The 252,430-nt window shown below is 33.0% G+C and overlaps 6 protein-coding genes across 8 annotated transcripts in view; 3 read left to right on the forward strand and 3 right to left on the reverse strand.

The window, feature by feature from the left end:
- LOC124359626 (28S ribosomal protein S14, mitochondrial) overlaps positions 1-2,104 on the forward strand; it is a 7,813-nt gene extending 5,709 nt beyond the window's left edge. The window contains exon 3 of the mRNA XM_046812527.1: positions 1,849-2,104. Coding sequence (XP_046668483.1) covers positions 1,849-2,034 — 186 coding nt within the window. The 3' untranslated portion in view covers positions 2,035-2,104. The remainder of the gene's footprint in view (positions 1-1,848) is intronic.
- Positions 2,105-8,172: 6,068 nt separating this feature from the next.
- Positions 8,173-163,005, reverse strand: LOC124359627 (filamin-A-like). Its single transcript, XM_046812528.1, is given in 48 exon segments — positions 8,173-8,480; positions 12,907-13,088; positions 13,843-14,025; positions 17,540-17,674; positions 19,633-19,775; positions 22,202-22,340; positions 23,909-24,193; positions 26,216-26,347; positions 26,476-26,757; positions 26,877-27,053; positions 27,719-27,862; positions 27,986-28,225; positions 29,305-29,481; positions 29,574-29,795; positions 31,235-31,393; positions 33,634-33,832; positions 37,863-37,975; positions 39,745-39,960; positions 40,050-40,223; positions 40,843-40,980; positions 42,994-43,218; positions 43,776-43,943; positions 44,907-45,128; positions 50,827-50,970; positions 51,725-51,898; positions 54,076-54,441; positions 55,631-55,798; positions 58,594-58,815; positions 67,455-67,619; positions 89,607-89,774; positions 91,351-91,430; positions 93,684-93,825; positions 97,719-97,826; positions 102,592-102,675; positions 104,094-104,576; positions 105,382-105,423; positions 107,699-107,755; positions 108,406-108,634; positions 109,381-109,599; positions 111,582-111,710; positions 113,373-113,531; positions 116,090-116,277; positions 118,022-118,133; positions 121,452-121,665; positions 124,979-125,019; positions 125,021-125,110; positions 128,994-129,118; positions 162,589-163,005. Coding segments are annotated over 48 exon segments (8,400 nt in total). The 5' UTR covers positions 162,950-163,005; the 3' UTR covers positions 8,173-8,405.
- Positions 78,133-79,828, forward strand: LOC124359628 (MAPK/MAK/MRK overlapping kinase-like). Its single transcript, XM_046812530.1, has one exon. It carries the CDS (start codon positions 78,360-78,362, stop codon positions 79,779-79,781), a length of 1,422 nt encoding a protein of 473 aa, XP_046668486.1. The 5' UTR covers positions 78,133-78,359; the 3' UTR covers positions 79,782-79,828.
- LOC124359629 lies at positions 151,815-153,601 on the forward strand. The gene has a single exon (XM_046812531.1). It carries the CDS (start codon positions 152,611-152,613, stop codon positions 153,529-153,531), a length of 921 nt encoding a protein of 306 aa, XP_046668487.1. The 5' UTR covers positions 151,815-152,610; the 3' UTR covers positions 153,532-153,601.
- A 9,423-nt stretch (positions 163,006-172,428) lies between the features above and the next one.
- Positions 172,429-219,469, reverse strand: LOC124359630 (zinc finger protein 773-like). 2 transcript variants are annotated; one of them, XM_046812532.1, is made up of 9 exons: positions 219,218-219,469; positions 213,879-214,061; positions 198,954-199,041; positions 192,671-192,886; positions 190,465-190,669; positions 187,327-187,524; positions 184,257-184,424; positions 182,424-182,616; positions 172,429-180,707 (listed from the first exon to the last, which is right to left on the reverse strand). In XM_046812532.1, exons 1-9 carry the CDS (start codon positions 219,338-219,340, stop codon positions 180,351-180,353), a joined length of 1,731 nt encoding a protein of 576 aa, XP_046668488.1. In that variant the 5' UTR covers positions 219,341-219,469; the 3' UTR covers positions 172,429-180,350. The 2 variants fall into 2 exon arrangements, with proteins under 2 accessions (XP_046668488.1, XP_046668489.1); XM_046812533.1 differs by having other exon boundaries at positions 190,465-190,657; positions 219,218-219,467.
- A 2,663-nt stretch (positions 219,470-222,132) lies between these two features.
- Positions 222,133-232,763, reverse strand: LOC124359631 (MICOS complex subunit MIC27-like). Of its 2 annotated transcripts, XM_046812534.1 has the most exons (6): positions 232,505-232,763; positions 230,307-230,461; positions 228,370-228,554; positions 228,041-228,286; positions 223,394-224,100; positions 222,133-222,277 (listed from the first exon to the last, which is right to left on the reverse strand). In XM_046812534.1, the coding sequence occupies exons 1-6, from the start codon at positions 232,643-232,645 to the stop codon at positions 222,227-222,229; spliced, it is 1,485 nt and encodes a 494-aa protein (XP_046668490.1). In that variant the 5' UTR covers positions 232,646-232,763; the 3' UTR covers positions 222,133-222,226. The 2 variants fall into 2 exon arrangements, with proteins under 2 accessions (XP_046668490.1, XP_046668491.1); XM_046812535.1 differs by lacking the exon at positions 223,394-224,100.
- Positions 232,764-252,430: the final 19,667 nt, after the last annotated feature.

Consider the following 252,430-nt stretch of genomic DNA (forward strand, 5'->3'; position numbering starts at 1 on the left):
AATGATTCATTTTCTACATGAGTTGATCTTTTGCATAATGGTGCATCACCCGGATTTCCGGCAGTGCCCTACACTTCGCCTGCAGCATCCACGGCTGTCTACTCCATGCCCAGCCCAGACTTCTCTGAATGTCACACCATCGGTACCTACAGCCTCTACCACACCTACTGTTGTAACATCAGCCGGCTCTTCACCTTGCGCTGCCGCTGGTGCACCTGACCCGCCCACACCATTGGTACCTACAACCTCTACCACACATACTGTTGTAACATCAGCCGGCTCTTCACCTTGCGCTGCCGCTGGTGCACTTGACCCGCCCACACCATCGGTATCTACAGCCTCTACCACACATACTGTTGTAACATCAGCCGGCTCTTCACCTTGCGCTGCCGCTGGTGCACCTGACCCGCCCACACCATCGGTACCTACAGCCTCTACCACACCTACTGTTGTAACATCAGCCGGCTCTTCACCTTGCGCTGCCGCTGGTGCACCTGACCCGCCCACACCATCGGTACCTACAGCCTCTACCACACCTACTGTTGTAACATCAGCCGGCTCTTCACCTTGCGCTGCCGCTGGTGCACCTGACCCGCCCACACCATCGGTACCTACAGCCTCTACCACACCTACTGTTGTAACATCAGCCGGCTCTTCACCTTGCGCTGCCGCTGGTGCACCTGACCCGCCCACACCATCGGTACCTACAGCCTCTACCACACCTACTGTTGTAACATCAGCCGGCTCTTCACCTTGCGCTGCCGCTGGTGCACCTGACCCGCCCACACCATCGGTACCTACAGCCTCTACCACACCTACTGTTGTAACATCAGCCGGCTCTTCACCTTGCACTGCCACTGGTGCACCTGACCCGCCCACACTATCGGTACCTACAGCCTCTACCACACCTACTGTTGTAACATCAGCCGGCTCTTCACCTTGCGCTGCCGCACCTGAGCCGCCCACACTATCGGATATGTGTCCGTCACAACACCTTGTAGGAAATCAAGTCAGAAGATTCATGACCTCCAGGAACAGATGAAAGTCATCCTTGACCACTCGATAGAGTCAGATCAGAGACTCCTCGAGTACATGGATAAGATTTTTGTGGCACGTTCTTCTGTAAATGTGTGTACTTCTACACCTCATGCCAAAAACCAGTATTGTCAGGCCTCAGACATTTAACCATCCTTGTGAGAGGTGCACAATCTTAACAAGAGGAAGTGCAAAACATGTTGACAATGTTGCAATCGCTGACTTGTTAGGATCATTCGGTCTTGTATGATCGATAGACTCACCAAGGAGAGTAACCAACACTTCAGCGACAATAATTGATAAAATCATCTCAAACGACTGACCTCCGGTTGTCTGTGATCATCACAGCACTAATCTGTTACTTGTATTAGGCTTTCGGTGCATGCTCAACTGCTAATCTATTACTTGTGTCAGACAGCCTGTAAAGTTTCAATATTCTATCTGTGCAAAGTTCTTAGATAATTTAATGTGAAGTAAAAGTCTTTTTTTGTGTGAATTTAATAGAAATATAAACAATTGTCAGTCTATTGGATAGAAACTGTTTTTAAATACCAGTTTTAAATTTGATGGAAAAATTATTATTAGCATGTTACTGAACATGACACCCAGTAAAATAGGATGTCATGTGTTATTGTATGGTTTTCATGTTTTATAACCTTAATTATTGTACTGAAACAGTTAATAGTGTATTTTTAATAGTACAGAATAATTTATGCAGGAGAAATTATTGCAGCCGTTGGCTTTAATATTGTCACAGTAATTAATTTATTTTTAACCTAAGGGGTATTAATCTATAACTTTTTACATTTTTAGGAGCTTGCCTCTGAAGATTTTCACAAAATGCTGCCAAATGATGTAAAAGGCTTAAAAACTGTTCCACGATGTGTGATAACTTCAAGACCTAGAGGCAACGTTCTGCGTTGGAGGCTCAGCAGGATAATGTTTCGTCATCTTGCAGACTACAACAAAATGGCTGGGATTCAACGTGCCATGTGGTGATTTGTTCTATTAGTTTTGTACATCATGTAATTCATTTCATTAAGTAAAATAAATATCAATTAGACTAAGATTTTAAAAATTATTTTCTGTGTGAATTCCCCATGTAAAGGTATACAAGTTATTTTTCTGTTGGAAGTAACAAGAAAGTCACATTGTTGAGCTGAATACCTGTGTTTAGTCAATATTTTTTAATCTGATTTTATTGTAATCAATTGATATTTAATTTGATCTTAGTTCAGTTAAGTGGTTTCTAATGCACTATTTTGTGTATAACATTATTGTAGTAGCTGACCATTAACCCATTTCTCCAAAAGTGATCTTGTAAAGTAAACTTAACTAGGCCAATCTGCAACAAAATACTGTAGTTATAGTATTTTGCACATTTTGGTTAGGATTTATGTTACATGTGTAGCTTGGTACCAAATGTATATCCTTATGAACTATATAACAAGTGTTCGAGTGTCCAATCAAGAAAACAAAGGCTTTATTTAATGATCTAGTGCGTTACTTGGCATCACAGTTCAAAGTAATGAGTGTTGTTATCAAAGCAGATCTCACAACAAAAACATTGACACGATTTCAGATATGTAGTGTGAAGGATGCCTATTTGATTGGTAAATTTGGTCTTTGACTGTATCTTGTGATTATAACTGCAGCTTCTTGCAAGCGTTCTAGTAATATTTTTTATGCAATGTTTCCCATTGAGTACCTTCAGATTTCTCATTAGAAAGGACAAAACTAAGTTATCTAATTACAGTACAACCCCGATAAGTCGGCCCCCGTTAACCCGGAAGTCCGGCTAACCCGGACCGATTTTCAATTAAAAAATAAAAAATCAGACAAACATTTCAATAATAAAAACGTAATATTTTTTAGTGGTATAGTATCCGTGAATCGATGTTGCATCAGTATTTGATGGGACTGTACGACAGTGAGTGTGTGACTCATGGCACATGGCGGCCGAGTGGCGGTCATTGTCCCGGATTCTCGGAAACAATAACAGACGTGTATTTCCCCAAATCCTCTCCCACGCTACCGCCACGCCTGGCCCCTTAGTACCGTTCCTACCTCGCTCGACTCGCTTGTGCCCGTGTTGTGTGTGTAGTGTACTGTATTGTTTGCTTCTGTTCTGAAATCGTGCTTCAGATAGTGTGCTTCATTTGTGTTGTGCGTTTGTTTTTATCTACGCGATGGCAACAAAACGTAAAAATGTTGTAGTGACAATGGAAAAGAGACTAGAGGCATTAGGTAGGATTGATAAAGGCGAATCTTTAAAAACAATTGCAGCATCTTATGGTGTCGGTACATCTACAGTATCGGATTGGAAACAAAAATAGGATAAAAATCGAGGAATTTTGTTTTAAGATAACAAAAGACAGTTTGGGCAATCGGTGCAAAGCTAAGAAAGCTAAAAACGAGACTCTTGATGACGCTTTGTATGTTTGGTTTTGTGCAGAAAGGGAACGTGGTTTGCCAGTGTCTGGGCCTATCATTCAAGAAAAGGCAATCAAGCTGAATAAACAGTTGCCTGATTGTGAACCAAATTTTACTGCGAGTCAAGGATGGTTGGATAGGTGGAAAAAACGGCATGGTATTCGCCAACTATCTATCACAGGAGAAAGTCTATCTGGGGACAACAGCACTGCTGATGACTATAAAAACAAGTTATTGGATTTTGTTAAAGAAGAAAATTTAACGGCAGATCAAATATATAACGCCGATGAGACGGGTCTGTTTTACAGAATGTTGCTGAGCAAAACTTTGGCCTCAAAAACTGAAAAAGACGCAAAGGGATACAAAAAAAGCAAAGACCGATTGACAATAATGGTCTGCAGCAATGTTTCAGGGAAGCATAAATTTCCTCTACTCTTAATAGGAAAAGCGAAAAATCCGCGAGCACTGAAAAACGTAAATCAGGATTCTCTACCAGTTGTCTACAAGTCTCAAAGAAGTGCATGGATGGACAGCAACACTTTTAAAAACTGGTTTTTTGATTGTTTTGTGTCAGGTGTGACGAAATATTTAAAAGATTGTGGGTCGCCGATTAAAGCTGTCCTACTAATTGATAATGCTCCTTCACATCCGTCTGCAGATGTGCTGGTCAGTGGGGACATTACCGTTAAGTTTTTGCCACCTAATGTAACAGCGCTATTACAGCCCATGGACCAGGGGGTTCTCGAGAAAATCAAGAAGGTTTACAGAAGACAGATCCTAAGCACAATCATTGACAATGAAGGAGAACATGGTGTAGTTGAGATTCTCAAAACATTTAATGTGAAAACTGTAATGTACATGATTACAGAATCATGGGAACAAGTGACTAGAATCAGCTTAATTAAATCTTGGAAAAAACTGTGGAAGGGTGTATGCGACTTGCCTGAAAATATAATTCAACCAGTGGGGAACTGTAATATGGAGAATGACTCTCCAGACGATGTCCAGCCCCAAAAATTTTGGATATGTTCCAAAATATTGATGGCTGCTCTGAAGTCAATGAAAATGACATTACTCTGTGGTCAAGGGCAGACAATAACGGAGGCTATGAGCCACTTACTGACGAGGAAGTGATCACGTCGTTTTTACCTGATGCTAATGAATCAGACGCTGAGGAGGCAGACGGGGACATTGAAGATCCAGTGATGAGTCATGGAGATGCAGTGACCAAACTAAACGAACTAATGGTTTATTACGAGCGGCAGGCAGAAACATCGCCAACTGAATTGCTCATGTTGAAGAGACTGTGGGATCGCACAGCATGCAAGCGGCAGACGACATTGGCACAACCAAAGCTGACTTGAGTTTTTTACCAGGAAATGAACAGTTATAAATGTACTGTAAGGATTAATAATAATTAAATGTGCATATGTTTGATGTTTTTACAATTATAATGGAGTTTATCTGTAAGTATGCCGTATTTTATTAATTGTTACCTAATTCTCCGGCTAACCCGGCTCGGTCGCGGTCCCGATTAATCCGACTTATCGAGGTTCCACTGTACTGGGTCCATATTTTATTAAGATATAACTTAAAGACCCCCAAGGTTTATACTATAGTTAAATTTTTGATAAGGCAACAATTGTTAAAAACTAAAAAAAATGTTACAAGTAGCTTCAATGCAGAACCAATGATCATCACAGATAATCAGAAATCATTGTAAAATAGCTACTTTATTTAGTAACAATGAAGACTTTTGACAAAAATATTGTCATTGAATAATGGATATAATCTATTGTTTAGTGTCAGGTTCAATATGTATATGTCATATATTGCAGCACTTGAAATGCCACAACCTATTAACAAGCCAACAACATGGGTGCATAGAAGGAAGGTCTACAGCCAGCACCCTGATATAGAATGTCAGAGGAAGACTACTGCATCATAACTAGTATGTTACTATATATTTTAGTAAAGTTTATCACTGTATCAACCAAAATCCTCCACTCCAAAAGCTTAAAACATCAGGAATAGAAGGAACAGAGCAAAATGGTTTTGGTTCTAAGTGACAGGAGGCAGCCAGTTGAAATTTAGTATACAGAGAACAACTTAAAATTAAAGGTCCAATCAGAGTTTATGAATGTGCAGAGATGCAAAAAGATTAGTCTAGGGACCAATTTTATATTCCTTCTGTTCACAAACAATCTTCCAAACTAATTGCAACAGATTTGCTACACAGCAATGTATGCAGATGATGCAGTTTAATCCTTATCAAACAAATTAATTGACAATTTTATATTCCTTCTGTTCACAAACAATCTTCCAAACTAATTGCAACAGATTTGCTACACAGCAATGTATGCAGATGATGCAGTTTAATCCTTATCAAACAAATCAGTTGACAATTTTCAGAAAACACAAAGACCACATTGAACATGAGTGTTACGCAATCTACACATAATCTATCTAGTTGGCTGTGTTAAACTTCTCTGCCAAGCACAAAGGTATAAATATACTGACATACCATCTAAAAAGAAAACAGAACACAGGGTTTTTAGTGGACTTAAGCCCTAACCTGGAAACTCCATATTGATTTGCTATGCAAATAATTAAGTTCAAGCACTTATGTAATGCGTAAAGTACAAACAAAGTGAATTGCATAAATATAGCTAAGGTAACCTAATTAACATAGTTTGAATCATTCCTTTGAAATGGGATAGTGCTGTGGGAAGGAGGTGCAAAAACCTATTTGAAAAGGGTATTCATACAACAGAAGAGTCCTATGATGTTTGGTAGGACTTCAATTTCGGGAAAGCTGCAAGGAAGTTTTTAAAAGTTTATCATCCTCACTGTTACATCTCTCTATATCAGAGAAGTAATCATCCACACAATCAGCTCAGAATAGACCAGACATACAGATCTACATCTACACAACTCAAGAGTATAGAGTAGTAGGTATCAAATTTCATGTTACAGAGGTACACCAAATTGACCGTAAAAAAGCTAAATCAATTGCTATTCTATACTTTTTAACTGGTAAGACACATTGTCATATGAACATTTATTTAGCTAATCTTCTCCATTACAAAATTCAGCTAAGTCATTGACTGTGGTAGACTCCATGTATTGATCTGCTTACAATAATTGGTACTGGCTGTTGGAATCTCTCCAACAGCTACAGTAAAGGTGTGGAAAAAGAAACTAATCTCTAAAGAGACCTGCTATCATCCTCAACATATTGAAATTACAAGTTAAAATACTTAAGAAAATGTGGCAAACATTTAAATTTAAAGCTATATAATTTTAACTGATCAGTGATTGTATATCTACTGGCTTTATTTGTTAAATATGGGATCTGGGCAACCTTTGAATTTACTAATTAAATGAGAGATTCTTTAAAAAATTGTGCAGCTTTAATTTAATTTAACATGTTCCCTCCCACCATGCTAATTTTTTTCTATAAATATGAACAAGATGGCACATCTTTGTGCCACCTGGTTCTTTACTACAGATCAGCGGCACATATTTGTTCCGTCTAGTGAGATTAAAATAGACCAACAGCACAAATATGTGCCACTGTCACTGTTGAACATAATATGGAGTAAGTTCTGTACAGTGTACAGTTTGGACCTGAAACGTTGCATGTGGTCTGTAGATATGTGTGGCACAACTGAGTGCCACATACTTTCTGGCTATGCAGACGTACTGGGTAAATTTATTGTTTTGAGTTGGTAACACTGTTTTCTTTCGGATGTCACTTTTCCAGTCAGATGTGATGCAATAAATTAACCTCGAAAGTGCTTGATTGTGGTTTGTTTATCGTGATTTTGTTTACAAGTATTTTGAGGAAATAAATACATTTTACTTCTAAATACATCCTGCTTCCACTAAGTACCTAATATTTAATAGGGAATTATGTTTAAAACCGTGAGTAACTGCTAGTAGTATATAACTAAGACAAAACAGCTAAAGCAGCATTACACGAAGTCACCACTGTTGCCCAACTCCCCTTCTTCAAGGTCACTAGCTTCAGCAGAAGTATACAAGTGCAGTGAAAGGTAAAGTAACTAAAGATGAATATACCAAAACACTTTTTTTAAATAATTTATTTAAATTTTCTTGTTAAAATAACAACATTTGAAATGCAGATGACAATATAAAATTTATTATGCAAGCATAATTCAAAAGATGCACTAAATAATATATACAATTATCATGTATTGCTATTTCGTTTGATAAATTATTATGTAACTATCAAATAAAAATTTGGTTCAATTAGCCATTTTGACACATCATACAATTATAAGAAGTTAATCAAGAATTCCAACATTATTGAGTACTCCGAGAGTAATGCTCAAAATTGTACTACAAAAATATAAATATATCTTCAAACAAATAATAATTACCGGTAATCATTCTTTTATGTAAACTTACAAAATCAAATACTTTTACATTGTCAACTATAAATAAAAGATAATACTATGAAAAATATATTCATGTCTTTCATTTATGTTAATTTATACATACATACAACTAACAGTGATCAATATAACAATAAGGTACAATTGTAAATGCAATAATAACAGGGGTGAGTATGATTAATACTGATAAGTTCTAGACTATATAACTAATTTTAAATTCTCATGCTAACATTATTCTCACATAATATCAGAACACAGAGGATCTTTGAAAAAAATTTACACATTTAGTTTGACATTACCTCTTATATTTTATATCACATAAAATATTGGAATGTTTAAAAACACAATATGTTCTTTTTAAATATTGTCAAAATAGTGAATTCACTAAGCCAGTACATGAGATTTACAATTTATATTTAATAAAATGTTTCTTGCTTTTAGAAATATTGAATATGAACTCATCAGACGCTCACAACCTTTCCACTTTGTGGATACTACTACCAAGTGATAGTGGACCTATGGTGTAATGTGGGCATAACCAGTAGAGTAGGCGACACTGCCGTACAGGTCAGATCCAGGTGATTGGCTTCCCTGAAAGAAAACACATCATTAGAATATTAAATTTTGGAAACCAAAATATCTCTGTCAAATTAAAAAAAAAAATAGCTTTATAAACATTTTAGTGAAACTATGGACAGTTCAGTTCAAGGAAGGGAGGTAGAATCTTTTTGACATCCATGGAGGATATAAATATCCAAAAAGCCAATGGTGAGGCCAGGGTTTCAACAATATACCAGAAAAATAAAAAATTTCAATAGATTTTTTTAACGTTTATTCCAGCAATTTATATATACAATCTTTCTTAGATGGAATAGCTATTATGTTTTATATATATATATATATATATATATATATATATATATATATATATATACAGCAGCTTATATATATAGAAGAAATGTAAAATAAATATAACGAATAGAATAATAAATATAACAATACTGGAAAGCCTACATGGGCAATCTGCCTGTGCGTAGGCCTAGTTGCATCTAGCCGCCAACATGAAGTTTAAATAATATGCTGGATATGTTAGTAATTTGAGAATAAGGTAAAAAAACATAAAGGGATGTATGTTTATTGCTTCTTGAATTTTACTGTAAGTGATTGTTTTTATTCAAGTGGTGGAAAACAAATGAAATAAAAATGGTATGTGTGGCTAAAACTAAATGATCCATTTATGATGGAGTGAGATGAGAGTGTGTGTGTGTGTTCGGTTAGTAGTAGTAACAACATCATGATCAAGGGTCAGGTCCCCTGTACCCGGTAGTGATAATGATCTCCGCCTCTGATACGCCTAAGTGCAATAGCCACTCATTGATACGATTTTTTTAAACTGACAAGGATTGTGCGTTAAAAGAAATTATAAATTTAATAATAATTTTATTAGCTTCCTTCACTAAACATTTTGTGGAACCACAGTTGCTATATTTCAAAGATGGGAGAAAAGTGTTTTGATATTTGTGGGGGATATAGCATATGCTAGGGGATCCGGGGTTACAACAATCTGAAATGTCTGGGACCACAAACAGGTTATTTTGTAGGAGAAGTAAATACTTTTTGAGATTTGTGACATGGGAAACACATAGAATATCCACAAAGCTTCAGCAATATACCAGACCAATCAGGAAATTTGTAGAGAACTTTAGTAATCCTGAGACAATACATTTCATTATTGGTTATTTTTTATTTGTTCTTGAATGTTTTCAAATTCCACCCTACAATCTTTCAAAATATTTTGGTACAAAACGGAATTTGGAATTTTTGAAATTTGGGCACAAAAATGCATTAGACGCTACGCCGCACTTGAGGTGAAAAAATGATCCCTTGAGATAGTACCAAAATTTGAGCTCAGGTCACGCAAGTGCTCATTAACTTTTTATATTTAAAAGATGTATATACAGTAGAACGTCGGTTATCCGAACTAATTGGGACCTGAGGGTGTTCGGATAATCAAACATAGTTTTTAATAATGCCATTTGAGGCGCTTATGATAGGTAAATTATTGATTAAGCATGTGGAAATTAAAACACAACATATTTACGTATACATAATACTTTTATTATATTAATCAACTCTTTTATGTAATTTTGTACTGAAGTTAATATAATATTCACACATTTTATAAAAAGTAAATGTCAAATTAAAAAAAAAAAAAAAAATAGAAACATAAAAATATGATAAAGTAACATTTTTAATACTGTAATGTATTGTATTGGAATTACTTTGTAAAATAGTCTTTTTTATTGTCTTTTGCTTTAAACTTGAGGACCGTTTTTTAGCTGCTAAGTCCCTAAGCCTCTTTAGCAGTAAAAGCTGAGTTGGGCAGCTCTCCTCCTCTTGCTTTTCAAGCCAAAACATCGCAGTATTAAATGCCGAAAAAGCTTCTTCATGACTTGGACGATTCTTGGTGCTTTCTGCAGTATCTGTGTTACAGTCTTCATCGCTGTCATGCTGGGTGGTATCTTCAGCCAGCACCAGAGAAAACAATTTCCTCATCATTAAGGATCTGGAAGCCTGGGTCATTGTCCATTGTTAGCCAATCTTCAGTATCTTGTATGTCACATTCTGAAAATCCAGGAATTTCTCCATACAACTCCAAAAATTCATCAACATCTTCCTGATCTGTAACTTTAGGCTCTATGTTTTCACGAGTCTTTTCTAAAATTTTCTTCCAAGCATTTTTTTAAGTTGCTTTCTTTCATGGTGCTCCAAGAGTCTGCTATCCATGTAAGAACAAATCTTTGACATTGAGTTTTTTTGGCAAATTGCACAACACTTTCTTCATTGGCATCAGCAAGTAACAAGCGACGAAGAACTTGCTTTTTGTACATCCTTTTAAGCTTTTCTATAACACCCTGGTCCATGGGCTGAAGTAACGCTGTCACGTTAGGTGGTAAATAGGTCACTTTAAAGTCCTCGTCGATTGAGTTCAATATTTCAACATCCGAGTGGGTTGGGCATTGTCTATAACGAGAAGTACTTTCCCCCAGCTTATTGTTATCTTTTTTGTACTTTTTGACATCAGGGATAAATTCATTAGTAAACCAGTCTAAAAAAATTTCACAATTCATCCACGCATTCTTTTTGTGATTTTTAGGTAAGAGGTAAAACAAGTCACATTTTTAAAACACCTAGGCTTTTTAGATTTGCTTATCATTAGGAGAGGTAATGCAATGCGTACCAGTAGCGTTTTGCTGCAACCATGATTGTTAACACGCTTCTTGCTAACCTTAAATCCTGGCGCCGCCTTTTCTTCGTTTTGATGCCAATGATTTACGCGGCAGTGCCTTCCAATTAAGGCCTGTTTCATCAGCATTGTATACCAAATCCAATGAATACCCTTCATCTTTTAACAGTTTGGAAAATGTCTCTTTATATTTTTCTGCAGCTGCAGAATCTTCAGATAATATTTCACCTTGTATGTCAAGGTCACGTTATACCATGGCGTGATTTAAAATTCTTCAACCACCCTTGTACTAGCCTTGAAGTCGGCTGACCCCACCAAGTTTTTTATTGATTTGGATGGCTTTTTCACAAAGCAAAGGGCCTGATATTGGTTCCCCCTTTGTTCGCCTTTGAATGAACCATAGATACATCGCCTCTTCTAATTTTTCATCTTGAGGGTCTTTTCATCGATTTCCTTTTTCTAGATCCATCTTCGCTGTCCAGTTTGGAGGCAAATTTAAGGATTTTCAGATTTTTTACTTTTTATCTCTGATATTGTTGCCTTGCCAACGTTAAATTGTTTTGCTAAAGATGTCCCTGTTTCACCTTTTTCTAGTTTTTCAATGATTTTTAATTTTGATTCAATAGATAAAACATTTCTGCTTCTTTTATTAGGTTTACTAGAGGTCGCCATGTCAAATTATACACATCCTACGGCCTACAATATTACAACTAATCTAACCTTAAAACAACAATAATGTACAGAATAAAAGAAAAAAACTAACTTACTGGATGTTCTTGAAACTACTGTACAGTCCAATACTATTAACTTCACAAATTATAAACTAAACTGTACTGTACTTTCCAAACAAACTTAACTTCACAAATTATAAACTAAACTGTAATGTACTTTCAGCGCTGCACTATGCGAGTGAATGATTGACAAGGAAGCGACTGCTGTGAGTGCCGTCTAACGTCCGCTACGTCGCACGGCGGCGCCGACTACCAAGGTCAAACTGACGACTGTTCTATTACGCGGTGACGTTTGGTCTAGTTCAGGTTACACGCAACCTTTTTTCGTGTTCGGATAATTGACGTTTCGGATAATTGACGTTCGGATAACCGACGTTCTACTGTATTTAATTACCTTCTTGTATAGCCTAATAACAAATATTAGATAGTGGCAGTGTGGTATCCTTCTCGCTGATATCACTTCCTTTTGAGGAGAAGAAAACAAGAAACAATCGTCATAACAAGTTGTAATTTTTGCAGTAGTCAAATAAAGTCTGTTTTTCTAATAACGTAGTTCTTGTAGGTCCCCGTTAAGAAAACATTTTCCAAAAATAGTGGTCTCTGGATAATACCAAATTCACACATGATGTAAGAAACTCGCATTTTAACACGTTGATTGAGGCAGACGTCTTACGGCACACAATCCGCACAATCACAGCGAGAGAAGGTCATTCAGAAGTCACAGAAGCTTTGTCACTCAGTATAGACTAGCAATGAAGTTGTTAATAACAGTTCAAAATAAAAGTTCTCTTTCAGAATTGATGTAGACTTTTACTCACTTTGCAGTGTTGAATATATGAAGAAAAAAGGAACAATGAGTGGAGTCCCTCCCAAAAATGGGCAGGGAAGTATCCTAATTATTTTACAAAATTTACTATGATACAGGTTAGATGAAGTATGGGCATATAAGCTAAACAATTAAAATAGTTTGAATACTAGAAATCTAGTTCAAATTTGTAAAAATTACATTTTTAATTCAGTTGGATTATTTTAAACTCACCGATAAAAACCGATTTAGTTCCTCTTGTGTGTCAAAGATCATGACCATAAAGGGAGAACCAGGAACATTCTCTCCTGCCCACTTGACTTCCACTCTGTAGTCTCCTGGCTCAGTGGGGTCGAATTTGCACAGGATTGTTCGGTCCTTTTGTGACTCACGCTGCATTTCAACTCGGAAAGCACCTGGTAAATTCAAACAATGGTTATCACACATTTTTAAACTACCAAATGTTACTAAACCAAACAGAACTCAAATAAATCTAAATTACATATTTGTAATACCCAAAAATGGCCTAATATTAAGATGGATCAAACTTCTCTTCTGATTAATTTTGAACATTATTGTGTAAATGGAGCAGGGATTTGATAATAGTTAACATTTAATAAGTAATCTGAAGCATGGAAATCATTTAATTAATCAGTGCCATCACTGAGGAGAGGTGATGGGATAGTCCTCTCCCTAAGAGCCCTAAAAGGAAATAAAATATTCATATAAAATCAATCCAACTTTTCTGAAATACAGCAGATTTACCTTTGTAGTTTTACCTTCAATTAGGTCTACCTAATTAATCCAAATTGAGATTTCTTCCATACTAACCAGTTTGGTATGCTCTTCAATCACATTCATACCTCCCTTCTCAACCTAAAGCTAAATCCTAGTCATGCCACTTTATTAATTAAAGAGAAACAGGTAAGAACATAACATACTAAATTAATCAAATTTGTGCTTCTTTCATGATACTCACTTTTACTTACAAGTGGTTTTTGTAAATCGTCAATGCTATTTATAGATAATTGTATTTCTAATGTACCTATTCAATTTATGAACAGATTTAAGTTTCAGAGTATCTATAACATTATCAAAAAATTGTTTTGAAATTCAAACGTCCATTAAAAAAAAAAAAAATACAAATAAGAAAGAAAGATCATTACTTACCCTTTGGACCCCTGACTCTGACAGTCAGTTGGCCAGCTCCCGCGCCTCGGGTATCGCAGATAAACCGGCTCTGGAAGGTTGCAAGAACACCGTGTTCAACGCCTGGGCCATAGACTCTCACTTTGCTGGCATCTGGAGCTCCTGACACTCGCAGACAAAACGGGCTGCCAGGCACGTCCACACCTGATTACACAATATACAGAAGAAAGGTTCAATTTAAGCTTAAAAGTGTACATCAATATTCCTGATAATAATTATGCTGTTTTTATAGGATTTCTCATCACTAAATATTTTGACAAACGACATATTGGGATAAAAATCACTATAACATTTTACACATCGGTCAAATGTTTTCATACATTTTTCAGAATAGATTCCAAACATTGATGCCTGGATTAACATTCATAAAAACAAGTAATTAATAAATAGTTACGACTAAAAATTAAGTTCAACAATTTAGCAATATTTTGAATGATTAATATAGAGCAATGGTGAAATGAATTCCAAATTCTATTAAAAATGCTCAAATTTAAAATCTTAATAGCTTTTTAGCCTGTTAGAGTTGAATAAAATCATCACCAAACCAATATCTGTCATTCTAAACCTTAGGAGATCTCCCAACTACAAGCCAAGAATATCAAACTACGTTTTAAAGGGATTTACAGAGGTGCTTTGAAATGGTTATATTTTATGAACTACCAATCACATTCTCTATATTCTGTTTTCATTTAATAGATTATAAAATAAGTTTCCACAATATATGCCTTTTACTTGAAAAAATATGAACTAGTATTTTTACTACTTTATGCAGTGTAAACTGAACATTAACAAATCCAAACTACCTCTACCTTTGAAAACAAAATACAGTAGAACTCCGATTATCCAAACCCCTATTATCCGAATCCCCAATTATCCGAATCACGATTCGGTGAAATTATGTAAAATTTGAAAGGCGTCAAATAACAGTGACGGCGCCCGCCCAACGAAACGTGCCAGGCGTACGTGCAGTTACCGTGGTAACGTGACTCCCGCATGCTATATTTAGAACACCCCGCCCTTCCACCTGCACATCGACTGCAGTCTCGCCGCCCGCCGGTCAGTGCGCTTGAGCCGTATGCCAGTTCCGTTCGAGTTGCGGTCGAGTTGCGTTTTACCTTGAGAGTTGCGTTGATGTGTGTAGTGTTGCATAGCCTGATATTATAAAATCATTAACGATGAGTGCAAAACGTAAACGAGTTGTACTTTCTCTCAGCGATAAAGTGGAAATTATTAATCAGTTAAATAAAGGCGTCGCAGGAAAGCAACTAGCAGAGCGGTTTGGCGTAGGGGCTGCGACTATATGTGACATTAAAACTAACAAAGCAAAAATTTTAAGCTTCGTGAGTGCATTGGAAAGTGAAGATGGATGTTCATCTAGAAAGTGATGAAGCACGCTAAAAGTGAACCTATTGAGAACGCTGTTTTTACGTGGTTTCTTCAACAACGGTCAAGTGGGCAACCTATTTCCGGACAAATTTTATGTGAAAAAGCTCGAATGTTTAGCGAAAAAATGGGTGTGACTGATTTTAAGGCAAGCCAGGGGTGGCTTCGGAATTTTAAATCTAGGCATGGCATTCGAGAATTAGACGTAGCGGGAGAAAAACTTTCTGCCGACCGTGAAGCTGCCATTAAGTTTGTGGAAACATTTAAACAAGAGACTAAACACTATGATCCCGAACTTGTTTACAATGCCGACGAATCCGGGTTAAACTGGAAGGCCCTACCGAGGAAGACTTTGGCATCCAAAAGAGAACAAAGTGCTCCAGGGCATAAAGTAAGCAAGGAACGAGTAACAATCCTTGTTTGTGCTAACTCTACAGGTACCCATCGGCTGCCTTTACTAATGATAGGTAAACCAAAAAAGCCAAGAGCTTTTAAAAATGTAAACCATTTACCAGTGGCTTACACCAACCAAAAAAGTGCATGGATGGCAAGTGATATATTTTTGGAATGGTACAATAAAACTTTCATCCCTGAAGTAAAAAAATTTAAAAAAGAAACTGGAAAAACGGGGAAAGTGTTGCTCATCATTGACAATGCTCCAACTCATCCACCCATTGAATGTTATGATCGGGACGAGGGCCAATTTAAATGCCTCATTTTGCCGTCACAAGTCTATTACAACCCATGGATCAGGGGGTTATTGAGTGTACAAAACGACACTACAGACGTCAACTGCTCCGTAAACTGCTCCTGGCTGAAGAAAACAATGAAGAGAGAGTTTTGGATTCATACAAAAAAATTAACTTGAAAGACTGCTGTTACATGATTGCGGATTCCTGGAATATGGTTAAAAGCGTTACACTAAAACGAGCTTGGAACAGAATAAACGGTACATCAACAAAAGAACTGCTGGAACTAGAAAAACAGAGGTTACAACAAATAACAGATGAGCTAGCTGATGATGAAGAACTTGAACTGACTGTGGCAGAATTTGTAAAACTTGCCAATAACATCGCAGGTTGTTCAGAAGTCGATGTTGAAGATATGGAAGAGTGGTTGCAATCTGATAACGCTGATCCTGGGTTTCAGATAATGACAGACAATGAAATAGCAGAAAGTGTAATGGACGAACAGCAAAGTGATATCATTGACAGTGATGAAAGCGGTGATGAAACTGAAGAGGAAAATGTGCCAACACACGGAGAAGCCTTCATTTGTTTTGAAAACGCCTTAAAGTGGATGGAGCGGCAACCAGAATGTGAAGCTGTACAACTTCTTGCCGTCAAGCGCCTGCGGGACCTTGCTGCACGGAAACGAGCTACAACCTCAAGGCAACGTACTTTATTGGAAATGTTCAAGTGAAAAACTACACAGGACAAATATGTACTGTATGTAGCCTATTGCACATTTCAACACTTAATTTTTCATTTGTCATTTAGTTTATGTACTAGTACTTTTCGTTAATCTGTATTGCTGTATGTACTGCATTTTTATTGCTCATGTTTATTACTGTACTCTATAGTATTAAAATAACAACGTTTTCAATGCACTTTTGTTTATTTAATGTAAAATACTCCTTTTTTGCATAATTTCCATGCTAAATCCAACTATCAGAATTTTTGCATATCCGAATCGGCCTGATCCCCAATTAATTCGGATAATCGGAGTTCTACTGTATAAAGATATAAAACTACACATATTCTTAACCCTGGATCTGGCAGTTGAAATTCCTATAATGACAGGTATTATTTTGCTAGTTGTGCAAACTTTCTCACTCAAACTTATGTAGAATAGAATGTATTGTTCAAGTAAAGTATACACTGTTATATATTTTATTTTACAGTATGAAACAAGGAACATTTATATTCAGTTGGATTAATTTTTTCATTTCAATTTAGGTTTTTGTTTTTCATTATATGTAAAAAAACTAAAAATAAAACAAAAATATCCAAAACATCACACTGCATGGAGGTATATTGTTTTTATGGAGAAAAACTTAAGGTCATTTGACTACAGCCAGATTCTTAAGCAACTTTGAATAAATAAATAATCTTAACTTGGCAACTGAAACAAACTAGATATTTTTGGAGACTTTAATTTAGTTAAAACTTCTATTAAATAAAATAACTTTTAATTGTTGACCAGAGATTTTTGTTGTATCTACAGAATGACTGATGAATGATAGTAGTTAGCTTCTACTGTTTACAGTGCTTACCTCCATATTTGACAGTGAGAGTATGTCTGCCGGCCTCTTGGGGCTTGACATTCAGAGTGAATGTGCCATCACTGTGGTCGTACAGTTCGCAGTAAGCTACCTTGTGAGGTCCCACACAGTGTGCACTTAACTCTCCTGTACATAAAACAATAATTTCATTCATACACAAACAACAATACTTGATGTTGAACTGAATAGTGTTTATCCAATTATAATATGCAATATCAATAGTTCTTAAAACAATTAACACGTTCGCTACCAACCGGCACATATATGTGCCGGTAGGTCCATCAAGATAGGCCACCATTGTGTGAGTTGGGCACTTCTCACAGACCAGCTCAAAGTAGTGTGGTCATTACCGTAGCCCAAGAGTACAAATTTGTTCAAATCAATTTATATATCATTTTATAGCCTTAGGCAAACGTATAACTTGATTCCACATCCCTTTTTTTACGTTGTATACATTTTGGCTAGTGGCACATATATGTGCCGGTCGGTCTGTAGCAAAAAATTAGGCTTAGGCTAAACCTCAAATATAAACTTTTTCTAGTTGAAAGTCAAGTAAAAATTGCCATAACTGTGTTAGGACACATTGGGAAAATAATAAAAACTAGTGTTGACATGGTAGTTATGTGTATTGTACAAACTAAAACAAGATCTTTGGATAAACACTTTGGAAATAGCAGAATATGTTATTAAAAAAAACTCACACAAATGTCTCTTATTTATAAACTCCATTTATGTAATGAGCTACATTTTTATCTTTGACATAAAACAGTTAGGAAATAAAAATGTCTTAGGTAACACACATTTTGTTTTAGTTTTTCACTTGTGAAATTCATTGAAACACTCTGGCATGCAGAGTCCGAATTTATTGTCCTTTTCATCTGTGCAGCTGGAACATGGGAAGAAAGTTGTTTTCCCGCTTTTTCTGTCTTATTCTACAAACATGACACCGTAGCCTCTTGTTCAATTTGACTGGGTCATGGCTTTTTTGACCTGAGACCTTGAACTGCACCAAGGAAGAAATTGTGAACATACCGAGAGACCAAGCGGCACAAATATGTGCCAGACATCCCTGTAGACCGATATGAAAGAATGAAGTCGAAAGAATAGACCGATCGTTACCACAGCCTTTTATTTAATAATACTACACTGGCACAAATATGTGCCGTCGGTCCACTGGAACTGTACCGAGCGGCACAAATATGTGCCATCGGTCTATAAGAATCAACTAGCCGGCACATATGTGTGCCAGCCGGTCCATATTAACGAAAAAGTTTTTACATTTCGGTAGCGAATGTGTTATATAACAAATGAGGATTAAACTATTATTTTAGGTTCTTTTATTGTCCTTTTTATAACATTTAGTTTAATTTCTAAATATATGCTATTTACGTAAATACTGGCTATTATAAAATAGTAGCTATAAAAGTATTAATCATGACAAGAACAATGAAAATCACATACATAGATGTATCACCATCAGACAACTAGACAAAAGGACTAAAGGCACTAAATTCAGTCAATTAGTCAGTTTATGGTTATTTGACATTGATTTAAAATTAATTTATGAGTCTGATGTGGTTGATTTTGAGTGTTATGATCTAAAAAATACAACCAAGGAAAAAAATGTTTTGTATTGTTTACCCACTTTGATTCCCACTAACATTAGTGCGGTTGACAATTAATTTCTTTCTTGGGGGAAATTCCTGTACTGACTTGAAAAAAAATCCAGGTTGTGTGCTTATACAATGCAGATTGCCTCTCATATCCTGCCCTACAAGTTTTACTTTATTCCCAGTAAGTAGTAACAGTGCATTTCAATGATTGTTAGCTTTACTCTTACTGTCAGCTTATGGAGTACAGAGCATTCACATGTAAATTGTACAGGCAGAGAGGGACCTTTCTAAACAGAACATTTGTTGCAATATAACAGTCCACTTGTCCTCGAATGAATTACTAATTTGATCTTTTAGACTACAACTCCAGCACTTGGAATCTAGTATACCTAGAACTAGAAAATGTAATGTGCTATGGCATGGATTCATAGTAATGTGACTGGTGAAAGGTTAGTTCATACAAGAACCTACCTGGACCTGCTGTTCTGGTATCAATGAAGCTGCGGATGTCCTTGCCAACTGTGCCAATGCCGAGACCATCCCCTGAGCAGATAACTCTGGATGCGTCACAGACAGCTGTCACAGTTACCTTCAGTGGGCACCCCTTCACTTGCCTTCAATCATTTACATAATAAAGTTACTTATAAGAAGATATTTAACTGACATACTTAATACATTTTAAAAATCCATCCATGTATAATATTTTTATGACAGTCAAATAAAAAATATGGTTTATTTATGACATTAAATTGTAATACAGTAGGATCTCGTTAATCCGGCCCTATATCAGGATTAGTAACGTCAGATTACCGAAAATGCTGCATTAGTGGGGATAACTTACTAATGGAGCAATATAACAATAAAACAGCATATAATTTCTTATGAAAGCTATTGAAAATGATGGTGGCTAAAATAAGTATAGTAATTAAAACAGTACTCAAAAAACAATAAATAAGTTAATTGTAATTAAAAGCCATTGAAATGTAAAAAAAATTAAAACGATGTATGAGGCTCAATTATAATACTACAAATACATAACAGTTATTAATGACATTACTCTAAATTTGCTTCCAAATCAGTAAAACTGTTTCTTTAAAACGAAGAAAGTTTTTAAACATTTTCCTGGAGTCTCTTCAGTGTTTTCCACTGCCCAAGTAACTGCAGTGGCGAAGGCACAGAGAGCCATGTCTGTGTTTACTGTATGTATAGCGGCCAGGGGAGAATTGTTTCCTCCCTACTTTCCACCCTCCCCATCACTGTTGACTAGTACGTCTGCGATGATCTCATCTTCTGTCATAATTTGACCCTGCTCGTCGTCTGCTCCTTCTAGTCAAGCATTTACATCAGCTTTTGTTAGGTCATCAGGTTCGTCCACTAGCTGTTCGATCATTGCTTCTCTCAACTCATTTAATTCCACATCTGAGCCATTTTATGATTGTCAATCACTTTCAGTCTTCTTTTTATGAGCTTGTAATAAATCTAGAGAAGGCCAAAACTTTAACAAAAAATTGTTTATGTGGGAATTCTTTTCCACATGTTTACCAAGTTAAAACAACAATTTCAGGTAACTTCTTTTGTAACGGGTTTTTACAGATTGAATGACATTTTGGTCCATAGATTGGAGTAACAGAGTTGCATTTGGGGGCAAAAAATTAAGTAAAAATTTGACCATCTTCAGATTTTGCTTCTTCTTTATCGAGATGTTCTGGATAATTGTAAAGCAACAAAAGGGCTATTTGAGACAATTTCCGTGTTTTCAAAAACTGTTTTACCCATGGAAAAAATGTTTTATGAAACCATTCTGAAAAAAGGGTTTTTGTCCTCCATCCCTTAGTTTGATTAGTGTAGAAAACCGGCAAGTTCACATTCTTGAAAGCCCACTAATATTAGAATACTACATAAAAGTTATTCTACCTTTTGCCAATTTGCAACCCGGGGCATTAACTTCCGCCTTATGAATAAATGTTTTCTTCAGCAAAAGATGCCAGTACAAACTGCTCTCGTCTGCATTATATATCTGATCTAGGCCAAAACCCATTTCATCGAAAGTTTAATCAAAAGGATCAACAACCTCTACATCACTTGAGAGTTTTTCTCCAGTTAAAGTTAGCAATCGGATTCCAAAGCGCCTTTTCAATTTATGCAACCACTCGACACTGGCACGGAAATCATCCTTTTTCTAAATTATGTTGGGAAACATTTTTGCCTTTTCCATGAGAATGTCATCTGAAATAGTATGTGCCGGTTTCTTTCTTGCATGACCCAATTATAAACTGCATCTGCGGAAACTCACCTACTTTTAAAGTTTTTCTTATACTGGAAGAAGATTCATCACTCCTCATAAAGAATGATTCAATCTGCTCATTTTTCTTCTGTATGTCATGAATTGTTGCACGGCCAACACTAAATTGGCAAACGTTTTTAAATGGCATACATTTTATTTAATGTCAGCGTGACATGCTTACGTTTTTGCGACAACGCACTGCACTTGACTGTACTCGCTACTTGTCTTCACTAAGCTCACACGTGACAGACTCACTGTGTACAACTACCGTTAACAGACGACAACGCACCAATGTTGCTATGCAGACTGTAATGCGCGCATCACGCTATACAGACAGGCTGAGTCTTGAAAACTACCAATGACTCATTAGTGCCGTCACAGTGATTGATTACTGGATGTGCCGGAGAACTGAATGGTCGGATTATAGAGACTGTACTGTATTACTGTTGTTAAATTAATCAACCATATAACCACATAAAAATATTGATTATCATATGTGAATAGCTATGATTCTTTAGAGTAGATTCAATTTAAACTATATGTATTAACGTCATAAGTTCCAAAAAGTTGAGAAGAGTAGAACTATTAAATTTATACCATAGTTATGTTAACTTGGACAACATGAGAAATCATGTTCTGCACCCCACTTTTGCCATCCACTCAGATTTGAAATTACAGAAAGAATTCATTGAAAAATGTATCAACCACATAAATTGTAGAACTACATAATTGTATAAGTGATTTATATTGTGCTACCTGTCAGACCACATGACATTGAGCAGATAAGCGCCAGGGTGATGGGGGATGTATGTTGCTCTGTACACGTTCTCACCCACTTGATGCAAATTCACCTTGATGTCGTTTTTCATGCCTGTTAGACTCACTTCAGGCATTCCTGAAAATATTACAATTGATTGTAACAATACAAAATGTTACAAGTTTGTATGAGTTAAAAACCACGATCATGAGCAACCATGTTTCTAAAACATAAAAATAACCTACTAAAAGACATATTAACATATCTATCTGAATTAAAATTAGAAGAAACACTGAAGAATAGCAGCAACACATAGAATGATAGGGTCTAACTCGCTTATAAAAAATGCATTGATAATTTTAAGACATACTCGTACACAAAATCTGTTTAACACTTTGTACCCTGGACTCTTAAATACATGTTTCGGTGTGGCTCCCTGGGGGTTTTAGGATGCTTTTAAAAATTCTGTGTTATTACAGTAATTATGTTATAAACTCATACTGTATATCATTTTAAAGATAGAGAAACATACTTTTTTTAAAGTATACAAAAATAAAGTTTATTTTCGAAATAAAATTACTACATAATATTGAATGTTATGTAAAAAATCCAAAAAAAGTTTTTGCTACATAGCTTGTTAGTTCAGGTAATTCGCCTTAGTGTGGTAATTTTTAAAAAACAATGTTACACAAAGTGGCACTGTACAGTCTGGGCACCGCCAGGATGTTTCCTTCCTTCCAGCTTTGCCAGTTGCTTCCTTGTTTTTTTGTGAGCATACTTGCAGTCGCGAATTGCATTACTTTTGATTTCATCACCCAGAAAATAATAAGTAAAGAATATAAAATAAAATCAACTGAAAGTCGAGAAGAAAGAACAAAGCGAGTGTAAATACAAAACAAAACACACGGATAACCTCACATTGTTTGCATTTGCCTTTACTTCATTCAGTAAGAAACTAAAGTTCTAATTAATTACAAACAGTTAAATTCACATTTAGAATACATCATAATAACATTTGCTTCAGCATTTGTCGGCAAGATTTGTAGAAAACTTAGTAAGACATCACTAAGACTCACAACACACAACGTGAAACACTACAAAGCAAACTGACAGTACCGACGATCAGCCGCGGCGCGTACGATCAGCTGTCTAGACTCGCTTGAAGTACGACGATAAATATACGTATTTCATTACTAAAACGTGACCCAGGGATCTCAAAACCAACAAATACGAACTTAGACAACCAATGAACATAATAAAAATGTTTGAATCCAAAAATAAGATGACTGAGCTAAATAATACAATTAAATAACGACCCGAGCGATACTCGGGCGCCGGTAGCAGGCGCTGCCGACGTGGCCCGACCTATACTCGGGCTCAGGGTACAAAGTGTTAATTATATTGTTTTCTGCTTTGTATTCTTGGTGGAAGTGAGTAAGTTTTAATGGAAAAGACATTTTTCATACTTTTTTAATAAATTTATTGTGGAAGTATGAAAAATGTTTTTTCAATTAATTATATTGGTCAGACATTTGAGTTTTAACAAAATTCTCAGTATGTCTATTAGTTGTCTTACAACAAACAAAATATGTCACTAATACTACAAAGTTAATGGAAATATAGAATTGAAAAAAGTAGACTTTAAGACACTTGATTAGGTGTGAATAGTAAAAATGAGATTTGCCAATGAACAGAATAATCCGTACCTGGGCCAGCCTGGGAGCCGTCTATGGTGAACTCTGCTTGCTGGTTACACACTGCACCTGCCAGCCCTTTACCTGTGAGAATGACTCGGACACCCCCTGTACCACCTTCTGCCAAAGCCAGGATGGGACTACAGGGAAGAGGGAAGCCACCGTAACTCAGATGGAGGGTATGGGGGCCGGGGGCACGGGGTGTCAGAATAACTTGTAGCCTGTCAGGGGACGGTGACTCTATTGGCACTGGTAGTGTAGAATTGTGAGGAGCTTTGCACTCTGCCACAAGATCACCTGTGCAAGATTTAAACATTTAATTTTTTACAATCAGAATAAGAATAAAAAGAATTATTCCATAAAAAATAACAAATATTAAACACATTACAAACCAAGAAAACTAGACATTTTTACAATCAGAGGTAGCTATCACAATTTAAAAACTCAATCATTGTTGAGTCTCAAGCAACAATGATTGTTAGCAAACATTTAAAGTGGTATAAAACAAGACGGTAGTATACATGATAACATTTTGCATAACAAGATTTGCTGAAGTTGTGCCTATTGAAGTCTATAGCTTATTAGATTTCGGAGTTATCGTGTGGAAACTGGACAGACCGAAAATACATTTTTACGCCCCTCAGATAGACAGAGTTTGCAAGACTTTTGAGTGATACGTTTCAGGTGACCCTCAGCTACATAACAAGGCGGGACGAGCAACATCATCAAACTCAATATTGTCCATCTAGAAATAAGATTTCATGAAAAATTGAACAGACAAAAAAAAACAGATGAAATTGTTTTTGAGATATTCTGTGGATTGTAAGGATATGTTAACCCAAGAATTGGAAACTAAATGACCTCTATCGGCTGGCAAATGTTTCACGTTTTGCAAAGGTATTTTATACAAAATATAATAAATATAATAGTACTAGAAATTATTTAATTATGCATTATCATATATAATTTTTTATATAAATCTGTATATTTTACTATTTATACTTGTGTAAGTAACATTTTATTTTAGTTTTGTTTTGGAAGATTTGATTATATATATAATTTATATATATATATATATATTTGTTTTAGCGGGGAGACTATAAATACAGAAGTGATATATATTTAATAAATCAAAATTACAAAATATACAAATGATTCATACATTTAATTATTTTCAGAAAATATATATTATGATGGGCTTATTTCTAAATCTTTATTTATAGATTAATAACACCTGCTATAGAGCCTTTTTATAAAAATTGACATTACTCTGTTAACACATTATATTGCAATAGTATTTTTTTCCCATGCATGAACCAGTAATATTACACTATTATGCAACAGAGAAATACTTTTCATAGTGATGTTAGTCAGATTTTGAGAGTGATAGATTGTTGCTGCAGCAATGGTCACCAGTACCTGGGTTAATGCTTAGCCAAATCCCATAGAAGGAGATGTGTCACCATCAAATAGAATTTTGCCTATGTAAAAATGGTTAAATGCAAAATATCCAGTCATTAGCTCAATTTGTTCTCTAGTGGAGACAAAAAAGTCACAGGATTGAGGTTATTATAATGAGATGAATAACACTTTATCTAAGCACTGGTTTAATTATCAGCAGCCACTGTGTCGTCTTGATAACATAAGTGTTATTATCATAGACATCACTAGCTATCATCCCAAAATCAAATTGGAGAATAACTTCAATATTCAGTGATTAATGTTGCATAATACACAACAAGATCCAACAGCAACAAAATCTTACTTACTCTTAATGAAAGGAATGAGTTTGCTGCTGAAACCTACATTGCAGATAATAGTAATTTGTGATCAATCACGACACACTGTGATTTAAACACAGTGTTTTAATGATCAAAAATACCTCTGGCCATCAGTGCAGGCTTTGGTATATCACAATTCTGGGAGAAGTAAAGAAAAAACACCCTCTTAGAGAGTAGTTAAACTAGTTGTTGCATTTATTTTTGTTTAAATAATTTGTTAAAACTTATCTTAATAGTAAATATTTATATTATTTTCATCCATATAAGGCTATGAGAAAAAGTTAGTTTTATAGCCACATACTTGTAGTATAATATACATTATATTATAATGGTTAATTTCTTGAAGTTGTAACATGGAATTCAAGTGGCCTCTACGTGAACATAGCCACATCTCAGCAGGAACGGGTAGTGATCGGCAGCAATACGGCAATACCACTTCAAATATCATTGGACTATTTTTGTACGGTCAACAGTAGCCACATCTAAAATTTAGAAAATTTTTTAAATATACCAATGTAGCTTAGGTAATCTTGTATACCTGGTCCAGCCTGAGCCACATCAAAGGTGAGCCTTGTCGGTAGATGAACAGAGAGAGGTAATCGCCCACCGGGGATATCTGCAAGGAGTCTCACTTGGTCCACACACACAACATATGCTCGGAATGGAGAACCTGCATTACACAATATATGGGGTGTAAGAATCAACTTAATCTAAGTGTATTAGATACTTCTTGTATAAGAATTATTTACTGACTAGAATTTTTAATATTCTACTAAAATTATTTGAATCTTAACTAACCTGCAATAGGCTTGCCATTACAGCTGATTCGAATATCATAGACTCCAACTTTATTGGCTGTGTATGTAACCTCGTACTCTCCATTGTTCGGTGCTTTGGTGACTAGACACTTGACAGAGGTATCTCCTGGTCCTTCCATGGTCACATCAGGCTTCACAGGTGCCGACACACCGTTACATGCCACATGGAAGCGCGCGGGTGTATCGAGCAAGGCTCGAGACAGTCCCTGGCCCCAAGCTCTTGCTACCCCAGACTCAACCACTGTGAATGTTAGTGGAGAATCTGTAATAATACAAATTTACGTCCATATTAAATGCATGTAATATTTCATTCTAAATATAAAACTATTCTAAATATAGCAACATTTATATTTGATTGATATTATAGTAACATTCAGTTACCTGGTATGCTGTCACCTCCATAGGTGATGTGGAAGCAGTAGTTACCGGGTAGAGAAGGACAGAGTTCGATAAGATCAGTCTCCTCACCGATGCTGCGTACAGACAGAGGCAAGTCCTGCCCTAGCGGACTGCGAACAGTCACATCCAGCTCAGCAAATCCTGCATTCTTCCTCAGCACTATTAAAATATATAAATTATGAGATTCTAAAAACTAAAACTTTATGGAGTCTTTAACAAATAAGATGTACATGATACGTTATTTTATATGTCTAGTTGTTAACACAATCTACAAATCTGCATCCATATAACTTAAGAGTAGTGTGCCTTATTGGGGTTTTAAAACTGAAAATTTTAAATCAGCAGGGCTTGATTCTGTACTTAGTTCCAAATCAAATACTTGATCAGTAACTGGTGGTAAATAAAAAAAGCTGAGATTCACCCTAAAATAATTGAATACTAGTTTAATGTTACTATTATTAATTATTCTGAATCATTCTTCAAAATTAAGTAAGATCTTTACTCCTATTTAATTCTCAACGAAAATTCATATTCTTAATATAGCATATCATAAAATTGTCATTTCAAATACAACTATTTGAAATAAAATTCCAATAGTTAAGTGTAATAACATAAATATAATGAGAAATTACCAACCACAAGGTATAAATTGCAATGTGTATTTTTCGTTTCAATAAAATGAAAACAACCAAGGGTTAATTAATATCTTTTTAAGTTTCTACATTATCAGTAAAGTTGTAACACAAGAACAATTATAAAATGTTGAAAAGTTATAATAAATATAACTTAATCAAGTCATAATGTAGTAAAAAATTAACTCATACACTTGAATGATATGTTCTCGTTGACTGAGACACTGTTAGCAGCTAAAGTCTCTATCTTGAGTTTGGTGGCATCGAATACTTGACAGTGGTAAGGAGAGCCTCTAACTGGTCTTGATCCTTGCAGTACATCTATCTTGTACACTCCTGCACATTAAAATAATAATTGTAATTAATTTGTGAAACATTAATGTATACACTTTAGAGCCAAAATATCTAAGTTTGTCGGTAAAAGAAATATCAAATTTCAATGGTACATAAAAAATGTACCTGTGCTGGCAGCTGTAAACTCTGCCATGAGGTTACCATCCTTCTGCTGATAACAGCGTACTGGAACTGCACTCCCTTGTGGCCCTGTGATGACCACATCAAACTCCTGAGCCGGTCGACCTGCTGTCTCGATAGTGAAGTGAGTTACTCTGCCGGCACGTGACTGGTATAAGCCAAGACCTGTTGCACACACGTCTCGGCCGACTGCAGGGTCCGAAACTGTCACTTCCATTGGACAACCTACACCACAAGTTTCAGTTTACGGCTCTACATATTTGGCTGTTAACTGGAGGTAACGTAAACATTATGATTGTTTTAAGTCTAAGAAAAATATCATTCAACAATGGATGTAAAGTGTAATTAGTTGTCTATGCTTCAGTACACATAAACATACATTTTTCTAACATTACAGAACACAATTCCAAAAGGCTCTCCTACATAGGAAACGTATTTATTAATAGCCTTCATGATGAAATAAATTCCTATAATTGTTATTTGTATCAGGCACATAGTCATAAATCATATAATAAGTACTATTTGTAAATACTTACAGTAAAAAAGTTCTTAAAAACATGTCATAAATAAGTTATAATTTGTTTGTTATAATCTGTTTTGTCACAAACACGTAAAATTCAGGTAAATGAAATAATAATTTGTTTTTAAAGTAAAAATTGTAATTCCTTCTTGTTGTTTAGTTTAGTATACACATTCAAAATTAATCTAAAAATTATTCATACAAATCTGGTTTACAAGCATTAATGGAAACTATTTTAATTTAAACTAACTCTAAAGGTTTTATTTCAGAGTAGTAATGTTCTTCTATGTTGTTTTACCACTATGTCCAAAACAGTTCAAATACCTGTAGTAGAACTAGCTTAAACTACAATGCCGCATTGTTGATCCACGCAGATGACTTTTAAGTTGAGTTATTGTAGTTTATTGGCATGGACATAATAAAATTACGGTTCAATAATAATGAGAGTTCAATGCAAAATACTTGGTGATGAGATATTTACAAATAAATGAATGTAGAACAAGAGGTTTGGCTAATTAATTAATTATTGCCTGTCATCCAACAAATCAGAAAAGTCTGAGCTGTACTAGTAAATAACACAACTAATATAAAATTGTAACTTAAATATAAACTTTCTTTGACTTTAATTACTGATATTTTAAGTAATTTTACTAAACTTAAAGTAAATATAAATAAACATTCTTTAAATTCCATTAAAACAATGACTTTTAAGAATCAAGTTAAATAGTTTTTCATTTAAAGTTATAATAAATTTTATAAATATATGTATTTTGTACATGCCTACCTGCAATGTTCATGCTGTTGTATTTTACATGTATTTTGTGAGGAATGGCTAGCTGAGGATGGTAAACAACCTGGTACAGGCCTGGAGTCTCCAGCTCTCGCAGTGTGTGTTTCACCTCACTTCCAGCTGCTCGGATGCTGACCGACAGTGCTCCAGAACCTGCTCCCCTTGTGTCCACTGTCGCAGATACAAATATCCGTTACATCAATGTTTCAAACACTCACAATGATAACTACCATACAAGTGGTGACTTGAGTGTGAAGAGTTACCTTTGAATGTGGCTGCCCGGTGGCAGAAAGCCTCACTGAGCTCAGTCAGCTTGACCTGCAAGGGGTCGAACACCTGGACAGTGAAGGGTTGCTTGGTGATTGGTTGCTTGCGCTGTGTCACCGTCACACTGTGGGTACCGACTATGGTGGGCCTGTACTTGGCCCGGTACAGACCAGTCTCCAGCTTCTCTATGTTGCATGGCACTCGCGATCCATCGGGTCCTGCATTTGGTCAACAAATGTTAATTTTTAATGCTACGACTTATTTATTTCATTTGATGCAATATACATTTTTTATGAGAATTTGTTTTTTTTAAGATGGATGTTAGAAAATATTTTATGAACTAAAGATGAATGTTAAATTCTAGATTGTAGAATTTATAACTTAATTTGGTTTGATCCAAGTACCAACTGCCCAATTGATCTCTTTGCTATTACAACCACCTTTTTTTTATTTTTATTGGCCAAGTGTCAATGAAGCCTTTTGCTTGGACGCCTGGAAGAATTTCTTATCTATCTGCAATATCTCCAGGACGAATTCAACTATACATTTTCAGTATTGAATGATATGTTATTTTTACAGAGAAAGGTAAAGTTCAAAGAAATGCATGTTCTTCTATAGGATTTTGCATGAGACTTCAGCAAATACCATTATTAGACACATGGTGCAACATACTCTTACCATGTAAATATAATTCTGTAAAGTAAATTTCCCTAGTTACTAATTAATTATTATCAAAATAAGATTCACTAATAAATATTCTGTTAACTGTACTAATTGTAAAATAAGTTCTGAGGAACTCAGCAGGTATCTCTACCATAGACCGCCAAGACCTGTTGGAATTTAATTTAATAATTACATAATGTTCAAATCACAGATAATTACTGACCAATGTAATCAACTCCAACCTCTAACTTAGATTAATAATAGTTAGTAATTAACGAACCAGCCATTCGAGTAAAAAGCTTCACTAATGCTTGACGAATGAAAATTAAAAAGCTGGTATAGAGAAGTGATCAACTGGGCAGTCGATATTTGGGCCAAAGTGTAGTAATTGGAGAATTTAGTCATTATATTACTATCCTAGTACTATCCTTAATTAAATACACTCATCTCAAGTTAAAAAAGATGTATATTCTATATGATTGCAGGTCTCTTAGTTTTCTGTTCACTAGACTATAATATTAATGATCCTTTCTAAGGAACAGATAGCATAAGATGGTAACAATTCTAAACAGGGCAACCACAGTCATTCTACCATACTTCATTTTACATTAAAGTTTGAACTGTTTCCCTTGAAAAATGTTAAAAATTTCACTTGTATTGGCACAAAAAGCCCCCAAAAAGCTATTGATTCTCATTAGTGTTTCAAAATGTGTTGAATTTATTAGTGTTTTAACAATTTATCCAAATAAAATCACTTAAGGAATTCATAATATTAAATTAGAATTAAGAATTGTTTTACAGTGCATAATATAACTACAATGACAAAAAATAAGATATAATGAGACATTTCTTTGTTTCTACACATATAACACTTATTTGTGAGTTTAGTATATTTAAAAGTGACTAAACTTATTATATATTAACTGAAAAATTAGAATTAAATAGTTCTAACCAAAAACCCTGATTTATAGAAAGAGAATTGATGCACACTCACCAATAACCTGAGCGTCAAGAGTGCCATGATCAGAGGAATGAGGGTTGATCTCGAAGTAAGCTGCTGTGCCCAACACCACCTGATTGAGTCCCTCCCCGCGTGCTGTAGCCGTTGCCTTCTTGCTGGGCAGCTGCATCACCTCACACCGGTATGGACTACCTGAGCACAATATTCATATTCTTCACTTTTAGGCGATTATTAGCACGGCGTTGATCATATTTATAAATGCTATTTATTTTAAACTATATATCGCATTAAAAAAGATGCAGTGTCAATCAATTTCTTCTATGTAGATATATTTGGATTACAAAAAAAGCACAACATTTTCGGTAGAATATTTATTATGTTTTTAAGAAAGTACAAGAAAAAAAATTACATAACGATTTCACTTGTAGCATAATGGATCTGAAATTCCTTGCTCAGAAAAATGAAAGCGCGCAGTGGTTTAGTATTTACTAAACTTAACAATTAAGTTTTAAACACTGTACATTTTAAATGATCATTCATGTAAAAAATTAATATTTTATATTACACAAATTAAAAAGAAATATCTCAGTTGGGTTAAAAGAAAGGAAAACAGAATGTTGAATAATGTGGCTATTAACACATATTTGTAAAATTAATTCAAGTTTGTTTGGTCATTGTATAAGGATAAATAACACAATACACAATGATAACAATGGTTTTCATTATTTCATACAATAAACAAAAATATTAAAGCAATGTTGTTCCTGTGGATAGATACAAGATAAGAATTGAAACTATATACACATCAAAAGATAAACTATAAATGTGTGCTTTGAAAGCGACCCTTTTTTTAATAATTTCAACTAAGGCAATGAAATGAAGAATTTAACTTTTAAAACTAGAAACAAGTTAAACTGACATTCATCATTCATTTTATGTGTTATGCTAGAACCATTCATAGTTGCACTGAAAGCAGCTATGAGAGTTTCATTGGAGTTCATATGTAGTTGAAAGATTTGTAATGAAACAGTGACGCTAAAAACAAAATGGCAAATGGGCCAAATGTTTCGACACCAGACACACCTGGACACAATGTGCTGTTTTCAGCTTCTTCTTTGCCAATTTTTTTTATTTCTTCAGGCAAACATGAATCCAGATACTAGGAGTCACATCTATGACAGCATCAGATTTCAGACGCTGCACTAAGAGAAGGGTGAGCTAAACTCAACATTCACATTGAATGAATCCTTGCCACCATAGCTACGTTTTGTGTAGAAAACTTGGTTACTCCACTTTGCTTTGGGATTGTGTCAGAAACATCATAGTGCACTCAATTGTACACCTGTTAAGACAAAAAGAATACATCTTCACCTGGATTACACTACATTTTGTGTTTCGTTTTGAGCTTCTTCATTGCCAACTTTTTTGGATCTCTTCAAACGAACATGACTCCAGTAACACAGAGTCAAGTCAGATTTCTGACGCTGCACTAAGAGGAAGGTGAACTGGAATTAAACTTAACATTCAAGTCTTTATTAATTTCAGGCAAACCTCAAAATCCTTGGTTCTTCTGCCGGTCCATGTTATTTGTTAAGTTTGTTTTCGTTAAGAACTAAGTCATTGTATTGGCAAATTGATTTAATATTAAGAGCAGCAAAAACATTATTTTTTTAAATTTCTGAGCTCTGTTTGCTAGAAGAAGTGGTATAATATCGGTATATAGTAGAGTATGAGCTCAGTCATCAAGGTAATATGGAAGATCAGTAGTTAGTAGAATAAAGAGCAATGATCCCAGCATACAGACTTAAGATATCTTGAAAATGAAGAGCGAGGTTGATATTGATCAATTGTATCTGTTATTTGACGTAAAGTTCAATTCCACATGCTATTGAGAGCCAATGAAGTAGCTAGCTAGTCAGTCATATGATGTTACCTTACTACTCATTTTCTTTGAAATTATAAAAAGTGGTTAAGCAATCAAACGCCTTATTAAATTCCAAGAACATGACTGTTTCAGTTTTTCCTTCTTTAATTTGATTGGTGATTTTGTCATTTGAACTAGGAAATTAATAATTTTCTACAATAAAAAATAAATAGTTATTGTTCAGAAATATAACAAAGTCTACCGAACTACTATTCAGTGATCTAACTAATATTGACAATGCCGTAACTGAAGAAATGTGGCATTGATTATAATGGAAGTACTACGAGAGAACTTTTGTATTGCACAAAACATTGATCATTCTTTAACTCAATGATAAGTTACAAAATATATAATTACTGTCACATAGAACTTCATTTCTAGTTTATATTACTTTATTGATATCCACTGGTACAAACTGGTATTAGTACTGGAAGTTGATTATTGATTTCTTGATACTAAAAAATTTACTTAATATAATGACTCATTCTTTAAATTGTGATGCTCTTACCTGGTACATCTTCCTCATTGAAGGTGATGTTGACAAAATGTGGAGCCAGCTGGTGAGGCACGAATGTCACATCGTACAGTCCCCGCGAGCAGGCCACCACCTCTGCCTTGACTGTACTCTGCTGGGTACTGATCACCAGCTCCAGGGTGCCCTCCCCAGCCTCCATCGCATCCACACTGAATGTTACAGGCTTGCCAATCTAGTAGAGCAAAATTTACCAATTAATTACCCATATTTCTAACACTGTAAGATTTTGATAGTTTAATGGAACACAAGTGGAGTCATGAGTTGATAACTATTTAAAAATACTACATACAAACTAAATCTTAATTAATAAACCAAATTCATTTAAAATATAAGAACCAAAGTAAAAATTATATTTTGCCTTTGTTGAGAACAGTATTATTATCCAGACCATAACATATTTATCCTCATTTAACCTCATATAGTAGTTTTATCCGAACATAACACAAAAAATGAATCAAATAGAAAGGATTAATATAAATAAATTTTTAGTCACTAGTTATTACTCACGTGAAAGCACATCTAAAGGGGGAGTAATGATTTTGGCTGAGGAACAGATGAAGTGGAGACAGGTTGTGATGCCCGATATTGAAAAATTGTGTGACGATAGGATATTTGAGTGTTGTGCAACAATGTTCATTGTAAATAATGTAAAATTTATTGTTGTGGGTCTTTACCGATCCCCTAATGCAGATGTAAACATATTTTTAGATAGATTAAGTGTTTTGATAGGATGTGTTCTAAAGCTCTCCTCAAATATAATCTTAGCAGGTGATTTAAATATAAACATGTTAAACAAAAACAGGACATCATCAGTTTTCAAAAACATTTTGAAGAGTTACAATATGCATTGTCTAATTAACTTTACAACGAGAGTATTCCAGGGCTCAAGTTCAGCAATTTGAAAACATTTCTACAAACTTTAAAAGGGAATGTTTTGAAATTAGTGGTGTAGTAACAATGCTATCTGATCATGATGGGCAAATTTTAAAAATAAAAAATCTGAAACAGTTTAATGGACACAATGATTATTACATTGAAAACCGTAGGGATTTCTCTGCACTTAATATAAAATTATTTAAAGATTTTCTAAAAAATGAAACTTGGGGAAAAAATATACCTTGCTCCATGCAGTGATAAATATAATATCTTTAATCAGGTTTTCACTTATTATTTTAACTGGTGTTTTCCAATAAAAATGTTTAAGATAAAAAATAATCCATTTAAGTGGATAAAAAAATGAACTTAAGATGGAGAAACAAGAAATCATAAACACTGGCAAATATGCAAGATCTACTAAAGATGAAGAGCTGTCTAGTTTTGTCAAATTACAAACCAAGAATTATAGGGAAAAACTATTAATAGCCAAAAGGAAATTTTTCAGTGATAAAATCAGTAAGGCTTCCAATGTAGTAAAAACCACATGGAATATAATTAATTATGAAGTAGGAAATAAAAGATGTAAACTAAATAAGAATTGTAATATAGTACTTCAAGAGAACAATGCATGCATAGAAAATCCAGAATAGTTTGTAACATTTTTAATGATTATTTTATAAATATGACTAATAGAAAAAACGAAAATGTCCAAACCATTAACAAGTTTAAATATTAATGACTTAGATGTAAGAGTTGTAAGAGATGTTGAGAAATTGTTCAGTAAGTTCTTTTGTCTAACTCCAACAAATGTAAAGGAGGTCCAAGAAATTATTGTCTCTTTTGATAATAAACTGACTTGTGGTTACGATGAAGTGCCATTAAAAATTATAAAAGAAGTTAAAGAAGAGCTAAGCAAAATTCTTGTACATTTGATAAATTCTTCATTTGTTAGTGGAATCTTTCCTAATCTACTCAAAATTGCTAAAAATTATTCCGATATTTAAAGCAAATGATACGTTACTTAAATCAAACTACAGACCTATTTCCTTGTTACCATCTATATCGAAAGTTTATGAAAAAGTAGTATATAATAGACTGAAGACTTATATAGAACAAAACAATATTATCAACGACACCCAACACGGATTTAGGAAACATAAATCAACCGTCACAGCTGCAGTACAGTTTTATAGAATCAGTCATAAATTCAATAGACAAAGGGAGGAAGTTGTTATTGGAATTTTTATGGACCTCTCTAAGGCCTTTGACAGTGTTGATCACCATCTTTTATTATCAATATTATATGATATTGGAGTTAGAGGTATTGCACTGAATTGGTTCAAATCATATTTGACGGGTAGGAAACAGTTTGTTGAAATAGCTCATAAGTCGACAAATAGAACTTTAACAAGATTTAAATCTAAATTAGAGCAAAGTGTAATTGGGAGTCCCGCAAGGCTCAAAATCTTGGACCTCTCCTTTTCTTATGTTATTTGAGGAATATTGAAAGCAAACTATCTTATACTGCAAACAGTACGTTGTGTTTATTTGCAGATGATACAAATCTAAAGGTTTCTGGAATTTCGAAAGAAGAAGTTGAATTCATCCCAGCAATCGAATTGGCTAATCTACAACAATTTTTTAACAACAAAAAACTTAATTTAAATTATGAGAAAACTAAATTCATTAATTTTAAAACTAAACAACAAAATAATAATGATTATGACCTTGATATTCTTTATAGACGATTCAGAGATTGAAAATGCATCAAAAATTAAATTTCTCGGATTGATCATTGATTGTCACTTGAGCTGGGATGAGCACATTAAATTTGTGATTGGTAAAATTAGTTCTGGCTTATATGCAATTAGGCAAATGTCTTATTTATGTACTACTGAAGTGCTAAAAACAAATTTATTACGCTCATATACATTCACACATTGCTTATGGCATAGCCATATTTTGGTGCCACAACTAAGAAAAAACCTAACTGACATTTTAAAGGTGCAAAAACAAGCCATTAGAAGTATACTTAAGCTTAAATTCTCAGAATCTGTTAGAAATTGCTTTAAAGAATTAAAAATAATAACAGTTTTTGGCCTTTATATATATGAAACCATCCTATATTTTAAATTCAATCATGGCCAAAAAATTAACTTAGAAAATAATGTGCACAAATATAACACACGCCATAAGAATGAAATCATCAATGATCATCATAGACTTGAAATGTACACGAAAAAAACTATGTATATCGGTAAAAGATTTCTGAAAAATATTCCTCAAAAGCATAAAGATGGAAAATAATATTAACAATTTAAAAGAAAACTAAAAAAAACTATTTGATTGATTTAGTTTTGTATTCAATAGAGGAACTTGAGTATGTTTAGTACTTTTTATATATATAAAGTAATGTATGACACTATTCGATGTACCGTATTGTACAACTAATGAATAAAGAATTATTGATTGATTGATTATCATTCTTTTGTGGCCCAGTGTAAGTTTACTTTTTGTGTTCCTGTTTCAAAAGTAATTTTATCATACAATATCAAGTTTTTATAAATATATAAACTATTAATCAGCCAGAACACCTCTAGCTAAACTTTAATTGATTTTATTTGCAATATTGTAAGATGAAATATTGTAAATGTTGGTTTGATTACATTTTTGTCACAAAATGCATTTCTTTTCTGGTGAGATATTTTCAACTTACACCAACTAATACTAAGTATCAAACTTGACTTGGAATATTCAATATAAACAGTTTTATATATTGCTGAAGATCAACAAATAAACTGTCATCAGTGGCATTTTCAATTTTTAAAAAGAATTCTAATTTATGAAAATTTGAACGTTATTAAAAAGTAATCTTTTGGGACCCTCCATTCTGAATTTGAATGTTCATACATATTGTAAAAAATAAATTTGACCCTTCACCTGTAATTTATATAACTTGTTATTTAATAGCTAAAAGTAGTTAATTGAGAGAAATTTGCTTCAATAAATTGATCAATTATCTTAAATGATTAAGAATATACAACATTAATGAACTTTTCTATGGTGTTTCAAGTTTTTTGAAGCTATTGTTTGTACAAATTGTTCATTTCTAAGAAACAATTAGAAAGATTACTTCTTGAACGAATTTTTCTCTTGATTAAGACAATGAGAATATTATTTTCATATAACTATTTCAGTTTAATTACAAGTTGGAATGTTTAATGTAAAACCTAATTATTGTTAATAGATTTAACAGTTAAAAAAAAAAATTTAAACACATTTTGTATTTTTTTCCTCCAAAAGCAATAAAGTAACTCTAAACTTACTTTAGCAGGTCCGAGCCCTGTAACCTTGATGTTATTGACATTGTACACGTTACAGGGGAAGGGACTGCCTTTCACTGCTTGATTGTCTGCCTCAACTGCCACTAAATGACGACCTTAAAAACACATTCAAACAATAAAAAATTTTAATAGTTTCAGCTCAAAAACTCAATGAACTATCTATACTGTATTAATAGACACTAATGGTAACATAATACGTTTTAATGAAGCAAGCAACAAATTCCATTAAATATTAGGACTGTTCAACAGATGACACCAAATCTGGTACCGAGAGTAAAAACCAAATTCCCGCCAAACTTCACAAATAAAATAAACAATACATCATTTTAAATTGTTGTCTACTTTAGGAACATTATGATGTATTTTGAAACAATTGTCACTACTGTCTGCAGCCACTTTATCTCTTTGTTTTATTATAATCCTTCATATGTTTTAAATTAATCACGAAACTGAAGAGGCCCATGAAAGGACGATGCTACATGTAACTGGCATTGACGGAGGAGCTGAACAAGATTTCAAAAACGACTTTTTTAAGTGCTTCTAAGATTGGAAGAAATGTTGGCACAAGTGTATATTATCTAACGGGGGTTACTTTGAAGGGAACAAATTTGAGATTAATAAATAAGTAAATCATTTATTAAAAAAAACAAAAGTTGCTATATTTTTTGAACAGACCTTGTATGCACATTGATTAAAATAAACCTTTTAGTTCAGTATTTACTATGCAACTATAATTTCACACAGTTAAAAAATGATTTTAGTTGGCATAACAGTAATTTTATACTGTTTAAAAACTATGAAAAAAATACAAGATTATGAGTATAAAAAAACATAGAAAGGAGGAAAAAGGCACACTAAAATTGACACGAAGTACAATAAATGTCATATAAATTTTACACAATTTACTCCAAGTTACAGTTATTATAGTAGGCATAACAGTTATGTTATAAAAATGAAAGAATTAGTTATGAAACAATAATATAAGGTAACAAGATAAAACTTCACCAAGGTTGCTTAGTAAAATAAAAATAATACTCAAACATAACTTTGTAAGCTATATAAAACAACAAATAAAGTCAAATTTCAAAAGCAGATAACCTTGCACATAATAACGGAGTATCAGTTTAAAAACAAAGTGTGTGTACAGCAGTTGATTGTCACAAGAGGGTATTTCCGCTTAGAGCGACAGACAACTGGGCTAGTGTGAGTGCGTGTGGAATGACAAAACAAAAAAAGCTTAAGTTGTGACTGTCACAGGATGTTATGATAAGTAACACTGCATTACATTAAAACAATAACGAAGTACTCTCATACATTCTGACAGACTTTTGAAAAACTAACATTGACATAATGTGTGTTTTTATGAGATACTGTGTTATATTCTGCTTAGAATGTTTAGATTTAGATTTAATTAGTAAGATATTTTGCTTAAAGCATACAAAAAGAGTATAAATAGTATCTTGGATTTTTTATTCTTTGTGGTTTTTGTAATGATTATAAAAATATAAAAAATACAATAACTTTCCACATATAAGTGTAATATAACGATTTAATAATAATATTCTATACAGAAAATACATTCCTGTCTGTTTTTGTTCACATAATTTAGATCATTTTAGTGTTAACTGTTTTAAAATTAACATATTCAACAGATTTAGTTAGTTAAATTTTAGAAATAATCTTCTAGCCTGTGTTGGTGGTTCTAAATTAACATGTTAAAATTATATAAAGTAAGCAAAGTTGATTAGCCTCTTTTGTTAGGCTCTAGAAGCACAATAATATACTGCAGTATTCACCAACAAAATGTACTAATTATAATTAATTCATTAACCATTAATTTCTGTGAAGCCAGACAATTTCTCACCAACTTCTACTGGAGTAAACTCAGCTATGTATCTGTTGTCTGAGCGATCTAACTTGACAGGTAACTTGCGGTTTGACGGAGAAGTGACAGACACATCACATGTGTTGGCCCCCTCCACGTGAACGAGGGCAGGGTGACCTGCAGAGGTCATCTTCACTCCGGAGCCACTCACTGTCACCTGGCCTGGCTCCAGCACTCGACAGGTAAATGGTGACCCTACCACAAATAATGTATCATTGAGTAATTCTCTCACATGTACATGCCACAAATACTTTGCTACATGCTGACTCTCAAACTTGGCTGACCTGGTATGGGCTCTCCATTGAACCTGACACTGAGGCTGTGTGGTGCTGCTTCTCTTGGCTTGAAGTTGACCCGGAACTTGGCATTGCCTTCACTCTGTACATAGTTGGGTACATTGCAACCGTTGACTGACACGATGATCTCCAGGTTACCAGCTCCTGCCTGGCTTGCATTTACTGAACAATACAACATACTTTAGAAGATTTTCATAAAATCATTACATTAGAGAATAATTACTTTAAATTGATAAAACCAAGTCATTTTGGATAAGAACGTCATTAAAATTGGTTTCTTAGAAAAATTGACACCTTTTATATACTTTCCTGTACACAAGGTTTTTACTATATATATATATATATCACTGTCAAACAATGTTTTACTAATATCTTGAAGATACTTGTACATACACATATTTTACCTAAGGGTTGTTTTATACTAAGAGGAAGGTGAAACTCAAGATATGAAAGATTTTTTTCAGAAGCCATGTTATGAAATAGGTAGGATTTAAGAATCCACCTTACAATATATTTCTAAACTAAACCATTGGGATCACTAAAATTTTCATATGAATTTTAACCATATAAAGTAAAATAACTTCATTAGTAAATATTTTAAATCGTGCTAAACATAATTATTTTATGAACAGTATTGAGAATACATTACTAGCTTATTTCAATTTTACTTTGAGGTTTTTTATAAAAAACACAAACACCTTTAACTGTTTACTTAGTTAAAAATTCAAATAACTTTTTCAAGTTGTTTAAAATATTTATTGAAATAATAAGTAACACTTACTGCTGAAATAGACAGGTTTACCGACGGTGCCGGAGTTGATGTCTGTCACCTTGACTTTGGTAGCATCATAGGCCTTGATGAGAAAAGGACTACCCTCCACATGGCCTCCTGCCAGCTTGACCTCTACACTGTGGTCCCCTGGCAACCAGACACACAAACATCAGTCTCCACAGGAGTGTTAAGAAAGCTGGAATTGTCTAATATTGAAAGACTTTAGATCTCCAAAAACATCACAATTAATTATGTACAATAAATCAATATCAATTGCAGCAACCTATAAATCTAAATTCTGATAAAAATACTATACCATTTCATATTATTTATATATAGATATATGCAAGCATAATTGTACCTCTACATTATTTACTATTCAAGTTAGAGCAGTAACCTATCCTGTATAAGTTAATTACACCTTAGAGATTTATTTAATAGTTCTAAAAATCAACATTCCAAATTATAACTAAACAAATGGGTAAGTACATTGATGATCATTGCAGTACATTAAAGAGTGTTAGCACATTGGAAAAGGAAAGAACAGAAGCAGACAAAATAACTTGGTCTGGTGCACATGTGACAGGTCAAATTACGACATTTGAATATTCGCGGGGAATTGGCAGACTGTGACGTCAGTGAATCACATGTTGTCGGAATTGAGATTTATTTAATTAATAACGGAGAAATATATTAAACTTTATACAGGAACAAATTTAATTAATTAAAATGAGTTATACATAACCAAAATTCGTGTTTTACAAAAGTACTAAATAAAATTACGCAGAAAAGCCAATTGTGGGATAAAATGACTTGCGTATTGATGACGTCAGAAAGCACATGTTGCTAAAAATTTAAATAAAAAAGCTTTAGAAAAATAATAAAAGAAAATAGAAAGACTTAAATTGATCAATTATAGTGAACGTGATAAATTTTGACAATTATAAGAAAAGAATCAAATTATATGTAATCGTGAAGACGCTGATTTGAACGGGAGAGGGGATGAACATTGTGTGAACCGGTATGCGTAGTTTTTATACGGAGAATCCTTCTTCTCTGTCTGGACTTGAAGCAGTAAAGACGTCTACTCGTATAGATGAAATTTGAAACTGTACAATAGTGCATTGAAGTTGTAATTAGGGATGGGATGTTGTGTTAGTGAACAAAAATCAAAGCAAAGTGAGTAGAATTAGACAGTATAATATAAAATAAATTGACGTCAAAGTCATTTGCTTTGTCTTTCATTGAGTATCCCATCTACAAAGAAATGTGGTAAGTAAGATAATAAGCTTTAAATTAAAGAATATTACTTTCAAAACTTATTTGATTCAAAGTGATTGGTAAGAACAGTGAATATTTTGTGAACTTTATTATGATATAAACAATCATATTGATCAGAACTTTCAGAAGAGTAGTATTAAGTTTGAACCATCATTCAACCTACTTTAAAAACCTGAGATAATATAGACCCAGTGCTAGTGATATATAACGTGTAACCTACTTTCATAAATACAAACTACACTTTCAACAACACCACAGACATTGAAGTTTGATCGTTATTTAAATATCAACTTGGAACAATATGAGTTAGCCAACACGAAGCAAGTCGCACAACCAATGAGGGGCAGCACACTTTGAATACCGATTGTGAGAAAATTGGGACAACAAACGGGGGCCTGGAACGTAGCAAAATCGTACAGCCAACTGGGGACTGGGCTGTAGCAGAAGGGCGACCAAAGTGGATCGTAGTAGAATAGGCACAGGAAAGTGGGGCACGTAGCACACATATGATGGAAAGCAAATCTGGTTATCAGGTAAAAGGTTCATATCCTAAACAAGCTCTTAGCAGGAGTTGGAGAAATCATTGTAGGCATTGCACTGACACATACGAAAATTGATTTAATCTGATAGACTGCATTTATAGTTCTTAAGGGAATTGATTTCAAGGCTGGTATGTTAATGATTTACAACTTTATCTATACTAGCAAGTCATAATTCAGTTCATCCCAGGTAAGTTCTTGGTACTCCTAGATTTCACTGAAGGTACGGTGATAAACTAACATCATCTGGAGTGCACAATAACCTTAAATTGGTGCAGAAAAAACTAGGAGTCCTTACACTCCCTTTTTAATGTAATCTAATCTGTCGTATTTTACCCACCAACATCCTTTGCAGTGAGAGTGCAGGAGAAGCGACCAGGTCCATCCATAGGCTTGACAGTGACTGGCACAGGTTGGCGTGACGGCGACAGAACTTGAACCTGTGGTGGCTCTACCGTGGGCTCGCACTCCACTACAAATGTAGCAGGCTTGTCCACCGACACCTTGTCCTCCCCAGACAGAACAATACGTGCTGCCTCCGACACACTGCACGAGAATGGACTGCCTGTAGACACATCACAACCAGTGTAATCCATATTATACATACAAATTGTATTTTAAATATCTAAAAGTCAAATTTGTTCAAGAAAAACTTCTTCTGAATAGAATACAGATTATACAGATTAATGGACAGGGATATCAGCATGCTTATCTTGAAAACTTCTTTCTTGGTCCATTGATTAACACATAAAATTAAACATATTTAGACATTTTCTATTACACTGCAATCTCCATTGAGAAAGATTGCAGTGTAATTAAAAATTTCTAAATATTATATACACACTTTATGTGTTTTTTTTTCAAATCAGTAGACTCTAGAAGTAAATTTTCAAGGTAAGCCTGCTGTTATTTCTATACATTAGCAATAATTCTAGGTTTTCAGCTCTACTAATTCAAATCTTACATACAGATTACCTTAACATGTTTTCTGTAACAAAATTCATAATCGGTTTGAAAATTCCTTCTCGCTGAGAGCTTAAAGTAAAAAAAAAGTAAAAACTTAAGAGCTAAAATAAATTATTTTCTACAAACCTAACAACAACTAGATGATAAGTAGTATACCTGGAACATCTCGCCCATTGAACCGCAAGTCAACCGTGTGAGTTGTGGCCTGCCGAGGTGTGAAGGAGATGGCATAGGTGTGAGGTCCTTGTGCTTGGGCTGATGTTGCTACTCGACCTCCATTCACTGTCACCTCCAAGTTACCAGGTCCTGCTTGACTTGTCTCCACTGCAATGTAGTAATATTAAAAACAAAAAACCTACAGATATTTTATATTTCATATATTTTGTAACAATTTGATACTTCTACAATACTTACTAATTTGGAATGTTATACACATCAAACAAATACAGTATAATCCGGTTATAGCGTCGTCCCCACTTGCAGCGGCCCGCCGACGTTGTAAGTGGGAAACGTTATACCCGAAAGTTTGGAGAAAAAGGGTAACGGTGCTCAGGCTTGCCAGGCTCTCCTGAGAGGTTACTGGACAGGGAGCATCCTCACTGTCGGCGTCATTGTTGCTCTCGGTGTTCTGCACTTCCATACCGTCGGCAGGCTGGTGTGCAGCAGCGATATCGTCTAGAATCAGCTCCTCGCACACCTCCAGATCATCGTCATTCCTGACGAAGGCGTTGAAAGATGGAGTCTCACCGTCGTCGCCGACAGCGCTGAGCATGCTGCAGATGTCTTGCCACCTTGAATTGAGAGACGTCTTGCCCCCTCCCTCCATGCCCCGCTCCCCCACGCTCCTTCTCCGATCGCAACCCTTTGGCGGCGAGATCCTGGCGGTACGTCATGTCAAAAGTGGTGTTTCTCTCACTGAACTGGATAAAAAATGCTCTCTCAATACAACTGAAAACATTATAAGCAGTTGAAATGCAGCCGAAACCGTACCTTAAACGCAGATAAACTTAATAAGCGGGAAACTTTATATGCGGCGAAACGGCGTCTGATTTTTACTGGGGTGGTGCTATTCCAACTTTATAAGCGGGCCACGCTATAACTGGCTTATACTGTATTACTGATTACCTTGGATTGACAATTATATAAAACCACTAGCCAAGTTTACACTTTCTCATATCAGCTGCACAGTTGACCTAAAGTGCTGAGGCTGAAACCTGCATATTCCCTTCTAAATTATTCATTACTGAATATTACTTAAGACTACGTGAAATATTACAACATACTAACCTAGAAAAGTGACCGGTTGGCCGACTGTACCACGTTGTACAGACTTGACCTTGATGGCGTTGACATCATACACCTTGCAGCTGAAGGGGGAACCAGCCACTGCCACCTGGCGATAATTGACAGCTATCTTGTGTTCCCCAACCACTCGTGGACAGAACTCTACCTTGAATGTCTGTCCACCTGCATCCTTCACTTGGGCGGGCACTGACTGCCCGCTCGGTCCTAGGGAATGCTCCAACGTAAAATATGATCAAGGGTTAGGGAACAGTTAGTTCCTCAGGAGTTAAAGCTACTCATGCTGTTAAATAGCTTATACACAGCTATTGTCTCAAAATGTATTAATCATGCTGTTAAGGAGATGTTTTAAGGGATTTGGAGATTTAGGATAAGTGTATGATAATCAAGAGGATGAAGCTTTTCTCTTGCAGTAAATTAATTTTAGTAAGCAGAAAGCTTAACACTTTAGATTCCTTGTAAAATGCATTTTGTTAGAACTAAGAGTTATTCAGTTTGATTTTAGATTGATCTAAAGTACAAAAATTAGAAATCATATAAAATAATATAAAAAAGGTATAGTCCTAATTAAGAATCTTCCAAACAGAACTAATATGAATTCCAGTACATTTGATTTTTACAAATAAAAGCTAATCCTTCTCATTTTAAATATTTTGGTTTTATTCATATGTGGTATATGTTGTTATATGTGTTATTTACATGTTTTTTTCTCATGCTGAATATGATCTGATTCCAATAACATTCAATTCTATCATTGATTGACTAAATTTCCTTAATTTTAAATTCTGAGCTTAATTTTAATTTGTTTTCTTTTTAGTGATTTAACAATATTTTTAACCACACAGATTTTTTAAGCTGTTGATTATGCTTTGACAACCATTAAAAATCAATGTGGAACATAAAAACTTGGCAAAATAATTGGAAAGAATTTAAATGAATAAATATTTACTGATTTGACTTAGTGTGACTCTATGATTCATTTCATAAATGGGTGTCTTAGAGGAGATTTTGAAAGAATTGTGTGTTGAAACAATGGGGTAGCAATTTAATTGCAGAAGAAACTGATTTTATTTATTTCAATATTTGACATTGTGAACAACTGTATTACAAAGTTAAGTTAAGATTTGGTCACCTAATTGGAGTATCTAATAGTCCAAATTGCTGTTAGTCATTGACAGTTCTTTATATATATATATATATATATATATATATATATATATATATATATATATATATATATATATATATCAGCACATCTTACTATTTGGTACAGTACAGTTACACATATCCCACATTCGATAGCTAGCATTCTATTTTTCTATACAACATAGTACGGTGAAATTAATTATAACAACCAAAACTTGACAAAGTACAACAATATTTATCTATATTATATTTAAACAATAATGTTATAAATATATATTTTTTCAGTACCATACACCACTAAATGTACAAAAACATACACAGAATATAGTACAATAACATAAAGAGTGTAGGAAATGCTCAGCGACTGAATGGAGAATAGTGTAATTACGAATTTTAATTCAATCTCATTATCCTTTTGTGTTATTTTGTTTATACAACATAGTGAGGTATATATAATGTTTATTTTAAGTACCTTACATTTTATATTATATTAATCTTATGGGATTTTCACGGTTAACAAACTGTTTTATTTAACATAGTGCAATGTACAAGATTTGTAATATACTGTGTTATTTTAAATGTATTTTGTAATGTTGATATTTAATAATAATTTAATGGGAAAAAAGCTTTCAAAATGCTACTAATATATTATAAATAAGAAATAAAAGTTGAACCAGGATGTACATTGAAATATTGGATGTAGAGGATACAATTTAGCTATCTCTATTATTGCTATGGCTACAAATAAATACGTGAAGGCTAAAGCATAAGGAAACCACCAATAACAAAACCAGTTTAAGCTTATTGCACAAGATAATTGCTACTATTAAATAAGTTGATAACAGCAAAGAAGCAAATCAAAATTAAAGGAACTATTTTTTATTGTTAAAAGGAATGTCTATTAATTTTAATTCACAATTATATCTTTTACTTTTAAACTTTTTTTTTAATTTTGTTGACTAGACTAATATTATACATATTATAACCAAATATAAAATTCTACCATAGACAACATTGAATCTTCTGTCTTTTTAAAATAAGTTATTACTTTTTTTGTTCATTTTTTAGTTATAACCTACAGTTATACTATAAAACATCATGTTCAAATAAAAATGTAATCAAATCTAATAGCAATAGTAATTTTTCACAAATAATTTCAAAAGTTATGAGATCAATGTTTTAATTGTTTCCTGTAGGTTAATCTAATGACTAGGTTAATAATATGTACAAAGGGCAAGTAGCAGGCCACAGTTAGTGTAATTTACCCCAAGTCCACCACCAGTGAAAGTGAGTGGGAGAGAGAGGGAAGATAGAGAGAATATGTGTGTAAGAGAGAGAGGTCAATAGAGGCGAAGTCTCCGTGAATGCCCACCTGAAACACAGAGTGAAAGTAAAGGCTGATGACAAAGTGAATTGGTGCAGCATAACATAACAACTGAACACAGTCAACCATGCAATTGGTTCATCATGGGGACAATTAGCAAAACACTCGTTACAGTCTCAGTGAGGGTAATAAAACAGTCGTGTTCTTACTATTCAAATTGAATTGTTTGCCTGACAACTGTCAAGTCTTTGATCAAACTAAACAAGGATTTTGAGCAAGGAAAATATTTATGAGGTCTTTTTAGAAATGTTAAAATGCGTGTATTATGGCAGACTTGATTGTTTAATGTGCTCCCTCACAATGTGAACTGTTATGCAAATTACATATTTAAACTGCAATTGTTAATTGTGATAGTGCTAACCGAGACTTGAGGGAAACTCCAATCATGGCTCTATGTAAAATCAGGCATTGTTTAGTATGAAATAAAATTATTTCCAACCCCCCCCCCCCCCCGAACAAAAATGGTTAAAAAGTCAAAATCTGTATAGGCCAGACAGAAATAGGTTTTTTTATATTCGCAGAAATGTTAATTCATTTGCTTCAGTTGGATGAATATTTAGGTGCTATTAATGAAAAGCAACGTGCTCCACATAAAATGAGAAATACGATGGTGCATAATAACATACAAAAGAGTGATAAGAGTGAGTTTAAGAGAGGAAAATCAAGCAGTGCTCATTACTGATCAATAGAATGCAAAACTTATTGGAAGTATGTAAACATAACCACAGCCTAGCAATCATCTTTCCAAAGGAGAGTGCTACAAGAGTACGGAAATTAGTATATCCAATTGGTAGGAAAATAAAAATCATTTTAGATTCATAAATCCAATTATCTCATGCAATTAAAAAGGTATTCATAGTCTGTACTTAATGGGAAAGGAGAGATTGTATGTTTACAGTTAAATACAGAATTAAAACTTACATGACTAGCACGAAGACATATTTTTACACTCACACAGCTATGTTGCAAGCACTGTAACCATGTAAAGTAATTTAAAATTCTTTTGCCTGATTTGTCATACAATATTTTGCTACCAAGTTGGGTCACAATTCGCTGTTGATACTTAGTAAAATGTAAAACAACTATAGAAAAAATAAATTGTTTACATTTACGGAGCTGAAAATAGATTTTCTATTTGCTCTTCTCTGGACCTGTTCTGGTATCTGTCAAAAGTCTAGATTCTACTTGAGTGCCGATAATATTGGCAAAAATTACAAATTTTAGATAGAAGTACTAAATAATTGATTAAAAATGTATTTATGGTTTGTCATGCTTTTTATTTGATTTATTCTTATGTCCTAATCTTTTGTTTAGATGTACACAGTTTACGTTTTGTTTTCTAATTCGTGCACAGGAAAAACAATAAAGTAAACTTAAAAAATAAAATTCATTACTTTTAGATTCTCAATAGATCAAACTATATAAAAATAGATTAAAAAATTACAAATTGTTTCCAGAAATACATTAGCACACAATACTTAAATGGAAATATTCATAAACAGTTTAGGTATAAATTAATAAAAAAAGGTAAGTAATAAATCTGTTGTAAATAGTATAAAAACAACATTCTAAAATTAAATATGAACCTAATGTTAACTTATATTCAATATAAGGTGCTAAAAGTTTAAAACACCAGATTTTATGCAAATATCTATCATACCCTATATTTCTCATATTGGAATTTCTAATGTATTGACTATAAAAATTAAACCAATATTAAATTAAAAAACTACACAATAATAACACCATATAATAAAAACTCAATACAATGTGAATGTAAACAATATGAATAAAAAACAGGGACAATGTTAAGAATATAGTAAACATATCTGCTAGTGTATTGTGGGCCATTCAATAATAACTTACACAAATCAGACAAATGTAGACTAAAACAAATTTATGGCATGTACTTGTAAATGGCATCTGATTTGTGTAAATCACACTAATTGTAGATAACCAGAATAAATTGACAGTGAATGATTGATTCTATTGTGAAAGACAATTATGATCCACGTCAGTTGGTGGATCAATGTGTGGTTCAGATAAGGTCTTTATGAAAAAATTGTATTCCTTGTTTTAAACTTTTGAAAACAGAAAAATTAAAAACAATTTGCATTATTCCACAAGGAGTTAAATAGAGAAGGAAATAATAAGAGTATTTAGGGGCATTTTTTAATCAGGTCACAGAAAAATGGTTCCAAATAAGAATATGAATTTTTTAAATAAGGATATGATTTTTCTTACAGTATGTATATAAAATTACTGAATGAAATGACATTTTTATATTTATGTAAAATGAATTTCCTTAGGTAACAGTTTATTAACAAAACATGTAATTTTAAAAATTAGATTTGATAAAAAAATACCATTTCTTAACCCTTTGAACGCTGTAGATTGTGCAGTCGGCTGAGGCAGTTGCACTGAGTTTATTTTAGCCGAACTTGCTTAGACGGCACGACACTGTCCGCAAGATTGGTTGCGGCTCCGCAATAGTTTTATTCACCTTTGGTAACTATAAAAGTTGAATATCACTATTTTGTTAGTTGTTTTCTTGTGTATTTAGATTTCACGCCCATACAAAAATCTTTGAATGTGTATTGGCCTATTTTGATCAGGATATAGATAAAGACAGTTTATTCCACAGTTGTTTTACTACAGGCCAATTTACGAAAACGATATACAAAAAAATGAAACAACACATAAAGCGACTTCGCAACTCTTCACATGTAGTTGAATATATATCTTGGTATTTACCTCCTACCAGCCTTCCCACACCACACAAGATCTTGCTCCAACTCTTAGCCAATCAAAACACACAGCTGACTGACAAGATAACTCACGTGACTTTGCCAGAGTGCCGGCGCGAGAATACTCAACAGTAGTGATGATTCTGCTTGCAAGTATACTCGTCTACAGTGGTCAAAGGGTTAAGTAACAAATCATTCAAAAATATATTACTCCTTCAAGCTATAAATCAAGTAAAACACTGTAAACATTTAATGCTTGATCTTTAACTTAACTTTTTACTTGGACTGTTTCAAAATTGCCCATCTTACCACTTTAATAATTTATAATTTTCCATGGAATGCTAAAAGAGCTTTTCTATATTTTTGTCTTTGGGGAAGCTATCTTAAATGGCTGTGTCTTCGAAAATTAACTGACCATAAACTGATTCCATCACCTTGATTTTAGTACCATAACCAGATAATCTGGACTTTACACCACTTCTTCAAATGTAGAATAGCATTGGTATTTGTATTTATTTAATAATTTACAAAACTCCAAATACTATTACAGGATCATCTGCAAGAAGAAACTTACTAAATTTTCCAAAATCTATTCTTATTAAAATTATTAAGCTCAATACAGACTTACCCTCAACATTAACCTCAATATCATCCAAACTGCCGGCTACATTGCTCATTGTGAAATATGAATCGACACCCAGAGGGGCATGGGACAAGGAGGATCCGGTCACCAGAGGGAAATCCCCAACGACAGGAGCAATAAATAGGGACCCTAAAATCACACAGATTCCTTTTAAGATAACAAATCACACAATTTTGATAAATACACTATGATTTTATACACAAAATACAAGTTCAAAACGCAATACACTAAAATGAAAAACATTGATTCTGAAAAATTACGGGATCTGCACATAAAAGTGTTATATTAATATGAGCAGTTTGTATAAATTGCTGGCCTTTATTACGACACTACAACAGACCAATGGATTGGACCGTGGTTTTTTTTTCACAAAATCCATTAAGGCCAACACATTGGCTGGGCAGTCCTCAAGAGAAAAATGCTAAGAATAGCGAACTGGCTCTTAGTTCTTGAAGGGTTGAGAAGTCGGTAAGATAAAAAAATGTAGCTGGAGTACAAATAATCTTACATACTACAACTTCATCAATTTATAGAAGTAAACAACAACAGATAGAGTGTTGATGCTGTATGAAAAGTTTAAAATATTTATCTATCAAGCCGTGTATATACTGCTTTGAGCTATATAACAAAAATTACATTTAAACTATAACAACTCATACAGTATTCATAAAATTAGATAAGTTTAAAATTATACTAGTTTTCAGGATTAACAATTTTTAATACTGATGTAGTTTATTTATGAATCATTAAAGTTTGATCTCTGTAAATGGAATAGTTTTAATACAAGTTCTTACTGTTTTGTGCAATATACATAAATTAACAGTTATTATATATTGATTTCTGACTGAAAACTAAACAAACTACACACTCCTGAGAATCTGACCTGGGACGGCCTCCTTGTTGAAATATATGCTGATGACATGATCAACAGGCTCGATAGGCACAAAACTGACAGCAAACTTAGCATTGCCCTGGGGGTGGACCTGAGTGGGAATATTCACCCCTTGAGCACTGATGGTGATCTCTAGGTTCCCCTCCCCAGCCTGACTGGCATCCACTGGAAACAAACACAGTTTCAGAGACCGATTTTTTACCAAATTAAACACAGTAAAAATAACCTAACAAATATTTGGTCAGTAAGTACAACTACGTTATAAGGTCTTGTACATTTTCCAAAAAAGTTACTTCTTGATTAATTAGTTACAAGCTTTGTAACCCAATGGACAAAATGAACCTTAATGAATAAAAAATTATTGTAAGTTGACCAAAGACAAAAGTTAATGTTAAAATAACATTGTGAGACAGAAGTTTTGAGTGGTGCAACAGAAAGCTTGCTAAACCCTGGGAATGAATAGATAAAATAACAGTATTCCAGAATCCAAAATCACAAAATGGATTGATTTGATTACATTCAAACAAGCCCAACTAACAATAAAAGTAATGTAAGTCAATTATTTATACTCAAAGTGTGTATAAAGTATATCATATAAAGTATACAATACTAAAATGTTTTAAAAACGTTATGATTCTCCTATAACAAAATACATTGCAAGAAAAATATATAAAACACAGATGAAAAATAGCAGGTAGCCCCAAATTAGTAGCTTAGTAGACCAGGGCTGCCCAAACTACGGCCCGCGGGCCGGATCCGGCCCGCGAGTCAGTTTTATGTGGCCCGCCTTGTTGCCAAAACAACCAAATTAGTTTACAAGCATTTGAAATATTAAATAAATACAAATTTTGAGAACCAAGCAGTCCAGCCGATTTCACGTAGAACAAGCCATATTCATTTGGTGGAGTATGATGTTGAAAGAAGTAAAGTAGTTGCAGACAGATTTCACTGACTACGGTGGTGGCTGCCGGGTGGCGAATAGAGCGCGCGGTGCGGCGACGTAACCCCTACCCAACTCAAGGTCACCACTCGCCACGTAATTTGTATGTCCTAGTATCCTATTAGGATTAATTAAAATCAATGTATTCAGAATTAGAGCAAACATCCAAAAGTCTGGGTTTATATTTATTTCTACTAAAAGAACCTGAAAACATAATATATTATAAACCTTTACCTAACAACTAATAAATAATAAGAAATTACAATAATCAGGAAACAAGGGCCAAATAACCTTAAAACTCATATTTTGCACAAGATTTCTGGAACAAACCCCCGGGCAATACGTTTTGTTTGGGGTTCCAAATCCCCTGGGATGTTGGCCCGCCTGGCCACAAAGGCTTTACAATGTGGCCCTTGGGTAAAAAAGGTTGGGCACCCCTGGCTTCGACAGTGATACTTAGGATCTATATAAATTCATAAAACCATGAGAGGGTCAATAACCTTTTGAAACACGAATGGGGTGGAATGGAGGGAAGATATAAACTGAATCTTTTTACAAATCAATTTATCTTTTAACAAAAACACCTCTTCTATCCATTCTGACATTGTTAACCTTTTACTGGTGTCTTAAGGAATAGAGAAAATTATACCCAGTGATACAGCTGAACAATTCGTCCCTCTACAACTGAATTAACCCTCTTATAAGGCAGTGATATGCCGGTAAATGATATATATATATATATATTTTTTTGTTCTCTTAGGACAAGAAGCTTATAAATTGCACTTAGTCCTGTAAGGACCTTTGCGCTGCTTCCGGAGTGATAGGATATTCAGGATGGGTAAGGTTAGGGAGTAGGGGCCGCCTCCAATCGAGATCCATGAGGAAGAATTAGGGCACTACATCTCAAAGTCATCCCGGAAGAAGGGAGGCCAGCTGTGAACCAGCCTCTCCAGTCAAAGTAGGCAGGGGGGGGGCACACCCTTGTTGAGGTTAACAAGAGCCTCTGAGGTAAGGGATCAAACCCCACCAACTCCAACAGCCATCTTCCACAGTAGACTAGACCTATTGAATTGCCCATGAACCCCAGAATCTCAATATTTGTGGTTAGTGATGAGCCGCTACTGGACATCCATAAGGTTGCCCAGATTGAAGTGGCACATCGGTTTTTGCTGTGCCCAGTGGTGGATTCAACTGGTAGGTATAAACCAGCCAGAAGTGATCCCTGCTGGGTAGTCCCTCATTGTAAATGATATATTACAAAGAGCAAATACATTTTGATAATAAATCTTTTTTTTTAATTAATTATATACACGCATACAAACGGGTTTATATTAAACAAAATCTAAATAAATTTATTAATGTTATTGGTTGAGTGAGAATAGAATGGAAATAGTATATGTACCTGTAAACTGAAGAGGTTTTCCCACATGACCTTGGGGGAGGGGACCAACGTAGACTCTCTTGGCATCGTAGGCCTTGGCGATAAAGGGAGTGCCAGATACAGGATGACCGTTATACTCGACGGAGATGGAGTGTGGACCGACCTCGCGGGGTGTGAACTCCGCAGTGAAGCCACTGTGCACATTACCGGTGACCTTGACGGGTAGCTCACAGCTAGGTCCCGTGATGGCGACAGCCAACTCTGCTGAGCCACTGCTGTCCACTGCCATGTGGAACCTGGCTACCTGATTGACTGGGACCAGCTCCAGGCTACTCAGATTCACAGACACCCGACTAGTGTCTGACACACTGCATACAAACGGGCAGCCTGTAACATTCCATCAGAGTCATCATTTATACTGTTAACATCTACAACATATGGGATTGCAACCAGATGTGTCATGCTGAGAAACAATATTGAATAATAATTATGAGTTTATCTAGTTATAATTTACTTATAATAATTAAAGATGGGATACAATTAGATAATTTGTTTCAGTATTTGAAAAATTATGATTAGTACACTGATATGTTACACACTAATAGTACACACAAGTTATTTCAGGCAAGTAAACAATTAAGCTATTGGAATTTGTTTTGTTGTCAAATTACTAATACTATCAGTTAATGTATTGGAGATAAGACCTATAGTATATATGATTACTAAGTAATATTTCTCATAGTATTGGAAGTTATTAAGTAGTGAGAGTATACCAATGTTGACAAAAATAGCTAAAAATATGCCGTAACCAAAAAGTCCTTTCTCAGTCTACAGGAAGTTATAATCCAGATATCAATACCTTAATAGCATGCTAAACTTATGGCATTACATTCTAATACCACTCCTAACTTGAATACACAGTTTGGTAATGTAAAACAAGAATACAAAAAGGCATTTTGCTACACTGAGACAAGGTTAAGGTACATTCAGTTTCAATGAGAAAGAAAAATGTTCTGTTGAACATTCCATAAAATAATAAATAATTATAAACTAAAATTGCATAGTATACCATTATGAAGTGACGCAAATTACATTGCAAAGGTAACAGAAGTATTTATAAAGAATAACTTTAGTTGTTTTTTGTCAAAATAATTTCTTATTGTAGGTTAACTGACATCAAAAGACATTAGGTGGGTAATCACAAAGATATTATATATATGAGGAGCACCTATAGCTTTGACAATATAATTTCAAGCTTCTATACCAAGAAGAGAAATTATTAAATAATTCGAACTGACAAAGTCTTATGTAGCCTCACTTATAATGTACCAGTAATGTGTGTGTGTTTTTTTTAATAATGCTATTTAAATGTATATACTACATAAATTTAAAATGTACTGCCCTCCAATTTTTTAAAATCAATATGATTAAATTTAGCTTAAAAGTTTATTTGGGCAAAATAAATGAAATAAATGACATATTAAAAGATTTTGAGATTTTATATTTTTTTTTAAATCTTATTTAATAAAATTTTCTAACACTAATTTTAGTAATCCTAGTTTAAATTGTTATTTACCTGTGACTGTTTCTCCGTTGAACTTAATATCAATGAGATGAGGTTTGGTGTGTTCAGGGGTGAAGCTGACGAGACAGCGGCCACCCCCCACTACTGTCACATGGTTCGGTACCTCCCCCTCATTAATGGAAATCTCCAGCTGCCCCTCGCCTGCTTGGCTCGCATCCACTATTGGATATACACACCAATTGAGAAGTTACCACATTATAAATTATCATGTTAAATATACCTAATTATATCACCTAATGCTTAGCTATGTTATGTTGCTCAATATTCTTGTTCTTGAAAAAAATAGAAAATGAATATGATAAAACTATAAACAACAAAACTAACGTCTTTATACAAATATAAGAAACTCTAGAATGTGACAAAATATAGGTTTTTGGACTAACACAAAAGTTGTTTATAGCAATGTAAAGTATATATTTCATTATAAAGTAAAGTAAGCACAAATAAGTAATGATAAAAGGACCAAACAATATCATAAATTAATATTATAATTATTAATGAATAAATATTATATTTTGCCAAAGTCCATGTAATGATAACATCCAGGTAAGCCATCCTAATTATTTAAATGATTTGCCTGTGTTAAACAACAAAACCTGTTTTATAAATAAGACAGGAGCAAATACTATTTTAACATAAAATGAAAGACGTTCTGTGACACAACAGGTTGGTTTATTTGTCAAATATTGGGGCTATACTACTTCACATCGTTTTCACGCGTATTTGAAGTACTTCCCAGGTGATACAAATTTAGAGCAGAACAAATGTTGTGGTTCCAACAAAGAGAGGTAGACTCCAGTAAATCTTCCTGCAGAACATTGGGATTTCTCTCTAGTCATGCCTGACTGGCCAGTAAGTGTGGGAATTGTACTTTCTCCTAGTATATACATCAGATGGTACAATGTTGATTTAACAGCACCAGTTTTTTTGAGTTAATCTGGCTATTAAGAGGAACACTTTCTACTTTAAACTGGTTTCTTCCAGCCTTAATACACTCATCTGGTTGAAATAAACATATCAAAAATCTGTTTACACAGATATACAGGGTGAGTAAGAAATATGGTAAAATATTTTAAGACGTGATTGTAGAGCTAAAAATAAGAAAAAAATGTTATACGGGGCACCTGCGCACTACTCTCTGGCTGTTCATGGACACCTAAATGAGAGTTTAACAAATCAATGGATAGGCCGAGGTGGACCAGTTTCATGGCCAGCAAGATCACCGGACTTAAATCCTTTGGACTTTTACCTTTGGTGACACTTAAAAACATTAGTTTACTCTTCCCCAATAGATACCATTGAAGAACTCCGATTAAACATTTCTAATGGAATAGAAAACATTAAGCAGATACTTGGAGTTTTTGAACGGGTCCGAAACTCGATGAGAAGACGCCTGAATGCGTGCATTTTGAACAACGGAAGTCATTTTGAGCATCATCTTTAATCTTCCGGTGAGACATAAAGCAATTGTAGATATGTTTATTGTATTTAAAAATAAAATTATGATCTAGAAATATGTTTGCTTTTCACCAGCTGTTACCAATCAGATACTCATTACTTACTATAAAACAGCAACAGTTTGCTATGTAGTGTAATACGTGAGGAGTCAATTTCATATCTTTTTTACACATTTAGTTAACTTTGCTTATTATGGTTCTTTTCAGAATTAAATTCTCTAAAATCTGTGTTAAGAAAAACAATTTGTTTATTGATCATTTAACAATGTTATTGTACATCAAACATTTAAGACTGTGTTTTTTTTTATTAGATTTTTAGCAAATTTCATACTTTTTTCATACTTTTTCTCAAAAACTGTTCACACTACAACCTCTAGAGTGGTTTTATTTGATTTTTCAGGTGAGTTTCCTTAAAAATCAACCTTATTTGAGTTAAAAAGTAAGAACAAAACATTTCAGAATCACTTAATTTCACCAGGTGAACTGAAAACGAAGCAAAATCTTTCGGCAGCCATTACTCACTAATGGAGCGTTTCTGGACCTACCTTTATATAAAATTTTCTTCTTATTTTTAGCTCTACAATCACGTCTTAAAATATTTTACCATATTTCTGACTCACCCTGTATTATGTTATTGTTATAAAAGAAAATAAAGAAGACTTTCAATTTATAAAAGTATATTTAAAATTATAAATTCTCTTATTGTAACTAACCACAAGTAATACTGCAATTATTTAACATCACAAAAAGTATTAAGGTTATGTAATTCATGTTCGGTTAGATTAATTTTGTTATGTATTAACACTTTTTAATTACAGTTAAGTAGTCAACACTTTAACATTTTCACTGCAGTACGAGACGTGCCAACTTCAGAACAGCCAGAATAAAATAATAATTAATAATTATTATTATTAATATAATAATTATATTAATAATAATAATATATATATATTAATATAATAATATATTATTAATAATTATATTAATATAATATAAATATGTTATTAATAATAATATATTAATAATAATTAATAATTATATGACAAATAAATGATTGATTGAATAATAAGATGCATCTACCTCAGGTTACAACATTCCTGAATATATAGACAAATAATTAAAACTTTTTATCGGGCAGTTTACTTTGATCTTGGTAAATGAGGGTATCTAGTAATCAGACCCACAATTAAAAAAGATATGGTACTTTTACATTATGTACTATGAAAATGTGGCTAAAGGGTCTGACATATTTTATTTTAAAATATATAATTTTGTTAGTTAATTAATATTTGTTTTAACATTATTCCTTGAATTCACTTTATCTTCAACAGTATTTCTTGGAAATTATTACAAAATTGTCCACACTTCCTACTTTAAATGCCTATAAAGTTTTACGATCACTCCGATCATAAAACTTATTGCCCTACCTTAAAGTACTATATAGTTTGTACTATTGATTTGAGTGATCACGTCGTATTTAGTAATATCTCTTCTAACCTCGGAACTGACAAGGCTGTCCCACAACCCCACTAGCCACATCTGTAACTCGGATGAGGGCTGCGTTGTAGACCTTGGCCAGAAGAGGGCCTGCAGGCAGTTTCTCTCCAGCCACTGTCACTTCTATCAGGTGACTGCCTACCTCTGTCGGAGTGAACTCCACACGATAGACACCTCCCGGTTCTGAGACAACACTGGAGTGTACAGCACGCTTCGACGGGCCTGTAACATAATAAATTGTTGATTGAGCCATTTTTGACCAAGACATGGAGTCTTAGAAGATTCTCCCAATGATAAATATTTGAAAAGTGGGATTTATTAATTAAAAGTCTGTAAAATTATAACTAAATTATAATTTTGAGCCATGTTTTGAAAATATAATTGTGACAGTCACTAATAGCTTATATCATTTCGAAAATTATGGTATCTGACCTTCACAATTGTGAAAAAATTGATTATTGGTTGGGAATCTTAAGTAATACATAAACAGCTGTAATGATATAAACAGCTGTGACATTAAAATGACAATGTTGTGGGTGTAAATAAATAAACAGCTGTTTTGGTCGCAAAGAACTAATGGCGCTGATACCAAATGTACTATCCTTTTTAATGCACCAAATTCCCCCACACAGCCCCTGCTGTTATGGTGGTTATATCTCAGCAAGAAAAATTCAAAGTTGATGCCTTGGAAAATCCCAGTGATGATTTGCTCAAACAGTGAAAACTTGAGACCAAGCATATTATGAGCTAACCAGGTACACATCAAGGGGTTGTGGACATATTGTTCTTTCACAAAAGAGTTAGAAACACAGATTGTCCTAATGATTTCCACTCTTGTGGCATACAAATCACTCAACACAGAGTCCCCATTAAAAATAACACCACAACACTATAGTTAATAACACTATGTGAACTATCTGAGTGTTAATAGCACATGGGCCTTTGTCTGTTTCATGGCATACACACCACTCAACACAAGAACACCATTCACTATTTGACACTCAATAGCACAGAGATAGTCGTCTCTTTAGTGAGACACAAACCATTCAATGTCAGAACCTCATTTACTATCTGAGAGTCAATATCGAGGCATATCCCCAGAACAATATTGAAAACTCTGCTCAACCAAATTAATAACAACCTTACACCATCACCCACAAAATCAACTTGTTTCTTCATACCTATATCAGTTCAAGCACTGCAAATCTCCTCATGGAGGCTTAACATATACAGTACATTCACAAACATTCATTTGGTGAAATTTATTCAACCAAAATGATAACATAATCTGAAACTGATAAAACTTTGATATTACTTTTAACACTAAGGATTAAAACCATTTATACACCACTAATATCAAAGCAACACTAGCGTAAATTTGTTCCTTCCCAAAGGCACTCAACAAAAGTATCTTATAAAGATGCTACCACTGAAGGAAGTGATTGTTATATGCCAAAAATCTAGGCTAGATATATATAATCACGCTTTATAACAATTATAATAGTTCTGTTAATCAAAACATTGTCAAGGATTCCTGTAGAGCCAAGAACCAGATTAAATGAAAGGCAAAAAGCAAGAACTCCAAAAGATATCAAGTGATGAGGGAGAGGTGGTAGAGCTACTTCTAGATCCTGAGCTGCTGCCTAGATGATTATATATTCCACAGTTCCAATTTTATCAGTAAAATTGCCATTAACAATGTGAGTAAATTATTTATTTAGAAACCGAGCATATTCTTTTATAGCAACTGTCTCTTCCTTATCATTAATTATAACTCTTTCACAGTATGGTTACTTTTGTTCTTCTTGGTCACAAATGTCTTTAATCACTTGATCTGGGTGCACTTTTTAACAATGGAGATTAAAGCCCACTTTAGTTGCTACAGCTCATATGTAGTTCCAATACTCACCATAATCAGAAGCGACGTAAATAGGATTTGATAGGAATGAATTTTGGGAGAGAAGCATTCGGTTAAAGGATATGAATTCCCTATGATGACATTCTAATATTGTTATTTTTTTATATTTGTAACACGAGAGTTGTTGACAGACTGTTTAGCCACTGATTTGACCAGCCTTTTACATTAGCCTAAGTTACTTTTTGATTGCAAGACAAAAATGCAATTATCATTCATCGTTGATATAAATCCAGGAAACTTGAGACATTTATTAATGAATTTAGCAAATCATCAATATATTCTTTGCTTGATCTTGCTGTACATTAGAAAATTATGATTAAAATCTTCATTAACATGTTATCAAACTCATATAGAATTCCCCAAGGCTCCATCCTCAGTCCAGTCCTTTTTCTGGTCTATGTCAATGACATCGGGTCATCACTTCTGTACGGGAATCTCGTACAATATACTGATGACACAACTCTCTGTTTTAACGAAAAATCAAAAGAAGTTTTGGAAAAGAAAAAGCTTTTGTTGACCTCAACAACTGTGTTCAACACTTTCACAGACTCAAACTCACAAATTCCACAAAATCAAATTTTCTGAATTTCGCCCTGCGACCAATGGACTTTGAGTGTGGGTCCTTCCATCATGCTAGGAGACTCCACATTAGAAAAAATTTACTCCTCCAAATTCCTTGGAATATACCTTGACCGAGGTTTGACATAGAATGTTCACATTGATTCAGTTTGTTCAAAATTAGCATCTGGCGTTTATGTTTTAAGATCTTTAGCCTAATACTGTCCAAGTCAGGTACTGATGGTGGCGTATTATGGCCTGATCTACCCACATCTTTCCTACGGAGTGATTTTGTGGAGAGCCGTTCAAACAATCAAATTTTGAGTTTTTAGGCTTTAAAAGAAAGCGATCAGAACAATCACCCACATGAACTTCAGAGAGTTGTGCCGACCAGCTTTAAAATAATTGCAGTTGTTGACTTAAGGAAGAAGTTAAGGAAGAAGAAGTAAAGTTTTTAGGTTTAACGTTAGACAGTTCGCTGACATGGAATAAACATTCAGAAAAAATAGTTTCAAAAATTAACTCTGGTTTATATGCTCTTTGCAGAATGTCAAAATTATGCTCACAAGAAACTCTAAAAATGATTTATTTTTCACATATCCATTCACATATCCATTATATTTGGTATCTCATTATATGGATCCACATCATTAAAAAATTTAAATTCAATTTTAGTGATACAAAAAAAGCAATTCGTGTCATTTTAAAACTTAAATGGAATGAAAGTGTGAAGGATTACTTTCCTCAACTGGGTATCATGACGGTTTACAGTGCATATAATATATATGAAACTATAATGTCAGTGATGAATCGTACTCATAGCTTAGGCAAAAGTGGTGAGAACCATAGTTATACTACAAGAAATAGAAATAATATGGCAGTAGCTCAACATAACTTACATTTTTTCTGTAAAAAACCAATATACATAAGAGCTAAATTTTTTAATTTGCTGCCAAGCAATATAAAATTAATAGAAAATAATAAACTATTTAAAAATAACTTAAAAGCTACCTGACTGACCTGCCGTTGTACTCCTTTTCTGAATTTTATACAATTCACAATAGTTTTTACAATCATTAAAATTACATTGTATTATATTTCGTTAGATACTAATGTAATGCATATTTAGTAAACTTTTACTTTCTTAATCATGTGACGCCATTCATGTACACCATGTGTAACAATCGAATAAAGATTTTTCTGATTCTGACTCTGCAATATTATGTCTCTATATTTTGGAAGCAGTTTTGTTCTGTAAGTCAAAATGTGCCCTGATTAGGGGCCGAGACGTACACGAATATGAAACGAGAGGCAGAGACAACTACTGTACTGGGCGACACAGAACAGTGGTTTATGGAAAACCTACCCTCGCAGGCAGATGTCTGTTTTATCAACGGATTTCCCGATTATTCTATGAAATACGAACAAATGCCCAAGGCGTTAAAAACTCGTCTGAAGTGCTTTTTAGCATCTAAAGCATTCTATAGTGTCGACGAGTTTTTGAATTATAGTTGGAAGACCTCCAATCTAGAAGACTGACACTGGAGTTGGCGGTGGAGAGAATTGGTGAGTGAGTGATATGCATGAATGCAAAGATTGTACGTTTGAATGTAGTAGTAATGAGAACGAAGAAAAAATTATAAATTTATTCGGTAAGATTTCTGCCACATAATTGTTATATTATCCACGGTAATCATCAAATGAGGCTTTAAACCACACAAAAATGATATATACGTATTCGTGATGAACTATATGAAGGGTAAAAAACTACCTATATTTCAAAGGGAATTTTCATTTTGTGAGAATGAAACTTACATCACTAAAAAGATCAGCGCTTTCTAAACATGTGGTTGTTTTTATTGGTGTGTATGTATGTTTCTCTATAATGGCAAATGACTCAAATCTTGTAATTTTTGTTTTGACAAATGCAAACTGTTGGGATATCACTAAAAGAATTGAATTTTAGATTTAGTAGTCTACGGCTTTTGTTTGATATTTTGATTTTTTTCCAGTTTAATGCTAGATTTCTTCATAGTTTGAAATAACGATATACAAATAATACATATATTCTATGGGCAGCTGAATTATTTTGGTTGTTGATACTAGTGTCAAAGCTGAATACTGGAGAAACACTGCTAACTCTTAATTTTGTATTTATTAACAATACCTCATGATCAAACAACAAAGTATTTGGTGATGTAGTTTTTACTTATTTGATACAACAAATACTGATTCCAGAATTATTCATGATTAATTTTCAATTATTGTTGGTGTGTACAAATTTGTTTGTTATGAGAGAAAATTGTAAAAAACAGTTCACAATAAGGGATACCTTCTTTACTCATTCTAATTCTTTGGAATTCTGAATTATAAATATTGTAATACTTTTAATAATGATAATTTTGTAGTGTTTTGTTCAATTTAATAATAACAAAAGTGTATTGTTAATTACAAAAATTGTTAATATAGAAAAGATTTGTTATTTTATATCACTCTCATATTTTTATTTACAAATAAAAGTAACATTGTATTGCTTCATAAAAATGTTATTTATAAAGACTGTTTCAAAGTTCTTGACTTTAATTGGTTCATAAAAATATTTTGTTTCAACTAGTGAGTTTATAGGAAATATTGAGTTTGGATAGCTTCAATATTCTTTTCCAAGTCTAATTAAAAGCCTTTAAAAACGTCTCGCTGGTGAAAGGCCAAGAAGGTAACATATAGAAAGCAAATTGCCTGGCAGAGAAAATATTAAGTATTTAAATATTTAACAAGCACAAATGGTTTGGATATTCATTCAATATCAACAATATAAAGTGTATAACACAGTTCTACACAGATGCAGGCTTTGGTACCGTGACAAGAATACACTTAAGGGATAATAGGATTTTGGACAACTGCCATTGTTATAATTAATACAATTTAATGCATAAAGAAGTCCTTAAACCCTACACGAACGGCAATGGACTACCACTAAACAAATAAAAAATAACTAAATTATAATACCCGACAACAGCTTGAAGTTCAGACAGGAAATAATGAATCCAGGTGTTATCACTGCACGTAAATCACAAGCACAAATACATGTCATACTCACAGAAGCAATAGTAAATTATTAAGAATTATTAACAAGAAAATTAATGTTGGCATTTCCTGTGGTATATCGGCGTGTTATCTGAAACCATGAGGCAGGAAGGCGATGATCAGAAGGGGGAAAGGTAAAGGAGGTCGCTCCGGCTCTCAATGTTATGGTGTGAGTACAAATTTTATTGGTTGAGGTTTGTTTGATTGTTAAAACCTTCAGTCTGATGATGACATGATTTTCAGACCAACAATGGTTGAGCAATTGTAGACTTCAAACTAGCCCTTTTTGGTATTTTCTTGATGTCCTTTAATTCTCACATTTAATGTTCTTTTTGTCTCGCCTTTTTATTCTCTATTACAAGAATATGTTATACTGTAATATCAGTTTTTTGAGTCTTATATCAACTTTTTGATTTGGTTTACGAGACTTTGTCTACACGTATTTAGTGTTCTAAAAGCGGTTCTAATTATATTTTCTGCCCACTCTTCTAATTCTAATTTTCTTAGATAGTCCTGGCACAAGGAGTTCACATGATATGATTTTTATTTTTTTCGTTTTATGACTCAAGGGTTGTTTCTTTTGCAATTATTTATGACAAGACTGAAGGTATCTATTTTTTATAAGATCCAATTTATCATGTTTAATTTTTTCTTTTAAAATCTTTGACTACCATCTGGTTCTCTGATTTACTAAGAATGCATTGATTACTATCTGTAAACTAGTTACAGAGGCAATAATCAGTAGTAGTTTGGTTTATTCACTTTTGGGCCATAATTGATTTCTGTAAAATTTCTCCCAACTTCTAAACCTTTTGGCCGAACACAATTCAGTGATACTCAGACTTCCTTCTGGCCTGAAATGGCAGCATGAAATTTATGATTCCTATACTTGAATGCACAGCATCTTCATGTAAAATGTCCTTCTTTGAGGGAATTTGACACTTTGCAAAGTTTGATGACTAGTAATTAAAGTCCATTGAAAAAAGACCTTATAATCTTGTTTAATAAAAGTAAAAGGATCATTCATGCATTTAATTTACGATACAGTAGAGTCCCGATAGTTCGAGTCTCGATAGTCTGAGGTTCCGTTAAATCCGAGCCAACACATGTAAAAAAATAAAATGTGATATTGACATATTTGTACAACACACTCGAGCACATGTCTGTAAACTGAGTGCTAGGCTACTTGGATAAGCCGGCAGCCTGACTCATCAGTGCCACTTCATTTGCACCGCCCCACCCCCACCCTATTGTCAAGGCCACGGAACATCGCGCCCCGTATTGTCTAAAAATAAATCAGTCCGTTGCTCATCACGTTCGACTGCGGTACGGTTGTTCTAGATTACGATCGCAGTGCGCTTACCCATCTGTTATTTACAACGTACAGTACTTGTTGTCTAAATATTAAGTTTTAATAAAAAGTATTTTCTGAAGTGTTTATGTGTTCATTGTACAGTGAACTATGAGTTCAAAAAGTAAAAGAAAGTTTGTACCGATAAAAACAAAACTAGAAGGTCTTAAAAGACTTGATAAAGGTGAAACGTTAAAAAAATTAGCTGCAGAGTACGGAGTTGGTGAAGTGACAGTTGGTGACTGGCGAAGGAATCGTGATAAAATTGTAAAATTTGCATCAGAAAAGTGCTCGGAAAAGTGTACTAATGAGCGGAAGTTTATGAAGAAAGCAGAGTATGAAAAAACTAGCGAGGCCCTATTTTTATGGTTTTATCAACAAAGAAACAAAGGTTGTCCTATTTCCGGACCTATTTTACAGGAAAAGGCATTGTACTTTCGCAATGAAATCAATGAAGGTGAGGAAGATTTTACGGCAAGTGTAGGATGGCTTGACCACTGGAAAAAACGTTATGGCGTGAGGCAGTTAGAAATTTGTGGGGAGAAACTTTCGGCGGATTCTGTGATTGTTCAGTTCTGTGAAAAGTTAAAAAATCTTATTAAAAGTGAAAATTTAACACCTGATCAGATTTACAACTGTGATGAAACTGGTTTGAATTTTAAAACTTTGCCATTAAAAACTCTAGCTTCACGGGAGGAAAAAGCTGCTCCGGGTCACAAAAAAAGCAAAGAGAGACTGACTGTGCTAGCTGCTTCAAACGCGTCGGGAAGCCATAAATTAAAACTAACTGTCATTGGCAAGTCTGCTAAGCCTCGTGCGTTTAAAAACATGTCTATTTCAACGCTTCCAGCAACTTATACAAACCAAAAAAACGCATGGATGGACAAACAAATTTTTAAAAACTGGTTTTTTAGTGAATTTGTTCCTGAAACCAAAAAGTTTTTGAAGAAAGGCAACCTACCCTCTAAAGCCATCTTAACACTTGATAACGCAGGATCACACCCAGATGAAGGGGAACTGCAATGCAATGGCATACGCACGATGTTTTTGCCACCGAACGTGACCAGCCTCATTCAGCCTATGGACCAAGGCGTACTTGAAATTTTGAAAAAAAAGTACAGACGCCGTTTGTTGCAATCAATGTTTCAAACAATTGAAGGAGAGGCAACCACAAAAGATTTCCTAAAAAAAGTCACAATCAAGGATGTTATTTATTGGATCGCTGAAGCTTGGAGTGAAATTAAACCAGAAACAATCCAGAAATCATGGAAGAAAATCGGAGTGTGTAAAAATGAAAATGATGATGAAGATGACGATCTACCGTTAATAAATTTAATAAACAGACTTCCTGGTTGCAATGGGACAAATCAAACTGATATTGGAGAGTGGATGAGTAGGGACGAACAGTTAGAGACAACAGACGACACCATAGTTGAGATGGTCACAGACATGACAGCTGACGGGAGTGACGAAGAAGAAAGTGTGCAGGAGACAGACCCGGCAATGACTCACAGCGACGGCTACGCGGCACTGGATGCGGCCCTGCGCTACGTAGAGCAGCAAGGAGAGGTGACAGCGGCAGACTCGTTATTGCTTCGGCGGTGGAGAGACATGGCTGCCCGCAAACGCTGCAGTGTGGTGAAACAAAAAACTCTAGACAGTTTTTTTTAAGTAAACATTGCATCTTTGGACCTCTGTAAGTAATTTCTTAATGCTGGTATTTGTAATAAAAGCATATTTCTTTTGTTTGCCTTCAGTTCTAATTATAACCCAATTTTTCTCAAAGTGTTCCGTATAATTCGAGTTCTTCACAATTCGAGGTACATTCGGTCCCATTCACCTCGGATTACCGGGACTCTACTGTATGTGAATACGAAAGGATACAGACCACAAGAAAGCCTATAGTTTTCAGGTGTGAGTAGTTAGACTAACAATAAATATTTGACTCACTGATAACATTTGCATGGATGTCTTCTCTGAGAAATCCAAGAGCACTGATCTGGTAAGAGGCCACCTGGTCAACAGGTACTAGTCTGATGGCCTCTCCGATGACGGACATTTTGGGCGCTCCCCCGCCCAGTCCCCCACTCATGACGGCCACTTGCCAAGGACTGCCTACAACATAACTCTATGGTTAAACTCTGATGGACCTAAATGCATATTAACTCATAAACAGGAACTAATACTAAGAAAATTATAGTAAATTTGCTTCAATAAGTCTTAAGTTTTTAAAGATATGGTTCCAATAATGGATAACTAAATGAATATCATAGTAAAAATTAATTAATCATGATTCTTAAAACAGTTCAGAGTTAATAATTTACTAGTAATAAAGTGACAAACTTGAAGTGTAATATACAAGTAAAACAGTCAGAATTATGTATTATATGTATGCATTTAATACAAAATCTATTTAGTGTATTTTAACTTATAGAATTAGTTCTTAAAATACATTTTCTGTACCAACACCATGCATGGATTGGTGTAGTTCCAAATTGCATAGAATGTGAAATAAACAAATGTTTACCTTGGTCTGTGACTCTGATCGCAGTCACTTATTCCCTTATTAAATAGTACGGGAAAGACACATTAACATTCTCTTGCCACTTGTCTTAATTTTGTTTATTACTTTTCAAACGTCATGTGACACACACAAACCTTTTGAAAGTCCAAATTTTTTGTGATAAGAGAATGCATCCTACAATAACTTACCTTCATGCAACTATCATTGTAAATGATTACTCAAAAATAGATATCTTTAATCTCTATAAAATTTATCTCATCACTACAGCTGAGTATGTGAGATCTTATTTTCAGTCAGTCAAATCAGAGAATTACTGGTTTGATATTGTCTTATACCCGTATTCAGTCAGACAAGTCAGAGTATTACTGGGCTTGGCACCTTCATTCATTGCAGAACTAGAACTAGACAGTGACATACAGCAATGTCTGTATGTGAGTATGCGATATCTTATATTCAGTCAGTCAAGTCATTACTGGACGGCACCTTTAATCTTTACAGAACTATAACTAGACAGTGACATACAGCAATGTCTATATATGAGTATGTGATATCTTATATTCAGTCAGTCAAGTCAGAGTATTACTAGGCTTGGCACCTTCAATCTTTACAGAACTATAACTAGACAGTGACATACAGCAATGTCTGTATGTGATATCATATATTCAGTCAGTCACATCAGAGTATTAGTGGTGTGATATTGTCTTATACCTGTATTCAGTCAGTCAAGTCAGAGTGTTACCTGGGCTTGACACCTTCATTCATTACAGAACTAGAACTAGACAGTGGCATACAGCAATGTTTGTACATGAGTATGTGACATCTTACATTTAGTCAGACAAGTCAGAGTATTACTGGTGTGACATTGTCATACCCGTATTCAGTCAGTCAAGTCAACTAGATCTAGACAGTGACATACAGCAATGTCTGTATATGAGTATGTGAGATCTTATATTCAATCAGTCAAGTCAGAGTATTACTGGTTTTATATTGTCTTATACCCGTATTCAGTCAGATAAGTCAGAGTATTACTGGTTTAATATTGTTTTATACCTGTATCCATTCAGTCAAGTCAGAGTATTACTGGGCTTGGCACCTTCAATCTTTACAGAACTAGAACTAGACAGTGACATACAGCAATGTCTGTATATGAGTATGTGATATCTTATATTCAGTCAGTCAAGTCAGAGTATTACTGGTGTGACATTGTTTTATACCCCTATTCAGTCAGTGAAGTGAGAGTATTACCTTGGCTTGACATCTTCTTTTGTTGTTAGATGTAGAACTAGACGGTATCATTGGGCCTTGTCTGATAATTGTCTTATTTCAGCCAGTCTAGCGAGAAATGTTATTTTAAATTTCAAGTACCTAACGTATGGTAATGAAAAAAATGGCCCTTTACAAACAATTGTAACAACCAACTGAGTATATATGCTTTCTGAAGATAAGACAGTATATAATATTATATAACATAGTTATATTGGTGAGTAAAATACTAATCAACTTTGATTGTTACTTGAGTTTGGACATTATAACAATGAATGAGCTTTATCATGAATCCACAGTATAAACCAGTCACGACAATCTCATAGCTTTAGCTGGTTGTGGCCATTCCGTAAGTGAGGCTTTCATATTAATTTTTATTACACTATCTGCTAGTGTATCAAAACATTTTTTGTGAAACGTTATGTAGAGCATACTATTCAGAATTTCAAATTACTACTGAGCGCAATCAGCCGAACAGTAGCAATATTAGATTTTATGTAAATCTGCCTTAGTATGTTTATGATGGAACTTCCAGAAAATATTTAGAACTGAAGCTGTTTATAGTTTTAGAACCCAAAACCACCATAACCTGAAAATTCATAAATCTTACATCTACAAATTTATACATTTTATAAAATATGCATCTATGTGCTTATGACAAGGGAAAATGATAGCTTCCTTAATAAACTTTTCAATTTACTCTAACTACACTTGGCACAGGTAATAAACTGTCTTGGAAAAATGCATAAACAAGAAACAACAAACAAAAAGTTTCAAGATAGCAAATGTTTGTCGAATTCTTGTCTTGACTATTTCACAACATGGACAACAAGTGACACATTTTAAGAAATTTGGAGCAATTAATAACAACTTTTGTAACTGTACAATTTTTGAAATCTGTTTCATGACTGTCCAACTAAAGTTTTTGAAAATTTATTGTTATACCTCAGTTATTAAGCATAGTATATTAAAAATAGCAGCAACTTACAGATTTGAGAAATATAGAATATCACTGAATTGCCAACATTTAGATACATTATTTCAAACCGATTACAATCATAACATAGTTTTTATTTTTAGAAACCACTATTTTCGCTTACAACTAAAATAAAAAAAAAATTCTAAACGTTTTATTTGTTTTTAGACAATTACAGAATGAATCGTTATCATCAACAATACTTCATTTCACGTCAATAACTACTTATATTTCATAAGGTTTCAAGATGATGATAAGTTTCTAATTTTTTTATAATAGACCTATTACTAGTATATTAACACGTAAACCACTAAAATTCGTCATGAAAGCAGAATTGTTCAGATTAATCTTAAAAAATAATACTATAGTAGTTTTTGTTTAATATTTTGAGAAGACAGCCACTCATGAAAACTGCCTTTTTCGGATATACCAGAAAGAATATTTTTACGAACACCAATATGTATGTATTTAATGCATACACAAGTTAAACACCAAAGTTATAAAACTATAAAATTAATTTTGTATCCTTCTTAAATTGGTTTACATTATTTTTAGTTTTTATTCTGTTGGTATCTGTTTCATTTAACAGTAAACAGTGGTATTTCATGATGCTAACATTGTGTGAACTGCTATGAGTTCTTTGCCAAATGTTCTTTAATTTTGAATAACTGTTCACTCCAGTTAAAATTTTTGCCAAACATCACCTCTAAAAGTTTTACAGTTTGTTCCTGCTAATTATATTAAATTTTGAAAGCTGTTTTTGGGTTGTCCGAGTGCATACACAATTTGTTTTTTCAGGGTTTAATTTCATCTGATTTTGTTCCAAATTGTTATATTAATACATTAGTTTTTAATAGTAAAAGCTGTTTAAGAATGTTCTAGTCTTTGTTTTTAGTAACTAGAGTCCATCAGCAAAGGTGAAAATATTCTCCTCTTGTATTACATACACAATTTGTTGACAAATACTAGACTGAAAAGCAGATCAAGGTTCGGTCCCTTTGGATGTAATTTTCTCTTGACCTGACTGATGTAATAGGTAGTTATTTTAGTTTCATATGTATTTCAGCTGTGTTCTATTTCCCAAGTAGAAAATAGAACCAATTAAAAGCAAATTTAAAGTTAGATTTTACTAATTACATACCAGTTTAGCCAGTTTATCTGCCAACATGTCTGCATCACCAATCACATAAACACTTTAGATAAACCCAGTCATTAATCTCAGCCATATTAATTGTATTCACTCCCAATCCTAATCTGATCTATTTCTATTTGTCTAGTGTTAAGTTGAATAAGGTAAGGCAGTTTATCTCTATTAGTGTAATTTCTTACATTAGAGCTTTCTATGTCAATTCAACAAACTCAATTTAAATCACCATTTTATATTTTACTAAAATTTTGTTAAAAAAAACAGCTGTGAAAAACTTGTCTAAAAACTTAATTAGACTTTTATCAAATTGCTCTAGGACCTCTCTTAATACCCAAAAAGAGCTGGAGGAGGAGTAATTTTGCAGCATACATATTTTATGATCTTTCCAGTAATACAACATGGGTTGTAATGAAAGAATTGTACAAAATACATATTTAAAGATTTCAATAGATTTTTTTTAAAGCAAAAATTTAAATTTTCACATATTTTCTATGAATAATTATTACTATTTTAAATCACATACAAAAATAAATATACACAATGATTGATTTATTGTTTAAAATGTTGATTTATTGTTTGACTGGATGGTACTTGAATCTAACTAAGAAATTAATTATATTTTTTATTTGACATTTCTGTAAAAAATATGTTAGTAAAGTAGGCTATTCCAATAACAAGTTAATACAGTTAAAAGGTGACTGGCTAAATTTAAAATTTTGTGTTTTCCTTAGTCTCAGTGCTCACTATAAAGATACAAAATTTTTGCAATATCTAAAATAGTGAAATAAATTGAGTGTGTTGAATTGGCATGGGAGTGGCCCATTGATGGAATAGTCATTTATTTTTCTACAAACCAGTCAAAGTCATTTACTGATTTGGCACTTGGATTATTACAGATCTGTGTAAATGTGATATGCATTAAGTTGTTATTATACTTTAGATGATAATGAACAAAGAATGTGAATACAAACAGAATCATAAAACTCACAAGGTTTAATATTAGATTTAAAGAGAATTTAAGAAACAATAAAAAATAATTGATTCAAAGGGGAAAACCCACATATAGTATGTTGTTAAAAGGAATAGAAGGTAAGAAGTACCTAACATAACTAAACCAGAAAAACAGTCCAAGGTCAGACAAAAACATGGTGGGAAGCAACCTTGGAAATACCCACTTCTGAAAACTATTAAAAACTAATTTGGTGAGTGTATTTAGAAATATAATGATAAAAATAAATTAGGAATAAGATAATTTTCTCTAAACATCAAAAGTAATATAACAAATTGGAAGTAAAGAAATCAGTAGGTAGTATTGTTGATAAATTATCAACTTTTTGGTGATGAAAACAGTGAATCACAAGTGATTATTAAAATAAGCTTTTATGACAAATACAAGCACAGTGAGTCATACAATATTTTATCAGAACAGTGTATTCAAGGTGAAAGAAGAAACAGCTGATACACCTACATATGTGTGTTACCATGTTAGTGTTATCATGTGCTTCTGCTAAGCACATACTAATGGTGATATATTATCTGATTCATTTACACTCTCAGTTCCACTTGTATCTAATCTGTTCCTGTTAACTGTTGCTGTCACAAGTTTTATGTTGCCATTTAAAAGTCTGATTATGTTTAGTAGGACACAAGGTATAAAATCTTGCTAATCAAATTTTGGCTTCACCATACTATATTTTTGGGTTAAAATAAAAACAGAAACCAACATCATATACATAGCTAAGAAAAAATGTTATACATAGCTAGGTTAAAATGTTTCTGTTTTTAGGTATTGCACTGAGGAGTTTAATTTATTGTTATTTTTTACTATTTATTATTGTTGTTGTTGTTATGCACATTATCTATTCAATATTGATCATTGTTGGTTGTTTAGTTACGTATGTAAGTATATACATATATATAAATACTATATATATATATATATATAGTATTTATTTATTATCTATATATTACAGGTATATCCATCTATATATTATTATTTATATATCTATATTTATCTATATATTATTATCTATTATTATTATTATTTGGTTATATATGTATGTATGGATACTGGAGCATTTATTATTTATTATCTAATATTGTTTTAGGCATGTAAACAGTATTGTAATACTATATAGTATTGTTGTGCATCACACATTGTAAACACTGTAAAAATGGCAATGCCGTTAAATAAATAAATCAATGAACCATCCCCTAAGGATATGAATTATCACCATCAGTTCATAAAAAGATAGATTTTTGGCTTCCATATTGATGTACAAAGTTTTATTTATACACTGTATAGATTAAGCCACTAAGAAGTTATTATGTCCTTCTTATTGTTTTCAGTGCCCCAGTACATGCTGCTGCTAAGATCTAGCTACATGAAAATAAACTTTATTGTAATTGTAATAAATAAATTCCTAAGAGGTAAAACTATTGGATTCTAACTAGTAATTCATAAAGTTTATTTTCTCGCTACAATGTAATATTTTACATGAAATTAGTATGCATCGCCTTATTTATATCATATTGTTATCAAAATTAGTTATGAAATAGAGTTTGGATAACAATTTAATTTTAAAACAATTCACTCAAAACTTTGTGTTTGCTTCTAATCAGATGAATGCAATTTGTTTTAAGTGTAGTTCCAACTATCAAATCTCATGTCAGCGCGTTGTAATTATTTAATTCAAACATCGCCGAGTACTGATGTAAACATAATCCTTTAATAGTTTGACTAGTCGCTCACACCTGACAACACTCTACCAAACCAGTGATTTGGTCCGTCTGCGGCCGTGAAACTGAAGCGGAAGTGTCAGACTGTTTACAAGTAAATAAAACAGCTAGCCTATGTAACAAAAATAAAGTTTACTTTACTAATGAATAATACGTATTATGTCTTACCAGACTAAATTATAGTACAGCACTTCCAAACGTATCCAAACACAAAACCGGAATCACACACAATGAGCAATATAGCACAAACGATCCGAACACGCGAAACGACGTACGGTATGATACACGAAACGACACGAACACGACGCGACACACGCGACTCACTGAGCGACTGAGCCAAGACGGCTGTCTGGTCTTACGAGGAAGCGATGTTGCCACGTCGACCACATTCTTAGCCGCGATCACCTTACGGTATAGAAGACCGGGTGGGGGAGCAGTGAGCGGCAACACCGACCCTGTAATGGGGCCGTAATACCACCGACTCAGCATCAGGCACTGGACTGAACTCGGTCGTCGTGTGGTCGAAAGGTCGTGTATATCCAATTGGAATTTCCTTCTGAGATTTAGTGCTAATCTTCATCTGTTGATCGATGAATGCTCGACTGCAGATGAGTAAACATTATTCGTATTAATCTTAGTTCGGTTGCATTCAAATAAAAAACAATAGGTTCTAATTACTTACCGATTGTATAAGTCTACGAATAAAAGCTGAAATAATTCATTGGTGCCATAATCAATGGGTAGATCAAGTTATAAGTGGACTTGGCCTACTTTAGTTCAAGAATAATGATTAACAATTTACAACTAGTAACGTGGCAGTAAGAGGGTTAAGATGTAGAATTCGGTTTTATTATCCAAACATAAATTCTATTGGAACCTGCCACTTAAAAATATCAACCAAGAATCCCAGCCAGCAACTTACTGGCAAAGGGGTTTGCTAAAAATCTCGTCTCTATTTAGCTAGTTTTGGGACATTTTAAAATATTTTTAACCAATTCTCAGACATAATTGTATTTACCATGAAATACGTTAAATAATATCAAATTAAAAAAAAAATTATTCGTCCAATAAATAATAAACAATATTCAAAATAATTAGCCTAAAAACCTTTTTCAAACAGTTTTTTAGTTTGTCCTCAGGAGATACGTAGGATACATAAAAAGTAATAAGCTCTTATCCTATTCCAATATACGAGTACTATAATTATAATGTACACCACAGATTTATCTCGATAAATAAGTAACATATAATAATAAGTAAATACCGCAACAATTTATACGTTTTTTTTTCAGAAATTGTAAGTTTATTCAGCATTACTAAAAAAGTACAAGAAGAAATACGTTAAATACAAATTTATGTAAAATATAAGCATGTAAAAAATTCTAAAAATAACTAAGAATTACCGTCAAACAAAAATGCAATACGTACTTGACAATAAAATCTATATAAATCGATTGTAATTTACAGCTGATTTACACAGAAGCATTGGAAGAGTTGTAAAGCCTCCAATTATACAATATATACCACTTATAAAATATTGTATGGATTTTGGTTCACAGTTTTATTAAAAAAGCTGATTGTGGTTATTTTGGTATTGCGCAAGTGAAAGTTTCTTTGCGTTTTAAATTTAAAACAGTTAATTTGTGAACGTCCGTCAGTATAACGGACGCTGAGATTTTACGCAGATAGTTTTTACGTATATACGGACGTTGGGACAGAAAGGAAAAATACGTATAATTCTATAGTAAATTGAATAAAAAACACTTAACTACACACAATGAATAGTCGGAGTTGAAAATTATGAGTTACGAGTAGTTCCCATAGTCTAGTGGTTCCTAAATAAAAATCGTCCACTTACTTGGAGGCTTAACTCTCCCTTTGTCATATAGACATTTAAGGACCTGTTTTAGAGATTTTATCAAATCATAGTGTTAAATACTTCACACTATCACCCCTCCCTACAGGACAAATTAGGCGTTCCTTGTACCAACTGAATTCCTGCACTACTTTGATGGCTGTAGATAGCCAGTTCTATTGTGCTGTTAGTTGCAGTGAACAAGATAAATATTGTTATTATTTACTCGAGTCAGAGTCCGGACTCCAGCAGCAGCTTACCGCGACGTCTCGTAACAAAGCGGCCAGTGAGGCGGGACGGCTCGATCTCCGCACAGGAAACTGTTTTTGCCTCTTGGACAGCAACAGAATCTTTCCACATTCTTTTTTCTTGAAACTTCCATCCAGCCAGCCATTCCTCGCATTATCGGCCATTTCATTTGCTTAGGAATTACATCTATTGCGTTCGTTGAAAGTAGCAGAAAGCTGACCCCAAACATTTCTCGAGTTCCCTCAGGCTTGTCGCCAGTTGCTAGCGGAAGCTATTGTTACGGTCATTTACACTGCTCAGGTATCTGTCCAGAGTCCGCAAATTAGCTTCTGGATTCCTAAAATTACTTAGAATTCAAAACTCTTCCGATACTTTATTGATATATCTACATACTATCGCAATAATACAGTAATAGTATGTTAGGGCTTTTATTCATATCAATCTCCAAATTAATATGCTTCGTAATAAAAAAAATCTTATTAACTTTCCTGAAATTGTGGTTTAATGATATCATTTGATTTCTGTTGTCTTTTTTCGTCTTCCCCGACTTGTCTTAGCCAAAACACCATTATCATGACTTTCATTGTCAATAATTTTGCTTTTTCTTTTATCAATAATGTATTGTAAAAATCTCACAAAAGCACACTAAGTTTTTCTTGTCAGTAAGGAAACAAAAAATCCCTACTTTAGTCAAGAAACAACTGTCGATCAATCAGCAGGTGAATGTGTATATAAGTTTTATTGAAATGATATCTAGGATTGAAATCAATGTTTTTGATAAGGAACTAACTGTATGCCATATTTTGTAGGAACAATAAAACAATACTTTATTCAGGTACATTATTATTGAGTATTGTACGAGATTGTAGTGTCGTCGTGGACTTATCCTCCTTTCCTCCACGTTCAGGGCCCCTTGCTCCCTCTTAACCATCATTTCCAGGCTGGCTTTCTAAGTGACGACCAGGTTATCCTCAAATACCTATACCCTCCTTAGGACTAACAAGCAACAATTTTTTTGTAATGGGACCGCATATTAATTTTTTTCTTTATTTTAATTTACTAACGTGTTGCTAAAATGCACCCGTAGTAACATGATCGGTGTTTTGCGACATTTAAATATCAAAAAGCTTAGAACTCATTGAATATTCGTAATATTTTATACAATCTCTGAAAATTTTATAGAATTTTAAATAATATCCAATCAATGTAAAGTCGTATTGATCAAAGGCAAAGCCACCTCAAGTTATACTAAAGGAGCGGACAGGTGTGTCTCCTAGTTATATATACTGTACACCCTGTAAGCCCGATCGAGTACAACTATACATATTAATCTGCAATGATTGCACTGCAGTTGTATTGGGTAAGTTGGTAAGCCAGCTCTGGACTCAATCAACACTTATCAAGTTACAATATTTAGTCTCAAGTATAACCAAATGTAGAACAAAAATGAAGTTTATATTATCCTTTTATACGTTTATAATGAGATTTCAGGATTAAATCCAAGCTTATGAGATGCATCTCCCTCTCGACTGCTGAATGTGTGTTTCTACCTTAATGTATTGCACATTTCATACCCTTACAATTATTCTCCTGGCCTGATTTAAAGATACTCTCAAATAATGCTGTAAATACATACTTTTATTTTTCTTGGAATAACATTTTATCAGAGCTGTGAATAAAAATCAAATATTTTACCTACTTCTATACCCTACTGTTACACAATGCACTTCGCGCTGAAAAATGTTATATCTATGTCAGAATTAGTAGTACCTTACGGGGAAATCTCCCATTACGAATGCATAAATATAATTTACAATAAAATACATATTTTATACATGATCCAAGACGAATCGTTTCAATTCATTAACATATGATTGTATAGTTTGTTGTTCTTAGCGGTTGTGTACATATAACCTATGCAGAAAGTTTGTTTTTAATTAGCCAATTCACAGTTTATTGCCAAATTTTATGAAGAAATATGCAATAGAGATTTAAAATACTCAGAATGTTTTTGAGTAACATTCTTAAATTCGGCGATTTGTACATAAAGAAAAAGGGCCATCTGGTTTGTACAAGTGATATTCTCAACTGGAATATTTACTATGTTTAGCGAGTTTCAATCTCAATACATTACTTTGAGTCATATCGGAGAAGGAACATTTTCTGAAGTGTTAAAATGTAAAAAAATTTGCACCGGGAAAACTTTTGCTGTTAAGAAACTTCGGAAACAGTTCAAACATTTCAGTGAGGTTAAAGGCTTACCCGAAGTGTTTGTTTTAGAAAAACTGTCTTCTCACCCGAACGTGTTGCCTATGTTAGAATACGTATTCGACTCTCAGGATAAAAAGCTATATATGATATTTGAGCTAATGGACATGAGTCTGTACGATCTGATCCACGCGCGGAAGAGGTGTCTATCAGAGACCCGAGTGAAGCACATGGTCTATCAGCTTTTGATGGGCGTCGATCACCTACACAAGAACGGTATCTTCCACCGAGATATAAAACCAGAAAACATACTGATTAAGAAGTCGGTGGTGAAGCTCGCGGACTTGGGTTCCATCCGAGGAACTCGCAGCCAGCAGCCATACACCGAGTACATCTCGACCCGCTGGTACCGCGCTCCGGAGTGTATCCTCACGTCCGGCAAATACGGGCCTAAGATGGACATCTGGGCCTGCGGCTGCGTCTTCTTCGAACTGCTCACCTCCAAGCCGTTGTTTCCCGGAGCCAACGAGATCGACCAACTGACCAAGATCCATCAAGTGGTCGGCACGCCGAGCCCTCGAGTGGTCACTAAGCTACGTCACAACAAGTCAAGGGTCGGTGACATCAAATTCTCTCCTTATCCTAGCGTAAATCTTGCAGTCATCCTGCCCTTCACCAGCGACGGAGGTCGAGAACTTCTCAAACGCATGTTGGTGTACGATCCGGACATGCGTATCAGCTCTTGCAGACTGGTGGAACACCGCTACTTCGGCGACATCAGGCTGGCCGATACCGCGACAGACGGCTACCTTTGCGCTCACAGGACGAAGCAACTGAGCTCCACCTCTTCGACGCTCAACTTCCTCCTTCAGAAAAACACTAAACTGAAGCCACCGGTCGTGAAACAAGAGCAGAAAAAGCCGACCGGATCTAAACTACTGACTAATTCGTGGGCACCTTCGACCAAAACTTCCAAAGTGGTTTTGCCAGAAAGCAAGAGCAAACCCGCAATAGGAGTATCGCCAAATAAGAGTAAAAGAAAGCCGGGTATGAACAGTTCACCTACTAAAACGTCAACATCCAAAAAAGTGTCTTCGATTAGACCTGTCGCAAAATTAAACGAACAAAAAACAGAACAAAAAATAAAGGCAAGTACGATGACAAATTTACCTGCCGTAGTAAAATATACTAGTAACGAGCAACAGATCAAGTTAACCAAGAGTCAACTTCTTGGATTCAGATTGAATGGGATCAGAAGTGTTTTACCGCCTATTCCAGAACAGCTAGAACTCGTGTCTAGAAATTGTAACTATTAATCTAATATGTATGAGAATTTTAAAAATATACATAACTAACATCCTAACGAGACATTTTTATTTAAAAATCTTACTTATTTTCTCGGCAATCAGACGTTTTTATTTTTCGAAGACTTGTGGTGCGTTGCAACAGAAAGGAACTTAGTGCACTTTCCCAATCAAATCCAGATTTTTATTGTGATGTTATCCTAGATAGATTGTATCATAGATTGTAAACATTATAAGGAGAACAATTACCAAACAACACATAATACATTTAAATTATTACGAATTATTATATTGCTTAGTTGTGAGTATAAGATGTAACTGAATAACCCGGGACGGAAAAACGCAAGACGCGGAGCTGGCCCCACCTCCGTGCTCGTGAGTGGGGATGCGTGCATGCAAGGCGACTGACTACCATTCAATAACACTCCTTATTTGCTAATACTATAGGAAGTTCATCAGGAAACAAGCAGGTATTCAAATATAGCCTTGAGAGAACCAATGCAAGATCCTAGGTTGCTACTAATTCACCTAGTTTTTTCGCGGGACGATATTCGCTTGTTCGAAATATAATATTCAAAACAATCTGTTACACCAGATGAAGGATACGGTTAAACACGGTCTCCCTTTTTTACCTGCACAACATCTGTCTTGAAATAGATCGACGTTAAACTTGACAAACAATTTGGATTTATAGAGGTTTGAGTGAGGTACAAAATTCCAGACCCTAAAACAACCTTTGAAAATCCTAAATCCATTTGATACAGCTTTAACCTTTCGTGTAAGATAATAATTGTTATTTAAAAGTTCTGAACACCACAATGATTTACCGTGCAGTAAATATAAAATTGCGCCACTTAAAAAATTTCACATTGTACATTTATTTAAAAAAATGTGTACTAGTTTAGGTTTTATATTTTGGTAAATGTTATGAAATGTGTTTTAAGTACATTATTTTAAACTTTTGCTATTTTGCAGCTAGGCTGTTCATCGAAGTATGGAATGACGCGAGATAAAAGTTATGAAGGACCCAACAGAAATTGTTTGTTTGTCAAACACAAACGAAGGATTCTTTATTCCTCAAAATATACGATAATATACAGAGTGTTTAAAAGAAAATTAAACTACGAATTGAACGAAATGTCTCTTACTGTAAACACTATTAGACATAAAGAAAAATTGAGAAGTATGCATACAAGATTATACAGGGTTAGGTTTACATTTGAGTTTGTTCAGAAGTGTAATAGATTTTTTAGAAGTACAATATTGGTGGCATCGATAAATGAAGAATTACTGCGCAGAACAATACAAACATAATATTTATTTCTTTATTAGAGTACAAAGAATAATTTGAGGAATTGCACATGTATTTAGGGTGGACATCTGATAGATTAATTTGAGGGGTAAGCACGGGGCAACCAGTAAAATATGAGTATTGTTTTCTGTTATACTTGGTGCGCAGCAGAGCCTTTTTCACAGGTTAACAATTTACCTTTTGTGATAAACAATAGCGCACAATTGTTTGCGTTAAAACGTTTTTCTACTATTTTTAGGTGTTTGTATCGTTACTTCCGGTCAACGAACGTTGTGATGAAAACTTATGTAAGTTAGTTACGTAGTCATTTTTCTCGATTACTTCTACAACGGTTCAGCTGAGTTAAATTTTCCCGAAAGACGTTGAATAATACAGGAACAGAAGAGAAGTCTACGGTGTTGTAACCACAGTTGGCGGCATTACTTGGGGTCAGGTCTGTGGTCCGTTGCATTAGAAAGGGAAAAGGCAGTAGAACAGCAAGCAATGAGGTGTGGTGTGGGGGGGATGGAGGTATCTAACGGAACCGAGTGTAAGACTGCTAGCTGCTGGCTTCAGTAGGGCAAGAGGTCAGTGACCTGACCTGTCAACTCTCTAACATGACTTTCCTTCCACCAGGTACCGGGGGCCAGGCCGGCACTGTGCTATCCATCCCTCTCCCCCTTGCGTAGTACATTGCGACCCCCCACCACTCATGCATATAAAACTACTCTAGCCCTAGAGATGGTCATGAGCTCACGCTGTAACAGTATCCGAGCGTACTGTAACTTTGGTCTTATACTCCAAAATCGGGTGCCGATTGAACGCTAGAATCCAAAAATTAAAATCATTACATAACATAGTAAAAACATCGTAACTACATAACGAATAGTTAACGATATTTTTTTGTCATTTGAATAACGTAAACCTATACAGAAGATCTGAAATCACTGAACGCAATGACCGATATATATTTAAGTTACGAGTTTGACATTTTCTGCAAACATTCAGGGAGGAGGGTTCTCGATACGATACAAATCACTGAACGCAATGACCGATATATATTTAAGTTACGAGTTTGACATTTTCTGCAAACGTTCAGGGAGGAGGGTTCCCGATACGATACAAATCACTGAACGCAATGACCGATATATATTTAAGTTACGAGTTTGACATTTTCTGCAAACGTTCAGGGAGGAGGGTTCCCGATACGATACAAATCACTGAACGCAATGACCGATATATATTTAAGTTACGAGTTTGACATTTTCTGCAAACGTTCAGGGAGGAGGGTTCCCGATACGATACAAATCACTGAACGCAATGACCGATATATATTTAAGTTACGAGTTTGACATTTTCTGCAAACGTTCAGGGAGGAGGGTTCCCGATACGATACAAATCGTAATTTAAACCAATAATTTACAGAAATTTTGATATGTTTAAAACTTCGTAAAGTCTAATACCTCAAATACTTTTACTATCTGAATTTCTATATACTGTATATAAAGCGAAACCTCACTTAATCATTATTAATTATCCAACTTCCCAACATTGCAGAAAGTTGAAATTCGGCACACATTATCTCATGAATTTAAATAGAAACACTAAATCATTTTCGTAAAGATCAAACATCTATAGGGGTTGAAATGGTTTTGCAACCCCCAGAACTATATTTTGTTTTAAACTTCTCGGTTTCCTAGATAGACGAAATTCGATAAATACGTGCTTCATGACTTACAACGAGAAACAAAAGCATTTTTAGAAGACCAACCACAATATGGGTTTTAGAAAGAGTTTCAGCCCCATATTTTTGTTTTTCAACTTCATGATGGCCTAGAAACGACGAAATTTGAATTACACTTATCATAAGTGCTCGTCTCTACTACGGCGCCGTAAATGCCTTAAACCGGAAATAGAATATAATGGCAGGAAGTAATCACTTCTAGACCGGAGTAGACTTTTCAGACCAACGTAATTACATACTTTCTTGATCGGGACAAGAAGGTAAAAGCTACTACTGTACAGGAAACAACTTCGTCGATAGGCTAGGAAGTTTATTACTATGAGTGAAAGTAGACGCTTTTTGACTGAAGAATACTTTTCAGACCTCTGAATGTATATATTTTCTTGATCGGTACATCAATCTAAACGTTTCTACGGCATCAAAAATATTTTATACCAGTAGACGTTTTATTGACTGACGTTGGTATTTCATACCTTAACATATGTATATTTTTTATTGTAAAAACAAGGTAATGTCTATTAATAACATCTGAAATATAACTCATTCAAACCAAATGTTCTTCCAAACTATGCACAAAATCTAATCTAAGAGCCAGTCGCATCTTGTCTCTTTTAAACCTCTTCAACATGAATACTGAAATAATATAGACCATATAAAACATTTTTATGGAGGAAACCATAGAAAGAACTACGGTACCTTATTTGTACCTTTGATGCATCTCATGGGTATTTTACAATATACACTCAGTATATTTGTAAAATCTATATAAATAAAAAAGTTTCAAAGGGCTAATAATTCTTAAATCTAAAAATGAAGTCAATTGTTTTTAAACATAGACTTACAGGACAACTAAAACTTCTCTGACAGTTACATTGTTAAGTGTTGGATCATGAATATCTACAGGTGTTTGATAAATCAATAGGTACCCATCATATATTTGAAATAAAACATTTTATTTTTATAGTAAAGATTGTGAGTGATATAAAAAGAAAGCTTAATTCATAACGTTTTTTATCTATAAATTATTCAACTACAGTTCTTCATTTACTCCAGTGTTGGTAACATATTTCTCCAACCATCATCGGATATCTGCCACTGAGGCATGCAGCATGTGTGCTGGAATGTTTGTTAACACTTCTTGCACTCTGTTTTCAAGATCCAGTCAAATTATTGGGTTGGTTTTGTACACTTCATGAGTAACTGTATACAGCTGACTCAAATTGGATATTGAATTATCAAACACATTCCAGCACACATGCTACATGCCTCAGTGGCAGATGTCCAACGGGCTGTTGGAGAAATGTGTTGCCAACACTAGAGTACATGTCAAATTGTTGTTGAATGATTTAAAGAGAAAAACCTAAGAATACAACTTTCTTTTTATGTCAGTCACAAGTTAAACTTTATGCCGTTTCAAGCCCTTATTTTTGACCATAACACTATGGGAGATTTTTCATTTAAAAATATAATTAATATACATCCAAAAAGATTTGTAATTGTTGTAAAATATATACTTTTTAAATATTTTAATGGTGAAGTATAACATGATTTGAAACATTTTTTTATAATAAAAAGTGTTTGGATTTTTTAAATTATATTTTTAAAATTTGACATCTCCCATAATTTTTACAACTAAATATCAGGGGCGTAAAACTGCATGGGGTTTAACATAGTTCTTATAGGGGGGGAAATCAAGGTCATTTTACTACAGCCTTTATGCCCCTGTGAAAGATTATTTAAAAGTTCAAAATTTTGGCTAAAATGCAGTTTTATTATATTTTTAAAGACGTACAAAATTAAACTGGTCAGCATTTTTTTAAAATAGAGAAGAAATTATCTTTATCTAGTTAGTGAAAGCATTCATACAAAAGGTCAGTTCAAGGTCAATAACAAGAAACAAGACAGTGTGAATGTATTGAATCTGCAATGGTTTGGAGCAAGGCTGGACCTCACTTTCAAATTCCTTACATGCCACAATGAGTAGTCTAGAGAGGGGTGGAGAGGGGGAGGTAACAGTACTACTGGCCTACTCCTGCTCTTACTGAACAGATGGTGGTTTATTTAAATTATATTTTTAGAGCTCAGAGTTTATAGGTATTTTGTTTATTTAAAACATATATATTGTACATGTATGAATTCACTGTTTCTTGTGTGATACAAATATAATCAAATGACTTCACAATTTATCGAGTTCTTTAGTTATGTTCTAAAGAACACCACTGTAATACAATGCTCAAGTTCAATAGAAAGTGAAATTGTTAATATGAAGGGAGAAACTTGCACATGGACAGCTTTTCTACTGAGTTGTCTTGTGAAAGCTAAGTATAAAGGCAACAAGTGGTGGAAGGCAGAGAAATCAAGTAATTATTGGAAACTGAACGAGTTTCTCAGTGACAGCCTGCTTTCTACAGCACTCTGGGCCATTGGTATTCCTGGGCACAGTCTGTACCTGGTGGAAAGCGACTGACTGCGACATCCCTCATTATGTACTTGCCCAGCTAGCTCTCTACACAAGTTATGCCAGTGACAATCATTAGTGCCTTGTACCTAACTTTCTAACTTACTCATTTTGTCGTATTCCTGGGCACAGTCTGTACCTGGTGGAAAGCGACTGACTGCGACATCCCTCATTATGTACTTGCCCAGCTAGCTCTCTACACAAGTTATGCCAGTGACAATCATTAGTGCCTTGTACCTAACTTTCTAACTTACTCATTTTGTCGTATATGCAACACATTGAAATTAAATTATTTACTAGTCCAATATCGTTACTATTTTACATAACTTGCTTCAAAATAGGTATATTTATTAATAAAAATAGTTAATTACTATTTAAAATAATACATAAAAGTATAGTTCTTCACAATAATTTAATAATTTTATGGTATATTTAAGTAAATTTACTTATTATTATTAAAACATTAATAATTGAGTTTCAAGGAAATATTATACACTTATTTTGAAAGCACTTATTTTAAATCTCATAGCATGTAAAAGGTAATTCATTGAAAATATTCAGTTTCATATAAAGCAATACATTTTAAATATGCATAGTAATTTTACAAAAAACTACAATAAAACAAATTAATGTATGAAGCAAAACCAATAGTATAAAAAATGTCCAATTTTATAGTAATACAGGTATATTACTATGATTCTGATGATAGATTCATGGTAAGAATCAAAGTTTGTATGTTAAAGTAATTTAGCTCAAATAAATTATTGATATTTGTTATTGTTGTTCTGCAATTTGTTATACTTTAACCAATTGCCCTAGATTGCCAAAAAAGGAAAACTATCCTTTATAAATGTTTGTTTTCATTCAAGTATGTATTAATTTTAAAACTGGCGATGGTCACACAACATTGGTTTTCTTATATTCTTTGAGTATTATCAAACTGAAGCATTTTAGACGTTCTAAAATATGTTCATAGACAGTATTAATCACTCCAGAACATGTTTACTGGAAAAACCTTACGGTCATTTTCATTTTTGATTGAAATTTAATGTACACATGGAATAACAATCACGGGAAGAGAACATTTATTAGGCTCGTTAATCATGGCCTACACATCACAAACAGACTACTTACAAGAGGTGCAGCGTTTCTGGATTCCATAGAACATATAATTGCGGACCATAGCGCAGTAGTTTTGACAGTAAAGTCGACCTTGGGAAATGATAAACCAAAAGAAGTCTCATGATATGACAACTATAGTTTTTCAAAGCGTGCCATCAAGGATGAACAGCTGCCTTTACTAAGGAAGCCTCTAAAAACTGTAAACTAACCAATTTAAGTCAGTGACCACTATTTATCTGAGGACTCCTTTGATAGATTTTTTCAAATCTTTAATTACAATTTTGACATACTTTTTCCATTAAAACCTTCTAAGAAAAATTAAAAAACTGAATTTAACACCAGTTTAAAAATAAATCTCGGGTATATGGCAGACCCAGGCTTAAAAACTTAGTATTTCTTTTAAACGATCATTTCAAATCAGCAGTCTCACCAAAAAAATGTGATGTACTATACATTATATTTTGAAACAAACAGTACATACTAGAGGTAACAGAAGCCAAGAAGACCTTCAATGTAGACATGGCGTATATGCCATCATGTCATCCTCCAACTCACACAGGCCAAAGAAGCCATATGCTTCCTGCTCAGAAAGTTCTGACAGCATAAACAATGTCTTCATAGAGGTTGTTGAAGAGACAGTGACAAACCTTCCAGAGATGGACTTCAATCCTCTTATATTGCAGATAGGACAAGGCTTATATTAGACTAATGGTTAGAGGTGCAGCCACTAGATATTATAGAAATAGTAAAAAGGCTAAAGAACTCTAAAGGTCCAGATATCTATGGTGTTACTTGCTTTGTTTTGAATGTGGTGATTTATAAAATAGCAAACACTCTATCAGCAGTATAATAAACAGGTGTCTTAGTAAAGGTACTTATCCTGATACAAGATAAGAAAACCTGAGGAACTGGTGAATTGCAGGCCTGTTTTGGTCTGTCAGTAGTGACTAAGGCCATGGAGTCATGAGAGTCATGGAGTAATGAAAAAAAAAAAAAAACAGTTGGTTAATTTTTTTAGTCAAACAATCTGCTCAGCAACACCCAACATGGCTTCAGGAGTGGACGATCCACAACTACTGCTTTATTATCCATAGCATCAAAGATAATGGAAGCTTTTGAGGCTGGTGCCTCTGTAGCTCTTGGGCTCTGTGACCTGAGCCGAGCATTCGATTGTGTGCTGCATAAAATTTTACTTAGCAATCATGTGGGATCAAAGAAATGGTTTACAAAACCATTTCCAGATACCTTGAAAATAGATAACAGAGGGTATCGCTTGATAGGGCTACTTCAGGTAATATGGAAGTCATGAATGGAGTGCCATAAGTCTCCATCCTGGGACCTTTACTCTTCTTAATTCATGTGAATTACTTAAGACTGGAAGGCAGGGCGGTGCTGTTTGCAGACGACACTATGCTTCTGTCCAGTGGAAAGTTGATACACTCAGTGCTTCAGGAAGCCGTAGACTTCTTAGCAGATGTCGAGAGGTGGTTCACCATAAACAAACTAAAGTTAAATTAAGAAAAAAACACAACTACTACAGTATTCTGTACTCTAAACATGAATATGTCTTAGAGGGCAGTTAGGAGGTTGTTAAATTACTTGGTTTCTGGCTGAACCCAAAGTTAAATTGGAATTGCTACTTAGATAAAGTCTGCACAAAACTATCCACGGTTATCTTCTTGATGAGAAACCTGAGAAACGTGGTACCAGAGCAGTACCTGGTAGCAGGGTTCCCCACACACTTTTTCACAGCCACGTAGGCTATGATAATCTGCCCTGGGACCATACGTCAGCATGCAGCAGGATACTGTTATTCTCAAAAGAAGGCACTGCGCATCATCACATCCTCAGACCATTTAGAGCATTATAAACTTATTTTTAAACCCCTCAGGAGATTAACAGTTCAAGGACTCCCAATATGTAATGAACTCGCTTATATATAAAGAATGTATCACATGAAAACACTGTACATAAATGCTTTTGAAACAAAAATGATTTTCTTTATTTTGACTATTGCTAAGTGATAAAGGGTTGTAACGACATTTAAAAAAAATCTTTTAACACATCTAAAAAAATTGTTTTGAACTTTATCTAAAATCATTGTGCAAATATGTAAAAAGATCATGCCAATAAGAATATAGTTTGTTACAAGGATTAGACAAAAATGTCAGTTTCATACAGTTTTATCAAAACCATATGATGAAGTAATATATAATTTCATTTACAACAACTTTTTTTAATATCCTGTCAAAAAAGATCAAGCTTTAACTTTTTAACCCATTGCGGATCACTGACGAGCTGTGCTCGTCACGCAGCGGCCGGGCCTAACGACACGATGATGAGCTCAGGTCGCAAAAGCGGTCTGCTTTTAAGTTTCCCTCCAAATAGTTCTATTAATGTCTGATAGATCGGGCGATCGTCTTCACTTGTCAACTAAGAGTGTTTAACAACGGTCTACATTCAGAGTTTTCAAAAGTTGTATAAATATCCTACAGATCGCAGTTGTATGTCGAAGTTGAAAAATCATTCATATGAGTTTACTCTCTGCTTTTTAGCACTTCTGATTGGTTGTTTTCCTCAGCTGTTAGTATAATAGTAACTAGTATCGCATTTTATGGTATAATTTGCGTGTCATAATATGTGCTGATCGAAATGGAAAAATTACAATCGTCTGAAATTGATCGATATTTATTAGAGAGTGTTAGTGAGAGTAGTGGCCAATATATAAACAATATTTGTATTTAACTATTTTGTTTTTAAGAATATAGATGGAGACATTTTTATAAACCGGAATCAAGTTAAACGTAGATATGAAGTCCCCGTGCGTCAAAACAATACGATCCGCAATGGGTTAAGCTGGTGAAACTGCTGATAATGTAGGTTATTATGAAAATTATAAAAAAAAACAAACATTATCAACTTTGAAAGACAATATCAACTGAATTTGAATGAATGAAATTGCTTGGTAGGATAAGCAGTTTTTCCAAACATATAATTTAATTTAATGTTGTCTTTATTGGTATGAAGTACAACATCTCATAGATCACATTTTTGCACTAAAAGGGTTGATATGGTCAACACTAATATGTATTTGTGGTAATAATGCACACATAAATCCAACACGTTTGCATACAAAATTTAAATTATACAAATTGAAGTATTTTCCTTATTTTTAAGTTCAGAAATTGTATTTGTATCAAAATGCTAAAATGTTTCACTTACCAGGCACAGCTTCACCATTGAACTTCATCTCGACTAGATGGCTAAGGGCTTCATGTGGGACAAAAGATGCCAAAAACCTTTGGTTGCCAAGGTTCCGCACAAAGCTTGTCACATGACCTCCATTGACCAGGATCTCCAGATTCCCTGAGCCTGCTCCTGAGCCGTCAACTGCAACAAGTCAGTTTCTCATGTATCCAATTAAAGTGCATTAACTATTATAGAAAAAAATTCAAATCACATATTTTATTAACTTTTTTAGTTCTTTATAAGAGGGTTAATAATCTGAAATTTACATATTGTCCACCAGTCTTACTTAGTATATTACTTATACTAAATTGTTCAAACAGCTATATTGGTAGTTTGTTACATTTAGTTTTCCCACTTCTACATCCTTCCACTACATCATTCAACTTTTCCTCATTTAACTGCAGGTGCGATTGTAATGAAATTTTACATGGACATTCTTATGTTCCCTGGTTAACATATATGCCTAATCCCTCCTGGCCGAGCCCCACTGGCATTGAAAGCTCCTTTTTTGGCTTAATCAGCAGATAATAAGTGTATTTTTAATTACTTGTCAATGTCAAGAATAATAATTATAATAATTTATACACATATATATGCTATATTTATAAAGAACTATCACTGAAAAATTAATTATTACATTTTTACTCTACAAATTTCTAAACGAATTTAATGTAAATTCAAAGAAAACTCTCCATATAAACATTATAGGTTGTACCTTTTTATTTATCAGTTTCATGGGTCAAATTCACAGTAAAATCTCTTAACCAGCTGCAGTTAACCTTAATGTTTTCTGTATTATTCAGAAAAAAATTATACCCTTTAGAAATGTTTTAAACTGAGCCTATTTTTACTGGTTGAGATAGAAGCACAACTCGTATGATAACTGCATTATGTGACCTATCCACATGCACAGTGAAATGGTTAAGAAATTATTTACTGGGTGACTCATTCATCTCTGCCAGTTGTCACATCAATTTGAGTGACTTTTGCCAGTTGCTTATCAATAATTTAAAATGATGATATTTACATGCATGGAAAGTCACAAAACAATTGCATTAGAAATTAATAACAATTTATTTCAAATTTATTACATTATTTTACATACTAGATTATCATTATAAAAAAATCAAATAAATTTTCACAGAAGCAAATCTGGAGACAACATAAAACTCTGATGACAAATTTAGATAGGTGTGTTCTTTAGAATAACTCTTATATTCATTTGCTTTAATCTCTATAATATTTTATTTAAATTCAACAAAACGTCCTATGCCTATTTATTAACTTTTATAATGTTAATATTTTATTAAGAAAAATAATATCCAACAATTTATTCTTGTGGACTTTGGTTATTACTGAATAAATGTTTATATAATTTGACAGCATTTTGAAGGGATTTGTGCTAATCAGAATGCTAGATAGATTGTTTGAACAACAATAAAACAAAAATCAACAGTTGTTTGAACACAAGTTGTGTTCAAGTTCCTACATTGTCAATTTAAAGGTTAAGAGAACAATATTTCCATTCCTCCAACCCCCAACTTTAAGAAGAAAATAATTTCTGTCCTGATACAAAAATCACTTCTGTTGATCCCTAGTACATTGGTATTTTAAATAAATGTTGTTTTAAAGACTTACAATTAGTATTAATATTTTAAGATTAAATCTAAAACACGAAAATAATTTCAAATAATTATAATTACTAAATATTTCTTACTTTCGAATTCCACTGGTTGTCCAACCATCCCGTTTGGAATCCTCCCAACTTTTATGGCACAAGCATCGTATGCATGGCTCCTGTAAAGATATCAAATAAAAATTTAAAAATAAATAAGAATTGATTTAAAATAACTATCTTAAACAATACAATATTTTGACATTGTTAAATGAATTAAGATTTATCGATAACAACATAATAAATTACATCAATATTATTGAGCCATAAATGTGTAATAAATTAAAGTATTTCAATATTTATCATGATAAAATCAACAGATATGACTATGGCAGTTGAATTATTATTAAGTATACTAAATCATACTTATGAAGAACTATAGCAAACTCTTTAAGATGTAACAAGTATATTTAACACCTTTTTAAAATAAAAATGTACTTTGAAATATTACAAACTAATGGAAAGTAATTAATTAGTTGATTAAGAATGAATAGTGATGAAATTCATGAAATCATAAGGTAACATGGCAATCAAGAAAGTTAATGCAATTACCAAGGAATTTAATTATTATTTTTCCTATAATACTAAGAAACTAAATTAAAATATCAATGATTCGTATACTGCACTTTTATATAGAATCCTTATTAGCTAGAGAATTAGTTGTAAATAATAATTCTATAGCTTCAGATGTTGTAAATTAAATTCTAGTAATGACAGAACATAAGATTAAAAAACTGAAATCCTGATGCTGTCAAGATTAAGTGTAATGTGTTTGTCCCTAGCTTACAGTTTTGTAAATTTTTAGCCTAAGCTGTGGGAAAATTTCAAAATGTTTACAGCAGGATGTTATCATTACAATGTGAATGTAAGATTCATATAATTATATTAAATTTGTATTACTATTTAATAAGGTAGGAGACAAAACTAAATAAAAATCAAGATTAAATAAAAACAATAAATCTATTTCAATCCAAATCAATTTGGGTTTGCCACGTTAGTCTTGATACAATGATAGTGATTATACACATTGTTACAAAGCCTACCAGCTACTGAAATTTGTTGTTTAAAGATCACATTATATTGATGATACTTAAAAGGAAAATATGATTTCTGACATTTGTTACCATTACATGTTACAAAAATGGAACACTGTTTGAGAATTGGAATCTATATGGATGCTATAAGGTTAGGCAAGTACAATGAAACTAAATACAACTTGAACATTTTTATTTGTTTACTAGCATAGTTCAATAAGTAATGTTATAGTGTGATAGTACTAAATATAGATTACACGTTTATAAGTTATTTTGTGTAAGTATAACATAACATCTTAAAAGGAAATACATTTTCTTACATGATTTCTTAATTAAGACTGTTCTACGTCTATAGCTAAAAGATTAAAAAACTTCCTCAAAAGATTCCAATCCCTGACTAACTAGATATGTCTAGAGTTTCCTCTTAAAAGTATTTATATTTTGGTCTGATTTATTATTTTGTGGAAGAGATATAAAAATACATACAGAATATTTTGTTTTTTGAAATACATTTGCAGGTTGTGGGCAGGCAAATCCAGTTAACTGTGGCATCTGGGATAATAATTATTGAAATTTCATAGATATAGATTCAATAAATACTTAGAATTCCTAATGATATAAAGTGTTCCTTAACCGAAGTTTGTGGTTCAAGTTGTAATATTATTCTGATGGCTTTTTTGAGCCCTTAAAATGGAATTCAAATTATTAGTGGCAAATTAACAAACATTTTTTTACACCTGAGGAAGGGTTATAAGCTGCACCATTATCTTTAAAATTGCTTCTCACATAGTTGATGTTTCACTGTTGGAAAAAGAAAGAAGTCACAAGCTGCCACAATAAGGCTATTTTGAGTGGCTGCGCAATTGAAGGTGACATGTCTTAGTGAACTAATACTCATGGCAGCCTTAATATCTTGGTATGTAGATTATGGATTCCCTTCATTATTTTCCAACAGCAGCAGTATTTTCTTCAGACACAGCAGAATCTATATATGCGATCTTTAAACTCCCAAGCTAATGAAACACAACAGTATACAAAGGAGCACTGCACCCAAAAGCAGCGGACAAGTGATCAAGGAATTGCATTTCAGTGAAGCCACTTTTTTAAATAATAGAAAATTTTGAAAATCTCTTCTTTCCAGTTATTATTTTTAAATAATTTTGCAATCACAGAAAGCTCATACGGGCTTGTACTTGGCCTGCCTACTGCCTACTTTAGATTCATTTGTATGCAGAGTTTGTGCCTTCTGAAAAAAATACTGTATAGCAGTTATTGGATTTCTTCATTTACTTGGATTGTCGATCTGAAAGAAATATTTTAGAAATTGAATCAATTTATTACCTGAAAGGCGCGCCAGCAACACGTTGATCTTTGACTTTAACATCAATGGCATGTTCACCCACTTCCGTCACAGTGAAGTAGGCAACGGCTTGCTGACTAGAGGAGCGCGTCATTTTTATAGGTAGCTGCTGCTTGGATGGTGCTGTAAAAGTTTATAAATTAAATAATATATGTTTCTAAATCTATATTTATATAAATATAATTTAGTTATATTATCTTAAATGTGCTTGCTGTACTCAACACTCAAAGCAATGTTAGCATTGTTTTTCTCCATAATGTGCTGCAAATTAGTAAAAGACTAAACTTTATCAAGTTCATTTATGAATGTTTAACAGTGTTTTACATTGCCCAGGAGTGAAAACTGTAAGTAGTCTGCCTGAACATAGGTTGCTAAAACGTTTTACCTGTTTTACGAATATGCTGCCTGTACAACTGCACAATTTCATAGCAGCAAACACATAACAAATGTTTGTTATACTTTCACTGTATGTTTATTTGAACCCTATAATATACCACAAGTTGGTAAAATAATTATATAGTACTAAACATGTTATTAGGGTTGAGCTTTTAAGGAGGTTATTCAAAATGCTTTCAATTAGTTACTTGAAATTTTACATAATTTACACTCTAAAGACAACCTGCCGTGTAGCAGACTATATAAAGCACTGTCAAAGTCTCTATGTTAAAAAGAGTTCAAAAATGTTAACCAATTGCTCTATATTTTGTAACACAAAAGGATGGAACACTATATGCTAAGACTGACTAATTTAACCTTCAGACTCATTTCATTTATTCCTGTACTGACACACTATTTTCAGCCATTTGAAAGCATGTTGTAAAGTTTTTATACTGGTGATTGTTCAATCACTATATGAATTTATACAAAATAAGCAAAATTTTGAAATTATCAAATATATATTTAATTTAGACTTATATCTTTGAAATACATTTTTATTTCTTTGTGCTAAGTTTACACATGTATCAACCATTTGTAAACTTTTTGTAAAACTGTTAGTACTGAAAATCTAAACAATATATCACTTACTACACATAATTATTTTGAAAACAAAAAGACGTTAAGAATCAATAATATATCAGCACAATTAAGTTTGTATTAAGGATAATTTCATTTCTGTCTACCTGTCTGTTTTCACAATATCTTGAAAAAGAACTGACCTATACATTTTGCATGAAGCTTCACTTTTGTATGGGGAACACTGAGTTAGATTATGGTGAATTTTGCATTTACTGTGGGATGTAGCTGAGCGTTAGCAAATGTTTTTAATTGGTCTTGTGGGTAATCATGATGGCAATCAGAAAATATCAACATAAATAAATTTGTAAACAAATTCAGTATAATTGTAAATATGACATATTAGCAACACATATAGCCTAAACTATCCCAACACATAGCAACATAATTTTATGATGATTTATTTTGTAGAATGTTATCATACACTTATATGAAACCCAATTTAATGAACAAAATGTGACTATAATGTGACAAGACATCTCCAAAAAGATTTCCTATGTAGATTTAAAATTTTTCAGGAAACTTCATTTCTACATGAAGACAGAACAGTAAATTTTTACTATGACAAAAATGAGTTCTATGATGTTACATGTTCAACAATCCAATTTGGCTGAGCGCCGTTGAAACCTATCACTTAGTAGACTGACACAATTTCTTTTTTGTTTGCTGGTGAATGTATAAATTTCTTTTCCATATAATTGTCTGTTGTGAGCTTCCAAAATGAAATGAACTATAGACTTGAAATTTTGCATTGAACCTCAGCGATGCCTGATACATGGCACAAGGTCTGGTGTACTCCTACCTTGTTTATGATTATATATATAGTCTATATATATATATCTCACCCGGCAAGTGAGAGATCCGGGTTCGACTCCCGGCGGAGCAAGTACTTTTTGCGATTCAGTGTTTATTGAAATTATATATATATATATATATATATATATATATATATATATATATTTGCTGAAAATATGTTCTTTATAACTACACAACGAGAAAAAAAAAGAATTAAATTGAAAGTTACTAAAATTTGTTATGTTGATTTTTTACATTTAAGATTCTATTTGTTTTTAAGATGAAATATATATAATACACAATTAAAAGAAGTTTTTTTAAATGTCATTGAGTGACAAGTACTCAATATTCCCTGTAGACTATTGGGCTATTTGAACGCCTTAAATGCAAATTAGCTAAAGGTCCAAAAAATCAACAATTAAAAATGTTTATTTAAAATTTAAAATTGTTAAGCAAATGAAAAATAATACATTTGTTGAGATATTTTTCTCATTTTCTAATATTCTGCATTAAACTTAGATTTTGTAACTTAATTGAACTTAAAACATAACTTTCCTTTACCGGTACTCTATGTCTTAACAAATCCTAATTTACCAAAAAAATTATTATTTTAAAATTAAGATTACTTAAGTACGTTCACAACAACAGCGTTTTTCCGCTGTCAAATTTTTCAATAATAATGGCCGAAAACCATAATAGTTTTTTTTTACATGAAAAGTCTAAGTATAACGAGAAGGGTATCTAGGCTTTGCAACTTTTCACAAAATCAATAATTTCATTATGTTTTTCAATGTTTCTCCGTGTACCCAAAGGTACCTAACAAAATTTACCTCAAAAATTAAGCAATTGTGTGCCTGATGCAGTACACGATAGTTGAGGTATTTATTTAAGTGGGGGATCATATTTAACAAATCACCAAGATAGGCAAACAATAAAAACTCAATAAGGAAATGCATAGCAACGTGTGCTTCATCGGGTGAACGATCATTTTATGAAAACCCGGACACACAGTGGCAGTTGTGAAAGATCATGTGTACCCAATAGGGTACACTTTGTCAAGAAGATGTTAACTTTACAAAATTTACAATTTATTTACCATAAACATTCATTTCTACAAATTGATTATCTAGAAAATAACAATAAAAATTAATTTTACAGTAATTTTGATCTAATTCTAATACAATTATACTTTTTGACTGACACATTATTCATAACTTCTTATATTTACGAGGACTATCCAGAAAGTAACAATAATTTTTAATTGTGCGCCAGTGAGTGTGGCTACAGCCGCCATTTTGGTGTCAAAAAACTGGCGTTCAGTATGCATAGAACGTAGTGTAGTCGCATGCGGTCTGTATCTCTTTTACTTTTCTTACTGTGATTAATTCAAATGTGTGCTGCAATTGAAAATCCTGCCATTTGTGAAGTGCATTCAGTGATAAGGTTTTTGTTGGCAAAAAACCATAAACCAATTGAAATCTAAACCAAAATTGACTCTCTAACATCAGTACCACTTCACTATTGGTGTTCCTACTGTAAGCCCTGTTACATTGCCTTGATACATAAAGCTTGAAGTAAATTGATAAACTAGAGACCCTAACAGTGTTTGTATGAATTAAAGTAAATTGACAGTATCACTGTTTGCTGTTGCAGTGTAATGGCTACTGTGAAACTACTACACTACCAAAATATGTGGTGAGTGGTTGTATCACATCAACACAGAATGTTGTTCATTGTGGTTTTGAAGGTTTCTACCTCAGAGTTTGTATTTTATTTAGTGTTTCAATTAGTACAGCAGAGACTATAGTAGATGTATTACTGTTTCTAGATTTAACCAGCTCAGAGTTAGGCTTTCTGAGGAACTACTTTTAATGAGATTATTTTGAATTGCGTGATGATTGAGATATGTACTTACTCTATCTCTAACTGTAAATCCACAGACATATCTATAAAGCATAAATATAAATAAATGGTAATCACAGTTGTTCACTGAATACTTGTTTTTAGATTAGTTTAAGAAATCAGATCTTATAGTTTTCCATAACCTGTCCTGAATCCTCCTGTTGTTTTGTGTTATAAATCACACTTACAACAACAAAGAAATTTTAAAACGTTGTAGTTTAAGTATTATTTCCCTTTCGCTTTCAAAAACTGATGTCAATATCATGGTTTCAAGTTAGAGATAGATAAGTACTTTTATATTTTACCTGTAACAGTGACATTGATCTGTGCGAGAGGAGCATCAGTGTGGATGTGCAGCGTTGAGGCTCTGTGTAGTGGTAGCAGTTGAAGACTGTCCCCTGACACCTTCAAGTCTGTTTACAAAACAAGATGACAGATCTATCATTATTCACAACTGAACAATTGAATTCACATACTGAGTCATCCTGTTTTTAGAATGCTTGGGCATCACTCTCCCTGTCAGCCCTGTCAGCTAGTCAACCCTCTACATCACAGATGCATGCATAACAAAATAATTTCATTTTTATAGGGAAAAGTTTGGGCCTGCCTTAAGAGCTAGGTGTACTGCTGTTCGTCTTAACTTTAACATGAAAGAAATATGTTAAATCTCAAACACTTTTATGCTCTTATTTTAGGTTATACAATTATGGAAGATGTCTTTTTATTTCCACATTATTGTTACAAATATTTATGAAAAATAATCTAATAGAACTTATATGTTCATATACACAAATTACATGATGCTATACATTTATAGTTCATCAAATATTAAGTACAATACATAGAAGGTCTAATCTCTCTCTGCCCACAGTTGAAAACAAAACATGTTTCACTAAACTTTACATCATAATAATAATCATATAAAATAATCCTTAGAATATTTAAAAAACTTTAATCTTTAATTACAAATTTTAATTTTTAATTGAATAAATTTAAATCACAAAGCACAAATAATGTTTTTAAATTATGTTTTATTGTATACTACCATTTTTACCCAGTACACCAGGATAATCTTTAAATTTTGTGCAAGAAAACCTGTTTAAAAATTGTAAACAGCATCAGAGCAGATTGTATCAAGAGATCCAATAGTTATAGCTCTGTACCAGCTCAGCACTTTATTAACAATAGTTGACAAATGCAACTTTATAAAAATGAGTATGGATGTATTTGATAATATAATAGTTTAAGACAACTCTTTAAAGTGTATCAATACATTTTGAAAGCCCATGTAAATAAAATTATATCCAAAATTAACAGGTAAATCATCCAATAAAAAAAAATAAATAAAAAAATAAAACATGGAGATGACTTACATTAATTTAAATTAACTAAGATAAATAATTGTGTATTTTTAAATTTTTGCTTAATTACTGAAACAATACTATGAGGAATATTATTAGTACTACTAATAGGAGTTATACATAAGTATTAAGCAAATTAATGAATTGTTATTAGTCTATACAGGGTGAGTGGCTCTTGGTGTGACAAAATTTTTTGGGTTATAATGCAATGTAAATGTGATACAATGGCGGTTATAAAAAACTCTTAACTTCAAAAATTGGGTCTGAAATGAATTATTTTCAGTTTTTCTAAAAAACCCGTGTTTTTGTCAGTAAATCTGATATTTCTCAGCAACGTATAGATATATGTGAGCAAACTACATCATTTTTAGATTCTCCGTTAAATTTTAAATTTGAAAAAGTTATCGGTTCAAACAGTAAGAAAAGAAAATTAAGCTTCAGGTCGATTCAAAGGGCAAAGTTGCTAAGTTTCAGAAAAACTGAAATATCATTGAACCCCATCTTTTTACCACACCCTGTACACAAGAATGTGTCGAGTGATATTAAAAACTTTGGCATTTAATAGGCTTTAAAATGGTATGCCATGTGACCAACTATTTAGGTATTTTGCCATTAAAAAAAATCAGTATAGGTTAAAAGTTAACACTGAGTAGTCATAGGACAGTATAATAAACATAATTTTTGAGCATGCTTAACCGAATGTAACCGAATGCTTAACTATGGTCATATGGCATACCATTTTAAAGCCTATTAAATGGCAAAGTTTTTAATATCACTTGACACATTCTTGTGTACAGGGTGTGGTAAAAAGATGGGGTTGAATGATATTTCAGTTTTTCTGAAACTTAGCAACTTTGCCATTTGAATTGACCTGAAGCTTAATTTTCTTTTCTTACTGTTTGAACCGATAACTTTTTCAAATTGAAAATTTAACGGAAAATCTAAAAATGATGTAGTTTGCTCACATATGTGTATAAGTTGCTGAGAAATATCAGATGTACGTACAAAAACACAGGTTTTTTAGAAAAACTGGAAAAAATTCATTTCAGACGTAATTTTTATAGTTAAATTTTTTTATAACCACCATTGTATCACATTTACATTGCATTATAACCCAAAAAGGTTTGTCACACCAAGAGCCACTCACCCTGTATAACAAATAAATATTAAAAACATACAACTATTTAGTTATTCAGTTTCTTATAAGAATATCTTGGTATAGAAAAAATAAATAAACTATGAATGCATACACCATTACCATAAACGGAAGAAAAATTAAACCATTTCGCTAGTCAGATGGCAAGAATCTTTATTTCATTGGCTTCCACATTTTATATACAATGTTGCACTCTGGTGTTATACCAGCCTGTACCAAGATGAAATAAAAAATTAAATTTAGATCAATATCTACAACCAACCATCTTGCTTTTGTAATGATCACAAAATTTAAAAAAAATATCACATAGTCTAATAAGCTTAAATAATGTCAAATAATTAATAATTCTGAGAAAAGTTTTGAAATTATGGTGTACTATTTGTAGACTACAATATATTTTTTTATTTTATAATGTTGTAGTTAATAGGCTTTACTGTAAGCAATATTCATTTATTCCTAAAATATAATATAAAACTAAGAAATATTGTACTTTTATCTGATTACACAGTTTACATATATATCCTAATAATATTATAGATGTGAAAGTGCCTTAGTTTGTTTTGCTCTCACGCATTAACTATTCAACCGATTGTACTGAAATTTTACATGGACATTCTTAGGATCCCTTATATAGGCCTATTCTTATTTCGTACATCCTTCTGGGCTACACCCCACTGGTCTTTAAAGCATAAAAAAATCCCGCCTTAGTTTCTAAAGTTTTGTAATGTGAAATGAAAGAGCCAGTTAAATTTATTCAACTGTTATGTGTGAACGTTGTTTTATGACAGCACGACCAAATGTTTAATTATCTTAACCAATATTTTTAATTTCTTTCCATTTATACAGTGAAAGCACAACAAGAAAACAACACATTATTTCAAAATTGTGATAACAAGGAAAACCAATTTATTTATTCTGGGTCACAAAGTAGTAGACGAGACACTAAATGTAATTTTTATGTGATTGAGGTGACATCGCTTCTATTTCTCACTGATGATGTATACAGTACTGATAGGTTTATAAATACTGATATAATTCCTAGACTGGACCGAGTAAACAGTATGATATGGCGAACATGGGTTGGGATGCAAGAACTTTACTGTATCATGTATTTTTTTTTACGTATGGATAGCAATTGTCATAATGTAAGTATTTAAATGTGTTATTGTTGTTGATTTTAGTTTTTACCTTTCAATAACAATATCTATATCCAACAATTTAGAAAACTATACTGTTTTGAATCCAACCTCATTACAAAATCGTGTAGATTTATTTATATTATTTCTTGGGGCAAAATAGAGCAAACTCCAATTTTTCATTGGAAATATAATTATTTTGAACAAGAGGTGCAAAACATGAAATATGAATTACTCACACTTTTGCTTAACTTCTGGTCCTCTTAATCATGAATACTGTAAAATGGGTACCTGATGCGCGATATATGACTAATTCCACTTTAAAAATATAGAACCCTATCATATTACGTCACAAGTACTTTTACTAAGAAAACTATAAACTTCGACTTTGGAGTTCCTCTACATTAATTCAAAATAGTTCATGTGTTACTGAAATCATGGAAATTATTTAAACAAATACATGGAATGTTGAATAGAAATTGCGGGCAAAGGTGTGGGTATGTGCTAGTATATACAGTATATATTTAGCAATGGGCAAATCCAGAATTTTGGAATCTCGAATCCGATTCAAAATCTTAAAAATTCTGATTGATAATCTTAAATATCTTCTATAAAATCTTAAATAATCCTTCAGGAATATATTTATGATTCTCGGATTTAGAATATTAATAGCTTTTTTTTAAATCTAAGTATAATAAAAAAAAAAATTAACATCATTTCAATTTCTGTCACTCTTAAACCTTTGGAGACTGTATTATAATACAAAAAGTAATCCTAGAATATCACTCTATTGTAAAGGGATTTACAGAGTTTCAGAGAAATAGCTATATTTTAAGAAGAAAGCCATATCTTCTACCTTCTAATTTTTAATCATCTGTAATTTTTGTAATACTGATCAGGGGTCATCCACAAAAGTGAGAGGGGGACATGTATGTCAATAAACCAACCAGTCCGTGCACAACGCTCAACTCAGCTGTACAATCAAGGTCGATTTCATATTTTTAACTATTTTAATTTTGATGACCCGCCTAGACAAACTTTTAATTAATTTATTTTTGTCATGTGTTTGTGTGTGTAGGCCTACACTGTGGTTTTTATTAATTTTAGTATATTTGACAATGCCGTGATTGAGCGAAACGCGCTATGCCTAAGGATAAATTGGATTGCTTAAGTTGTGAGTATATAATATAAAATTTATACCAGCAAATCTAGATTGAAATAAAAATGTTATTTAATTAGTTATAGAGTTACGATTTTAAAAATTTAAAGTATGGCAGATATATATTAGCGATCAATAATTTGTGTGCTGTCGATTGTGCAATAATGACGTGGCGATCTCCACAGATTTGAATTTCTAATCCTGTTGATTAATTTTTGGATCCGAATCTTTGTTGAAGATTCGGTGGTTTCAATATTCGACTTCGACACATCACTAATATATTTATAGATATAAATAAAACATATATAATTTCCTTCACAGTATACTGAAATAATTTTGTTCTTATAAAAATGAACATCTAAGTACCTGCTTCATTGAGATTATTTTGAGTTTTGATTAAGGCGTCCCAAGAATCCCTTCGCTGACTTAGATTGGAAAGCATTGTTGACACTGAAACAAGATTGATTTTAAATCACGTTGAGAAATATATTCTGCAAAACAAGTTAAACACCACTACTTAAACCCAAGAAGGAAAGGACAATGATACCATGAAGAAAGAATGTCAATTACATATTCTTGTGTTTCAACAAATTGAAGCAATGAATCTAAAACGTCTTTAAGATGTAAACCATATTTATATTTTTTGAAGAAACACCATAAAACACGTACATTTAGAATAATTACAGAACTGAAAATTAATTGACAAGATCCAATAATCAAATCTGCTGCGATTCACTCTGTGACTAATTATTAGACTAAAGTCACATTCATGTCCTACCGCTTCCTAAAAGTTTATTGATCAATTATGCTGAAGGTTGAAGATATATTATCATCTAAAACTTGTCAGATATTTCTAAATATTTTATTTCTATACTACACATTTTACAATTCATGTTATTTATATTTGTATTTTGGATTAAGTAAATACTTTGTCAGAAAACTTTCATCATTCACTTTGTAACTTCAAAAGTTATAAGAAACAACAATTAATAATAACTCCTCACTTCTAGGGTGAACCCCGGCTCACTAAGCTTGTTTTTGTTTAGCTTTTCAGACTCAAAAACTTAGTTCACTTTTTCTGCCAGGGGTAGTATTATAAGCCATGAGTTTTGTTTCTAAACAATCACACAGTTTTACAGTTTCATTTAAGGCTATACGGTATAACAAAGAATAAATTTAAAAAAGAACATTCAGTTTGTTAAAACACAAAAAGATTTCAAGTATTTTTAAAGAGTTCTTTGAATTCTATAGAATATCTGAACTGTAGTTTTTTAGATTGCACTTAACAAGTAATAATTAGGCACTTACTCTTCTACTGTTGCAAGGCAATATGTCATTACCTGATTTTATGACTTCTCATACAGTTTTATTTTATATGTATGTACATAAAATAAAACTAGCTTCTTCTCTTTGTTTATTTTATTCAGTGTACGTTTATAAAGTGTACTTGAAAAAGTTGTACAGTAATAATTGTAGTTTTATTTTAAAACTGCTATAAATTATAAAGTAGCCTAAACAATAGCTTCCATTAAATTATTTTGGTAGCTCCAAAGAATAACTAAACATAATTGAAGTTTAAATAAATAGGCACTAATATAAAATGTTAATTGTGATTGTATATGGACGATGTCAACTGCATACTACATGTCTAAAGACAAACAAGTTATCTTGAATTTTTGCGCTTCTAATACAGAATATTTGTTTACTTAACACATCAGGGAAAGTTTGGTTGAGTAGTTTCTGAACATATATTGTATTATTAAATAGTAACATATACAAATTTAAATAGTATCAAAAATTGTAGCTAAACTAGTTTGGGTGGATACAATTTTATTATTACTGTTAAAATGTGCACTAGAATAACTTGCCTCTGACATTGGAAGAAGTGTCAACAGTGGAGGAAGTGTTGTACTGTAGACTCTGATTGGGGCTTGCCAGTGGACTGGGAGAGCTGCGGAACCCAGGGGAATGAACAGGAGAGTGTAGACCATTAACTGGAGGAGAACTGTTCACTCGGAAACCAGGAGAAACTTTCTCTACTGGAGAACTATTGATCCTGAAGCCAGGTGAAGTCTTCAGTATTGGTGAACTATGAACCCGGAATGCAGAGGATGACTTTTCTGTTGAAGAACTGTTGACTCGAAAAGCTGATGAGGATGATTTTTCTAACGAAGAATTATTGATGCGTAATGCTGGAGATGCAGTCTTCTCCACGGGTGAGCGTAGAGGTGATGCCAGAGGACTGGCACCTCGGTAGCCGAACGGACTGGGACTGTGAGAGTTGACAGGAGAACTGATCTGATGGACAGTTGGAGAATGCACTCTGTTGAATGTTGAGTAACGACTACTCTCTACAACAGAAATGTCAGGCCATGAAAACAGATTAACATAGTTACATCTATTATGTACAACCAAATGCTCTTAGGGATTTGTCAGATTTTGTATAACAATTTAACATTTTCAAGATTTATTTGTAACATGTTTACTAACATGTAACATATATTAACCAACATAACATGTTTAATTTTACATCAATGGTTTGCAATATAAGAGGTATTGGTCAAGTTATAAAAATGCAATGCCTGAAAAAGTCATAAATTAAATGAAGACATGACATTAAAAATCATAAATAACACATTAAAACAAGCAGTTTTGACAAAAGTATTATTTTTGGGGAGCTAATTAATCTCAATAGTTTCACGATTTGAACTGGCCATTGCTACATTGAACATTTAAACAACCTAAACCTAAAAATCCTGGCTATAAATAAATGTAAACATAAAAATCATTTGGACTTCCACTCACCCTGTCTGGCTAGTGGCACCCAGCCAAACATATTTAAGGACATACAATACTTGAGAAGAGTGACACAATTTTGGTGCAAGAATAAATCAAAAGCTGCGATTTTGACATTCCATAAAGAGATGCTTGTCATTATAAAAAAAAATTCTTAACTATTAAAGCGTTTCCAATTCCAATACTATTTAAAATCAAGAATACTGCCTTAATACCATCAACATAAAGATGCATGTTATAGATTAGTTTGAATTACGAGTAGTTTTCATAACCAAATACTAAACTGCACTCTTATCATTTCTACTTGTACAATCATAAAGTTAATACAAATTTCAGTTGAACTACAATTAAAGTATTTACCATGTGTTGATGAAGAATATGAGTTTTTGCTAGCTGATGAATCTATAACAGAAATAAAGACAACATGGTAATTTTTTTAATCAAATTTTGGATAATGTTTATACACAATGATCTATACAAGCATTTTTTAAGATGACTTCTACCCAATTGGGTACATGCTGATAATTTGTAAACTCATACCACTGAAACTTTCTTATGAGTATTTTTATGAATACATTGATGTTTGTGATTGGTTAAATAGATGAACTCTTACTTATGAAGACAAACAAACCCCATTGTCTTCTCTTCAGCCACACAATAATTAAAATTTTAAGTTATGAAAAGTAATACTTTACAACAAGGTTACTAATAATTTTCTAAATATATTTGAAAATAGTTACATGGCTGGACACAGAATATATTTCTGTTCTATTCATTGCTCAGTAAAGTATAAGACAATGTGTACCGTAACTAAGAAAAATAACATCAATGATAAAATTAATAGTTAGTTTATGCATTTTGTTGACAGACTCAAGGCAAATTAGTAGATCATCTAGACAAGTGTTAACCTGTTACCCTTTTTCTTGCCTTTTCTGCAACTACAAAACTGTTTTAACAAATAACTCATGGCAAACACTACAGTATAATATTTATGCTGCATTCAGGGTAGGACGCCCGTGCACTGACCAGGTTCCATCACTCACAACTTTTATTCAAAAAGGATTCTAGAAACATCTGGAAGAAATTTCTCCTGTATTTATGGACGTAACACCTGTATATGACGTCATGTAGAAACAGGGATTGTTTTATAGGCTCTCCAAAATGATTCAGTTCTTGAAAATTGGAAAAATAATTTTTAAATGACAGATCCATTAAGGTGTGCCTTGGAATAAAGAAAAGTGGTTGGAGAAGACTGAAAAACCTGTCTTTGCACCAACACTGTTCAATTTTTACGTTGTGGACCTGTCTGGAACAGTGACGGAACAATTCATCTATGCTGACAACAACAACCTGGGCTATCAGCATAGACACCTCCAGACAACGGAGCAAGTTTGACATCTGACCTCTGGACCCTTGACTTGTTCTTTGTGAACTGGGGCCTCCAGCCAAGCCTTATAAAGACAGAGACAACCAACTTCCATTTAAACACGAGACTAGCTAAGACCGGGATCATAGACAAATATCATGACCAAGAGCTTCAGTTCAATCTAATATCCATGCACATAGGCATTACCTTGGATAGAACACAATAATTAAAAAACCACCTGATTAAGTGCGCTGGTAAAATTCATTCGTAAACTCATAGCACAAGTCGGGGAACAGGAGCAAAGGTTTTAAGTATCTTATCACTTGTTTAATCTGTGGCTGAATATAGTTCCCTGAAACTGGCAAACTAAAGTTGTGGATACAAAACTGAACAGCGCAATGAGGATGATATCCAGCACTATCAAATCCACTTTCACACGGTGGTTACCTGCACTCAGTTCTCTCCAGCACATTTACGGAGGAGACTATCGTCCGAGATGTTAAATGAGGCACTTTGAGCAATTTTGGGCTTGCCCATCAACAGATATGCCACTGATCTTAGATGGAGACTTAAATCCAGAAACCGGCCATATTACTACTCTCAGGAAGTTAGGAACAGATTTAGTAAGGTGAGGCCTGGGCTGCAGAATGGGTACTCTTGGGCTACAAATGATCTGTTTCAATTTAACCCTAATTCTAAACCCATGAGGGTAGATCTGCAGAGGAAGGTGTGGTACAGGCTAAACCGTTTTTGAACAGGCTATAGCAGGTGTGGGTACATGAAGCACAAATGGGGCTGAATAGGATCCCCTGAATACGAGTGTAGAGTGCCTTTGCAGACAACTGATCGTATTCTCAAAGAATGCCCTTTATATAGATACAACTCCAATTTCAGAAATGTAAAATTTTACACAGCAATGTGATAGACTAGATTTCTGGAAATACAATTTGTCTAAGCATTGTGCACAAGTCAGTGCCATGTCATACAATAAAAATTAACAGTAAAAAGTCGTATATTTCTTGGCTTAAACATAACAATAAAGAGAAAAAGTATTATTTTTTACAAACATTTCAGTGCTAAAATATTTTTCTCTTAGTACTTATGCAAACCATTTATTAAAAGCGTAAAGCACAATGGAACATTTTTAACTAAAATCTGGTGGTTGTAAACAAGTTTAAGTATAGACTCAATAGATGATAGGTCTCATTGAAGGCAATATGTTTACAGCAACAATGATTTAGATAAAGTGATACTAGCACTGACCAAGGACATGAATGACTTGGAAATCTGTGCAGAAGAAAAAGTACTCACTGTAGCGTTCCATCTTCATCTGTTCTCTAGTACCAACCCTTAGAGCAAATGGACTACCTGGAATAACATTTTGAAACTTTTGTTAATCCCTTAAATACAATAAGTATTTTTATGCAAACATAAATAAAATATAATTGGCTGAGTATTAAAAAAGCCTGTAACCTATGGGGCTGGTAAAAAATAGATATAAAAAGAGAAGTATGATTAAAAGAGAGATGTTAAAAATGAGCTGATACCCATTAATCTTACAGGTCATAGATTAACAGTTGTTTTTGCTAAATATAAGTTATTAATAGAACATTGGTGTGAGTTTGCATTACTCCTCTAAATAAAACAACTTACTTTATTTGTACTTAAATACAATTTTATTTTCATTTTTTGGCAACTGGTGTATATTAAGTTGGTACCATTTTCAATTGTATCTTTATGATAACCTTACTCAAAGATTTTAAAACTACAGCCACATAAGTCCCTTGTTCTAATTACTTCATTCAAAAGTCAAACTGAACTTCATTATAAACTTTTTCCAGTTAAACTCCTTGAATTATTATCACCAATGATTTTATTGTTTATGTAAGTACAACAATACAAGGGTACAATTTTCAGCAGTAACCTCTGACTATAATAATCCATTGTAGATATTTAAATTACATTATATGCTACTTATAAGATAAACCTTACTCATAGAATGCAATATTTGGATTTACCTTTAACCAGAGATCCATTGAAGTAGACGTATATCCTGTACTTGCCAGGCCGGTTGGTGTGAAGAGATACGTTGTATATGCTATCTCCTACCTTCTCTATTGTGTGTGGGAGAGAATGTTTATCTTGCACGATGTCAACAATTATTCTGCCCAAACCTCCAGTTCCTCGGGCATCAATTGTAAAGTCAAAAATGCTTTCTGGGATTGCGGGCGACTCCAAACCCAGCAGCTGAACAAATAAGTTTAAACTGTTTTTGGAATGATAAAAGAGAAAACAAAATACATATATTATAACAACTCAGTCTGTTTGTAAATTAACACATCATCCAATAGTTAGTGTCTTTTAATTATTAATTTTATAGGATTTAGTTGGCTGTGAAAGGAAACAGGTAGAATTAATTTAGTTATGTTATTTACACTTTCGAGGTTTACCATAAAAAATTATACTGGTTAGTCTAAGTAAAATATTTAAATTTTTTTTCTCTGTATTATATATATATATATATATATGTATATATATATATATATATATATATATATATATATATATACTTTTTGTGATTCAATGTTTATTGAAATTAAATAAGGCTATTGCCATTTATACAAATTTAATGTATGTATATATACATTCAGGTGTAGAAATGCAAAAAAAGCTCAACTATCAAACATGAAGTAGACTTATTTTATCCCTTTAATATTTCAGCATTTACAGTTATCAGATTTGTTATATAAATAGCAATTGTTTAAGATTTTAGCAGTTCAGCAATGGGTTGCATTGAATTCTTGGTTTTCCAGTTTTCAATGCTGGTTGCCACTCTGCCAATGGTCAAATACATGGGGCCACGTATAGGGTTTTTGGTGTCATAGGTGAAAACAAACTATGCGCCCTAATTTTGTGCCTGTTTAAAAATAATCACATATTTAGCATTTGAATAGTTGTACAGTACATTTTTGCTGTAATGCAGCTGTGTTTACCTTGACACCATCAGGATCAAAGACGAAGCATGTGAAGGGGCCGCCTTGGATGAGCTCACCACTATGCATGACTGCGATGCTCCACTCACCAGCCTCGTCGGGTTGAAAGGTTGCTGTGTACACCCCCCCTCGCTCAGCCACCGGACAGTCCAGGCTACGGCCTGTAGGAGACCTAGCCACCACATCAATGTTCCCACTCCTTGCTCCATTAGAATTCACCTGAGTACAACACATGTATTTAATTTTACATTTTTCAAACTACCTTTTCTTTGTTGAAATCATAACCTAAATGTTAAGATGGATTATATTTTTAAATGAATATGTGAAATAAATACATTCAATAAACCTTTCTTTAGCCTAAAAATCGTATATGGCTCATTTTTATACCCAAACATGTAGTGGATTAGGGAAAAAATCATTAAATGCTTATATAATGTGATACTTTTATAATTTATAAATGATTTGTGTGTCATACCATAGGTAATTGAAAAAAATAAAATATTTATTCTAAATGTAGAAACGTAATATAAAAAAATCTTTAAACATTATCTTTTTGTTATTTATAAAATTTTGAGTTACATGTAAAATACTGCTATGTAGACATTTTGAAACAATTTTTCTCTAAGTTTCTTTATAGCAACCAATATAAAATAAGCATAAAATATTATCTCAAAAAATAAAAATTCCAGTAAATTAAAATGTAAACAAACTAGCTAAATCGAGTTCTTTTGCTGACGTATATTGGATATATAAAGGTTTTAAAATAATATTTAACTTTAAGTTCTTTTTTTTTTATTCCTGTTCATTGCAATGCCAGCATATCTTCTGGTTCTATGCGTGGATATCAGCTACTCAAGGGAAAAAAAACAAACCCTAATTTTTATTTTATGTCGTACTTTGTGTAGTGGTATATAAAAATATTATCTATACAAATATATATATATATATATATATATATATATATATATATATATAATATATATATAGGTCAAATCGATCTTGTGTACTGTAAGAATGTTACCTTGAAGCAAGAGTTGGGGCACTGCAGGCTTCTTTCTAACCCAAAGTGCTGGACAGCTGTCTACAGCATGTCATCACTGTTTTATCCATTGTTTCAATTAACTACTAAGCCTTGTCCTACATAATACAGTTTTACAAGATAATTTTATAAGTGGCCCCATTTAATAGTAATAATACCATATTACTGCTACCATTCCTTTTGCAAATATTCATTGATTTTGCTATCTAATTAATTGCTAGAAATGTTAGATTTTTACCATAACTTTCTTATTTTGTACAAATTTAAATAAGATTTTTAAAAGTTTGTGCTCATGTATTTGAAATTGGAAGACTTAATCTTAAAACACCATAAAGGCAAAACTAAAACTTTTAGAATGTTATAAAGTATTTTTATCCTTTTTAATAGTACAATCAAAACTTGATATACAAACCCCAACAATCAAACATTTTGCACTGATGACAAAAGACAGCAGAATGAATTTTTGAGATAGCACATGAAAGTGCTACTTCATACTGAGTTGATTACGCCCTCTTCTGCTGTTATCGCACTATAGAAAGGTTTTTATGTTTAGTTTAATTTATATTATATAACGTCTGCAAAATAATTAAGAAAAGTAATAAATTAATGATGAAAGAGTTTCATTTATTAATAGATACATTGAAAGTATATACATTTAGGTAGCAAAAAATTAACTAATACATTTTCCGAAATCATAGTTTAAATTCTTTAAAATCCTCTATGTTGAAGTCTAAATTTCCAAATTGTTTTTGGGGAGGACCCTGATCCTCTACACGATTGGAAGGGAGCTTGTTTCATACACCCTATAACTCCCACGGTTTGTCAACCCCCCCCCCACCCAATCAATGGCACCCTTAATCCTCCCCTGATATACAGCCTCATGAAAGAAGTACCATAGCACTTAATTGAGAAGCTGGTGAAAAAAACATTTGTAATTACCCTTAATGTAATATCATCCTTTTTATTACATGTGTTATATCAAAATGAGGCAGATCACACTAATGCTGGAAGGAAAATATTTGTTGTACAATACTATATATTGAACCTTTGTTACAAACCTACTGTGAAAATCAGACATTTACTGCCCAGACATTTTATTTAAAGAGTTCAGAAAAAGCAAAATATTCCAAAATTCTAACCAGACATCAATCAATTGACTCACCAACACTTCCACAATGGAGCCGACGGCACAGGGCTCCATACCAGTGTATGTAATGTCAGACAGCTCCGGCATCGCCCGGATGTAGAACGGACAACCCTTCACCACTTCTCCTTCATTGTACACTGTAACCTGTTTTCAAAGTTCACCAGTTGTTTACCATTTTTTTTATTATTATACATTCAAAAACATAATTTGTTTAGTGTTAAAGTAGAATTAAGTGATGTGATAAATGATTAAATGACTTTTGCAAAAAAATAAAATTCATACGTGGTGTTGAACTATTTCTTTTTAGTTGCTAAAATATGGTAGACTTGGTGATCTTCACGATTCTTTATATTTAGTAATTACTCAAGATTAAACTCAAATGTCTTATTTCCTTTTTCATAATTGTAACTAAAAAAAGCACAGATTTTTATTTTTTATTATTTCAATGGCATCACCATTTCAACAAGTAAGTTTCAATTTTATCTACATGTATAACAATTGGCCAAAGAAACTATTTAGTAGACTAAAACAAAAACAATAGATACATAATGAAACAAATAGATATGAATTGTAAGATGCATAACAAGAAAGTATAAATAGGTAACAAGTAATGTGTAACAATAAATAGATAAATATATAACAATAACAAAGAAAGATGCTTAACAAGAACGATGCAAAACAAGAAATGAACTATGACGTAGGTAACAGTTTTGACAAACAAGTTAACTGTGATAATAAAATAAAAGACTGAGACACAACACAGGCAGGGTATGTGTAGAGACGAGATAGGTACACAGATCTCTATATCTTAATAAATATAACAGTACCTATTACAAACTCAAGTAAATATACAGGTCATCACTTGTTAGCTTACAACAACTGAGACAACAGCTTGGCTATTATGAGCAGACCTTTTTGTGACCAGTACATTTTAGGACAGTTTATAATAATTAGTACTAGTTTTATTAAGTGCATGTTTAAGAGATAGTGTGCATTGAGATGACACACAGCATATAGGTTATCTTGTATGTTCATATTAATAAACTTCAATCTAAGTTCATATAGAGCCACAATTACAGCCAAGATATGTATGACTTGTGCGTAGTACAACACTTTGGTACTATTTGTTTATTTTAACCTAAAATATAGTTGTTTTAGGTTAGTTATTCACCTGTGAAAGAGAACAGATTGCAGATCTCAAATTGTTTTACTGACTTTTTGTACCACTGGAAAATGGCAAGAAAGGATATTTCGTTTAATTTCAAACTTACTTATCATTTTAACCCTTAAAAGTGTGGTATATGAATATGCCTATACCATAAAAAATGTGGCATATGATAATATCTGTATTGTCCAATTCCAGTTTATTGTGTACATTATAATTCATGATAATGCTGTGCATGTGTAGGAATGCGTAAATATATAACTGTCAGAAGCAAATTGGATTACATGTTGTGTAAAACTCAATATAAAACCAGTGCTATTCTTTTATTCATGTTTTGTTTTATGATGTGACAAGCAGCATACGGATATAACTGTGAGGGGTGGCAATAAATATGGTGAGTTTACATGTAAAACCAGTAGATCTTTTGTAAACAATATTTTTGTTGGCTTTTATTTTTCCTAAAAATCGAAAAATACGTTTAACTTTGGCAAAAACAATTATTTTATCTCTAAATGCATGCTAATTGAACTAAGACCAAATTTGCTTCAGCACTTTAAGGGTTAAAATTTGTAACTATTATCTTATTAAATCTGACATCAAGAAATCTGATATACGAGTATGTAACAACAAGAATGACTGACCTGATGCATGCCAACATGGGTGGGAGTAAATACGCCCTTGCCGCTAACAGAATCGAATGTGAGACGGCAGTCCACCCTCTCCTGCTCAGGGCCTATCACCTCCACACTGATGTTTCGATGATCCACCTCGTCACTCAGCCATTCTATTTTGAAGTTTGTCTGGAACACATCAATCATCAGGGGTGATTTTCAGGTAGAAATAACAAAAAGTTATGTATTACACTGGAAGCTGTCATGCTAATATTATTTCCCCTTTTAATTTCATACAGAATTCCAAATAGTAATTCAATAAACACTTTTAACATTTTCTGGCCACAACTTAGTTTATACAGTTATTGGTAAAACATTGTTATAATTAAAAAATGAGTCTACATAAAATTTAAAATATGGAATAGTGTTATATAGCCATTAGATGAGTAAAATCAAATTTAGAGGATTATTACCACAATGGTGCACATTTAAAGTTCATATTAATAAGCCACAATGATAGCAAAGATATTTTATAAGATCAATTTTTGTACCAATTATGAACTTGTTTCAGAATTTCTTCTCCATTCTTGGTGATATAAAGATTCTTATGGGATTTACATGTGCTCTATATCTTGAAAACTATGAGATTAAAAAAGGGTTATTACAAAATGTGTAAGAAATGTTATAAGCATTCAACAAGAACACATTTTGTTGTTTTTCTATAGGTCCATAACAAATTGTGATTTAATAAAATTTGAACAGCTGCCATATTGAAATGAAATGGAGTACAAGACTGCCCAAAGAACTTAGCTTAGATATTCATAAGATCAATTATTGTACCAAGTTTAACTTGTTTGGGCTTTTTTTGGGTCAGTTATTGTTTCCACAAACAGTGTTACAAAGCATATATAAATATCATACACACCCACGTGTGCGCACAAGCACACACACATAACTTTGGGATGGTGAGTGGTTTACATCCTTGGGGTCATACTCAGTGGACAAGAAATTAAAAACCCAAGACTGATTGCAGACCACCTTAACACCTTCTTTACAAATGTTGCCAATGAAACGCTTCAATTAAGTGGACAACTTGACGAACGAAAGATATTGCCAGCTGAAATATTCCAACCCTAATACTACATCCCACCAATAGACAGGAACTAGCAAAACTCATCCAATCTCTAAAGCCAAAAAGCTTCGCTGGCTACGACAATATCTCCACAAAACTTTTGAAAACATGTAAAGAAGAACTGATTGATCCCCTAATGGATATTATCAACAAATCATTCAATTCAGGAATTTTCCCATCTGCACTAAAAATAGCCAAAGTTTATCCAAAATACAAGCAGGGACCCACTACTCAAACAGCCAACTACCGCCTGATATCATTGATACCCACCTTCTCAAAATTAATTGAAAAACTTGTGCTGTCCAGACTCATACACCACCTATCAATTAACCAGCTACTGACACCTGAACAACATGGTTTCCTGCCAGGCAAATCAACAATAACAGCACTGATAGGTCTAGTGGAGTTTTTGGCTGACCAATTGGAAGACGGAAACACATCCACTGCCATCTTGCTTGACTATAGTAATGCTTTCGACTGCCTTAGCCATGACCATCTCCTATCAAAACTAACTACTCTTGGGATACAAGGACAAGCTCTTAACTGGTTCAGAAGTTATCTCACCGGACGAAGACAGATGACTGAGGTGAAGTACACAACCAGGGGTTTAACACGCCAAACAACATCAGGGCTGCAAACCGTCACCCGAGGAGTGCCCCAGGGATCTGTGCTCGGGCCAGTCCTTTTCATTCTGTACACCAATGACTTCCCCCGATACATGGAAAACTACAGCAGCACAGTAATGTATGCTGATGACACTGTGATGATACTTTGAAAGAACTGACGACTAACAGATTGCTTTTCTGTCTTGTTTTTGTCTTATTTTCTTATTTATGTATTGACACGTGTATTATTCTCTAAGATTGTGTAACAATAAAGAACAACAACAGTGACATTATGCAAAACATCTTCAGTAAGTGTTACCTTAAGAATGTACCTTACAAATTTGTACAGTGAAACTTTGTTGCTTTATTTTGCTAATACATTATTTCAAAGTGTCTGTTACTTTGTGAAAAATCTTTGTAGATGAGGATCAAACAGTGTTATACCAATGTGTAGAAATGATAAAAATATTAATACAAATTCTATCTAGACCTACCTGGAGTTTTAAGTTAAACTCATAATGTGAATAAATATTAGTTAGAGCCACAATATTTATGCAGTTAAATAAATTCTACAAATTAAAAATAAAATTTAATCCAAATTTACACTGTACATATTTACAAATTATATTTATATATTTCATAACAATCATGCAATCCGTTATCAACTAATTCACGCAAGTTATGAAAGTTGAAAGATTCAACCATTTATAACTTTTGATTGAGAATTTATGTAGATGTGTTCATATCTTTGTTTCTTAAAAATCGAAAGGCCTATAAATAATTACCAGTTTACAAAAATGGTAAGAATTGTTTTAGAAATTCTTAATAAAATATTGTATTTTGGTTAAATATCTTAGCAAAGAAAATTTTCAAGAAATACCAATCTACAAGAAAAATTCTACATATCAATGTTATTGGTTACCTAATATAGTTTAATCATATGAAATGTACAAATAAATCATTTATTAAATTGCATGAAGCAAACACCAAACCAAACATGCAAGACTGACCATAGTGTTTATCCTAGTGGTGTGGCTGTCGCTGCCTGCTGCCACTGTAAGGGAGGGAGCAGTGCGTGGGGGTATCCACTGAAAGTGTGCAGCATACGCCATAACACCCAGATGTTCTACGTTTGAGTCAACCATATCCTTGGCCCTCAGAAGGGGTTCTACCCCTAGTTTCCGACCAGCGTTAATACCTGCTCACACAACCATCATAAGTGAAGGGAAGAATGCAAAACAAAATTCCTAGCATATCTCTCTCTCCCTCTCTGGAGAAATACAACTTAGTGTGGTAATGCAAATAATATTTCCAACAAAGAAAGAAGCTGTGCGAAGTACTAAGCAAATTACTATTCAGTGCACATATGATCAAATGATCTTTAGGATTTTTCAAATGATTATAAAGCGATTTGAAGCTTTGCATTTCTAAATATGTTATTGGTGAATTTCACCACCATAAATTTATATGGTGGTTATTCCATATAAATTATAAGGTTATTCCTTATATTTATATGAATGGTTATTTAAGATAGACTATGTTTTGTATTTTAGTGTTCTTACTTAATTTCCAATTTACAATATTATCCTCATAAAAGCAGAACATTGCAATATTAAATACTAGTTTCAATTTTTTTAAAGTACCACACAAAGTTCAGAAATATTTTAGAGTGTGCTGATGGCCGTGTAGTCTAAGACGTCGGACTTTTGATCTGAGTGAGAGAGAGAGAGAGAGAGAGAGAGAGAGAGAGAGAGAGAGAGAGTGTAGTTTCACATCCTGTCTGTGACCATAGCACTTTGTACTTTTTATCAGTACAATCAACATTGTACTGTATTGACTCTTTCCCCTTATTCTGTCGTATCCTTGCACGTGCCAGTGACCCAAGAAGATGGAAGAATAAGGTCTAAAAGTGGATCGGCCGTTCTTTTTTTTCAAGACATTTAGATTATAAAGTAATTTTGTGTGTGGATGGATAGTCTGAAACTCCAGTCTAGAATTGTTTATTACATTAATTACACTAGGCTCTAGGCTTACTGTTAGCATGTAAAAATGTCAAGCTCAAACCGAGAATAAAACCTTGGTCTGGGGTGATAAGCTGAGACACTAATAACTCAGCTACCTGGGGCTGTTATGAAGTAATATTAAATTGTAAAAAATAACTAATTATGATACAATATAAATTCCATATCCAGTCTGTGAGTCAAAACGCACTTGGGATAGTCCTGATACATCCTATAAACAGAAAATGATTATTTTTTGACAATTTTAGATATCTAAAACTATTATTTAGTGCACATATTTGTATTTTAATCAAAAGATCTTATATTCTAGATGTGCCTTTTGCAGGTTTAAAATACATCTGACTATAGGGCTCTGCTCTACTGGAGTCGAAACTTCCAATGTTAATTCTTATGAGACTATTTTCTGTTTAGTGACAGCTGATTACTAAAACAGGTGTTGCTAAGGCATTATTCTCAATCCAATAATAATAATATCAGTTTATTTCTTTATTATGGTCTACACTAGTTCATCCTTATTTAAAAATTCTAAAGTGGTTTTTAAGTTATACAAAAACATTACATTTCTTAATGAGCTGTTGCTAGAATTTTGTTGCATATAAAATAATCTTATTAATACAAATACAAATGTATTCAGTATTTTCTCAAAATTCATTTCACTCTTCTAAATTGTGTATGTAATATATTTAGTTTAAGAACTTCTGCCCTTAAAATAGGCAAGAAACTGAACAGAACCCTTCACCATGACTCTTTACAAGTGTTATTTGACAGCTTCTATGATGATGATAATAATAATAATACATCTAATATTTGATACCTAAATTTTAATTTATGAATTGGTATTGTTCCATTAAAACTATCTAAAATTTAGTTTGATATTGACAATTCTTTGTAAAGCTATAAAATAACGTTTGAGTAACAAACCATTGTTGAGATTGGACTCCCATACGAGGGGATCATTGCTGAGTTGGTGCCTGGCTGGAGCTCCCAGAGATGTTGTCAAATCACACAACACACTGCCATCGTTCCAGTCTCTCTATGAGAATATACATTACATTACAAAATAATAAATAAGAAACGATTCTGTATTACCATAAATCACAATCATAATAATATATCAAAATAACAAAACGTAACAGAGTTAATAGAAACTATAATTATAATTAAAGATATTGAAAAATTATGTGATATATAATTCAGAGAGAAAAGTTTATTTGAAATTACTTCCTCAAGCACAAAAAGTAAGAAAATAAATTTAAAAATATCCGTTAGGAAAACATATTTGTAATATCTGTGTAACCATTGTCATTAATGTGTTTGTAAATAAAGTTGTAAGCTACATAAGATCATTTTATCTCACAGGAAAAACTTATAAATTTCAAATAATTTTGAATCACAAAAGGAAGGATTACTTATATTAGTTTTACAGTATAATCTACGACTATTTTTGATCAATATACTCTCATAGTTTGACCATTGTATAATCCAATTAATTTTGGTGTCTTCCAAAGTACAATTAGTTGCAATGTTGTTTTACAAGATTGATAATTTCTGCACATATCTATGGATAAAGTGTTTTGCTTTGGCTTTGGAAAGAATTGGTATGGTACAGAGTTCAAAAAGTTTGATTGAGAGTTTGTTAGTGCACAACTCATTAATACAGATTCTACAGGAGGACGCTCCATTCAAACACCCTTCAAAATTTATTTCTTTCCAAAAACTGTACTGACTTTCATTCAATCATTTCTTTAAAAAGATACAATTCAACAATCTTTTTCTGGGAACATACAATATACTGTTACCAGTAACACAATATATAGTAGCCATTGTATATCGAAAGATTTCAGAACTTGGATCATTTGCAACAATGAATTACTGCTGTTTTTTAGTCACAACTAAAATTATCCACTGCATCTGTGCTGAGTTGAGATCTGCCAACATTGAAAAATACTCCGTCATGGGAAAATATTTATAAATTCTTTTATAATAATCAAAATAAAAAATAATTGAGGATATATTGAAGAAAAATGTTATTATCCTGTAATCACAAAATCTTCACCATCTCCTGTGGCTAAATATGTCTACAACCTTTAAAAAAACTATTAAATACTTGCCGCATCTTGGAATTTCAATTTTGTCTATACATTCAATTTAAATGTCAGTATTTTTTATCTGAATATATTAATAGCAGGTACTACTGTTTTCTTGTTGTTTTTTATTTTCCTTAAACATGTCAATTAGTTTATTGTAAAGCTGTGTTATGAGTATGTCTAGTTTCAATTTTTAGCAATTCAAAATTAAACTTTATTTTTTAAAGTTTAGATTCTATACCAAATATTTCTAAATTTTTGCATTTTAGCTAGTTCAATAGTGACAATGGTTTGATAGTCCTATATGATTTTTTAACTTATAAAATTTTGAAATTAATCAATTTTTTTAGCATTAAATTACAAAAGAATTTAGCTATATTTTCCTTTTAATAAAAACAAAAGAAGTTGTTTTCATTAAATGAATAACTAATATCCTGGGATCTACTTTCTTCTAACCTGTACTTCTAGTACATAATTTGTTTCCATCATTAGTGTCTCTAAAACAAGATATTTTAAACCCTGTATAATGTGTATTAACCCTAGAACTGGCGGTCATTTCATCCTGTAGTGTCGGGCTGTTTTGGAGCTTCGCGCAAGGTTTTTAAAAAAAAATTATTAAAAATATAAAATAAAAGCAATATAAATAAGAGTATATATTTTTGTGTTCAGAATTAAACGTAGAATTGCACTATATTGTAAAATTAACCATAAAAAATGTTCTAATAAACACTTTTTTTAATCAAATATAAAATTTACGAAAAATATTTCTTAAATTTGGGGGGGGACCATACCTAGCAAATGAAGTTATAGTGAGAAATATTTATAAGTGAGATAGCCATTCTGTGTCAAATTTTATCTAGTTTCAGAAAAACATAAACATTATACACATTTATGAAAGCATCATAAAGCTATAGAACAAAAAGCAGCGATGCGTATAAATTCTGAAAATCGGGTGTGTACACGTAAGACTTTGGTAAAACAAGTTTTTCAAATACATTTATCTATGAATACATGTTATTTTGCATATTTTATTACTTAGAATAAAATAGAATATACAGTAGTAATGAAATAATTACCATAAATTATTTTTTTTTAAAAGTAAAAAAAGTTAAATTTTGCCATTATTCAAAATTATTCAAAAATTTTGTGAAAATTTTCATTCAGCAAAATATAAAATAGTTTCTAAAGCTTGTACTATATCAAAATTTATAAATTTGTGGTTTATAAGTAATAGGAAATATTATTATGTAGTTAGAAAACTATAAATATAACTAAAGATATTAAAAAAAATAGAGAATAACCCAAACAGTTATTATATATATAACCAAAGAAATTACAGGAAATATATATTTTATTGTGAAAACTATCTATTTACCAAAAATAAATAGTTACTTCAGAGCTAAAAATAGTGCTATATAAATAACGTTTAGTAAGTGAAAACAATAACAAACTATGTGAAATGAATTTTAGCCAAGTCATAGCCTACACAAAGCCGGTAATTTCTCAAACATATTTCAGTAAATAGAAATTGATTTATTCTAAAATATATATGTTTACACTACTACGACATCAAACAACACACTACACATTAAATACGACACTAAAACACGTGTAAAACTATTAAAACTTACAAATATCCACAGCTCGGCACGAAAGTGATACAGAACGGCAGCGGCAATATGGCGGTCACAACAAACGGCGTCGCGTTTTCTTTTACGTTCAAAATAACAAGCTTGCTACGTCATAACCATAATACAAAGAGGAATAAAACTCATCTGTTCCTTAGCATTTTTATTCCCGAATCCAATGGTGCATGAATTATATCGATACGTTACCGGAGTATATTATAAAAAGTAATTATAGGAGGGAATGTTTGATCGACAAAATTTTGACGGTTAACACCACAAAAGCGGCATTAACCGACATAATTATGTCGATTAACAGTTCTAGGGTTAACTTTCAATCCAATCTGAATACAAAAACATTACAATAAAACTGATCTTTTACATCACAATATTTCAATTTGACACTTATTTTCATTCTACGCTTTCTTATCTAATTCAACTATATTTTTATTTTATTTTTAATTAACCCACTAACTAATGTAAAGTGTTGCAAAGGTAACATACAAAGAACACAAGCATTTCTAATATTTTGTACAAATATAAAAATTCATTAAAAAAATCTTTTACCATTTTTGTTAGAAGACAGATCTTCCATGTATAAAAGACAACAAAAGCGTAATTTAAGGAATTTCATTTTACCGTAAAGTTAGATATATGTTTCTCCTTGAGCTGAGAGTTCACCCAACGTAAGGTGGATCGGAAACCGGGACTATTTTCCTTCATGAAGTAAGAGAGGTATGTCATGCCGGAGAGCTCGTCTAGGAAGGGAGATGCAAGGTACTCTGGCTCCAGGACCATGGGAACTGCAAATTGAGCTCTTGCAAGCTCCATGGCAGTCCGACAGTTACGCACACTATAAGAAACGCATTTAAAATAGTATAGTGATATTTAATCTTAATATATATTAATCTACAGTATATTATGTTACAATTATTTAATTATTTTATGAATGCAAAATTAGCAATACACATTATAAGCAGTAGATCACAATATCATAAACATCAACATAACAAAGATCAATAAAAGTAATTAAAGAATTGCATACTTCTTTATCTACCCTGTTACCCTGTAAGACCGAATTTACAAGTTTTGAGATTTAAATAAGGAGTTTATAACACATAAGTACACACACACAAAGGAATCCATTCAAGAAGAAGAACATACACCCATACAATTTTGATAACTTACAATAAACATATATAAATCAATAGATTTTAAAATTAAGAAAAACTAGCAACCTATTTTAGAGTTAAAATTAACATAAAACAAATTATTATACATATAAGATAGAAATTCATAAACTATTGTAAAATTGAATCATCAGATAAAAAAAAAAATTTCTTTAGACCAAATACCACAGAATACATTAAATCGTAATATCATGAAGATTGTTATGCAAAGTAAGTTTACAACACCTGGAGTTATAAAGTGAATTTAGATCAGCTGGTGACTTTACAATAATGGAATTTTATTCTTTTGAATGATGGCTTAATAGGAGACTGGAAGAAGCTTTTCTCATCAAAGTTAATAAACATTTGAGTTATTAAATACAGTAATACTTTTATTATTTGTATTAAATTGATGAATCTCGATTTTTGAATCCAAGAACAGAAAAACCATTTACTAGATGATGAACACTTGAATATTGGATGACAACCAGAACTCAGATCTGCAAGGATTACTACTACCAGAATTAAATCTACACTAAGCCGACAAGGATGATTGGAAGATGAATAAGTGTCAATGGAACATACAAAGTAAAACTGGATTTGAACTTAAGTAAGATCTACCCAATTTATGATTCCAAATTTTTCAAAATTTAAACCTATTTTTGTATAAATTCAAATTTAACATGTACCACAATTTTTCCTATGTTGGATATAATTTTTTCATGTGCCCATGGCAGTATAATCCACGAAACCCTGTATGTGACAAATAAACTCAATAGCAATTATTGTAAATCAAACGTTTATTTATTTATATCAATAGCTAGTTAAGCAAGGGCAAAGTACGGGTAAATAGACAAATAAAGAAAAAAGAAAAATTTAACAATAATAAATCTTATTTATGGCCACAATTTTAAAATTGCATAAAAACGTCAGTTTTATAATATAGAAGGCATTGCATTAAAGTTTACAAAGAACTGACACTCACTTACTCATGCAGATACAATTTCTCTCCTTCGCTCACATGCCATTCACTTGTGCCAACCATTCATGATACCTTTACATCAGAACAAGAAGATTGATCATATTAGTTTTGAATTGCATCTCAGCAGCTCATTATAAACTCGTCAACTGAATAGAACACCCAAGAGGTATCTTAGTTCTTTTGGATAATTCAATTGTTTTATTTCTTCAGTGAATCACTTAATCAATTGGTGGAATCAGTTTACTCTAGGAGGACATCATCATCTGCCATCATGGCTATAAGGGCCTTGGATTCTTGTTGCCAGAGACGAAAATTGCATTCAATTTGGAATTGTAATTTTCAAAAATGCTGGAAACACTGATTCAGTGTTTGTTTTTACTCTAATGCAGAGAATAGTATCACCGTTGAACCACTTTTCCCGTTAGGGTCAATGAGTTCAATATGTTGAAATAGACAAGGAGTAGGTCCGGTTCAAGGGTAAATCCAAATTTACGTTTAAAGTAATTAAAGGTGTATGTAACAGAATAATATCATCTTAAGAACAAAAACAATGTTTACATGAAGAAGCAAAAATCATAAATTTTAAGATTCAAAGCACCAATGAAACAGAATGGTTCATTTAGTAACACATTTTATTCTAATGGTAATGCTTTGATTTCCGTACGGTCAGGAAACCGAACACCCTTCCACGACCATTTGAAGAAAATAACCTCATTTTTTACCAAGGATATAATTTTACTAATTATTTAGTATTAAATTAGATTACATTTACAGTTTATACATTTTTAGTTAAAAATACGTTTTTAGACTAATCTTCATGATTTTGTGTTTAATTGGATTAATCAAATCATTTATTGCCATTAATCACATTGCATACATGGAATAGGCACTGTCATAAATTAAAATAATCAAATATAAAAGCACAGTGATAAAATACCTTACAATAATTTAAAGTGATCAAATATGAAAGTACAATCATGCAATAATCATACAAGGGCTCTGCAAAGAACAAGTCAATATAGAAACAATTCAGAACAGTAAATCTACTTCACAGTTGAGAAATTTAGCTCCTGTATAAAATGGATTACTTAATAGCTAATTCAACAGCTTATTTTTAAGCAGTAAGAGATACTGCTTGAACAGACTTATGTAACTTGTTAAAAAAAGTCTACAGAGTTTACTTTACGGTATGAACCAGTCTTAGTTAATCTATGTTGAGAATATTGAGCTTAAACTTTTTTGTACTATGAGCATGTATTAATTGTCTGGTGATGAACAAGTGTAGGTTAGAATTTCTGTATACAGTTCTAATATATGAAAAATGTAAATATTGATAACTGTCAATATCTGCAAATGAGCAAAAAGCGGTTGACAAATATCAAAAGTGCCTGCCTTTGAATAGTTCTTATAAACCTATTTTGAATCAACAAAATATCTCTCACAGATGTTGCATGAGCCAGAGAATCATACCGTAAGAAATATGGGATTGAAACAAACCAAAATGCTGTTCTTGTATACTCTACAGCAACAATGTCTTTCAATTTTCCAATCAGGTTACCTACTGGAAATTCCTAGAAATTCTACTGCACCGGTTCTTAATGTTATGAGCTACCTAATTTAGTTTTGAATCAGCGTACATGCCAAGCAACGTTACTGATTAAATCTCCTGAGTTTGAGCTTAATACAATATTTTGGGTTTTATCTAGATTACAAAGCAATTTGTTTGAGGGAAACCAATTCGAGACTTCATTTTCCACTGACTTCATGGTCATTAGACGATTGATGAGATTCTTATTACAGGAGAAAAGAGAAGTGTCATCTATATAAAAACAGCACCCTCAAGTAAATGTTTTGGAAAATCTGTAATTAAAATATTAAATAAAAATGGATCAAGTACTGTAACTTTTTAAAATAAAATAAAATAAAGTAGTACAGCCCCTCACAACTGCACAATACTGGTGAGTTTTTTGTGGTGATCTATAAACTTTGATGATATCAGAGAGCATATGACAGACCTATCATTAGGATCCAGATGTTTCCAATGAGGAAATAGTCCCTGGCTCGCAGTAATCCAACAGCGCACTCAAAAATATGCCGGAATTCCAATCTGTTGTGAAGTTGGTAACTCTACATTCCGGTAGTACTGCCTATAACAACACATGGGTTAATATTTATGTAGTTTCATTGAAAATCATCATCTATCAAGTAATGGAAAGTATGTTAAAATATTGGATAACTATTATTATTATTTGATGATAGATGTGAATAATGTTAAAAAAAGAATATTAGACTTGCTCTACATACTCATTTCACAGTAGTAAATACTAAACATTATGCATATTTAATGTGATAGTCCACGATAAATAACATAAAGCACGATAATTTACACTGGTAATTTTTTATTTTATAAATCTGTGCTATGTTCATTTTCTTTTATTTTCCCTTATTTGTTTGCATCTTGAGTCATGATTTTTAATGGTCCACACTTCCTATATATGTATATATATATTGTAATTATTATACTCCCATGCCTTAAACTCTTGTATTGGTTACTAAAACGCTAACCACAAGTTCACAAAGAGGTTTCAATATTTACTTTGATCACAAAATAGTGAGTACATTCTTAAAAAGACTCCTTCTATTTCCACATACATACGTTGTGTCCAATGGATTTTAAAACTAAATTTGTAATTTGTAAAATAACATTTTTCAACTTTATGCTTAAGTGCTTTGCAATTATTTTTAGAATAATTTGCACGTTAAAGGGGGGGACATAAGGCTGATGATGGTAGACATATACAAGTGGATAGGTAGTGAGGGGAGGGAGGAGAGGACCAGGCAGGCCAGCTGAGGTCAGACAGGAGTGTTCATGACATCACATGGCAGAGTTGAAGGTTGGGTTTGTGTCTTGTGACAGCATTCCAACATCACAAGAACTTCCTATCTAGATATGTATTGTAGAACAGCAAATGTTATTGCATAACAAAAATTACATTTCTGACAATCATTTTCTGAAATTTTTATATTTAAAGTATATAATTGACAACGACTATTAAAATGTCATCACCTATAGAATTATTCTATTACTATTTTTAACATTTCCAAAAATTATTTCTTTTGTGTGTACTTATAACTTTAGAATTCTATTAGCTAAAAATTTAGAGAGTAATAATTAATATAATGTAATAATAAATTAACAAAAAGAATGCAATATTAGATATTTATCGTTTCTGAAAGTATGAAATCAAAACCATTGGGATTAAGTAGTTGTCACCTTCACTTCAAGCTGTCTTGAATTCAAAAATTATTCTCAAATTTAGTTTTTGTATTGGAAACTATTTTTTAACTAAATTGTTTATGAGAGAATAGTGTACGCTGCTAACAATTATATAATAAATGTAAAGTTTTATTTCTATCAATAATAAATAGTTTCTCAGTAGCACAACCAATAACTTCAATGGGGAGACTGTACAAATAAAATATCACCTGTGTATATCCTGTTCAAAAAGCACTTTAGCATTGTGACAACATTATCTCAGCATTTTAGTACCTCATATTGTGACAATGAATGATAAAATGTTTCTTGAAATTTGATTAGTTCTACACTTATGCAGTATTCTATGTATACTAAAATGTTTTATACTACTTAAAACAAGCTGTGTTTGAAATATTTTAAACAAACAATTCAGTTCTTGAATTGCATTATTAAAAGGCATAGATTATTGTCACACCATACAATGTAATATTTAAAGTGTATATATTAATTAAAAAAAGACAAAAAGTATAGTTAATATTACGGACATTTTGGTTTAAATAAAATCTATTGACTGAAGATGATTCTCTACAGCAAGGCACAGATATTTCAAGTATTTAATTGTGTAAGCAATGAGTCGATGTGGAGTGAAAGTAAAACTTAGATATAAGTTAATACAGTATAAGTCTAAATGTAACAAATAAAGAGCTTTATAAAATATAAAAAAATTAGGCTAAATAAAACAACTTATATTATTCAGTACTTCTAATTTTTTAACTGTTTCTTTTTCTGTAAAATTCAAGTAGTACAAATATAGGAGGAGAAATAATAATCCTTCTGATTTAGATAGAGTTCATGCAAACTGAAATATGACTAACTCATTTCTCATGGGATTTACAAGTACTTAGTATCTTGAAATCGGTTTGAGATTTAAAAAATTGTTTGTAAGAAAAGGTTAGGAGATGTTAAAAGCATTCCAGTAAATTATTTTTCTGAAGGTTCATAAATAATCAAATTATGAATTTTTAACGTTTGAAAGGCTGCAGTAATAAAAGAAAAAGGCATACCAACAAGCTAGACAGCAAACTTGAGAGCTTGCGAAAGCTGAGATAATTATAAGATAACATTTTTGTATCAAGTTCTAACTTGTTTGGGTTTTTAGGGAAAGTTATTAGTTCCACAAGCCACATTATATATGTTATATATTATATGTATTTGTGTGGAATATTTTCTGGCAGAATAAAATTCTAATTCTTATTCTTATATAGCATAAATACATACATACATATATACATATATATATATATATATATATACATTTTGAAACAGAGGGTAGTTTTCGGCTCTGGTTATGGCCAATGAAGTTATGCAAACATTTTTGATAGGGATAACATAAAAGCAATTGCAATAGGCTGATTTTGAATAAAAAAATCTACTAAAAAAAATAAATATGTTACGTAACTTATCGCATGACAACACAAATTTCCTGTATCTCAAATGTAAGTTTAGCTTGGCAGATGCACCACATGTTATGTAATGTTCAGCTGATGACATTTCAGGGGTCAAGGGGGCAAAGTGAAAGCGGATAAAACCACCTTCACTCATGCGTCTAGCTGCACGTCTCACCTCACCTGCACTAGTAAATGCACTGTGCCAGCCAGTAGTTCCTATTGGTTACTGATCATTTAAATACACAGTTACAAACCAACAAAACATGTTTGTATTATTAAAATATTATTTCTTTATTAATATGCTCATATACAAGGTACTTTTAATTGGAAGGTTCTATTCTGTAATAATAAGATCCCTTCCCTGTTTCTTTCACCCAAGAAATATTTCTTTTTAAGTTTTTTTCACTTTATATTGAATGTGAAGGAATTAAATAAACAAACTTTTAGGACGAGAAGTAATTCACATCATAGTAATCCATATTGTAATAAAATTATTACTTATGTAACAAACATAAAAGTAACTCAAGAAGTACATGTGCTACTTGTTCAATTTAAAATAAAAATGTACAAACTTCAAGATTCTAAGAAGTTAATAAACACAGAGTTGCACACTGGTTTCAATAAATAATATATAGGTTTTAGTACATAAAGAAGATTTTTTTATTGGTATAGTATACAAAAAACAAATTTCTTAAAAAAAAACAGAAGTGTTGAAGAAATTATGTAATTTTTCCCAAGTCCATACAAAAAATGTTTAATAATGTAAGTAATTGATTGTAAAAAAGAGTAAATAGTTTATTTTGTTGTCAGGCAAAGTTGCCACCAATTTGATTTGATCTCAATAAGTAGTATTGTGAAGATAAATAACATAAAATGTCACCTAAAATTCTAGAAAGTGAACAAACATTTAAAAACGATTTTTAATTAATGGAGAGATACAAGTTGTTTGGAAGGATTGACAAGCAGCACAAGTAACATATACATTTTATGTGCATAAAACAGTAACAAACTATGATTAAATCTAAAAATGACTCATGTGAATACATGAGATACAGGCCTATGAATCATGTGATACAAGCCTACAAAACAAATAAAATTGAGAACTGTAGGGTAATGAAGGGTACATTCTATATTATATGTTCTAAACAAAAATCATAGGTAGTCGCCAAGAGTACTTTTTACTTGTCTCTATATTCATTTTTATTGTTCAAATTTGTACTAACCTCTTAAAAGATACGGTTTAAATATTCTAATAAGCTTAATAAAATAATCTAGTGTTTTGTTTCATTAGCTATTATACATATTCAAAGTTTGTAATGAACATACCTTAAGCCAGGCAAGCATCAGCTTTCTTGGTGGAAATTTTGATCTTCCAATCTGATAACGAACAATGAGAGACCATATCAACCCCAGTATCAGTTTTAGATTCCCATTCACTATGTCTACATTTCCTGAAACAAACAAGTTGTGAATGATAACTCTAAACCTTCCTGTACATGTTGTTTATTTAAAGAAAGTTATGAGATAACCACATCATAAACTATTTAAAATAAACTATTATTCAAACTAAAATAGTTGAGCCCGATATAAAAACAGGTCCCTATATGCAGAACTATAAGATACACTAAGACAGTAGCTGCAACTTTAGCGAAGCACAATTCATATTTTAGCTGTTGTTGACACTTTAGTAGTACTTTCATTTCATTGCTTTGTGATGATGCCAAATTTAATATATTTTTTGGTTATTGCAAATCAAACAACAAGTCAAAGAAACGCATGTAAATGATAACCATTTTCAATGACGTTATATGGTGAAACAGCAGTTAAGAATAAAAAGTCAATAAGTAAAAATTGATTTTAAAATTTGTAATACTCTCAAAAAACAAGTTAATATTTAAGTTCGTTGAAGGGAGGGCCGCATAGAAACGCATGTAAATGATAACCATTTTCAATGACGTTATATGGTGAAACAGCAGTTAAGAATAAAAAGTCAATAAGTAAAAATTGATTTTAAAATTTGTAATACTCTCAAAAAACAAGTTAATATTTAAGTTCGTTGAAGGGAGGGCACCGAGGCTACACTTGTTCTAGGTGCCACCAGCCTTAGGGATGGCTCTAGATATATAATTAGAATCTTACAAAATTTGTTAACCAAATCAACCTAGAAATAGATTAATTTCTCTTCAACCATTAATTTTGCATTTAAAAAAATCCATCAATTAAAATTAAATGTGAGGTGTTATGTCAATTGATTAATAAAATGAAAAATAGTTATTCATAAATCTAATAACAGAAGCCTTTAATTTACAATAGTTTAAACGATTAGAGCAGCTGCTTTCTAAATTTAATAACTTAATTGAAGTCAATTGAACTTTTAAGAAAGATTGAACAGTTTGCAAATTAAAATGTTATATTTCAAAATAAATTATGCCTTGTTTTAGTCATCTAATAAGTTTAGAATATGTAACTAAATAATATATTTGATCTTCTCCATGTTTATGCACTTAAAAATATTTTATTTTGACATAGTCCCAGACAACAAACCAATCAACTAAGTAAGGAAAAATTTTCAAATATTTATTTGTTAAACATTATTTTGATACATGCAATTGTTTTTGAAAGATTAATTAAATGACCTAACTAAAAGTATAAAAATTAAAATTAGTATAAAGACACAGTTAAAAAATTATTATTAGTTTTGTCTTTATACATAGTAATATTCTTAAATGGTGTTGAATGTGATACAAACTACAAAACTTGTAATTGAAACTGACCACATAAAAATAGTAGTATTTCTGTATTTTAATGAAAGTTGTTTCTCCAACACTATTAGCAGTAATAACTGGTTAGGCCTTGAAATGTAAATTGACCATTCATTTGTTCTCCAACAACAATTCCGTAGTCACTTTTCCATGACTAATTGTTGAGGCAAAATACAAGCTCCTTCTGCATGTACTTAGTAGGCCTACTAGCCTTGGTTGACTTACAGGTCTTATCACACACATTAAAAATTTGCTTGTGTGTGAAATAAATAGCCTCCCAATAGGTAGATAACATATTCTTTTGTTTGTTACTGTGTTCATTGTATTATCGCTAACACAAAAAATAACCTAAAAATTACATTTTTCTAAAAATAATTACATGTTAATTTAACTGTAAGTAACTACGGTATACGTTCATTAGTGTATATATACGAGGTATGGCTATTAAATAACGGGACTGACGCTGTAGTGGAACGAGTGCGCATGTGCCAACCAACAATGACCAACAGCTGTGTAGTTTGAGACTTCCTCTTCAGAATGCAGTTAGTCTCGTTTCTGTAAACAACATCGTTGTGTCATAACCTTCATTTATGTAAGTGTTGTTATTTTGTTTTGCCGGAAAAATGGTTAGCGTAATAATAGAGCAACGAATTGTTATTAAATTTCACGTTAAACTTGGAAAAACCGCTACCGAAACCTATAATTTACTAAAAGAAGTGTATGTCAGTGAATGTTTATCGCGGACTCGTGTTTTTGAATGGTTTAAGCGTTTTCAAGATGGTCGACAAGACGTGGAAGATGATTCGCGGCCAGGTCGTCCTTCAACATCAAAAACGGAAGACAATGTCGAAAAAGTTGCTACTTTGATTCGGTCTGACCGATGATTAAGCATTCGTGCAGATGCTGAATCTGTAGGCATTGATAAAGAATGTGTACGGCAAATTTTACATGACAATTTGAACATGCGAAAAGTGTGTGCAAAAATGGTACCAAAAATTCTTACGATTGATCAACAAGCAGCTCGTAAAAATGTTTGTACTGACACTTTGAATGCCATTGAAAATGACCCAAATTTATTGGAAAGAATAATAACATGTGATGAATCGTGGTTTATTACTTATAATCCGGAAACGAAGCGCCAATCCATGCATTGGAAGACCTCAACTTCACCGAGAGCCAAAAAAGCAAGAATGAGTAAGTCAAAATTTAAAGCAATGATGATTGTTTTTTTCGACATTCGTGGGATTGTGTATCTTCACTGGGTTCCTGAAGGTCAAACAATTAATCAACATTACTATCTTGAGGTACTTAATAAACTACGAGAAAGAGTAAGAAAAAAACGACCCGAAATGTGGAAGGACAAATCATGGATTTTGCACCAAGACAATGCGCCAGCTCATTCCGCGTTATCTGTCAAGCGGTTCCTGACCAAGTACAGCATCCCAGTGTTAGAACATCCACCTTACTCGCCAGACCTAGCACCATCGACTTTTATCTTTTCCCTAAGGTGAAATCTGCATTAAAAGGTACGAGATTTGAATCCATAGAAGCTGTTCAAGAAAAAGCGGCAAGACTCCTGGAAGAGTTGACAGAAGATGACTTTCAGCATTGTTTCCAACAATGGAAAATTCGCATGGAGCGTTGCAGGGATAGAGAAGGGGTGTATATTGAAGGTGATAATAAGTAATTATGTTTAAAATGAAAATGAATTTTTTTACAATATCAGTCCCGTTATTTAATAGACATACCTCGTGTATATATATATATATATATATATATATTCATATATATATATTCATATATATATATATTATATATATATTCATATATATATATATATTTATAGGTATATATATGAATATTCATGTCCGGAATACCATGGTGTCGGGAGTATGGAAAACCCTCCAGATCAGTAGGGAGGTCCAGGGGGCCCTCCACTGGCAAAATTTTGGAGTACTGTATTAGGTCCAAAAGTAGTTAATTTATAGTACTTTTGAACTAATTAAAGGAGGGCAAATATCAAGTCAGAGTGTATAAAGTAAAATAATTCTACCACTAATCAACATTAAGCTTGAATAAAATCTTCTGCAATAAATACAATTTATATGATGTGTATTTCACTAAAACTAAATATTGAACAAAATAGTTGTTTGCTCGACAACTCATTACTGTGGGAACTGATCTCTTGATTATGATTGATTTCAAAGTTCCAACATAAATGTTATTTTTAGTCACTAATAGACTATTAGGCAATCGATTATTTTGAAATAAGGTGCTCTTTGGGGAGACAGGTCTTGTTCATTCCCCCCTCAGTTGGTGCACCATATATATTTACATGTAGATGCTACAAGAACTTTTTTAATTTAGATAATCCATTTGTTAATTTATTGTTTATTTGATAAGATTCAAAAGTTTAAAAAACAAAGTTTCTTATTTGGTGTATGATGGAGTGCATTTTTAATGTTTTAAGTGGCAAAAGATTTAAGCCACATTTTCTCATAGAATATTAAATAACCAACACATACTAGTCTTTTTAAACTGCAATAGTTACAGATTATTGTTGTAATTATCAATACGTTATAATTCTAAAAACGTGGTTCATTCATGCTTTCTGAATGAAACATGTCTCGGCTCATATTTATTATTCAACTGTTTTGGTTAAATGCAGTAGTGTTCATGGTGTGAGACTCAATTGTTTAGGATTGGAAATGGAGATTAAAGTTCTGAGTAACTACAAAAAAAAAACACTTAACAAAAATTAAAATCAAAGTTTCCAAAGTTGAAACCACCACGAATTCGGTTTTATAAACATTTGTATTATAACATTTATCAAATAACAGTAACTAACCTTTAATTTGCAATCTTTTTATGAAGATACATCATAATCTATTTCAGATATGCATTAATTTGTTTAATGAATAAAAGCTCAACTTTTATGATGATTACTGTGTATTGTATATGTTGAGTTCAACATAGTATTACCATATCCATTTTCTACGTCCGATTAGATATAGTGTTTTTTATAAAACTCTGTATGAAGCTTGTGATAGTAAAAAAGTCAAACAATAAAATATATTAGTATTGGAAGCCAAAGGCGTGTGCAAGTTTCATGATTTGGAGGTGCCTGACATACTGTAGGGTTTTGGGGGGGAGGGTATTCCAACAAAAAGAGGGATCCGGGCTAACCCCGAAAAATGTTTCGAAATTGTACTCCAAATTATTAATTTTGAAGCTTTTTGACAAATGTTTTTAAACATAGAACTCTTACAAACCACAGCTCAATTTTGCAGTGGACTATACACGATTCAAGTGATGTCGAGGAGGGGCAGTAGGAAACAGGATATAGAGGAACTTTGCATTACAAATACAACAATAAAATAATACATAAATACCGGCACCAGCAAGCCGAATAACATAACTCTTGTACTTTGGTAGTAATATAATTCTTGCACCAAAGTTATATAATAAAAAATCAACTTATTAGTATATGCCTGTGCACCTGTGGCACCCCTTAAAAGCATGCCAGTGTTAGAAGCTATGAAGTCTATAAAAATACTCAGATTAAAGTCAAAGAAAATATTTATAAATCTGTTTCACTACCAAATAATAGTGTGAAGGTTATCATAAAAAAATGTTACAAGTTAGTAGTCTAAGATATTTGAATACAGTTTGATATTCTGTATAATACTCGTAAAAACCATGATTATCGAAAAATATGAAAGTCTAGCTATGTAATAAGCAGATTACATAAAAAAAATTAACAAAATGAGGAATAATTGTTCTACTATTACATTGGTAATTTAGTACTAGTCACAGTAATGACAAGTTGTGCCACCATACACTGTGCCAGGTAACTGTTGGTTGGCTGGTGAGATGTCTATCGGCAGCCTTGAGAGTTGCTGGAGCTGGGAGAGTTTGCACTTTGCTGGTCACTCAATAACACTTTCTATAAATAACTCACTGTTGCCTTTCTACACATTTGCATAGACTTCCAGTTTTATTACCTCTACACTGCATCAGGCAACTCATACAATCCAAGCTAACAGCATTACCTTACGTTTCTCATTGTCAGTATTTTACCAAGTGTGGGCAATTCACAACCCATATATAGAAACACTATACACAAAACTAACATTTCTTCATTATGAAATGTTAAGTGTTGTAGTAATAGTTAAAATAAGAAGCAACAATTGAGTAAAAGTATGTTTTTATTCATGTGTGACATTTCAAGCTCTGAAGATATTGTTTGGCTCAACTGCTACTTCCATAGTTGCTTGATCTCAAATATACCTCTCTACGAGTATATTTTTGTAATAATGTCCTGAAAATTGCACTTGACAAATATTGAAACTGCTTGAAGAGAGGCTGATCTACTTTTAGCTTTACTTTGCTCATTCCTCAAAGACTGTACATCTGCACAAGGAACTTAACAAACAGAGTAAGATGGAGAATCAATCAATATGAGGTGGACAGTACTGATCAAAAGTGCATCAGTCCAGGCTGAATTTGAATCCGTTATCACTAAGTCAGATTCAAAATCCATTACTTTAGATGTGCAGCCACCAGCTCACCCATAGTTGTGAAAATTGTATGCTACTTCCTAACTATTTTTGAGGTATTACCTAAAAGTGTGTACTTTGGGTACATCTAGATTTTGTAAATTATTTAAATAGTTAAATAGATTAAAAGTGTTCTTACTGTATTTTTATTGTCAACTGGTAATTTTAATATGTGTAAAAATTAGCTAATGTACTACTTGGTAAACTTTAGCAAGCAGCTGATGCTTCTCTCATTGTTGCTCTAACTTTGGTTGAATATTGTTATTTGGATATCCATTAGAGCCACATATTCTATATATATTTCCTAGTTTGTTGATTAGTTCCTCGTTTACTGGTTTCCTAATATGTGTTTTAAAGTCTTAAAACATTGTGTTAAACCAAAAAATATCTCAAAATAAGGGAGGGTTTAATAAAAAATAAAACTGAAACTGCACAGCATATATAAAAATTTAAATTAATTGATAATATTCCTTTTAGATTTAACTGACAATTAATTAGGTATCCTTAACTAAAAACAAATGGAATCCAAGAATAACCAGTGAAGTGTTGTCACAAATTACATAAAATTTTATACCTGAAAATGTAACTTGTGATAACACCAGCAGTTGTTTATGGATTTCATGGATTATCTAATTCTAAGTCTTATATAAAAGTGATAGTTGTTTTTTGAAATTCTAAAACTATTTGTTTAATACCTATATTAAATATAGATAAACGCCCTTATTTACAATTTAAAAATCTAAATTTTAGTTTGTAGAAACTATTATTACTATTAGTGTACATAGTCATTATAGTTGTGTTCCCAGCGTTTTGGCTGTCGAGCTCAAGCAGCCATCTCATAGAAAACAATAGACAGACTAGACAATAGCGACATCATATTGTGTCCCGACAGTTACACCGTGACCTTGGCGTCGTTCCCTCCCGCTCCCGCTGACAGCAGACCGTGTAATGGCAGCCTTCGTATCAGCTGTTTCCGCCGGAAGTGTGTTTCTAGGGCCATCACTGACACTCATGTACTTACATAGTAACTTGCCCGGCCCCTGGTCCACATTTTCCTTCCTGTCTAGCTAGAAGCTATTGAGAGAAATCTCTTTAATATGTAAACCAATGCGCATTTTAAGTAGCAAAATTTTGTTAGGTCTACTAACCGGTCGTACAACACACAAATCCTATAGACAAGGGGTTACGATAATACTATTGCTATAGCCTAAACTAATCATCGTAAAAGTCAACACAAGTTGTCTGGATTCCATTACAATTGAACTACAAATACACTTTGGATAGGAGTATCCTCAGATAATCATATATATTAGCTTTGTAAGATATGGCTTCAATAGATGTATCAAGTATATGTTCTATAAAAATTTAGCAACATATCAATGTGCATGCACGAGGCACGAAAGAACCTTGGAAGCTAAAATTATTCACTGTCTTAAATCATTTATCAGTAATATGGAGTAGTTACAGATTCATAGAAATATCTAGTAACTTTCTTTGTATAATTATTACAATTACAACATTCTTCTTTATACCTGTAAACATTTGAACCATATACGAGTATCAACAAGTGCTCATAGAATGATATAAAATTACAAATTTGTCTCCTCATCACTAAACGTGCGAAAAAATCCGAGTATATGTTTAGAACGTATTTTTAAGTGATATGATATGATACATGAATTTGTTAACAGAAAACTTGTAGATGATTTCAACACCGACTGACAGACGGACGCAAGCCAGAGAGAAGAATGGCGACAAGGCCGGGGCCGGGACCTTGCGGCGACCCACAGCGTCACATCTGTGGCGTGTATCAGTGCATACAAGTCCACTGAGACCGCGATGTAGGCTCCTGTCATGTTATGGGGTTGATTAAACCAACAAAGGCCTGGGATTAAACCATTAAATCAACCAAACCAATGTTTTGAATTATAGATTATTTATGTTTGCAATCAGTATTGGCTAAGAGTTAGCGATGGTTATCTCACTCGAGAAGCTGGAAAAAATGCAACGACAAATGTCTATACACATAAAATTTTGCACGAAGCTTCTATACTATAGGCTACACTGAGTTGGATGGTTGTATTTCTCTACATAGGATTTGGTTGAGCGATTAATTTTACATTGATCTTACGGGTAAATAATGGCAACGAGTGAATAGCAGTATAAATATATTTGTACAAAAACTGAGTTAAATCATGTGATATTTTAACGTGCGATTTATTAACACATGTAGCCTAACTAACTTAACAAATACATCTTTTGGTGACTTTGTATGTAGACTTTAATTCTTGTAAATAGATTAAAAGAATAAATAATATAGTGGAAAGTCAAAATTAAAAGTCAGTGTCAAGTTTTTATTTTACTATTGCAAGTTTACCAGAACTTTTATTACTCTGCTATACAACCTAACAAAAAATGTGAATGTATCTGGTGTAAAATCATTTCTAGAAATATTTCATATGTCTTCATTTATAAATACACAAGAATGAGTTCTATGATAGTGCATGTACAACTCCAACCATGTATTGAATTTGGCGGAGCGTCATTAAATAACTATCCTCCAAACACAGTTGCTCTTTTATATACCGGGATGTAACATTTCATTGTTATGTTGATTGCCTGTGACTTTCTGTCCACAAGACATATCGAGATGATCTATTAATTCATGTAACAGCCTGTTGACACAAATTTACTCAACGAGAATCATATTTTTATGCATAATAGGCCTAACCGAGCATTTCCCTTGTTACAGTTAAAACCATTCTGCCGTCTCACCCAGCGTTCAAGTCTCCCAACACTATCAGAACAGGCGATGTATTGTTTGTTGGATTCCTCTGGTGACAGGCTACAGACAACGCCATTCTGCCGTCTCACCCAGCGTTCAAGTCTCCCAACACTATCAGAACAGGCGATGTATTGTTTGTTGGATTCCTCTGGTGACAGACAGGCTACAGACAACGCCAGTTGTTTGTTTTACTAAATTTTATAAGTTGAAATTTTCTTTACGTGGTATAAGTAAAGTGCAAGTAGAATATTGCTGGAGTCGAATCCTTCTAGTAAAATGTGTCTAGATCTGTTCCTAGTTTAATTAATTTTATCTTCTATTTTAATTTAATTTTTATGCGTCGGTCCACACAATACACAATTCGTTTTTATAGTAAAAACATTAAACAATTCTGTAAAGAACAAAAATGCCACTGATGACTTTTCTGAGCGATTTAGTGAAAATATAATAAATTATTTTGCCAGTTTTATTTAGGTAAACTTTAATTAAATATGAGTTTGATATTTTATAAATTAAATTTAAAGATGGGCAGGAAGAACAATCACCCCATACACAGTGTAGTCGCGCGTCAGACAGGTGTCGGGACAGGCGGGCCGAGCCCACTCCACTATACAACACAGCTGTGACAGTGGGAGTACCCCAGGGATCTCTCGTTTACATGTCCATGAATGGCTCTCCGCCTGGCTGGGCCTAGGCACAAGTGGGCGCTTTCTTCCTTCTAAAGATGCCGCAATTTCTGCTCTGACCTAAACCTTCTTATGTCGGATATAATGTTAATTAAAAGAGAGACGCAATTAAAAATATGAATATTTTATGAACTGACAGTATATACAACTGGGGAATGAATGTCAATAAATATTATACATAGGGAACAGATAAATATAATAAGTTAATGTTCCAGTAAACTGGGTAGGAAAAAGTATCTACCGGTAGCTCTAAGTTGTTAAATGACAGTCTAAAAATAGGATAAACATACATATAAAACATAAAATAAATAATGGCACGGGAAATAATCATTGAACTTCTTACGTCTGTTGTTACTTTTCTTTAATTTTAGTTATTTTTCTCAACATAAAGAGGCAACTCAAAATGACCAAAATACTTATTCTTGTTCTGTATTATACGAAACAAAACAAAATCCAACACCGTTTAAACAAACATTTTTTAGTTTATTCATATACTAAAACATTATGGCTAGTTAAAATTTAGTTTTCTAAGTGCAATAAACATATGTATAATTGATATTAACTGGTATCCAAATTCAAATTTATTTAGTATTTTTTTTATTTTTCAGTTTCCACATTTGGAGGCTGAGGCAGCTCAAGACTTTGACGCTGTAACACACACGATGTGCTCCAAAAGGTAATAAATAAAAGAAATATAATTTATCAGATAAAATACCTTTAAAATGTAAATCTCTCTTTGTTCTAAAGCTCTTACAAAAAAGTATTATATTGTCTTTATAAAACATCGAAAGTGTGTAAACATTTTATGTTGTATATTTAACCTTTATGACAGTAAAAAATGTAAACAAAATATTACTATTCCTTATGTCAAGAAAAAGAAAGTTACGAATATTTAAAAATAAATCTTAGTAATGTAGTGATCATTTTTAGACGTATTCAATTCAAATTTTAAAGTTATGTTTCCTGGGTGTTGCGTCCTAGGAGTTTTATCACAATTTATCCTTAACCCTCAGCAACTCAATTTGATAAAACATCCGTGCATATTAAGTCAGGATATAATATTTTACCAGTGCTGTACTTAGCTTTGACGGATCCTGGAAAAGATATTCATGTACGTCCGTCAGTTGACACGGTTCCTTCAAGTAGACGTGCGGTGTGGACCGTCCCTGGCCCCCTCAGTCCTCAGATATTCAACAACTGTGCATACGATCGTTGATGATAAAACCTTGTAGTGAAATGGCGAGTTTTTAGTTTTTATCCGACCCATATTTTGGTATATGGCTGGCCGGAGCTGGATGTCTGGCCGATTAAACCCAATGCGCGTGCAAGACTCCGGATGTGTTGGGAAATCCTCAACCTGGATCGCGTTAACTCTCTAACAAGTCACTCATCTATTGTATACAACCATGACTCAAGTCAAGCAATCTATTCTGTTTTCTGTAACGTCACATGATATGACAGTGTATGTAGTTTTTATACATCGATATTTTTCAACCAATTTGTTCAAAAACTATTCCAAATTAAAATATTAGTTTAATAGAATGTTTTAATCATCAACGAAAACACATTAAACAAAAAAAGTTATCGTATGGTTAAATTTTGCGTTTACTTGATTAAACATATTTACGTAATCCGCTCTCCCAACAGTGCCAAACTCATCATAAGATAAGCAGCACTAAGAGGAGTTGAACATTATGTACCACAAATTACGGCCCTTAAAACAATCTTCAACTTGAAAAAAAAAACCAAGCAAGTCTTTTAAGGAATAAAAGGAAATGAATCACAATAGAGTGCACAGTTCGGCCACTACGTGGGCGCCGAGCCGGACACAGATGATTCACAGACTGATACTAGTATCTGGGAAACAGTCACTTGCGGCGACTTGTCATGATAACATAATCCTATTCGAGTTTCTGGTTATCGATGGTTATTGTAGTGTTAGTATTTGCCCAGTGCGACGGGAATGAGGGGCAAGGAGGGATACGAAAACGATCGGTAAATTTCCTTGAAACTCGTGCAACTCCTGGGATCATGAGTTTTCACCTCGTTCTACATCTCCAACTCTTCTAAACACGTTTCGCTACTGAGCCCAAATGTATACGTGTGACGTAACAGCTACAAGTCGAACGGTGTTGAGAGGTCGAGGGGTAGACTGAGAACGTTGATAGAGATAGGGTGATTTGTCTATGTGGATGATTGGACGAACACAACACATCGTCTATGTAATAAAAAGTGCTGTTAAACGAAGTCTTACGGTTACATGTAAAAACACCCGCACATTAGTTGAATTAATTAAAGAAGTTTTCATTCACTACAAACTATACAACGCAATTTTTTTACGAAACACTGTTTCCATCTCCGATCGCTCTCAGAGCGCGTTGCAGAATATTCGAGATATACAAAGCGCGAAGTGTAATTTTCCACAAAGAGAGGCAAATGACCCGGTACTGTATACAACATATGGTCACAGTAACGCGCTCCTAAGCTAAACCTGTCCACTTCAGTCCTACACTCCTCAACCTATCAATCAGCGACTCTCGGTTTCTGCCTCGACTGCTTCTCTACCGGCAGTCGTTAGGAGAAAGTTGATCAAAACTACATTTGGACCGTATCACGTGATTACTTGCGCGGGGGCGATGACCGGTCGGTTACGCGAACAGGTGCTGGTTGTGCAAACAATGTACTACGTGAACGTAGTAAAATACCGTATAGAATTTTTAAGTTGAAGTATAACGCATTTACCTGTGTATTTTATAACGATAAATGCGTAATGTTTTAATACAGCTTACTCTCATTGAGTCTCCAGACCAAATAAGTTAGTTTTTCAGATTCTTCCATACGAAAGGAGAGTTCGTTGGCCATTTTAGCATCGCATAGCTTGTGCTTATCTATATATATAAAAGAAAGTCGTGTTAGTTACACTATTTATAAGTCAAGAACGCCTGATCCGATTTGGCTGAAAATTGGTAGGGAGGTAGCTAAGAACTGGGATAAGAACATAGGATACTTTTTATCCCGTTCCCGATTCAGGATTCCGCCCCACTGGTCTCTAAAAGTTACAGAAATACCCGTAAGAAATGCATTGCAGCAAACATATGTTATTAAGTGAAAGAGCCTTTTCAAATTTAATCAGCTGTTCTTTGTAAACATGTATAATGCGACAAAAGAAACATATGTTTATATCATTTAATTACTATTTTACATTTCTTTACACTTATAGTTTGAAAGCATAGAGTAAGCTTAAGAGAAACAGCAAATTTTGTTTCAACTGTTTCTGCAATCACTGTTAAACATAGACTTCACTATCCAGATAATACAATTCAAATTTTAATTTTTTACAATTGAAAGCAATTATCTCTGCATCTCCAAGTCAGATTACATTATTTGCTATCATCATTTCGACATGCTTTCCATCGAACCCATCTAACCTATGGCACAAATACAAGGATAATATGGCAGAAGATATTTTATATCAAATTCGTGTCAATTCAAGAAATCCCAATCTTGAAATGAATTAGGAGATACATAATAGGGCCTTGCTTTTGATTGAAGACATGTGCTATCTCATATGCGGTAGTTTATTAAGTCAGGTTAGGAATGCCAGTGCCAAATTGAGAAATGAATGACGCATTTAATCGAGAATTGGAACGGACACGTAAATATGATCACCAGGAATTAGATTTAGAAGTTCAAACGAATGTACCCCTGATGAATCCCCAACAAATGGAAGTTTATGATACATTAATGAAGGCAACTGATGATGGAAATGGTGGTTTCTATTTCTTGGATGGCCCTGGTGGAACTGGTAAGACATTCCTCATGTCAGTAATTTTAGCCACTGTTCGTGCAAGATCCAACACTGCGGTTGCAGTTGCTTCTTCTGGAATAGCAGCCACATTACTAAAAGGATGTCGTACGACACATTCTGCATTAAAATTGCCGTTAAATCTGGAATATATTGAAAAACCAACATGCAATATGGCACTCCGCTATGGCCAAAGTTTTATCAGAATCGAAGATCATCATCTGGGACGAATGCACAATCGCGCATAAACGTGCATTGGAAGCACTCTACCGAACATTGCAAGATCTACGTAATGACTCGAGATGTTTTGGAGGCTCAATGATTTTACTGCCTGGCGATTTCCGCCAAACATTGCCAGTAATTCCCAGATCGACTGCTGCCGACGAGATAAACGCTTGCCTCAAATCATCGAATCTATGTTAAGAAACTTCAGCTGACAACAAACATGAGAGTTGCATTGTTGAACGATACATCTGCTGAAGATTTCTCTGAGCAATTGCTGACTATCGGTAATCGTCGAGTACCTGTCGACGAATCGAGCGGATTGATTTCATTTCCTCCGAATTTCTATAACTTTGTCTCATCGAAAGACGAACTCATTAACAAAGTATTCCCAAACATCATTACTAACCTCAAAAATAATGAATGGTTGAGTGAGCGAGCAATTTTGGTAGCTAAGAATAAAGATGTAGATGACTTAAACTACATAATTCAGAATGAGATCATTGGTACACTGCATTCTATCAAATCTATTGACTGTGTAGCAAATGAAGGTGATGCCACCAACTATCCAATTGAATTTTTAAACTCCTTGGATGTACCTGGCTTACCACAGCACAATTTACAACTAAAGTTTGGTTGTTGTAATCATGCTTAAAAACTTAAACCAGCCAAAACTGTGCAACGGAACACATTTGGTGGTAAGTAAATTGATGAACAATTTTATTTACGCCACAATACTCAAAGGAAAATTCAAAGGTGAGGAAGTTGTCATTCCGAGTATCCCGATGATCCCAACCGACATGCCATTTCAATTTAAACGACTTCAATTTCTGATCCGTCTTGCATTCGCCATGACTTTAAATAAGTCACAAGGCCAATCGTTAAAAGTTTGTGGTCTTAATCTCGAACATCCATGTTTTTCCCATGGTCCATTATATGTGGCATGTTCACAGGTCGGAAGACCTTCCGCGTTATTTTTTTCGCGCCTAATAAAAAAAACAAAAAATGGTTTATCACAAGGTGCTACAATAAATGGCAAATAAAGAATCATTGAATAATTATATTTTTTTATTTACAATTATCCTAATTTAAAAAGTACAAAATGTGATCATGTGATATTGCCTTTAAGGCGGAACAAAGTTCGCTGGGTCAGCTAGTTTTCTTATAAAATACTCTATTCAACTACAATAGGTCTGTTGATTTATCTGTCACAAGGTATTGCTTGACAGTAATGACATCAATCCAACAATTAACCCAGCATAAAGAATTCACAAAGGGAAATCAGTCCATCCTGCAATGGAGGTCTGTGGAACACTTGAGCCAGCTGTGCGTCTACGTACTGTGTCAGGTTCTCAGTAGCATTTGGATTTCGACGTGGCTGCTCAGTTAGTGAGGATTAGGCAAACTGTAAAATAGGAGATTACCCCACTCTCCTTACATCTGTAATACATACGCCACACACGCTACCCAAAACATTTTTGATTTTCCATTGTGTTATCATAATCCCAACCAACTTCATTATTGAGTCAACTAAAAAAATTCCTAAGTATTAAATAAATACATGCTGACCTAGACGCGTGTTACAAATTAAAAACTTTCTGACTAAAAATGTCTTATTGTCCTTTCAACTTAATCATTAATCTTATAGTAGAGGACACTCTGAGTTGGGCCTAAACGAACTGTATGTAAATACAACCGTGTATAAAATGTTCAAATTGACGCGGGAGTAGATTACATGATGATGACCATGAAACAAGCAGGCGACATCCACTTTTGATTAATAACATATAAGCCTTACCTCCTGCTCAACCTCTTAATTAACATTACTAGAATTTCTGCAACTGCATATTCGGAATATTTTTGTAAAAACTGATGTGAAAATGTGACGATTGCCTCTTTATTCTATTAATGAATGGATGGAATGGACCCAATAGTCTCTATCGCAATATATAGTTGGAAATCTAATCTGATTGTCGTGAATTGTTAGACTATACGAACTCCCGGATACATTTTCGATTTTTCTCAACTCCAAACAGTGATTTTCAGAGAAGTGTTACACCATGTCTTAAATTTTTTAACCTTATGATATTTCTAAGATTCTTTCACCTGAAGAAGAGTGCAGATATCGGTTCTTGAAGTGTCACGTTACTGTTCTTGTAATATAGTGATGGAAAATTACAGATATCTTTAGTTAAAGTGACAAAAATTTAATTCAAATTGCGATAATGACAGATTTAATTCTGGCACAGTTAAGACAGATCGTTATAATAATTGTAATTCTAAGTTCCAAAATATATAATCCACACTCTTGTGTATTATATACAGAGTGTGTGTGTGTGTGTGTGTGTGTGTGTGTGTGTGTGTGTGTGTGTGTGTGTGTGTGTGTGCATATATACTCGTATATATAATAATGTATTATATATACATATAATTATTATATAATATAAAATTAATATTAAAATTAAAACTATCTTTTGGTCTGAATAAAAGATTGTATTTATCTACTCTATAAATCTTCCTCGGTTTATGATAGGTATCTATATTAGCTGTTAATAACATGTTCAAAAAGTTCTATTTGTTTATTTATGTTCATTTTATTTTTTTTGGTGTAGGGGCCTACTATTTTATTATTCTTTAAAAATCCTTTTTGAAAACTGCAAATGTAGAAATATTAAAGGTCATTTGTAGCCTACTAAGAATTCTACTCTATGTTTGTTTATAAGTGAACATTTATGTAATTATACAACCAAGTGAATATATATTATAAAGCAAATCTTCTTTAAAGCCCTTACACATTCATTAATCAGATATTTCTATAGATAGTCTATTAGTAACGTATGTTTAAAACTTTTATAATGAAAATTTTACATCCATCCATTTCAAGATGCAGCCATTTAAAATTTATTGTTTGTTAGTTATAACTCAACACATTAGTATTTTACAAGAATAATTATTGTTTAAGTAAATCGAGTGACAAAATGTCCGAACTGTAGCGAGTAGCACGCGCGTTCCTTACTTACTTCAGCCAGTTCTCAGCGCAACAATTCCACTCGTATTTAGGTAACAACATATTTATGACCTATCAAATGCAGGTTTAGTGGCAAAGTTCATACTGCAAAATGAATAAATGCGCATTTAAAATGTACTTAAACGTGTTTACTCTCATAAAAAATGCCTTGAATTCGTCATTCGGTTATTAATAAATACATTGCACTACTTATATGGAAACAGCCACATCGGCGCCTACACGGGACCACGATAAATATGGATTAATGTTTGCCAATACCTATTAAAATATTTAAAAATTATTTATTTAACTGTTCGTTTAGACTTAATAAAACTGTCATATATACGGTTTCTCCGTACTACGTACTGTGATGTAAAAATACAATACCTGTAATAATCAGTTAATATCGCACCATCAAAAAGGCTCGGAACATAATTTTAGAACATTTAAAATTAATCATAGAGGAGTTGCTGGGTGGCAAATAGAGGCAGTTGTTTAAAGAAGAAAAACCTATTAACTGACTTAGGGGTGTACAAACATGAGCTCAGCGGCAGAATGCTAGGAAGGTTACTGTAACGCGCAATATACAGCGTACTTAACGGGACTGAAATCTGAGTTCGTTATCTGGTTTGTAATATTTTGTTCGAGCTAAAGACCAAAGATGAACGACGTTATAAATTAGAATACTCTCATCTGAAATACGTTGACACAGAGGCAGTAGAACTTGCACTGTGCCTGTGGCCATGGCCTAGTCTCCTGGCCTGTGTTGTAGTGAACAAGCTCTCGTTATTGCCTTGTGTTTTCAATTTCTTCATTTAATATCACTACAATACTAATGCGATCCATATTTTTATTTTGAGCCTTTTGTTTGGTTGATAACCGGATCAAATTAGGGCAAAGAGGCGCAATTCTCTTTCTGGTTAAGTTTTCAAGTGAAAAATAATAATTATGGTTCATGTGGAAATATTCCTCTAATTCGCCGACGTTGTTTTATGGCTATCAAAATTTAAACGAGTGATTATTACCTGGTTTAAATGTTCTTATGTGCTTTAGAAACTGTAGAGAATAACCACAGCTTTTAAATGTGATAATTCAACTTATGTCAAAATCACGCGTTATTTGTATAACTATTTAATTTTCTTATTTGCATTGATTGCAAGTAATTAACTGCAATAGTAGATCGTGTTAAACTCATCACTAAAAGCTATATTATAGGACGTATTACATGAAAATAAATACGTCTTTTAATAATTATGGAGTAGGCCTATTATAATAGTTATACTTGTAATAAGGAATTTCCTTTTAACCTTTTAAGAAGCTATTCTACTGTTTTCAGAAGGAAATGTTCTGAGGGATCACGCGGCTTAAGACGGGTAGAAGATGTACAAGTAGCATTTTCACAAGTATTGTTTTTTCATTTATAGTTAGCTTGTAAACAAATTTATATATATATATATATATATATATATATATATATATATATTTGGTTTATTTTATTCTGTGTATGTTTTAAAAGTGTACTTGAAAAAGTTGTTAATTACAACGAAATATTGTACATAAAAGAATTGTAGTTTTCTTTTGAAATTGCTCTAAGAGACTATATACTGTATATATAGTCTCTTAGAGCAGTTTCAAAAGAAAACTACAATTTTTTATGTACTACTAGCGGGCCCGGCGCGCTTTGCTGCGCATTTCAATAATTTTTTGCAAAAGTTGCCCGCGGCTTCGCACGCAATTTCCCGTTGAAAACAGTACACTATATTCACTTATTCTTTTTCTATCACATTCTAAACATTGCTGAGATAATTGATAGTCGTTCCATCGTGAGCCTCTTGGGCGTATTATGAAGGTATGTACCATATTCCTGCCTCTATCTAGCTGTTACCCACGGCTTCGCACGCAAATCTTAAGAACCGAAGTCCTTATATTACTTAGTAAATTTTTTTTTTACTATAATAAATTTTAGATTAAATTAGTTATATCTCCGATGCCACGATTGAGCTTGCTTTGTTGTCTCGATCGAGAGAATATGTACACACGGAGTTTTGAGAACCATACTTCTGTCAAAAAAAACAACTAAGGTTGATTTTATAACATTCTTTATATTTGTAGCCAACGTAAGATAGTAATTATGATATCTGCATTGCTCTTCTGATCAAGCATGAGCATGGTTTATATTAAATAAATATTGCAGTTAAAGGTGAATTTTTACGTCAAATTTGAATTGTATTATCTGGATAGTAAAGTCTATGTTTAACAGTGATTGCAGAAACAGTTTAAACAAAATTTGTCGTTTCTCTTAAGCTTACTCTATGCTTTAAAACTATAAGTGTAATATATGTTTACAAAGAACAGCTGATTAAAAATTTGAAAAGACGTTAACATATGTTTGCTGCAATGCATTTCTTATGGGTATTTCTGTAACCAGTGGGGCGGAATCCTGAATCGGGAAAGGGATGGGCATAGCTTATAAACCTTCTCCGTGGAAAAATACATATACGTACAAATTTTCATCATGATCGGTCCAATAGTTCACGATTCCATAAAGGACAAACATACAAACATTCATTTATATATATATAGATATTTCGTTGTAATTAACAACTTTATCTATATATCTGTGAGTACATTGATATATAACACTTAAGGTTTTACTAGCTAGTTTTACAGGATAAAAATTAAAAAGTTAGAGCAAAGCGTATAAATTATTTGCCAGTCAATGCCTTGAATGCTTGAAGCTAGAGGGTTGAACTTTTTCGTATAACTATATTGATTGCTACAAGACCACCAGAGTCATCGTATTCCATCAAAATCCATGGTTTAATAACTCGAATGTACACAAACATTTAATATATAAGTGGAACGTCCACTTGACCAGAGTAGGCCCCATATATTTAAACCTTTTTATCTCTTTTCGTAAGTAGAAATTAATTTGTCGGTATACAAATCTAATTAATGGTTAAAAATAGGTCTAAACGACTAATATTCATTACTTTATACCATTAGAAGGTGTTTATCAACTCGGCTAATCGTTTCTCAAAATGAGTGCACTAGCTTTGATTGTGTTATACTGTGTAGAAAATATATTATTTATAATATTGAGGTTATGTGTATGTCAGCTGCACCGACACAGTCACCCTCACTTTCACCACTGCCTTGCATACGACGCCAATCAGCTGATACGACTGGTCCTACTACTCACTATCCAATCCACCATTCTACAGTCAGCGGCAGCGGCCTACAAGTTGACCTTTAGCCTTTATTGAGGCACAGCTACCAATGGAGGTGTAGCAAGTAACGAAATCTGTCCTGGGCGGGTACGAGGCCGCAGGTGAACTAAAAGTATGTCGGTCCCCCAGCCGTATCTTTATAAACCTATATTGTGGGACTAATCACATTGCCTACAGAGTATCAATAGACAAATAATTAAATATGTATTCGGTTACGCAGAAATAAATACCCCCGTTGAATACTACTGATTTATTAACTAATTTCTTGACATACCTGTGATGATGTAAACAGTGTATAGACTGACAGCGGTAAACGATCCCTGTGATAGTGATTAACTGATAGCCCACTAACGAGATAGAGGAGCTTAATATGGGTTCGAACTGCATAAGTATTTGTCCGACTATATGAGCATGCCATTGTCACGCTGGCTGAAGTCATAATACCATTATCCGTCAATCTATTAATCTTTTATAATACCAATATTGACAGAGAAAAGAAACAAGCAGGTAATGAAACGCCACAATTATGCCATACCACTATCACGAATTTCACGACTTACACTGCGATACTGTCACGAATAGGGTTTACCTATAGCTGCATAAACAATTATTCCTTGAATCATCCTCTAAAACAACAACCAAAATAAAGAAAATTCACGATCCTGAAATAAATTCAAGTAGAAAACAAACACTGAAACACGCGTGATGTCAGCCTAGTCGACAAGGTAAAGAACAACTTGATTGCAACTGAGTTAAAATAATAATTTAAACAAAATTAATATTAAAATATAAAACATGTTATTACTTGTAAACATTTTTTACGTAAAATCACTTAGTGATTTATTACTATTTTCAAGACGGACGACTCTCGTCATCTAAGTAATTGCACACAAGTGCCAAACACTAATTACTGCAATTATAATTACACACAAAGTACTGTATCACGGTCGTGGCTGGCTAACGGTGTGCGTATGGTTACTGCTAGTGCCGTTAATTGAGCGGAGTTGCTAGGAATGCGGGTGCCATAATTTAGCCAGCAAATATTGTTAATTATTAGACGACCCTCTCTTAAAAAAACTGACTGAGTGTGTATGTGTATATATATATATATATATATAATATATATATATATATATATATTTTAGTAATAAACATTAGCAGTAGAATGTTTCTTGAAGCACCTCACGTATCACATGGATATTCCTCTTCTACAAGCCAACTTCAAATGTAATTAATCTTAAATGCACTTTTCAATAAACCATATCTAATTCAAAATATTTTTTCAACCAGAGTGAGAACCATTATAACATCGCGTACTTTTACAGGAAATAAAGTTTCACACAGTGATTTTTGTAAATTAAATACTGTATTGTTATCTTAAATACCGGCTGTACTAGCGGCCATTTTGAGCTTTAAACTTTAAATCATTTTAGGACCGAATTTTTATTCCATATTTAGCACATTTTTAATGCCTATAACTTTATGTACTTCGCTTAAATATTCAAAAAGTATACACACTACAAGGAAAACTTAAGTGTTTGAATGCATATTAACACCGCCTTTAACTCGAGATATATCCCGTAATTCTACGAATAAGGTTTTAAAAGTGAGTTGTTTTTGTAAGTTTTTGTAAGTGTTGAGTTTAACATTGCTCTTGTGGTGTAAATTTCAAGGTCGTTCCATTACAATCGCCTCTTAACCTTGCTGATAAAAATAAAACTGAACTGTACGCAACCGTACATTAACTGATTGATAAATGTTAACTTTGCTACTAATTGGTCTATTTTGCTACTAACTTCAATTTGTATAAATGTCATTTTAAAAGTTGGGGTGAAATGAAGTGGCAGTTTTAGAACCAAGATTCGCACTTTCACTATCACTGTCACGACAAAAGAGATGAACGAGGAACATCAAGGGAGATTGTGTTTGCCACGAATACTCGTATAATGTAAGTCACCACAATACCCGCTGGGATTCTTCGACGCGGTGGATTTGCGGTCCGTTCTTTTTTGCGTTGTAATCGATAGACTGAAGGAATGCGAAGAGGATTGGGCAAAAAACTGCGTGAGATCACCAGGTCAGTGGCTCTAGCTGGTCCAGACCTGTCCGTTCACTCACGGTTGTAGACCTACAGTATGTTACACCTGAGCACTAAGATTCAACTCTTAAAATTACCAGGTCAGTGGCTCTAGCTGGTCCAGACTTGTCCCTTCACTCACGGCTGTAGACCTACAGTATGTTACACCTGAGCACTAAGATTCAAACATTAAAATGTATGTAGTACGAAAGGTACACGGCTATAAATTTCACAACAGTTTACATTATATTGTAAACATTAAACTGGTATTAAGTAAATAAACTGTTGAAGAATACAGCTGATGCCAATACGATTGTTGTGCTTATATTTCAGCCAAAAGACAATTTCAAATTTCAATGAGACCTCGTTCTTGTTTACGTAGAGAAGGAGTGCAGTCAACACTGTACACAGTCTTAATTTAGGTTCAATTACTAAACGCATTCATTTATTTGTCCGACTTCATATCAATTACTTTGTACTCAATAACTTATTATCAAGAGAGAGCCCTAGGAGCCAAATACGTTGACTTAAGTTCGCTGTAAATGTTCTCTTGGATCAGATGTGTGTGCGAGGTCAGTCTGCGACTTAGGTAAAGCACCGAATCTCTTACACTTTCAATTTACGGTGATATAAGTATTGTTTAGTGATATAAGTAGAGTAAAGGTGATGTGAACTCATTAAGTTAGAATCCACTGTATGTGTAAAGATTTATTTCCTCCTTGCTTCAGAAACCCTTGGTGATGTAATTGAAAAATGTAGGAAAAGGTTCCAGGATAATATGAAGGTTTTTAGAGAGATAACACGGAAGAGGAAACAGGGGACACGACTACCGTTTCATGTTGAAGCGTAAGTACTTCAAGTCCAAAAATAATACGAAAATGAAGTTTCGATTCATAAGGAACTAATTTTTAAAAACTAGCCTCGATTATGATGCGACTAGTTTGTAATCTTCATATCGAGTTTCATTCAGAGCTTGTTTACACGTATTACTCACGTGTAAGACAAAGTAATATCTTAAAGAAAATATGTCATTCTCTAGTGATTTGTATCGTAAGAGTGTTGACTGTACTGTAGTAGAGCTAGCGGAGACCAGAGCAATCAGCCCAGCAATGATGTAGATCTCTGATTGTTGAACGGACAGGAAATGACATGTAGTAAGCTAGAGCCGGTTTCACAACCATTACACAATCGATTCTATAGGTCATGTAGGCTTTAAATAGTCTATTTTACATTACAATAAACTGAAGTGTAATAAAACCTATTCACTTCACTCTCCTGTAGTATGCTACATAATTTTGCCAAAGAGTATTCAACAAATTCAACCAATGCTTTTGTCATATAAGGCTCGTACAAAGATGTAGTCCTCGGACTGATACAAATTGTGACGTCATGGCCTTGACACCTACCGGAGAGGTGCAACTTCGACAAACAATCCATTGAAGCGTAGCCATGTCCGGCGTGTTAATATTTATTTAGACATTTTTATGTTTTGAAAACGCGGCGATTTCCATATGACTTGTTGTTTGTGACAGGCGACAACTGATCACGCCATGTAAACATTACAGTTTGTATCAATTTTTTCCAATCCAATACAGTGTTTATTTTTAGGAAAGACAGGTTAATCAGTGATTTGTTGACAAGCAATAAAATGTTTAACGATTACATAAACTATGTGCATTCAAAATGGTTCAAGAAAGGTTTGCAATTTGTGTGTTAGTGTGTTGAATGAGAATACAATTCAAGTGGGATTTTCCACACCATTACGCGGGATAGATTAGCCTGACCTCGGTGTCGACATTTTTTAAATGAAATGGCTTTAAGTTCATTTTGCGGACTTTTAACACTGCAAGTCGGAGCTTCCATCTTAGCTGCAGTCTTCATGACCTTGGCAGCGGTTATATTAGCGGCCAACATATTTGACTACCACCACGCAGGCAATGGTTGGCCGCTCTCTTTGTTACTCATGATACTGTTCGTCGTCGGTCTGATCATCATCGCCCTCCTCATGTTCGCCTCATCGTATGCGGAGAGCAGGACCCTCGCACTGGCCGCGGTGGTTCTAATCGTTATTCTCTTCTGTTACTGGATCATACTGTGTTGTTTCTCCTTCTTCAGCGACCCACGACACACCAATTCTATTTGTATACAGACTCGCTGTCCTGAAACATTTTGGATAGCGAATTTGGGCTACAGAAAACATCCCGCGAGAAATGAGGACGAGCCGGACGCGAGGAAGAAGAGATTTATCTACGAAGATGGCATTGATACTGCTGAGCTCACAACCCTGTATGATCTGGATAAATCGATTGTAGGAAGCGTTAAATCTAATACATATGTAGTACAGAACAATACAAATAGCAACAGCGACCTGTTATCAAATGCCGATAGAGAAAGTAATGCGTTACAAAACTTTAAACATGAGCAAAAAAATACAAGTATTCAGGAGTCTGCCATTAAGTCCAAAAAACTTAATTTTCATAATTTAGCAACAGACTATGATTATCACCAATTTGTGAATAAACCATCGAATGATACAGAAGGAGATGACAAAGACTCACGATATGTTTACGGATTTGCATTTATTGGGGCTGTTTTACTTTTTGTAGCAAATGCACTGTTCCTGTTGTTTTCTGCTTTAACGATGTGGAGTTGGGCTTCAGAACTCGACTGGGCTGATTATTATATAGAAGACGAGCCTGTTGTTGTAGTGGAAGAGTCCTACGATTACTGACATATTTATTTGTTATTTTGTTCCTGACATGTATTACAGTTACTGCAATAATATAGTACTTTTCAATTAATTTAACTTCTAACTCTACGTGTTTTAAAATATTAAGTTCTGTGTAAATGTAAAATTTATTGAACCCGATTTAATTTAAATCGTGAACTATTTGAAGTTAGTATAATACTGTCTTTATTGGATTTACAACTAATAATCATGCTCACAGTAGAAGTAAAACTCGGATTCTACCTCTGATACTTAAAATGAAAAATGTTCTATTTGAGGCACTACCCACTACACAAATCAAACTCTAACACATTTTAACGACAGTTATGGTAGATTTAATCTATGATTTCCTAGGCAGTTACTGTACTTGATTTATAGTCTGACGATGAGAACAAGTTTAATTTGTGAAGTGAAATAAAGACCGAATTATCCAATGGCACGAAATATTTGTCATATAAATAATATTATTTTGTAAATTTAAGTTAGTATATTCGGATTAGTACCAACAAAGATATATTGCTGTTGCATATTAATTGCACTATTTGTAATGCATCCGCGGCAACAGGGCAAAGCAACCCAACATCTAGGCTCTTCTTCTCAATTACACAGTAATTATGAATAATTAAATAAATATTGGATCAGACTAACGTATTTGGACTGATACAAACCGAAGTCGTATGTATTTCATTTGTGTACTAAATACGTGGTTACAGTACTAAATCCTATAACTCATTTCTAGTTTTCTACAGCATGTTTTGCTTAATTCGGTCAATCTAAAATCTAAAAATTGAAAACTAGCCCTGCAAATCTTGGTTTAAAGTTGTATACACATGTTTTTAAAACATTACAAAATCCTTATTTGAAATTTGTTAGTTATTAATTTAGTAAAATATATTGCTTCGTCAATTCCTATAATATATTAATTATATGCTTAAAATTAATGTAAATGAGAAGTTAAGTAACAAATTGTATTACCAAAGTAAAAAATTACATTGTCTTCCGCGTAAACTAATTCAACAAGTGCTATTATGCTGTTAGGACTAATCGTTTGACATTTACTTTGTATTGAAAAAAACAAAAAGATCATATCGTGAGTGTTCGTGTAATCCTCGGCCCGAGCTAATCGGAATCTCCTGGAACACATTTGATGTCCGCCAACACTGCACACCCAGCAATGTCTTGTTACTTCCTTTTTTATTTGTGCGCGACTAGCGTGAGTTGACGCGTTGTTTTAGGCCTTCCAGTTTTGATGGTCTGGAGAGTATCTCCCTGATTCATTCAGCAACCACTCAACTGTCGGTTGTATCAATATCACACTAATTATCGCAACGATCTACAAAGGATTTCGTGGCAACGGACTCGATTGATTCCGTGTCTGTTTGTAATGGTCGCACAGAAACATCAGATTATAATGTCAAGTGATATCTTTTCTGGAGCGAGAACTTATAAGACCTTCCACACTGTTGATTGATCTTAAGGCAATACTCTACATTTCACTAGAAACTCTCTTTTATCAGCCATAGGTCTCTCACTATGGTTCACACTTGCTTCGCCAGCTATTGGTTCTTTTCACTTTTATGGAGATGGCTGCAATGTGCACTTCGGCTTTCCCGATTTCAAGCCTCTGTCTCATCAGAGCAAGGGTATTTTTGGCAACAACTCTCTATCTGTCCAGCCTAGGGGCTACATCTTTCCGTTATAGCTAAATAGTGTTCCATGTTGGCCATCTCAAATGGACTACAGAAGAATTAGTTGAAGGGATAAATTGCATAACTTTATCAGACTCTGCCTCTTATCCAGTATGAGGAACTGTGCAATAAAATATGTTTAAATATCTTCAAACACAAGGTATACAACAAATTGAAGGTTACAAGTTAAATCTTGAAATTTACATATGAAAAGGTGGTTTGTGTTTAAATTAAAGCTTATTTAAATCCTAAAGTTACAGTGACAGAAAATTATCCAGTTTTAAAATTTTGGCTATGAAATTAGAGCACTGTGTATTTACTTTAAACATTCTAAGCTATACGCAGAAACTATTTCAGATGAGAAAAATAAATTCATGAAGCACCAAAACTGATTAATGTTGTTTAAATAATCAAATACTGGTTATTTACCTCTTTTAATTCATACTATAATAAAGAACTTTTAACTCTCTTTTAATTTCTAATCAAATGCATTCATCTTGATTACTTATACACTCGATTGTTTTACTTTATAACTTTTGGCAAATATTATTTTACAGACCAAATATATTGTAAGAAAAAAATATTGAAATGTGCAATAGTACCTTTTTGTTTTGGAGGTAATATTCATTTTGGTAAAAATCTTTAATCAATCAAATTTAATATTAACTTAATTTAATAAAGCATCCATAAAAGTCTCAGAGTGCTCACAGAGACAAATAGTATATTAATTATAAAAAATTTTGGCACAGATATTTAACTCTTGTAATAATTATTTCTAACAGTTAAAAAATTGATATTGTATAAAAATCAAATATTTAAGGTACCAAACAAACAAAATTTAAATTTTTTTATATCTTTATTTAGTTCTTTTTGAATGTTTAAAAAAAAGAGGAAGAGGATTGAAAGTTTAAAAGTATATCTTTAAATATTTTAAGATTATGTTTTCAGAGTTCATATCGTTTTGAGCAGTCTACCGTGCACAGCTCCACCCCTTGTTATAGAAGTATTTATACAAAGCTATTACTGTGTAATATTTTATTTTGGATTTTCAACAGTACATTGGAGACATAATTGAGTATCCAAAAATGAATGGGAGCACGCCTAAGAAATTATAAACTAGGAAACAAAAGTTTAGTTTTATCAGATGGGAAAGGACTCAAAGATGCTGGTAGACTTACCTACAAGGTCATAGGTCAACTTCAAGGATACTATGAAGCAGCTATAAGATTTAATCAATCAAATATTGATAGAATGTCAAGGGCTATTTGGGCAATCTGGTGCCATAAAGCCTCAAATGATGATAATCCTCAGCAAGGTCTGTGCCCTCTCCCATCAGACATGTGGTGTTCTTTCTGTAAAGCTGAAGTAGCAGGTACTGTAGTTAATTACATTTTTAAAGTACTTTCAAAGCCCAAACTTCTCAGAAAATGCCTTTATGGGAAGACGCAAAACGTCAATGAGGCGTTCAACAACGTGCTGAGGACAAGGTGTCCAAAAAATGTTTTAGTTGGCAGACATACACTAAAGTTCGGAACATATGACGCAAAAGCTACTTTCAATGATGGAAAATTAAGTAGGATTATAGTTTTAGAACACCTTGGAATAAGGAACATAGGATCTAACACCATTTGGGTGCTACAACTGGACAGTGAGCGAATGAAGCGAGCGGAGATCATGGAGTGGAATGCTACGAAGGAAGCCAGACTGAAGAAAAGAAGGAGAAATATTGTGCAAGATGGAGTAGAAGAAGGATACGTACCAGGAGGATATTAAAGGTGATTGTAACTTAAATTCAACTAAATTGTCTGTTGTTTCAATAAAGAAGTGTAGGCCTATTTTAATCGTGTTTCCCAGAAATATTGGTTTTAAAATAAAAATGACCCGTTATTTCAGAAACTGTACAAAATATCTTGACAAAATTCTTACCACTTAGGTGATACTGTGATCCTAATTTATGCCTCAATCTATTATATAAAATTTTTTATTGTGAAAAATATAGAGATTATAATTTTTATTTTATTTACAAAAATGTATTTGTTACAATACAGACATAATTGAGGATCCGTAATATCACAAAGACATATATAACAGATGGGGAAAATTTCAGAACTAAGCTATAACAATTGCTGAGACATCGGGTCAAAAGCATAGACATTTTTAACATGGGCGAGATATGAGCATGTAACTTACATTAAGTATTTATTATTATTACATTGAAATGCACGAAATAGCATCAACAATAACAAAACCCTTAATGAAGAACCAAAGCTACTTTATGAATTTGATATGAAGTAACAACATAAATAATTGTAACATTTTGAATACTATAGCTCAATTGTCATTGTCTGTAGAAACAAAGCTTTTTGTAATTAATTAAAAAAAAATTATAAAAATATAATTACAGGTCTACAGTTAATGCGATTTCAAGTATTTACAAACTCTGCGCGTAAATGACAGTATGATTGATAGACGTAATAATGGCTTAATTAAAAAAAGTAATGACATAAACAAAAGTAAAGTTCATATGCATAATACGTAGATGACACAAAATATATTATCGTACGTGCTTAATAGAAATTATTAATGTGTAATGTACCAATTTTATTTTATAACAGTTGAAATATGATATTATGTGTATGGGCATATATTCTCTCCTACAGAAAATTAATATTATAAATAAATAAATATATATATATATATATATATATATATATATATATATATATATATATATATATATATATATATATGGTATTATCATAATACCAGCCATACGGAACTAAAATCATCATAGATAGAAATAGATCAGCTGATTATCTGAAAGTGTTTATATTTTACTCTGCACTTACAAATTTCAAAAGAGAGAAGGTTATGTTTCATCTTATTAAATCAGCTGTAATTTAACCCTCTCTCTAAATCCATTTGATAGTTTATTAATTAGTTCTTATGTACATAAGAATAGATAGACACATTGTAGATAAATAACAAAATCAAAATATGTTTTTATCATCATTCTGCTGTGTATTAAGCTTACAAGTGGGAGCTTCAGTTTTAGCTAGTGTATTTATAACTTTGGCAAGTGTTATTTTTATAGCAAACATTTTTTATTTTACTGATGGCTCTGAAGAAACATCTAAAAACGCGTCATCAGATGAATCAGAAGAAGGAGGCTGGCCAACAGAAACACTGTTGATTATTATTGTGTTTATTATTCTTCTGATTGTTGTTGGGATATTGGCATTTTTCTCTTCATTAAATGAGAGCAGAATTGCGGCATTGTTAGCTCTGCTCCTTATTGTTATTCTTTTGGTGTTCTGGTTAGTGCTATGCATTTATTCATTTTATAACGATCCAGACTCAAATGTGAATGTGTGTGTTGCAACCCATTGTCCAGAAACATTTTGGCTTGCAAACCTTGATTATAAACGATCAAGAAATGGATTGTCAAATAAAACATCTTTAAAAGTAGATAAAATAAAGAAATTTCCTGTAAAAGACAAAGAGGATTTATATGAACAGAGAAATGAACTGTTTCAACAATACGAAACAACATTTGACACTCCATTTAATATGTTTTCTTCAGTAAAAGACAACTTTTCTGATAACATTATGGAAAGATATTATGTGTTGCACAAGACAGAAATCGACAAAGATTTTAAGACAAACTTTAAAAAAAGTCAAAATCTATTCCCAAACAATGATATACAAAGATACTCAGAATTATACTTTTTAAGTAATAAAACTAACAAAAATGAGAAAAAAGATAAAAAATCTCGTTACAAACATGGATTTCATTTTATTGCAGCTATTTTACTGTTTTTTATTAACCTGATATTTCTTGTCTATTCTGCTCTGGTCATGTGGAGCTGGGCTGATGAACTTAAGTGGGCAGACTACTACATTGAGGATGAGACAATATGGTATTATTGATCTATACATTTAGTTATTTAGATTTTAAAATATATTAAAAGTTTGTGTAGCTAAACTTGTTCTTTCTTCATGATACTAAATAAAAGATTTTCCCACATACAATCATAAAGCTGCCCAATCATTTAAGAGACATTCCAATTTTATACACATTACAATATACATATGGACTGCAGGTCAAGTATGATTGAAGCCTTAAATCTAGTAAAAAGTAATAACTATCTTGCCATGAACTACCTTTAGTCAGTTAAAAAAGATATAGTGCAATTATATTAAATTAATGCTCCTTCAAAGTGGATTGGGCCAGCCCCTTTATCCTGGTGTTGAATGGAAGTAGTCTATTTTACTGTGAGTGCATTAATTAACAAAGTCAAACAGTTAACTGGCTGATTAGGATCATAATTTTACATGAGAAACAGTGTTGATTATTATTTGTTTCAAATTTTATAAGTTTCAATATTTGGAATCATAATTTACTCATTTTTATTACTCTCAAGAGCATAAGAATCTTTGTATCTATTATTATCTATGTTATCTTTTTAAAACATGAGAAATCACCTCAACTAAAGCCATCAACAAAACTCAAGTGCTGAAAACTGGGAATTGAATAAATGAACAATAAATAAGACAAGAAAATTCATGTATTTAATTAATTAATTCGTGTGAATCGTATTAATCCCAACTTTCCTATTAAGTTTTGTGAGAATGTTTGTTTGTTAGTGGCAGAAACTGGGTCTGATTGAGTAAAAATCCTTTAAATTTAAAAAGTGTGGCCCTAAAACATCAACTTTTAATAATTATAACAAACACTAAGCCAAATTAATTTGGTATAATACTAGTATTGAACATGCATCAATATTGAAATTAATTTCATTAAAGAACTATCTTATATACTTTGCTTGCAATAACTATTGTAGCTATTTAGTTGAAAAGGAACACAATTCTAATTATTATTCTGTCAGATGAATGATGCATAGCTTGATCATTAACAAGCCCATACCTTTTACAACCAGTCTTATTAGAATCTAAGCTGATCAGTCCTCAAAAATTTCAATGAATCAACAACCTGGCCTAGATTGATCAAAATGCACACTACTGCTTGTCTACAGCACAAAGTATAACGTGTAATAATTTTCTTTAAGAATTCCTCTAATTTTGAGAATAGTCTTGTGCTATATTAGGATAAAACCACAGAAATAAACAGTTGGTGTTTTGAAATTGTTATTCAATTTTTACAAGAAACTCTTCTTTACATAATTCTTTAATAGATTTTTAACACCATACCTTTTTAACACCAACAGTCATATTTTAAAACATGTTAACTTGCAGCTGGATAGCAGGACTTGGCCACTATACCAGTTGTCTCTATTAGATTTCGTTTGACAGGTATTTGGTCGTATGATCTACAATGTTTGTTTGGTTATTAAAACATATATGTGAAAGAAACGGCCAAATACTGAATGATAGAATTGTAAAAAGTAAGTAGTGGTAGCGCATTAACCCAACAAGTGAAAGACCTGGGTTCAAGCCCCAACGAAGCAAGTACCTACTTTTTGTTAATATATATAATTTAATTTCAATAAATTAAATACACACACTAATATTGACATTACTTCATTGGTTGCTTCTCCAAAGACAAATCCTGATTCTGTGTGGGAGTGTCTGTCTTCCAACCATTGGATGAAATTCCTTTTTAAAGTCCTGTGCGGTCCCGACTTATTATCCTTTTGAAGGTCGTTATAGAAGAGCACACTTTGTATAATGGCTTTTTAGAGAAGAGGCCCAAATGGTATAAGGTAGGATGAAGTTTATTGCATTGCAGATGCTTTATTGGTGCATATTCTGGAACTGGAGATGTTATTTTTTATTGGTGCATATTCAGGAACTGGATATGTTATATCAATGTGTGTGGCATGTTACGTATGACATATGTGCGTGCGTGTGTTCATGAGGATCTTCAACTCTTGATGACAATTGCATACATTGGTGAGCTACAAATAGATAAAAATATACTGTCTTGGAAGTGGATAAGTCAGCTGTTTCATTCTGTAGATAACATATATTCCAATATTGAGTTGTTTGCATAGATAGTCTATATGTGGCTTAGGTTAGACCTTTTATTGAAAGTAAATACCAAACTATTTAGTGGTTGTTCATTCTTAAGTTCTGGTAAACCTCCTCTCTCCTAAGCAATACAGCATCTGTACACTTCTATTTGAATTTAGTACTAGGTTGTCTTTAACTATATTATATTCTGTTTTTGTTTTAATGTTGAAATCTTATAATGGTGTTATCTTCATACATGACTATCTGACAGAGATTTAAAAAAATAGGCATATCAGATTGATATAAGTAAAAAAAATAACTGGTAATTGAGGTATACCTCTTCTTACTGGTATGCAATCTGACTGAATTCTTAGCATTGTGTAATTGATGAATGCTCGAGTTCTACAAGTATCTCACTAAGGTAGCTTTGAGACCAGCTTGCTATACTATTGATGTATAGCTTTCTCAATTTTTTCTCTTAGCTGTGATCTGGGCAGTTGGAAGGCCTTTACAGAGCTATTTACGTAAAATATTTTACTAGGCTGGGTGAATTGTTTTTCTTATTTTTGTAAACCATTTTTTGTAAGTCCGAAACCATTTATTACTTTTTGCTTGACTCAGATTAATATTTGTATTGTGAGAAATGTGCCCAAGCTGGATGGAATTATAACTCGGGTCCTTGGTGATTTTGTCACTGTAGGACTACCAGTTACGTTAAAATGATCAAGGTTTTTGACCTAAGTTTATCCAATTAAGAATATCACTGGTTAGGTGACGTCCTCTTTAATTTACTAAGGGGTATCATAGTGTTGATATAAATGAAGTTTCTTCATGCATAGAGTTTCCAATAAGACTGATTGAACTTAATTCAGTGGTGTGTATAGAAAACTATTTCGTGGTTGGTGACATACTGGGTGGTTTAGGAGATATAAAATATCCTCAAAAAATGGGGGCTTAGGAATCTTCACCTAGGAAATTGTTGAGCTTTAAGACCTCATAAATGTGTTTAAGCTTAAAAGAAAGTACTTGGTCCAATTTTAATGTGTTGTCTTTCAAACTTAGGGGGAGGGGTGCTTGAACCCCCTTATATATACCCCTGACATGATTTGTCTCTACAAATCATTTAATTTGGTAACAATCATTTGTATCAGCCAAAGTGGTCCATTATTTTTTCTTATATCTATTTTCACATAAATAAATACTGAAATCTGTTTATATAAATGTCATATACAAATTATTATTATCATATATTGCTCCAAAAATATTTGAAATTTAATTATATACTTCATTTAACGAACTCATCAAATTAAATTAAACGTACACTAACGTTGAAAGTTTGAAATAAACTTTTCGTAAGTTGGTAGTCTTGTTTTGACTTTGACAAAGTAAACAAACTTACCAATGTTGACAAGTTTGACACCATCTTCTGAGACAGCTGTTAAAGCGGATGTTACGTTCTCTAAGTACTGATGTTGATTTGCCGGTCTTTTGATCCATGATGGTCGTAATTTCCTTTTCTGCAGGACTTCAACAAGAGCACACAATCGCGTTCCATCACAAAAATCACTTGCAAGGTCCCGCACCTCCATTCCGACACTTCGTAAATGTTCGTTTACCCAATTTCGAAAAGTATTGGCTTGAATTTCAACCCAAAGGTCTTCATGTCCTTTAATTGCCATTCCTTTTGCTGCATGTCCTTCAGGGCTTCGCGCTACAAGTCCTATTTGGGAAATTCTTAACTGTTCTCCCGTCACCGCCATGTTACAGCACCTCTTCACTGCGAGGCGTGTTGAACGTTTCTGACTATGAGTCTACTTCTGCTAGGCCATGAGCGGTACTAACGTCGTCTGCATTTGAGTTAATACAAAATCACGCCACGCATCAAACTGAGCGCAGCACAATACAAGCGGGTACAGCAGACAATAACACGGAGTTGGTTATGTACTGCTATATAGCACCCAGATCTAGTTAAATCGGATTCATACATTATTATATCTTATTCATTATATACTTTATCATTTAATAAATCCAAAGTTCATTATACCAAAAAATATATTTTTTCTTTTACAACAATTGATTACGATCATTATGGACAATACACAGTAATATCAGATATTAGCTTGTCAGATGAGTGTAAAACTAATATTGGGGTACAATAACATCATTGTTATATATTTAATTACTTAAAGAAGCAAATTAATTAACGTTATTAGTTAACATAATGTATTAATTTATACAACTTCAATTCAAAACTGATACATTCATTTAAAAACGTGGTTATAATATACATAAAAAAAATATGAAAGTAGAATATTTTCTCAGTAAAACTACATGAAAATGAGGAAAGAGTGTTCTTGAATTATTTAATTTTGAATATAATATAACAATGTAGTAATTAAGCAAATATGTATTGTATAAAATTAGAAGCCATAAAAAATAAACATTACCAATAAAAAATATTAAAACATTCAATTTATTAAACCTTTTGTTACAAATTTGGTTATTAGTTCCCCTGGTCAGGTTTACCCATTTAGTTATGTTTTGAAACTCTCAGCTCATTTCAGAGTTTTCCAGTTTAAAAAATAATCTTATTAAGCTATAGTTTGTGTTGTGTGTTATCTTATTTTATAATCTTGAAATCTTCTGTTTAAATGAGCTTCAATGTTAGTAAAAATGATTATTTTAATTTTGATTTGAAATTTTTGTATGAATTTTAGTTTGCCTTAATATAGAAAATATCTCATCATGTTTCTTCCAATCTATTCATTTTATTGATCAACATGTTCATTAATATTTTTATGAATTGATACAAACATGTATAGTGGCTGTCTCAAAAATCCCACCTTAAATTTTGGATGGTTGAGATTTTTCAAAATTTCTTTGAGAATATGTAATAAAATCTGCTGAGTACCTTTTTTATGAAATTTAAGTTACCCCTACTATCTGAAAATGGACAGCAATCAACATTTTTAAATACTGTCCATTACATTAGTAAATTCTCTACTGTTTAAAAGTTAAGACAGGGGTAGTACTTTTGGGATACTCTATATAATATTATTAATTACATAATAAATTATATTATGCACAAGATGGGTTTTAGACATGTATGCATGATTACTGCACTTATTTAGTTGTTTAATAATGTTTTAGTTCTTAACATTATATTCACAATAAATAGCTTTACCAGACTTTCAATATATTTAACAAATGCGTTGGTGAATGTCTGATAACATGACACTGGCAGTAAAAGGGTTAAAGTACTCATACATAATTTCGAATAAAACTAAATGTTAGAAATCCAGGACCATGCATTGGACCAATAAAATAACAAATACAATCCATGTGCTTTATCAGACATGTTGAATATGTATTCTTGATTGTGTACACAATAATAAGATTGTGAGCATCAAATAAATTGATTAAAATGCATAAAATATAAATGTATAGTATTTATTTATTACATAAAATTATGAAAATTGCATTATGACTGTGGTTGTTGTGGGATTGATTTTGAAATATGTATATTTTACAATTAAACTACATGTGTTCACAAAATCTTGCCCACTCTTCTCTTTAAACTTTTCAACAAGTATAATATAAACTTATACTTCAATAAACAATATTGAGGCGGTAACTGTAATAAGTGCCTATAGTTAAAAATCTTGTTTCGAGATATCAGCTGTTAAAGTTTTCACACGCGTAATAAGATTGATCCTAAGAGTAATCAAACAATTAATTTTATTATAATGCCTACTACTTTCAATTGAAATTTAAAAGCTTTTTATCTTAACAGTTCGGTTTTATAACTCTAAAAAAGGGAAGTGTGTTGTAGGCCCTTTGATCGCAGAGACACATCTGTGATCACTTTTATTATTCTCAGCTATAACGCTTTTCATTTTTCAGCAGTTGGAAACACTACATTTCTATGGCAAGAGTTAACAGCTAAAACAAACAAAAGTTTTAGAATTAATAAGAATAAAAAAGAAGACATAGTTTCTAAAAGTAATATTTTGGAAGATAAAGAAACTATGGATATTAATGAGGAGTTTAGAAGCATGAAAATCATCACTAATGAAATCAATAAGGAACTGGAAAATGAAGTTAATAATTTACTTATCATTATTAAAACACAAAATGAGGACCTAAATCAAGCAAATAGGCAAGTAAATGAACTCCGGAGCCATAACACTCAATTAGAGGCTCTAGTTCTAAAAAAAGAAGAAGAAATAGTACTTATAACAAAAAAAATAGCACTACTTGAAAATCAACTAAGAATTACCAATAATGGCCATAACAGCAGATGTAAGGAGTCTTCTGTGGGCAACCATAGATTTGAAATACAAAATTTGAGACATTATACACCTACATCTACTCCTAATCATATTGATGCTGCTATGAGTGAACTGCCAAAAACAGGAAACGTTAATAAGGAATTATTATTCTCTACAGTAGTAAGAAGAAGATTAAATAAAATAAATATAACACCTAAATCAACATACACTGAACCAGAAATTTCTTTTATATCTCCCAACCGCTTTGAGTCACTTAATATTATAGAGAGTGAAAGCAATAAATTGACGGGTGTTGAAATAGATGAAGTGCAAGCTACTACTATAGATACCACAGTAACAATAAAAAAACCGAAGAAAAAATTGTTAATATGTGCTGACAGCCATGGGAAAAATTTATTATGGCATGTAAATAAGAAGCAGAACCTTTATGAAGCAATTGGTTTTGTTAGACCTGATGGACGATTTGAACAGGTTCTAAATATGGAAACCATTAATAAAGAAAACTTAGGAAACGAAGACCTATGTGTAATTATCGGTGGAACTAATGATGTTGCAAGAAATGAAGGTGATAAATTCATAACTGGTATTGAAAACGTACTGAATGAAAAGAAGAGCCATAATTTTGTTATTGTAGATGTCCCTCACAGATATGATCTATCTGACTGGTCATGTGTGAACAGTGAGGTAAAAAAAGTTAATAGTAACCTTAAACAATTGAGTAAAAAATATAGTAATATTATTCTTGTAGAATCTAGTAAGGCAATGAGACAACATCACACAAGACATGGTATGCATCTCAACACTCATGGGAAAATGTGGCTTTCAGAACAAATATGTGAAGCGGTAGTAAAATATAATCAGAAAAGAATTGGGGACTCTTCATTCAAACCTCAACAACTTATAAGTGATGTAGATGTAATGAATCAGAAAGACTTGGGAAACGCATTCACTTCAGAAAATGGAAGACCAGCTTGAACAGTCACAAAACCTTATCTACAGAAGAAGTTGGCCTCAACACAAATAGATATCATAAAATAAAAAATATGTCATGTTATATAAGTAGTAAAAATGTAATAAACATTACACCACTTAATTTAGTTCACTTAAATATTCAGTCATTAAGAAAAAAAGTTGGAATGTTAGAAGTAATGTTGAATGAATTTAATTGTAATGTTGTCAGTTTAAATGAGCACTGGCTTAACTCATATGAAAAATTACTTTATGTACCTGAAGGTTTTGTTGTGGCTGACATGTATTGTAGAGAAGAACCTCATATAGGTGGGGGCTGTTCCATATTTATTAAGGAAAGCATCGATTTTGAAATACTAAATGTTAATTGTTTTTGTGTTTTAAGTATTTTTGAAGTAGTTGCTATTGTTTTAAAAAGTTACCACATAGTTTTAGTTAGTATATATCGTACTCCTCAGTCTGATAATAACTTATTCTTGACAAAATTAGACAATTTTTTAAGTTTTCTTACCAGAAGGTTTATGCCTGAATATGACTTAGTTATCACAGGTGACTTCAATGTAAATATTTCAGATAACTCACAAGAGTCTCAAAATTTTCTTAACCTTCTGACATCTTATAATTTATTTTGTTTAAACAAAAATCCTACTAGAGGATTGGCTTGTATTGACAACATCATAACTAATAATGTACATAATGTAAGTGAATGCAAAGTTTTCAAACCACATATATCAGATCATGATGGCCTTTATTGTCAGATACTTAGGGGGAATATAGAAAGCAAACAGAAAGATGCATCACCTTGTAGTTTTAGAGTGCTATCTGTAAAGGCTATCAATTCTCTTAAATACATATTAAGTGAGACTGACTGGAGCTATTTGCTCTGTGAGCGGAATGTAGAATTGCTATTTACAAATGTGTTAGGTTATCTTAGAAATACCTTTGAGCAATGCTGTCCTATAAAAACTAATAAATTCAAACATAATAAAACAAAGCAAACAAATAAGTGGTACAACAATGAGTTGAAAAAAATTAAAGAAAGAGTAATTGTATGCTATAACTTATATGTCCAATGTAATAATGATGAGTTGGACAGAAAAAAACAATTAAAAGAACTGTATCAGAAGGAAAAAAAACATTACAGATATAAAATTAATGAGGCTAAAATGTTACACAATAATGAATTTATTGCAAATTCTAAAAACAAGTGCAAAGCAGCATGGAAGGTAGTTAGAGAAGAATCTGGTGGAAACAGTAGAAATCTTGAGTGTCCAATTAAGTCTAATGATTTTAATGACTACTTCATTAATGCACCAACAGAAATGAACATTAACAAACCTATTGATGTCATGGGAGCAACCTTACTTGTAAATCAATACTATAATAATAATAATTTAATAATGCAAAATAAAACATTTGTCTGGCATGCAATAACTGAACAACAGGTAAAAGAGATTGTCAGTAATTTTAGCACATCTAATAGTGAAGACATATATGGGTTATCAAATAGAATAATCAAAGAAATCATAGATTTTATAATTAAGCCATTGGTTTTCTTATTCAATAGAGCTTTAACTGAAGGTGTGTTCCCAGATGTGTTAAAATTTACAAAGGTAATACCAATCTATAAGAAAGGAAAAAAGTCTGATCCATCAAGTTACAGACCAATATCATTAATCCCCGTAATAAGTAAAGTTTTTGAGGCATGTATTAAAGATCAATTATATAATTTTTTTGTTAATAATAATTTGCTTTGTGTTGAACAGTTTGGTTTTATACCAGGTTTGAATACAATTAAGGCCGTTGAATGTGTTATTAATTATGTTTTGAACGGTTTTGAAGATAAAATATTGACATGTGCTACTCTGATTGACCTGACCAAAGCTTTTGATTGTGTCTCTCATGAAATATTATTGGAAAAATTGCAATGTTATGGTTTGGGGGGTGTGGAACTTGGCTTAATGACATCCTATTTGTGTAACAGGAAACAAATGGTATATCAAAATAATGATGGATCTAATTTTCAATTAATGAAATCTGGTGTTCCCCAGGGATCTGTCTTGGGACCATTCCTATTTTTAATAGCAATAAATGATTTCCCAGGTAGTATACCATGCAAATCGGTATTATATGCAGACGATACTACTTTAGTTTGGAGTGGAAAAGACATGAGAAAATTGCAAATAGATCAGAATGTATCAATGAATATTGCAGAGAGCTGGTTTAAAACAAATCATTTAAATATAAATAAAAAAAAGACAGAATCAATTATTTTTTCACTAACTAAATTAACTGAAGCAGAGTCTATTAAACTACTTGGTCTATACTTAGACAGCAGTTTGAAATGGGATGTACATATAAAATACCTTTGCAAAAAGCTATCTAAAATCATTTATTTACTAAGAAAACTTAAACTGTGTGTTAGTGGTGATATGTTGGTCAATGCGTATTATGCCTTTTTTCACTCTCAGATTGTATATGGTATTACTTTATGGGGAAATAGTACTTATATGGAACAAGTTTTTAGATGGCAAAAATATGCTTTAAGGACCATAAAAGGACTGGACAATCGTGAATCTTGTTTTCCCATTTTCAAAGAATTAAAAATAATGACACTCCCATGTTTATATATATATTTCTGTCTAATAAACGTAAAAGAAAATTTGCATAAATATAAAATTAGATCTGATATACATAACTATAACACAAGAAATAACTATGCCCTAGATTTACTACCTGCTAGACTTACAAAAACAAATAACAGCATATTTTGCATGAAAAATCGATTATTTAACAAATTGCCTCAATCCGCTCACACTGTCTCTGTTAATAAATTCAAATATTGCTTGAAAAAGTAGTTAAAGGAACAAGTTTTCTACAAGGTTGATGACTATCTAGCTACTGATTATGGTAAATTTAAGGACATCTTTTACTAATTTTTAATCAAAGCTAAATTCAGATTAGATAGTTAAATGTATGTATTTTAATGAATTTTGATGTAATGTATATAGGCTATTCACTGTTCATTGTTTTAAATTTTATTAGTTTATGTTTTTAACTGTTGTCTAATTATTTATTCATAAATGTATGTCTTTTAGTCTATTAATAATTTACGTTTTTATTGTTGAAGCTATTACAGTGTAGTTTATATAGTGTTATAACTATTTATAATGTTTTATATTTGTTTTAGTTTTCACTTAAATATAGTGGTTATATAGTATGTCTTTTAATCTATTGATAATCTGTGTTTTTAATGTTAAAACTATTACAGTGTACTGTATATAGTGTTGTGGCTATTTATTATGTTATTCTACATTTATTTAAACTTTCATTTAAATATAGTAGTTACCAACAACTCAACAAGCAATAAAAAAATAAAATTATGTTGTATTGATATTGACGAAATCTATTGCATCACTGTATGATTAATGATGAATAAAATCTTGAATCTTGAAATAACACAAAGCCATATTTATATTTTAAAACACATACATGAATACATTACATCTGTGAATACATTGTACTTATTACATCTAGTCCTACAAAGAACAGTATTTAACAGCTAAAAAAATACATTCTTTTCATTAAAATGTCTGTAGTCAGCTTTTCCAGCATTAATGATGACTTTGCCATTCATACTGACTGTATCATCTACACTATATTGATTACTTTTGTCATTTGTTCATTTTTTGATAAAAACTATTTATAATTTTATTAAAATAAAGAAATAATTCTCAAATCTGTCATCGTAACTGCTTCAAAAGGAATTCTACTGACATATTTGTCAGTAGAATTTCACTTTGGTATTTAGTCATAAATTAAAATGATGTACAGAGCAGAGAGCTATATAAAAGAAACATTACTTAAGTCCCAATACTTTTGTACTTAATTTGGGAAAACTTTTGTGTTTTAAATGTGCATCTAGCTGAAAATTTTCATGAAATAAGGCATTAAAGCTTCATCTTAATCAAAAGCATCTGCACTGTCAAGAGTTGAAAGGGTTTTGGTGTTTTTCTGCTTTGTAAAACTTTTTCTTTATATATTTCAGGAACTTCTAGTTCCTATTGTTTTTTTAATGACGATTTAATAATCCAAATTTTGATCACACTGACCGAGAATGGCTTCTTACTGCATAGAGACGAGTTACATCACCATAAAATGTGTAGGAAATCCAGGTGGAAAACATCATCATAGTTTTATTTTGGTTACCTGCTGCACTAGAAAGGAAAATAATCTCTTAAATTAACCATTTCACTAGCTTTCTTGTTAAGGCAGTCAAATATTAGCCACAGGAGTCTCTCGTAGAACAGCTTTATCACATTTAGCTTGGCAATGAGTAGGTTTTGTGAAAAACCAAACTCGATAACCAAAAAGAACCATCCCTTTATTTAGCCTTTTGTATGTATTCTATTTTGAGCTTGTAAAATCACTTAACTTTTTTCTAATAAGCCTCATAAGGTCCACAGCATGGGTTGTTGGGATAATTTTCCAGTTTGACTGCATTCCCTGCAAAAATTACAGGTACCTGTTTTAAATGTAAAATTTGTCCATCTAAAAAACTTAAAATAAGTTGTATATTTAATCTCTAAGAAAATGTTCATTTTCTCTTGAAAATATTTAAATACTTATTAAAAATGTTTTTTATGTTCAGGCTGGATTGTCACAGTAGTCTATTAATTTTTTCTCCAGCATAATGGGAGGACCTACGTAAGGCATAAAAAGGCCACAGTATTCCTAACGGAAGTGCCGATGGGTGAGCGGTCCATGACATTGGACTTTAGATCTGTGCTTGAAACAGTGCAAGTTAAATCGTGTCTGTGATTATAGCATGTTTTATCGGTACCATTGACCTTGTACTGTATCGACTCTCTCCCTTATTCTGCTTGATAAGATGTTCTTCTCAGAGACCAGTGGCAGATGAAGACAGGCAGAGTAAGGCTTAAAAAACAGCCTGTCCTTAATAAAAATACGTGATGGAAAAACTATAAAAATACATGTTGAGAAGTTATTGGGGCAGGAATAACAACGTAAGTCAGGCCACTGACTAAATTGCCACCTAGACTCTAGAGCGTGCTGTATAATTATAATGTTGCACGGTTTACAATAGCAAATTGTCTGTTCAATTATTCAGGGGGTCTTGAGATAATAATATAAGAATATATATTATTCCACAATAAGGCTGGAACTCATTAGAGATGTTAGGGCTGCCTTAAAATTAATTTTGATTACAAATAATTCTTTGACGATAATAAATCTCTTGAATATTTATTCAAAACTTTACGAAAACCAATACATACCACCCAATATACATTTTAACACAGTAGAGCCTTGAAATATTCAATTATAGATACACTATTCTATTTTCTGCAAAGTTGTAACTTTTTACAAAAATTTTAATTAGATTGTTTTCCAAATATTCAAGTTCTATTACATTAAATTCCATGTTATCTACAACCAGGTTTACCAAACCAGTATTAAAGTAAGGTAAATGAGCAGAAGAGCTCAGAAACCTTATGATAGGTTCACATTCATAAGTTATAGATAATGTAATTTATTAAAAAAAAAATAATAATTTTGACAGTTAAATGGCTGTTTGTCTTTCATTTTTTTTTAAATTGTACAGTATTTATTTATAGGCCAACAAACGGACATTGTTCAGATGAATTTCATGGTTTACTGCAAAAATCCACTAAAGTAGTAAAATAGAATTCCATCAGTATATTCCTGATAGAAAATAATTATTAACATATCCAACTGGCCAAGAGTAGAAGGTGAACCCAAGAATTTAATCAATGTACAGTACAAACTTTAATGAAATGTTCTTCATGATCTATAATTGCAACTGTAGGATGTATATTAATTTCGTATAATTTTTTAAAGTTATTATTTGCCTCACTTTAATACGAAACTTGTACCAAGCGACATTAATCAAACATCTCCTGTTTAGCTTATCTAGGATATAATAAAAAACCACAACATACAAAAAATATAAAAATCTTTATTTTCTCATTATAATTTAGTATTTAAATGCTTATAAAATGTGCAAATACTACTTCTTAACAATTCACATTTTTTTACTAAACTTAATAATACATTACATTATAGAGTTTCATCTATTGACAAATATATCACAGCATCTAAATAGCTAGTTAACAGTAGAAAATATTGCATTTCTTTAAATTATTAAGCAAATTTAGAGAATAAACTAAGTTAAACCAATTATACTACATGTACATCATCTTAGGTACAAGGCTGAGGGGCTATGCTTTGGCTAATTTTGTAAAACAAAGAAAACAACATTACAACAAATCAATGGTGAATAAAGGATGGGGGATAAAAGATAAATCTTCAAAGTAAAGGACTTGAACTTATTCATAAGAGTCTCAACAAAATAACTAAACGCTGTAAGCGAGAAGTCTCTAATTGAGGTAATAATTATAGAGGTCTTCGACTTCTCAACAATGGAAGGCATGATTGGGTAAAAAACATCCCGCGCTTTTGGTGCATTGCTTTGATGAATCATGATGGGGTAGCTGGTCTCATTGCAGATGAGGAACAGGACTGCATGAAGTATATGTCTCATTTTTTCATTGAAGAGCTCGATGGCCTCCACTAAGGATTTCGATTTAATTTTGCCTTCAAACCAAACCCCTACTTCAGCAATCAGATTCTCAGTAGAGAATATCATCAAGAGGGCGTTCCCAATGTTTTGGCCAGCATTATCCACTGGAGAAATGGGTTTGACCTTTTACAACTTGTAAGGAGGAAATACTCTGTAAACAAAGAGCCTCCAAAACGTTGGCAAAAATATAAACTTGTCCATGAGACATTTTTCACATGGTTCACAGATCTCGATATTGTTGCAGGAGATAGAATTGGCACAGCAATCAGGGATTAAATATGGCCAGATACGATAAGGTTTTATATGCGGAATGTACCTGAAGTTGTAACTGTAGAAGTCAGTGATGAAGAAAACAATGACATTAATGTTGATGAAAACAGTGAAGATCACATCGTCATCATCACTGTTTTCATCAACATTAATGTCATTGTTTTCATCGTCACTGACTGATATTCTCTACTGAGAATCTGATTGCTGAAGTAGGGGTTTGGTTTGAAGGCAAAATTCAATCGGAATCCTTTGTGGAGGCCATCGAGCTCTTCGATGAAAAATGAGACATGTACTTCATGCAGTCCTCTTCCTCGTCTGCAAAGAGACCAGCTACCCCATCATGATTCACCAAAGCAATGCACCAAAAGCGCGGGATGTTTTTTTACCCAATCATGCCTTCTATTGTTGACTTGAAGTCAAAGACCTCTATAAATATTACCTCAATTAGAGACTTCTTGCTTACAGAGTTTAGTTATTTTGTTGAGACTCTTATGAATATGTTCAAGTCCTTTACTTTGAAGATTTATCTTTCATCCCCTATCCTTTATTCACCATTGATTTGTTGTAATGTTGTTTTCTTTGCTTCACAAAATTAGCCAAAGCATAGCCCCTCAGCCTTGTACCTAAGATGATGTACATGTAGTATAATTGGTTTAACTTAGTTTACTCTCTAACTTTGCTTAATAATTTAAAGAAATGCAATATTTTCTACTGTTAACTAGCTGTTTAGATGCTAGTGATATATTTGTCAATAGATGAAACTCTATAATGTAATTTATTATTAAGTTTAGTAAAAAAATGTGAATTGTTAAGAAGTAGTATTTGCACATTTTATAAGCATTTAAATACTAAATTATAATAAAAAAATAAAGATTTTTATATTTTTTGTATGTTGAGGTTTTTTATTATATCCTCGATAAGCTAAATAGGAGATGTTCGATTAATGTCGCTAGGTACAAGTTTCGTATTAAAGTGAGGCAAGTAATAACTTTAAAAAATTATACGAAATTAATATACATCCTACAGTTGCAATTATAGATCATGAAGAACATTTCATTAAAGTTTGTACTGTACATTGATTAAATTCTTGGGTTCACCTTCTACTCTTGGCCAGTTGGATATGTTAATAATTATTTTCTATCAGGAATATATTAATGGAATTCTATTTTACTACTTTAGTGGATTTTTGCAGTAAACCATGAAATTCATCTGAACAATGTCCGTTTGTTGGCCTATAAATAAATACTGTACAATTTAAAAAAAAATGAAAGACAATCAGCCATTTAACTGTCAAAATTATTATTTTTTTTTTAATAAATTACATTATCTATAACTTATGAATGTGAAGCTATCATAAGGTTTCTGAGCTCTTCTGCTCATTTACCTTACTTTAATACTGGTTTGGTAAGCCAGGTTGTAGATAACATGGAATTTAATGTAATAGAACTTGAATATTTGGAAAACAATCTAATTTAAATTATAGTAAAAAGTTACAACTTAAAAATTTCATAAAACATTGCTGTCTCTCTGTGGAGAGTCATCTTTACTCAGCAGACGCTACACTGAAAAATTGTGATAATGACAGCAATATTTTAAGCAAATTTTAAGTTGTAACTTTTTACTATAATTTAAATTAGATTGTTTTCCAAATATTCAAGTTCTATTACATTAAATTCCATGTTATCTACAACCAGGTTTACCAAACCAGTATTAAAGTAAGGTAAATGAGCAGAAGAGCTCAGAAACCTTATGATAGGTTCACATTCATAAGTTATAGATAATGTAATTTATTAAAAAAAAATAATAATTTTGACAGTTAAATGGCTGTTTGTCTTTCATTTTTTTAATTGTACAGTATTTATTTATAGGCCAACGCACGGACATTGTTCAGATGAATTTCATGGTTTACTGCAAAAATCCACTAAAGTAGTAAAATAGAATTCCATCAGTATATTCCTGATAGAAAATAATTATTAACATATCCAACTGGCCAAGAGTAGAAGGTGAACCCAAGAATTTAATCAATGTACAGAACAAACTTCAATGAAATGTTCTTCACGATCTATAATTGCAACTGTAGGATGTATATTAATGTCGTATAATTTTTAAAAATTATTACTTTCCTCACTTTAATATGAAACTTGTACCAAGCGACATTAATCAAACATCTCCTGTTTAGCTTATCCAGGATATAATAAAAAACCACAACATACAAAAAATATTAAAATCTTTATTTTTTCATTATAATTTAGTATTTAAACGCTTATAAAATGTGCAAATACTACTTCTTAACAATTCACATTTTTTTACTAAACTTAATAATACATTACATTATAGAGTTTCATCTATTGACAAATATATCACAGCATCTAAATTAGCTAGTTAACAGTAGAAAATATTGCATTTCTTTAAATTATTAAGCAAATTTAGAGAATAAACTAAGTTAAACCAATTATACTACATGTACATCATCTTAGGTACAAGGCTGAGGGGCTATGCTTTGGCTAATTTTGTAAAACAAAGAAAACAACATTACAACAAATCAATGGTGAATAAAGGATAGGGGATAAAAGATAAATCTTCAAAGTAAACGACTTGAACATATTCATAAGAGTTTCAACAAAATAACTAAATGCTGTAAGCGAGAAGTCTCTAATTGAGGTAATAATTAAAGAGGTCTTCGACTTCAAGTCAACAATGGAAGGCATGATTGGGTAAAAAACATCCCGTGCTTTTGGTGCATTGCTCTGATGAATCATGATGGGGTAGCTGGTCTCATTGCAGACGAGGAACAGGGCTGCATGAAGTATATGTCTCATTTTTTCATTGAAGAGCTCGATGGCCTCCACTAAGTATTTCGATTTAATTTTGCCTTCAAACCAAACACCTACTTCAACAATCAGATTCTCAGTAGAGAATATCATCAAGAGGGTGTTCCCAATGTTTTGGCCAGCATTATCCACTGGAGAAATGGGTTTGACCTTTTACAACTTGTAAGGAGGAAATACTTTGTAAACAAAGAGCCTCCAAACGTTGGCAAAAATATAAACTTGTCCATGAGACATTTTTCACATGGTTCACAGATCTCGATATTGTTGCAGGAGATAGAATTGGCACAGCAATCAGGGATGAAATATGGCCAGATCCGATAAGGTTTTGTATGCGGAATGTTCCTGAAGTTGTAACTGTAGAAGTCAGTGATGAAGAAAACAATGACATTAATGTTGATGAAAACAATGATGCTGACGATGTGATCTTCGTAAAATAAATAAGAAAAGAAGATATTGTGTATGAAATAATCACCATCGACAATGATGATGATGATGAAGACATAAAGAAAGACCAACGAGACGGAACCAAAAAGACTACAGAGTGTTTCAGCTCCAAAGCCGAAAATGCAAAAGAAAAAGATCAACAGGATGGAACTGGAGAGTATGGAGTGTTGCAGCTCCAAAGCCGAAAATGCAAAAGAAAAAGATCAACAGGATGGAACCGGAGAGTATGGAGTGTTGCAGTTCCAAAGCCGAAAATGCAAAAGAAAAAGATCAACAGGATGGAACCGGAGAGACTATGGAGTGTTGCAGCTCCAAAGCAAAAAAAAACCTGAGAAAAATGCATTTATTGTGGAATATAATTATGACAGTGACAGTGACACTGAAATTGAAATTGACTGGGATGACTTCAGTAGTGATATTTCCCTAGTGACTGACAAAGGCACCATTGGTGCTAGAAAGTTAGCTGAACATTTTTAAACAAAAAATCAATCAGATTAAACTGAATATAACTTTAAGTACATTAAATTTTCTAATTTATTATATTAAAAAATTAACACCTTATAACAAAAACAGCTATTTTAATACATTAAGTTTTATTCACTGACAATTCTTATGATTTCGATACCTGATATTCAATTTGAATTAAAATTAACTAACTTCTTTACTTCAATTAAATATTTAAATTTACTATGATAAATGCTGGTCGCATATAATCAATAATTGTACACTATTTTCAATCTTTTATCAGTAGTGAAATAGAGGACAAAAAACTTTGCAAATGTTAGTTCTTAGGCTAATGCAGCTGGTGTCATAACTAACACCCAAGTTTCCCTATTTACATCACATCAAAACTTTGCTAGCAATATTACATTCTTAAAATATTGCTGTCTCCTTGTGGAGAGTCATCTTTACTCAGCAGACGCTAAACTGAAAAATTATGATATGAAGTGAACACAAAAATTACTATTTGTTATGACACCCAGCCGCAAATATGATAGTCCTCCCTTCTTAATGGACAGGTTCGTACAGCCACCCTGAAATATGTTTGTCTGACCACTTAGCAGACTACTGAAGGTACCTGATGTTCCAGACAAGGTGTAGTAAGGAGAGGTGACATTAGATTAAGATGGGTTTCTCCAAATAGGCTGCTCCAGTCTTTCACTTTGGGAGAAGGTCTACAATGATAACTCTCACAGTTAATGAAATTTCTGTCCTGGTACAGAGAGGCATGAAGGGATGAGGAAATTCCACAACTACTCAGTAACCTTTTGATTACTTAGAACATTTTTAAAATACAAGTAACACAGTAATAACTACACCAGATTTTGCCATTTCAACAGTGATTCTAAACTAACAGCTGCATTCATATAATAAACAAAACAAAAACAGATTCTTTGACAGAACAACAATAAATAATTATACTCACTGAAATAAAATGTTGCACAATGTCGGTACAGCACTTTTATTCTTAAGGCAGTTTTACAACATAAATTAAGTTCCTTTAATAATTGGTTTGTGCCGAATAGTAATACGTTTTAAGTTAGATTTTTAAATCATGGAACTTTCAACAGGCATGAAAACACGTGTTGCAGGAATGTGGAACTCTCTCCTGTAATCATACTAGCTCAGAAATAAGAGCCAATGGACATATAAATTTCAAATGAAATAAAACTAAATTTGAAATAACCACACATTTTAAGATAACACACGATAGAAATGTTAAAGGACTGGGATAAAAAAGTTATTAATAACATTCCAATAATCAGATTTAACAACTACACAACTAAAAATAAAAATAATGTTGTATTCCTTGAAAGATTTATTTCACTGTTTCATTTTATTACATTTCACTCGAATCAATAAACAAAATGTGTAGAAATATTAAATCAACAATCTTGTTTGTTTTATAATGTCTATAATGATAGATCAGAAATAATAAGGGTTTATTTATAAGAAAACATATTTTGAAATATATTTGACTTGTATCTATCAGAGAGCCGTAAAGAATTAAAATAATCATAATCAATAAGACATGTCTGTAATCACCTTGGACAGTTTACTGGATAATGAATTTAAAAAGAAAAAAAAACCCGTATTTAATATGGTTAAGAAAAGCAAAACCAAATTTATACAACTTTAATCTCAATAATCAGGTGCATCTTTGATGTCTATTGGTATGTCACATTAGCTAACATTTTCAAGTTTATTAGAAAAAAAAAAACATGTTACTTAGAAGAACAGGCTGCCATCACAATCAAAATATTATCTGTTTTCTTGAAAGGATAGTACAAAAATTATCAAAAACTGTCTTGGCACACATTTTGCTAAGAAACGTTTACACATAGGGCATAGCTTGTTTGATTATGCTGACATTTGTACATGTGTTTCTGTACATGGATGCCTATATGCTCCATCAATTTTCAATTCCTGTGTTGTACCTGCCTATACAGTAGTTTTATATTTATTTATTTTTGATTACTTGCTATAAAAATATACTATGAAATGCAGGAAGCTCACAAAACCAATATGTGGAATAGTTCATCTCAACATTGGCAAAATTTAAAATATAATGACTTAAAAATGAATTAATTACGTGTGCAAACCAACCACCTAAGAATTTCAGCCTGAGCTCATCCACAATAAACAACACGATGTTATGTTGATGGTGGCAACAAAGTAACCATTTGATTTTGTATAAATATATTAAAAGACACAAAAAAACTCAACTAAAAAAATGAACAACAAATAATTATATTATTTAATAACTTATGAAATATATTTTGATTTACATAAAATTATTCCTGAGTTATTGCTGAATAAATTATAACATTAATCATGCCAGTGCACTCCTCTGGCACAAATACAAAACACTGCAACAATCATGTCACAAAAATTGGATTCAGCTATAAAGCTTCATTGGCTTGTGATGGCTTGAGAGTGATGTATTTTGTATTACTTACATTGCTACATCGTTACCTTAGTGATAAATTATATAAAACTATATCTTGAAATAATAAAATCTCATATTTACAAATATATAACAAAAAATTTTTTACAATGTATGCAGTAGTTGTCCTATCAGTCTTTGATAATACGGCTTATAATACTCATAATCAAATTGATCCATTAACATAATAGACCTATATAATGCACTTTTTTAATGAATACATTGTCTTACTAGCTCAAAAAAATAGATAGAGTTTATCTAGGAAAATAAATAAAACATATTTTATACTGCAATACACATTAATCCAAAAGTATCCAGTTTACTAATTTTCATTCAAATTCCGGTTTCAAAATATTATATTATGTGCCAGATTATTGAAGTTTGTTAAATTTAAATGCATAATATCAAGGAGTTTTCCAGACAGATAGTAAATTTTTTGACCATTGTCTTTTTGTGTTTATTATAATAACTTTTGAAATATCAAAATGTTGCGATCGGGTCACATGTGTCAATGTAAAAATATATAATTTTTATGTCATAAATACAGCAAATTTTTCTTTCTTCTTACTCCTACATAGAATTGCATTTTTTGTGTCACACACACTTACAAAAGTCCATTTTTGCTATATGACATGATTGTGACTTAATTAAATTATCAAATTGTTAGACTAGCAAGTATGATAAACTTGAATGATCTCAAAGATTTGTATGATCACACATCTCTATATTATTTTACAGATTCAGAAAGACATAACTTAACAGACTCGTTCAGTAAGACAAAATACGCTATTGGTCTCTAGTCTGCAGGATTGTATGCTGAAGAGGTGGGATATAGTAACTCATGTAACTAGGCACACGGTACATATCGTCGTCTACCACCTTGTACGTGGATTCCTCAGTGTAATGTGACGGTGGAGGTGGTGGAGGCGGTGCTGGATGCATGATGAGAGGTTGAGGAGGCTGTGGCTGAACCACAACCTGCTCGGCTTGACGCTGCAACAGCCTGTTAGCCAAAAGACTGTTATGCTCGGAGCTACGATGTCTCCGCTTCATGTGTTTGTTGTAGTTCGCCCAGTTAGTAAAATCTCTACGGCACTCCACACAACTATAGGGTCGCTCTCCTGTGTGTTGCCGTCTGTGTACCTGACAATCAATAATAGTCTGAATAAACTACTTTATAGACCAGTGCAGACCTTAACAGTACTATAGGTTATACAAATTTAAAATTTATATGTTATGACCATAAGGTTTCCAAGATATGATGGAGGATTAACCCTTTCCACAACGTAGACGGATATATTAGAATGGCAGACTCTGACCAAAATGCCAAATACAGTTATATCCGATATTATAGATAATGTCTCTTAGAGTTTTTAGTTCACAAAAGGCCTTCAAAATGCCCGATGCACGCTCCGTGCTTATGGCAGTTGGCAAGGAAGTATTTATAAACGACCTTCACTCAGCGGCAGGGGGACGAGAGCGCCCTTTGACTAACTCAGAGCACCTGCTCGTCAGTTCTGCGTCTTGTACAGAGCCATAATCAAACATATCCGTGGCGTATATTACTCCTTTCTCGGTTGTCACGAGCGCGGGCTCACGGGCTCGTCTACTACATATCTCGTTATTATTCTTTATTGTGTGGTAGTGTTGTAATTATTTTAAAATATTTACATTGTTTTATAGTTGTTATAGTTAAAATTAAATTAAAATTTATTTAAAAAAGTTTTGTAAATAGTTCTTTTTATTTTTATTAATAAATAAGCTATTTTAAGTAAAATTCCCTGTTTTATACTTTTTTACCTTTCTTGGCATTATAGGAAAGTTAATGGATTTATTAGTGACGTACGAAAGGTTAAAATTCATGTTAACAACTGGAAGAAAACTGTTGGGTTAAAAGCAACCTGATTCATTCGTAGACATTTATTAATCATATGACAGATACGCAATTTAAAAAATTAATTTTTTGTTCTTGACTGACACAAACAAATAGAACCTCCCATGCACTAGAGACAGCTACCAGAATAACAGGATGATTACGAATGGAGGATTGAGGCTGCGTTCTACCAAGCTCCCATGGAACAGCCACCAGGGCGAGGGATAGTGGGGACTATCTCAACCACTCAGAATAAGGAAAAGCTAATACTGTTCCAAACCTTTCTGGGCAAAGTAAGCAGGGGAGGGTTCTCCATCACCTTTAAGCTTGCTAAAACACTGAGAGAGCCTCATCCCCTCCAAACTTTCATCCTCTACAGTAAACTAGACATATCAAATAAATTATCCCTCTAGCCCAATATTTCAACATTTGCAGTAATGTTGTCGTTCTTAGATATCTATGGCGTTACTCAGACGTAAGTGATGACATTGGGTTTTGCTTCCACAATGTAGATTCTCTTAGTATGAACCTGATAGCCAGAAGTAAATCCTCTTTGGAATGATTAGATAAAAATACATACAAACTTTTGATAACATTTTCTTTCAATTCTAACATTTTCAACTGATATTTGGAATAGAAAGATTTAAACAAAGAAATTATAATTACAAATCCAGGTAAGGTAAAACATTTAATCCTACTTTTTTACATCACACTGAATTATTAATATAGTAAATAAGAGAAATTTAACCTTTAAATTAGGTCATAAAAAACCTACCACAACTAACAATATTGACAATCTGGTTTAAAAATCTAAGAAAACATGCTCGTTTGATTGTAGAAAATTGTCAGCGTATTCTGTGTAAGTAAAATGAAATCTATAACTGTGTAAAGTACTGAAGTAATTTATCATTGTCCAATTGTAATATCTTTGGTTCTGACATTTATCACTCTGAACTACTACTGACAAGTACAATACAGTAACTTACTGTGAGGATGCCCTTGAAGCGGAACAGCTTGCCACAGAACTCACAAGAGTAAGGCATGGCACCTGTATGGATACGATTGTGTTCTTTAAGAGCTCCCCGCTCCCTGAACTGTTTACCACAAACATCACACTGATGAGGCTTTACACCGGTGTGTAATGTTGAGTGTTTCGCCAACAGCCGTGCTGTCTTGAACCTGCAAGTAAATTAATTTCTTCACATTAACTTACAACATATAAAACTAATTATAGAACAGAAAATAAGAAGTATTATTACTTTGAAAGGTACAAATGTAAACAATATTCCATTGTAAGATTATTAATAATAATACATTACTGCATAAGTCCTATATTATAATACAAATGTTATAAATTATATTAACACTGACAGTGGAAATTGACAGAATCTGCTGATTAATAATAATATGAGCATTGGAGTAGACGACCACAAGGTTCTGTTGATTGGTGCAATGCACTTAGACTTCAAGATTTGATATTTCAGGCCAATATGAGTCCTAACAAATTATACAACACAAGATAGAGGAGATTCTATGCTTTTATTTTACATGCATAGAACTTATTCGTCATATTTGAAAGTAATAAATTGCAAGAAAAAATGTAATAATCAGTTATCGCCCCCCTGAGTATCAAAACAGGTGAAATCATCACAGGTGACATTTCATTAATCATTCACCTCTCATTTATCATAGCATTTTATCTTACTGATTATAAATACTTTGTTCATTAATCATATTCAGTGACAATAAGATTACAAAATCATAACTATGGAGTGTAGTCACCATAACATGTATATTATTAAGGATTTAGTAACCTCTGCATGAAGCCAGGGAACTATTGACAGCCACTTTTACTGTTAATATCCACATAAATTTTTGAGAGGGTTTTGAAATTATATACACATAGCCAGAAGGAACTTATAAAGGAGCTAGTATTTTCAAATTTATTTTTAATCGACAATCAATTGAATAGAAATATTTTTGGTTAATAATACCCTCCATTTTTCAGCCACTTTAATTGAAACCAGATTTATTTACCCAACAAAACCGTGTTAAAATTGTTTTGACACAATCTAAAAGTAATAACACATGTCAAAAACCAACAAAGTGGCCACTAAAGGGACTAAAAAATATCTAAATACAATCACAGCGTATTGAAACACTCAGAACATGCCTGACAAATGATCAGAAATGTTGTGATTTTGTTGTGTAATGCCTCGAGTGAAAATTAATACTAGTATTAATTTTTCATGGGATAATTTTTGCATGTCATTGAAAATGAAAATACAGATTTGTCTACCCAATTTGAGAGACTAGTTGAATAGTTAAAACTTACCCCTTGCCACAGACTGTGCAAGAGTGAGGCTTGGTGTCATTGTGAGTCAGAGTGTGGTAGTCCAGACTGCCCTTGGCTATGAACCGTTTCCCACAAATATCACACACAAAGTTGAACTTACCCCTTGCCACAGACTGTGCAAGAGTGAGGCTTGGTGTCATTGTGAGTCAGGATGTGGTAGTCCAGACTGCCCTTGGCTATGAACCGTTTCCCACAAATATCACACACAAAGTTGAACTTACCCCTTGCCACAGACTGTGCAAGAGTGAGGCTTGGTGTCATTGTGAGTCAGGATGTGGTAGTCCAGACTGCCCTTGGCTATGAACCGTTTCCCACAAATATCACACACAAAGTTGAACTTACCCCTTGCCACAGACTGTGCAAGAGTGAGGCTTGGTGTCATTGTGAGTCAGGATGTGGTAGTCCAGACTGCCCTTGGCTATGAACCGTTTCCCACAAATATCACACACAAAGTTGAACTTACCCCTTGCCACAGACTGTGCAAGAGTGAGGCTTGGTGTCATTGTGAGTCAGGATGTGGTAGTCCAGACTGCCCTTGGCTATGAACCGTTTCCCACAAATGTCACACACAAAGTTGCGCTCTCCAGTATGGATCTTCAGGTGAGTCTCCAAAGTGTGTTTTGTTGAAAACCTTAAACAAGATTCACATCAACGAATAAGTGATAGAAAACAAATAGCTCATGTGCCGATTAACAAAATAAAGTGTTTGTCACGTGATTTTGGTTCAAGTCACAGTGAATACATGAGATCATCATCATCGATCAATACATGAGAATTTTGATTAGTTCCCATTCAATTATAAACACCTTGATAAAACATAAGGACAGCGCTTTTAAGACAGGGCAACAACACAGTAGGTGTCAACATTTAAGTAATAAAAACAGTAAGTAGCATGCACAAGAGCTTTGAAAGCAAGTACGTAGTCGTTGCAACAAATAGAAATATGCTCACAGTTAGTTTAAGTAGACCTACTATGTGTTTTGTTTGTCTGTTTTGTTATTGGGTTTGTGTTTTTAAAAATCATATTTGTCATTAGGATTGCCTAACCTCGTATAGCATTTGACGATGGTTGCACTGTGATCTACATTGGGTTATACATAGTTATTGATAGAGCTGAGGATGGATTGGTGAGTAAACCATTTTTTTAATTCACATCAATTTAAAATTTCAGTAATCTGCCAACATAAGAGTACAATAAAGTGCAATCTCAACATTTTAAATAAAAAACAAAATCTTATAAATTAATTACAAATGAGATTTTAAACCTTTCTGTTAACCCTTTAGTAACCTTAAGTATTAACCCTTTAGGTCCTACCAAAAGCCAATTAAATTGGCTTGTATGTTCTGTGCAAAAAGACTGTCCGATCTAATTATATCTTGGAATATTCAAAACTACACATTTAATTATTTTATCTTATTATTATTATCTCTACAAAAAGAGTACCTATTTAATAGTACAAGGGTCGTCCACAAAGTAACCTCCGTTTTGAAATAAAAAATAAACCAGTTGAGATACAAAAAGTTTATTATACAAATGTTAACTACAGCTTCTCTCCACTTTTCTACATATTCACCATACAAATTCAAGTACTTATCATAATATCTTTTAACAGTTTTTGAAATTCCGTCTTTAAAAAAATCTGCCGCCTGAGAACGTAGCCAACCTGTCACAGCGTTTTGAAGCTCTTCATCACTCGCAAACCTCTGAGATGCAAGCCACCGCTTCATGTACGGGAAAAGATGAAAATCACTGGGAGCCAAGTCCGGGCTGTAGGGGGGTGGTCAAAAACGTCCCATTTGAACTTTTCCAAAAGTTCTGTTGTTCTTTGAGCTGTATGAGGGCAGGCGTTGTCATGGACAAACACAACACCAGATGTCAGAAGACCACGATGCTTGTTTTGAATCGCTCGTCATAGCCGTTTTAAGGTTTCACAGTAAGCTGCAGCTGTAATGGTCGTACCATGCTCCATAAATTCAACGAGCAAGATGCTCTAAAGCATAACAAAAAACTGTAGCCATCAATTTTCTCGCTGAAAAAGATTGGCGAGCTTTCTTTGGCTTGCTTGGCAAAGCGGTATGACCCCATTGCATTGACTGTTGTTTTGTTTCGGCATTCACATAGGCTACCCAAGTCTCATCTCCTGTAACGATCCTGTTCAAAAATGTTTTTCCTTCAACGTCATACCGAGTAAGAAAGTCTATGGCGGAACTCATTCTTTTCATTTTGTGATCATCGGTGAGCACTTTTGGAATCCAACGAGCACAAAACTTGTGATAGCCTAGTTTTTCTGTCACTATCTCATGCACAAGACTTCGAAAAATTTCAGGAAAATGATCTGAAAGTTCCGAGATTGTGAAGCGACAGTTCTCGCGAATTTTCTCATCCACTTTGTTCACCAAGTCATCACTGACGAGAGATAGCCTACCACTCTGGTCTTCATCCTGAACGTTCGTTCTTCCATTTAAAAAAAAAACCAACCCATTGACGGACTACACCTTCGCTCATAATGTTTGGGCCATACACCGCACTCAATTCACGATGAATTTCAGCTGCTGTGTAACTTTTCGACCACAGAAATCTTATTACACCACGCACTTCACATTTGGCGGGATTTTCTATCACGGCGCTCATGTTTTAACGTTGTAACAAAAGAACGCCGGATCGCATGATGCTCTCCCTTGCACAGCTAGAAGCGCACTGAACGGCTGTGCACGCCGATGTGAGAATGGCGGCGCTACCCCCACTACTTATCGTGCCACGCCCAAACTGCAGTTACTTTATGGACGACCCTCGTAGTTGCTGAAACTCTAAATATTAGGCTATATTACACAGTATTACTGAACACTAAATAGGAAGTGTTTTACACCAATTTTTCCAAAAAACTGTAAAATCAGACTGTGTAATTGTAAAACCAAAAAAATATTTTTTTTTACATCAGCTGCTACAAAATGTTTAAGAAATATGCATATATAAAAAATTTAAAATAGCTAAATTGTAGCAAAATTAGATCTGAGTAAATTACAATGTTTTGAGATTAATCGATCCTGATTCAAGAAGTTGCCAAATCATTTCTTGATATCATAAGTTCTTAGGGACGATAAATAGTTTTTTTTTCGGTTCTGCAGGAAGATTCCCAGCTTATTCCCACTACATTAAATTGCCGGTTTTCCCGGTCAGGTGGTGAAGTAAGTAAAACTGACAAGTAAGATAAGGTTTATTAAAAAAGCCTTAGATCAATTATATATTTGTTTTTTTTTTTTTTGCTTTACTTTTCTTTCACTACACAACAACATGTACAATAAACCATAAACACAAAATATTCTATACTAAAGATCGCCCTAGTGTTGTTTCATTTTTTATATTTATTTATTTAAATTTAAAAAAATAAAACAATAGATCAATCCATATATACTGTATTCCTGTAAATGGTGAATAAAGATAAGTTACAAAAGGATTAAACATATTAAGTGTTTGAATGCCATAATGGCACATATGTTAACACATAACACCAAAGTGATTAAATTGTACATACTGTTTGGGACAGTGAGAGCAGGAGAACTTGGGTTTGACCTGGTCGGGCAGGTGACACTTGCTGTGCAGGTACAAGGAGCTAAACTGCTTGAAACTCTTGCCGCAATGTGCACACGAGTGAGGTCTCTCTTCACTGTGCACTGTCGCGTGGGACTGAAGCACAGTCTTCTGGGAGAAAGACTTGCCACAGATCTCACAACTGAAACATTTACCTTTTTTAAAAACTTAATCAATTTATGTATTTAATTTTCAACCGAGAGCCAACTCGGTTGAAATGGGCTCAGTATTCAATTAGGTAGTGCTCTTGTTACATTGTTTGTGAGTACAATGCCAATAGTGCAGAGTAGCGGGTACAATGGTTATCGCAAGATAACCAGATCAAGCAACGTCAAGCGTGGCTGCAGCTTGGATGGGTGACTGCTGAGCGATCCTGTCCTTGCAAGCATCCCGGCCATTGGTGGTGGTTCGGATGTCACATTTAAGCCGTTGGTCCCAGGTTAAGTGTTAGAGAGAGTTTCTTAGCCCTAACTTCGCCTAGTAAAATAAGACATCTTTACTTTACTTTAAATGATGACTAGCCAGTTACAAAATCACACTTTTATAAGGTTAAAAACAATTTTACAGACCAAAAGGATTTGACTGAATATATTTGTGTTTTGCACATTAAGTAACATTTTTAAAATATGTCAAAGTAAACATCTTTTTTAAGTCAATTAAAAAACTCAATCTTGGCATAATCTTATTACAGTATATAAGTATGACTAAACAAAATATAAAATATCTATATTTATTACTAACAGAAGTTAAATTACCCAAAATTACTGGCATCTAACTACTATTCTGCATATTCACAGGAACAGACAACTCGAATGTTATTACTGCAGTCATTCAACACTATGACAAGAAAGCTAACTCAAACAAATCCCTCAAGTAATTATTCAACGACATTAAGACAGTAATGTTGTACTATATAAATGCATGATAATTTGAACGTAAGTAATAAAATCTGATTCTCTTTTTTAGAAAGAAATTAGTTACATGTTACAGAAGTAAAACATAATAAATAATGTAAGAGATTGATTTATAACTCACTCAACTGACACAAGATTTATTCATTCCAATTTACTATTCACCAAAAAGAAAAAGACGCTACTCTTTTTAATCAGGAATTGGCGCATAAAACCACACTGTAGTTGCAAAGTATTTAAAGTCAACTGGTGGTTTTTTCCAAAACTATTTCAACCACTTCTCCATTGTAATCTAATATAATTGTAATAGCATGTGTCTGGCCGCCATGGTGTGAGATCAAAGGTTGAAAAAACAAAAACTGCCCACATATTTTCATCAGTTGAGTTAAATTTTATACTTATTTTTAAATGTATGAAGAAACAAATACAATAAATACAATACACCCAAAATTTTAGACTTACTTCAGAAGTATATGATTTAAAAAGTATTTTTATATTTTATTTAAATTAAATTTATGATAAAGTGCAATTTTAAAAGGTTTATGTTTTAGTGTTCAAAACTGATTGTTATTTTACTTGTGTAATGTAATAAGTTTTATAAACTTTATTCAAGTAATAATTCACTAAAGTCTATCCCAAATAATCACAGCATTACAAAATATACATTGTCAAATTATATACAATGATGCTCGTGGAAGTTGCTGTACCTGCCTGCTGAAACAAGAACAATAAAGGGAACTAAAAATAAAATAAAAACTCATTATGGTAAGTTTGACTTTTCAACTATATAAATTTTACTGAAATCAAATAATATTTACTTCTTCAAATGTTACACTGTATGAAATAATGTAAATGTAAGATGCCACCTTACTGATGCTACCTTATTATATGAGGCCTAATGTGCCTCATATGTGGCATGTACTGTACTTACAGGATTAATGATCAGCTACGATGAAACTGACCCATTAAGCTATATCAGCTGACTCAAAGTAAAAATTTACCAGGACAATTACCTCGACATTTCATCACTAAAACAGACTATATGTGGGAATAACCTTTGACGTACAAGTATATGACAACTTAAGTGCTGATCTGCAGTGTGTACTATACGTAAAAGACAATGTTGCATAGTTTTACGAAGTTGAAGTTATGATTTGATGTCAACATAATTACATTACATTTGTATAATTTCTTTAAGTCAAGGATACCTACCAATTCCTTACCTCAGATGGAACTAAAAGAGTGAGTGATATGTCAGTATAAGTATATTTTCAGTATAGTGTGTTTTAGTATAATGAGGCAGATGTTTAGTTCTTTGCATAGCAACTCCACATGTCTAGTCTATGATGTCATCATCAACTATTATTCCTAGAAATTTCGCTTTGTGAGTCATTTCCATATAAAATAGTTTCTAAACTGGTTCTATACTTTTGAAAATTCTTTCGTCTTCAAGATTTAAGTATACAATTCAAACTTTGTCATAATGCACACACTAGTCTATAGAGAACATTCAGTGTGTTCTATGATCCTCATGAAGAATTTGTGAAGATCTTTAGGGACAGAACGTAGGTAGATTTCTTTCTATTGCTACTTTGGACAGTACAAAGTTCTGGCACAAATGCAACAAACATTACCTCTCATTCCAATTGTTTACTCAAATTGTTCTAGTGGACTACCTTGTACTTATTATCGTCCTAGACAGTAGCTAAGCAGATCTCAGGAATTCCTGCATATTTACAGCATCTTAACTGTGCTTCTACTCTGCACATGGAAAATTAACAGGCTCACTGGTGACACAACTGGACTTATATTATAATTCATATATAAATTATATATCTTCGTCTCCTCCTGCATTAACCTAATGTAACTGACTGCATCGTACTTAACATTTATAATTATACTAAACCAATAAAGAAATGTTACGCTGAATGACAATAAATATTATTGAACATTTATTTATAAAAATTGTCTGATTGAGACCATTTACAATGTTACTGGTCATCTGGCTTTACATGTTGAGGGTCATCACACTTGTAATAATGAAAAGTCACCTGCAACTATTCCATGTCCAGTGAATAAACGTTTATTACTGTCAGAATTACCTTTGAAATTTGCAACAATATTGTAATATCTCCTGTTACCTAATTTACAGACAGAGATTTCAAACATACCTGAACTTCTTGGGATCACTATGCATCTTCACGTGCCTAGCAAAGCTGCGATAGTGCGAATAGCTCTTAGAGCAATGTACACAAGCAAACACAGGAGCTTGGTTGTGTATCTCAGAGTGGTGTGTACGCAGCTCACCAACAGTCTTGAACTCTGAGGCACAGTCTGTACACTTCCACACATAGCCTTCCAGTCCTACAAATGAAACTTCAAACTACTTATTCATGCAATATTTCTGAAGCTACAATTATTAAAAAGGTTTGTAAGAAATAAAATTAAACATTAGATTTTAAAAAGTAATAAATATATACCATTAGAACTATATATATTTTTTTTAAGATAAGAAACAAAAACTCAAAAACAGCTATTGCACAATCTATGACCCTCACTATAATGTAGCTTGAACAGGAATGCTGCCCCTGATACGTTGCTTAGCTTAGACCTCTCATACATACAGTTCTTTTCGGGAGTTCTGTACTTTATTCTCTAGAGATATTAGTTATTGTTTTGATTTCCAGAGAAGCCATATAATTTTTTTATGATTTATTTGTCTATTCATAGTAAAGCTATAAATAATACAAGACCTACTTTGAGGTCAATGAAATAGAAAAGTAATATAAAAATAAATAACTTGCAACAGGACTGTCAACATAACCTATTAGTTTATTTAAACTTCACTTTTTTACATGTATATGTAAGAAGAATTCAAAACATTTTAAAAATGACTCAAAATATATTTTGGGTATTTACTATTTTTATGCCAAATTTATTTGCAGACAGAATTTGTCTGCTTTCCATATCATTATGACTGGCTGGACATATACAAACTAATGAATATTTATTGTTTTGAACTCATTATATTCCAAAATGATTATTTTTGCAACAATCTAAAACACGTTCATGACGACGTGTACCTCATTGGGTGAGGTACTGACATTAAAATCGTACTTGTAATCACTGTCTAATAATAAAGCAATGTCAGAACCACTCACTTTTTTAAACTGTCCATTCCGATCAACTCACAACTAAACAAAATCAAACAACAAATCTAATCTCACATGCTGATAATCGAAAACAATGACAAAGCACTCAATCAAACAGGTGATCAATTCATTGCTACCAGTAACAAAATGAAATGAAGTTCATTTCCTTCTTAGTAAAAGAACTTAGTGAAGACTATAGTAACAATACCTAGTGGATATTTCCTTAGAACAGCCCTTAATAATAAAGAATAGCTAAACATAGAATACACAACCAACTTATATGTCTTCCAAATAAGTACCAATAAATAGAAAAATTACGGTTTTTAGTCAATATCATTTAAAAATTTGATGCCATATAAAAGTCTGGAAATCAGTCATTGTTGTGAACCTATTTTTATAAAATATGTATATGAAATTGAATAGTACAATCAAATGAAATGTTCATAAAATTATTTCTAACACTAGTATCAGATAGTGAGAACAAAATCTATTAACCACAGTTTTACAGTTAAGGTTAGAAAATAATTATATCAAACAAAATGAAACAATTTTAACTTAGCATATTAAAACATATTGATTATTATTCTCACTTTCTAACTTGAACCTAAATGTCAAAGAACACTGTATATTAAATAAATCTTGTTAGAGTTACTGTACTATCTAAACCAAGCTACTTAAAAAAAACAAGTTGATGTCAAATGTAATTTTGGTTTATGAATTCACTATGGGCTACTAGGAGAATCAATTTCCAGTAAACATAAAAATCAATAACTAATTCTTATGTAAATGACTGAGCACTAAACATGTGAGTTTAAAACAAATTTACAAGTGTTTGGTTAAATATATAAGGTTGAACATAAATTATACCTAGACTTAGTATTAGTAATCCGATTGCAATACAATAGCGTAAATGTTATTGAGCAATAAACTAAAATAAGATATGTTTATACATAACGATTGATTATAAACTATTTTAATTGTTTAAAAGAAACAAAAAATGCTGTAAGACCAAAATATTTTTTTCTAATTTCAAATCAAGCCAACTTTACTAGCTCACTTACACTAAACCCCCCAAAAAAAACTAAATAAACAAAATTACTAAATATACTTATACTTTTTTATAACTAAACCATTCAAATATAACTAATGCACATCCTGTCCTTCAAAAGTATTTTGATAATAATTCTTCCTTCTATTTTAAATAAATGCATAATTTATATTCTACCTCTTCCAGAGAGTTTTGGTTCATCTTCACTTTCTGTCTCTTCCTCCTCTTCACCTCCAGTAATTTCTGCTTTTGGCTGATTTTTACATTTTCGACTTCTTTTTTCAATTAATTGTGGGGATTCATCAATGTTATCTGTAGAATTAATCTGAGCTTCAATAGTTCCATCAGATAATGAACATTTAATAGGAGTTCTCAGTTTACGTTTGGATGAGGCTGGAAAATAAATTAATTATTGAGATTACTGAGTTATTTAAATTAATTAACTTTTTCTAATAAGAGTATTTTAACTCAAAGTACACTCTAAATAATGTGAGAACACAATTATCAAATGACACATCTTCACTCCTTGATTTTCATTAACACTTAGTTCTAGCAGAAGTAAATTATGTTTGAAGGGATAACAGGATTACGAAAATTTGCCATCTTTAAGTGTTACTATAAAAGAAATACAACTTTTCAAGGTATGAAATTTGTCCTGTTCCTCATTTGTCAAGTTGTTTAACAAAGATGTAAGTTTGCAAAAAATTAATCAATCCAATGGATAGCAGTGGACACACCGAAGTCAAAGTTAACATGTTATGGTTTTTCACATACAACTTATTGACAATTTTGACATTTTGTAGTGTTCATTACCATGTGATTGAATTGAATACACTCTTGAATGCTTGACTCTTTGCACTCATAAGGCCAAAGTCCTACTCCCAGACATCACGTAAATAGTTGTTGGAATTGTCCTCTCCGGTAGAATGGTTATTGTCAAGTCTCTACTTACTACACCACCCGCTTCTCTGCGGCCATTGTGTCTGCCAGCTCTAACTGGCTTGTAATTATTTTGTATTTTAGGTAAATTTTATGTAAGGACATTTATAGTTTTTTTATGTGAATTTTAGTACTTAATAATATGAGATATGAGCATTTCAAGATTAAAAAACAAATTAAACAAATTAAATTTAAACTATAAAAATATACATCTATATTTTAATTTATGTGGTAAATAATATTTTAAAATAAATACAAAATGAGTGTTTATAATACTCAAAAAATTAATATCAAAGATTCAAACAAATATTAAAATTTCTTTAGGTGTTTTACACTATGATATTGTTTGAAACATTTCCAAACACACATTGTTTTTTTTTACTACTACCACCAAAAACGTTTATGTCACTGCAAGCTGAACAATCCTTTGATTTATTAACTCCTATGGGGTAAAATATGTGTAATTTCCCAATCAATCTTTCCTCAATATCTGAGGGCCTTCTTTGTTTGTTCAAATTCTTAACCCTTTGCACTTGGATGGGTACCCACACTGGCCACGTGTGAAACAGCTTGGGTAATTTCAACATGAAGTGTTCACAATGCTCACATGTCACTGCCCACACTGTTCTTAGTGCCATTCATCTTGAGAGACTTTTCGTAACAACTTGACATTATTTTATTATAATCTGCAATGTTTTTGGTTTGTAATTTAATGAGGCATTTAAATGTAACAAAATTAAAAACCAATTACTTTAAAAGAATTGTTTTATTGTAATAATTAAGTATTGGATTGGTCTTTTAACATAACAGTAATAAATGCAATTGACTCAGTCATATTCTTATTTTACATATTAATATTACCTTCATGTAATATGTTATGGGCCTGAATCATCTTTACAAACAAAATTCACATATACAATAAAATACATGACAATAGATGAACCGTAATAAATTACGAGGGTCGTCCAGAAAGTAAAGAACGTTTTGTTATAAGTCAATAAAAACAAAAGATAAGAGCATGAAAATTTATTTATAAATACTTATAAACTTACTCTATTTTTCTACAAAATCGCCGGAACTGTCAAGGCACTTGTTGTAGCGTGGCACCAGTTTTTCTATACCGACGTTATACTGTTCTGCCGCCAAGGAATGAAGCCACGTTTTTACTCCTTCTTTGAGGTCTTCGTCACCCAAAAAGTTTTTTCCGCCTAAAAACACTTTCAACTTTGGAAACAAGTGATAGTCACTCGGAGCCAGATCTGGACTATACGGAGGGTGTCCGAAGATTTGCCATTTGAAAGAATTGAGTTCTGTTTTGGTTCGTGCACTGCAATGAGGCCGAGCATTGTCGTGGATCAGCACCACTTTCGACGACAGCATTCCGCGTCGTTTGTTCTGAATAGCGCGGCGAAGCCGATGCAAGGTCTCGATGTAGGCCTCTGAGTTGATTGTTTCGCCTCTCGGCATGAACTCCACATGGATTAGGCCTTTTCGGTCCCAAAAAACTGTTGCCATCAATTTCCTGGTGTTCAAACTTGGTTTTTCTTTCCTGTTTTTTGTTGGTGAATTAGAGTGATGCCATTCCATTGACTGGAGCTTTGTCACCGTAAACTGCCTTAATTTGCCTATAAATTTCAATAGGTCGAACACTCTGTGCATTCAGAAACCTTATCACACTATGCAGTTCACACTTGGCGGGATTTTCAATTAATACCGCCATTTTAAACTTTCACAGGAGACGCAAACGTGACCTCACGGTACCGCTACTCAGCTCACACTGAGGCAGAAGGTGTGGCTAACGAACAAGCTATCTACCACGGTGGTGGGTGAACTGCGCCGCCCGTGATGCGCAATCGTTCTTTACTTTCTGGACGACCCTCGTAAAACTATACAATAATAACAAAACCGATTATTAAATTATAACAACAACAACAATTAATTATACAATCTAAAAATAAGTTTAAGAGTTATAACAGAAAAAGTTAAAATGTAAAAGTACTGAGTACTAGTTTTAGAAATTCATGTCACCAAAGTCACATACAAGGAGTTATGAAACAATAATATTAATTATTAACATACTTTTGATTAACATTTAACCCAAAAACTGGTGATCTATTTTCCCCATGATAGCAGGCCGTTTTTGAATGTTTTGTACTCGTACTTTAAATTTTGTAAAAAGTAAATTTATATAATAAACCTTCATGTGTAATACATTATTTTTTCAGGATAATGTGGAGATAATTATTATGCTATAAAAAAATTATGCATAAATAATTAAGCTTGTAACCATAATATTCTTAATTTTTGATTAAAGTATGATAATATAACAAATATTGGAATATAAGATAGTGCATTTATTATTTATTCCTAGTTTCAGAAAATATATACTGTAATGGTATCCAGGTCCTCTCGAAGAAAGTTAAATATGTTGTAAAAAGCACACATAGAACACGAAAAGTTAAACTTATTACTATGGATACAAATATGTTTCAAAATATATAATTTTAAAGTAAAAGTTTCCCAAAATATACAAAAATTTAGAGAATAATATGCACCACAACAATAATAAATTAATTAATACCCAACGTTTTACTTTGTTTCAAAAATTTAATTCCATCTATAAACCAACATAATAAACCATATCCATGATATGTCACTAATACTGGAGCTTCCAACTCTTTCATTGCACAGCACAATAGCCTTGATTAACCTAGGTTTACTAATTTACAAAATATTACATATCAAACCATGAAATTACTAACAAAAACAATACCTATAGATTTAAGATCCATAATAAACTTGTTTATAAGTAATTAACACTGTCTCACAAAATAAATACCTTTTGTGACTATCAAACAGACAGTCACTGGATTCAAAATAGCTTGATAAGCTGATCGTTCTGAGCAGAAGGCAAGTTTTATTACGTCACTGGGACATCATTGTTGCCAAAACAGTAAAACAAATTACATTATTGAAATTCTTTCTGATTGAAAAACTTTATATAAATAGTAGTGGTAGTGGTGACTTATGTATTATGAAACTGTCAAAATGGGTGCGTTAACACTATAATGTTGATTGCCAGATGAAGAGTTAAAAGTGAAATGAGATAACTATTGACAAATTAAATAAATTAGTTTATATTGTGCATTATATTTTATATATTTATACAAAACAATATTCCTTTAAACCATAACTAAAATTAAAACAGCACACTGTAACTCATACAACGACAATAAAATATTTAAAATAACTCTGTATCATTTACAATAAATAGTGCCAATTCAAAACTAGAAAAACAGATGTTTATTAACATATTTCCATCAAGTCACAAAGCGTTAAAATGTGATGAAAGAGATTTGTCATTTAGTTTTTAAATGGTGATTCAATACATTTCAGCACTTTACAGTCATCCTTATACAAAATAATTAGTTCTAAATGTAAAAGTTTATCTTGGACAGTGACACAGACAACTGAGCAGCACATGAGGCAACTCTAGTGGACACTAATAAGATGTAGTGCAAAATGGCTGTGACTTGTCAGACTGGCCATGTGATAGCAGAAGACAAACTATAAATACTGTATCCAAATGCAAAAGGATAACTTTTCCCTTGGAGGATCTTTTTCCCTTGCCCCACATTCATATTGTACAACAAATAGGCATTCACAATTGCTCTCTCAAGGAGATAAAAACTGTTCACTACAATTTTGGACAAATGTTCTAACAAATTCATATTGATCTGCTATGTTAACCCCCTCCCAATAGAACGGTTATATTTACATACAACCCACTTTGTCACTTCTACACCTCCTTTTGTCATTCGCTCAACAATGTTTGTGTTGTTATTGTATAATGCAGTTAATAATAAGCAAAGGTTACACTTATTATTTTTTCTAAATAATTCTATTAAACTTTTATTGAGCTAAATTTTAGGAACTATTTCTTATTTATTTTTTGCTTGCATTATCATTTTTTTGTCCTATCTTGTTTAAGGAAATCCACTTCAGTTCTAACAACTAGCCTGTTAAATGCACTTACACATCATGGAGTGTGGTTGCTAAATCCAACTACATGTAGAATCACAAAAAACATGTAGTTATCCAATATTTAGTACATATGATTCCTTAACCTTATTATAGGATGTAACACAGCCCTACTAGTGATATAAAAATCTTGCCACACCATTGGCAGTTACTACTCTTCCAACATAAGATTTCAATGCACAATATATATATATATATATATATATATATATATATATATATATATATATATATATCCTGATTTGGATTTAGAAAGGATAAAAATGTTGGTGCCCCACTCAGTTGGCTGTAACTATTGAAAAGGTATAGACTTTGAAAAGGATTGTTCTTTTAAAACCTAACCTACTCTCATCAAAGCTACACTTTACTAGTTGATATAGAGAATTCTTTGAATTTCTGGCCTAAGTACAAGATGACCTTAGTTATGCAACTTTCCTTAGAATATCAAAGTTCCTGAAATGGAACTAATTAGTGATGTGCACATTCTAGAAAATCTGCTGAAACCTTTCTTTCGAAAGTACAATCTAAAAAAAGGTGGATAGTTGAACCAGTCAGTGAGATTCAACTTCCTATTCTTGTGTGATTGTTATTTCTGCATTTTTATTGTTAAATCTTCATATTCATCCAAATCAATTTTGGAATTTACTTGTCATGTCATAATGAACGATACAGAAAAAGCTAATTGTATTGAATGATTTATGTAATATATGGATATGATTCAACACCAACCAATACACCATGTAGAAAAAAAAACAAAGTTTGATTGTAGGTAAAACAGCCAAATTGGTGTTAGTGGTTGTGAGTATGGATGTATGGGAGGGTGGGGATCTTGTGTATCTGTCTGTAACCAGTTACATCTGAAACTACGTAAATTAGCAGAACTAGTATTATTTGCATTATTCGATGATCTCACACTAATGTAGTGTTAGTTTGTAGTATTTTTTAAACAAATTATTGCTATAATAAATATTAAATCGAACAACTCTTTAATATTTTTTTAATTTGTCTTATGACAATCTAAATTGAAAGTTTTGTATACACTAAGTGATAATACGAAAAGCCGATTATATGGCTAGCTGGCACTCCCCACAAAGCGATAGGACAGACTAGATCCGCTGCAAGCAGTTCTCTGAAATTATACTAGAGCTGATCTAATTGGTCTCCGTCAGAGAAAAGGGTTAATATACTAACCAATAAAGAGCTGTCATAGCAGTCTTATAAAAAATTAACATTAAAGAAATCATGGATCTACAAATCTCCAGGAGACAGTTGCACATAAAATTTACTTTTCTCTCAAGCTGTGTGCTGAGAGTAATATGATAGGAAAGACCCAGTAATATGATAGGAAAGACCCAGTAATATGACTGTGATTTTAAAACAGGTTCACTAATAATTATCCTGGTAAGAAACAAGTTAAATATGTGATTTCTCCATGTTTCTTAAACATACACATAAAATATAATACCAACAAGCAACTTACGTTTGTCAGGTTCTGCAAGATCAGTATATTCAACACTTCCATCTCTTGTCTCACTATTACAGTCATCCTCATACTCATGATCCAAAGTCTGGAAAATCAATCACAATTATTATAAGAACATATCTTATTGGTATTAATTTCATTGTCCATTATTCCATAAAACATCTGTTAAAGAGTGTAAAAATAATTCAGAAAATGTTTGTAATTATATGGATTTTTTCACTTGTGTACGTGGTTGGCAACTAAAAATGTTTTACATAACATGTATTGACAATATTTGACTGGATACAATTTTATTCTACAGAAACAATCTAAATAAAATAAGTTGAGAGTTGATTCAAAAAGATAATTTCAAGGAATAAACTTCTTACACTGTACAATAAAGATACATTTTATAAACTATTTGAAGTTTCTTATTCATATTTAATAAAAGGAACGTGAAACAAATCAATTATGTGGGGATTAACAAGTTGGCTGTGTGGTAGAGATGCCTTGTGGCATTAGTAGTTACTGTCCTTAGTGTTTATCACCAACTATAAAACTGCAGTAAAGGTGTTAAAGAGGGAACAATAAAAATGGCATATTGTCTGGTGATAAATGAAATACATGTATACAGATGACTGTCAGCTGCATTTAGCATTTGAGCCTGCAAAATTGGAGTCAACCATTAATAAAATAAATCTGACCTAAAACAGTCTGAAACTCAATGCAAGCAAATACACAGTTCATTATGTTGCCTTACACGATCTTGTGCGGACCCTTGACGAAAGTGGGATTGGGGTTGTGCTCGATGGCGAGGGCTTGACTGTTTGTGATAAAGTGAAGACTCTCAGTGTCGTGCTTGACCGTGATCTTATGTTTTCTGACCATGTCACCCACACTTCCCAACGTGTTCATGGCAGGTTGGGGGGTCTGTATAGATTCAGAACACTACTGCCTGAGACTGAAAAGCTACAGCTCTCATGCATTCGTTATTTCTGTCAGTTCTTGTCATATCTAAAACTATTATTTTGTATCGTTAGTTAGTTAATTTTATATAATGTAAATTTCACAACCTAGTCAGCCAGTAAAATTTAATATTATTTTTTTTATCCAATGTTCCGGAACTAAATTATCGGCGGAGTAACTACCTAATTGGCACGCGTATGAATATTTTATTCTAACCCTTTGTAGCAGCCCAACTACGTAACCGATTAGACCTCGCGCGGCTTGTCCGTAAGTAAAATTTATCTTTCCGTATTATTAAATTAGCCCTTTGATGCCAAACATATAAAAATGAATGTAACGTAAAGTAAAGTTGTAAATAGTAAAGTAACTTACCCTTGAAGATCTTTTATTTGCTTGATTGAAATAGATACAAGTTGTGGCGTCGTCCTTCTGACGAGCACGTTGTTGTAATAAGATTTTTGTCTCATTAAATGGCTAATACCGTCGTGAATTTGTTTTAGGCGAGCTCACGTATTATTTGAGTAGATGGCTACCACTTTCATAACTTCTACTCCTCTTCTAATAATCACCGACTAGAAATAACCCTTCTTAGACTACAGCTTCAATGTCTCGTGCCAAGACACCGATGCCCGGGTTGTGATTCTACATATTGCGAAGGGAAGTAAAATCTTAAAGTTTTATAAAGTGAAATATCGTAGGCATAATTCCATAGAACATTGGATATTTTAGGCCCACCTATCAGATATACATTTTTAGTTCTTGTACTCTAATTGGCAGCAACGTAGCAAGGTATACGTTTAATTTACCAACTAAAAGTGGTGCTTGTAAGTTTCGCTGATTAAATTGAACTTGTAAGTAAACTTTGCAATTCGAGTATTTATTACTACGACCTCAGAAGTCACCATCCCCATGTGTTATCGTCATTCGGTACAATTTCATATACTTATTTTGTATCATTGAAAGCCCTTGAACTCTAGAAGTGCTTTTTGGGGATTTGAATTACATCCCCCATAGGGATTTGCTCCACAAGCTCATAAAAGAAACAAAAATTACTTTTTTATGACAGAGAAAACCGAAGAGAGGGCAGCAAGTCCGTTTTGCACTAATGAGGTGTATGATATGATTGGGTATATAAAAGTTGATATAACTTCTAGAGTGAACCAAGTAATTAGAATGATATTGGAAAGCAAGGATATACAATGTATCAGGTTTACTGATATTTGTTCTTTCCAAGAATGAATACAGAAGGTAAAGAGAAAAATAGCAAACTTAGTGGCCTGCAAAATATATTTGTCTTTAGAGTATTAAAATAATTGTAAATATTATACATATATAACTGTTTGGATATTTGTGCTTCTTTCATGCAAAAGCTACTAAATACGATCATACAAATTTGTAATGACTCATTTCATACACCCGTCTCACATTCATATGAATACTTAATTTAATTTAGAAATTTATTAGTAATAATAATTAAATAATTAAGGAATAATTATTTATAAATTGTCTCAAATTTTAATACAAACAATAATAAATACAAAATTAAATATATCAAAATTAATCAAAATTCACTTTATTACATATAAAACTCAAAAGTTATAAAATAAACTAAAGTCAGTGATACAGTGTGCAGGGATGATTGTTGAAGAGTGAAGAGAGCAGAGGTTTAAAAGTTTAGAGGAGAGAGGGATATAGAAGTGAAGATTATTGTTTTAATAAAGAAACTGGTTACATTTTATTCCGCAGTATTTGGTTCAAAAGAAAGGTTAATTTATTAAATTCATATTATCACTGAAGTACAGAGAAGCAGAAGACGGACATTGGGTGAGAAAATTCCTTTTAAATTTAACGGTGATCCATTGGAAGAACATAAAACCCAGGAACATTCGATTTGGCTAACAATTCAAGAATTAATATAATTAAAATTTAACAAAATTATTTTTCAAAATTACAATATCTTTTATTAAAAACAATACCTAATATTTCTATTTCATTAAGCCAGCATGACTACCCTACCCTAAAATTTAAGAACTGTATTTAAAAGAAATTTATCATTATTGTATCCTCCATCTTGTTTCAAAATTTAAACCTGTATGTCAATTTATCATCATTAAAGTTCACATTTGTATCATACTGAGTTATTTATTATTTCTAGCTATAATCATCAGAATACAAATTAAGTTTAACCATTTATTTAAAGTGTATAGTAGTAGCAAATATTACAAATTTGGCGCCCAACGTGGGGCTTAATGAAATATTAATAAACTTTGATTTGAGACAATTTTCTAGATCGTAAGAATAGCCTACACATAAGTACTGTACGTAGTTAGTTGTCATTTATTCATATCGTCTGTCAATAGGCTATAGGATTAGGTTATTTAATAACTCACCGTATTAAACATTTAATTAACAAGACATTAGTCCTATAATTTTATTCCTATCTTTTATCACAATTAATGTCCCGTGATTTTAATTTAAGATACCCTAAACGGTACCCATTTCCAACAAATAATATAGAAAATAACCAAATGCTAAACGTAAACAAAGACGCCATTAATCCCGGTATCGAAGACGAAAGCGGACAGAGAGAAGAAGCAGAACAATCGCCCACAATTCCTCGCGCTAACCAAGTCAACATTCTCACAGTGGTCGACAACCAATCACGGATGAATGAAAACAGTGCTACCAACACCTACGCGGTAAATTTCCCTGATTCCCTGCAGAGACGTGAAGATGGAGCTACTGCGCCTTCAACACTAAACGTTGTAGTTGAACATTCTCATTACACTCAATCAGTTGATGCCATTGGCAGTGACAGGTCAAATAAGCAAACCGCTAACGAATCCCAATCGACAGCTCTTCATGCTATCATGAACTGTTTAAAACAACTTAATGAAAATTTGATTAACACTAAATCTGAGTTAAATGAAAACCTAAACGCAAAAATAAACGAAATAAGTGATTGTATTTCTAAAACTAAAATCGAACTTAGCCATGAAATCAAAACTTGTAGGGAGACACTCGAGGGACAAATTAATAAACTGCAGGATAATCAAACTGAATTCCGCAATGAATTGAACGCTATAAGGGACAATCAAGATCAATTCCGTGAAAAATTAGACCTGAAAATTAAAGAATCCACTGACAGCATTAGAGGTGAATTAAATTATAGTTTTGAAGAACATAAGACATTTGTAAACCAACAGATGAATAACCAACAATCCAAGATATTAGAATCGGTACAAGACAAAAATCAAATTCTAGGAAATAAAATTTACTTTTGAAATAAAAAATGCTATTGACCAAGTACGACATGAAAACGAGGAAACAAATAAAATACAAATCAAAACCATTATAAATGAAATTCAACCACAAATCCAAAACAATCATGATAGAATAAACAATCTAGCTGAGTGTATTAATAAATATGAATGTGAATTAGAAAATATAAAATCTAAATCTCAAATTGAGACGAAACCATGTGGACCATTGCAAGTCATTTGTACCGGAGGAGATTCTGTAGACAGACAAGTGCCAAAATTCAATGGACGTTCTACCAGTATTACGAAAAAAATATAGGTTGTGTGCAACTCACACACACATCTAACACTGAACATCTCATTGACATATTAGAAAGTAGTCTCGAAGGTCACGCGTCACGATGGTTCCAATTAATAAAACACAATATTAAAAACTGGGAGGATTTTGCACACGAATTTACTACAAAATATTGGAGTCGTGATGTGCAACGTGGCATACGTGCAAAAATAGAATCAGAACATTACAAGAATAATGGAACATTGACTCGTGCTGAATACTTCACCGAGCGTGTTATCACACTACAATCGATTACCTCACCAATAACCGAATAAGAAATCATCACCATTTTATCGGAACGGTTTGAACAAATTATTCAGGACAGCCGGAACTTTCAAAACATTAACACAATTAAACAGTTTGAATGATTACTACAACGACAAGACATCCGAGACGCCCAAAAACGGAACAAAATAATTTCATCCCAAAATCACAATTCATCTGGTTATAAGCCAATACACCAGAAACCTCACCAATCTCATCAATCCCCAGTCACACCACATAATAACATTGAACAAAGAGCATATCAGTCAAGGAATCAATATCACAGACAAAATCAATATTATAATGATCGAAACCAATATAACAAGAACTATTACCACCCATACAACAGTCGTAATGATAATGAATTCAAGAGTAAGACACAACCATACAAAGACCACCACCAAAATCGACAGAATACCTACTACTACTACCCAGGAAACGATAGACATCACCCTACCACAGAACAGGCACAAGTATGCACTATCGTGCGGCAGGGAGAAAATGCTCGAAAGCCACCTTCTAGTACCGGCAACAACCGCAGCGAAGACTTTCCAGCGGCGGGAAACGGCTGCGCGCTGTAGAACGGCACCGAGGAAATATAGCACCAGGAATAAAATACGAAACTAAAGCGCTAGAAAATAACGACCTCGGATATTTAAATCAGAATTATTCTTCAAACTATAACCCTTGTAGTGAATTTCAAATTAACAACATAATATGTGATAAAGATTTCCTTTTTGGTGAAAAAATAAAACATCCACTAATAACTAATCCTATACAAATAAGATGTCCAGAAATTAACATCAAAATTAATACTGTAGAAACTAATGCCTTAATTGATTCCGGATCATCTATTACTTGTTTGTCAGAGTCTTGGTTTATGGATAACCAACAATCATTAAAGCCATTTGAAGAACTGCCCCTAGCTAATACTACCATTAAAACTGCTATTGGAAACATTTCAAAACGAATCAACAGAGTCATATATGTACCTGTCACGGTAGCTGATGAGACTACTCACATACAATTCCTTATAGTACCGCATCTTGTCAAACCACTGATTTTAGGAATGGATATGCTAGTATTATGGAAAGCAGAGCTAAACTTGAACAATAATACAATAAATATGAAAATAAACAATACAAATGTTATAATGAAGTTTGTAATGGCAATAAATGAAGGGTACTTATGTGAAATCACCACTCAACAAGGCGTTATGCTTAGGGAAGATTTTAATGACTCAATGTCAACATTTAATGAGTATGGCACTATAAAACAATGGGAAGATAACAAGATTAATAATGAGAATAATGATTACATTGATGCACAACACAATATATCATCCAAAGATAATATGTCGGTGGAAGATATAACGAAAACTCTAATCCCTAATAACTACATAAATGAAGAACAAAAACAATGTTTGATCAATCTACTATACCAATATAGGGACGTTTTCTCAGACAAACCCGGATGTTGCACTAAATATGAACACGAATTAAATATAGAAAATCCTAAAAATTTTAAATCATTAACCTATCCAGTACCTCAAGCATACCAAGACGCTGTACAAACTGAGATTAACCCTTTAAGCGTCATGAAAAATTAGACCTGATCTTTGATAAAGTTACAATTTTTTAAAATTTCCAATGTGTAAAGTTAAATTTTTTTTCCTTTCTGTATGTCAAAATAGAGTTATTTAACGGTGAATAAAATTTTGTTAGCCCTTTTTGGATTTCCTAGGCTAATTTTTAACTTTTGAGAATATTGTAGAATAGCAATGTAGTTGTCACCAATATTTTTTTATTTATTCAGTAAGTATGGGAATGAAACACAGTTTTATAGATAAACATATACTATATTACAAACCAATAAAATTAGAAAAATACAAAAGTAGACAAAGAGTGTTTATTTGGTGGCGGGCTGTCACAACTGGCATTCCGCGCGTCTCCCGCAAGCCACTGTTATCGTGTGGACTTTGAACCTTCTTATCGCTCGGCAACTTGTAGGACAGCCTTGTGGGGCTTGAATTATGTTTCTTGCTTTCTAATAACATCCTTATGACCGTAATAAAACATAAAAAAGTTTGGGGTTGACCAAGTAATTGCTCAAAATTACCGAATCTTCAAATTCCGAATCGTCTGGATTTGCCATTCACACGAATAATGGTAAAAAACACTAAATAAATACTGGAAACTGCTGTATATAATACGAATAATTTACTTTAAAAAGAATAGGACACAACAGAAAATTAGCGATAACCAAAATACATATGCGTGTACCGGACGCTTCCCACTAACTAACTGGCTAGATGCCTTGTTGGAGCTCCCGTCAATGACTTTGTGAAAGGCACGGGACCACGCCCGCTAGACAGTGTTTGGCCAATTAGAAGCAACTGCCACTCCCATTGTAACAGAATTCGAGGCGGGGCAACCCATCTGTATGTCGCATGACTACTAGAACCATCTAGCAGCAAAATATTCAACTAACATAGCAGTAAGAAAATAAAGAATGCAAAAACGCGGATCCACGGCAATGACGTTTTGAGCTTGTAGTGGCCCTCCGCGGATCCGCGTCAATAACGCTGGAAAGGTTAATTGATTCCGGATCATCTATTACTTGTTTGTCAGAGTCTTGGTTTAAAGATAGCCAACAATCATTAAAGCCATTTGAAGAACTGCCTCTAGCCAATACTACCATTAAAATTGGTATTGGAAACATTTCAAAACAAATCAACAGAGTCATATATGTACCTGTCACGGTAGCTGACGAGACTACTCACATACAATTCCTAATAGTACCACATCTTGTCAAACCAGTAATTTTATGAATGGATATGCTGGTATTATGGAAAGCAGAGCTAAACTTTAATAATAATACAATAAATATGAAAATAAACAATACAAATGTTATAATGAAGTTTGTAATGGCAATAAATGAAGGGCACTTATGTGAAATCACCACTCAACAAGGCGTTATGCTTAGGGAAGATTTTAATGACTCAATGTCAACATTTAATGAGTATGGCACTATAAAACAATGGGACGCAATCGTCTGCAGGCTTGGACTCGGCGCAGCGGCAGTAAGTTTATTTGTGTAAAGGGATTTTATATTTTTCCCTGACCAACGTTGAAATTCCCTGACTTTTCCCTGACTTGAGACCGGATTCCCTGACTTTTCCGTGATTTCCAGTCCTGTTTTTTTTCCCCTGACTTTTCCCTAACTTCCCTGATTTCCCTGACCTGTAGCATCCCTGACAATATATGATCCAAAGATAATATGTCAGTGGAAAATATAATGAAAACTCTAATCCCTAATAACTACATAAATGAAGAACAAAAACAATGTTTGATCAATCTACTATACCAATATAGGGACGTTTTCTCAGACAAACCCGGATGTTGCACTAAATATGAACACAAATTAAATATAGAAAATCCTAAAAGTTTTAAATCATTAACCTATCCAGTACCTCAAGCATACCAAGACGCTGTACAAACTGAGATTCAACGCATGGAGAACCTTAACGTAATCGAGAGAAGCAAAAGTACCTACGTAAATGCTATCATCCCAGTAATTAAAGTCTGGAGAAATTCGATTGTGTTTAGATGCCCGCAAAGTAAACGCAATAATTAAACCAGATTTCGAATGTAACCGCAGTGTTAGCGAAATTCTGAGTAAATGTAGAAACGCAAAATTAATAGCAGTGTAGACTTAACGGCTTCATATTGGCAAATCCCACTTACTAAAAATTCACGTCAATACACCGCATTCCAATTTAGAGGCAAGAGCTACCAGTACAAAGTCACATCATTTGGAATTTCTACCTCCCAAGCTGCACTAGTAAGAGCTCTTGATAACGTGTTTGATGATGAGATAGAAGCTTTCACAGCAATTTACGTTGATGACATATGTATCATTTCCCCTGATACAATACACATCTACAACACCTAGAATACATATTCAAAAAGCTAGCTGAAGCCAACATGACAATAAACTTTGAAAAATCTCAATTCTGTAAAGATTCTGTACCATTCCTAGGTTTTACTCTAACAAATGAAGGTCTTTGTATGGATAACAGTAAAATTGATGCAATTCTAAACTTCCCAACTCCCAGAAGTCGTACACAATTAAAAGCATTCCTCGGATGTATCAATTATTACAATAAATTTATACATAAATTCTCTGAAACAGCCACTATTACGACTAACGTCAAAGAAGGTTAAATTTCATTGGACTAGAGATGATGATACAACATTCAATAAAATTAAACAGCTGTTCATAAAAACTAACACTCTAACACACCCCGATCCATCCAAAGAATTCTACTTACAAACCGATGTGTCTGAATTTGCAATTGGCGGACATCTATATCAAATCAAAGAGAATAACGAAAAAGCCGCAATTATGTTCATATCACACACATTACAACCAACAGAACAGCGTTTCACCACAACCGAAAAGGAATTATTGGCTATAATCCACTGCCTACAGAAGTGTCGATACATTGTTACGGGTGTTAAGTTAACAGTAATTACAGATAACCACGCCTTAACCTTTTTGAAAACCTGCCGTTTATTAAACAATAGATTAGCAAGATGGATATTGGCTATACAAGAGTACGACTTTAAAATAATCCATTGCAAAGGGACGGACATTACTGCTGACACTCTCAGTAGTATATCCCAACAACACAAGTCAAGCGATGCAAACAACCTCACTGAGTTATCTATTCATTACATCGAGAGAATTCCCGACCAACATCTACAAGATCAGCTCCGAAACTTACTTCAACTTCAACTTCAACATCAAGACCCTAAACTACAACCACTTATAGAAATCTTACAGTCACCTATGGAAACAAATGAATTTCAACAATTATATACTAATTATCGTTTATATGACAACACTTTACTACAACAATTTAAGGGCAAATGGCTTATAGTCATCCCAGAATCAGTAATTAAACCACTAATACTAGAATTCCATATCTACTATCTACACTGCGGCGCAAAAAATGTTTCCTGTTACTGTGTGAAAATTTTATTTTCAAGAATATGCATCGAACAATCAGGCAACTGTTATCATCATGTGATAAATGTCAGCGCTGCAAAATCGACAACCATCCACTCAACAGTCAAGCCAAAGGAGTTAAATGCATAGAGAAGAATGACCAGTTAGCAGTTGACATCATAGGTCCCTTACCGACTAGTATAAGAAATACAAAATACATGTTAATTGTTATTGACGTATTTACCAAATTCGTTAAACTTTATCCACTGCAAAGAGCAACAACCAGAAGTATATTACATAAATTATTCACCATCACTTTCCTAATTACGGTTTTCCTAAACGAATTCAATCAGATAACGGAACCCAATTTAAAAGTAACGAATGGATCAGAAAATTTGAATCCCACAGCATACAATTAATATACAGTCCAGTTTATCGCCCCAGTTTTAATTTGGCAGAACGGTCAATTAGAGAAATAAAGCGTTGTCTCAGAACATATTGTTCATAGAATCATAAGAGATGGGTGAAATATGTACCTGTTATAAATGAATGTCTTAATGAAATTTACCATGAATCAACTGGATTCACACCAAACGAATTACAGTTTGGAACAAGAAATATCAGATTTTGGGAAAAATATATATCAAACCCTCTAGCTGAAGAAGTACCAATCGAACACAAACTACTGATTGCAAGGCGTAAACTCGAAGGAAATAGAAAGAAGAGATCTGATAAAATAAATGAAAAGAGCAAACCGGTTTCTCTCCAAATTAATGACCAAGTATTGGTAAAGTCCCATCACCTTTCTAAAGCTATAGCTGGTGAAACATCAAAATTATTTGAAGTGTACGAAGGTCCATTCATAATTCAAGAAATCCTCGGGAAATCGACCTACCAAATTTCTGATTTATCCAAAGAGCATGTATATGGACCTCATCATATCTCCGCTTTGAAACCATATAAAAACTCGGTCAACAAAGCTACAGAAGATACTGAAGTTGTCGCGTTGGGACCTATGTGAAAGTAATACTATTTCCCCAAATAAACAGTGTAACTATAAACCCAGTGACATAGACACTTTTAATCAATACTATATAAACATTTTCCTATTAGGAGGGGATAATAATTTGTGAGTGCAAAGTATACCGCTATTCGGTACACAATTCATTTGATGTGTATTTCCAAAAATAAAACTATGTCCTTTGACATTGAGTAAATATTTGCCATTGATCTAATGTTTCTCTATTGTTTGTTTATTGTATACTAAGAAACTTATAACTTTGTTCGTTGGCTTAGCTTAAATACTACCTAACCCTAATTTTAATTTTGTTCTCCTTTTTTCCTATTGTTTGTTTGTTAATTCAATTTATTAAATAGTATGTAAGATCATCAATTAATTTACTCATTTAATGTGGTTCATCCTTCTCTTTAAGTATCACATATCTATATGTATCATTTGCTATTTATTCGTCATTGTATCGAAACCACGTTAATTTATTTCATAATTTCTGAGGGGATATTGTAATGACTCATTTCATACACCCATCTCACATTCACATGAATACTTAATTTAATTTAGAAATTTATTAGTAATAATAATTAAATAATTAAGGAATAATTATTTATAAATTGTCTCAAATTTTAATACAAACAATAATAAATACAAAATTAAATATATCAAAATTAATCAAAATTCACTTTATTACATATAAAACTCAAAAGTTATAAAGTAAACTAAAGTCAGTGATACAGTGTGCAGGGATGATTGTTGAAGAGTGAAGAGAGCAGAGGTTTAAAAGTTTAGAGGAGAGAGGGATATAGAAGTGAAGATTATTGTTTTAATAAAGAAACTGGTTACATTTTATTCCGCAGTATTTGGTTCAAAAGAAAGGTTAATTTATTAAATTCATATTATCACTGAAGTACAGAGAAGCAGAAGACGGACATTGGGTGAGAAAATTCCTTTTAAATTTAACGGTGATCCATTGGAAGAACAAACCCAGAACATTCGAACATTTGGCTAACAATTCAAAAATTAATATAATTAAAATTTAACAAAATTATTTTTCAAAATTACAATATCTTTTATTAAAAACAATACCTAATATTTCTATTTTATTAAGCCAGCACGACCACCCTACCCTAAAATTTAAGAACTGTATTTAAAAGAAAAGAAATTTGAAAAGAAATTTATCATTATTGTATCCTCCATCTTGTTTCAAAATTCAAACCTGTATGTCAATTTATCATCATTAAAGTTCACATTTGTATCATACTGAGTTATTTATTATTTCTAGCTATAATCATCAGAATACAAATTAAGTTTAACCATTTATTTAAAGTGTATAGTAGTAGCAAATATTACAAATTTTCAAAAAACATTACAATAAAATACCTAAAATAGGTTTACTTCCATTTCAAAATTAAACTTCAAAAGCCTGATCATATTACATCAAAAGTGCTTTAACACATTCAATCCAGGTAATGTCTAGTACAGGGTTATTTTGAAGCCACAGAATTTTGTACTAGATAATAATAAATCATAATTATTGCGAAATTAAATGTCTATTTGTATATCTAAAATTACCAGATCGACCTTGGTTTCCAGAAATCAGCCTTCAAAGCACTGATTACTTAAAAAAATTTACAACTTGAGTTCCAGCTGATTTGTAGCCAACTGTTCTGAATAGTTGACTAGATTCACGCCAGTGTCTCACGTTTCTATTATTACTTGCTGACTCTGATAACCACTATTTTCTCATGTGTTCACTATTATTATTTGGTATAAATATTTGGTAAGTATGTTCCATATCAACACCATATCAATACCAGTGCAATCATAGAATTTTTTATGTAAAAAATACCATCTTTCTAAACAAAGTATGTTATTTAGCAATGTTATTACTATACACATCTGTATGTATTATATCAAGAGTTTAAACGCAAATATTTGATGTGTGTGTCATGTGTCCACACTGTTAGTGCCGATGACACCACAGTGGTGTTAGAATACTTTTATATATAAAACAGTTTTTTTCCTAAAAGTGATTACATTCCCATAATTATAATTTGAAACGAGTGAAATGAATACAATAGGGTAAAAAACTAAGTTTGGGATATCCGGTGCTATTCCTCAAAACAAGCCTGGGCTTGAACTTGTTAACTAAGAAAACTACAGACTCCAGCTTTAGGATTCCTTAATTTTGTCATAAGTTCATGTGTTACTGAAATCATTGGACCATCATTCATAAAATATGAATGTGTGTGTATGTTGCAGAGAAAACTGAATTAAGCCTGTGTACATAATAAACACATATTAGGTGCTTAGAAATGCGAGTGAAGCTGCACAGTTTAAATATTTTTAGAAATGATGTGTAATTATGTTCTCTCGCTTTCCTTGCATGCTTTGCTTAACAAAAAAAAAAACAGTTTGCTGAATATATACAGGCAGACCATCCGTCTGTATAGCGGCTGAACCGAAAAACCTACCTTTTTTGTTTTAACCAGAACCTCCATATTTTCAACCCTCAAGAATTTAGCAAAATAATTTTTAATACCCCAACATGGCATTTTTGGTGGCTAGGGGTCATTTTTAAAAAAGTTTCTAATTTAAAGTTAAGTCAAACCAAATTTAAATCTCATTCTAAAGATCTCTTATTCACTGACCACTCTGAAAAATAAGTTTATTTATTTATTTCACTCCTTGTATACTAGATGGTCCAAAATGTCAAACAAAATTTCAAAGTTTGTTTTTACTGTTCCCTCATATAAATATTTTACCAAATCAAAATTTTAATCTAAGGTTACCAAAGAGTAATCATTTTAGTAATATTTCTAAAAACATATTTTTAGTTCAAATTCTGATTCTAGTTAGAAAGGGTCTAGTTCAAATTTAGGATGTTTTAATTGTAAAACCTACAAAATTCAAATAGCAAGGTAGAACTTTCATTACACCTCAATGGCTCTTTTAAAAACTAAATTTGTTGTATTAACACGCGAGAGATCGCACTCACTTCCTGGACGCGAGAGGTCGCGCGACGGCAAATTGCTCACGCTCGTATTTTACTCAAATTGCAGCTTTAATTTGGTGAGAAAAGTTAAAAAAAAAAAAAACTGTGTGTTGTCTCTATTACAGTCTTTCAGTATATACTAATAAAAGTAATTGGGCACTTAAGTTATAACAAAGAGAAATATTATTATGATACACTGTATATTTGGTTCGGAATTGGTGACTTTTTGGTACGAAAAAGGTCGCGTGTGAGCAATTTGCCGCAATAATATAAATTAGGCTTTTAAATTAAACATATTATTACCATAAAGTATTTTATTATGAGGAAGAAATAAATTTTATAATATGTATATTTTCTTAAAACAAAACAAATTGCCTCAAAAACGTTATAATATAATAATAAATCAATATTTAGGCAAAAGATTACTAATTCAATAAAATATTATGTACAAATGAAGAAACCTATTTTATATAAAAGAAAAATTATAAATTTTAACGAAAAATTAAAATTTCTTTCTAAGTTTCATAAAAAGTTAAAATATAAAAACCCCTACATTTTGTTTACTAATTTTGTTTCAGTGGACATTATCGTCTAAGCTAACTGAAGAACTGTGTAAGTATTCGAAAACATTACAAAAAACACAAAAACATTAAAATATTGAAGATTTAGAAATATTTCCAATATTCGCAGATTTAACATATGCACTACGGGAGAGATCGCGCGAAGGCATATTGCCGCGGCAGGTGCAGAGCTACAACAAAAATTCCACCACTCGCAAACAAAGCCGGCGACAGATTAACGGTTGTCAAGGTCAGGCGCAGGGATGTACTGGGAGGGATAAAACGAGACCCTGTTATCCTGGGGCATCACTGCAAACGAAAATATAAAGAAATCAAAAAAGCGCGGCAAACTGCCGCGGGCGCGATCTCTCGCGTGTTAAAGTTTTGCTTTATCTTGGGTGATTGAGAAATGGAACCAAAAACACTAATTTTCACATCATTTTAGTACACCAAGAGTCATCACTAAGAAAATCAGCATAGTTTGACTCTTCCAAATTGATAAATATTATATATACTTTAAAACATAAACTTACATGTTGACTACTTATCTCTGCAATGTTAGTTATAACCATTTTCTCTTCTTCCTGTTTATCCTTGAACATTGACATAAGTGATATTTGGGATTGGGAACAAATCTGGAAAAATTCGAAGAAAATGTTGACTTTAGAGCAACAGTCTGTGCAAACTGTTTTGGGCAGAACATCTTCTGGATAAAGCTGCAACAAATGTAGTGCTGTCAATATAATCAAATGTATCACCCACACTCACAAGCTTTTTTATAAGACAAACTATATTAACCTTCCATCAGGCGCTTAAAATTAGAAACACCATCAGGCGCTCACGGAGGTTTCCTCCAGGTTAGCGAATAATGGACATCATAGTCGTTTAAACTGTTTTTATTTGTTTAAATATTTATACTGATTTAATTACAATATAATATATTCATTTTTAGAAATTAAATAAAAATTACTCTCTTATGTAATGAATTTTCCAAATAAGAAATTCAAAATCTTAAAAAATGTTACTGTATGATAACAACATGATTTATTTTAAGGAATAATGCAATTAATTGTAAAAATGTTTAACCTACTGTAATAATATATGGAAATTAATTTAGTTTTTAACTTCTTACAAAAACAACTTACTTCAATTCTTGACATATTATACAATTGTAATGTCAATTATTACTCTAAAATCAAAATTTATTCTTTACTAAAATTTTTTTTAAACACTACACAAAGTTTCAAAACATTTTCTTTCTGGTTCTTATAACGACAATGTTCACTCCATAAACAGTACTGAAATGTTCCCTAGCACAAGGGTACTGTACTGACAAGTCTCTCGTCTTCATTCTCCATTTCACAAAATTCAAATAAAATATATTGTAAAACTTAAAAAGAAACCATCACAAGTCACACATTTAGGCGCACACGGATTATTACTCCATAAAAACTAAACACTATAAGGCGCTCACGGAGATTTCGTCCAAGCACTACAAACACAACATCGGGCGCTCACGGAGGAATCGTCCAGTCTCGCACGGAAGTAGACCTCATACTGACAGATTTTGACAAAGATAAGCGGGAGGCTATTGTTTCGCTTCCCCGAAAGATGCTCGTGAAGTACACTGCGGGAAACGACTGCCAACATCAGAAAAGTATTACTATTTTTAATAATAAAAAATACACGGAGGAAAACTCCATTTAGCGCCCGATGTAGGGTTAACTAACATTTAGAATTCCATGTTAGAGGTTCCTAATTACGAGTATTTTTATCATGTGATATGTCCCTCAAAGAGTCACAAATATTTGTACTCTTGTAATGTTTTATATTTACTATCATACCTGTATAAGTCACTCTAATATCAACTTGAAAGGAAGAAAACGTTATCTTTACTGTAGGCTAGTTATGTTTTATAGCCTAAAGAGTGCAAGTCGCTTGTTGCAACTGCCTACTAAAAAGCAGTTAGGTGGAAATGGCTGTTTTGTTGCTTTTGTACTCATTCTACATAACTTATAGACATAAATAAATCGATTCGGTTTAGGGTAACAGTGAATTTAAAGCTTTTAAAAGAGTATTCATAAAAAATATAATTCATTATTCATCATTTTTATACGTAATTTACAAAAACCAATAAAGGTTAAAAATCTTGAGTTTATTATAAAATTGGGTAAATAAAAAATAATATTACCCCATGGGATTTATTACCCGCCAACACAGTAATGGTGAGTGTTCTCTATAATTATCCATTCATTTAACTTATAGCTGCTCAGTTGTTTTGTTATTAAGTTATACGTACTATATTAAATTTATATTTTTATGTTTAGGTTAGTTTTGGTCATATTGGTTTTTTTTATATGATTTATCACGTTTTTAGAAAGTTTGGTTAAATTTGTAGGTAGAGTACAATAAGAGGACCCGGTTTTTTTATATCAATATTGACAAAAGATATTACTTAATTATAACTATGGATATAATAAACCGATAATGATTTTTGAACAATAAGTAAATTGTACCAACTTTAAAGTTTTTCATATAATTAACGTACTGTCTTTTATAAACAATAACACAGTCGAAAGCTCATGGAGGATCGTGAAACGAAGTTCAAAAAGTGGCATATCAGCCGACCTGCATACAGGTAATCTATGTGAGTATATGTACAGACGAGAAGTACGATTTTCTTGAGAGTATGCTTTCAACAACTTTTTGAAAACGGTTAATCATTGCTACACAGGAGAAAACATAAATAGTTATATATATATATTTTGTATTTTCTGTTATCTAGGCTAAAAATGTTTATTATGTTCCGGGGCAGAAGTCAGCGCTTCACAAGATATTGTGTACTGTAGGTTGGATTGTTATGTTGGATTGAGTGAGTGCATGACAATCATGGATCAACCATCCACTAGTTCGACCACCAATCATAATTAATTGGTGTGTCAGAGTGTTTGGTACTTTGGGATTATACCGACCACACCCAGACATGAATCGTTATTTCACATTTCGTTTCTACTGATTACTAGATTAGCGTAGAACAATATTTCGTCAATATAAAACAGGAATTGTCTTATCGCAAACCCCTCCCCATCCTCAGACAGAGGTCAAAGTCGAGCGTCTAGTAGATAACGTGATTGCAGAGTTTCGCCGCCCGTTCAGCTGGTGCATCGCTTTGTTGTACTTCCGTGTTTTACCTCTACATTTCTCCAAACACAAAAATTCAACAAAAACAAACATTTACCAAACTAAACTCTTTATTAAAAAAACACTAAAAACTTGTTTTTATTCTTGATCACATTCCGCCACCCAAAATGCGAGTGCCTCCGGCCATCAGCGCGGGCTTTGGCAGCACCTTCGGTGCTGCCCCGCGCTGATGTCGACGAAAGAAAAACATCCCTCGAGATAGTACCTATCAGTAAAATATCAAATTCTAGAGGGGCTAATCAGAAATATAAATTGAATTGTAATGGAAAGGCAATTATGTACCGTGCAAATCACGTGATGCCGCTCGGCCTGCCGTAATCAGGATTCTCGAGAAAGATAAGATAACAACGACAACAATACCGATCACAATACCTGGAAATGCTTGTAAGTTTGTAATTGAAGAGTTGTTTTTTCGTTCTATCATGTTTGTTTCTATAAATTTCTATTTTTGTGTTCTTCATACTAGTGTGGTCGGTATAATCCCAAAGTACCGAGTGTTTTGTCGGGCATGTTTACGTTTAGACCGAAACGAGATTATTTACTTTTTAATAGAAAATGGAATTTTTAATGAGTGTATTTGTTCGTCGTGCGGTCGCGTATTGTTTTTAAACCGGGAGACTTTGATGTTTCATTGAGACAGAAAAATTTGTAAAAGTTGTAAAAAATTTAAATGTTGTAATTTTTTTAAATTGGCCCGGGCAGGTTCCTTCTTAAAAGAACACTCTTAGAAATAGAGACATATTTTGGTTTGGTGACCACGTTGTTGCATTTGAAGCCACAGAGACAACGCTACATTTCGTTGGAGTTTGGCGTTTCTGTACATTCTGTGGAAGACACTAATGGTAAGTGTTCTCTATTAATGCCCATTGATATATTTATATTAGGGGTATTCATGATTTATTAAGTTTTTTAAACTGTAGATAATCAGAAATATAAATTGAATTTGTGATGGAAAGGCACTTAGGTATGTAGCATGTAAAACACTTAATAAATCACGAATACCCTTAATATGAATTCGTATATAAATGAACATTAATAGAGAACACTTACCATTAGTGTGTTCCACAGAATGTACAGAAACTAAATAATCTCGTTTCGGTCAAAACGTAAACTCTTAACATGCCCGACAAAACACTCCAACACACCAATGCACTATGATTTGTCGAACTAGTGGATGGTTGATCCATGATTGTCACACACTCACTCGATCCAAACTACAGTACACGATATCTAGTGAAGCACTGACTTCTGCCCCAGAGCGCTCAGATGACAGATTCGCTATCAGTCTCACCCGCAGATAACATTTAGAGATATCCAGACACAGCACACAAATAGAACATTAAAACATTAAGAACTTAACTATTTATGTATATGCCCTCTAAAATCATGTTATTTGTCATTTGCACCCCCTAAAACCATATATATCTTTTGGGTATTTATTTACATTAGCGTGACCATGGAAAATGGATTTCTTTTTCATGGGTTGGGCATTTAGAGCTAAGTATTATTATCACAGGTGCATATGAACTGGGGGGGGAAGTATATTATTGTATTATATTGATGCCTTTCGGACATTATTGCTTTAAGGAGCAGGGGCATCACATGATCTGGGATTCGACTTTTGCAGGCTCGAGTTAATTTTTTTCTAAAAGAGCAAGCAGTGCGCAGCGGGCAGGTATCGTTGACAGGATTAACGTATTTCTTTATTTGAGAAGGCGTGGAGTAATACCAAACTGTCAAATTTAATACGGATAGTGTTGCCAGAGGTGTAGGTAAAGGTACGATAATTTCATTGATTTTATGCGCCGGAAAGATACACGATGGGTAGTTATTATCGTACCATGAAAGATTTTTGACAAATTTATACAAGTTACAAACCAAAAGTTAATTATAACATAACATACTTTTTCATTAAATGTGTTTGGTACAATTATTTTATATGAAAGTACGATAATTTCTCGTTGTTGGTATGATAATCGGTTTTTAAAATCTGACTATATACTGAGTTTGAGCAGACGCGGAGTTATAGGAAACTGTCAAAAACGGAGTTTTCAGAGGATTTAAAAAAATCGTAGCTCCTTTGATTTTCGTTGCCGACGAATTTTTTCTTCAATATTGTTTTCAAGAAAAAAAATGAACATACCATTCCATGTAAATTGATACCATCTTTTGTTCAGGAGGATGAGCATAATACGTGATAACGTCAAATTCGTGATTTGTCAAGTTGACCTTTAATTTCCAAAAATATCACCCACAAATTTGTGATGGCTAAATTTATGAATTGATTCTGGCAGCAAGTTAACTCTCATCAGAGTATACTAAAAAGAGACTTTAAGCTTGATTGTCTAGGTTAGGAAGGTTTTCCACCAAATTTACTTCATATTACCTGTTGTACCTTAATAACCTAACCTAGTTTACCAAACACTAAAACTATTTTACAGGATCCGAATTATGAATATAGGACTTTTTTCAGATATAGAGATATGTCTCCTACTAGGCAACCATTCAAATTAAACATTTTATTATAAAGTTATTTGATTATTGAACTAAATTTTATGACCCTAACTATGACTGAAAAATTAATGTTCACTATTACTAACTATAAGAAGTTGGAACATCAATATAGGCCTATAATAAAACAGAAAAATAATATTTTGTAAATATGTCTCACCCAAATCTGTAAACACTGAACAATCTTTGTTGCAAGACTTAATTTTTCTCCCTCTTCATCATAAATCTTAATGCAATGTTCTATTTTCATGGCACAGAGCCTACAGTAAATGTCATCAACCATTTTTTCAACACTCAATAAATACAACAAACCACACAAATAACAGTTTTAAAAACAAAGCAAAATAGTTTTAACAACAACAGACAGATTAAAAGACGAAGAATGGGCTATAAGAGAACCTGAGAAGATCTAGATAGTATTTTATCTTTCTTCTTCTCCATGTTTGTCATAGGTACTTTGGTACATTCTAGTACTTTGACCGTCAACCGGTGTGTCCGGTAACTACTCTTAGAGAGATCATGATCGGGCTGCTGCTATCATTAAAGCTAACAATATGCTAAGCGTGAGATTAATTTTTTCTCTTCCTTAAGAGTGAAAATAAATACTATAAATTGATTATTTTTGTAACAACATTTTATTTACAATTTGTTACAACAAACATTTATTAAATACTTTTGCAGATTAATTATTGTATAACATTACATAAAGTTAATGTAAAACCATCAAATCTTTTTTATCTTTCACTCTATTCACAAAAAATGTATAAGTTGTGTTTTATATTTTGCCAAGATTTACTGTATATTCAATGTTGTGTATGTGATAACGGGGTTTAGCAATAGTTATCAATGTTACCTATCTAAAATTGTGATTTCTGAAAGAAAAGTGGACAAATTTAATTCAATGCAGTATAACTAACTGTCCTCAGATTTAGCTTAAAATGGAAAATTGTTATTTTAACGAATTAATAAATAAACTGGCAGACTTTCTAAATATATGTTACTATGAGTTTGGTACTATTCAAGCAGATTAGTATTCCAACTAATAACTGTTGTTTATTTACATGATTAATTGTTGTATTTAAAATTAAATTGATTTTGCTTTACAGAAAGAGTACATCAGTAAATTAATAACTTCAGAGGAACTTGTTTTTTTTTAACTTTCAAAACTTAATGACAAAGTTCTTTTTGGAATATTTATAACGTCTTATAATTTCTTTTCATTTGATAAATATCTTGTTTGTTACGAATTTCCCTGTATATACCACCTCTGTGAGTGGACATAAGCAAAATAGATTTGTAACAATTTGCGAAAGTCCACTACACCATATGTGTGGGCGAATATAGACCATAGTGTATAAAAAATAACGCTCCATACTCTTGCTCTAAACTGTTTAGTTTGTTATAGTTCAAGACATATCAGTGTAAGCCTTGATTGTGTGGGGAGGGGGTGGTGTTGCTAGCAATAACGAAAGAATAGCTAGTGATGGGATAATCGCGCGATCATTACTGCTCAGTTTGACTTCTCATATATCTACCTGAATCATTTACCTTCGCGATTTGTATTAATATTTATGTTTACGCTGCGACACAGGACGTGAGCAAAAAATCATAAAATAAAAACATGCAGAATAATCAAACACCGATGATTAAATTGGATGTAAACAACCAGAATGAAGCGAAAAGTCGTCGCATCTCTTTATACTAATAATCGTACTGATATGAAAATGTGACACCGCCAAATAGCGAGGGGTAAGTGGTGTGTGGTAACTGCCCATACGGCTAGGCTAGCAACGATGTGTTTCGTACTATAGCATGAAGTGTCTGTATCTTAATCCTACCCTACCCAAGATAAATATATGCAACTTTGGAGTGCTATAGTGTGTATTTGAAAACGCCTTGATGACGTAACGCGTATTGTGGAGATGGCCAGTCTAGGTATGCCCACTTAACCGTGTGGCAAAGGAAGTCAATTGGAGATCAAATGTTTTGAAGCCGATGTAAGTTTGAAAATTAATTTCAAGTGAATGCAGTCTTCATTCTGCAATAGATTTCGAATTCCCGAGACAAAATGGAAGATTTCAGACTCGAAGGGATGGTGAACAACATAACGTCCTTAAGAATAAAGAACATGAGTGGCTTTGAAACAATCATCACACGGAGCAGTCTTTATGCTGTATGGGAGTAGGTAGAAACCGTCCAACTCCCGCATATGTGGGGTTTAAGTGAAATGATATGGTTTATACTAGTTACGTAATTGTCCACGAGAAAATATTTGATCGATTCCTATAAACTTTGTTGCCATTTGAAACTTTGTGGTTGTGCGCAATCTAGCGGCAATCGAAAGAAATAGCACCACCCATTTCACGTGTAGAGTTTGAGCGAACTAAATAGGATAACTATTATAATTTGATTACTAAGCTTATCCTATATAATTCGTTTTATGACGCTTAAAATGAAAAGTTCTTGTTCTCTGCCTTCTTTAGTGTTGATAGGGTAAATATTCAGTTCAGTAAAGCGTTCATAGTCATTTGTACTTTTCATAAAATGTATCAAGATAAAGGTGGGACATTATAATGCAAACTTCGTTTGAGATTTTAGTTCATTCTTCACAGTCGCAGTGCTTCCCACTCTTATTCCTATCTGCTTGTATAACTATTCGGTATGATCGGGTCGTTGTTCTGTGTTGTTACATATTAGTTGTAACTTGTAGATATTGTTGGTATTAAATGTTTTTCTTTATTTATGGGGAAGTGTTGGACTCATAATGTTTATTGTTCTGGAGTTATGGCAGTGAAATCCACTGGCATATTTCTTTATATATTATATCAAAGTTTGTTTATATGCATTATGCTTAAATGTTTTATGGTCTTACATCTGATAAAGAGATCTCATATAAGGATACATCACCTTTTGGAATAACACATATTATTGGTAAATGTAAGTATAAACATTTACGTCACCCTTTCAAACAATACATCATCAATGATAAACATCAAGAAAATACAATTATATTGACCATTTGGTACTTAGGGTAGGATATGTCTTTAATAGTAATAAGTTAGTACGTAAACTTAGGTCTCTTGATGTACGACTTTAATAATTAAGTATGACTAAGTATAACAAACACATTCATTTTATGCAGTCACAATAAAATGTTGGTCCTGTATGATCATCCCCGCTTAGAGTATAAATCATCATATCCTTTTTCAGGGGTGTTAAGCTGAAACATAAATCGTGAATTAACATTTATCATACTTTTCCAATTTGATTTCGTAAAATTAGCAAAATACCGTACTATTTCTGTATACTTTGTTATCATAAACTATACATTATTTTTTTAAACAAATTATAATATGTATGAACAGTCAATTCCTTAGAATTGGGAATAGCATTATTAGATAAATTATCACACTATTACTTAGTTCAACATACGTATATTAGTATTCTTCAATTCAGAACTTGGTAGCGTTATTTATGGTATAAAACGGAATTTGTTATTCAAGAAACCTTTTGTAAAAACTAGGTTTTAAAACTTTTGTAATTGACTAATTTATTTGTTTTCACGTGTACAAATAAATTCCAGACTTTAACCTGTGCTTCACTGTGTTATAGTTTTATAGCGTAGGCTCACTTTGTTTAGTTTTTTAAATACTTCTCTCATGTTATAAAAAAAATAGTAAAATATAAAGAACATACTGAAAAGATATATAAGAAGTTAGTAAAGTGTGTCCTATTGAGCGTCTTGTCGTTTTCTAGTAGATCACAGAACAGAATTTTAATTGAACGCCTGAAGCAAAGAATTAAAAAACTGCACCTTTAACTACTCAATATCATTTTCAGAAATAGCAAATCCTGTCTTTTGTTGCAATTTTGTAACAAGCACTTTATATTTTACATAATATAATACTTCTTTTAACTAATTATACGAATTACTACTTGTATTTGTTTAGTCTATTATGAAAAAACAAATAATAATGAATTGTGATAACTGCCTAACTTTTCTTGTTCACAAAACGCCGAATGTTATCAATAAAAAAATCTTGAGGTGTTTCGACACCGCTGTGGCAAGTCATTTTCAATATAAAAATGTAAACTACAAATTAATACAAAATTTTATTTAAAGGAGAGAGCTTTCTTTGGAAAAACATTTTATATTTTGGCATCTTCACCGTGGTGAGGCTAAGTTTATCTCGTATCAAGATATTAATTGTATGCGCAAATTTTGAAGTGGTCTTAACCGGAACATGACGTTAGCCGTGTAAACGTTAGGAATTAGGAATAATTAGTTACTTGTTAATTTGTTAAATATGGATATGTATTATGATAAAATTCTTACTTTTTCATCTGGCTGTTTTACATAGTAGCGTGTTAACTTTTTGTTCAAGGGATGTTGTTCAGTTTGGCTAAGATTTTCATTTTTAATCAAGTTGTCTTCGTCTTCCGATTCGGTTTCTTTTTCCGTTATATGTATTTCATGAATAGGAACAGAATCGACAGCGAAGTGAGATTTACTTTGATAGTATTGCGCGTTTGTAGCTTCTGTAGCGTTTGTTCGATCATTCTTATTCTGAATATCTTTTAAATTGTAATTTTGTAATCTTGTATGAACATTTTCTGTTGTAGTGGTCGCTGTTACATTGTCTAATAAAGTATTTTCTGTATACTGATGAGTTTCATAGCTCTGACTATCGCCCGATTTCATTTTGGGAGGTGCGGGAATTGCAGGTGAGTATGGGATAGAATTGGCTATATCTGTTGCTGTAGGCTTTTCATCTTCTTGAATGGAGGCAGGGGAGGATGCGTCTGGAATATTTGGGTTTTCTATTTGATGATTCTGTGATGACAACTCTTGAGTCTCAGTTAATTCTTGTTTCTCCTCTGTTGGAATATTTGTACTAGTTTTAAATTTATTTTCACCTCGATTGGAGTCTAACTTTTTAATGATTTGTCCAAAATTCATTCGACTTTTTGTATTTTCAGACCGCTGCTGTTCTTCGCCTTCGGATTCATCTACAATCTCTTTTCCGAGTATTCTCTGAGGACCTAAAAATATAGTTTAATTTAAAATGCCAGTGTTATATCGTTCTTACACATATTTAAACCAAATATACTACTGATATCATTTAAGACTTTCACTTTAACATGCTGCAAATACTTTCAAAGCAAATGGTATGTATTCTGAGTCTAATGTATATGTGAAATGGAGGCTTCTTACTACCTAAATTCGATTATATATGGATTATACTTTGTATTGATGATTACCCGTGTAAGACATACGTAATTATTAGTATAACAAAATTCATAGAATCAATATACAGATAGTTGCTGGAAAGGAAGTCTTGTATAACAATTCGATACAAACATCCTCCGGATGTAAGTGGATACGCACATCCGCCCATACACCGATGATGAACAAACAGGAAATGCTTGTTTAAGCAGCGGAAATGCTTATTTCTAAAAATCATGCGCGACGATGTAAGGGACAGCCATGCTGATATGAAAAATTGGTACTCACCAATTATGATGGAGAGATTTGGCATAGGCTTGGTCATGGAGAGCTGGGGGGAGAAGAACATAAAAAATTAATGAGGAACAACGAGGGAGAGGAAGTCGAAGACGAGTTTCGAAAAGCGACGTTCGGGAGTGCCATTGATTGTGTTCGTGTGCGGGGAAAAATCTTTTAGGCGTAATAAGTGTCAAGTGCAAACGAAATGTAAGTTAAGAAAATCTTGTATTTAATTTTAGGAACGTAGTATTTTATATCAGGGTTCATTAATCATTTTAATACGTCTCATTTACAATTCCTAGTTACCTGTACCTAAAGTAATGAAAAGAAAAGATTATAATGTGTAGCAATCAAATGAATAGTTTAATATTGAAATTCATATTTTCTTATTCCATATATTTTATTTAAATGTTGTCAATTTGGAAAAGTCACTCATTTGTATTAATCATATAAATTTATGTAAATGTTTAGATATTTTTAAATAAAGTTTTCTCACGTTAGTTCGCGAACACATATTTATTGCAACACAACATAAATTGTAATGAATAATTTAATATTAAACATGATTGGTATTCAAGTTTGTGTTCAATATGTCGGTTGATGATATCCATTGTTATTAAAAAAATTTTAATCAATATAATGAGATGCTATTACAAATAATATATGTGTTGGTTCATTTGAGGGTGTTGTATTGCCAATCTAACCTATTATTTAAATCCTCTCACAACAGCCCTTGCTCACCATACATTATAATATTTCACAACCTCAATCTAGACAGAACCAACCTTACACCCGCAATAAATCACACGTTTAACAGCTCGGTATGGGATTCTAATGGCTGGGACCCATATTGCTTTAGATGTCATGTAAGGTAAGAAAACTAATATCCATTCATATTGCAACAGGCAATTATAAACGTTCCAAAGCTTCGGAAGAAGTAAGAAAATTTATTTACTACCACAGGAAGGCCGATTGCATTTAATATTAAAAAAAACCCGATTTATGTGAGAATTACTTTTAGAGTTCCCAGCCAGTCAATAAGTTTACCAAGTGTTCTTGTAAGGCCGATAACGAGCATGTGATTATTGCTCATAACACGTAATTCATATCTTTGTTAACTACAAAGTATAATGCACGAGTGAAAATAAAGTATTCCTTCCGGCACAGGTGGTGGAAAGGTATGTTCAATGACCTAACATATCTGAAGATCTAACTGAAGATGCATTGCTAGTTTTAGAGGTAAATTTTTTACAACACTGAGGCTATTATGACCTTAATGGTTAGCATGTTAATAATTTGGAAATATTTTGGACAATTTAGAAACTCCATCATTTTGAAACCTTATAAGATTAAATCGTTAAAAGCGTATAAAATGGTTTTTAAAAACGTTCGCACCACTTTCGCATTTTAATACTAGTTCAGATTTTTTAATATACTGTATATACAGTTCAGAGTTCCCATGGAACGTGGCATTATAAGAATTTCGAGACGTAGTACTTGTAGGCAACTGAAAATAGCTATGTCTATAGTATTATTGATGTTTTACTATATATGGTACCAGTGATAAATTCAAACAATTTAGTGTATCCTGTTTATTATAAAACACTGCTTTAAATGATATATACTGAATGAAATTGTGAATAACACGGCGTATTTACAGTAAGTATCTAACAGAATAAACACGGAACGATAGAACCATTGAGGGTACAGCGAGTCCGTTTTACTCTGATGATAAGGGATAAAATTCTGATTAGGCATACAGAACCTTCTACAATAAAGTAAGGGAATAAGGCTAGAGATCGGAAAGCAAGGGTCACATTGTATTTATTGCACCAAGTTTACACATAAATTCGTACTTTGAAGAATAAAAATCAAGGGCATATCAACGAGGGCAGCGAGCTGGATGACCTGCGCTTTTAGGGAATTGAATAATAAATATTGTAAAATAATTATATATTATTATTATATATGTCATTGCTTAAACGTTTGTGCTTCAGTCCAAAGCTATTATGTACAAAAAGTATTATGTACAATTGAGTTTAAATTTTGCATGAACACTGAAATGAAATGTACTTGAAATATTTCTACGTTTCACAATTATTGTCAAAGAGCTCCCCCATATTGCATTATTGGTGCTCATACTAAGAAAGCCTGTAACATTTAGGATTTCTCCCCACTAGTTTAAATTGTTCGAGTCCTACTAACTGAAGTCTCTCCGGAGCTATTCAATAAAATATGATGGAACGTTGCATAGAAATTCGAGTTATTTTATTAGTGATTCTAACAATTGTTTCACTTCACTCTCCAGGACCCAACCATTGATTTTTCTTCAACCATAAAGTCCAATCACTCTAAAATGGAACAGGAGAAAGGAATATCTGCCAAAGACCACAACTTATAATATGATCCCGGACTCAGGACTGTAACCATTAGAACTTTATAGGTCCCAGAACTGTTAAGTCCCATAGTTTGTAAATTAGCTCACTTTAAAAACAACACTGTATTGTCAAAATACACTTTTTTTTATTTAAGGCGAAATAATTTCATGAAATGTCGAACAATTGCATAAAATCCATGGAAAAATGTAGAGAATGTAACTATGAGATTGATGTAAATAAAGTAAATAGCAAATAAATTCTAAATTCAATTTTTGTTGAAATAAACACTGAAGCAAATGCACTTTGACCAGTCTGAATGCAATAACAACAGCTGTTACTGTAGCATTTGGGCTATGTATATGTATGTATGATAAGACTTTTATTTTTAAAGTATTTATTTTAAAATTAATAAACATATTTGTTTCGCTTCGGTTTTCAAAGTTAAAGAAAAATATATAACTAACTTTACATTGTAGTATACACTATTATAATGGTCTTTGTATTCTACTTTATAGAACGACGGAAATTCAATTACGAGCACAGTGTGTAGGGAAGGCTGTTATAACAGAATATAAAAATAACATGCTTTGTAATTCAGCGTCCAGCTATAAACTGTACAGCCAAATTACTTGAACGCTCTCATATGACTAACTTTGACTAAGGATTTCTCATAATTTGGCAAAAACAATACAGTATTGTTCTTCCCCATGAACTGCTACTTGCATATTATAGAATTTAGTAATTAACAAGAGGGGTCAGAGAGACAAATTGACTAATTGGATCCGGAATCGGATCTGACCTTAAAAGTGCAAATTAATTATTTATGGCTGTTACCTTTTGGAGAACATGGTGGCGTTATTCTTAAAACAATATTACGAAACCAAAATAAAAACAAACAGAAAACCCTACCGAGTGCATTGATTACACAACATTGTTTTATTCCAACTGTCCCATAATTCAAAGCTGTGAGACAGTCTCGATTGTAGTAGGGAGTGTTTGTTGATGTAAGACATGACTCCTGGACCCAGAAGATTACATGTAATATCAGATGTTTACAATAACATAAGAACAGTGGAAATGTAAGCTGGCGATAACGTACCGTCACGCACGAGGTCCACGCTGAAAACGATGATCTGCCGCACTACCGCCAAGCCGCGGCTGTTGTAGTGACGAGTCTCCTGCGGGTAGCAGATGGCGGCCATGGCAGTGGCGCCGGTAGCAGAGTACACGAGACGGGTGACAGCGCCGCGACGCAGCCCTGACAGATAGCCCACCAATCCACTCACGGTGATGGCGCCACATCTCAACATCAGCGCCTGCTCGCCCCTGATGGCCTCTATCGTGTCTACCATAAAACCAACGTGTCTTTGATTCCACGATGTAACAAACAGTAAGTTTCACTTGAATACAGTTATACTTTATATTTACCTGACGTGGTGGCCTTCCCATCTTCCACGAGCCCGTTGAGGTCCTGTGACAACCGCTGGACCTGGTGCACTGCTCCAGCCGACGCCTCTTGCACCTGTGACATCAGCGACGCCAGCGGTGAGACACTCAGATCTCTCTGGTGACGTCTCAGCTGCTGTTGCTCCTGGCTGTTCTGTTTCTCCGGACTCACGCAAAAACAACAATAAGCAAGTATTGTACTCTAATGTAGTATATTAAACATCTGTCAAAAATATACATTAGATTCAAATATATTATATTGTTGCTCTGGAACAAGATTCCGCACGATGAAAATTCGATTTGATATAGTTCCAATAATGTTGGGTGTAGTTCTAAGATTTGCCCATTCATCGCGCGTTCATGCCACTAAACATCTCATGTTACCAATGTTGATAACACACAGTGCGTCGTCTCTTCTCTTTTAGAGACTTTACCGGGCTTGTCAACATATCCAACAAAATCGTAAACTAACAAATTTGCCCATTCATCGCGCGTTCATGCCACTAAACATCTCATGTTACCAATGTTGATAACACACAGTGCGTCGTCTCTTCTCTTTTAGAGACTTTACCGGGCTTGTCAACATATCCAACAAAATCGTAAACTAACAAATTAATTGATTTACCAAAGAATCTTTAAAATAACGAGATAACAGTAAACTTAGTGAGCAGCACCCCCTGGATCACGGGGAAGCGTTGTTAAACCAGTAGTGGCTAAAATGAAATAAAAATCATCTAATCCACTTGCATAAGTAATTTAGTAGACAAAATTAACTAAACTATGCTAAATAAAAGTGAAGAGTAAAAAGGTAATCATACTTCCTTGGCAAGGCATACCGATCAAAACGATTAAGAGCGAATAATGGCTTATTAAAAAATCTTACTGTTATTGTTTTATATAATATTTACTTAAAGACTTGAAAAGGGGCGGAAAGAGTTTAGGAAGTTTTAAAGAAACCATAGTTAGAAAATTAAAATACAAAGGAATGGCCGAGGAAAGAAGTCCATGCGCAAACACTTGTCCCACTCTCGACACAGAGTTGCCAAATATAATTCTTTAACAAGATCGTGGACAAAGTGAAAAACAGGTTCTCAATCTCAAATTTTACATCCAAGATTATGACTCTCAAATAACAAAAATTACACAAAAACAAAACTAAATAATCTACTAAGCAAATATTTGACAGTATTGGTTTATGGCATGCACTAATTTGACACTCTTAACCTAATTAAAATATTAGTAAATTTGAGATGGCTCATATGTCCAAAAACTTTGATGGATTTCAAAAGACAACATCTCAACATTGCTGCTAGGTAAGATGAGTCGGGCTTTTATGAATATACTTGAAAATAAAATTGTAGCAATAAAATCGTTCAGTTTTAATCCTGAAAGAGAATGTATTGCTGAAGAAGACATCACTTTAAAAAAAGAAAAGGTTCAAAACAAGATCTTTGGAAACATACATCATTTAAATCATTGGAACATACAAAAACAATAAACCACGCCTTCGTTTGATACCGTTGAAACTACTAGGGCAAAATATAAAATAGATTTATTAACAAATTAACTCCTATATCCATCCACAGCACAGTAAAAATAGGACATTGCTTCATTCTGGTAACGTAAACTGACCATCTTCGTTGCAGATCTGCAGATTCGATTCATAGCATTTCTAAATTTTTGTAAAATAGATCACTAGGAAATCACGGCGACCAGCGATGACAAATGATATTTATTTATTGTGTTGTAGGATTAACCGAACTTATATATAGTAATGAAATTTCATAATGCATTAATTTAGTCTATGATTCATCTACAAACCGTGTAGTTGTCAACATTGCGTGAATGGATATTCCCTAAATGATTTTTATTTTTAAACGTTAAGTACGTGTACTTAGAGTTCACTCTAAAGCACTGACTTGCTGGCGAGTTGCAGCAACGGTTTGGGTTCTGCAGGTGCGATTGCTGCGGGACTGTGGGACACAGACTTGGCCACCGGTTTGTCCTGAGGCCGTTGCTCTGGGGGCGGTAGCATTTGGTCACATCTCCGGGGGATCAGGAATCGGCGCAGGATCTGTAAACGTAAGAGGTAATAATAGTTTATCCACTATGAGTGACTTGACCAAATTTAAAGTTCATGTGTCTTATTTGTAAAATGCCCAACTAAATAATTCAATAAAGCCGATAAACGTAAATATTGTTCGTATTGTATCGAATCAGAGGTCTTCCAATAACAGTTATTGAAATATAACCTAAAATCTAAATTACAGTTAAGGAACTCTAGAATAATCCTCCCTTCTTCCACTAATTACATAAATATTATACAACATATAAATAAAAAATTTATATGTCAACAATACATTTATTGTCCCGCTGAAACCAGCAACTATTAAGTCCAATCCAGCAGAGCCTCCATCAATGATACATCTTACACTTTTCTCCTTTAACGTTACTCGATAATTTACACCTAATGACATACAATCTATGCCTCACCCTACCAATGTAGCGCTGCACATTGTTTCAAATGAAAGCCAGTGGCTTCATCAGATGTATATTTAATTTACCAAAGACCAGCAACTGCCAGACATAACCCTAAAAGCTTTTCTAGTGGAAATGTGCCATTGCTATTCATCGGACCCAGATTCAGGTATTCAACTCTCCGAATATAAGTTTTACAGTTTCATTGGCTTTTGTTCGTAAATATTATGCTATCATAAAAGTACCTACTCAAAATGTGTGTTTATTATTTTAATTAACCTTATTAATCAGAGATATTAGGTAATTAAGATTAATCGTTGCAAAATCCATTTTCTAGTGATGAAAAGCAAGGGTCGGGGCTGTCTGCTGCAAACTATCCTTCATCTCAAAAATGGAAAGGCAGTCGTGGGACTGACCGACATAAGTGACTACTTCTTATAACAGGTTGTGAATATGTATCTTGGAAAATTACGTTTTTAACTATTAAATGGATTTTTTAATATTTCAAATAATATGAGACACTAAATTGTTTAACATAAAAGTTTTCTATTTTCTATTGGTCTTATACATATTTTTGTAATATTTTTTACATTTCATATATTAAAATGATCACTGACTTCTAAATATTAAAGTAATAAATGTTTATATATTTTAATTATTATAGTTTATATTAGTTTCCACAATTTTACAGTATCATTTTCACTACAATCTTTTATTTTCAAAATAATTACTTAATTTTCATTGTCATTATATTCTAAAAATAAAATTATGTGGGTTTATGAGAACTGAAATAAGAAATAGAAATTCTGGAATAAAAACTTGCTAAATATCTTGCGAACACAACATCTATTCTTGTTCCATATCTAGTTGTTCTTATATTTTTACAGTTTGACATTGGAAAATTGTATTTATTTTTCAAGCCAATTAATGGTTTCCTTGTTTCTTCAGTAAAATTTGTATTAAAATCAGTTTTTACGTAATTTTTTTTAATATGAATGTAATGTAAGGCCCAATGTAATTGAGTAAATGTTATAATTATAATCAACAGAAAGAGTCATTTTCTTCCAGGATTAAATTACACTACGGCTTTGTTAGCTAGAAAATATCTAATCAATTAATTTTTAATAATCTAAACATTCATTCATAGCCCGCCAAAAGAATTAGTCACTTCAACAAGGAGTGACAGTAACCTCTCTTTCCGCCTGGATAACCACTGAACGGAGAAACGCAGACATAAAAATGGGCCGTGATAGTCCCACCTCTAGCGGCTACAGAGCGAACATGCATGATGTGACGCGAAACGAAAGGTTTTCTCTCCGTGCAAAACATAAATCCATATCCCACCAAAAGAAGTTGTTACTTCAAAAAGTTGTACTATCAAGAGATAACAACTATCCCATATTACGTCACGTAGACAAGAGAAGAACCAGCTTACTATTTTCAGAAAAAAAATTAGGATTCACTTGAATCCTACAATGTTTGTGCTTCTGTACCTACAGTAACGCAAATACAAATTAAAATGGTTACCTGAGAAGAATGTATCAAAATTATATACGCAAACTCTGTTCCTTATCATAGCATAGCTGAACGTAAGTTAATGTTTGATATAGTAAATTCTAGATTATTCTGGAGAACTTACGCCAATCCACACCACCCCAGTATACAGTACGGGTCTTCCTCGCAATTCAGCATTTACGTTGTCATCAGGTGGATATTGCTCATATGTTCTAGACATACAAGACTTTTGTTCACATGAATTTTGTTTATTTGTATCAGACATCTTGAGCGGAAGAATTAAACTAGAAAACTTAGAAAACTTGCATAACACTTCTTGACATGGATAATTTTGTTTGGTTATGTTGTTATGTCCTGTGGCTATGTTTTCTTAATATTAGAATTTAACATCTGACTGTTAATTTTTTTAAATAATATACATTGACAAAGTTGGAAATTTATCTGTTAGGTCCATCGATCTTATTCTACAAAACAAAGACGTTATAGGGGCTATGATTACGAAAAATTAGATTGTCATATAATTAAAGAATTAATTTCCGCATCCCATAGAGCAAATAATAGAAAAGTAACTATTGAACACAGTGTGGATTCTTTCGAAAAAGTCAATGATTGTTAAATTCACAAAACATTATGAAAAAATGTTAGCATAAAAGTGTTTAAATTTCAAGAATTTAGAAACAGGTTTCTGAAAATTTTCTGACATGTTTAAATATTGTCTATATTTAAATCAATGTAGTTGTTATTGAAGCATTATAACTAGTTAGAATATGCCAATTCTCAAAAAGAAACACATTTGTAAACAATACAACATTTAAAAAATAAACAAAACATTTCATTAATGTAAACGCGTTATTGATGAAAATAATTGGGATTCCAGTATTCTTCTAATGAGCTTAACTGACAAGTTTCCTTAAACACTACACTTGTTTTATGATTTACCAATTTAAAAACTGTAACAGTCTTATCTTATTAATCTTAATAACAATTATGTAGGGAGCACTTATTTTACTTTCTTTGAAGGTTCTTTCTGTAAGATTTTAATCTCTAGAAACATATTTAACGCTGTTCTTATTTTCTCCGTCATACATCCTTACTTTTACTCACTCCGTTACTTCTCTAGAACAGATTATATCCTTGTGCCAATAATGTCTAAGTTATTGAAAAAGTTTATTGCGGTCTAATATGATTGGGAAATAGACCGCTTTGAGCTTCTACCACGGTCGCTTCGTCTTTCTGGTAAATACGAGCGGCCGGACTCCTAGTCAACCTCTTTATGGCAACAGTGCATCTGTTATTCGAAAATAAAATATTCCGCTGGTCTAACTTTATAAATCCACATGTAGCTTTAAGATGTTCGTGGACGGTTAAATATTATTAGAGTTTGATGGCATCATCGGATAGCTGTTGTACACCAGTGACCGTCGCCCGACACAACACTAGGCGCCACTCTTTTGCATGCTGATGTAGTACTATGTTCCAGGTCACAAAACTCTGTTCCAAATTAACACTAGTTATTAAACTCGAAATCTTTCACTCTGGCTTCAGAGACGGAAAATAGAGAGAACGCTGAGAAGAACGATGCCATCATATTTAAGAAATGTAGGGGATGTCTGTTCCCTTTTTCTCCAGGCCACCTATAGAGGCAACTGATTGTATCAAAATTATTGAGTGAAAGTCTGAGAAAAATACTCCAGTCATCGTTAAATTCGACCTAAAATTTCGGTACCACGTCCAGTGCTGCCGTTGAGTCTGTTTTACTCACAAAATGTTATCAAAACGTAAAAATAGAAAGGAGCTGAAGATTTCGTTAATTCAAGTCCTTTAGGAAGGATTGATAGCCTACAGTATTACGGTCTGAAATGAACTGACTGACATCAGTGTTACGTCCTGACTGACTGAGTTCACTCGGACAACTGCCGAGACGTTCCAGAAAGTGAAATGTTCAGAGAATGAGTCCCTCGCCATGGGAATGACATTCTCAGTTATTACCTCCTTGGATAAGGATCAATGTATGGATGTCCCAGTCTTGATATCTCCTCGTATTAGAATGCCATCACCGGCTCATACCAACGGCTCTTAGCTGTTCACTCCATACATCTTTCACCCCCCCACTCTCTAATAGTATAACTTCGTAAACTCAGATTTCAAGTAATGTCATGTCATTGGCGTGTCTTTTTTATTACAAATATTGTTGGTATCCACACTTGATGACATATCTTCTATATCTGTAGCACTGCATATTGCTTCAAATACCAGCCAGTGCTTCCGTCAAAAATACCAAAGATCAGCAACTGCCATACAGAACCCTAGAGGTTTTACGAGTGTAAATGTGCTACTGATTTTCACGGGACTCAGATTTAACTCCAAATATAACTTTTTATTTTCATTAGTTTTAGTTTACTAACATTATGTTATACCCGTTACCACCTGCAACACATTCATACGGCATGTATAACACAATGTGATATTTTTGTTTTAATTTCTGTTACAAATTGTATTAAAATAACATTTAAGAGATTTCGGCTCATACGAGCCTCGTATAGTGCTGATATCTCGTGCGTCACAAAACTAAATCAGCTTACCAATGAAATACACAGATAGTTAGGCTATCACATTCGCTCATTTGCACTTTAACTCAAGGTGTTAAATATTTTTGTTTTATAATGCTTTATGAAATAGTTATGGTTTTCTTAGGGAAAATTACTCTCTCGATTTCACAAATAACCAGGTTTTGTTTACATGCAAATTAGGTCTTGTTTCTTTAAAAATGTAGTGTTGCCATTATGAGGGTAAAATTTAGGAAACGTATTACTTCTATACACGTGTCGCATGGCTTCGCTGAGGTTGAGGTCGCTTAGACAAACAGGAATGAGTTTATATTATCAATACTTTAAGTAGTGTGTTTTTTAAATCATGTATTTTTCTGTAATCGTAACTCAGAATGATTTTAGAAAATAAATTGTTGCCTTTTCTGTCAAACCAAAGATAATGAAGCCAACTAAGTGAGCTCTAGTGAGAACTAATGGAGCTCAGCAAAGTTCCAAGGTCGGCCATGCACCATCGTAAAACTCGTTTAGTAGAAATTAACTTTAATGTAAACTAATCTACAATTGATATCTTTCTAGAAATATTTGCCATATGATGCATTAAGATTTTTTGATCAAGTTATGTTTCATAACAGTAGTAATGTTACGGTGAGCCAGTAAGGATACTACAGCGCAAGAGAGAGCCGAAATCAAATCGTACCATCAAATTTTAACATTGTATTTACACTAATATTGTTTTATTTTTGCTGAAGTTATAAGCTACATGTGTCATATGCTAAGATAATATTGTGTTTACATATATGTTTATGCTGCTATTTCCTCATTGCTATCACGGTTGCCACAAGACTAGTGTAAATATATTCATTAACACCAAGTCAAATCCTAAGGAATGGCATGTACCATCAACAGTGTTGTATAGAAATACAATTCCATGCAAAGCTTTAAGTCATGCTCGTATTCCTCTATGATTTCAAGAATATAAATGTAATCAAATTCAAAATAATGGTTAAAGTAATGAAAAATATGGCTATCCTGACATAAAAAATCTGTTTATATAGAACAGCTGATTACATTTAACATGACCTTTTAATCTTATAAATAAAAATAAATGGCGAAATGTGTTGGTAAGCGCTAATCTCGATGACGGCTGGACCAATTCGGTTAATTATTTTCGTAAAATGTTCAATGAAATCCGAGGAAGGTTTTTATGAAGAAAAAGTTAAGAAAAGTTACCTGGAATATTTTGGAATTCAGAAAAAAATGTAGTTTTTACGGTTCATAATTTAAATTAAACTGGCACTAAACAGCTGTTGACAGCTATAATTCGACAAACTTTCTGAAACATCTGTTTACATTTAAATGTTATCAATAATAAGTAAACAGTGCTTGATCGGTAGTGTAATGCAGATAGTAAATAAAACACTAATATATAAATTTTACTCCAGATTGCGCCAGTGACGAATTAAAATCATCTGACGCATTAAATACTGTTATAAAACTAACCTTAATGAAAAAAGTTATGAATGTTTTCACATAAGTTACTTTCAATTGGTGGGCTTCCTTGACATTATGATATTACATTTTAACAATGGCTTATGGAAAAACAGAGAAATGAATACTAACATATCTCAACGATTAATTCTTTCCCTGGCTACAGTCCAAAAAACAAGTGTAACCCAAAACTTTACTAACTATTATTTTGGAATGTTGCATAACCTTAATAAGGATTTTCCTCTTATGCCGAAAGTACATAAGAAGTAGGTAGGACTTCCCCTAGGTCGTAATAGGCTTTTCAGTCCTACTTATGTGTGTATTTCTTCATCAGGACAAGGAAAACTCAACTATGTAAACACGATTTTGACCAAAACAGATTTCAGAGAACTAGATAATCGAACGTACTATATAGTATTTTGATCGAGGCAATAAGGCAAGCTAAACTGTGACATAGTAGGTAAGTGAATTTAAACTGTCTTAAGTAGGCACTTTTTAACCGAATTAGGCATCTCGGTCCTATGTAAGTGTATATATTTTTTCTTCGTCAGAACAACAAGGCAAACTCTACTATGGTACTGGAAATATCTTAGACCAGAAATATATGACAAGAACTAGAAATATACGCTTTTTGACCGAAGTAAGTTTTTGAGACCCACAGGTCAATTAAAAAGCTACAAATAAAAAAACTAAATGGCTGGGTTGTGTTGTGTTTCGGTTGATCCGAGATTTTTGTTTCTTGATCGGGATGACAAGGCAGATTCAGCTGTGACGTTATGTAGGGTGTCCAGCAACCATTCCAATAAACTTTGCCACATTGTTCAGTAGGCAAAAACTAACAAATAATGCAATATAACAGGTGCCCTATTTCGCTTCGTTTAGCTTCTGTCTGTCTGTATGTGTTTTTTGGGGAAAAAATTACTACTTAAAAACCACTTAAGATACAGAATTCAAACTTAACAGTTATGTTAACCTAATGTTGGTCCTTTTCAGTGAAAAAAATAAAACAAATATCTCATTGCATTTCAAAATGGCGGCCGTTCAAAATTTTCAAATTGTATTAGCTTTGAAACGGCTACTTTGACAACAAATTTACCAGGATAACTTTTTTTAGCGTATTTTATTACCAATTCAACAATTTTTGTTTCAAAAAGATTGAATAACAAATAACTGAGTTACAGCACCAAACGTAAAAACAGGTTAAATCCATGCATTGCAAGTACATACAACAATGTAGTGGATTTTACGAATAAACTTTTTAAGGTTCTTTATTAAAATAGTGAACAATATTATAACCTGAAATTTAATATTTATTTTTTTAATTTGTTTAAGGTAAATTTAAAAAAAGTTCTTAACCAATTGTGAATCCTGGTTTTTAAATCTTAAAAAAAAATGTTAATAGGGCTACGTTATGGTTGGGTATTAATAGGGTTTTCTTACATGGCATTTGTGTGAAACAGCGTAATTAATTCAATGTGTTTGAAAAATTTTATTGAACATGATATTTTTTATTAAGAAATCAATGATTACATTACTGTAAAACTTTCATAATCGTCGCTCAAAGTGGCGTCCTTGTAACTCGTTGCAGATTCTGAAGCGTCGTAAGCACGATTCTCTCACCCCTTCTAAAGGATTACTGTCTTGAACAACTGCAGCAGCCTCAACAACTCTAGCTACTAGATCCATTTCATTCTGTATGGGAGTGGTATACACTAATTGCTTCATGTGTCCCCACAAGTAAAAATCAATGGGTGTGAGGTCAGGTGACCGTGGAGGCCAAGGGACGGGACCTCCACGTCCAATCCAACGATCTCCATACATTTCATTCAAATGTTGTCTAGCAATCAGGGAAACGTGGGCCGGTGCTCCATCGTGTTGGAACTACATTCTTTGTCTAGTTTCAATAGGAACATGTTCCAACAGCTCAGGTAAGATTTCCCTCAAAAAAACTTCATAAGTAAAAGTTCACTCTGTTTGGTGTAATGTGTGGCCCAATCAAATATCCGTCTACTATTCCAGCCCAGATATTGACAGAAAATTTGCGCTGAAACTTACGTTGCACAATTTCATGAGGGTTCTCTTCAGCCCATAAATGGCTGTTTCGGCTATTAAATATGCCATCTCGAGTAAATGACGCTTCGTCAGTAAAAAGAACATATCTTAAAAAATCGGGTTCATCAACTAATTTGTGAAGGAACCAACGAGAGCAGTCTACCCTGAGAGGAAAATCTGCAGGTTCTAAGGCTTGTACTTTCTGATGTCTGTAAGGGCACAAACGTTCTTCATTTAACACTTTCCACACATAACTTTTGCATACATCCAAATTATGAGCAATAGCGCAAACGCTGGTGGAGGGGTTTTCTTCTACGAATAATAAAACCTCTTCTTCAAAATCAACAGTCCGTACGGATTTTACCCGTTCTACAACATTATTTTTCAAATGTCCAGTTTCCCTAAGACGAATATGAACGGCACTGAAGACGCTATGAACTGGGTGCAGCCTATCTGGAAAGCGCTCTCTGTACAATCTGCTAGCTAATCTGGCATTGCCTCCAGCATGTCCGTACACAAAGTGAATATCAGCATACTCTTCAAAAGTAAAACGGTTCATATCGTACAAGAAACAAAGTAATAAAAGAAATTTAAATTAAAAGGAAGAACTAACAGGAATTACAAAGAAGAACAGAACATTCAAACAGTGACAATCACGTTGTAAACATAGACTTGCTCAACAATGTCTTGATAGTTTGTTTATTAGTTTTTCTTCATTTAAAACACCTGATTTGGTTGCTGATTGTCGGTCAGCTGTTTTCATGTAATATTATGTTATTGTTTTTTAAGAGCATTGTGAATAGTTTGTTTCTTTTTTATTTGTGTGTGTGTAACACATTGATTACTGTAAATGGAACAAAAATGATAGTAATATTTTTTTTAGGTTATAATAATTGTTCAGTATTTTAATAAAGAACCTTAAAAAGTTTACTCGTAAAATCCACTACATTGTTGTATGTACTTGCAATGCATGGATTTAACCTGTTTTTACGTTTGGTGCTGTAACTCAGTTATTTGTTATTCAATCTTTTTGAAACAAAAATTGTTGAATTGGTAATAAAATATGCTAAAAAAAGTTATCCTGGTAAATTTGTTGTCAAAGTAGCCGTTTCAAAGCTAATACAATTTGAAAATTTTGAACGGCCGCCATTTTGAAATGCAATGAGATATTTGATTTATTTTTTTCACTGAAAAGGACCAACACTAGGTTAACATAACTGTTAAGTTTGAATTCTGTATCTTAAGTGGTTTTTAAGTAGTAATTTTTTTCCCAAAAAACACATATAGACAGACAGACGCTAAACGAAGCGAATTAGGGCACCTGTTATATTGCATTATTTGTTAGTTTTGGCCTGCTGAACAATGTGGCAAAGTTTGTTCGAATGGTTGCTGGACACCCTGTATATTAATTAGAACCAGAAATGCTCCTACACCTGCCAAACATGATATAATAATTAAGTTAAACTCTGATACTATTTACCACGAACTTAAATAATATCTACCTGATGTATGCATACTTACGTTTTAAAATTTGTATAGGACTCCCATCATATTACATCATAATTGCTTTTACTAAGTAATATAAGGACTTCGGTTCTAAAGATTGCGTGCGAAGCCGCGGGTAACAGCTAGTTAATAATATTTGTTTGGTGTATTGAAACTTTAAAGACCAAAATAGAATTTTTCGGAACTTTAAAGACCAGTGGTGCGTAGTCCGGAGGGACTTTTAAAATAACAATAGAATTTAACATAAAGTCCCAAGGACCCTAAAAATGTACATGTAAAATATCAGTACATTCGGTCCAACAGGTTTTACGTGATTTGAGTAACAGACATGAAAACACAGACAGATGCCATTGATTTTTATACAACAGTATAATAATGTAGATGTTCTGATGGATTTTCTAAACCCTTTATTGTGTTTTTTGGATCATACAATTAATATTATATTGCTAAATATCATTGTTATAGCTAATTGTAATGATTTCAGTAATTGTAAATGGCTTGTATTTGAATACGATGCGTCAAGAACGGGAAAGACAGTGTGGTGCTATACAAAAAATATAATTTAGTAATATTCAGTATTACACATTGGTTAACTATTCTTATTTTTATAAGTGCAAGATTTCCGGCACTCTATTACTTATTATCATTACTAATATTTCGAGTAAGTCAGTCTGTGTTCTCTATTACTTATTATCATTACAAATATTTAAAGTAAGTCAGTCTGTGTTCATTTCTTGCTCAGACATGTAAGATATTTCACTGCCTGCATATCAGAACAAAGTATATAATTTTGTTGATTTATATAAAATAGCTAATTAATTAATTGCTTAAATCAAAACAATCCTACAAAAACACTCATATTTTCCAGAATTTTGTCCGGCTGAGAGTAGCTACTACACAACACAGAGACGCTACCGTTTCCGAGTACAGCCGACTTTTCGCACATTCTCACCGATAAGCAGTGATGGAACGTTTTCTACCAACGTTGGACAGTCTTATTTCACCCTCAACTTTTATAGGGAATAAATTAATAATAAATCACATAATAGTAAAAACCGGAGGAATTTATAATAGATATTCAACGGCTAGCAGTGAACCAGACCCGTTTATTTAAAAGATTTAAAAATACAAACTACATGCAAATAAAGAATTTTTACAATTTTGTAGGATTTGGAGAGGCCTGGGCCCGATGAACCCCGCCTAATTCTACGCTTCTAGTTAGAGGGAAATGTTACAACACAGGAAGACAGGAAAAGGAAGTTTGTTCCTTGCTCGCCTCTATTTGGTCTCCGACAAAAACCATTTCTTGGAAGCCTATGTTCTGTACAGCTTGTTGGGCTGCCTATCCACTTTCTTCTAGTCGGTATTTCACTTCAACTTGGTCGAGTGTTTCGGGTATTCCCGAAAGTACAAAGTATTGTTATTGCAAAATCTTAAGGGTAAATTTTATTTAGAACTAAGAGTATTTTGCTGCTTTGCCCGGTGTGGTTCTAACTGGATTCGATATGTTCCCAAACATCGCTTAAATCAGTAATGGTCATTACAATAAGTCACCGTTTTCGCACCTAACCCTCCCCATAGCACCAGGCCCGTAATCTCGGGGTTACAATATGACACTTCCGTGCACCACTACATGCATCATTGTAGGCAAACGTTTTCAATGTTCAATCCTCATTTTAAACCTCAGAATTTACTATTTACGAAATTTTTGTGTTGATATCGCGGTTCTTCACGATTGGTTATGAAATCAGGAAGTATGGAATCAGGAGGTAAACTACTCTTTATATTTTACTCTTTAGCCTGAGCACAGAGTTACAGAAGTTTTAGTGATGAGTTGATACATGAGCATTTTTAAGGGTTTTCACGAGTCGCATTTCATTATGAATACATGACAATATTTATATTGTGCGTATCTTTAGGACTCATGTGGGGCCTTAACAATAATTTTAATGTTTAAAAGTACTTCTGAGTATGACACAAATACGTTATTAAAAGTACCACGGGTTATCACGGATTTCCTCGGTTAGGCTGCGGAAAGTGCAAACCATTCTTGGCGAGCACCTAAGAGGTAAGATAAACAGTATTTTACGTTGTTGTATATGTTATGGATGCAAAATGTTGAATCGGTGGTGGAAACTTCTTACTTTTTAAATACGATAAAACTACTTGTTTAAAAACTTAAATATCAACAAAATTGTTATACAGATAGTAAATACATAATATTTTATACGAAATATACTTTTGAAGTCAGTGTATTTTAGAAGGGAACCTTATATATTTTAAATAATTACAATAATCAATTACAGAAACTAATGTGATAGATTTGATAAGCATTAAAATTAATATTATTAATACAAAAATAATAGTATATTTCTTTTTTCACCACACCAGAGCTCGGGATTGTCCATAAACGCTGAATTATAGTTTTAAATTATGATTTGAATTTAATTAATGTAAAAAAGTACTTAATGTTAATTATAAATAATAAAACGCACTATCATAGGGACAATATTTGAAATCAATGTTTCAGATGGTGAACTATCGTAAGAAATGTTTAATCGCTCGAGGTCAAATATCAGTTTGATGTCAGGGGTAATAAATTAACAAGTGAATCCTCGGAGTGGTGTTGAAGTGGTGGGAAGGATATCAGATGGTTAACTGCCGGTAAGTATAGTCCAGGAGAGTTTTTGTAGAAGAAGGGCGGGGGCGGGTCTCAGTCTGAGAGTGGCCGCAGCCGGGTCCGCGCTCTTCAGCTTGGCGTCCTCTCACACCGCTCTCTGTAAGTACACGATCACCTAAACCTAAACATAATACTGTAATATATCCTTTCTTAAAGCTTCCTTTATGGAAAACTGATAATCTCTACACTGTCGTGTATTTTATTGTATACAGGCTTATTACTGTACATCTACCTCTAAGTTTCACAAAAATAGTATACAAGTTTCTTATTTATAATATAAATAATTTTAGTCCACAAACACAAAAGTATAAAACTGATTTTATAAATGTATAAATGACAGAATAATAATTAATCTTGTAATCTGTTGATAAATATTACAGTGGTTTATATTGTAAATGAAGTTATTGGAATTTGGCTATAAATATAACGTACAACTTTTTTATACCTGTTACACTTATTAATATATCTTTATTCACACTTCTTTATCTTTGTTCCTACTAATATAAGTACAAGTACCGAGCACGAGTACACTATCGGAGACTAGAACGGTCGGTTTTATATGTTGCCATCAGTCATCGCCACACAATCTTATAACATACAAGTATACCTCTAAACTTTTTTGATGGAAAATAACTTAAATTCCAGTTGCACTTCTACTCAAATGTACTTATGCTTGCTATTGATAGTTTACGTATTGAAGAACAGTTAAATATTCTTTAATTGGGAACAAAAGAAAATAACAGAATGTTATGATTTTTTCTTTCATCCTTATTAATAAACCCGAAACTAAGGAATAAGTACAGTATTTAAACCATTAGTTAATAGTACGCCTGTTCTAAACTATTATTAATATATTTCAATAGTTAGTAAAACACAAAACACACACACATATTACAAGTCGACTTACTTTTAAAATATAATTTTGATTGATTATACCATTAGAATTTTCAAGTCATTGTTGAGATATGAACATCTTAGTAAAATATGACTCACCTCTCGGTTTATGGACGCATGAAATATGTCATATCACGAGATCGATTAATTATTTTGCTCAAAACGAGCATAAATGTATTGTTCACAGTAAAAAAATAATGCATGTAGTCATTTGGAGAAAACCTCAGGTTTTGACAAAAAATTTTTGATTAATGTCAAAAGACTTAATTAATTCACTGCATTATATGTCTGGCAGCATGGCGCTGTGGCAGTGAACTGGGGGGAGTCTCGTAATACAGAGTAGACATTTTATAATTACTACTAAAAATATGAGTATATCGAATTAAAAAGTCAAACCTTTTGGTTAATAAAATGCTCTTATATTCAGCATTTACAAAAATGTATTGAAATCATAGATAAAATGTCATATATTCTTACATATTAAAAAAATAAGTTGTGAAAACTTACACGCCTGTCAGCAGAAATGGCTTCTATTTCTGGATACATATAATACAACTAGAAAAGCAATAGTGTTTCATATGTAAACAAATATAAAGTATGTTTTATGTAAGTAATAGCAAAATTAATGCAAGTACAGTTTAGCAAGAATAACTAAAATGGCACTTGCACGTGTTGCACCTAATCCGAGCAGGTAATTTGGCCCAAACCCGGCAAGAATCACGCTGCATTCAGTAATACTTATACACTCTCCCACGTCCCTGTTTCCCCCAGCTATTTCTCCTACAAGTTGTAATGGTTCATAATGACAAAAGTCCAAATGTGTTGTTAGGATTCCTTTTTGGTTCTTCGTTTGGGATTATCTTGTTGTCTTTTCATGGCCAATAATTTGGACACAATCTTCTTTTGAACGTTTTAAGTTTTCAAGTCCCTCCGAAATAGTGTTAATTGGGAACAAATATCGGCATCAAAGCCATTTTTTGCTCTCGTAGTTTTGTCAGATAAAGTATTTTTTAGCATTTTGTGATCATCTCTCTGTTAATTGTTCACCAATGGCGTGATGTATTGCCTGTTTCTTGGTTTCTTCTCAGTATTTCCTCTTTTTAGTTTAAAGTCATTATCTCAGGTCTGAGGTCTTCGATTTCTGAATTTCGACCCAATGCCATTTATATTAAGAAAAGGTTACAATTTAATACGTTCTGGAACAAATAGCTTTACGTTAACAGGTCAGCTCACAACCACGCACTGAAAAACTGTTTTGTTCTCTGATAAGACTCTTTCACATTGGTCTTTAAATGTATAAACAAGTATTTAAACATCTAGAACTAAATAAGATGGCCTGAATCACTAAAAACATTATTAACTCTTTGATTACAGGGTTCCGATCCAAAAAATGTCACAGTCGCCGGTCTGAAATTAGTACATTAAGAATTTTGTGAAAGTATACAGCTTTTGATGATTATTTTCACGACGACTTGGGTTGCCGTCTCAAAGGGTTGTCTATTATTTTCTTGTTTTATTTGGAGGATATGCGTGCGAAGTCTTGGGTACCAGCTAATAATGTATATTCCCGTGCTGTAAATCATTCATGAAGTTAGTTTAGGCTTGCAAGCTCGCCCCTCCCCTTCTATCTCTACCCGCTATTTATCTCAAGCCAGACAAACAGATACAGTAAGTAGGCTGTAAACCCGCTATAAACAGTCTGGATAAGCTGCCAGCTTTGGATAGGGATTTATCATGTCAGCTGGTTCACAGAGAATGATGTTGCATACCAAAGTGACTACTCCAATGAGTGAAATGAAGAAATGCCAGTGCAATGTGGTTACTTATAACGACCTATTGATAATTGCCCCTTTTCGGCTTTGAGCGTGGCTGGCTGTTCATTCTGTGATAATACACAATAAGGAGCGATAATCAAAAATAAATCATTTCTGTCACCACTCATTTATAGGCTGATAGTGTTTCACTTTATTTGTATTCTTAACAGTTTTTGTTATTAAATTGTAGTTGGCGTTTTTTTATCAACTTTGCTATGATTATATTTATTATATTTTATTATTATTTATTTTATTTTTAAAGTATTGAAAATCATGTATTTATGATAGACACATAATATTTTCGCCGCAGTCCTCTCATCTTCTTGCGGACACTACATCCTATGGTAATGGACGAAAGTGCTATCAACAACAATTCACCATTTATAGCAAGACGTATCAAAACCAAAGTCAGCAGACTTTATAAGTTTATATTAGAACAAGTATAATATTGATAATAAAGTTCGGCACCGACTTTTAAGACACGACTGTTATTAAACGTGTAAGATACATTGACGATACACTATTAATAGTGTGTGTTTTACAACTCTAATTTCAAAGTAATGCTTTACAACATTACTTTTGTATTTCCCCTTATTTAACTTACAATATTCTGAGTTCAATAATACAGCAGGCAAATCTTTTACTTTTTACTCTTATGATTACTCTGTTCCGGTCAAAAATAATAAGTTCCGTGTTATTACGTTTTTAAAACCATTTTAGATACTTACATAAACCCAAGAGATGATTAAACAACACTCTGGTACATAATTATAAGACACGTAAGCGTGTAATGTATTGGAAATTAGTACATGATTATCTAATTCTTAAACATATAGACAAAACAATCGGGAAATTTGAGAACAATGGTTGTGGTTAAATCTATGAGTAAAAAACTAACACGGGTAGGATGCATGATTAGAGAGAGGAAGGAGAAACAGTAAAGGAAGTATGGAGAAGAAATTCGACAGGAAGGAGACCCCATGGGAGGACCTAGTAGATGTGGACAAGAGTGGAAGATGATGCTGGCGGCTAGTTGATGTGACCAAGTGAAACAATTAACCATACTGGCGTACTTCGCCCCTGACCAAGAGCCTCCTCCATTGTAGAGTTTACGGGACTGTTGCAGCGAGGTAAGATAAGTGTGAAGATGTGTGACTCTCAATTATTATTGTCAACTTACCTCAGAAAACCCGTTTTGATTCAAATGCCTCCTGTAACAGTGTTGTGTTATAATCCTGTTCATGAGGACCACGTGATCCCTGGGCTGGTGCAACAGTACATGCAACGGGATTGGATGAGAGCCTTGTGTAAAATATATCACTTTAGTTGTTAGGTAAAGGTTTTGTCTCCTGTTTTATTGAACTCAGAATAATGTGAGTTAAACGTGGTGAAGTACAAATAATTGTCGTAAATTAGGGTAAATTGTCAACTACACATTATTCATAGTGTATATCAATATATCTTAAATGTTTAGCAATACATATACGTTTATAAATTATTGCTAATACTTTATTTATATTCAGTATTACTTCTAAAAAATTGCAGTCCGTGTAAATATTGTGCGTTCATTTAACAAGTTAAATATTATTACATGTTGCGATTTCTTACCATGCAGAAAAATGTGCCATACAATGGAAAGATATTCAAATATATAAGAGGGCACGTAATATGCAAATCATATTGGCATTATAATATACAGTAAATATAACTTTAAATGTTTACAGTAACACTAATGTCTGTCTGTATTCCTGCTCGCTTTCTCAGAATATTCGAAGAGTAATTATCCTATATATTTCAGTAAAAATTTTCTTGGATAGTTAGTTGTGTAATTTTAAGTGCATTTGGACTATTACTACGTTACTCAGTAAATTTTGTCAAAGCCAAAGAAAAGTAAACCATGTTAACAAATTAGGATGAGCGGAATATTCAGGTTTTAATTGCTTCCCTAACTATAGTAAAATCATCTGATGTGGAATTCCATTTCAATGCTGAATAAAATATTAATATACATTTTTAAGTATAAATATTAACTAAAATATACATTTTGGTTTATAAGATATGCCCTCGCTACTTCCTCCAAACCCTAAACTGGAAGAGGGACCTCTGGATAGCATTGGGTGGGCCTGAGCCATCGTAACACGGGGTAGTATTGTAGATTACCATAATCATAATGTAAACACATACATGTAATTATTTAGACAAAATTCATTTTTATTATAAAAATTTTAATATAGATATATAAATTTAATAAATAAAACTAAACGTCTTACAAATGATTCATTTATCTTGTCCATGATGGGGTTACCTTCCCGAACCTTATTTCTTGGATACACAATCTATGAATTAGAATATTATCTAAGATAAGGTTGTAGAGCGAAAGCTGGAATTTTAAACTTTCTAACTCTTCCTACTGTAATATATTATTCAGTCCGCTTTTAATCTAATTTTCAAACTGTCGTATTCAAATTCTTCAAACTAAAAACCTATGCTGAAACGCCAGTTGTAGGACTGGCTCACGAAATGCAAATTGCATTCGATGACTCAATGAGGCTGAAGACGGCAACGGAGGGATTGACATGTCTGTATCTTTTGGTTGGTCTCATATTGTAACTAAACGCCTTACTGCCTACTAAATTAAGCTGTTCAAGTTAATGATTATTTAAAAGGCAAGATAAGAGTTGTCTATCCGATCATTATATGAACTATTTTAGATTCATTTTATTTCTAGTACTGTATTTTCATTGTATTCTAGTTGCTGACTATGAGTTGATTTACACACTACAGAAATAGAAAGTCTTGGATATAAGCGATTTATATAGATTTCACAGGAAATCCATTCAGAAAAAATGAAGTTAGGGACTTGGGACTCGTATACTATCTTACAAAAATACACGTCCTCTCCTCTATAATACACTCAGGCAGTGACTCACAACAGGTACAATGGAACCATGAAACCCAACACCCAAGATGATGGAGGCTCGTTGACAGACGGTATCGTTAGGCTAACTAATCACCCAGGTTAGACATTCCATCATCTCACTAATCTATCCTGACCACACGGCATGTTACTCTGGTCTCACTAATAGAAAGTGTTCTTTCAGTACTTATGAGCTCACTGAATATTGTTCAAATATTAAATGTGTGAATATTATTTGGCTTTTGAGCTAGATCAAAGGCGACATAACGGAAACAGCAAAGGCAAGGTGGAGAGGATGAGTATTGTTTAATTTACCTGACCCCTCAGTCACGTGGTCGCCTGATCTCGCACAGCCCCTGCAGCTCTTGCTGGCATTTATTCTACCTTATACTGTCATATGGCTGCCTAGGAAAATCCTAATCGTGACTCCCTAAAGCCAATCTGTCGTTAGACCAAATCACCGAACCCCCGCGTTTAGAGACGACGAAATCCCTTCCCACCATGTATTAGTACACGACGTTAAATTGACGAGAACTTTTAGCCTCGAGACTATTGATGAGATGGGATTGCCTCAATAATAAATTTTAGGTTACCACGTTTTATTCTTTTCGATTTACTTGAGTTGCCTTTCCGAGATTCCACCACAATTCCCTGATTGCCTCAAGCCAACATTTTAAAATTATTCTCTCCTTCCTTTTGTTGGTGTTTCTTACTGACTGTTCACCTCCACACTGACGCCTCCTACTCAGAGAAGGTGGATCGGTTATCATTATCTGTGCCACCTTAATAACCAAGCGCATTACGGGCGTTGGGTGTAGGGGCCTACTCTTCCTTTCGGCTTCCTCCTAATTCGTTGTTCAAAGCTGTCCTCTCATTCTTTTTAAAAATCTAATCACAGTCGAAAAGAGTAAATCCATCACAATCAAGAGAGTGCGTCCACTGTTCACAACACTTCCACTGACAAATAACCAGTACCAATTCAACACAGGACATCTCTGCGGTCTTCCTCTTGTCGTGATTATTCTTAGAGGAAGATAATTAACCAGAAAATGAATAAACAATATTATCACGGCCCATTAATCCAACAGAACCAGAGTCCTCTCATGCTGTGAAAGCAGTGAAATTCGAATTCACCCCAAATTCTAAACATGCGTCAACAAACTGTAAGGATCCCAACGAATTTGCAACACTTCAATAACAACAGCACTTCAATAACTCTCTGTTACAATAGAGCATTGCAGAGAGGCTGACACCACCACTAACACTGAGACTTGAGTTCCGAAATTCTCGTTAAAAGATGACCAAGCATCAAAGCTTTTGCTAACATACTCTGAGGTCACAATGAACAAGAATATTTCTTATGTACTACAATTATTTTAGTGGCTTTAAAATTCTTCAAAAAGTAAATTCGAGAAAAGCAACCCTTTGGACTGTATGGTTTCCATTTATAAACATATGCCAAGATGTTTAGAACAATAAACGCCAAGTTCTGTCGTTAGCTGAAATAAACTAGCTACCATACACTATTTTTCATATAAATATTAAAAATCAACTACCTAAAAATGCAAATTATACTAAAAAAATAACATAAAATGTTGTATATCTTAAACATTAATTTTGTGATATCTAATACTTGTACTGAACTATGTGCCTGATTATAATTTTGTTGCTACAAAATAGTAGTATTATATGAAGGTTGATTTGCGTAAATAACAGTTTGAACACTACTGAAAGGAATAATTTGACCTACTCTTAGTAGAAGCTCAACAAAATATGCAAAATTTGAATTTTTAGTCAATTCATTCTCGAAATATCTTCCTGAGTTTTGGGATATCCTTAACGCTCCGCCAAATATCACGGAGGGCATATCGAACAAATTAATAAACCGATACAACGTAGTATCGAAGGATCCGACAGAACGTGATGAAAGACTTACCGACCAATCCAACAAAGAAACCTTATTTGCATAAGTTACTACGTCACACGTTAAAAACTTCAATTAACTGTATTCAGTTTATTTACAAACTTCTTTATTTTCCAATTTTTCTTCGTTATCTTAACCGTAAGACCAATGTAAAAATCTTCGCTGTGTCTCAGCCAAATTCCATTCACCATCATCGAACTCAAAGTTGCACTACTAAAAATTGAAACTTCATACAACTTTTCTAGTGTGGAACATTTCAATTATGTCATAAAGTGTTTAATGCATAGAAAAAGGCTAGGTATTACTAGGTATCACTCTCTTAAGTACGAACAGACAGACAGCCCTTGAGTGACAGGCTAACGAGCGCTCAATGGGAGGAAAAGAGAAATGAATAATTAATAAAGAGCTCTTGTTACCTTACCCGAAGGAATGTATGGCCTAAGAGGTGTCTTTGATTGATTGTGCTGTTGTTTTACACTAGCAAACTTCAGCAGAAGGATTTTTAATGTAGAGATAAATTGAATTAAATTATGCTTAACATGTATAAATATTACTCGTATAGTTTGTGACGTTGTCATAACAATGTAACATGATACCCATACCCAAAAAAGGGACATAAGAAACTCAGCGTTTGAAATGTTTTCTCTCTCGAATATAACTCATACAAGTTACAAAGAGACAAAATATATTAGCTAAGCTGAGACATAGTAAATGATTTCCAGCTTCATTGCAATAGAATTTTGTCTTACTTTGTAGGATTGGAGGCTAAGAATAACATTTATAATAGACCAACACATATTAAAATCAGAATGACCAAATTGATTGCGGGTTTCTTTTAAGCCACTTTTATTTATACTATATTGACCTCAACAGCATTGTACCTAATTTTTTATGCTGCCGATACTGCTTTACTAACATTGTTAAACATTACATTTAGGATTTCAGTATACACTAAAATATTTAAAATACATTTGTAGTAAATTTAGAAGTAGCTTGATCACTGTGAACAATGTTTCAGGAATAACGGGAAGGTTGCAGGCTATCTTCTGTCGCGAAGTGCTGGGGACGCTGATAGCGGCTGTATTCGTGATCCTAGCTAGTGACCACGCCCAAGCCATACGATGGTTGTAAGTTTAGAAGTAGCTTGATCACTGTGAACAATGTTTCAGGAAGGATGGGAAGGTTGCAGGCTATCTTCTGTCGCGAAGTGCTGGGGACGCTGATAGCGGCTGTATTCGTGATCCTAGCTAGTGACCACACCCAAGCCATACGATGGTTGTAAGTTTAGAAGTAGCTTGATCACTGTGAACAATGTTTCAGGAATGATGGGAAGGTTGCAGGCTATCTTCTGTCGCACAGTGCTGGGGACGCTGATAGCGGCTGTATTCGTGATCCTAGCTAGTGACCACACCCAAGCCATACGATGGTTGTAAGTTTAGAAGTAGCTTGATCACTGTGAACAATGTTTCAGGAATGATGGGAAGGTTGCAGGCTATCTTCTGTCGCGAAGTGCTGGGGACGCTGATAGCGGCTGTATTCGTGATCCTAGCTAGTGACCACGCCCAAGCCATACGATGGTTGTAAGTTTAGAAGTAGCTTGATCACTGTGAACAATGTTTCAGGAAGGATGGGAAGGTTGCAGGCTATCTTCTGTCGCGAAGTGCTGGGGACGCTGATAGCGGCTGTATTCGTGATCCTAGCTAGTGACCACACCCAAGCCATACGATGGTTGTAAGTTTAGAAGTAGCTTGATCACTGTGAACAATGTTTCAGGAATGATGGGAAGGTTGCAGGCTATCTTCTGTCGCGAAGTGCTGGGGACGCTGATAGCGGCTGTATTCGTGATCCTAGCTAGTGACCACACCCAAGCCATACGATGGTTGTAAGTTTAGAAGTAGCTTGATCACTGTGAACAATGTTTCAGGAAGGATGGGAAGGTTGCAGGCTATCTTCTGTCGCGAAGTGCTGGGGACGCTGATAGCGGCTGTATTCGTGATCCTAGCTAGTGACCACACCCAAGCCATACGATGGTTGTAAGTTTAGAAGTAGCTTGATCACTGTGAACAATGTTTCAGGAATGATGGGAAGGTTGCAGGCTATCTTCTGTCGCGAAGTGCTGGGGACGCTGATAGCGGCTGTATTCGTGATCCTAGCTAGTGACCACACCCAAGCCATACGATGGTTGTAAGTTTAGAAGTAGCTTGATCACTGTGAACAATGTTTCAG

The sequence above is a fragment of the Homalodisca vitripennis genome, chromosome 4, assembly GCF_021130785.1.
Source record: "Homalodisca vitripennis isolate AUS2020 chromosome 4, UT_GWSS_2.1, whole genome shotgun sequence".
NCBI lineage: Eukaryota > Metazoa > Arthropoda > Insecta > Hemiptera > Cicadellidae > Homalodisca > Homalodisca vitripennis.

Excerpts from the sequence above, each read along its gene's own strand:
- LOC124359631 (XM_046812534.1), bottom strand. The coding sequence starts at position 232,645 with ATGTCTGATACAAATAAACAAAATTCATGTGAACAAAAGTCTTGTATG. Across the intron at positions 228,287-228,369 it reads TGGGAAGGCCACCACGTCAG|ACACGATAGAGGCCATCAGG; the intron begins GTAAATATAAAG and ends GTTTTATGGTAG. Across the intron at positions 222,278-223,393 it reads TAAAACAGCCAGATGAAAAA|CTTAACACCCCTGAAAAAGG; the intron begins GTAAGAATTTTA and ends TTTATGTTTCAG.
- LOC124359628 (XM_046812530.1), top strand. The coding sequence starts at position 78,360 with ATGTTTAGCGAGTTTCAATCTCAATACATTACTTTGAGTCATATCGGA.
- LOC124359629 (XM_046812531.1), top strand. The coding sequence starts at position 152,611 with ATGGCTTTAAGTTCATTTTGCGGACTTTTAACACTGCAAGTCGGAGCT.
- LOC124359630 (XM_046812532.1), bottom strand. The coding sequence starts at position 219,340 with ATGGTTGATGACATTTACTGTAGGCTCTGTGCCATGAAAATAGAACAT. Across the intron at positions 190,670-192,670 it reads ACCAAAACTCTCTGGAAGAG|TTTCATTTGTAGGACTGGAA; the intron begins GTAGAATATAAA and ends AGTAGTTTGAAG. Across the intron at positions 180,708-182,423 it reads GCTTCAAGGGCATCCTCACA|GTACACAGACGGCAACACAC; the intron begins GTAAGTTACTGT and ends ATTGATTGTCAG.